At 35.6% G+C, this 263,047-nt stretch overlaps 10 protein-coding genes across 43 annotated transcripts in view; 4 read left to right on the top strand and 6 right to left on the bottom strand.

The window, feature by feature from the left end:
- The window catches only part of LOC126854886 (inner centromere protein A), a 6,953-nt gene extending 3,856 nt beyond the window's left edge, over positions 1 to 3,097 (bottom strand). The window contains exons 1-6 of the mRNA XM_050602036.1: positions 2,975 to 3,097; positions 2,589 to 2,898; positions 1,957 to 2,281; positions 1,452 to 1,870; positions 1,227 to 1,367; positions 1 to 943 (exon numbers count right to left, since the gene is read on the bottom strand). The exon at positions 1 to 943 is cut by the window's left edge and continues 3,856 nt beyond it. Coding sequence (XP_050457993.1) covers positions 783 to 943; positions 1,227 to 1,367; positions 1,452 to 1,870; positions 1,957 to 2,281; positions 2,589 to 2,883 — 1,341 coding nt within the window. The 5' untranslated portion in view covers positions 2,884 to 2,898; positions 2,975 to 3,097 and the 3' untranslated portion in view covers positions 1 to 782. The remainder of the gene's footprint in view (positions 944 to 1,226; positions 1,368 to 1,451; positions 1,871 to 1,956; positions 2,282 to 2,588; positions 2,899 to 2,974) is intronic.
- Positions 3,098 to 3,541: 444 nt separating this feature from the next.
- LOC126854875 (GATOR complex protein Iml1) lies at positions 3,542 to 18,844 on the bottom strand. Of its 6 annotated transcripts, none has more exons than XM_050601990.1 (24): positions 18,334 to 18,844; positions 18,110 to 18,235; positions 17,564 to 18,035; positions 17,275 to 17,471; positions 16,930 to 17,213; positions 16,569 to 16,795; positions 16,265 to 16,483; positions 15,904 to 16,077; positions 15,665 to 15,811; positions 14,018 to 14,026; positions 12,068 to 12,285; positions 11,749 to 11,954; positions 11,206 to 11,380; positions 10,920 to 11,120; positions 9,639 to 9,734; positions 8,696 to 8,769; positions 6,274 to 6,384; positions 5,808 to 6,015; positions 5,425 to 5,533; positions 5,121 to 5,348; positions 4,752 to 4,912; positions 4,481 to 4,649; positions 4,080 to 4,396; positions 3,542 to 3,940 (listed from the first exon to the last, which is right to left on the bottom strand). In XM_050601990.1, the coding sequence occupies exons 1-24, from the start codon at positions 18,682 to 18,684 to the stop codon at positions 3,743 to 3,745; spliced, it is 4,677 nt and encodes a 1,558-aa protein (XP_050457947.1). In that variant the 5' UTR covers positions 18,685 to 18,844; the 3' UTR covers positions 3,542 to 3,742. The 6 variants fall into 6 exon arrangements, with proteins under 6 accessions (XP_050457947.1, XP_050457948.1, XP_050457952.1 ...); XM_050601991.1 differs by lacking the exon at positions 8,696 to 8,769 and adding an exon at positions 7,402 to 7,472; XM_050601995.1 differs by having other exon boundaries at positions 18,110 to 18,255; positions 18,334 to 18,473.
- Positions 18,845 to 19,637: 793 nt separating this feature from the next.
- Positions 19,638 to 21,572, bottom strand: LOC126854894 (partner of Y14 and mago). The gene is made up of 3 exons (XM_050602055.1): positions 21,376 to 21,572; positions 20,885 to 20,978; positions 19,638 to 20,815 (listed from the first exon to the last, which is right to left on the bottom strand). Exons 1-3 carry the CDS (start codon positions 21,404 to 21,406, stop codon positions 20,293 to 20,295), a joined length of 648 nt encoding a protein of 215 aa, XP_050458012.1. The 5' UTR covers positions 21,407 to 21,572; the 3' UTR covers positions 19,638 to 20,292.
- Positions 21,573 to 22,686: 1,114 nt separating this feature from the next.
- LOC126854881 (uncharacterized) lies at positions 22,687 to 46,471 on the top strand. Its single transcript, XM_050602008.1, has 8 exons — positions 22,687 to 22,994; positions 26,510 to 27,501; positions 28,112 to 28,211; positions 28,335 to 28,515; positions 43,726 to 43,917; positions 44,953 to 45,142; positions 45,213 to 45,505; positions 45,894 to 46,471. The coding sequence occupies exons 2-8, from the start codon at positions 27,249 to 27,251 to the stop codon at positions 46,452 to 46,454; spliced, it is 1,770 nt and encodes a 589-aa protein (XP_050457965.1). The 5' UTR covers positions 22,687 to 22,994; positions 26,510 to 27,248; the 3' UTR covers positions 46,455 to 46,471.
- Positions 46,472 to 91,913: 45,442 nt separating this feature from the next.
- LOC126854882 (broad-complex core protein) lies at positions 91,914 to 161,971 on the top strand. Of its 21 annotated transcripts, none has more exons than XM_050602029.1 (8): positions 91,914 to 93,742; positions 107,633 to 107,886; positions 112,738 to 112,939; positions 113,063 to 113,254; positions 114,051 to 114,642; positions 115,234 to 115,281; positions 146,595 to 146,870; positions 150,451 to 150,598. In XM_050602029.1, the coding sequence occupies exons 3-7, from the start codon at positions 112,754 to 112,756 to the stop codon at positions 146,855 to 146,857; spliced, it is 1,281 nt and encodes a 426-aa protein (XP_050457986.1). In that variant the 5' UTR covers positions 91,914 to 93,742; positions 107,633 to 107,886; positions 112,738 to 112,753; the 3' UTR covers positions 146,858 to 146,870; positions 150,451 to 150,598. The 21 variants fall into 21 exon arrangements, with proteins under 21 accessions (XP_050457986.1, XP_050457984.1, XP_050457979.1 ...); XM_050602027.1 differs by having other exon boundaries at positions 115,222 to 115,281; XM_050602022.1 differs by lacking the exons at positions 146,595 to 146,870; positions 150,451 to 150,598 and adding exons at positions 125,504 to 126,123; positions 129,816 to 130,014 and having other exon boundaries at positions 115,222 to 115,281.
- A 1,543-nt stretch (positions 161,972 to 163,514) lies between these two features.
- Positions 163,515 to 213,057, top strand: LOC126854893 (neo-calmodulin-like). Of its 5 annotated transcripts, none has more exons than XR_007688165.1 (9): positions 183,677 to 184,794; positions 188,387 to 188,428; positions 197,167 to 197,409; positions 200,643 to 200,676; positions 201,744 to 201,845; positions 201,921 to 202,056; positions 202,203 to 202,351; positions 202,702 to 203,050; positions 208,915 to 213,057. XR_007688165.1 is itself a non-coding variant. In XM_050602051.1 (9 exons), exons 2-9 carry the CDS (start codon positions 184,708 to 184,710, stop codon positions 202,731 to 202,733), a joined length of 825 nt encoding a protein of 274 aa, XP_050458008.1. In that variant the 5' UTR covers positions 183,677 to 184,160; positions 184,191 to 184,707; the 3' UTR covers positions 202,734 to 213,057. The 5 variants fall into 5 exon arrangements, 4 of the variants coding, with proteins under 4 accessions (XP_050458010.1, XP_050458008.1, XP_050458009.1 ...); XM_050602051.1 differs by having other exon boundaries at positions 183,677 to 184,160; positions 184,191 to 184,794; positions 202,702 to 213,057; XM_050602053.1 differs by lacking the exons at positions 183,677 to 184,794; positions 188,387 to 188,428 and adding an exon at positions 163,515 to 163,935 and having other exon boundaries at positions 202,702 to 213,057.
- Positions 213,058 to 217,076: 4,019 nt separating this feature from the next.
- On the bottom strand, positions 217,077 to 220,563 carry LOC126854888 (endoplasmic reticulum resident protein 44). 2 transcript variants are annotated; one of them, XM_050602038.1, is made up of 7 exons: positions 220,281 to 220,563; positions 219,574 to 219,655; positions 219,305 to 219,460; positions 218,823 to 219,123; positions 218,587 to 218,634; positions 217,917 to 218,212; positions 217,077 to 217,829 (listed from the first exon to the last, which is right to left on the bottom strand). In XM_050602038.1, exons 1-7 carry the CDS (start codon positions 220,338 to 220,340, stop codon positions 217,483 to 217,485), a joined length of 1,290 nt encoding a protein of 429 aa, XP_050457995.1. In that variant the 5' UTR covers positions 220,341 to 220,563; the 3' UTR covers positions 217,077 to 217,482. The 2 variants fall into 2 exon arrangements, with proteins under 2 accessions (XP_050457995.1, XP_050457996.1); XM_050602039.1 differs by lacking the exon at positions 218,587 to 218,634 and having other exon boundaries at positions 220,281 to 220,559.
- A 417-nt stretch (positions 220,564 to 220,980) lies between these two features.
- On the bottom strand, positions 220,981 to 223,451 carry LOC126854889 (mitochondrial tRNA-specific 2-thiouridylase 1). 2 transcript variants are annotated; one of them, XM_050602042.1, is made up of 7 exons: positions 223,038 to 223,451; positions 222,797 to 222,962; positions 222,540 to 222,622; positions 222,236 to 222,462; positions 221,933 to 222,100; positions 221,620 to 221,844; positions 220,981 to 221,184 (listed from the first exon to the last, which is right to left on the bottom strand). In XM_050602042.1, the coding sequence occupies exons 1-7, from the start codon at positions 223,111 to 223,113 to the stop codon at positions 221,035 to 221,037; spliced, it is 1,095 nt and encodes a 364-aa protein (XP_050457999.1). In that variant the 5' UTR covers positions 223,114 to 223,451; the 3' UTR covers positions 220,981 to 221,034. The 2 variants fall into 2 exon arrangements, with proteins under 2 accessions (XP_050457999.1, XP_050457998.1); XM_050602041.1 differs by having other exon boundaries at positions 222,540 to 222,724; positions 223,038 to 223,450.
- A 1,732-nt stretch (positions 223,452 to 225,183) lies between these two features.
- LOC126854876 (paired amphipathic helix protein Sin3a) lies at positions 225,184 to 241,746 on the top strand. 3 transcript variants are annotated; one of them, XM_050601998.1, is made up of 18 exons: positions 225,184 to 226,540; positions 228,430 to 228,710; positions 228,787 to 228,963; positions 229,081 to 229,236; positions 229,493 to 229,824; positions 229,954 to 230,188; positions 230,261 to 230,512; positions 230,901 to 231,299; positions 231,417 to 231,871; positions 231,973 to 232,447; positions 232,535 to 232,781; positions 232,987 to 233,349; positions 233,437 to 233,606; positions 233,687 to 233,881; positions 234,018 to 234,293; positions 240,564 to 240,721; positions 240,798 to 240,933; positions 241,176 to 241,746. In XM_050601998.1, the coding sequence occupies exons 2-18, from the start codon at positions 228,450 to 228,452 to the stop codon at positions 241,428 to 241,430; spliced, it is 4,542 nt and encodes a 1,513-aa protein (XP_050457955.1). In that variant the 5' UTR covers positions 225,184 to 226,540; positions 228,430 to 228,449; the 3' UTR covers positions 241,431 to 241,746. The 3 variants fall into 3 exon arrangements, with proteins under 3 accessions (XP_050457955.1, XP_050457956.1, XP_050457954.1); XM_050601999.1 differs by having other exon boundaries at positions 230,886 to 231,299; positions 234,018 to 234,224; XM_050601997.1 differs by having other exon boundaries at positions 230,886 to 231,299.
- A 2,372-nt stretch (positions 241,747 to 244,118) lies between these two features.
- On the bottom strand, positions 244,119 to 249,931 carry LOC126854895 (uncharacterized). Its single transcript, XM_050602056.1, has 3 exons — positions 249,346 to 249,931; positions 247,001 to 247,176; positions 244,119 to 246,360 (listed from the first exon to the last, which is right to left on the bottom strand). The coding sequence occupies exons 1-3, from the start codon at positions 249,454 to 249,456 to the stop codon at positions 246,231 to 246,233; spliced, it is 417 nt and encodes a 138-aa protein (XP_050458013.1). The 5' UTR covers positions 249,457 to 249,931; the 3' UTR covers positions 244,119 to 246,230.
- Positions 249,932 to 263,047: the final 13,116 nt, after the last annotated feature.

Below are 263,047 nucleotides of genomic sequence, written 5' to 3'. Positions count from 1 at the left end.
TATATTGTCCATATTGTATATATAACGAGTGATGTGACGAATGGTACGAACGAAAACAGCTAAGACATTGTTTAGAAGAAGAGTTGTTGTCTAAGGAAAATAATGTGTCTTATATATGTATGGCAAATAGACGATGAGAAGCTCTCACGATATTTCTCGTACTATAAAATTAACAATTTACGATGTAATAGGTGTGTTCTTCTCGCAGTAGAGGGACTGAAGGTATAATAGTTTGATAATTATTTGAGAGAGAATGAGAGAGAGAGAGAGAGAGAGAGAGAGAGAAATACAGTTACAAAGTCACGAGATCTGCTTTGTCTTGTTATAATCAAATACTTTGTATTATGTAGCACAGGTTGTCATTAAACGTGTGAACAAACTTATATCATTAAAATCACTTCAATCAAATTGACATATATTAATCAAAATGTGTTACATCATATATTGTACCCTTGCATATCCTTGTTTACTCGCTGTAAATAGGAAAAGAGATGACGTTATACATACATAATCTTTTTAGCGATATAAAAATTTCCTCAGGTTATCTTTCGTAAAAATATTTTATACGGGAAGACGTGTTGTATATAATATTTCTCGCAACTTTGTAATTAAATATCTCAGCAATTAAGTCTCGAACGAAACTTGCGACTACGTGAAAAAAAATCAAGATTTTTGCAAATACTTTTAATTTTAATTTGTTACGTTAAAGATACTTGGAATTGGACGAAACAAGATCGTACAAGAATTGTGTCTCGTGAATGATTTTTCCAAATTTCTCGCCATCACTGATGCGCCGCAATCGTTTTTCTGCCGTTCATCTTTAATTGATTTATGTTCCCTTTTTTATCGTTAAAGGTATCCTCCTGCGTTTCATCAGAATCAATCTCCACGACCGATTGCCACGGAATCGGATTTATATACGCTGGCTTAGCTTTCTGATGGGCTATAAAATAACAGATCGGTTTGCTTCAGAATGTATTTCATTTGAGAAAATCGCGAAGCAATGTAAATATATATATATACCCATTCCTTTTTTACATAATGGAAAATATCAAAATTAATTTGTTTAGATTGCGCTGTGTTATAATTGTACATAATGAGGAAGCTATTTTAGTAGCGCAACTGATGTGAAAAACATCCTATATGTATTATCCTTAAATATTATATTTATACTTATTATCTCTCTCATTATTATTTTATTATTATTATTATTATTTTAAACGTACGAAGCAGTCCTTGTGTAGCGGGTTTGGGTTTATTCTTGGAATTCTCTCTCCATTTCTCGTAAGCTTTCGAGCTCAGCTCCAATCGCCTCTCGCGTTCTTCGATCATCTTCCTCTGTTTCATCTCCTGCTCCTTATGCCGAGCTACAAAACAAGGCAATCAACCCTTATCGCGCGTCGAAGATTCGAACGAGTTCAAGTAAGTTACGCGAAAAGTTATTGCCATACTCTTTTGCTCCTCCTTCTTCTTTTGTATCCACTGACGAAGGTATAGAGTCTTCGCGACGGATGCCTTATCCTCGATCTCTTTCAGACGTCTTTGTAATTCCAATTCGTTCTCGAGGATAGCTTTCCTCTCGAGCTCCTGTAGCCTCTTCCTCTCCACCCACTTGAGAAAGTTTTCCTTTTCCAGCTGCACTTTTGCCTCCTTTTCTCGCGCCATCCTCTCTTCCTCCTCTTGTCGCTTCTTCGCCGCACGTTCGTCTTCCTCTTTCTTGCGTTGCGTGGCCTCGTCTTTCCTACGGATCCATTCCGAATGACCGATCCTCTTTCCGAGATCGGCGCCGTTCGATGCCTGATAATCGCTGATGCTCGGACCGGTCAAGAACGACATGGAAACTCGTACTTGACGATTGTCCGGGCGATATCTGCAATACATTATAATTTTCTTTTACATATCTGTTTCAGCAAGATTTTTAATATAATATAAAGTGCAATGTAACAAAGTACGAACTTGTCTTGTTTCGTTGTTTCATTCTGACCGATGTTTGTCGGAACGCTACTGATTTTGCATCGTCGTTCTGTTTGCACGATTTTTCCGGATGATTGATCCACGGACCGAACGGTGAACGGTTCAGAAAACAAAGTAGTATCTGATAAAGATGTCGAGTAACACCTGTAGGTGTTCCGTCCTGTGCCGTCCTGTCCCTCCTGTACTTCCTGTCCTGGATATTCGATTGCATGATTGACGCTTGTTGCATCCTTCATAGACGGTAGATCGATCGTTGAAGACTCGGAATTGTTATCATTCGCGTCGATTACGTATCCGTTACAATATCCTGTGAGAAAATAAATTACAAGTATTAATAGAAATTCATACAGTAAAATTGCACATAAATTTCTACAATAAGAAATATATATGTTTAGAATATAAATTTTATTAATTATAAAGTATGTTCAAAAATGTGTGTGTGCGTTTTAAGATTTTGATTTTACGACCATATTAATTTTTTTATTATCTATTTGATTCAATTAAAGATTAGTTTCATCTAATTTTTTCTTAATTTCCAAGTTTATATAATAATTGATATATATATATATATATATATATATATATATATATATATATAATTTTTTTCTACTCACGATCATTTTCTGGTTTGTGAATCTGCGCCACATCATCGTGCTCCTCTTCGCCAATCGATTGTGTGTAAATGGCAGGATTGATGTACCGAATCTCGGGAATAGAACTTGAGTTTTTAGCTGCATCTTCGTGAGTTCTATCATAATTCATGCGACGATCGATAAAAGCAATCCTCCTTTGATCGGATTCACTAGAATCGGATTCCGTTTTCCAGCTGTCAATGTCACTGTCATTGACCATTGTTGTACGCTTTTTCACCGTAACTGATTGATGTCGAGAATCAGTTGCGTTCGACATGGCGCATAATCATTGCTGTAACGTTTTATCGCACGATTTGTTAATGTAGATATTCTTACAAAAATGTTATTAGATACAAATAATCGTTTACGTGCGAAAATTCATCCATGATGAATCCGATGTTGTACTTTTTGAAGAACAATAGCGAATCCTTTAAGGCGTGTTGAGTATGTGTGTTTGGGAATGTGAAGTTTGATATAAATTCTTCTTTTCACATCACAATGAATATTAATATAAATAGGTAACATTCTAAAAATTTTATTGAATAATTATGTACTTATTTAAACATGTATAGTCCGAGATTATATTGACTGGTTTCAGTTTAATCAGATATTTCAAATAATTATTTGAATTATAATTATTATTATTTCAATGCGTGAAAATTGGTGCAATAAAAATAAATTTTCTCTTAAAGGAAAAGTAATCGTTTAAAACTACATTTTGTAACATTGTCTTCATGATAGGATTTCAAAATGAAAAAATTCCAGATTATTATGATAGAATATAAAGTAGGTTTTTAGATAAAGGAGTTAAAATCAGATAAGAAAGATAGCAAATAACAATATCAAAAGTTTAATTTTCAATTTTTTCTGCAATTTATTTTTCAAAATATCCTAGTATTTCCTGCTCTTTTTGTGATATTCAATCGAAATCTATATAGTTTTCTCTCTTTATTTCGCAAATAATATCATACAATTTATACATACTTCTACTCATCCTGCTTAAAGTTATATCTATATAATCATTATCATCAATCGATATCATTGTACTTTCAATCAATTAAAATTAACAGTCATATAATGATTTGAGATTTGCATGTATGATCCATGATAAATCCTTTGGACGAAATGATATCTTGCTACTTCGTTTTTGTACAAGTTTTCTCCTTTAATTCCCAACAAGATTCCCAAAACTGTTTCAGTCTATTGTCTCCGTTGGAACAGAAATGTCGAAAATCTTGTATGATTTTCTTCTGAAATAATTCATCGCCCGCCGAAGTGGACAATGACTTCCATTTTCGACTGATCATGTGATTCCACGACCACAAAAAGCCCATCTGTAATCAAGTAAGTAATATTTGACACCAAATTTTTCAAAGAACATATAATTGAAACATTTGCATCGTAATGTGCGAATGAACACACATTCATAGAATATTTTTCTTTTGTAGATCAGAAAGGATTCTTATCACTAACTTTTCGATCCATGCTATGATCATCTTTATTCTTCCCACTAACGTGTCTGGTAATGTACGCTTCATGCGGACTCGGCTGGTCCGAGTGAACTGGATATCTTTTCTGTCCCGTATTCCGTCGCACGATATTGGTACCAGTTCGTGGACGGGGCCGAGTATTCGCAGTGGATGGCACTAATATAAACGCATTGCCGGTGATGTGAACATACTGGCGATCACTTTCAATGTTTTCAACTAAGCACGGCACAAAGCCGAATCGCTGCAGTATCGCTTCTTGGAATAAAAATAGTCTTTGCGCGTACGTATCTTCTCGAAATTCTATATAAATGTGCATTTTTGTTATTGTTATCAAATTAGACAGATTAAAAATCAAAATTTATATTAGTATTAGTTGGAACAAACCTTCAAAGAGATATCGCTTATTCGCCATCAAGCATTCTGTATCGAGGGGTATAAAAATAGGCCCTCTAAGAGGATCGCTTTTCAAGGTATATGGTAGTGCTAACAAATCACTGGGAATGGGCACCATCTGTATCCCACACATTTGAGCCTTACGTTGCCAAAGAAATATCTTGCGAAGAGAAATCGATATTATTAGTATACAATTCAATATTTGCCTTATCTTGTAATCATGAAGATGAAGAGGAAAGAAAAGAGCAAAACTTTTACTTACCAGATCAGCTACTATACTACCGGACGATGCTACCCATTGTACTACAAGTTCATAGGAATGATCTACCTTGTAAATGGATTGATATCTTAGATGGCCCCACTCGATTCTGTCACTTTTATTATTTATATCAATATCAAGATGAGTGTGTTTATATAGTGGCACTAAAAAAAACAAATATATTATACAGACTGATTAGCTTTATATTATTCATGTGAATATCTTGATAGGATTGATTATATAGTTTGACAGATTTAATCTAAGATTATCCATTCTTGAAAGGATTAATTATGTTCTCATATTTTAAGAGACAACATGTGCGACATTCGTATGAGGAATACGCGTATGATCAATGCCATGTGGTATTCTTACCTGTTCTATCGTCTAATGATTCCGTCAAACTGATGTCATCTCTCAAAAAAGGTGGAACATCGGATTCGTCAACAGCGTCGCAATTAGGTATAGTTATGGGAGATGATATCGTTGACGAAATTACCGAAGATGTTGGTTCACACCATCCTTTCGGTGGTCTCATTTCCACTTCCACCCACTCATTCTCGAAACCTTGTAGATCACCGAGCGGAGCGGAATAATCCGCGGCTGCAAATAAAAAATTCGAAATTGAATTGCGAATCAAAAGTAAAAAGGCTGTCAATGTGCTGATTGTGTTACTTACCTTTTTGATTTTCTTTATCTTGCACTATATGATACAAATAAAATCCTAAGACAAATGGTTGCGAGAAATCGCCGGATGCATGGCATATCAATTTGTCTTGTATCATCCCCTGTATAAAAATAAATTATTAATTTAATCTTATCAGCACAATGACACTTTCATTAAATTTTTCTTTTTTTTCAAAAACAAAGATTCAAAAATATTTTAAAATATTCTTTCTAAAAAAAGTCTCTTTGTTTTATGAAACTGACTATTGACTAATCCTCGGTGTAAAAAAGTAAATCTCTTCCGTATTCCGATATCTTATATTACAAGTTGAAATTAAAAGTATTAACAATATTAAATTTTGCAGATTACACTAAAAAAAGTTTCTGAGTCTCTACCTTCATGATATTGATACCCTGCTCAACGCCCATGCCACCTTCCATATGATTATGTAACCATTGAATCGCGTCGGCGCTAACAAACGTTTGGCTTGGAAGTGAGGGATGCTGTGTCAAGAAACCGACGCCAGTTTGAGGATGCTTCATGACCTCCAAAATTTCCAGGTTTGTTGCATTGCTTTTTATCTTAGTCAGCTCCATGTTCGTACTGTGAAGCAGACAGATTTAATCAAATATCTGTGGTCTAGCATTAGAACAGGCGAAGCTGTGTCCAGAAAATTTCTTATCTTCAAACAAAATGAGAGATCATTAATACAACAGGTAATGCGATTTTAATATTGAATTTATGATTTTATCCCGTATATTATAAACAACAATTTTATTTAAAAAAACGAGAAACAGATTATATTTAGAAAAATGATGCATGTAATCGTACAAGTGTTAATTACTACAATGCTTTTCGTACCTGTCGTCATTAGTATCGAAATGATCCTGCTGTTGTTGCTCGAGCGACAACGGCAAAACGGCTTCACTGGCAGGCGATACACGTCCTCTATCCATTACTTTAGAGCCGGATCTAAATCACCCATGACAAAGAAAAGCATTTATTTAGATGATCGTATCAGTGCAAAAAAAAAGCGGCATTTACGAAGCGACTTGTGTTATTGGTATCTAAGACATATATGTTCTTTTTGTCCACGCACCTTATGTTATTGTAGCACATTAGATAAAAATTTGACGAAAACATAATATCGCGCTTTTCTCTCGCAAAGTGGTATTACTCTATTTTCGTTCATTTACATAAAAAAATTTTACAAATTTTGTTTTTACAAAATTATCAAACATAAGAGATATACACCCGTCTTATCGAGTATTCTTTCAGTCACAGAAAAACGCAACTATACATTTTTTGAGAAATCTAAGAAAAAGAAAATAAAAAAGAACATTTTATTAAGGTCGCTTTTTATAGTAATTTTTTAAAAATCTTTTTTTGCTGAGATTCTTAATAATAAAATTTTAATAACTGAAAAAATATATGAGTTTTTTACTTGACATGAGATATTATTCGTAGTTATTTATGTATATAGTACATGTGATTAAAAGACTACTCAATAAAGTAAGGCCAAGGGAGGCTATCGATATATACATATTCCAAGACCTGCGTCCTTTTAATAGCAAATTTTTTGATTAATTTTTGAAGTCAACTTTTTCTTAATGAATATATCAAAGATCATTTTTTACAAATTTTCTCATCATATATTTTGATAAGCTTCAAATTAAAATTCTATCAAAGTAAATTCCATCTAAAACTAATTTAAAAAATTAATTTATTAATCATTTAACTTTTACAAAATATACTTTGTGAGAAGCTCTTTTTCAATATAACTTAATATTATTGATGTTTCGATATTTTCGCTAAGGAAAAATCGTCTTCAAATCAACCACAGAATCTAGTATTAAAAGGAAATTCCATGGTCTATAGATTTATATACATATATATTACATATTTTCGCGAAAATAAATCGCGTGCATTCTTGAGTAACTTGTCACTTTTAATCTGAATCGAAAGAAATAAGAGAGAGTAAGAACCAACCTGTTTGGCACGTGGCGAGGAGTGTCGAGGCACGTGCGGGCAGCCGCAGCAGTATTCACTACATGCCTCTCCTGTACAGAGGAGAGTATAAAACCCCGTCACTCCCTCACTCACTACCAAAATTTTCTACAGGGCGCAGAGCATAAGTACACACATACAAATATGCCGTTAAATTTTAACTTTGCATTCTTCAAGAAAACATAGCTTTTTAATTCAGCGTACGTTGTACGTATGCTCCACCCAGGCATATCGAGTGGGAAATGAATGAAAAAGATGAAAGAAGCTGAAAGATACAGAAACTATACATATGCTACAAGAGTCCTCGATTCTTTTTTCATTCTCCTCTTAATCTTGTTGCTCCACAACGAGAAAATATATTTGATCGAAAGATATCGCAGCGCTAGATGTTATTCAATCAGATAACGTTGTTAAAAGATGCAATGAGTAAAAAGTGCGAAGAAAGAAAAATTTATTTACGCACTCGAAACGTTATGTTTCCTATATACCGTGCAGCGAGATATATGTTGCAATATACAAAGATGCTCGAGTATTTCTTATATCAAGACTCTTCGCAAAATAAAACACATGCACGATAACAGTGGAGTGAACAATGAATCAATTAATCGCACGCAAGACGCTTATGTCAAAGATACAATTGCACTCTTTTTAGTTACGCCTGAGAATCTTAGCCAGATTATTCATCTATCACCAAAAGTGTTAAACTGAAAAAAAAAAAATTTAATACATACACATACACACATATTAAAAAACAATAAAGCATCAAAGAATAGTTAATTGATTATTAATGCTTTATATTTTCATCGTAAGTTGAACGTCGATCTATTTTCTTTAAAAATGTTTAAATACATTTCTCATGTTAGACATAAATAAGTTGTATTTCATCATTAAATATGAAATATTAAAAATATGAAAATATAAAGCATTGTAAGATAACACATTTCATAAAATTAAATCAATTAAATACATTATAATGCAAGTGCCGCGTTTCATAATGCGATGTTCAACATTAAAAATATACTCGTAAGGCATTAAAATAATTATAAATTGCATTATTCACACAAGAATAGTTATGCTATTGTATTGTGTAAGCGATATCTCCAACACATCTGCAATATATAATATGTGTGTGAAGCGGAAATAAAATACAAAACCATCAAACACCGATTTAGAATAGTCCACTGAAAAAAACGAGGGAGTCGGCAAAACTACAAACGTTAAAGATTGCAGATATAAAGCAACAATGTTGAAATCATCAAGGTAGATATGTTCAAACCTTGGTCTCGGTTTTTCCGGCAGACGGTTGCTTCCGAGTCGCTCCCTGAAAGGAGAGCTGCCGACTAGACTGGTCTGGAAAGTATGATGACATGTATGGGTAATATAATTTGTGAACAGTAATGATTAAGCTGAGATGATTGTGAGAATGTATATCTGTATCTAATTGTATAATGCGACGTTCAACATTAAGAAATGTTCTCGTAGTCGTGAAGGCATTAGATATCGTATATGTATCATACATACATACATACATATATATATATATATATATATATATATATATATATATATATATATATATATATAACAAGAGAAAAGTGTAAATCAAACATTGTAACATTTCACGCATAACGGGATAAGCTCGCTAAAATCATAGATGCACATTCAATGCAAAAATATCAAGCACGATCACAGTATCGTGATATATATAGTGTAAGCTGCCTGATCATTCCAAGTAACACGTATCAAAGAAGCGATTTTATCGAAATTCGAATACATCTAGCGATGTCTTGAAGATGAGATAAAATTTCACCAGGATTCCACGAAGAAAAACACATAGAGAGAAAGAGAAATAGAGAAAGAATAATAAAAAGTTTTAAAATTATTATTTAAAAAAGATCCGAAACATTTCAATTAATTTTATTCAGACAGAAACAGGAAATATTTGTTCCATAGAATCTTCAAAAATTTTTTATTATCTTTTTCTATTATTTTGCAAAATATCTTGTTGCAACTCTATTTACTCTTTACTCTACAATATTCAAAATTGGAAATCGATGTTACTGTATACGATAGTTTACGTCGAATTGAAAGAAAAATTTTCAAAAAAATTTTTTATTGTCCTGCTCGCTAATTAACTTCATCGAAAGCTCGCTTAGACAGAATTTTAAACGAGAGCAGCTGGACTCTATGTATCGAGGCTACAGGAGGGGAGGATGTACCTGGTTAGTGAGGAATATCAGGCTCGTGCTGTGCCTGCGTCTGGTCAAATGAGAGGCAGGATCTCTTGGGGGGACACCACCTAGAGCTGTGGGGCTCTGAAACATATCATGCTAAATACCCCTCCCCATACAAACATTCCAGCTACAAGTCTCTACTTATCGCATACGTATATATCAAATTTGTAGACTTATTTTTTTTTTAACAATGCGCGGATCTATTTACTGTCACTGTTGTTTGTGAGCTTTATAATCTCAATTTGCCGATATATGTCTTTTAGATACTTTGATATGTATATTTCGGAACGATCGTACGTATAATACAAAGGTATATAAGTATTATACTGTTAAATAATAAATTAATACTGCTGAATGTTGCTATTGTATATATGTTATACGGTCGATGTTAACGCAAAGTGTCAAACGAAGCTTCATAAAAAGCCGTGCATTCTCTTTTAGTTTTCTAATTTTCTGTGTTTTAATGTTTCATATATAAATTTTTCAGCATGTTATATAGCATGTCATGTTGCCTTTATCTACAGACAATTCTTAAAATTAGTTTGATAGATCATTGTTTTACTAATAAGATTATATGTTTTATACTATAATAGATATGCTGACAAAGATTGCATAATTCAAAAGTTAATAAATTGTAAATATATAAAATTAACAAAAGCATTAAAATAAATCTGCATAAATCAATCAAATGTGAGCATGCAACATTCAAATATAATATGAAGAGGAGATATTCCAGAAATAAAAATTGCCCCTTAAGAATCATATTTTATGTTCTGTATATAAAATGCGATCTTAATATCCGTTCCTTAAAAAATATTATATTAAAAAAACTTAAATAGAATAACTCCTCCAACAAAATAATATTGTCTAACAAAAACTATCAAGCAATTTTAAATAAAATTACGTTACAGATAAAGAATAAAATAACGGCAATTAAAATATCTAAAATATAATAGGACGTCCCAAAAAGATTTATATAAGCTGCAAATTTTCCCGCATCTTATGCAACTACAAAAATTTAATGTGAAAATTAATCGAACAAGTCAAAAATTGAGAAATTTTGTTAATAAAAAAGTGGATGCAAATTTTTTCCAGAATAAGATTATGCTAATGTAACTACTTTTTAGAACGTCTCTTTTATGATTTTGTAACAGTTAAATTATTATACAATTATAATTATTATTGGAATAATTAATAATTCAGAATTCTCTCACTCAACTTCATCTTTGTATACACCTACCGAAAATTAGAGATGGAGAAATTTACCAAATTTTTGTTGGGGTTCAGCCGTCGTATCTTGTTCAGCCATCCTTCGATGAAGCGCAAGAATCCGTCCATTAATGATGCTTGCTCGATATTACTGAGTGGAGCGTATATGTCGCATCTTAAAGAACCTTCCAAAATTTTGCGAGTCGAAGAATTGTGTAATGGTAATAGAAATACCCGAAATCTCCAATATTTAAGGGCCTTAAAAATAAAATGTACCAATAATAATACAATTTTTCATTTTAGATACGCGAAATTCTTGAATCTCTTCTGCAAGCCTACTCACTTCCACTAAGGCAAAATCAGTGTGACCTCGTGTACAAATGTAATGATCTAGATAATTCCAATTGTATGTTTCAAGTTTCTCTGTGGTGAAAGACACCCACGACACCTCGTACGTATCGTGATGCGGGGCATGGAATCGATATCGGTAGTGAATATTGAAGGGTGGATAAGGATGTCTATAAAATGTAAGTATTGCTACAGCTAACTATTCTTTGTTTTAATGTAGTTTAACCGATCGCACTGGAAAACAATTGGTCATAATAATATTTAATTACCAATTCCTCATTATATATTAAGATAATACAAATTTTATATTTTATTTCATATAGCAACAGTATTCGTTAAATATTAAAAATTTTTTTTTTTAATTTCCGAAAATTTTATACCAGAAAATACAATGACAAAATTCTTTTCAATAAAATTTCTTATTTTTGTACAATTGAAGGAAATTAAAATATAAGAGTTAAGTGCAAATACATCCATTGATCTCCAGTGTAATGAGTTTACTGAAAAATTTTAACATTTAATTGATAAAAATGATTACCGTGGTCTATATCTCGTAATTGTTATAGAATTATCAAATAAAGATATTTTATGAAAAATTCTTCCAATGCTAAGCAAATATTCTTCTTTAGGCTCAGACTCGGTTTGTCTGCCGCGTATCACAGTACTAATTGCGGGAGCAGCATTGCTGCCAGTCGCGTTGCTTTGATTCTTATTAATCGATGGTAAAATAATTAGCTGAAAACCCTTAAAATAACATAATACTTGTATGATTAATCCTAGACACATAAATAAATCAAAGTGTGTATATATATATATATATATATATTTGTTATATAAATTTAATGCTAAATTTATACTTGAGCCAAGCGTTGTGAAACCAATTCTTTAAACACTTCCACAGTTGTGAGTGGTTTTTTGTATATTGCTCGTTGTTGAGCAAAATCAACGTTTACATCCTCCGGTAGAAGATTATAATCCGATACGACATAATCATTTTGCAAACTTCGCTTGTCCGGAAAGTAATCTGTAGTGATGGGTAGGCATGCTGGGATTGTTAAAGATTTCCAATCGACTCCTGTTCGAATAAAATTTGAAAATAATCGAAATGATTATTAAAGAACCGTCTACTATATCTGTGCAAGAAGAAACAGATAAATTTTCGAATATAAATATCAATGTTTGTTCACAGTTATATAAAAAATGTCTGTATAATTTTAAGATTAATATCTTTCTAATTTTATATTCAACAATATTCCTTTTGTTCCTTTTTATATTTATCTTCATTTAATATCTATTTCTTCTTTTTAGGTGCAAAGAATAGACACTCGATAAGATATCACTTGACATAAATAAAAATTACAGAAATTGAAGCAGTAGATAAAACTGTTTCATATTTTGATACCATCTATTAAATAATTGTTTTAGGAATAACAAATACAATATAATTTTCTTTAGATAAGGATACGTTTTCAGTTCTAAACAATATGTGATCACCAGAGATTCTCTGAGAAAAGCGTTAAATTATCGAGAATCTATTATATCACCGATTTGCTGTCCCTTTACCAATAGAAAAGAAATGTTTTTTACCTCTCGGTAAAAACTACCAATCTATCAATTACAAAATGATTTACAATATGGTGTATATTAACACAACAATGCTATAAAAAAGTAAAGTCTTAATAAAATTATACTTTAATAGAAAGTTTAATTTAGAAACATTGATTGTTTTATGAAATTTATATATACGCATATAAAGAAATTGTATATTTACTATTATATATGTATAATCGTAAATATATTTAGAAATTATCTAAACTTTCTGTATATGCATATTAATTTAATCTTGCTCATATTTAAAAATTATTTTTCTCTGTATTAAGAAAATGAGTTATTACAAAAGACACATTATTATATGCCCATTGTAACAATATTTTAAGTGTTAAATGCATCATATGTGTATGTATATAACATTGATTTGCATATAAAGATTAAAAGTCTCTCCCTAAATGCATGCTATTTGACAATTATTAGTTTATATAATGTGTTTCTCATTGACACATTGTCAACACATTTTCTATCAAGAATATGTCAATTTGTGTTATTGAATCATGTGAAATGTAAAGCAGAAATCTAACAAATCTAAAGTAGATGTGCATTATTTTCTTCTTATGCTTTGGTGCAATAAAGTTACTCGATTAGATCTACAGAAAAGAGAGAATATACTGTAATAAGCTTTATATATAAACAATTACATATATAGACATACTATAAAAATTCAATATATGTAACATGAATATAAATAAACGAGATTACTATTGTAACACAATCTATTAGAGAGAAAGTGAGAAGAGATACAAAAATTGATACAAGTAATTATATTAGTAATGCAAAAAATATAAGCTTTACGCGCAAAATAACATAGATTTAATTAACGAAAGTGATAAAGCAATTTGTGAAATTTAGCAAGGAATATATAAGCAGCAAAATTATGCAATAGATGGAAACTAGAAATTGTCTACGATAAAGCCTACATTATGCTTTAATATAAAGCAAACTTAAAAGAACAGATTGAAAATATCATAAATATGTATTTTATATTTTACTATAAAGAAATTATTTGAAATTTTGGAAATATTTGCTGTATATATTATACATGCAATTCTCAAATACGTAAACAAACACATATAGCAAAGAAATGATGAAGAATTAATAAATAGCGATTCTCTTACTTCAAACTAATGTCTTTACTATAGATAAACAAATGTATACCATAACCGGATCAATCCCTAATAGAGTATGGCGCTAACCTATGATTGCTGTAAAACAGCATAAGTGACATCACAGTTGTACATCACACATGTATCAATGTGTCCAGCGTTGCATCCCAATTAGACGTACCATAGCATGGAAATAAATGTAATAACATTATTCGTATTGATGCTTAATGGTATTGTAAAAATAAATATTGATATTTTTAAGAATGAAAATATTTTTTTGTAAAACTTCTTTCTTTTATAACTATTATATATTAAATATAAATATTTGAATCTGTTTGGAGTGTGATCTTTTTGAATAAAGATATAATTTTCTAAGAATATACTTGCAAAATTGTGTTTATAAAAGAAGTTCTATAAAAAAAGTTATTTATTTTAATAAAAAATAAATGCAAAATTAAATAGAAATAAGTCAAATAAATAAGTAAAAATTAAAAACACAGACTGCACCATCAGAGTAGTATTGTCCATACCAAGTTTTATGAATGCAATAATCGATAATATTCTATAATATCTTAAAAATGCAGGTTTCAAGTATTTTCATTCTTTTTTAAATGTCATAATTTATAATGGCCCATTAAGTTCTTTGGCACTGTCATACTCTCCATATTAAATATATAAATATAATACATTCAATATTTTTTACAATTAGTATTATTTGTAAAGGGAAAAATATTTGTAAACAGGAGTAAATTTGTACTGATTATACAAAACTATGCCCTTCTCTTCACGCTAATTTCTTTTTTAAAAGTAATGTGATATATATTATATATGAGAGACATAATATTTATATATGTAATTAATATGTATAATATGTGTTATATATGTAAATATTATATTTGTAAATAAAACACGTGAAAAGAGAAAAATAATTAATTTTGATTATTCAGAGAAAATTACATTATAATCTGAAGCTAAAACCACAAGACCACTCCTGTTTATTAATATTAACGTTTATGTTACTTAAATTATATAAAAAATTGACAATGAGTAAATTGTGATTAACAAGCACAATATGCACAAGAAGCATTATATAACTTATGGATATTAAAATTATATGTTATGTGTAATGTAAATAATCTGCTATTCAATCAAGTATTAATTTTTAAATTTTGGATTATTTAAAAATTCTCTCTTTTAAGCTGTAAACTTGAAATAACCACAGTAACCCGATAACTTTGTTGCATTTTTAGTCTAATATAGTCATAATATATCATAGAATATAATTAAATTTTATTATATATATACAGAGTGAAATACCTAAAAATACACACTTGAATACCTTGTAAATTATATATTATATATAATAATTTTTCATATAATGCATATAATGCATAATTTAAAAGTTATTCGGAGTATGCAAATTAGGTACCTCTCATCTTGTATATAAATTGTTTTTTCTAAAATTATTTACCTGTAATAGAAAAAGTTATTACATATTACAAGAACAGTTTAAGTAATTTAAAACATGTTTGTGCGCATATATGTACATATGTATTATAACTTTATCTATTGTGATTTAATAATTTTAAAACAAATATTACAAAATATGTTTAAATGTATATCTTTCAAATATGTGTGTGTCTAACATTTTCTGTAAAATATATTATACATAGATAGATAAATATATTAAACATAAATTTTCAGATAATTATTAAAAATACACTAGAAGCTTCAAACCTGTTGTTAGCGCGGGTGTCCACTCTTGCTCACCAGTTGCACCCCATAAGAGAGTCAGACTTTTGTTCGTCATAGCAGAAGGAGGATTTGTAGTTTTGTCTCCATTAGCTATAGAAGAATTAGATCGCAGTGGTTTTCCTTTTATACCTGTAAGAATATAAATTTTATCATTTACTATATTTTATATTTTTATACAAACTTTAAAAACGCGTTAATTTAATATGATATTAGATACTAACAATCTTGAAATCCTATTTGGGACGCTGATCTTGAAATCTGATTTGAATTGTTTATCCCAATCTCCATTGGGGATCCGCTCATAGTTGACGGAATGGCCTCACTTTGTGATTCTGAACACGTCTGTGTTGGAACAGCTTGATAATGATGTTGTTGTATTAATACTCCTGTTGGTCCTAGAATTATATCAATAATTTTAATTGACTTTAAAAATCTATAAAATTGCAATCCCAATTGAATTTATTTATAAACAACATTAGTAATTTACAATTAAAACTATGTGAGAAAAGTTAATTATAAATTTACCAAGATATTATATCATTTATCAAGATTTTATTATTGATATAAAATAAAATTATTTACCTTTTGGAAATATATGAGTCCATCTTCGTCTATTACTAGTAAGCTTAATGGTAACGTGTGATGGATCAAATGGATTGATCAGTGCTCTAGTAGGCCTGAGTATATTTGCAGGTTGAGAAATTGAGTTTGTTGGGCTACCAGCGCTACCAACAACAGGTCTAAAAGGCGGAGATATCTCTGAATCAGTTAAATCGCTTTTGACTGGTGTTCTGGATGCGCCTAATGCAATTATTGCAATTATTTAATAAAAATTATAGTTTTAATATATTGCAAAATATATTATTATATATGCATATGTGCTTACCAGTTTTATCCTCATTAGATTCGCTATTATCGTCATCCGTTTTATGTGGTATCGTTATTGCCGCACTTCGTAGTGCAACAACTGGTGGTGAATGCGTCTCAGGTGGAGGATGATGTATGTCTGGATCTGACATTTTACGTTTCAAGAGTTTTAATAAATGGCCGTTGTTGTGTGTTTCGAGGCATGCCACACTCGTCTTTTTCGTTCTTGTAGTTATCCTTTGTACACTATAAAAAAAATAAAAATATGTAAATATATATATATATATATATATATATATATATATATATATATATATATATATATATATATATATATTATTGCTAATTATATATATACAATATATTCATTGCTAGTTTACCTTGAACTTGTAACAATTGGTAATTGGAACACTTGTGCATCATAAGCATCATAATCGAATAAGGTATTATGCAGACATTCTCTCGAATCTTCTTGCAGAAGTCTGGTTTTGCAGTGCAATTTTTCATTATCTGCTGGATGCTTTGATACTCTCTGTGGCAGTTTTATTCGTGGTATAAATGTAGAATGAGGAATCTTTTTGTTTGTGGAATAGAAACTAAGATTTATCCAATGAGGCATACTATAGTCATCTGGTGCATTTGTAGAAGAATCTTTATTATGAAACTAAAATCAAATATTTGCTCATTATTTTAGTACATAATAAATTACATGTCTGTATACTTACCTTTAATAGAGGAACTGCATGTAGTGGTTGCTCTCCGACACACACCAAGTCACTACCTACACCATTGTCAATGATTCTTTGCTTTGTTACATTAGTTAGTTCTCTGTCAACCTCAAAAACTCCAACTCCAGGTGTAATTACTACAGATAATTGACCAGTTCTATCAAAACTGCGATCCAAATAGTGTTTTTCAAAAACTGTAAAAATGGCAAAAAATCAAATGAAATAAATTAATATTAATATATACAAAATTAATTAATTTCTTCATCATTTCTCACTTAATACTTACCATTCAAAGACATATTTAACACTTCCAGAAAATTGCCTTGTGCAGCAGTAGAATTTATTGCCTTAGGCATATTAATACCTGGCTTTTGGTGATATTCCAAAACAATCTTTTGATAATCAGTGAATAGTTTACGCAATTGTACCAGGATATTACTCCAATCCTCAAACCTTTCATTTTGTACTGCTACTCTGTAAAAATCTTCATAGAATCTTCCTCTGTAATCATGTTGCAAACACTCTCTCATGTCATTTGGAAATTCCTCCAAGCTAGTTGCATTATAGAAAGTTCTTGAAAAGAGTACAATCGTAACTTCATGATTGCTGCTATTCTTTTTCCACTTTTGGAACAGATCTGCCAAGAATCCATTTACCGCTTTCTCAAAGTAAAGATCCCCATGTATATCAAAATCCCACATTTCAGAACTCATTTGAATAAACAGATATACCATGCTTGTAGAAGATCGAAATACTACCTGAAAATCACATTTGCTTTTATAATAGAGTCTGATATAGCTTGATATAATAAATATTACAGCTTTGGATATACCTTAGTATCATCAGTTATAACGCCACAAGCAACACGATCACCCTGTGACCACATCTCGTATACTTGGCATCGTATACTGCCGCCACAGAACTCTATCTTCTTATTGACATAAACACAAGTATTTACCTAGAATAAATGTAAAACATCTATGTACATTTTTATAAACATACATATACTATATAAAGATATGAATTATAAATATACAACAAAGATATAATATGTACCAAGCTGTTTTTCAGACGCCACATCTCGCTACGTCCCATGTACTGATCTTTAAAGGTCAATTCTATGGAATCTAGAGCTACATCATCTGGATTTACTATGTTCATATATACATCGGCAAACGTTCTTAACTGAAACATTGATGCTACGTTATTTTCCACACTAATAGTCTCACGTCCTTGCAGATCCTCCTTAAAGGAGGTAACTTGCAACAGCAAGCGACTGAATTCATCATCAGGATGATAGATTTCGACGACATCGCCGGTTTTTATGCCAGGATAGTCCTTCGGGTTGATTATCAGATCTTCTCCACTAAAATTCTTCTGATGTACTATTAATTTAAAAAGTTTCATACTTTATCCGGCATTCTGATTTCTAATCCGTAGAGTTAAATTAAAGACTTCTGTATTCTCGTTACAACTTTGTTGAGCTATGACGTCAACAACAAGAAATCATGTGTAGTGTAGATTTTTTGTGAACTAAATTATTTTCTTGTAACGTAATGGATGCGCTCCGTTTCACGCATAGATCGCTTGAAAATCTATAGTTCACGTAACATATATTATAGATTTCCAAGCGATTTATGCGCTCTATGCGTCAAACGGAACGCAACCAATATCACTCGTTTGATATATGGTGTATGTGTTAAATGCTTCGAATCCTTTGTACCGATTGGTTAATCAAACATACATCATCGAAACATTTGTAACGTCAAGTGAACTGCGCTTTGTTGTTAGAATGAGAAAGCAAGTAAGGACAAAGAACGCGATGACAATTTTCATTCCGCGCATGTGCTAAAATTAAAATTAAATTGCATCTTGATGCTATTTATCCATATCGGCATTTTAACAAAAAAATAATATAGTATTAATTATTTACTTTTTAATTATCAAGTAAATTTTTTTTCAGTTATGCTCCACATGAATAAATGCAACTTCTTCCACATAATTTCTTGTATATTAAAAATTATTTCTAATTACGCTCATTGTTATACATATATAAAATTATTTATATAAATATCTTATTATTAACAAAAAAGTTTTAATGATTTTCAGATTTTTTTTTTCACAAAAATGTGATGTACTCGTATGATTTTATACAATTGAGTTTATTTGTTAATGTTATAAATTGATAGTTTATCCTATCATTAAATGCATAATAATTCTTAATTGAAACAATCTTTTACAGATCTTTAATATAAATTTTTTGGATAATATGTATTTCTTCTATCTTGTGGATCGATATAATATAAATCCATCTAAAATCGTTTATTTTATTGAATCATGCTGTGCAAAAAAACAATTCGTTTAACGAAAACTCCGTTTGTATTTATTAAAACTTTCACACCTTATGTTTTTTTTTATATGTACATACATAGTATTTCCTCACTAATGAAAATATTTTTCATTTTATTAAAGAATTCTCCTTTTATTTTAAAACTGCAACTCGGGAGCATTATTTAATAGCACTAAAACTTTAATGCCAAAAATTTTTATTTGCTCTTATTCTCATCACATTCGCTATTGTCCTTTTTATTTTCAAACTGCTGCAAAGCTTTATGACACAATTTCTGTCTTATATAAGTTAAATAAGTTTGTTGAACAGAAAGCGGCCAATTATAAGCAATTTTTTGTTAGTGATGAAATATTATATATATGAATATGTGTGTATAAGTATGTTTACATGATTGAGTATTAAAATTTTTGGTATAATTATACCATTCCATTATAAATATATTTATCAATATTATCGATCTATGCACTGATCAAACAAGAATAATGAATACAAGATACAGTTGCCATATGTAAAATTGCCGATCGTCAGAAAGAATAAACGAGTCTTTACTTGTTTCATCAAGTAATTACACATTTGTTGTAGAATTACACACTTGTTGTTGACAAAGTTTTAGGATTGGATGGCACTAATAAATCTGTGTCAAACTTCTAATTAGATATGCTGCTTTATGAAGCAGTTTCTAATCTTTTTATTTCTTTGGAAATCTCTGTTTTTCGTGCCACTTTTTCAAGTATCTCCTTATCAGGATTTTTCAAAGCACCAGTTTTGATTTTTTCTTCTAACACTTCAATTTCTCTAATCTTTTTGCGCAAATTCTTTAATCTCTTTTGTGGATCCATTGTCGTTTTCTGTGTAATGTTTGAATTGTCTTTAACTATGTTGTTTGTTGTAGTTTGTTTTGCAGCGGATAATGGCTTATCATTATTATGAGTTGAGACTTCTTTATGAAATTCGGGCTCTGAGATCGATATTTTAGATAATCCTTCAATCACAGGTTCGATTGCTTTAGACTTGTTTTTCTTTTTCTTCTTTTTGGATCCTTCTTGCGTTTTTGCTTGCGTACCAGGTATTATTTTATTCTTTCCTGCTAGGGCCTCTAACTTGGCTTTATGTTCAGCTATAAATTCTGGGCTAGCACCCACTGGATATAAAGGCTTCTTCACCAATTGCTTCCCTTTGCTTTCATATCTATGAAAGAAATAACATCAAAAATAAATATAACAATTGACAAATATTGAAAAGTATTATGAGACGTACAATGGAACTTCCTCCTGAGGAATATATCCATCCTTCACGCGCCGTTGCTTACGCCATGTACCATCAGGTCGTTGACTTGCTGGGATAAATGTGCCTAAAAGTAACAATCGTATATCTTAATTATAATAATATCGTGAGGCCATATAGACAAATTAACTTTAGTTAAATATATAAATTAACATTTATAATTGCATACAAAAATATTTGAAGTGTACTAAATAAAAAAAAAAGAAGCCTCTTAGAATTAATAAATTCGCAAGTGTGTGCGAGAATCCTAGTATAAGAATCATTTCAAAGACATGTTGCGGAATTTGAAAAATATGTGAAAGTTTGTCAAGATTGATTATACAACTGTTGCGCATAGAAAAGAACAATCTATTATTACACGAAACTCTTCTTTTTTACGCTTGTTTACTCATGTTTGAGGTTAGAACCGGTATATAATTGAAGAGGTAATTACGAACGCGATGAAGTGAAAAATTGATCGTTACCAGTCTCGTCCTTGATATAAGTTGACGCCATCGCTGTGTCCCCCGAGAGCGAGCGCGTCCGTGAAAAAAATAAACAAATGTAAAAAATACTCGACTATCCGCGTGCCATTCTGCGCGATTATGTATTGCACGGAATTGTATATTGTATACCGAATCTCCAATGAGATTGGTGTGAGTGTGTGCATGTACATATGTTGCGATCGCGGTCAATGTACTTCGTATACTGACAGATGTCGCGTGCGTTGAATGTAAGCGGCGTTGCATTTCGTATGCATTATTTTTAATGTCAACAGATGTCGTTGAAAGTTCAATTAAGACGTTCCCGCGCTTTCCCCGCACGCAGTATCTACTTGTGCTAGTTAAAAAACGGACCTTTCGTTAATTACGCAAAGTATAGCAAAGATTGAATATTGAATATTGATACGCTTGTTTTCCGTTCGTTGATTACTAAAGGTATAGTTGATCTTTTCTTTGACGCAAATTTTAATCAACTCTAACTTGTTATACTCTATGTAACATATAGCAGTTCTGGCAAATTTTCTTCGAGATATTCAAGGAGAAGTATGGACTTTCTTTTGCAAAGAAATTGTAAGAAAATGTAATTAAATGTTATATAAATTATTTAAATTATTTGTCTATTCTAAAAAATAATGTTAAAATGTTATCGTATTACACATATAAGGATAATATTAATAAACATGTATATAACAGAACACACACATACATATGGTATTATAAAATCCATATGTATAATAAAAGAAAAGTATTGGTAAAATATCAATCAGGATAATATTATTCAACTTTGCAACATATAAAATTGTTACTTTTTCTTAAAAAATTAAAAACACATCATATATATATATATATATATATATATATATATATATATATATAATATAATATATACAAATATGGATTTTTCATATATATATATATATATATATATATATATATATATATATATTTATATTTATATTTATATTTATATATATAAAAAAATTTATACATTACTTAATATTACCAGGCAATATTTTATTATACTAGAAAGTTACTCTGAGTGACAATTTTAGAAAAAATCTGTGATATATATAGATCGAGGACTTGCGTAAAAAAAAATTTATAAATAAAAAATTAAATTTAAATCATTTAACATAGAATATATAAAAGTTTTAGAATTTTTTCCATAAATAATATAATCTGTACTTTTACAGGACGGTCCAGTACACAACGAGTGGGATCAAGAAGCGTGGACGATGCGCGAATATCTCGACATCGACTCGAAGAGTATAAGCAATCTCGAGGGTTACCCTTTTGATCTAGCCGGGCTGCTTCCGCGTATTCCGGGGATGCTGCGCGCGCGCACGGAGGGTTGCGCTCCGCGGTCTCATCTCGCAGTTTCGCAGCCTCCCTTTCGCGACCCGTATCAGGTCTACCACGGTTCAACCGGAGGTGCGTGCCAGTAAATTCCCGTAATTTCGTCGTCCTGGACAGCCGGGACGAGGCACTCCGATTGTTATTGCTGAGAATCCCGGACCCGATTTTCGGGTCCGGTCTCCTTCGTCTGGGTCACCCTCGATTCGGATGCATCGCTCTGCGTCGGAAAATGGAATCCTTAATCGGTACGTATGCCTCGTCATGAATCCTCGTCGTAGATTACAAATCCCTCATCCCTTGTACGATAATGGAATATGCGAAATCCGTTCTAATTGTCTCTGGATGTGTTTCTCGTTTGCACGTCGCTTTTAAAGGTCACCGGATGATACGTGAAAAGATGGAATCGTGCGGTGCGTATCGTTCGATAAAAATTCAAAGGCTCTAAGGTCAGGAATAATATAGCGTATCAAGTTGTAAAGCGTTTACGATGCCTCCCGTACAGGAAATCTTACTTTGACCTACGCAACTATCGTTAAGCGACAATCGGATTCGTCTAAGTAAAAGTTCATAGCGGTTAATCGATGTAAATATATTTTTTTATTGCATTGACATAAATTTACATTTAACCTTATTTTAATGTTCAGAAGGTATATGAAAAAGCGAAGATTTATTGATCGGGGAAAACATTAAAGCAAATTTTTATATGCAAATCAAAATTCTAATCCAAACCAATTTTATTTTTATCCAATTACACATTAAATTTTAAACACTCACATGATTAAAATATTTTTAAATAAAATATGATTTTATTTAAAAAATGGATAAATTATGAGGATTAATACTAGAATAAAAATAAGTTTCTTAAGTAAATATTTCTCTTCTCAAACATCTATAGATAATCAGGGTAATATTTATCGAAGTAAATGCACTTTCTTTTCTAAGAACTCCATAGATAATTGAGATAATATTTATCGAAGCGAATGCACTTGAACTTTATGTGACAGATTGCAAGTAAAACCAAGTTCTATTTATAGTTGCATTTAATTTTTTGACAATCAAAATTGTGCGTATATATAGTTTAAAATTTCCACTACGTTTAGACTGCTTCCAATAGAAAAAGTAATAATTTTTATACAATAATATGAGTGTAATGACTTTATTATATGTGTTATAATATAATCTCTGTCCACTAGATTATAATCTATATTTTAAAAATGCCGTGCTTCTTTTATATTAATAAATTTAATGATTTTTTAAAAGATCAGAACAGTTTGAAAAATCGATTAAAAATGCGATATCGATTTTTCAAAACATGATTTACTTAAAACATAGAATTATCGGAAAATAAATAGTATTATGTACTATAATAGTATTATATTATGAAATTCCAAATCTCGAAATAACGATGGGAGATTTAATATTTTAAAATAACAAGAAAAGAAAGTAACAATAAAACAACAAAGTTTTTCACAACATTTTATTGAGATTATATAATAAATAAATATATTACATATATTTGCCCACGGAGAAAAAGAAAACAAGAATGGGAAGAGAATAATAAATAAATAAGTAATAAATAAAAGAGACTCTCTCAACATCTATTTATAATACTTTACTATTATCATACTTGTGGGACAAAAATGGTATCTATCTGAGATATGCGAATTTACAAAATAGTACATAGAAAGATAACAAGTACGTGCGTAAAGTTTAATTTTCAATTTTCAATTGTACTTTCCTTCCCAATTAATCGAGGCGCGACACCAGAAAAGCAATTGATATCTCAAAAGTCGTCGTAAAAATTTTAATAACGTAATCGTTGTCGCGCTTACTGGATGCATTATGATCATTCGAGAGTTAAGACAGGGGGATCGAAAGGAGAACTGCCATGACGTGATGTTGAACGACTTCGCCCAAACTGCGGTCCTGGACCTTGCAACCTCCTCCTTCTCTTTCTCCTCCTCCCCCTCCTCCACCCCTCTTCCATTCCCCTTTTCATCGGACATTGCACCGATGCAGACGAGGCGTATGAGAAACGGTCGCCTCGCCAGAAGACGGGATCGTCACTCGCGGGAAGGGAAGGCGGTTTATGACGACGCGCCTGCACCGCCCCATTCTCCCATCTCTAGGACACAATCTTTCTCGCGAAACGAGAACCAGCCCCGGGAAACTTACGTAACGATTGCGGGACGGCATCTCGTACGATTACAGGGACGCGATTTATCCTTTACCAAAATTCCAAGCACAGGGACGCGTTCAACGAGAATCCGTCGACAAGATACGAGCAGAGATCTATCAGAGGGCTTTAATCGTTAACAAAAATTCTTCAATTTAAGATCTTAGTACACGTAACACTTAGTAATAGACTTATAATTTACATACTTACACATCTTATGTACGTACGTATTATTCGACATATAGCGATGACTTCGATTTTCGCTTCATCAGAGTCCTGAATAGAGGTAATACCCGAAGTGTTACGAACCGTGCGGCGAGTAAGCGCGCTTAACGCTAGATTGAACTTTATCCCTGTGCATACCTTGCCCCCGTTGCATAGAATGCCGCGATACGCTACACAGCATGCACTTTATAGCGAGACGCGGCTCCGTCAAATAGGCCACGACGATGTATATACATATATCGTGCATGCACGACGATATTATACGCGTCACACGACGTATCGAGTACACATTGAATATCGCTATCGCGATGATCGACTTTGCATGCGTAAGATCGTCGGCCGGGATTTTGCGACTTTGTCGCTTCTGCGTACGCAGTTGGAAAATTTGGCTTAAATTTAATATATAAATTTTTGTGTTAATTTAACATATAATATGGATAGATTATAAATGGTGACTCTGATATTACATTAATATTTCAACATAAAATAAGTGTAAGCTTTATAGTAATTCAAATTTTAATTTTATGTTAAATTAACATATTTTTAATGATAAAATTAACTTAGAAAAACATAAATTTTCAATTTTATGTATACATTGACCGACACAATAGTCAGCTTTCTATGAAGAAACTTGTACAGTGGATACACACACATATATATATATATATATATATATATATATATATATGTGTGTGTGTGTGTATTTTTTATTTAATATATATAATTAATATTAATAGTATATTATATGTACTTGAGATATAACTTTACTAAATTACCAAACATTAATAGTTTTAATATAATAATTGTCCTTCCTTTTGTTATCTGACAAAGTTGAATACAAATAATCTAAAGAAGCCAGATTGCGAGAAGTTTCGAGATACTTTATGGATATATAATCGTGCTTTGAAATTTTGAAGTATCCACAATCAGCATTTTTGACAATATATATATATATATATATTGTCAAAAATGCTGATTATTTGAAATTTATTCCGTTATTTAAATTCTTGAAACTTGCATGATTTCTAATTACAGTCTTTAATTAATTTATTCATTGATTATGTAATACCTCAGACAGGATTCATACTCCAGAGATAGGATAAGAAAATATTACATCACCCTGTATTTAAGAAAACAGTTCATATCTTTATTACATATCTTTTCATGTAAATAAACATGATTAATCAATTTCTTTGCATAAATTTAAAAAAGAATTAAAATATTACACATCTCTCAAACACGACTCTCTGCCGTACATTAATTAATGTGATTCAAAAAGTATAATCTTTCTCTCTTTCTTCTTGTTTTCAATATCAATTCTTTTAATTACATCTAAAAACAAAATATTGTATATTACAGTAATGCATCAAGATCTGCCAGAAAAAGGAGAATGAACTTTTCACACGCAAATAACATTTACGATGACCGTGCAAACATCGAGAAGACAAATAATAAGAACGAAGAAAAGGGAGACAAGTAAATAACAGATAAAGATTTCAACCTAAAATTTTTTTTTCAACGATGATTTATTATTTGTCTTAAATGTATTATCAGTATAGCTGAAGGAAAATAAGGGCCAAAAATCGCGAAAGCAGCATTTTCGACAATGTAAAGAAAGGATTGGGATACATTTATCTCTTTATATCGCCTTGTTCTTATAACACAGCGTTTGATGATATCATTGCTATTCGAGGCGAAATAAAATGAGGATGCGATACGCTAGCCTGTCGTAAAGGCTACAGTCACAAATGAAATGACGTCTCGTTTGTGTTGTGTAACAACACTTATACATATACATATTTACGATACATATTAATCGAACAATTTGCATCTCTCACGATAGTTTCATCTCCGAAACGAGAGAGAGAGAGAGACAGAAATGAAATCATACGCGATAAATTGATATGAAATTGAAAACATTAAAATTAAACGCAATAATAATATAAAAGAGGAAGAGAAAGAGAGAAAAAGAGAAGGCATAATGATCGTTGAATCAAGTATACAACATAGACCGGCCGATTAGTTTCATCCTTCTGATCGATACGGAATTTGTTTAGCCGGTAAATATCCCGGTGATGTATCGTCAAGCACGAATGAAATGGCAGAAACGATGGCACACAATCGTACGAGGTACGCCAAAAGGACAGCTAGGAAGCTGAATCTCACGTCGATGACGTTCCTTCCTTCCACTGTGGTCGCGGCCGCGATTAACGCCGAGACGACGATACATCCGAATAATCCGTCCACGGTAGCGACAGACGATCCTGCAGCCACTGTCACTACCGTCAAATCGCCCCATCATGTGCACAACGCGACGGAATACCTAGCCGAGCATGATGAGCTTGAGCATAGTAAGTAGTGCGTTATTATGAGAGAAGGTATATGAATGATCAATGAGGAGCAGCGGCGGTTTTACGCAGACTTTTAATTAGTTATGCATTTTAGAGATTGAAATAGTTAATAAAATAAATAGACCTAGCCAGTGGAGAAAAAAACCAACATATATATATATTGAATTTAGTCAATTTTCTCGTGACGACAATGAAAATATTTGATTTTCCGAAAAGTATACGACAGAAACAGATATGTTCTCTCTCTTGCTATATTTTGTATTTTTCAAGTTTATTAATTATTCAATTTAAAATTTTTTTGGATATACACATTTCAAATTTATTGTTAATGAAATATTTATTTCTCGGGTAAAAGAATTATTTTGTCATTCTGTTAGAGAGAGGTTCGAGTTGAATAAAAACACCTGTTATTAGTGTTAAAATTTTCTATTATCATAGATTTACGCATTTATATCCGCATTCATGTTTCTGTTAAAATATTATGCATACGTAGCTTCAACAGGGCAATCGTAAAAATTTTATCACGGCCGCCACGTTTCGCCAGCTAGTAAAATAATTCGAGTTATTATCATGTCTTCGCTTCAAGAGTTTTATGGTCATTATATTTCAGGTGTCCTCGCCAACTTTTCGGACATACAGACCGTTTTACTCGCATGCATATCGACATTATTACCGCTGATTATCGCCTTGGGAATTGCCTTTGGCGTCAGGTATGCTAAATTTGCTTATTGCAAAGGAGATCCCGAAGTATTGGCCGAATTACTTTTTAATTGCGCGTAGTCAGCGATAAGAATTTTCTTTTTTTTTTTTCTAACATATATATCATTTCGCAGGCACGTGTGGCAAAAGTATCGAAACGGCCGGGACAGCGGGCATGTCTCAGTTTTCCCCAAAAATCTACCTTGGAACAAGAGCGCATGCAACCGTGATAGCGCAGTCGAGTTCCAGCATCAGCATCCACATTCCGGGAATGTTCCCGTTCAGACTGCCACGAGGGTTCTCTCCGCGCAGGACGTAAGTTAACGACTTTTTCACAACCCTATATATCTCTGTAAGAAAGATATATAGACAAACTATTCTCGCTAATACTCAAATCATTGAGCGATCTTTCCAAATAATATTAGAGATAGTATGAAATGAATAAAAAGCCACTCGTTAAAATATAGGCTTGCTTTCGTTTATAAAAAATGGAATATAAAGTTCAAAAATTGCAACTTTAAAAATTGACTCAAAAGAAATTTACCACAAATTTAGACAAGATATTTTCGCGTAGATCTCGCCTAGATAAGGCGAGACGAAACTCGTCAGGTGGAAGGGAATTACGGCTAGGCTCGATGAGAGATGCGCGTTGTGAACTTTAATGCAATCGATACATATATATATATATACGAGCCTGCTTGATCCCCGTATGCATGCTCGATTAGCTTACATAATACGGTAACCACGCAAATACCATCGGCCTTGGTTTAAATCTTGAAGCTGTGCCGTAATAGGATACACGACGGACATTTACGGAACTCGGCCCAGATTACGTCGCGAGGAATGCTTCAATGTAACTTCTCTTCTCGCGTCGTTCGTGAATTTTTATGCTGTGTACGCGGACCAAAGAAATGCACAGATCTTTCCCCGCGAAGGATCCGAGATGGAGCGTGCAAAGCGAACGTGGTGTGGCGATCGAGGAGCCGAAATCTATGGCTACAGATGTACCGTTATAACGCTTTGCATTTAATAGCGATACGTGTGTGCCGCGCTCATTCGTCTCGCTTAACCCTTTTCGCCGATGGACTCCTTCCGGCTAAGATCCCCGGCTAAAATACCGTAACGCGCGCGCGAGCTCATTTAAAATTCATACCTCTTGCATAATTAACTCACATTCGAAACGATAAATTAAAAAAATTTTGTTCGTGGGCTAAATTACTGACGAATAAAGAAAATAAGAAAAAGTTAACTACAGTCGGGGACAACATATTTGGATTTCATAATATACTTTCAAAATTTCATCATAAATTCCTTCGAATCTAATTCCATCATATTTGCAATCTTTGCATTTACGCGAGGGAGTTGCAACAATGGATCGCCTTCACGCCTCGTGCACGTGCTCCAATAAATAATTCGCGTTTACGTTTAGATCCGGTACATTAACTTTGCCCATCAATTGATGTCGCGGTGTATATTATATTGTTCGAATTGCATATTGTGCGCCGCAAGTAAGCATGCACTTGTGCGTGTAGGCGAAAATCGCATACAAATGCATTATACATATATACGCACACATTATTATTATTTACGTATGTGCATATGATTCAGCTAAAAATACCGTACGTCTGGTTGGTGCGAGGACGAGTGGGATTGACCTGATTTTAATTTTGCGCATACATACGATCGCGATAACGGCCGCCTTAGCCGAATTTGTCGCTCGACGCATAATTATCGCGAATTATTTTCGTTCTATTCTGGTAGTGTCTCGCCGTGCAAATGCAAATGTCAGCGCGCTAAGGTCAAGAAAAGAATACATTCCATTATAGCCGTTATAGCGCGCTGTCAACTCCAACAAGATTGGCGCGACATGCAGATTATGATTCCGAGTATAAATAATCTATTATATCAAACACTATGTTATTGATAAACGCGAAATTTAAAAAATGATATTAAAGTTTTCCTTTCCTAAAAAGAAAAAAAGCAGTAGCGGTCAGTAATATATAATTGAAAAAACGTGATTTTTCTCTAACAATATTTAAGATTAACTACCATAAATTATACGTAGTAGAATAAATGAAATGATGTCTTTCTTCAAAATTGAAATATTGCACAAGTTGAGCAGAGAAATATTTTTTCATCAAGCAAGCTTATAATACGGTGACATTGTGTTGTATTAGTTCAAGCAAGTTGATCAAGAAAGCTTCTCTTGTCGACTAATGAAATAATATTACTCGCCTTCCTTTCGTCCGCCTCAACCGGAGTCTGCGGAGCAAAAGGGCATAAGCGCAGACGTTGGTGAAAGTTGCATACGATGTTTGACTTTTGCAATTAAACCGGACCAGCTTTCCATGCGTGGCAATCCGTTTTTTTTTCCGAAGCGACGGTTTCATTAGTATCGCAGGTTGCCCGCCTCTCTAATTTCGCTGCTTCTTTCGCTTACTTTCTAATAAAATTGCGGTCAATCATTTTCAGCTTTCGGATGCATCAGCGCGCGATTGTTCCTTTTCACGACGCATAAAATATACCTCGTGGTTGCAATGTTTTTTTTTTTTTTCATACAATTGCACTACTGTATATGTTGCAATATCGAGTATTTTGTATAATTATTTATGATGTTACATATTAATATATATATGAGACGTATATTTGAAATTATAATTAAATTAAATAAATTAAATGTAAATTAATATAAATTAATATACTGTTTCATGAAATTAAAGTGTAAAAAAATTATAATGTAAAATTTTCCTCTTGTGCGCGAAGTAAATTTCACAACTAACGGTAAATCGCGTCGTCTTAAAATGAATGATGTTCAATAAACATATAGAAACGGAACAACTCCGATGCTCGCTGCAGCTCTGATAGAGTCTTCATCATCAAATAAAAAATTTATCCCGTGAATCAAGATTGAAACGTACTCGGGAACCGAGTAAAACGGATTAGCGGAACTTTCATTGATCACACGTGTCCCTACGGAATCAAATGCACTCCGAGAAACGACCAGAAGCGAAGCTGCTGAGCAGCGAATGGACGATTCAAATTAATTCAGGATGAGCAGTTCTTGGACGAAAGCGGAAAGAAGTAGATTCCGTCGATGTTTTTATAAGCGTCGTAGCAATGCATTCCTTCAATTATTCACGGTTATTTTAAACTCTGCGTTTTATTCTAAATTATCTCTCTTCGTGTTATTTTGATTAAAATGAGGGAGGAAAAGAGAACATCGTTTTCGCAATTTTAGAAGCAAGCTTATATTCACGTACAAATATATCTCGATTTCTTGAAGCCACTCAGATGTTGCAATTCTACCGATGAACCAAAATTAATCGCAAACTTTGCAAAAAGATGCACAAACACAGAGCATTTATTTATATTTAGATACATTTATATCTTTGTCACTTATTGACGACATTATCTTCATTTTCACGTGTTTCACGTACATCACTATTTTACTATTTTGTTCAGCACTATTAGGGCTCACTTATGGCATTATTGACACTCATCACAAAATTTTATAATACCATTTTGTTATTTTTTTTTATTATTATAGATTTTTATTATTATACAAGTGTGCAATGAGAAAAGATGCAATTCTAATAACTATAAAGAAATAGTGTTCTTTCAAATATAAAATAGATATAAAAATCAAATATTTTTATCTCTATACAAAAGAGACAGTAATATTGTTGTTTAATATATACATGAATTATATTCAGATGATTTTTCTATAAAAATAATTTCTACAATCAAAAGCAACAAGTGCACGATGGAAGGACTTTTCGCGTATACTTTCGTAATCTCGTGTCCCAAATAAGGAAAAAGCAAAGATTAAAAATTTTTTTTTTTTTTAATTACATTCTAAATATTAAATTTTGACTCAAGTAAAGTGTTTCCGATGAGAACTCTAAAGCAGAGTGCACTTCTCACTTGTCTGATTTGGCGAGAGAACTCGGAAGATTTCGCGTCCCTATTTTCCGCAACTTGCACTACATTTTCCGATAATAGTAAGCCGCAAGCGGCTCTCCCTTGTCTATGCCGGTCGCTAGTTGCTCGCGTAGTACTCGGTAGTGGGGGGTACCGCGCGCCTTCTTAAAGCCTTGCGGTTTTTTCAAAAGCACCGCGCTACCCCCACTGTTGTACATTCTAGCCCCCCCTCTACTCGTTCGCTCTAACTCTTATCCGCGAGGACTTGCATTGCGTCCTCGCACCACCTATAAATCGCGCTTTCCCCTGCACGCCGCCTCACCCCCGCGTTCCCTCGTTCCCTCCCTCTCTATCTCTCTGAGCAGCCTGCATCGCTGCTCTCTCGCCTCTCATCGTTGCACCTCCGCGCGATCTTCTCTCTTTCTCTCTTCAAATACACACACATACATATATACGCTGCACTCGCTTCCGCACCTCTCTCGTCGCTCGTTGCCTATGCATTCTGCGCGTCGCACACGTATTTACATACGCGTCTCTTTTCTTCAGCTTCTCACTTTCGCCAGGGAATTTTTTGCAATGAGGATTCGTTCGACTGGATATTAAATAATTTTCGAAAAACTCGGAGCAATTTTCTTTTCCAGAGAATCTTTATATTCGGAAATATTTATATATAAAAGCGTGGTTAGTCAATCACACTGAAATATACTTTAAATAATTAACGCAGTGATTATTTTTAGCTGTGATTTTTATTCGCATCCTTTATTCCGAGATGCAAACGTGTTGGTCTCATTTGGCAGGCGAGAAAAAAAGAATAGCTGAAAAAGGAGAAACCTTTTTTAAATGCTTTCTGAATACGGGCTTTGGATTTCAATAATCGTTGGAATGATCGCTGTACTACATGTGCAACATGTGCAAATGGCTATACAGCGATAGCGACAGAGCGCCGTGAAAGTGTGTCATTGTTTACGCATAGTCGGTTTGCACTGCAACTCGTGTGTCGATATTTTTTTTTTTTTAGCTTCAACTCGTCGGTTTAGTACTGTCGCGATATTTTCAGATACGCGTTAAAGAGACGATAAAGAACGTTAGATACTGAGGAATGATTCAATCTCTAACTCAACACGCAGATATTTTATTTTTCTCTTCTATCTCGCTAAATATTTATCTCTCTCGCAAGATATCTATATATAAATTTGCAAAGTGTTGCATTTTTCGCACGTCCAAGTTTTTCATTTCTTGTCGAGAAGTGCTTTCATACACAAGTGTAATTCACTATTAATTATTTCGCAGAAAACATACATTTAATAATAGAAAACGCGACCCTTACATCTTCGCATATATGCCAACTAAATTATCACGCAAATTCGAGTGCAATGCTAGAAAGTTTGATATCTTTTTAATATTTTTAACATTTACATTATTATTGTTTTAATAACAAATTAAATCAGAGCGAGCATTATGTGTAAGATGGCGAATTTTTTTGTTTGGATAATCACGTCTTTCTTTTTATCAAGAATAATTTCAAACGCATGTCGAAATACTCGAAAGAATCGAACTTATTCTTATACGATACGATTATCAGTGCGATAAGCTGCACGCGGCTAAATTTGTCTTTATCCTAACATAAGCGAGCTCATGGAAGAATTCTCTCGCAATTAACTGCAGTATGTATTAGCTTGCATTGCGATAAGCCGAACGACTTGAAAAGAGAAGAAAAGTAATGTATGCGCCACATACTTTCACCATGAGTCATACTATTTATTCATACTGGCTCGAACGAACCAATCGCCTCTTGCAATCGCGAAGACGAAACTTCGTTCCATGCGCGGGCTATATGCATATTAAACGTGTCGTTTTTGTCGAACACACATAAACATACGTACACATACAAATGCACGTGAGAGAAAGCGATCTGTGCTTTAAAAACCGTCGAATGATCCGAGGGATCGACCACTGTGCAGCTCTCCATATATTCGGCATCCCGTGTAAAACTAGTCCCGATCATCCACCTCTCTCTGCCTCTCGCATTCCCCGGCGAGGAAAATCACGCGCGGCGCTAAAATAAAAGCGGCGAGGGCGTAGAAATGCTCGCGAAGCTAATCTCGTAGAGGAGATAAGTTTAGGTCACCCCCGGCGTTATAATACGCCTGCTAACCTTACTTTCGCATTGCTAGATTCAATTCATGCCAAGGCTGACTGCTGGGTGCGTTGCCCTCGATTGCCCCTATGCCGTTGCGTTGGTCGACGCCGTTCCATCTTCCCCTCGCTCTTCTGCGACCGGCGCTCCACGCCGCTAGACATCGTTTGCCGCTTCTCGTAGGGAGAAAGAGAGAGAGAGAGAGAGACTCAACTCGAGTCGAAGTCTGGCCGATATACGGCACGCATCACTCCCCGCAAAAAATAGAATGAACCGTGTTAGCTATCGGCTATTTTAGGGATGTTTAAAAAGCTCGACGCGATTAAAGAACATAAGCGATTTCGAAGAATTCATCTTCGGATTGAAAACAGCTTTATATTAGGATCGAGGCTCTAGCAATTATTCTATTTATTCATCTATTTATTTATAAAACGAGAGAATCTTTCTTTTCTTTGCTGCAATTTCTTTGTGATCGCACATGCACCAGGAGAAAGGAGATGGAAATGTATTATATGAAGATTAAATACTAGAGCTCGCTCTCCCCGAAAAGAACAATGAAAAAATAAAACGAAAAAGAAAGAAGGAAAAACCTTAATTATCAAAAACAAAAAAAAATCGCAATTTTGAATTCAGATACAAGTAGGAATAAAAATATAATGCCCCGATATTTCATTTCTTTCAAAGGATTTTTTTTTCAATTGTAGAATTAACGAAAGCTTCATGGAATTAAAAGAAGACGCACGAAGGATTAATTAAAATGAAGCAATATTCGCGTAAAACGCGCAATGTTTACGTATAAAATAAATAATGTAATTTGAAGTATTAAATGCATTATTTATCGTTCATGTGTCGTCGATGACGTTTCATATTATCGAGCATTATGCGGAATTTGATCGATTTCTAGATCATGTTGCACCGAGGATTCTTCGATATTGTCGCATATCGTGTATCATTTTCTCAATAGAACAGCCGTGTCCATTCATCGTGATACGTTTATTGATAGCGAGTTATTTCAATGCATCCAATGCACGTGTCAGGTTTGAACTAAATCTTCCATCGGTAATAACAAGTAGATTTTTCAAAGTAATGTCAAAAGCATTAAACTTCTTTCGTATTTATTTTTATTTAACACAATGCTTTACGATATAAAAACTTTTCATCAATGTGGGGCGATTTTTTTAATAACATGCTTTTGATACTTAAATAAGCGTGTCTACTTTTTGAGGAATTTTTCTTTTATTCATTTATTCATCTTCTTTAAAACCCACATTTTAAGTCTCTAATTTATGACAGAATTTAGGATGGAATTCTATTTATAATCCATATAATATAAATTTATAATTTATTATCCTGTATAACCGTCATTATCTCGTTGACCAACTCTTCAATTATGATACGCGATGTTACGCAGATTCTTTCGCGCAATTCCTCGCGGGTCTATCCAAGCGATTGCTTATTATTCGGCCGTACATTCGTCCATGGGTGCATTTCGCTTAACCACCCGTTTATTCGGCTGTACTTCCACATACTCGTCTCTCTCTCTCTCTCTTTCACTCCTTCTCTCTCTTTCTTTGACCATACTCGCGGGTCCGTCCGACCGACTGGACCCGCTCGTCGCGGCCGTATCGTGTCCGTGGGGTAGCTGACCTAACAGAAGGGGTCGTTGCACTCGTGCGCCTGGGTCCGCTTTCACCCTACCACGTCTTTCTCTTTCTCTCTATACTTCTCTTTTGGTCAGCCTCGCGCGCGCCGGCGGACCTATCCTCCCATCGCATCCCACTTCCACGCATCGCGGATACGATACGGCTGTTCTTTCCTCCCTTCCTCCTCTCCCTCTTCGTCCTGACTTCTTTTTCTTTTTTTTTTTATTATTATTCTTCTCTTTCTTTAATTCCTTCACTCTGTGCGGTTCTCTACTCTTATCCTACATATTGTCCATTCCGCTCAAACCTCGACTGTGTAGCCGGGACCAAAAGAAATTATAGTTATTTGCCACCGACCCTTTCGGATAGTCGATTATTTCGCGGCAATCGTCCTCCCTCCTCCATCTCTCTTCCCCTCTCTTGCTATCCATCTCCTGCCTTGTTCCCTCTATTCTTTCTCTTTCTCTTTTCCCTTCTTTTTCCTCCTTTATCTTCGATTACGGTTAATTCTTTCGAACGATATATAAATAAATATTAATCACAATTAATCAAAAATTACAAATGAATATTCATTTTTAAATTATCTCTGGATAAGAACAATATCAAGAAGTTTGTTGTTAATGAGAATGTATGATTAGATATATGTGATTAGTGAAAAATATATTTGCTATTCCTCTTCCTCTTAATTTCCTTTTCTATTCCTCTTTCGTTTTTTTCTCAATCCGTGCTGCTTCTTATTTCACCTCTCTCCTTCTCTTTCTCTCTCTCTCTCTCTTTCTTGCTCGATCTCTTTTTCTTTCTTTCTCTCCTTGTCTCACATCCTCTTCTTCCATCTCTTCCCCCTCTCTTATCTCTGATTACAGAATCTCTTCATCACGAGCAAATCAACTTCATTCTTTGAGATAGAGCTCAATTTTGTGATGATGTTAAAAAATATTATTAAAAATCCTCTAATCTGTTATAGTAAAAGCTCTATGTTTATATTTTACTATAACATCGCATTTTCTAACAATTTCTTATTAGACGATATTATAGAAATAAAATAAAAACTATGATGGCAGAAATAAAGGAATAGAGAAAAATTGAGAAAAATTAAATTCAATTAGAAAATATTTCATTTAAAAAAATTGTTTTATTTCTGTGTTTCGAATTGAATTAATTTTTATATGGCTTTCTTACTTAATATTATAGAGTTAAGATAAAGTGCGATATTTTTTGATAAAATTCTGATAAGATATTCTATAATAAAATTTTATAGTGGATAGCATGATGAAAAATATGTGACGTTAGATTTTGAATATGAGAGTTATCTCTATATTCGCGATATTATAGTTGTAACAAAGAGATTTTTCTGAGTTATATTAATTGAGTTAATTATATTCAAGACAATGGAAACGTTACACTACGGCATAGTCGCAAATTTAGGTTTTTAGCACGGAACAACGAAGCGCAGTTATCGAATGACGTAGTTATAAAGTGATAAGGCCCGTTGTTTGCTATATATTTGCGAGGCGTACCAGACTATGATAGAGATTAGCTTATCTCTCGACTACGAACCATAAGGAGGTCTCTGTTCATTTGCCAGCACTATGTCAATATTATTTCGCTGACCGTCGTCGTCATGCGAACGCGGTTCCGAAACCGCAGCTTTATTCGCAGCTTTCGCATATCGCATTTCTGATAGAAAAAAAAAAAAATACAACTACATTATAAGAAATTTCTCTAGAGATAACAATTAAAAGGAAGAAAAATTATAGATAGCTCTGGAAAAAATGATATTGTTACTTTCTAGCTTGAAATAAATGACATATTTAAATTTTTCTTTAATAAAAAAATATTATTGAAGCCAACAAATGACGATTTTTTATGATTTTATTTTCGTTGATTAGAATTTTTCGAGTTTAATGTGCGCATTTTTATTTCTTGCAGTGAGATTAGATTTCGCTCGATTATTCGCAAATGTTTTTGGCGCAAGAATATCAAGTGACGTATTGTCCTATGAAAACAGAAAGACGAAACTCAAAGCTGTTGTATGTACCGTTCATCAAAGTTACCATTACTTTTTATCCGGCACGGTTTTTATCATAAAGGTCAAACAAATTCGAGTAGCCAATTCATATCTGCCGTGGCTGTCTTTTCTGAAACTGCCGTCGGCAGTTAGCTATAAATGTTGCATGAGCGTCCAAAGCGACTGGCATTAATATGTAAGCGTTATGCGAAGGAAAGAGACGCGGATATTTTTGTTTTTCAATGTAATAAACGTTATTAATAAAATTCATTTTTATTATAATAAAACATAATAGAGCTAATAATAATATTTGATCAATAATAATTATTAAATATTATATAAAATATTATAATAAATTATTATAATTATTATGTGTGGGATAATAATAATAAAATTGAATAAAAGAAACTTTATGTTGCAACAACAGCAATGTCAATGTTTTATTTATAATTTTTTTTTCACAATATTTCTTATTTATTTTCTAATAAATGACAGGACATAAAAAAAGAAATATCAATTGAAACTTGAGAATAAAAATTGTTTAAAATAATCTCTATCTATTTAAAAAATAAGGAAGAAATACTTCTTATCTCTACATTAATTTTGCATTTCATAAATAATCTTACAATATCTTTTTACAATCTTTTTGGGGTAAAATCTAAAATTTTAAGAGTGAAAAATAAACTATCATATATCATATATCTTTTTTCTAATTAAAAAGCTTAAAGAATTAGTAGTATCTTATATTTCTCTAAACATTATAGATATTTGGCATTATGTAACGTGATATAATATAACCAAACCAAGGAAGCAATTCAATATAAGTACAAATCACATCGGGGAACCTTGAAACCTCGAGAGACGTTGTCGTCATTCCTCTTCTCCTTGGTGCATCAAACATTCATAATTAATTACGAATGACGCATTAGAGCCCGACCTCGACAATGAAATATTTCCGCTGGTTGGTCTTTGGACTTCTACTAATCGCAAAAGCACAAATATAATAAACAAGTGTTTATACGACCAAACTGGCAATTTATTGTTTGATTATTATATCACGACGATATGGTTTTGGTCCTTATCAAGTGAAACTAAAATTACAATACAATAAATAATGATAGTCATGTTACAAAGAAAAAAATAGGATTAAGCAACTTACGTTATAATTAAAAAGTAGAAAGAGAAAAATCGAAATGTCAAACTGACATTGTGTCAACCACTATGTTTGGAATACTGAGATCAACTAAACGACCTTTATTAATTTATCGTATATGTTGTTTAAATTCTCTGTATCTTTTTGGGAATTAATAGTGTTGTCAAATTTTTTAATAAAAAACATTTCAGCTATTTCTCTCTTTCTTACATGTTTTTCGTTATGTAGAATATCAGGCGCTGACCAATCGAAGTCATGATCAAATTTTAATTTGTGTTTGCTAATTACGGATAAATTACTTTCGTGCATTTTTATATTATTACAATGTTCCTTGACTCGGGTGCTTAAGTGTCTTTTTGTCTGGCCAATATACGAAGCGCTACAATTCTTACAATTTATTTTGTAAACAACCTCCGTTCTATTGCTAATAGGCAAACTATCCTTGCCGCGTTTAATCAGTGAATTTAATTTTTTAGGTATATTGTAAACCACTGTCAGTCCCATATTTTTAAGCAACCGACCAACATCGTCACTCAAGCCTTCGACAAACGGTAGTGCGATGTAGGAGGGTTTGTCTGTATCAATTTCCCCATCACCTAGAATGCTACTGCTCCGGTGTTTCAAAAAATTCAGTCTCTTACAAATATAACGATTTACAATGTGTGTCGGAAAACAATTATTAAGTAAGATCTGCTTCACGACATCAATGTTTTTTCCATGAAACTGGTCGTCAGATAGTAAAATAGCATGGTCAACAAGATTAAAAATGGTGTTCAACTTATATTTAAAAGGATGGCTCGAATAAAAATTTATGTATCTATCGGAACACGTAGCTTTTCTATACCAGTTTGTTAAAATTTTTCCGTTGGAACGGATAACACTGGTGTTTAAAAAATTGATACATGAATCCGACTCTATTTCATGTGTGAATTTTAAACGTGGATGATAACTATTGAAGATCAAATTAATCTCGTCAACATTTGCATGTGGAACAATAGCAAAAATATCATCTACGTATCTATAATATACAGGAACCGCAAACCCAAGTAGACTCAAACAATGTGTCTCCAAATCACAAATATAATGTTACGGAGTTAAAATAATTTTTTCAGACAGCCTAATTCTAAAAAGGAAGAGACTTATATAATGCCTGCTTATATAATGTCAAATATAATATTAGCAACATAAAACATAGCGTGATATAACATCCTCATGAAAAAAATAAAATAAAATTGAATTTAAAAAAGCAAGTAAGAAAATAAACTATAACGTTCGATACATTTGGCTACGTATTTTTTTAGATACTTTGTATATCTACTGTTGTCGCGGTAATTACATGCTATCTATAATTAAATTTAATTTTGCATTGATTATTGTAATATTTTTTCCATTAAACTTACATATTGTGTATTTTTTTTTTTGACACTTGGCTGACGCCTATTTGTTTAATCGACTCACAGACGCGCCGTGATGTAATTAGAGTCTAGACTATCTTATAGATGACGAAATAACGCTCAAGACCGCGTCTATCTCGTTCGTGGCTTTCTATTTGTATGGCCATGGTTTCTGTTATGGTATAGAAAGAGACTAGAATCATTTTGACCGTCTGGGACCTCTAACGGTATCGTTAAAAGATGCGTCACATGTCGAATATTCACGCTACTTTTGGTATCTCAACTAATGCGCGATCTATCCATCGTTACATTCCGCTTAATCCTCTATTTCTCTTTCTTCTCTTTAAGATTTTTTTCGAACATTTTTGTAGAACATAAATAAAATAGGAAAGGTTTGAAAAATAAATTTTTATAGAACATAAATAAAATAGGAAAGGTCCGAAAAATAAATGATCGCAATTAAAAAAAGAAAAAAGAAACATGTTGAATCTTACATTGTTTGTTTATCTTTTCGCAGTGTGAGTTCTATACTTAATGTATTTGCTGAAGGATAAGATTGGACTCGTGTATTTATGACAAGAATTCTTATCATAAGAATGGTAATATTAATATGTTAATATTAATTCGAAATAATTCTATAATTTATCTAGAATGCTGATACTTCGAGGTTTGTCAAAATTATTGTGATAATTGTTTAATCTTTGTACTTTAAAGTATCATATATAGTGTGTGTAAATATCATGTTTCTCGATGGTTATTTATCGATACATTCAAGTACACGAAGTATAATTAAACAAGTGTGACATTTACTGTAAAAAGGAGATTTATTAACAACAATCTATTCGAATGTCATAATCGCTGCTAGAACGTTCGTGTATAAATATCCGTCATTCGTCGTGACCGTCTGCAACCTCTAACGGTGTTAGCAAAAAAGCCAGACGCAAAGCGACGAATGTCCTTGGCTAGTGCGTACTTGAATGTCTGCTAGAAGCAACGATACGACTGCGCGTATAATAGTATAATAGCCTAACACACAAGTATATTCGAGAGAGATTTGTATCTACAACGTATGATGGACAGCACAATTCGTAAGACGTATAGGCTCTCTATTTGGAAACTACTAATTTCTATTGTATATGCGCGAATCGAAAATTTGATTAATTTTATATTTATTTAATAAATTAGCATTCATTACTCGTTAAGTAATCTAATAACATTATTTATTATATGTATGCGACATTCTAAGCTTGTCTATCATCTAATGTTTTCATCTTTCGAGTCTACTTGCGCTATTAATTAAATAATTATATTATATAAGATTGCGTTAATTATACTTTCTCTTTAATAAGATGTGGATTTCTTTTCTACTTCATAATTCGTAACATTAAGCTCCTCGACTTGTGTGATTTAATCTTTTTCTTTAAAAATTAGAACATACATAAAATAAAATTCGTGAGCGCGTCTATCTTCACGATTTTCTAAAAATTCCGATGTAATATTTGGCTTATTTACCGATTCACGTGAAAGGTGAAAGGCTCACGTATATGGAACAGAAGGCGATCGGAACTTGTTTATAGAACAGAATCTCTTAGATCGCGTAGATCTACCGATGAATGCCTAATAGACATTCGTAAACACGTAAAAATAAAAACGACATATAAGCGTGTTAAAAATATCTCGCGAGCTCAAAATTCTTTATATTAAAAAACAATCATTTCGCATTGTCAAATTTTTAATAACATCTATACATTGAATATAATTTTTGTTACGTCACATGAGTCTACATTTAGTAGATGATGATAATTTAAAAATATACGGAAAAATATATGCAACTGGTATCATTCAACTTATCTAGGATACGAAGCACACATATGGCCGCGTATTTTTGACTGCCATCCGCGAAGTACCGAGCCAAGTTCTCCGCAATGATACCTGCTCGCTTTGGCTAACGTGACGACCGGTGTGTGTAGCGATCTAACAGAAAAGGAACGGAGAAACGCAGCGCAAGAGCAATGCCCCTTGGGTCAGGTTCAGTACCCTTTGGCACAAGGCAGCCCGCAGAACGACGTAACCGGCGTGCTGCATCTGCGTGCGTATTGGTGAACGCGCGTACACGCCAAGTTACTACACACATCTATCTTGCACACGTTGCGAGAATGGCTTTTCGCGAGTGACGCGTGATAGATAAAAACTGAACGAGGCCTTCTTCTCTTCCTCCATGTTTCGTAAATTGGGATAGCTTAGCTGCATTAAATCCTACCTCGCGTATCTCGCGAAGCGTTCGCATCATCGAAAAGTTCGCATTGTTATTTGCGTTCTTTCGAGCGTTGCAAAACAGCTTTTCCGGATTTACGGTGCTGCCGACTATTCTATACTAAATATAAATGTCGACATTTGTATTAAAGACAAAAATGAACTATCCGAAAGACAAAGTATCATTTTACATAAATTATTATGCTGTCGAAAATTTAAAATCTCTTCAGATGTTTGCGAATTAAAGATCGATACAAAAATATAAAAAATAATTCTTTATTTATTTGAAAAAAGTAATAAAATAAATCTGATAGATAATTAAATAACAAACTAAATTACATTATTTTCATTTATTGTAATTTCGATAAGGCGTTTAAAAGAAAATAAGCTCAAAACAACGAAAAAACAGAAACTATGAAAACAAACTTTTGAACGTCTTTATGTAAACACTACATACATTTGTAGTGTCCGTAGATCATGTAGGCATGTTTTGTTTACATTTTTAACATGAACATTCAGAATCAGTTTAGTTTACGACAAATAAGCTAACCATGCTGTACCATGGCAGAGTTTACTGGTGAATAGTATACAGATATGTATTTAATTTATTTAATTATCTATCAGATTAATTTCATTATTTTTTTTCAAATAAATAAAGGATTATTTTTAAAAATCATCATGAAAATAAACATGATTTTTTGACCTTTATTATAGTTATAACTTTTTAACGAAGCGTTTGCGAACCTATGTTTACAAGAACCTTTTTATTTCAAATTTAATTTCCTATAAGATCCTAAAGATTCTCTTACCTGAAACATCCTATATATATATAAAGCATATATAAACTATAAGAGCAGAAATATTTGGTACGTCGGTCACATTAATTCGTAAAAATGTACGAAAAATTAAATTTTCGATAACATAATCATATATAATACTATAGATACTATTATGTACATTTTATTTTCACAACTTTTGCACACACGTTTTAACAATTATACTTTTATACGTTTCAGTTGGTGGATAGCTTAGATGCGCCCCGATATATATGCGAAACGGAGGTGATGGAAGACGTAAATGTCGCCCCGGCAGCGGCGATGATGGAATACACTACTTCTGGTAACCATACTAGTAAAAATGCAAACGGAAACATCATCACCCTTACGCTCAAGAATAATCATCTTATTGTAGAAACGGAGGAACGTGCGGTATGTAGTCTTGCAAAAAAAAAATGAATGACGCGTTGTTACTGCAACCGTATGCGATATATTCCTGGAGTCTTTTCTTTTACTCAAACGACTGATATTCATTCTAATTAGCGTGATATATACCGTAGAAAGCGTCGTAGGAAAATTCCGTTGATACTCGCATAACCGGGTCGGGGACTTACTCGTTTCGGGATGGAAAGCAGATTCGTAATTATCGAATTTGGCCGACCCTGTGAGGTCGGAGGTTACCGGGCAATTTTGCCCCCACCTATCGTCCTACTTAAAGCCTCGTCTTGTTCGCGAAGGCTCGTTCCTCGGTCGAGAATCCTTGAAATCTTTCTCCAGATCGCTCGTCTACACCTCGTTTTCTCTTTCTCTCTATGTACATGTTCCTTCTCTTCTCGTACCATCCCTTTCCCTCAATTTTATGCGCCTTTTCATTTTCCGTTCGCTCTACTCGCGCTCTCATTCAATTCATTCCTCTCGCGCACATACGTACCTGTACAAAACGCCCCCAACTTTCGAACAAGGAAAAGGCGTGGAGCTGACTCGTGTCCGCTAATTCGAGAGCCCACGTTAAAATAAAAAAAGAGATGGAAAGATTAGATACATTATGCGATTTTCCGTGGGAGAATTTGAAACCTTTGACCAGAGTTGATAAGCTTGGAATTTAATATTGATTCGAGTTTAATTTCAAAACAATTTTCAAGATATTTTATTTTTTTTAATAGTAAAATATTTTACTTTAATGCTATTATTATTAATTTTGCATCAATTAAATAATTTATTTTATTATTGTATTATATTACTTTTATTATAAATCTCTTATTCTTTTGTGTCCAATTTCAAAAATTTATCGTTTAACAGAATCTTATTTTAATAATAAGAAAATTTCACATTTTTAACGTCAGAAAAATAGAAATTAATTTTTAATTTCTTGTTTCGAAAAAAATGCGGATTATATGGAATACTATTCCTAACAAAGATGTTATTAGAAAAAGCGCTACACTTTATTATGGCAATATTTGCTTTCAGGTAACAATGGAAGATAAACCCACATCGAGATATAAAGATAGCGGATGCTCATTTGTAGTAGAGGTACAGCCGGATTATGATAGAGAAGAGACGGAAGGTACCAAAGGATCTTCCGACGACATGACGGCTGGTATCACCGATCAACAGGCTCTGGTACATAGAGAGGAGATACCAGACGATAGATCTTCAGGTAATTGTCCTCGCGATGCGCGTGATACCTCGCCTTCTACCATCCGTCTTTTATCTCGTGGGTTTCGCAGGTTTCGAAAATACGCGATTGTTCGGAAGCACAAATACCGGTTTGTCACAATCGGATCTCTCGATATCCAGTCAAGGCTCGGCCAATCCGAGTTATCGCTATGGCAATCAGGTCGAATACGAGTCTGGTAATCTCGGTTATCCTATGTATGGCGGTAGTTACGAGTCCGATATACTATCGAGAAAGCTGGAGGGACGATCCAAATGGGTCGAATTCGATAAATCGCCGGACATAGAGAAGATACTGTTGGATGATTCCAGAAATTTGACCAGCGAGGAGGATGAAGACAAGAGTGTAAGTGTTATAGATCAAGATTTGGTCGATTCTTTGAATCGTCTTTTATATTTTTATTTATTTTATCAATTTTTACATAAAATTGAAAGCGCACAAAATAAATTCGCATATCGATATATATCAGTAACAAGAAAAAAAAAAAAAAAAAATAAAACTTGTTCTTCCAATCATAATTTTTTTTACAAATTAATAATTAATATAGTGAACAATTGTATTGACATAAAATGAATTGGAAGAATTTCGATATTAATTCATATTTTTATGACGCATTCACCAGAACACTTCAAGATCAAAACATCTTAAAATCAATTTTTTGTGCTCTAAAAAAAAAATATAAATATATATATGTATCGATCGCGAAAGACGAAAATTATTCGTCCGCTTGCAGCCGCAGTTTTTTGGAAAATCCAAAAACATGTCGTCCCTGCAAGACGTCGTGAGCGCAGCGATACGCGAGGGCACGTTGGAGATTGACAGTTTGCCAGACGCCGTGCGATCGAATCCGAATCTTCAGGTGAACGGCACGACTCCCAACAAACTGGAAATTATGGAGCAGAAGGCTTTGAGCAACGATTTCTCCGGCAAGACGGAGGGCAACAAGCCCGTGATAACCGGCGCGCTACTGAAGGATGATGTTCAGGAGGACGCGTTCCAGGAACAGCAGCGTAAACTGGGTAACGGCACGCTAACGCCCGAACACAAGAACGACAACAGGATGACGGATCGCAAACCGGAAGGTAGCGTCTTCGTGCCGAGTCACAAGCGAGCGGGCAGCATCCCGCCACGATTGATCGAGGAGACGCTCGAGCTGGATCGTAAGAAATCGCTCGACATCTACAACAAGTACAGTCAAATCAAAACGAGTACCAGGGGAATGCTACCGAGCTTGAGTCCAAAGTTCGAGCTGCTACAGAACGAGGTGAGCCCGATCGAGGAAAAGGAGAGTTAATGGGCGCACGAATAAGGAGGGGAAGATGAGGGGGAGGGGGGGGGGAGATGTGCGGGAAGAGGGAATGCAACGCTCTTGGAGATAAATTGCAACGAAAGATACTAGTCAGGGATTATTAAAGAAATGCAGCGAATACGATCGCACTTGTACGGCGAATATAGTGCTCTTGTAGGAATTATATTACTTGGTATAGCGAATTTACATGTAAAAGGGAACTCTCTCGTACTCTCTCGTGATGATTGATCACGGATATCGCGCAGAAATCATAATGATCTCGCGAATCTAAGCCGACTAAATGAGTACCTAGCTACATAAATACCGTGCGGTGAGGAAGATTTAATGTGAGAGATTAGCCTTTATTAACATATAACCGATTTAACCGAGGAGAAGAAAGGACGCAGTCGCCGCTCTAAACGTTCTCCACAACATTCTCTCTATTCAGTATTTTCAAAGATCCACATGATCAATTATAATGACTCGTTTCTCTTTTGTGAACATAACGGCAAATGTAATATATAGACAGACATGCAATGATATTTTTCTTATTATAGTTCAGAAAATCGCTTTTTTTTTTGTTTAAGATACGACAATTTAAAATAATACTTTTTACATGGACCGTACTATTAAGTCTGTATCGATAGAGAATTTCTCGTGCTTGAAACAAAAAGTGATAATGATCAATGTTAACGTGGCAGTAAGTAAACACGCCGATCACGAGCGTAATCAAAAAAACATTATGAATAAGAGAATCTTCTTTTCATCAATTTCATGTAGACGTACATATTATCTCTAGTGGTAGTGACGTAGTAGTCATATTTTGCGAGATTAATATTAACAATATTAGAAAATATCCATAAGTAACGCTCATATAATCTCCTCTTTTATTTCCTATTTTTCACTCAATATACATATATTTTCGCATCTCTTTTTTTGCGAAAATGTATTGTCCTCGAAATATTCGGTGCTAAAATATGTGATATAATTATTTAAATCAATCCCTTTCAAATTAAAATTAATATGAAACAATAAACAATAAAGAACTCTTTTAAATTATTTGCCAATACGTTCCACGAAAGAATAATTAAAGAATTACTTTGATCTTAAATAGAAAAAATTTTTAGCGTTTATCTAATTTTCAAAAGATGACAAATTAAATGAAATTCCCTTTCCGTATAAAATTTGCGCTAAAGTCTAGGTTCGCAGTTGCTACGATTCGAGTTTACTAACATCCCTGATTCAAGGTTAATCATTCGAGTATCATCTTCATAACGATATTATAGGTACGTCGTAGTAAATTCCTTAAAATGTAAGACATTTCTAAACAGTCGTATATTTAGTAAACAAGTCAGTATACATATACGTGCGTCGAATGTATATACATTATATAGGAAGATTCACACGCAATATAAAGAGAAGCACGTCGTACATATAGGCACGTATACGCGCGCGCACAATGTTAAGCATTTTTTATTAGCTTTATAGGCGTTTCAGACGATGTCGAATCGACGCTTGAAACTTAACGATTACGTGGATTCTAGTGCCAAAGTAGTTTTCTAAGGCGTCTCTCGCTGTGGCGATTCGCGCGAGAGAGATTAAAAAAAAAAGAAGAGAATCGTTTATCTGTGTATAACTACGTTTCGAGGGGAAAAAAATTATGTTATTAATATTTCAGATTTTATATGCCTACGTTGAATATTATAAATGTTATCGGAGATGTTGGCTTTACGAGACTCCGTGCCGTGAAAAGTTTCACGACACGAAATCCTAAATATTCTTAATCTGTATATAAAAAGTCCTTTGTGTCCAATATTTCAATACCTTCGCAAATATTAACATTTCCGCTATTCCTACTATTGTGATTATATTGAAACTTCATCTCCATAAGTAAAGAAATCAAAACGATTTGTTTCGATATGCGGATCTCATCCGCGCGTCGCAAATCAATTGGCATGAAATTTCGCAATATTTGGTGAAAATGTGAGTTTAAAAAGTTTTTAATTTTGTCCATTGTAATTAAATGTTTAATTTATGAAAACAGAATTTAGTCGATCGTGATCATGTTCGAAGTATTTAGACAATGTAGCGACGTTGAAGAGATATAGTATTGGTGTTATTTGGCAACACAAATAATAAAGAACATATCTGGATATTTGAATAAAACATGTTTTCCAGCGTGTAATTAACTTTGTTTTTTCTTGCTGCTATTCAAAAACATCGTTCTTCGACGCTAATTACCATTTATGACCCGCGTACTGATTTGCGAAATGCGACATAGAGGCAAAGGTCTTCGAACGTGATCATTATAGCGTGTCGGAGAAAGAGGGGAATCTCTTATCTTCTCTAAATATTTAAATGTCTCCATTTGCGATCTAAGATAATTGCCGATAGAGTATGATCTAGAAAACATTTGTCATAGATTTAAAGCATTTGAAATATTACAACCGCGAAAATAGAAGTCGTTTACGAATGCGAGATTAAGAGAAGGAAGAGAAACAAAAATATTAATGATCGATTTAATTACGCGTTATATTTTACCTCTGCACAATAGAATATTATTATCTTATCGCACCCGTTAAACGTATGTTAAGAATTCGCAGTATTCTTTAAAAGTAATTTGTAGAACATGCGCATTCATGCGAAATAACGCTCAGCATACATGATTGTTTGTTTGTACAAATTTTAAACAAAAATTGCATACTTATCTAAGCATAGTATAATAAGTTATGGCTTCCACATATATATTTAAATTTATATATTTTATATTTTATATATTGTTCTATATATAAAAAATATATATTTATATATTATATTTATTATACAGATATATCTCTATATATCTTGTATATTTATTATATCTGAATGCGCGCGCAAGGATTATTATAATTCCATTTATTAATTGACAAGCACATGCCTTTGCGCGCGCCGATTTATGCTTTTTAATTTTGTCTTAAAATATATAATCCATTTATTAGATTTTGTTTATATATTAAAAAAAAATATATGATTAATATTAAAAGAGATTTGATATATAACTATTTTGTTGGCAATTGATGATTAATAAAAATTATGCGATTAATATCAATTCACACGGAATGTATGCATAATTCTTTCTGCAGAGCAGAACAATACGAAGGCTAGTCTATTTACGGAACGACGCTCGATTGTATTAGGAATCTACGAGCTCTATAGTTGAGATTAATTAAATGTATTAAAAGTGCTAAGAGAGAGAGAGAGAGAGATATATTTGAGAATTGACGTGAATGTAACTGCGACTTTCTTACGTAATTAATGAATTTGGACTCGCTAAAGCACGCGTCCGTCCTTCTCTACGTCGTATTCTCGAATAATTAGAGATTAAAGATTAATTCTTTCATGCGCTAATTATTTGAATGTATGTTCCTTTGTAAGTTTTATATTTCTTTACACGATAAAATATAAAAATTTTCATAATTTTCTGTATTATATATATATATATATATATATATATATATATATATATAAATTTGAACGAAATTTTACGCACATTTGCGAAAATTGATTTTGAGGCGCATGAGAGGATTAATGCGAAGACCTTGCCATAAAAACGCGTAAAAGTAAAATTAATAAAGATATAGAGTTATTGATGAGAGAGAGAGAGCATGTGTGCAAACTTCGGAGACTGTTTTAATATTTTATAATGCGCAAGCTACTGTTTAGAAATATCAATCATAATCTTTCATATTCAGCACTTCTTTTCTTTTCAATATAATTGATAAATCGAAAGTAATGCTAGTTGCGGTCATAACATGTAATGCGAATACAATGTACATGCAAAAATTTCTTACATGCATTTATTTCTACCAGCCGCTAAACTGTCTTGTATATGTCAACTTATTTTGCAAAATAAACTATTAGGCACGAATAAAAAAGCTTTTATTGTTACGATTATCGTGCAGTGCTTTTGTTTGCGTCGTGTATGTAACTATTAATAATGTTAGCATTATTAATAATGATTAGCATTTAAATTTTATTTGTTTTTCTCCCCATTTTTGCATATATTAAAGAAACATATATTAAACATATGTTTAAATATAAATATAATATGAGAAGCTCTGGTAACCTTTAATAACATTGTACATCGTAAAATTTTATACGACAGCAAAACAGTTTTTCTTTTAATAATACAAGTAATATATTAGTAATACGTTTTTAATGTTTCTTTATTCAACAGAATGTAAAATTTTAATTGGAATACATATTTGGATACATAAAGTTATATAGTTAAAAAATAAGCGTAAATAAAGAGCCTCACATGCTTTTTCTCGCGCTTGGAATTACATCAAGTAAATTAAAAATACTGAAAAACTGTATACGCAGTTTTATTATATTTTTATGCTTCATATTAAATAGTATATTTTATTTATATGAAATTATTATAAAACAAAAGTGCAGATTTGTTTCACATCCAAAATTATCTTTGTTTCTAATTTAGTATCCATTATTAGTTTACCATTATTGACCATAAAAAAATCTGAAATACTTTTAATAACAAAATTTCTTACAGAATCTTTCTCAGGTATCATAAAATCGATTGATTGCGTAAACTCCTAGCGGAATAACTACTTTATCATCCTAGCTTGATCAAGAAGTCAATTGCAAATCTTTTTTACTATAAAATGATGTATGTCCGTGGAATAACAATGAATAAGAATAATTCATTCGCTAGACATAAATCAGAGATATGTGTTAGTCGGATGCTCGTAATGTAATCATTTAATTAAACATCCATTAAATTAACGAGTAAATAATTAATAGATTCCTAAGTGCCTCATGCGTCGTTGAAGCAAGCAATCATGATATTTTGTCAGAACTGCGCATTACATTTTCATGTTGTAGGATTTACCCAAGTGTACACACATGTGTGAATTCTACAACACGATAATGTGCATATCTATACATGTAAATCGTCCATTATAATTATGTCACATAGAAATTATTAAGTTGGAGACAAATCCAACTGCAAATTTATTCATTTTTTGTTACTTTTGTCATCCAGGTCATCCACGTGCAGATTAATAATTATTTGATAAAGTATATTGTTTATTACAGTAGATATGGAGAGTCTATTGAGAGAAACGCACGCGAGTGGGAGGCATTTCATTTAATATAACTGCCACCAAGGCTGCAATGTGTATTTTTCATTTAGTAATCGATAACAAGCATGCTTATATAATCCGCCTTTTTTTATAGCCCGGTAAAATCAATGATCTTTTGTTATTTAATGTGTCTGACAATTATAAAAACTGAATATATGATCGACGAACCAGAAAGCACTACATGTTTTTCAATCAAACGGCTGATAAATAATTAAATTTTTGCTAAAAACATTTTTATCATAACACGCTTCTCTCTCTCTCTCTCTCTCGATGGAACCATTAATTATCATTTATCATTCGTAAATTTCACGTTGCATCAGAGTTTTCTCTCTATAATCATTTTCAATAATAAAATAAATATTTTTTATTTTTTTCGTATTATTTTATGAGATCGTTAAATCTCTCTCTCTCTCTCTCTCTCTCTCTCTCTCTCTTCAAAGGGCAACTATGTATTATATACATATTTGTGCCTTTACAATGCAAATTTATTATACTGTTAATTTTTTATCATTGGAAAATCATTACGTTGTTCCATTTATTCGTCATTAGTCTTATTATCTCTACTATCGTGTGCTTTCATTTAAATTATTATAAAATAAATTTTTCAAAAAGAATCTTTTTTCTTTCTAAAACAGAGTAATTCACGCATTTTAACATGCTGGACTAATTACTTTTTGGAATCCTATTTAACCGTCTGCTAAATCGCTTGACAACGGTTTTAATTGCACTCGATACAGAGAGAAGGGAGAAGAGAAAAACGAAGAGAGAGAGAGAGAGAGAGAGAGAAAGAGAAAAAGAGAAGGAATAGGACAAGAATAGGAGGTATAGCGAAAGGAGGATGCGAGTGGATGAATAAACGACTAGATGGACGGATAGATGAACGAATAGACATCAGGACGAACAAGAGAGAATAGTAGAGCGGAATGACTGGAAATCGAGGGGCAGAGTCTGATTGGTCTCTCCGTGTTGACGGGAGCGTCGTTGCGATCCATGCTCGGGGCTGTACGCGCGGCATATCAGGGGTTGCAGAGAGTTGGATGCGAGGGGTCAGAGGGTGAAGAGAGAGAGAGAGAGAGAAAGAGAGACGGGGGGAAGGTTGAACGTCGGTACAGATACGGCATTATGAAAACACGAATGTACTTTTAAATCAATACCACCATCGCATTGTGGGCACCGGTGAGGGCGGTACGTTCGCTTCTCGCGAATATGCGAGAGAGAAAGAAAGAGAGAGAGAGAGAGAGAGAGAGAGAGAGGAGTCGCGACCGACGCCGAGAGGTCATAAGGGAATAGAAGGACAGGATAGGATATGGGGAGGTTGGGGATACTAGGGGTAGGAGATCGCGGAGAAATGGTTCCGTTACGCGAGAAGTATCTCGTCGTGACCGCGCGCGCTGGTTACATTAAATTATGACAGCACTTGTAACGGTACGCGCGCGCGAACGCTGCCTCCTTCCTTTCCCTTCCCACCCTTCCCGCGCTTCCTGCGAGATGTCTTTCAGCGTAGGAGTGGTTTTGGTGTATAGCGAGCCTGAAAATTGAGTAGGAAGGTAGATAAATGAAGGCCTCGTACTGCCAACGCATTCGTACAATTATATAACATACGGACGATTTGGGACGATTGTAACATCTCTCTCGTATGTCATATCGAATTTTAATAAATTTTAATGAATAATGTCACATTATTATGCATAATTGAAAAGAATATATCTCGCAAAAGTTCAATTGCGCAATAATTTACCAATTTCAAGAATTATATATGAGGTTAAATGAAGAATTTTACATTATGCTGTCTCTCAATTTCATTGAGATAACATTTATCGCGTTTCTCTAATTTCATAGAATAGAGGCATAAAAAATACTTTGTGCCGGCAAACGTTCTACCTCACATAATATATCTCGTGTTATTACCGTGAGAAATAATCTGCTCGCGTTAAGATAGCGAGCGAATTGTGTGTATCGTTATAAAAAATATGGTTTGAAAATTATAAAATTGATAAAAAAAATATTTCGATATTACGAGAAAAGCAAAGAGTTAATACCACTTAACGCCAACCGCGAGCGTTATTGAATACAACTTTTTATTCAGCGGGCGTCAGATTTTTATTCTGTTATTCACGCACGTGTAAAAAATTCCATATGCAAACATTGTATGTGTGTGCGCGTGCGGTGGCTGGCACGTGCATGGTAGAAATTTTTACTCGCATCGAAGGAATGATGGAAGCATAGTCGACCACCTGTATGCTTTAACAGTGGATCGAACTGTACCTGTTACTCAGCCAACACGTCTGACATGGCGCATCCTCGCAAATACGTACATATATATATGCATGCATGTATTTATTTCCGCCTTATACGAAATTAACTTACCCATCTCTTTGTGTGTTTATTCAATTTAGTTATTAATACATGTATAGAAAATTATTATTTTATATTTAGATTTATCTATATATATCTATAGAATTATAGATATTATATTTCTTGCTTTTATATTTCTATAAAAATTTCCAAAAGCCGAAAGTTTTATTGTACTTATGACACTTTTCAGATAAATATTGTGCCAGAATTCGGATAAATTACTTTATTTAGAATCCGTTTGTACGGTGTTAGCGTATTTTGTATTTAATAAAATTTATATTATATTCGTATCTATCCTTGTCAATCCTTGCGCTTATTGCTTTCTCTAAATTACAGAGGTGTTTGAGAATAGCGCCTTGTCAGTCCAAAAAAAAAATAAAATTTTTAAAATGATGAGATATCAATATAAAGAGCTCGCGGAATATACGCTTTTTGGAGTCTGTGGTAGGCAGCAGCTGATGAGGGTAGCAATGTTTCCGGCATAGTCTCTGGGTACGTGGTGCTACTATTGATTTTAATTTTAGTGAAAGGGGTGGAAAAATTAGAAGGGTGGAAGGAGGATGGCAGCCGCGGGGCGGTAGGAAGGAAAGGAGGCATGAGCGTGTAAGCCAGAGAGCGAAATGGGGCTGGCGAATGTAGCGAAAGGATGAGAGAGAGAGAGAGAGAGAGAGGAAAAGAGACGAAGAGGTGAACGATCTAGAGACAGAGAGAGATGACGAGAGGGAGCGTAACGAAAAGAGTGAGAGATAAATGAAACAAAGGAAGAGAGACGCGCGAGCAGAAGTCAGTCGCAGACATCGAACAGTTCACTCATTCTTGCCGAAGGCAAAGGTAGTCGTCGCTCGAGGGTAGGAGAGTAGAGTACCTGCCGTCATAGAAAAGGGGCAGAACGGCAAGGGGTTGTTGGAACGCGTTCGCGAGAGCGAGAGAAAGCGAGAGAGAGGGTGGTTGCAGCGCGAAAGGACGCAGGATCGAGAGCGGAGAGGGGGACTGTGAAAAAAAAAGGCGAACATGGGGAACCTTGAAAAAGAAGCTCGCCACTGTTGAACGCGAAAAGCAACAGGGGGCGAGATATTTAAATAAAAAAGATGAGAGAGCGCGCGAGCACGGGCGGAGTTGAAATCCCGGCGGTATTTCGGCGAGCTTGCGACGTTATAAATTTGCAAAAATAATCTCTAATTTTAATCCGTGACGACGGTCGAGTGTGACAATTGACGTCACACATGATAAAAATAACTCAATTTTTGCAATAATTATATATCGACTTTAAAAATAAATGAAAATAATCTTTTCTTTTTAATCAATTCTGAATTTTATGCTTTTAATAGTAATTTATGCGTATCGATGACAAACAATCAACAATTAATGAAATTTTTTCGCTTTTAGCATAAAATTCAAAAGAGGAAGGAAATGAGCTTATTAAAATATATATATATATATATATATATATATATATATATATATATAGTTTACATATCCACGACAAAGAATCAGAAATTCGAGTTTGGGAAAATTGTCGATTTGCTCGCGATAATAGTCTCTACGAAATGCCTTCTCCAACATTAGCATTTTATCAGTATCGCACACACGCGACTCTTTGATTTTGTTGCACTTCCTCTTGCACGCGCTACTCAAATCCTCGTCTCTCTCTCTCTCTCTCTCTCCCTCCCTCCCCTTCCCCTCCCTCTCCTTTCCCGTTCTTTTCTCTCCCATTCGATGTGTCTTTCCGCTTTTTTTAATGGTATCGCGTATTTATTCACGGATATATACACGTGACAAACACGTGTCTTCTACGTGTGCGCCGATAGAAACATACGAGAGGAAGAACAAAAGAGAGAGAGAGAGAGAGAGAGAGAGAGAGAGAGAGAGAGAGAGAGAGGTGGTGGGAGCAGAAATTGAACTGGTTTATAAACATCTAGATTAAGAGCTGGTATCGACGAAGCTATCTAAAGAAACATCAGATTTTGGTAAGAGAGAGAGATAGAAAGAGAGAGAGAGAGAGAGAGAGAGAAAAAGAGCATGTTTATTTTTCCTATGCGAGAGAGTTACATTTTTTTCTATGGACTGTGATGATGTTTTTCGTTAGGTGATTATATTGTGTATCGTGACATACGCTCTACACGCTAAATGTAGTATTAATACGATTGTCAAGCGAATCGCAACGCGTTGCGCGTCATTTCGTCTGCTATAAGGCAAACATGCGAATGCCTTTGTAAAGTCGCGCGTCACGGTATGTGCGTGAAACGGCGATGCACGCACACACACACACACACGCACACGTACAGGTGAGCATTGCATATTATTGATAGAATGAAAATGTAAAATTTTGCTCGCGATTAAAAAGGACAAAGTCATTATAATGCCTAATTAATATGTCGGGTAAATACATTGGTGAATATAAAAAGATGGATCGAATTCTGTTTTGCGGAGCGATTCAATAACGCGAGAATATTACAATGGGTGTCGCGTTTCAGGCTATTATTTTGTATCGTTATTAACGAGCGTAAAATTGAAGCCCCGCGGAAAATGTGCGGAGAGAGAGAAAGAGAGAGAGAGAGAGGGAAAACGAATAAAAAAAGAAAAGAGAACATAATATAAATCGCGGGGAAAAGGACAACGCGGGTAGAGCTACGCCTCTTTTCGGCCGGTGCCGCGCACGCATAATTAGACGAGGACAACCGAAATCGCCCCATCGCGGGGAAGAGATGGCGGTGCGGCGAAGAAACACGGCGAAAAATTGACACCGGTCGAGAGCCGATGGTATCGTTGATGATCGTCCTCATTGGCCGGTGGCGAAAAAATCCCATCGAATCAGCGAACGAGGTGAGATTTGCAATTAAAACGCGGGCTGGACCGCCACGCGGGCGAGAGGGACGACGAGAGGGATCGGGATCGGTGGGACGGGGAAGGGAGTGCGACGGGGGAGGGCGAGGACGAGGACGGGAACCCGGGGGGTGGACGGATGCCGCCGTCCGAAAGGGCGCAATAAATGTACGCATTGCGCAGAATTAGTTGATTAAAATATAAAAGAAGAACGGTGGGGATGGAAGAGCGCGTGCGGCGAGGCGAAAGGGGGTCGAGACGGGCGAACGGCGACGAGGGGGAGGAAGAGAGGATAGGGTGACGGAGGGAGGGAAAGAGGGTGGCCCGGAGAAATATGGCAGGGGAGTAGTAGAGAGATAGACGCCAGAAGGAGAAATCTCTCTCGTTTCCCCCCTCTCGCCGCTCCGCGACCCCCTCGCTCGCTGCCACCCCCTCGCCTCGTCGTCCGCCACGCTCGAACTAGGGTGGATGACGATGGGGCGGAAAGCGGGCGGGGAGGAAGAAGGGGACCGGGGGTCTGAAAGGGGGGCAGAGAGCGCGCGGGAAAAAGAGAGAACAGTCGCGGTGTGAGAGAGCGCAGCAGCCCGGGAAAAGAAATAATCTGCGAGCTGTATTGACGTTTCTAGTCTAACTCTGATTGAATTATGCATGAGCACACCAGCGATATACCGACGGCTCTCCTTCACTGCTGCCGCCTCCTCTGCCCCCCTCGCCGATGCCGCTACCGCCGCCACCTCTCTGCAATCCCCGGTCGTTCGCTTGCGTGTGGTACTCGCGGTTCTTCTCTTCATTCTTTTTTTTTTTTATATATATATATATGTATATATGTATACGTGTGCACACATCTCTGGATATCGCTATTCGATGTAGTTTGTTCGCGGTATCGGAGAAACGGTTGAGGGAGAGAGACAAAGAGAGAGAGAGAGAGGCTCGTAGGTAGTCTCGTTTGGACGCGACGAGAGGCTAACGTCGGCCAACTGTACGATTATGAGGAATAGGACGGTTGCAGAGCGAATTGTGTGGCGCGGGGAACTGGGAAGCGTCGCTATTGGTGATATCCGCGTGGAATGTAAAATATTATTGATCACTGTAAGCGTATTGTTTTATCGTATTTGAGTGGCGGATTCATTTATAAGAGAGACGGCGATAACCGTTAGAACTTGTAACATACATCTAGCGTATATTTCACATCTTTTTTTTTTTTTTTTTTTAGACAAATAAAATTTTGAAGCGTATTTTATTAATTGGAAGATCATTAAAAATATTTAAAAGCGTCAGATATTTATAAAATATATATATATATATATTAAGTTATAAATATAATATATACATTAAGTTATATATTTTTGCAATAAATATTTAAAAAAATCATAAGATATACAAATATTTTTAATATTGTACATATAAATTTTTACATATCATTTTTTATAAAATCAATCTGTCACGTTTCAAGAAATAGTTAGTCGAATATTAAAATATCAACCATCGTCATTGTCTTATACGGCGATTCGTAAACTATACGAATGCCTGACGCATAATTAATAACAATCAGCTAATGAACAGATAAATATTAATCCGCTTATGCTAAATTACACACATCCTCTTTCTCTCTCTCTCTCTTCTGTTTTACGGGCAAAAGGTTGTGCCGCGGCACGCATTATGGCGCCCCCGATTGTTGCACCGTTTAACTGATTCGCTAATGGGGAAGCTGATGGAAAAAGAGTACATAACAGAGCTATAGCAGATGCTTTTCTCCTTCCATTCGCACATTCTCCTTGTCCTCTGCACGGTCCGGGTCCGGTAGGAACATCCTTTCGGTATCTTGGGCACGTAAATCGATCGCAATAGTGACGACAATGATTTACGTGCATTCACTTGATCTCGCTGCATTTCGCTCTGGAAGCAAGTGACAGCTCCTTTGGAGATTCAAAATCAACGTACGGAAATTTTAATGAAAAAAAAATTTTTTCAAACAATTTACCGCGTAATTGTCATTAAACTAAAAAAAATATCAAAATTTGGCAACAAGAAAAAATGTAATATAAAGGTAATTTTTCAATATGTGTTATTAGGAATATTAAATAATTTCATTTTTACTTTTGTTAGATATCAAGATGTGATATTAATCTGCGAAGAGCGCAGGCAGCCTCACAAACGACGATACCTGGGTTCGTATGTTTGAACATGTAAACTTTCTCTCCTATATTTACTTTTAGATAAATTTTTTTTATTAGATTTAAATTTTGATTGTTTGCTTATATTTTTTTATTTTTAGTAGATTAATAAAACAATAACCAAAAATGAATACATTAGATAATAAAAATAAACAGATACATGACTATTGAACAGAAAATATGAAAAACAAAATAAAAAAATATTTGCACAATATAAATAAATTGTGTATTGTATGTTTTTTTCTTCGCTATTCAAAAAGGATCGATCTCATGAAAAATTTAAATCTAAAAAAAAAAAAAAAATTTAATTCGAGAATCTCGGATTCTGCGAGAATCAAAAATTACGCTTTATGTTCTTGCCATTATCAGTTACATACATCGTAACAGGTAGAATAGATAGAATCTCAACGGGTTACGAATGCGATCGGACGTATTTCCTTGTGTTCTCTTAAGTCGAGTGGTTACATTCAGAGGCTCCGGAATTTTTCGCAGAATTTTTCGAGAGAACAACAAAGAGTTTTACATATTATGCATTTATAGACACATACATGTACATACATCGTGAAAGTTCGGTAAGCCGACCTCGCGACAGGGGCCGTTGCCAGAGGGATGCTGGAGTCTCTCCCGCCATTGCGGGCTAGGTATATCCCCGCCACTTCTCGTCGACGAGAGCGACGTAGGAACATCGCGACTACTACTAAAAACGGGATCGATACTAAAATGCTTTTAAAATCGAGGCTTTTGTAATTAACTCGCGCAGTTACGCGGCCTGGGTTCGCGATGTGGCCGCGGCAGCTACTGCGCTTACATGTCTCTCCTTTCCCTTCCTCGCGTTTACCTGGTCGCGTGTGGATTGCGGAAATGCTCTAAGAACGCTTCTTTCGAGATATCGATAGCTTGTATTCAATATTAAATTTTTATTCTCGACGCGAGTACTCTGCTATAAAATACTCATTGATAAGATACTCGTAGTATAATAGCAATACACAAATTCTATTTTATTGAATGAATAAAAATACCGATATAATATAATGTTAAATTTAAAACGTAAAATTATTGTCATCTTTTCAGAGAGAGATGTACAATAATTATCAATAACTGTCATTCCTAAAGACATTATCAATGATCTGAAAATTTTCTGTTAATGCATATTTAAATTTGCGCAGAGAGTACTATGTCAGAACCGATATTCTTTACGTAGTATAATCAGTATATCCGGGGATTTAAGTTTAATAATACCGCCTGATAACATTTACAAATTAGCATAATATCCCTCTCCGAAGATGTAATTCCTAATAATTAGATTACTTTTACATCTTAGTTGGTTGATAATAATAGCAGACTTTATGCAGTTGCTTGCCCTAATTATCATATTTCTTATCCGTCATTCTGAACTTTTTATTAGTTGCATTTGTCAACTATAATATTCTCGCACAAATATATATAAAGAGCATGATTTTTCAACAAAAATAAAAAAAGAAAATATCGATCGACCTTTTCGCTATTAACAATGCGAGAGAGAAAGAGAAATATACATGCGTATTAGCCAAATATTTGCAAAAAATTGACGATTTTGCGCGAGAAAAAAAAAACAATTTTTATGAACAACCAATTCTTCAAATAATGAATAATTTTTTTAATCGCAGGCATGATTGATTTATATTAAAAAATATTATTTTTAACATTTCAAGTATTTGGCAATTTTCCTGTGACTTTATTTTTACTTAAATATAACAACGCATGGAAAAAAGCAGTTGCATCCATTTTTTATATAAAATCACTCGGTTGAATTTACATAGATCGATTCCTCAGAAATAATTCATGTATACATATAAGAGTAAAGTGTTCAAAAAATAAGGCAACATATTTCAATCTTTTCATTTTTTATTTAAGATGCTGATATAAAAAAAATTAATTAATAATATAATATATATGAATACATGATCAATAATTATATATTTATATTTGATTAATAATTATATATTTATTAATAATATAATGATAATAATTATATATTAGTAATATATAATAATAGAGAAGAAAGCAACGATAATTTGGAAGAAAGATTAAGCGCAAGAGGACTGATGGGATCCACGCGAATAGAATTCGCCGATTCTCGTATCCGCGCAAAAATCCCATCAGAGACCGACTCGAGCTAAGCGACTCGACTTGTTAGACATAATTCCTTATGAGACACCAGGGTACTATACATAGGCGAGTATCATACGGTGGAACATACGCGATAAGAGAGGAGACATTCATTTCGGATGCTAATAATTTAGTAAATGGAAACAGAGAAAGCTAAGCTCTTGTCTAAGCGCAAAGACGAACTAAGATGACCTAGTCAGTTCGTTAATAGCGATTTATACAAGGATGATAAATCATATATGAATGTAGAGAAAGCATGAGAAGAATCTATTAACAATGATTCTAAGACAATCGATCGAACTCTTACTAAGCGGCTCTTATCGGAGCAGAGTGTGCACTCAATCGATACAAGATATGTACTCATTCGTATATATTCGCTCAGATTAAGTGCACACTTTGCTTTTGCCGAATCCGTGAGTCAATCAATTGTCTTACAATTATTATTAATGAATTCCTTCTTTCATCCCGTCTATTAGCTATACGATTCGCCACCCTTGATGTGAATCTCATATGAATCGCGTCTAACGAGTTAACTAGACTTAGTTCAATTTCGTGAGTAGAAGAGAGATCCTCTCCCACATTTCTTAGATTGTTTAGATTGTTAGTATCTAGAAGAAGATACCTTCTATCTTGTCACGTTTACCCTATCATATATGATATCGCTTATGGTATAGTACCCTAGTGGCTCATAACGAATCGTGGTTAACAAGTTCGCGTGAGTCCTAGATACGATTCTTGTGCGGAGATGAGAGTCGACGAATCTCATTTAATCCCGTCGATCGATTCACTTCTCTTCCATTTCAAGGTGATTCGAAGAATTACCGTTGTTTCCCGAATTTATCAACTCAAAACGCAATCATCCGCGATACGAGATATCTTATCATTTATTCTCGATCACGAAATTCGCACAGAATCGCTCATTAGAAAATAAATCGGACATTAGATTCCGATATCTGCGCTTGATTCGTCACGCATTATAATTATGCACAGATATGATATTTACGAAAAAATTTCGGCTTGTCAGATATTTTTTTAAAAAGTCTAGCAAAATATTTAAATATTTTTACAATTGAGAAGTAAATTGTAATCGATTGATATTTACTTGGTATCTTATATAAAAAAATTGAAATCTCTTGCAAAATCTTTCTTTTTTCTAACATTTTTTCCTACTTTTATATTTTGATCCGCAAATTATTCAGATGAATCGATTTGTATTAATTCAACTAAGCAATTATATTTAAAAAGAAAAGTTTAATTGCATTCTTTCGGCATCGTTGTGCCTAAGAGTAAATGAGATCATGGAAAGATAATTATTATTATAGCCGTACAACTTGTCCCCCTTCATCATTTTTTTCGATTGTCCATTCTCGAAAAAAGTCACAGTACATGTAGTGGATGGTTCTATTTCATAAAATTGAAAAAGAAAATATACCATTTCCTTATCGTTTTGTCTTTCGATGATTATTTTTAGAGATTATAACATTTGCTTTTGCACATTTTTCGTAAAATCACACTTTTTACATAAAGATGTTGACATTTTGTAAAAGACCAAATCTTTGTATATCAAAATTTTACAAAAAATTACATATACACAAAATTACATATACACAATTATATAAGTATACATATACACAAACAAATATATAACACGCGTTTTCTGAAATCTTGAAGCTTATTATTATATGAATCAAAAACACAATAGTTTACATTTTTTTCCAAAACTTTTTAGAAAGAATGGGCCTTACGTTATAAAATCCGTAACATATAATACATACGGTAGTACGTAGTAATGTGACATTTGTGGATTTACATGCGGCCTGTTCGTTACGTTCTCAAGCGGATTCATCAAGGTACGCGCGAGAACGGATAAACGAGAAAGATGGGAAAGGAGAGATAAGGTACGCCCTGGACGACGGAGTACCGCCCTCCAGCGAGCGCGTTTTATTTCGCTTTTTAATAAGGACCTCGTTTGGAACTCTAGGCTTTAAATAGATCAATACCTACGTACTTCATCCCTGGCAACGAACCCATCGCGTTTCCGCTCGCTTCAACCCCCTGATCACCCTTTTTACCTCGCACTCTTCCACTACTCTTCTCACCCCCTTGTTCCCTCCCCTGCCCTCCCGGACGCCCCCCTCCTCCTCCTCTTCCTCCTCCTCCTCCTCCTCCTCCTCCTCCTCTTCCTCATTCCACCTTCGCTCGCCGTCTCCGTCTGACGCACCTGTTTTCACCCTAATCCAGTATCTTCTTTCCCCTCGTTACGCATAATACTGTCTTTCTCTGCGTTTCTGTTTCGCCCCCCCCCCCTCCCCCCTTCTCCACCTTCTCATCCGTCCATCCCTACCATCGTTTTTCTTTCTCTTTCTCGCTCTTCCGTTCTCTCCTTCCCTTTTTATCTCTCTATCTTTCTCTGTCTCTCTTAACAAATCATCCGCGAGGGACCTACACCCTTTTTCGCGACTCCCCTCTATCTACTCTCTTCCCTCAGTCGCAGCACACGCTTATTTACAAACGGTTCCGCGCGCGTACAAGTACATTCTTATACGTGCATTTGTTAGTATGTAACGTCATGACGAATGTGTGCGTGTCTGTATGCGCGCGTGTCTGTTTCGTAAGGGAGCGAACGGTGTCACGTCCGTGTTGCGCGAGCGTGTGTGCACACCGCTATGTGTTTTTCATATTTCCCTCTATCTCCCCCCACCTAGAGCGTTATTCCAAAGCCGATAGCGTGTGCTGCGCCGAGAGGTAGGTGGCGGCCCGTTTTTTCCCATTTTCTATGCCGTTTCCTTTTTTCTCGATTTTTTCTTTTTTTTTTAAAGCTTTTTTTTATTTTTTTTTATTTTTTTTTATTTTTTTTTTAGCTACCGCACATCCCTCTCGCTCTCTCTTCGTCCGCTCTGCCCTCTCCGTCATGCTCCCTCTCTGCGTCGCGCCGCTCTCACCCTCACCCTCTCGCCGGCGTCGTTTGTCGGCCTCTCCGCGTGAATGGGCGAAATGTAGGTAGGTAAAAGCCCGTTTTCGCTTTCTATACGGCTCTCGGCGAAAACGAGAGTCACGTACGTTCCGGGGAGCACCACCAACGTTTCTAGCACCCGATATACATATAACGTGTATAGCTCGTGATTCTCCCCCTCCCTTTCCACACATCCACATCCCGTCTCTCTTGTTCGTTTTCCGCGATACTGTTCGTTATACTGACTAAATGCGCGTTATCTGCGCGCATAACGCACTTGTGCGCTTGCCATACGTGAAAATTAGAATCCGTATTTAACTCAATTGCAATTCGTTCCTATTATAAATAATTCTCAGATATAAATTCTTTAGATTTATACATATATATTTATTATTATGTTATTATTATTATTATTATTATCATCATCATTATTATTATTATTATTATATTAAAACTATTATATTGATTAATTAAAAATTTATTACGCGAAAAACTCTGCAATTGCTCGAGATACGACAGAAACGTCATTGACAATTCTCTTAAGGAAATATTAAATCCGATATTAAATCCACGAATAAATAATTCAAGACACTCTATATATATTGCCACAAACTATTAAGATATACATTATACAAAATATTAAAAAAATATTGAAATAACATTTGAAGTATATTTAAAACGGAGAACACGTATAGTACTCGATAAAATAATTTAAAAAAATACTTGAAACAAAAGCCCTGACGATTAAAGATTACGAAGATGATTAGAAAAAGGAGATCCCGGGAGATCGTTCCCTTGGTAAGGTCAGACCCATTTGTGACCTCGAATCGGGGTGAGAAGAATCCGGATTTCCTTCTCCGTCGCCGCGCCTCGTCTCCATCTATCTCGCCTCCCTCGCGCGCGCGGAGTCGTTCACTTTTTTTTTTTTTTCCTCTCCACCACGGACCTACGCGCCGGAAAGGGTGATTTGTCGACCTGACCTCGGGAACCGTGGGAGCGTCCTTGACCTATCGACGGCGGACACAGGACGTCGGAAAGTGGATGTCCCTATGCAGCGGACAGATTCCCTTATTGCGAACGTCGATTAACTCGTAACTTGTCGCACACGATCGATCGGCATGCATACACCATGAATCTCGTTCACGGAGGGAAAAAAAAATTGCGCCAGGTGATTTAGTTTTCTAATCTCCACCGATCCGAATGGATTATGCTTATGTTTGGAAGAATAAGATAAATGAAATGCAAAAAAGAGAGACGGAGCAATTTTAATTAATTCCATTTAATACAAGCCTTGGAAATTACTTGGAAATTAATGGAATTAGCGGAATTACTCGAAATTGTTAACGTCAGATTGACCTATATTTTACATTCGTTAGTCGAATATATCAGCCTTCCAATCGGTCTCTTTTCCTATCTTGGAATACAATAGAATAGATCGATTGACAAGTTTTGCGAAGATAAAAAGTAGATAAAAATTATAATGTCAAAATTAATTTATTCTATTATACGCTTCAGAATCATTATAGATAAAATCAAGTTTTCAAAATTGACAGGATTTTTGACAATCGAAACATAGTAGATAGTAAATGGATTGCACAAGTAGCATGCGGAAAATATCGCTCTTATATATTAATGACTAAATCTGAGATCACGTTATCATGTTGAAGCTTTTTAATCGATCGAATCTATCTTTACGCTCCCGAGTCGCGCGTAGAAAATCAGCGTAAAGGCTACGCGCAAAAAGGGAATAATGGACGCGTTCGGCCGCTAGACAAGGAAATGATGGCGGGCTCTACACACATATCCGCGAGCCGTATAATTTCCGCGAACCGCCGCAAAATCAATAAAAGAAACATTACATCGGCGGCTGGCAGTACTGAGCTTGGCACGGGCCATGGGATTGGATGGGGAAAACGAGATGGGAACGAGGCGCGCAAGCGTTGCTAGAAACCTTGACGGCGGCAGAAGGGCTCGGTAGCGCGGCTATTCGGCCACTAAAGGAGGTAAGAGGGAAAGAAGAAGAGAGTGACGGGAGTGCGAGAGAGGAGAGACGAAGGCGGGAATAGTAGGCGGCATGGAAAGCTGCCGGATGAGAGAAGCGAGTCTTATGAAATATGGCCTCCTTGCGGAGGAGCTCGCTTGTGTTCCGCGTTGCTGATGTGGCTGGCGTTTTGCGCGCAGAAGAAACGAGTTCTGAAGGGAGTAAGGGGGAGGGGAGAGAGAGAGAGAGAGAGAGAGAGAGAGAGAGAGAAGGATTTATATATTCTATTCCAGGATTAAAATTCCATAAAAATTCCGTAACAGCAAGCTCTGTTACGAGGATAACAAAAAAGTTTACTTTAATATATTCTATAACATAATTACATACAACATAATTATCTTACAATCAAAGCTGCAAGTAAAGTTAAGTACTAGTATATTCAAAGGGAATCAAATTGCATCAAAATAAATTCTCGTATTAAAATAGAGATATTGGTCTTCCATCTTAATAATTGGAGCACGTGAGGCTAACATGTAAAATAATATTGGAAGATTGATATCGCGAACAAAAATAAAAAAGATGAAAATGTACTTTTACCTTATTGCATTACGCAACATATCAATGATCGAATTCTCTTCTTGAAATTGTAACGTCGACATTATTCGATTAGAAAAGCGTATTTTTTTAATAAGACACTTTTATTCGGAGATATTAAATTAGACAAATTTTTAATTAATATTATATTATAATTCTCAATATGTCGTCTCTTTTGATCGATCGTAAAAAATATGTGGATTTATATATGCAAAACGCGTCTAAATTACAAGATGGTCCTCTATCATCACGGGTGGGCAGCGAAATATAGTATTTGCGGTTCGAGCGAGGCAAAGATCCTTTCACGTGATGGGGATCGAGATAACTCGCTTGACTATATAACAGTTTGGATTACGATGTAGTCGTACTTACGATCGAGAGAATTGATCGCGATAGAACGGAATTGGGACGTGGATGCAAGGCGGGAGGAAAAAAAGGGGATAAGGAATTCAGTTTTGTGCGCGCCGAGAGATACTAAGAGGCAGATACATCTTTTACCGTTAATGCGTTATTCAAACGATCAAGATTACAGAACGCAAATTCGTATTAATTTTCGATTGAAGATTAGTCACATATTGCACTCGCAATCGTCTCTTCGGTGTATATATTTTAGTTGCATTTTTAATTACGCGCGTTTTCCTTTTCCCGAAAATTTCATATTTTTCCTTAATTTTCACATATTTATTTTAATTCTTATTTTACAAAAATAATTATGATTACCTTATTTGTGAATCATGAATGTGTGCATAAATTCTTAAATTATTCTTTAGGCTTTAATGTATATTTTTGTTAATTTATAAAGCCAATACACACAAGTTTAATATCACGTATATATAAAAATGACATTTCAAGCGCTATATATGAAAAATAATAAATAGAGTTATGTATATATATATATATATATATATATATATATATATATATATATATATCAAATAATAATAAATAATAATAAATGTAATATTAAATCTTTACTAGGAGATATTTATAAAAGCTTCTATTCAAAATAGCATCAGCTGTCGACTAGCTTGATTATAAATATTGGCATTCGCCAATATTTTATAATTTTTAACATTAATAATTTTCAAAATTTTATTATTTAAATTGTGCTTCTATCAAGATCTTTTATCACCCAACAATTTGAGACTATATGAATAGATTTACAGGAATCTTATGTAGAGAGATTTTGGTTTAAGATCTTGTCCCCTTCGTGCAGCATCGAGAGGTTATTGCATCGTGGAGCCAGGCAGCACGCGAAGACCGCGCGCGAACTAGCCAGCTTGTTCCTTGCGGTCGGGGAGAGAAGTCGAAAACCTCTGGTGAACCTTACATACCCCCCACCATCGCGAGCGGGTCTCACCGACTCCTTTCTTTCGTTTCAGGCCGGGCCTGCTTTTTCTCTCTCTCTCTCTCTCTCTTGTCCGGGTTTGAGAACCGTGTGCCTAAAATGCAGGCTAGGTTTTCGGCCGGCTTCTCGCGCATACCCGCCCACCCGATATTCCCCCAAACCTCACCGGTCCTCACTCCAACGGCCGCGTTGTTAGGCATCTTCCTCTCGTTGCTAGGGCCCCGCACTCGATAAGCCTTCCCCCTACCTTCCCCCCCGGTCTTACCCTCCAGCTGCTTTTCTCTCTCTTTCTCTCTCTCTCTCTCTCTCTCTCTCTCTCTTTCTCCGTATGCTACCGCCGCCGAATAGTCCCAAAATGCATCGGTGCCTCCGCGTCTCGCTCCTCACCCCTCCTCATTGCGTGGAGGCGAGCAATGCCGGACCTCCACTTATCTCTTTCCCTCTTTTTCATTCTCTCTCTTTTTCGCGAATTTCTTTCTCCTCCTCATGTCTACTACCCTCTTTACGTTTCGGCGTCGGCGATGGCCCTGCCAGCCGCCTCTGCATCGGGTTGCTAGGTCCGTTTCTTTGCGAATAGAGTTGATGCATGTCTCGGATCCTCGTTTCACAGGAGGTTTCAAATCTATGCACGACAATCCGGTTTCTGTGCTTTAATTTGAATACATTACGATTGATCGGACTATTTCGGAGTAGCGAAAAATACGAATATTTATCGATAAAGTGTGTAAGTTGGCATTTTAGTGTTATCATCATTTGATTAAATCGTTCTTTTTTTTTTTATTAGAGTTAAACGATATTATTCTCTTGCATAAAGCAAACACTTTCCGCTTATCAAATAGCAAACATTATAACGCGACAAAATAAAGAATTAAGTAGATTGAAAGAATTTCTTCGAAAGAGTTTGTCGTCTCTTCTTCTTATACGATACCAATCAAATAATATTAAAATGAATCGTAAAGCAGATATAGTTATTTATTGTAATTATATAACAAATTATATAACGTCCTACATTTGTTAACAAAATAGATTTGTCCCATCTTATCCAATATGCACAGCTGATATAATATTTTACGCTTCTATTTCTTACTACAAATAAATTAGATTTGGAGATGTAAAGTTTTAAAATTCTAAATATATATTTCATACAAGCCATAGAGTTTTCAATATAATTCAATAAAATTGTAATATATGTGTGTGTATATTATTTATACAACAATAGTGTACTTGAGATATATATAAATCAGCCGGAAAATAATTTTACAATTATATGCTATGAGTTTAAAATAGTATAATATTGGTCGTTTTATATAAAATAATACTTAAAATATGCTGTATACGCTGGTTTTATTTCAGACAAATCGCTGAACTATGAAAGTAAAAAACATCATCAGCAATATTTTCGCATATATGTCACGTCACTGAGCAAGTTAGCTGCTAGTATAACAAGTTCGCAATAATCAAGTGTAATAATCTAAAATTATTAATTATCAGATAAAAAAAAAATATGCGTGCATATAATAAATTGCGCGTTGAGATATGTAAATCTTAACAATTTCCAAGATCAGCGGAAAAGAAATTATTATTTTCCAATCATTCATTTCGTCGTATTGATTTTTATGATTTCATATCGGAATAAAACTTTTTTGCTTTTCATTTATCGATGAAAATTAATATTTTGCAAGATATTTAGAAAACTTAGCCATTATTGATAAATATATGATATTCGAGAGAGAGAGATAGATAGATAGATAGATAGATAGATAGATAGATAGATAGATAGAGAGAGAGAGAGAGAGAGAGAGAGAGAGAGATAATGTAATAATATTATTGATAATATTCGAATATTATTCGGCGAATATATTCGATTCGATTGCAAGACCAGAATTCGTCAGAATTCGCGAGCTAGGCGCGGCCCTGTCTCATTGCTAGAGTCCCCCTCTTTCCACTTGGAAGGCTGCACCTAAATGCGCTATCCTGTCCCCACCAAGTGCATTCCACCTATTTGGGCCCCCCACCATGGCGTACCAGGCCGAAAAGTGCAACGGCCTAAATTCACGTAGAGGAAGGTAACAAGGGCCTTGGGTCTCTCCCACCCGGCCTGCACGGTGCAACAACCTAATTTCTAGAACCCTCTACCCCTCTCTCTCTCTCTCTTCCATTCTTCTCTCTCGTTCCATTCTTCGCACCTCTCTGATTCACTATTGCCACTGCTACCGCTGCTGCCGTTGCTGCCACCATTTTCATCTCACTTCGCGGCAGCATCTCTCGGTCCTCGACTTCCTGTTCTCCTGCCACTAATCCATCCAGTGAACTGCTGCTTCTGTCGGATCGCAGCTTGCTAGTCTGCTTACAATCGATCTATTGCCGATGAATGGCTAGAGCTGACGCCTTCCTCGTCTCGCCTCGCCCTAGTCCGCTCGTTCCCCACCGTGCCCTTCTTCGGCTACATCGGCCCCTCCGCCGAGCAGCCCGCTCCAAGCTCCAACAAGACCCGCTTCCATCCTTCGCCGTATTCTCTTCCTCTGCGCCGTCTCTTTTTCCCTCTTTCTTTGCTTTGCTTCTTCGTTCTTTTTTCCTCTCTCTCTCTCTTTTTTTTTTTTACCTCGGTGCAATCGTCTCCGCTTACTAGCGATTCGTGCATGCAATACGATCTCTCTCGTCTTGCTACGGCTAGCACGAAAGCGACTTTGCGCTTGTTCCTGCTCGAGGCATATCTCTCTCTCTCTCTCTCTCTTTTCTTTGACATGGGTTAGCGAGGTTTGTCATGGAAAATATCCAGCCAATCGCACGTGTGATCATTTGAGTGAAGATCGGGTTAAATCGCGAGAAATAGAGTTTAGTCTTCGTAGACAGATTATATATATAAAAAAAAAAAAATGCATGACATATCCGCACTATAGCATGTGCGACACGAGCTAAACTTTCTTTCAGACCCTCGTCAATTCAACTCTCTCAAAGAATGTCTTTCTCATTACTTAAGATCTTACTTTTCCCTTTCTTAAAACTTGCAATTTCTTATTATATTATTTTTTTACACACACATATTCTCTCTCTCTCTCTCTTTCACTTTGTTTTTCATTCCTAAAATGACTCTATATAATGAGATTACTCACAACGGTGTTATGTGACCGTTCTAGCTACGAATCATTCCTATGATACATTTCTAGAGCGCAAAACTCGCCGAGTTATCCGAGACGCTGCGTCCGCGATATGTAAATCGCGTCAGTGTAATAAGACACGAATAACACGTGCAATCGTGTTTAGATCGCGCTATGAGAGTCTAGTCTCGCGGAACTACAGGTAGCACAAATGCCCCGCGTATTGCAAAAATATTTCTCGCTAATATATTTCAACAATTTATGTGCTCGTAGTTTGAGATATTGGTACTCGAGATACGTAGCAATTTGAAAAACCTTGCAACTTTTATTATGTACATCCTTTATTAATCTCTGAATCTGAAAAATTGAAATTATAAAATTTACGATTCAAGAAATTAATGCATCTCACGTCAGTTGTACAAAAAGTCAACATTAGATCGAAGAGAATAAACGTTTTAGATTAAAGAATCTCCGATTCTTGATATCGTATTGTTGTATTCGTCCGACTGACATAAGTAGTGAAAACTTTTCTTACAGCAATATATATGTATATATTAGTATAAAGAATATTTATTATTTATATAAAAAAATACATATACTTCAAAAAAAAAAATAGATAAATGGAGAATTTTTATAGAAATTCTTTATTTTAGTGTTGCAACGAATGTTGTAAAAATTAACAAAAAAAAAAAAAAAATACTTGGAATAAGGAAAATTAATGCAACCGAAATTAATTGAGCAATGGATGAAAATCGACGCTCGACACCCAGCATACGAGATCGAGATAGAAGCCAATTCGCGCGTCGCCGAACACATACGCGAGCGCAAGTGCGGAATGCACTTACGTACTCGGGTACTAAGCCCCGAAACGCCCGAGGGTACCCATTCCGTGGGTAGCGGCATCGAGGACGGAAGAGAGAAGCTTGTTCTACCACGTTTCGCGAGAGGAGTAGAGAAGCGGCGAGAGAGAGAGAGAGAGAGAGAGAGAGAGAGAGAGAGAGAGAGAGAGAGAGGAAAAGGGAAGGAGGATAGCGGAGGAGGCGAAAGGTGCGGCAAAAGTGTTGCGAGCGAGAGGGGAACGGTGGAGGTTCGAATCATCCTTACACAAGACGACACGAGACAACTCTACGTTATCCCCTCGTCCTCTCCTCCGATATAGCGACTTTCGTTTGGATAAAGTCACCCCGCGGAGGTGCGCGGGGGAACCATCTCGCGAGAGAAAGAGAGAGAAAGAGAGAGAAAGAGAAAGAGAGAGAGAGAGAAGTCTCGAGAGTCGCACCGCACGCTTTCGAATTTCACGCGAAATTCGGTCAATTTCAGGCGCGGCTTGTGCACTTTGTGCACAAGACTGACGCGGGGCCAGCCCCGTTTTGCCATCGCGCGAGCGGACGGCTTCGGGTTTTTTTCCCCTCTCTCCTCCCCCACCCTCCCCTCCCGTCGCTGTTGTCTTACACACGGGAGGAATCACGGCGTCCTCGATCGGGGACCGGAGGCCCCGGATGGACCCGGGCCCCGCGCCGCGACGAGTGCACGTCGACGCGTTTTAGAGCACCGGGTGCGGTGGCGCGGACGCATAGAAAGAAGCCCCGGCCGTTGCACACACGCAGGTTTCCTCGCTCCTTCGCTTCGCGGTTCCCGCGTTTCGCGCGGATCAATGCCCCGGCAAAAGTTCTTTGAGCCGAGGACCACCTGCCCGCGAAGGGACCCGCCCAGAGCGCGCAAACGGCACCGGTGCATTGCCCCTGTTACTTGCTTCCAACGTGACTTTACTTGACTCTGACCGCGACTTTAGTCATTATACGGGATTTGGTGCCCTTTGTAGACCCGAATGTATGTGTGTGCATGTGGCGTGCGAAGGCGTCCGAAAGGCGTAATTCGCGCCTCATATTTTCTCCTTTCGCTCCTACTTCGCACGAGCGCTTTTCTTTTATATTAAAATATATTTTTTTATAAATTCTTTTTTTTTCAAGTATATGTAATAATCTTTTTCTATTTTTGAAGAACATTTAAAAAATTAGGAAAATATATCTTAGACTTTTCAACTTTATTTATACAAATAGAGAGAGAGAGAGAGAGAGAGAGAGAGAGAGAGAGAGAGAGATAAAAGCGTAAAATAGATTTTATTCTGAGATGAGCAGAAAAAGGATGATTAGTTTATCTATTTAGGTTTTTCTTTTACAAACATTTTGTATTTATATGCATTATCTGCTCAATGCATTATACTCATAATGAAAAGATAAAAGAAAGATATTGATAATATTTATGATATTAAAACATGTTCTCTTTCTAATATATAAGAATCTGAATTATAAAGAATTTATATACTCTCTTTTGTTTTAAAAATTTTTGCAGATATTTCACACCGGATTCACTCGATACTTGTGTAAAAAGAGCTAATGTCAGCTGCACACACAAACGCTTATCTCTCTTAGATCTAGGCGATAAACAGCTTCGGCTCAAGTGGCATATTTGAATTTTCGTTACGATGTGCAACGGCCCTGCTGCTAAAACCCTCTAGGGCCGAACTTGGTGCACATCGTGCGTGACTGCGGTGCGCGTGCAAGCGCGCCTCCGTGCTCGTTGCGTGTGTAGACGTAACGCGTATATACGCGTGTACATAGGCGTGTGCACCATGCACCGTCCGACCGGTTGCAGTGCGCCGAAACTTTATTTCCAGAATGTTTGATTTGAGAAAGAAATAGCGCTGACTCGTTTCTGCCTGTAAGGTTCTCGTCTTCGGCAAACTACATCGTATATTTAACAATTTCCCCGTATTTTTCGCGATGCAAGAATGTACTGCTGTGAGATTATTATTTTTTTCTTTTACCATTTTACGCAGATGCATATGCGATTCGAGAGAATATATGTAAATATAATGCGTCCTACTTTACTTACATTTTTATAGCATTTGACAGTATTTTAGCAATAAACCTTATCAAAGAAATATTATAAAATATCACGCAAAATAATTTTATCACGCAAATTAATCTTTCATATATTAATTTTAATGATATTATTCGAAAATGTCAATTTACCGTTTTCTAGAAGCAAAAGCATAATTGTAAAATTATATATATATATATATATATATATATATGTATATTAAGCTCATCGAATTTTTTAGAATTTTCAACGATTAATATTTTTATGATAGCGAGAATCATAATAAAAGTAAAAATAAAAATAATAGTTACAAAAAATGAAACTACATCTAATGTAACAGATTAGATGCTTCTGTTGCTCAGAAGACATATCAATCACATTATCTTTACCGCGAGATAAGAAATCTGCGCTGAGGAATCTCTGCGATTCGAAGCGAAACGTAGTTAGCGTGACAATCATTCTGCATGATGAAATAGAAACGGGAAGGAAAGGGCTGAGGAGGAAGGGGAGAAAGAGAGAAATAAAGAAAGAAATGAGGCCAGAATGAAAACGCACAGAACAGTCTCGGGCGTGTACGCTGGATGCAACGTGAATTTTGGCTCGGCCCGGTCACGGTTTCGTAGGCACGCTAAAAATTCCTTTTCGTTCTTCCTCTCGACAATTGTTTCGTTGCATCCTGCCGGGGCCGAGCTCTGCCGCAAACCTTGAGAGCGGAACGAACCAGGGTGCCGGCGTGTGTATCTGCCGAACGCGGATGCTCTCGTGAAACACGCGCGAATTAAAAGAAATTAAGGGAAAGCGCATCACGATGACAATGGAAAAAATGCATAATTTTTTTGTCAAGTTTTCGACGTTTATCAAATATAAAAGTCCCTTTATGACATATCATCGATCATATAAATGTATAAAATTTTGTTTAAGAAAAAAGTGCATATCGAAGGGCATATATATATATATATGCCTTAAAGTGTCATATCATGTTTCAATGATTATTTCGGATAGAATGGTTTAAGATAAGTTTGTATTTTTTTCAATTCCCATTCTAAAATTTTCCCACAACTTAGAATTTATATTCTGAAAAGTTATAAGTTTCTGCAATTTTCTCAAATCAAATATTTTTGATCTTCTGCTAATCAATCTTCTCTATGTTTTAACGATTAGACGCAATTAGATAATTAAAATTCTTGCTAAGAGTAATGTAAAATATATCGTAAAGGAAGAATGAAGTAAGAAATGTATATGAGATTGTGTAATTGTCTGTAAATTCTTTATTTGCGATACATATAATTACTAATTGATTTATGTGTATTTTGTGCGGATTAATAAATACAAATCTACTCGGCGAGCGAAAAGCAGAACGACGAAAACAGAGATAACTAACGACTTGAGTAAAAGCGATACATATCTTGAACAACGTAATATAACTTTCAATTCATTTATTTATATATACATATACATAATACTTCAAACGTTCTAGAAATTATCGAAATTTCATGTCAGCAATGAGCATTTGACGCTTCATTCATATTTTAAATTTTAATATTCAGCTTTGAATTATTAGACGCGTAATATTTTGAATAAAATTTTCAGGAAAAGAACAAATTTTTAGCTATATAAACTTTCAAATCGCAGTTTGTATGAATAAATCTACCCAAATCACCCATGTTTTTATGTCTTAAAAATCATTCTCGTATATTTCCGCTTCACATCGCGCATTTACACAAATTGTCGAATGTTTTTAAAATTCCTAAGTTTATTTTACAAAATGTATTTTCTGGACTGGTTATCGCATATATATATAAAATTTTAATTGCATATTGCACATTTCAAATTTTAATTGGTAATTACAGATGATAATAATTTCCTCCCATATTCCGCGATATACATCACCCGTAATGTATTCTCTATAACTTACGCTAGCATATTCTGAAAAATCCCTAAATTTGTTACACTTAATGCGCAATGATGATAATAATAATAATAATAGTAATGTAATTAAATGCTTTTACAAATATTTTACAATTTTTACCATTGTAAGCGTATCAGATAACAGTACAATTGTTAAATACCAACGTAGTTAATATAGCTTCCTTCATCATACTTACTTCCAAAAAAAAAAAAGGAATTTCGCAATCAGAAATACCTAAAATCAAATCGGATAAAGATCAGTCCCAAAGCAAACGCGCGTTATCATTCGCGTATATCGAAGCCCCTCCTTCCGCTCTCCTCCCTTCCTAACGCATTAATATCCGTCAAACGCGACAGTTTATCGAGCAATGGCGTACGGTTTTACGAGAAGGAAAAAAAAAAATGGAAGAGAAGTAAAGCAAAGAGCTGCTCGGGACTGTTGAGCGTGATCAGCATTATCGAATTAGCGCGATTGGCGTACGGTCGGAATTTCGCGATGGTTGCGCGAACCCGATGTGTTTGCATTAGCGAAGGCCGCCTGAGGGAATATTGCGTTTCGATTGGACATACACGCGCAAATCGCGGACGATAAATATTAATTATTTTTGTTTGTCTCCTATCGCGCGGCCCGGAATTAATAACATTTCGATCCCGCGCGCGCTCGCGCTCTCACGCTCTCAGCTTCCGTCCCCCGTGTTCTCCTCTTCTCCCTCCTTCTCCCTCCCTCCTCCCCAACCCTCCTCGCTCTCTCTCTCTCTCTCTCTCTCTCTCTCTCTCTCTCTCTCTCTCTCTTTCGCTCGCGAGTAAAACCATAACGCGAGCCGGCAAACGAATTGGTTAGCGCTCTCTCGGTACGGTTCTCCTCTACCTGCACATTAATGACGGACCACCCCCTCTTTGCTCGTCGACAAAAACGTTCCAAGTAACAGCGATGATGATGTCTCACCCGTGCTCCCCCCCTCCCCCGCCCTCCCCGCGCGCACACACTCTTTTCCACACACACACACCCCTTTCGGTGCCCCTCCACCGATCACCCCTCCCCCCTCTGTCCCCCGCTCTCGCGGGTGTCGCCGCCATCGTCACCGCCATCAACCCCGGGGAATACGTAACCGAGGTTACAATGATCGTCGCGCGAATACGTAATTTTCGCAAACAAAGTAGCCTGGCAAATAATAAAACGCGCCTGTTTACCTTGACCGATGTATATCTCCGGATTGCTGTTATGCTCCGGTGGGATGAAAATTCGCGATGGCAAGCCGATGCGTCGATAGTGATAATGGAGCTGATAGTTCGAGCTACCTCCCGAGTAAATGTGCATTTGTAATAATAAAATATAATGTTATCATTATCTTACAGATTTCCGACACTTTCAGTTATTTGAAGTTATCTTGTCTCTGTATTTCGTTAGCAGCTCATTGAGAAAGATGGTTATAAGGCTCATCAATTTTGCTTCAACGGGGCTATTAATTAATTTTTATTAATGTCTATTAATATATCGATGTATATTATTAAAAAAATATATTTATATTTTCTTTCTACCAATTTATAATTGTCCACGTGTATTTTTTTTTTTAGACAATTGTCATATTTTATATCTTTCACAAGACTTATTTTCACGTACTATACTCTTAAAAAGCATAGTAACTATATATGTAATATATACGTAATACATTTTAGGTAGTAAAAATTCTCACTACGTTTTTAAAATACTCAGCTTCTTTCGCAAATCACTCACTTATGCTTATCTTTTAGAATTATTTAATGAGATATATTTATACCATTATTAAAGCATGATTATTGGAACAGAAACATTATTACGACAACGTCGCTAAACATTTGATTTGATCTGGAAAAATCACTTTTCATCTAATTGCGTTCGATTCTCGATATATATATATATATATATATATATATATATATATATATATATATATAAAATATCATGTATTATTGTATAATAATAAAAATGACTGCGTGCGTGCGTGTATGTGTGTGTGTGTGTGCGTGTGTACAAAATGTAATGTACAGCGATTGCGTCTATGCGATACCAAAAATATGTACATACATAATAAAATACCTGCGTGTATTGTATAAAAATAATTGCGCGCGTGTGTGTGTGTGCGTGTGTGTGTATGTACAAAATGTAGAGTAACAGCGAAAGCGATTGCGTCCGATATACGATATATGTATATATGTAATAAAATGCCAATGTGTATTATTGAATAATAATAAAAATGGTGTGTGACGGATGTGTGTGTGTGTGTGTGTGTGTGTGTACAAAATGTAATGTACAGCGAAAGCGATTGCGTCTGATACAAAATATGTATATACGTAACAAAATACTTGCATGTATGATTGTATAAAAATGATTGCGCGCGCGCGTGTGTGTGTGTGTGTGTACAAAATATAGTGTAATACACAATGGAAACAGTTGCGTCCAATATCCGAAATATGTATGTATGTAATAAAATGACTGTGTGTATTATTATATAATAATAAAAAATGACTGCGTGGATATGCAAAATGTAGTGTAAGCGGAAGCGGTTGCGTTCGATTCCCGAAATATGTATATATATATATGTAATAAAATGCCAGTGTATATTATTGTATGTAATTTTTAAAAGTCTAATAAACTTATATTAATAATACAAAACGCATAAGTCTACTTAATGAACCTTCTTATCCATTCCTACACATCTCGTGCTATACACGCCTCTTTGTTAATTATACATTTTCTTGATAAGTTTTAAATTATTTAAATTTTAAAAAACGTAAAAATTTAAAATATTAAAATCCGAAAAAGTATCAGGAGAACATGATCATAAAAGAGGTGGCATATCAGGAGAACATAATCAGCAAAGATGTGACACAAATTAAAATTTAAAAAGCGCGAAAATTTGAAGCTTCGAAATCCGCAAAAGTATCAGGAGAACATGATCATAAAAGAGGTGGCGTATCAGGAGAATATAATCAGCAAGGAGGTGGCACAAACTAAATTTTAAAAAGCGCGAAAATTTGAAGCTTCGAAATCCGCAAAAGTATCAGGAGAACATGATCATAAAAGAGGTGGCGTATCAGGAGAATATAACTAGCAAGGAGGTGGCACAAACTAAAATTTTAAAAAGCGCGAAAATTTAAAGCTTCAAAATCCGCAAATGTATCAGGAGAACATGATGAGCAAAGAGGTGGCGTATCAGGAGAATATAACTAGCAAGGAGGTGGCACAAACTAAAATTTTAAAAAGCGCGAAAATTTAAAGCTTCAAAATCCACAAATGTATCAGGAGAACATGATGCGCAAAGAGGTGGCGTATCAGGAGAATATAACTAGCAAGGAGGTGGCACAAACTAAAATTTTAAAAAGCGCGAAAATTTAAAGCTTCAAAATCCACAAATGTATCAGGAGAACATGATGCGCAAAGAGGTAGAAAGTAAAATTTTAAGAAGCATAAAAATTCGAAGCTTTAAAATCCGCAAAGGTATAAATTTTTTTTTTTTTGTTTTACGAAGGAAGAGAAAAATGCATTATGCATTCCCACCGGTCGGTCTGGTGGGATATGCGGGACTCGCACCCGCTAAAAAACTCTCCCTGTAGGGCCAGTCTTTGGCCTCGCCGATTACACAAATTTAATTTCTGAGATATCAGGAACATGATAGGGAAAGAAGATGATACAAATAAAAACTTCAAAAATTTTGAAAACTCCAACTTTATTTTTTATTTTCATTTACAGTATAATGTAAATTGCTATTTAAAAATTAATTCTTTTTACAATTCATCTTTCAACTTTTACAAATGATCGCTGCACGATTTATAAACACCTATAAAAAACCATATAAAATCATATATATATATATATATAATATTTAAATCTTGGTAAAAACTAATAATAAATAGTTTCTAAATGAAACACACAAATATCTATTTCTATGATTATTTTTTATTGATTAATCTAATTTATAAAAGTTTTTTATTATTCTTAAACCAAATCAACTTTTTTACATATTATCATATATATTTTATACATTGCCGTGTACAAACACATATTTTTTTTCTATAGGTTTACATATGTTGCACTCGGCGTTTTCACAAAATTGCAAATGGCCACTTTTCGTATAAACAGAAATAAGCGTATGCGTGCACGCAGCTGAACGCTTTGAGCGAAGACGGAAGACACGCGTTAGGACATTTATTTTATCAACATAAAATAAATGATTACAGGAGTGTGGCTTGGGTGGGCGAATGTGTAGGAAGTGGAGCGAGGGTCGTTATAAAATGGTACGCAGAATGACGTTGAAAATTTACTTTTTATCGTTCAAGATGTTTTGTGTCGCTGAAATGTTGAAAGACAAGTATGTGAAACTATCTCATATCTCAAGCTTATGTTAGTTTCGATAAGAGGCCTTCTTATCAGCGACGCCAAAAATGATCTTTCCTGCGACCGAAACATTGAAATGTTTGAATACTTTAGAGATTTAATATACAAAACGAGCAGAGCGAGACATAAGAGATCGGATATCTTTCTTCAAGTAGCCAAATTCCGGGTTGTTGAATTAAATAAGATTAATAACTCTCACAATTATGTGGAGAAATAGAATAGGACGCTTTGCACAACAAACGCAAACGCACTGACAGTTCAATATCCCGGGTATCTTGATCGCTCGTCGCATCGTGCGCGGCTGTGCTGTGAAGAAAAAAATTCCTCAGAGACTCGTAAATTTCCTAATGCAAACCGCGAAAGCAAACAGATCCGCCGCGATTTAGTTGTCCTCGGCTTTATTTGCCGGAGTGCCGCGAGTCAGACTCGAATTGCGACTCGAAACACGCATCTGGTTAGACGGCTTTGTGAAAACAAAATCGTCAAATATAGAATTCTCTCTCTTTCTTGTCTATCTCGACGCGTTCAGTAACGAATTCAGTGGGGATCTATGAGAGTGAAGACTCGAGGTCTTCTTGATAAAAAAAAAAGAAAAATTGCTACAAATTTAATCAACTATACATGCGACATCCTATATAATTATTATATAATTATTATATAATTATTATATTATATTATATAATTATTATAATATATTTATTATATATTTATTATATAATCATCATTAATGTATTATATTAATAAATAAATAAATATATAAAAAAAATCGTAGAACATATTTGTAAAAAATCAAGTCACAAATATTATAAGTATCGTACAAAAAAGGAATAAAATATTTCTTTGTAAAAATACCTCACCTATTCTATACGGAACTTTTAGACTAGTGAATATTTCTCGAAGCAGTTTCTTTCTTTCTCTCTTTCAAATGCGAGATCCTCTAAAGGACCTGAAGCATGCGTTTCGCCTATTGAGAAATCCACCCACCACTGCTCCTCGCCGATAAAGTCTATCTACTAGTTTAGCCTTCTACTCTCCTCCAGCACAGTACGATCCATTTCTCTTTCGTATTAGACTCGCGTTACGGTCAGTGACGTGAATTTAGACGAAGGTCAAGACGTCTGGCCGCGGCGTCTCGTCGTAATGATTGTCTCACATAATGCCCGAGCCAGCGTGTGAATAATCACGTATGGACCATATAACGACCAACACGTACCGTTGCTCTCGCGCCTTTGGAAGGATAGGAGAGACAATAAGTGACATTACACGATCATACATATACATAATAGTGGATTGACAAATTGAGTAAAAAATGATAATGCTATCGCGACCTTCTTCTAAAAGTCATTTATTATTCTAATGGAATACGGCCCGCTTTATCTCGTATTTCGTAATGTTTTAATTTAAGATTATTTGTTTTTTTCTATATGATGGACGCGGCGCCGTTGAAAATGGCTATGGTTATCTTGTGCAAAAATCTGTTTTATTAAATCTCCGCGAGCAATATTAAAGATGTTGTAATGCCTTTATTTGTAAACAAATAATTCTTCAAAATCACATGCGAAAAGCTCGGGACGTAAAAATCTTTGAAGTCATTGAATTGCGAATTTAAAATCAAACTCTGAAATACAAATTAAGAATTTTAAACTCTGCGATATTTTGGCTACGCCGTAAAATAATCCGATCTCTCATTCTCAATTTTGTAATTTTTATTCGCGTAATCTCAGCGACTAGATCGTCTATAAATAATAATAATAATAATATATACTGTGATACATTAAAAAAATTCTTTCTGTACGGAGACTTATAACATCTCGTCAAAATATGAATATCATATTTTTTGCAGAATATTATATGTTAAGCATCTAATTATTTATTAGAGCGGAATCTCTGTAATTTCCAAAGATTCTTGCGACCTTTTATAAGAACTTTCCCTTCCGGTTCCTTTAACAAGGTGAAATTAAATATTTACGAAAAGAAGGAAGGATGCATCGATATTAAAGTACATCCTGTCGCATTAAGGTTACCATCCGCTGTTTCGAAAAACAGGTGCGCGGATACAAATGCATCGGATGACAAACGACCATACGTGACATTACATCGGATCGTATCGCTAAATGTAAGTATCAAGTCTTGCAGAACATTAATATAATATCTTAAAAGCAAAGTTAAGTAAATGCAATGTTCGAATGCACAAATATTGTTACAACGAACCCTTTTCCCTCCGTTCGGTGCCTTTTCGGGACACGTTCCGCATCGCGAGACAGATAAGCGCAGATGTTAGTCTTACCGCGCGACTTAATTAGCTGAATAACCGTACGTGATGTAAGTCATATGTGTAGAAAATTCAAGGCGAGCAGAAATTAGGGAAACGCGAAATATGTAAAAATAAAAATTTCGATGTGACATGGAAAAGATATTTCTTGACGAAATTGGATTCTATTTATATTTATATATATATATATATATATATATATATATATATATATATATATAATCTAATTTTTAAAGTGACATAACTACAAAGTTATTTAATATAAAAGTAATATTTGATTAAACGAGTCAACGGAAATTTATTTCCAACTTCAAATTATATGAAATTTATACCATCTTACTAGCTTTTTCCGATCTATTTGGAAATTTAGAAATAAAAATTATTCATAGATATTAATCTAATACTAATGTTTATTAAAAAAAAATACTGCTCTGATAAAATACTTAAGGGAATAAGATTCTCGCGGTTTAAATCTTGATGCGAAGCACTCTCCGCGCGATCTTCACCGTGGAAGGTTCCGTTATTCCGTGAGGGATAATTGAAAGCATTTCTCGAGACGGAAACCATTTTATATATATATATATGTGTACGATGCAACGATTTATGTTTATAGATCGCGGAGAGATTAAGGATATACGTACGTCACGTAAATGAAGGGAGAATTTCCTTTTTTCCTTTTCGTACAAGTGTCGCGCTCGCAATTAACGCGCGCGCTAATTAAGAGAGAGAATCGTCGATACACACGTACGAGAGCGCGTGCGCTTACAGGCGGGTAATTTCGGTTGTACACTCGACGTAGCCTCCCTAACAATGTTTCGAGGTATTCCCGAATTACCAAAAAAGGAAGTTCACATGGGTAACCAGCACGTTGCTAGGCTTGTATAAATGCCTAATTATAACTATCTTACATCTACCGCGCGTATTCGTGTATTATTATTAACCCCACGAAACGTACAAACCGACGTGTACGTACGGCTTGTTTTCGCATATGATGCGCTTAACAAACGTTCCTGGCCAAATTTGCAAGGATACGCATAATAATCGTCCATTAGCCAGTCATTTGCGTCCGGAAAGGCGGGTTCTCACGCACTGTCATCCCACAGAGCAACGCATAATCTCGTAGACCAACCTGCGGAATCGATCGGACCTCAAAAAAAAAAAAAAGAAAAGAAAAAAAAAACAAAACCACAATTAACATTCGACGATTTTATTAATGCATGAAAATATGCGCAATATTTTTATTTCCGCGATTCAAATCGGTATGCATATATTCTACGGATGAAAATTACATTTTAATTAAATAAGGCTCTTTAATAAGGCTATCAACTCGGTCTTAGTAATATTTATTTTCTTATTAAATCGCCTTAAATCGCGTATGCGTAGAGTGGAAAACAGCGAGAGAACATTTCTCGATGAATAATCGTATTATTAGTAAATTATGGAGCAATTATTATTCCAACCTTCACATTTATTATTTCAAATTCTGTTTCAGAGTAAAATACTTACCGACACTGGCACTGCATCTGTTATTATATTACTTCATCGTGCTTTGCAAAATGTATATTTCTCAGAAGTAATAACGATAACAAAAATAATATCACACGTAACAACTGGCATACTTTGACAAAAAGTTTCGCGTCTACATAACGTCAACAATTTTTTGCAATTAAGAACGGTTAATTTTAATGTGACGCAAAAAAATACAATCATACGAATAATTATTTGAAAAATTATCTTTACATTTTACAGCATTGTCAGGATTATTCCGTAAGAAATAATTCAAATAATATATGCTCGGATTTAGTACGTTTGTTCCATTAAATGCGAAGAATGGAGTAATTGCTCTTTTTCAAAATGTCGAAAAAATTTTCTACAAAATTATATGCATTATATAATCATTATATATACACACAAATTGAATAATCTCAAACTTTCATGTGAATTCTCTCTCGTAATGCTGGATCATAAACATCACTAGACATCTCGTGATAAGCTCTTCTATCACAGAGCAGACTTCCTTTTCTCATGTGTCTACTAGAATGTTGTGAAACAATATTGCGATCATAAATAACCACAATTTGTAGAGACGTCGTCTGTTCTCCAATCTCATTCAACATAAGAAAGTGGGAGAAAAGATTTTTCATCTTTTAAGTTTTGAAATAAGAATCAAAAAGACATTTAAGTTCATTAAGGTAAAAAAATAAAATATCACAAATACATATATCGATTGTGCAGCGATTAACTACAGTATAATGCATTCGCGTGGTTAAATCCGGTAACGCACGTTATTTGCGGAACGATGCCGTGAAAAATGCATACGCAAGTCTGAAAACCTTGTCCCCTGTGAGCCTCTTTCAGAAATTTCATAATGCATCTTGCATCATTCAATCGAAGAGTTTCAAGAAAAAGGATTCCAATCCATTCCCGATGTGTTTCAAACAAATTCCACCACAAGATTCAATAATATTGCCAAATATTCAAGAATCGAAATCTAATCTTAATTCTATGTGTATGTGCGTGTATGTGCATAATATCTCGAATTTTTATTATTTCGCGAAAGCGACTAAAATTTTCCATTCGTTTCACAAAAAAGAAATTAGAAATTAGAAATTATACAACTATGTATAATGAATCATGATATAAATCATATAATTATAAGAAGAAAACAACTAAGACATTTATTATAAAACAAGAAAGTAAAAGAAAATATCGTACTATAATTAAAATAATTATTATAAAATTAATTTCTTTTTTTACTTTGCACAATTATTAATATTCTAGTAGTTTCGAGATTTCTCAAATTTACATTTAGAAAATTGCGTTCTATTTTACTTACTTTAGTCGAATATTGAGTGTGTGTATACAATTATTAATTAGCTAAATAAAATTTGCGACATACCATTTCTGATAATTGACTAGTGTTGACTTTGTTGGGCAGTGCAATCTAATCTTCTGATTAGATAAACAGAAAAGAAAACGTGCAGTGCGAGAATGAAATTTTCTTGCGAAATTGTGTATCGAGCGATGAATAGGGTTAGCAATGTGGTATGTCGTAATTTCGCAACCGACGACTGAATACATTGCGCAAGGAAAAAAAAAAAAGATATGCCATGCAAGCAAAAAATTTTGAGAACAGGTACGCGCTTGCGTGATTAATGCGCTGAACGTGGAATTCCAAAAAGACACCGTCGAAATATCCCGAAATTGCACGAGAGAAGGACGCGCGCGCCTTTCCTGTTCCTGTATAAATAGGCCATCGCTAATATAATAATTTTCATAACGAGAGAATGTATGTACATTGAAATATATAATTTATAGCGCGATACATAAATCATGCGGAATGGTTTATGATAAAGGAATTTGGAAAGAGGAGAGAAGTTAATAGTCTGTGAACAATACATAATAAATTTTAAATAAACACTATCGCCTCTTATCGGATATAATGTTGAACAGTGGGCGAAATGCACGCGCGGTAACATTCCTGGTAGCTAAAAATTTTCTTCATCTCGGCAAACTATTTCGAAAATAGCCGCCGGAGGGAGAGAGAAAGAGACGGGGTAAACGCGCAAATGCACGGATCGAATATATGCGGACGCGCGATGCGACGGATAGACGCGTACATTATATTGAGACGAATGGACGTGAAGAGACGGGTGGATAGAGGATGAAACGAGAAATAGAGTAGCGTGGCTCGCGCGAAAGATGGAGGGGACGAGGGTAGAGAGTGGCAGCAAGAAGGGCAACGGGGGAGGGAGGGGACGAGGACGGGGTAAAGGCGAACGTACCCTTAGGAAGCAGAAGAGATGCAGCAACTGCGTGAACAGAGGGTGGAGGGAGAGGGAGGGAGGGAGGGAGGGAGGGAAGGAGAGGGTAAGGAGGGGGGGGGATGCAAGCGCCGAAGCGGCACAGAAGGTGAACGTCCAAGGGGCCAACCTGTTCGAGGTTCATGGCCCCCGATCGACTAGCGAATTCTCTTGCAGGAAGCCATTCTGTCCAATCCGCTAGCGTGCCTCGTGCAAAGGACCCGCCGCACCTTGCTCCCGGGACGCCGAAATTTTCGAATAATATCGGAGCGCGTGGACTCGCGGGACGCAAGTCTTATCCTTGTAGATTTAACTCTAGATTACTACGCTCGATCGGTTTCAAACGCCTTTGCAAGGACTAGATAAACGTTGGATAAATAAATCGCAATTTTTGAATCCGTATATGCTACCCTCGAAATATTTCATTAAGATACTATAACGTCATGCGTGTGATGTCATGCAATAAATAATTTACGATTAATTAGAGAAATATTTTACAAAATATTAAAATACACGGAAGATATTAAAAAATAACTTAATACGTACGGAAAAGATTTAATGAAAACTAATGATCGATATATATTTAATTTATTCCGGATATATCATTTTATTTTATAATTTCAGCATGTTTATTACGTCAGAATAAAATGAGGAAAGTATGTAACATGTTCAATATATTAAAACAAGAAGAATATGTTTGCAACTTTAGCACGTCTTTATCGTATTTAGCATTGCTATCATAACACGATTCGCGCGACAAAAGAGTTGACTTTCGAGAAAATTTTATTTTCTACAAATATTCCGGGTATATAGAAGGATCAAGGTTTAATCGACAAAAATATTACTATAAAGGATAGTCAATATATATATATATGTACGCGTGAGAAAGAGGCAACAAATGGAAACACGAAAGCAAAAACTTGGCAAGATTTCAAAACCGGAAAAATAAGCAAAATCATTGACATGCGTAATTAAGTTGAATGTAATCTTTTAAATATACAGACATTTCGACCGCAAATGTACTTTTTCTCACTATCAATCAATAGTTTTTATTACTAACAATATATTTTTTTAAATTTTTTAATATATTTCTATGACGTTGAAAGATCTTCAAATCACTTGCTTTTTTCACAATAAATTACCTTCTTATACGTCATTGCGTACGTGTCATGTTTCTGGCAATAATTATGAAAAATTAATATAAGAAATGTTTTCTTCGCCGAGAGAGAGAGAGATGACTCCTCGCGTTTTTTGATTATTCTCGTCAACGATCATATCGCGCGATCGAGCTGACGCAAAACGCGCATAGACCAACAACATATATACATTTCGTTCTCCATATAAACTATAATCTTATCTCTTGCGTTACTCGGAACACAAATATCCCGCAATATGCGTGAGACGGCGGGATTAATAGTATCGCGACGTTATTGAACGTCTTTTAGAGATTAACGATTTCGATACACACACGCACGAAGCTCGTGTGACGCTCTATCAACATATTCGGCACATTTGTCAGTGGGACAATGACGACTTTTATGCGTAAAAGAATTTTTATATTGAAAATCATCTCACGAAATTTCAAAATGCCGGCAAAACGCAGCATCAGATGCTTCAGTGTCGCTCGCAGATCCTGTTCTCTCGATTCACCTTTCGAGACGTTGAGAAAATCAGCGTTCGCGACAACTCTCCTTAGAGGAGAGAGAGAGAGAGAGAGAGGAGACAATAAGACGACGGTCGCGAATTCCTGCAGATTCGAGATATTGCGTAACAAAGTATACGGCAACCGGGCGGTATTCGATATAGTGGCGCTTGCATCAGGCGCGATGATGTCGTATCTCTCTCTTCGTCTTTCTCTTCGTGCCTTTGTATGCGGCCAAGGTGAATCAACATATTCCGATAATTTTCTTACTAATACCTTCGTTTCAAAATATAAGTACAAATAATAAAAATTATCCATTATGTTTAGAAATTTATCAATATGCATCGTTAACATCCTCTCTTTTAATCTAAATGATATAAAAATATTTCACGACTATTATATGTATATAATAAATATCATTTTCTTATTTAACATTTTTCTTTAAGCACTCACTATTTACATAGGAAAGTTGTTATGTTTGTAATGGAGAGATTTTTTTTTTCAAATTTCTCTTTCTCACTAGATTTATATTTTAAAATAAAAATAGCTATTTATACGAAAACATTACATCTGAATTTTTGACACTTGCTCGCTCTTCGATCAAATCAATTGATACTTATCGCGCACATTCTATATTAATACATCATTAGCGGACTATCATTTGTTATCTTACCTACCGATCTGTAATAATTTGCGTAATTGAATACAAGCCGAGGGATTACAATTATCATGTATTTTTTCGCGAATGATTTTTACCGTTCTTTAATCTTCTTTAGAATAATCTGGCTTTGTTTATGGACTTTAGCAAGAAAAAGTAACGGTAGGTCATTCACGCTGTCTGGCAATTGTCTGACATAAAAGTTTAGACCAAGTATGACGATCGTTTCATATCGCGCATTTAGAATAGCTTTATATCAAGCTGAAATCCGAGGGTCAAGTAGATTACTATCTCGCGAGTCATTTGCACATTTCTGTTTATTTGCTCTTAATTGACCACCTCATTAGGTACGACAATACACTACGATAAGCTTGAAGCCGCAATCTAATTGCTAGTTAACACATTCGACTCTCTATTTCTCTCTCTTCCTCTCGTTCTTTACTACGATATGATAAATTCTACGCCAAAGTTTTAGCTTGTTGTCTTATTATATGATATATATATATATATATGATATTATTGCGGATTATTTTTAAAATGCTTCCTAAACTGTAGTTTAATTAATAAAATGAGAAATTTTTAATTAAAATAAATTTAATTGCAAATTTTTGATTTTATCAAACTATAAAATGTAATAAAAAATATTTTAAGTACTCATTAACTCAATTAAGTATTTTTATACATTATTAACAAAATAAATTTCCTGTTTAGAAGTGCTGAGTGAGAAGTGAAAATATTATTCGAAAAAATGTCCGAGTGAAACGAAGAAGCAGCAATATTATATGTAGAAAACAATGAAGGAGACAATTATAGAAGACACAATTTTCGTCTTTAATTGTCATCTGCATGAAAATCTGAAAACTAAAATTACGTATTTGATTACTTCTTTATATTTCATAAGCGCTTCTTGAACTTTACAATTGTTATTATCGCATATTAGAAAGATGTACAGTTTTTCATTCGAATTTAAAGATGCAGTTTACTCGATATTTTCGAATGTTTTGGTAATTTTTGTTCCCTTGGAATCGCCAATGTTTTACGCCCGTGCATATACACACCTAAAATGATTTAAAATTTTTATTATTTCGCCGATTAAATCATCGGAAGAAACAACCTATGATCGTATCGTAAATAAATCAATTAAAAATTCTCTTTTCTCTCTCTAAGCATTTCGTGCAAATGGCACCTTAAATGATTGCTTAATGACGTTCGCGACAAGCGTCTTGACATTGCCAAATCCTCGGGCTCGAAATCCCAATGAACAGCTAGCGAACATCGATCGAGCGGTCTGCTTGATTAAACGAGTGAAGGACGGCAATCTGCATTCGCCGTTTATCGCTCTAATCTAAAGAAACATTCGGACACAGTCGACAAGGAAAACACCTTGCAGTATATTGACACAGATGCATCGGAATTATAAGTGATGTCAAAAAATATTCGTTTATAGATTAATACTGATAAAATCCGTTGATCCGCGAGAAGAAACCGAATTAACGAATGAAAAAAAATATATCATTACCGATTACGCCACGCAACGCTGGTCATTTCAAAGAGTTTCTGTCTGATCTATGAGGAGACCGAAATGTTTTTCTCTCGCATCGCCGTGCCAATGACGATATATATCTTTCAGCTTACGCGGCCAAGTCGCTTTTAGTGTCGATAATAATAAATAGTTTTTTTTTTTTTCATCTATCTCTCGCTCCTTTCTCTCTAAGAAGATACAAAAGATACTCTAAGAAAATACAGAAGTCTCTCTTAAAAGATACAGAAGATACTTTAAGAAGATCTTTTACAGATTTAGGTAGACAATCTTTATCGAGGGAATGAAGATATTAATTTAGATTCTTGACAGATGAGATAATTCCAAAAATCATCATCGAGACAGTATAAGCTAATTTAATTTTTCAATTGAAAGAAATATTCACAATGCAAATTATGATTTTTACAAAATGAGATAATTTTTTTTTTTTCGAGTTTTATATGAACATAGTTATGATTTATTTTTATTAGTTCTTCCTACATTGCTAATAAATTGGTTTTATTCACTTTAAAACAGAGACTCTGGAAGATAGATTGACAAATTTGCGTTTAGCCGTTTTATTTAAATCATTCTTTAAAAATGATTCCGTTATTTAATAATGGATACTAATGCATAATGTTACGCGCATAGAAATACGTGTAAAACAAACTTGATCGCATTTATACGCGACTAAGCGTACGTAAGTTTGCTTATGGAGAGGCTAAATACCAGACACGACAGGGTGGTAGTATAGCTGGTAAGAGGAGGAGGGCGGGAAGCAAGGCATAGTGTCGGCAATGTCAAACGTTAGAGAAGAGGAAAAGAGGAGGAGGAGCAACAAGACTTCTTTACTTGATTTCGAGAGCTGACAGCGGAGATGAGACGAAACGGGACGAGAAGAACGAAAGGAGAAACGGTGGAGCGAGAAGATAGAGGAAGGGCGAGGGAAAGAAGCTCGTAAGGGCGCAGCGAAGGGTGGATAGGAAAAGACAAGAGACGAGAAAGAAGTCAGGAACGAGGCAGCATCGAGCGGATCAATCAAAAGCAAAGAGACAGATCGAGACAAGATGCAGATAGAACGTCATGGAATCAAGGCATCCGATCGAGGATCAAGGAATGCAGGATGCGGAAGGAGGAAGGAAATCGGTCGGATCGAGGAAGATCGAGCGAGATAGGAAGCAAGTGAAGACATGGACGAAGGGTGGAACAAAGATGAGGACGCAGATGGATGGATCAGGAATGAGGACTGGAGGAGAAGGAACGAGAGGAGGAGGACGGAGGAGGAGGAGGAGGAGGAGGAGGAGGAGGAGGAGGAGGAGGAGGAGGAGGAGGAGGTGGAGGGAGCGTCTGGTGATACGCGAGGGGTGCCGCGGGGGCTCCCGTAATATGGCAGGGGGAGGGGAGGTAGGGGTTGCCGTCCCTCTCGCGGCGTCAGCCCCGCCAACGTGGTACGCGCGAGGAGCGGGGGCCGAGTTAACCCCTCTCCTCGCGTCGCGAGGTTCCTATGAATTTTGCGACACTCAATAAAAAGTGGTTCCACGAGGTTAACATTTCGGTAACTATACCCTCGCCTACCCGAGACACGCACGCACGCACGCACGCACGCACGCACGCACGCACGCACGCATCGTACGACGACAACGACACGACGACGACGGGCAGGATCGGACGGACGTGTTATATATGTATATACTTACGTGCATACGCGTATATATATATATATATATATATACGATCGCATATATACTCGCTCGCTCGCTCGCGCTCTTCCTAGCTCACTCCCTCTCTTTTTCGTGCACACAGGGTCGCTCTTCGGCGTACATTACGGGGCCACGCACGCACACGCGAGGGTCCGGCACATACACGCGTGTGTGCAAGCGGGCGGCACACGCTCGTGTTAAAAACGAGGGAAGCGAGAGGGATATAGGAAGAACGGCGAAGAGGGAAGGAGAACGAAAAAGAGCGCTTCGTGCAGATATAGAGAGAAAGAAGGAGGGAAAAAGAGAGAAAGAGTGAGGCAGTGAGAAGGAAGGAGCGAGAGAAAGAGGAAGAGAGAGAAAGAGAGAGAAAGAGATAAAGAAAGAGTGAATCGTATACACGCCCGCGGTCGCGCGCGCTCACGGGCACTCGGCACGCATACATGCACGGCGGGCGCGCACGCATACCACAGGACTGCCGAAAAAACTGCACGGGAGAGGCGCAGCAACGGGCAAACCGAACCGCGCGCGAATCAAGTGCTTTGGCCAGTCGCGTTCCCAATCACTCTACGACTAGGTAGTCCCCCGGTGTGTGTCCCAAAAGAAGCGGCGAGGAGCAGCTGGGTCCTTCGGTCCTCGGACGCGGTCGGCGCGCAAGATAATACACGCAGGACATTCTAAACGCGCGGACACATCGTCGTCGTCGTCGTCATCGCTCGCTCGCTCGCTCGCTCGCACGATCCTGCGGCGCGTGTTAACACACATAAGGTGGAATATTTTGTCCCATCCTCCTCGAGGTCTTAGGATCCTTCCACAATTTTTTTTTCTCTCGTTCTTTCTTTTATTTTTTTTTATTTTTTTTTTTTGTTTTTTTCCATTATTTTTTTTTTCGCCACGCGTTTATCTGTCTCGCGTACTGCGCGTTCGCGCGGAATAGTAACCCGGTGGCGCATCGAATCGTCGGCAGGAAGGAGTGTGTAATTCCTCTGTTATAACGGAGAGGACGACCTCGCGTGAAGGACAAGGCGGAAAAGCAGTGCGCGTCCATGCATGTATCTACGGGATCGCGAGTACGCGTTACGGTGATCCAGTTACGCGGGTTGTACACGAGAAGAAGAGGGAAAGGGAGACTCCTCGAAGAAGAAGAAGAGAAACGATCCTCGGTCACGGTGTGAAGTGAGAGAGATGCTACGGGTATAATATACGCTCCATTAAATTACGTCCGTTAAATCACGACGTGTTCTTATAATTGACAATCAGCGGCGTCGTCTTGAAAAAAAGTATCGAAGAATCCAAAGAGAACCACGATCGACGGGGAAACAGTCCTGACGAGCGGAAAAAGAGAGAAGGAAAGTGTCGCCGCGTCGTTTCCGATGACGAGTTAAAGAGGAAGAATGAGAAGGAGTTGTAGCACGCGAAAAGTCTAATTCTTTTTTCCTCTCGATACGGTAACGTACGAGATCCCGAGTGAGACAACGTAAAAATTCGAAGAAAACGAGTCCGCCTGTCATCGAGACTCGCCTAGTGAATAATACCAACTGTCATTGTAGAACTGTTTCGTTCCTTCTGCGAGGGACTCGGCCGATTTCCGTCGCCGGAAGAGAATCGTTACGGTACGGTTGAAATCAGGCGGCATCAAGAGAGTGACGTCTGACTTGAAAAAAAAAAAAAAAAAAGAAAAAGGAGAAAGAAAGAAGAAACGTAAAGGAGCGAACGCGACGTACAGACGCGTCTCTCTCTCTCTCTCTCTCCTTCAACGATAGTTTCGGCGCGACTAGAAGAGCGGAAGTCGGAGCAAAGGCTCGACGTGTAATCGTCGCAGTCGTCGCATCGGAATAGTAGTACGACGGGGGCCTATAGCATCAACGACAAGGACGCCGGGCAAAGGAGGTCCACACTTCACTTTTCGCTTGACGATCAAGGTACGTCCACAGCTGAGACCGGTGGCCTTCGGCCGCCTGTGCGCGGCTTCCACGGTGTACGCGATCGCTAGAGACAGAGGAAGAAGTTTGGGGAAGACAGAGAGGGAGCGAATGGAATAGAAAGAGATGATGGCAGGGAGAAGGAGAGGGAGCGAATGAAAGAGAGAAAGAGAGAGAGAGAGAAAGAGTAAAAAGTTTAGGAGGGGGTACTTAAAGAGGGCGATCGAAGGGTAGGGGAGGAGGGTAGAGAGGATGGACGGAGAGAATGTGCGAGGGTTAGAGCGAAAGAAGGAACGATAGAGGGGAGAGGGAGGAGGGCGCGAAAGCGAAAAAGAGTGCGAGAGAGTTGAGAAAGAGAGAGAGAGAGAGAGAGAAAGCGAGCGCTTGCATGTATCTGTCGCGCGAGTCATATAGCGGTACGCGTGCATGCAAAATACGTGTATGCGAATTCGCGACGGTGTGTGATGCGTGTGCATACGCGTCAACACGCGAGAGAGTGTATATCTCGCGCGTTTGTAAACGCGCACCAACACACGCATATACGCGCCGTCCGTCGAACACCTAGTTAGCGGCAGCTAGTAGATAGAATACGTGCGTGTGTCCTTTCATGAATCCCCGACGCGTACGGTGACGTGTCTCGTATGCCCTTGTCTATGTATGCCAGACGGCAAAGGTGACGGCGTCGGCGGCGATGGCGGTGGCGGTGGCGGTGGCGGTGACAGCGGCGGCGGCGGCGGCTGCCGCGACGACGCCGGTAGAGCGGCGGTGTTAGCACCGTTTGGACTGGGTGCCGGCTAGACTCGCGCTAGACGAAGATAATGCCAGACGTTAGAGAGTGCTTGGTACATGACGTAATCTCTATCGCTCCTCGCTTCGCTCTCCGTGCGCCGCGAGAGGCGCTCGAACCTCGTTTTGTCTGTCTCGTGCGTCTCGCTCCGGGGCCGCGCGGCGACCGTGCCACGGTCGCCGCGCGTACGCGCTCAATTCTACGCGGTTCACTCTCGTTTTCCATCGTACCACGCCTCGTCTGGCGCGCGGAGCTCTCTCTTTCTCTCTTTCTCTCTCGCCGCGCGTGCGAGTAATCGGTTTTTTCCTTTTTTTTTATTTTGTTTTTTTTCCTCTTTCTCTCTTTTTTCCCCTCGATTTCACCACGTTGCCGCGCAAATCGTTTTATTTGTTCTTTTTTTTTTTTTCGTTCACTAACTGCGGGCGATTACGTATTTTTTTTAGGTCGTAGGATTTTAATAGCTGCGAGTTTTGGCACGGTATCCGTGCCATGTTTCGCGCAAGGACATTGATTTTTTTTTTTTTACGCGGATGCAAAGGAGACGTTGGGAAGAGACCACGTGTTAAGTCACGCAATATAAATCTATAGATTAAGAATCCTAAATCTTTTGACGCATTTCACCGCTCAAGATGATATTTCTCGCTCGCACCTGCGTAGCGATTACTTCTTCAAATCATACTCTTTCCATCGCCCTATTTTTACGAGTCGCGACGCGACTTAGGTTTGTTGCACGACCGTGCAGCAAGTTGAAAACAGCGCGGAACCTAGGTATAAATAGATCTCGCGAACACATCGAACGTCAAAAAGAAAGAGAGAGAGAGAGAGAGAGAGAGAGAGAAAGAAAAAAAACCGTAGGAAAAAACACGACGCGATACGATGGAGAGAGACAAAGAGATGTCCTCCCCCGGGAGGGGAAGCGCGCGGCGGAACCTCTGGTAAAAAATAAGAAGCGACTCGATGATGATGCGAACGTTCCTGAAAAATTTAGCCGCCGCGTGCATTCGCTACGTATGCGCTTCGTATACGAGAGAGATGCGCGCGTGCGGCGTATATATACATAGCGATAAAACTTCCCCGGTGCAGGGGCGATTCTCAAGGATAGCCTCGGACAAAGCTGTGGTGCCTCCGCCTAATCTCTTTTGTCAGCGATGTCTCTCAATCGCGCGAGAATCGATATTTAATTCTCACGATTACTACGAGTTCTAACGTTTAATCAAATGAACTTGTACGACAATATCGATTGACAAATGTTTATCCGATTACAATGATAATCCGAATAATACTCGATTAACTCGATGACAATAATCTTGCAGTCACTTTCTCTTTTTCGACATTATTACACTTTTTTTTTTTTTTATTTGTAGCGATCTTTTGTATCTAAGTATCATATTAATTTTATTTTAAATTTTATCTCGATACTTTTCTCGCAAGCTTAATCCGTTGTTTTTTAATTTGAATATGATTCGTTGACATATATTAATATTTTTATCGCCTATTATTCTTCAATTATCAAGTGACTTTATTGCGATAGATAATTGATATATGATGAAGATAATTTAACATAATTTTCTAAAAACATGACTAAATCCGTGGAGATCCGCGAAGATTTTTTTTCGTCGTTCGTGGAATGGCGCTTAACGTGATTAAAGCAAAAAAAAAAATTTCTCGCGCACATTCCAATTATCACAGAAATGACCGTCGATCCTTATTGACTATTAATTTGTAATGTAATTAGCTCGAGCGCATATTTGCCCGGCAGCGTTAATACATTGAGGCAAATTAGAGCGATGCGATGGCCAGTTTAATTTTCTCGGAAGCACCTGCATACGAGAAAAGGGATGTATCCGATAACGGTGTGTTCTCCTTGAACCATAACGGACGCTGAATCTCACCCGTTATTCCACCCGTTCTTCTCTGCCCCCTCCCCGCCCTTCGCGTCCTTCTTCGAGATTCTTCGCTCTGAGAATTATTGGACGACGTAAAATGGCAGTGCCCGATCTATCTGTTCTTATTTTCTAACACGCATATAAAATTTGCTTCCTTCTAGAAACTGAACGTATAATTTTGCATAATTTCGTAATAATAGAGAGAAATATCAGTAGCGTTTTTTTTTTTTTCAAGATAGAAGAATAAAAAGCAACTCGGATGAAAATATATATCGAAACATATTCTAGTTGTCTATATAAAACAAATAATTTCTTTTTTTTTTTTAATCTACACATTAGCGGAATTATAAAAAGAGAAGAAAATACGCTTATAAAATTTAAAAGTTACACAGAGAGAGATAAAACGAACCGATAAAATGGACCTCCACTAAAAAAGAATCATAATGATTATAATTTAGATAAAAATTATTCACGTTCACCTTCTTATGCATCAAATTCAATACATATATTCTCTGTAAAGTTTACATGTCGATTCCATGTACGGTTTATTCGATCGCGTTTGATTTATTGCCAATGATATTTCGTAGAATTATCGACAATAACGTCAGCGACAGGAAGTCTTATCTCGCGCGTAGACGCGTTAACTTGAGAAAAAAACAAAACAGATAGTCGAATTAATACGAGGATAGAGAGAGATGAGGCGATTGCGTAACGTCAAGTCTCGCGTAACATTAAAGACAAACTAACTTTATCGCGCGGGCTAGAGTGCGAGATTCTACGAAATAGAAGTATAGTTTGTACGTGCAGGTATGCATACACATAATACGAATCGGTCGATTAGATTGTACGCCTAGTAACTAGATTACGTCTCGCGATGACCGCCGCCTTATCTGCGAAATTAGACTCCGAAGCAGGCGAACGCGTTATTTAGGCGCGACGAACGCTCGCATGGAACGCGTCTCGGTTGGAAAACCGCCGTTCACGTTACAAGACTGATACGTCAGTCTACAATAACGATGCTATGACACTATCGCGTATTTTTGGTACTGGATCATTTATCTTGGACATTACCTGATAAGTAGAGGCGGTAACGATGCTTCGCTTGCTCCTTATGCACGTTTGTTATTTCAGGATTCCCTGGAAAAATATGAAAAATTTAATAATTCTTTGTATCTGAAAAAATTGGAGAAATTTTCATAGAATTTTAATGAAACGTAAGGAATTTTTTTAAAAATTTATAATTTTGCTCTTATATTTATTGTAAGCAATCGATAATCAACCGATTTGAGTAGAGGCACCCTTGCATTAATTTCTATTATACGCCATAGAATTATTCTCGCTGAAACAACGTTGATTATTTTTATCATTTTAGTTTCGCAAGAGAGAGAGGAAGAATCCGCGTTTTATTATCATGAGTAATACAAAAAAAAAAAAAAAAGACATTCTAAAGCGAGTATATACGAGTTTAAAGGGCGATCTCTATCATGCGTGATATCATTCTATTAAATTTAAATGTTTTCCTAAACGCGCGCTTGCGGGAATATCTCCGCGATCGATAAGCGATCGATGCTGTCCGGGAGAATGCGCGATAAAGTTAACAAAGCGAATTCATTCACCGACCCGGTCGAACGCGCGAGTCAATCGAATGAATTCCGTGCGCTATTCACCGATACAAGACGCCCGATTGAATTGTATATATATATATATGTGTACTGCGCATGAATTTTCAGGTGCTGAGGTTCGAGAGTATATAACGTTTTACATGCCGCGCGTTAAAATTCGCACCGGTTGATTCCGCGCGACGCGCATACCTTGAGAAGAAGGTCGCGACGAGACTTAACTGATCGGATCTTACATTACAGACTTTTGCTATTGCTTTACGAGAAAGACTGTTTATAAACATACGCGGCAAAAAGTGTGAGGTAATAAAAATAAAAATATTGTATTTGGGAATATAAATATTGTATAGGGGGGAATATAAATATTGTATATATTGTATAGGAAGGAAATATAAATATTGTATATATTGTATATATTAAGAGGAAAAAAGATGGCCGTGAATTATCATGAAAAAAAATCATTTATCTCCTTAATCTTAATCATAAAATATTATCTGTATTACTCCTTGTGGAAATAATTTGCGAATAAATTAAATATTAATCCTTTGCGGTAAGCGATATTGCGATATCAATTCTCGTCGTTTCAGTCTTGCAAAGATTTGAATTCGTAATAATTAAATATTCCAATTATATTTTACACAATAATGTGGAATGGTTATTGTCTTTATGTTTCCTTCACATTGTACAATTTACAAAAATCGCATTTTGTTTTCAATTAATAATCGTTATCGCATGGAGACATCGATATTAAAACTACAACGTTCACAGCCTAACAGTTATCGAATTATCAAAATTATCTCGCTGGCGATAACTTCTAGCCATTGATAGCATTTCTTTTTCCTGCAAGAGTTTCATGATCGTAAAAAGAAAAAAATGCAAAAATATTAATAAATAAATAAGTAATCGAGGACGCTCGCAATTGTAATTCGCGTTTGTATAGGCGTGCAGGAAGGTCAAAATGTGGACACACAGTGCGGCGCCTATTGTGATAGCGGCGAGAAAGAGAGAGCGTCACTTTATTTAAGCCACTTGAAATGCGCACGTCAGCTGATCGTGACGAATCATATCCGAGAATCGGCGAAGTAGTCAACGAGACGGCAGTATAACCGGCGCGACGGGGGCCCGTGTATTTATGCGAGCGCGAGCGGCGGGGGCGGGGAGGGAGGGAGGGGAGGGGAGGGGAGAGGGTACGCGGTTCCTTCCTTAGGACGGTTCTTTGTTTCGTGCATTATACGCGCATGTGCACGCCGCGCGAGCGAAAAAATGTGCATACGCCCATGCGTATGTGTGCGTTTATATTGCGTCGCTAGTATCTCGGGCGTATGAATTAGGTGGCCACCAGAAATAGGCTGTTGTAAAAAAAAAAAAAAAAGAAAGAAAAGTCGCGGCCCCGATTTCTTTCTGCAAGTCGCGGTCAAGTCACCGTTTTCGTTGAACGAGCGAGATTTCGATGTAGAAATTATATTTCATATCGTATATTATACGCGAGATTGGGAAAATTATAACGGAAATTAACGCGTTCGGTTCCTCCAACGATTGGAGGGATTGAATGTTCGGTGCCGAAATATCAATCTTTATTTCCAATATTGTTAAAGCGTCTCTTAAAAAGATTCTTTCAAGATCATATTGTCCATGAAGTATTCTGCATTAAAATGAAAAAGTCTCCATTCGATAGAGAAGCACGTAGACTTGAATAATATTTTCAGAAACTAAATGAAAGCGGATGTATAAAATAATCATGAGCCGATTCTTTCTGCAAATCTACGATGTATTGCGGTATTGCGGACGGTTTTTCGCGTGTGCATCCATATTGGAAATTAATACGGTCGTACTAAAATAAGTATAGCAAAGCCATCATGATTCGATATGTGAATATTTTTATAGATAGTTTCACTTTTACACATCCCTCGGACAAATGTTCAGAATAGAATATTGTCCCACAGATTTTTTTTTAAATCCGATTATCTTGCACGATTGACTTCAAACCTATTTTGAAAATTGTCCAAATGCGATTTATAAAAATAAAAAAAAAGGATATAGATACCAGATATTTTTTATAACACGTCCACATAATAACAATTGCATTTTTTTTCCTTTGCGAATTTTTAAATAATCCTTTAATCGACTTTTTGTGCGTATCACAGGCGCGAGATATATGCTCGCAAGTGCGTGAATGAATCGCTGCAAGTGTTTCTAGTTTCGCAGAAGCAGATATTATCATCTGTCTCGAAACGAAAAGAAATGCGCGACAAAAAAAGCGCGATTAAAATCAAAAGCGCCCGTTTTAAAAATACCAGCGCGACTGGCATCCTCAATTTTTTACTACGATCCGCGTTTTTAAACCACGCGTTGTAAACATACGTATGTATGTTTGTGTATCCACATGTATCTCGTGCACATGTATCATGTGATGCAAGCTCGATGCAGCCGACTGTCTGCGCTACAATTAAAAATATAGCTGCTGACCTGTTTTCAGTATTTTTAAACACCGACGGAAATATTCGTGGATCATCGTGTCTCAATTAATCGCGCGAAAAGCAGGTCGGGCCGAGGCGGACACGAACGGAAATGACAATTTCAAGATCGATGATTGATATGATTTCGTACATCGATTTTTACTATTCCTAATCAATTGCGTGCGTTACATGTATTTAATGTAAATTATAATGATAAAGAGGGCAATTTTATTTGCATCTTCCCTTCCGTATTTAAATCTCTCTCGCATGTTCATCATCGCAGGTTAAGTAAAATGCATTTGCAATATCGAAACTGCTACCTTGCGTTAAAATCACCTCATCGCGCGATAACACAACACGAATCGTGTTGATACAGCACAAATTTGCCATCTAAATAATTTTGACAGTAACGATTTGTCGTTTGTCCTGCTTAATTGCAAATTCAGTACAAAAATGTGACATTTGATCTGCTATGAAAAAATATATACACCAAGTATACTTTTGCTTATCAATTATTTTTACATCTCTAAATTTGTAATGTCATATCGTAAGGTATCTGAAAAAATATTCTATGACTAGCTGTGTGACGGTGTTTAACTATATACGGACGTCTTACAGTTACTGAAATCGATATAATTTCGCGACGACTAAGTTTCGATCTTACAAATATATATATAAAAAAAATATATATTTTATACGTCGATTGTGTCGCAGATGAACATAGAAACATTTTCCTGCATCCATAATTTCGAAAACTAAATTTATTACACTGATTTCACAATCCCTGGTTAGAACGACTTGCTTTAGAGTCGCAGTAGTATAGAATAGCGTAAGAATAGACACGCGGAGAGCACACACACCGCACTAGTCCCGTATCAAGTAGTGCGTATCTAGTATTGGCCAGGCGTTGAAAGGTTTTCGTCGCGAGCCCTTCTTGCACTATACAAAGTAGCGCGCGTGAAACGGAAATTAAACTTGCCATTCTATTGCGATATCATAGATGATTTTTTTTTCGGGCTAATCAAACATTCGTCGCAAAACGTCTATATCAATTTTATAATTGTATGTTATTTGCGCGATGCTGTCGTTTTATTTTTAAATCGTATATCACTTATAGAGCGCAATTAAAAGAACCAAAAATCTTGATACATAAATTTTGCGCATTTCTTGGACATTTATATTAAAAAGCTTTTCTTTTTATACACATCTTTGCTATTTAATTGTATCAATATATAAGATTTAGAAATATCTTAGACGAAAACAAGTATGTTCTTTTCTTTCTCTTGTAAAAAATTATGAGATAAACGCGATGAGAGGAACTCGACTTGGCCAAAGTTAAAACGCTACGCTGTCCACGATGCGTCGATGCAATCGGTCAAAGTTTTTTTCACCTGATTCGTCGGTCATTCCCACGTTAAGCGCTATATGTCGACCGGCCGTGGTGAAGCGTACCGTTGAAGAGAAATAATTGGTTGTTTGGCTGTCGACGGATTAGCCCGCTCGAGGTCAACGGCCACCAAATGTTTGCGAGTGCAGGGGAAAAGGAAAGGGTACCGGTTCGCACGGAGGGGACGGAGAAAGAGAAGAGAAAGAAAGAAAGAAAGAGAAGGAGAGAGATAGAGGGAGAAAGAGAGGAGACGGGGTCTCTGTGAAGGCAGACCGAGGCGACCGGAGAAAGATGGAGGAAAGAATGGGGAAGGGTACGTAGCGATCAAACGTATATGTGTGTTGCCCCGACGCCTCACCCCTCCGCCTTTTGTTACTTCGCGTGTGCAAAGTGCATTTGGGACGCGGACAGCCTGCGTCGCTTCCCTAAACAGGGCGATTTATAGTCGCGTATGCATATATGTGTTGCCGTCGATATTCGTCTCCACGGATCCCGGAAAACGTACCGTCGACGAGTCTCGACGGCACTTTAACCGACAGGTGCGTAGCGCTAACGACGTTTCCAGGCCGCCAAACGCGAGGGGAAGGGGAGAGGGACAGGGGGCAATTTCGGCTGCTTCGTGCTACTCCGTGCTACGTCCCGCTTATTAGTGCGAGCTGCTGCCTATCGTAATTAAACGATGTTGTACGATTTTCGACGAATAGATTTATTTATTTTTTTTTCTTGTATTTTATACCGAATATAAGTAATTTAGAAAATGATGACGTCTTGGCAATCGGCAATTGGTAATTAAAAATCGATAATACCAGAATAAAATCTCTTGTATTTTTCTTGATATTTTTTTCGTTGCTTTTCGTCGAAAATTAAATGTAGAACGTATTTTAAGATAACATTATCAGATTTTGGAAAAGAGATAAATTCAAATATTATTTAGATAATTTTAAAGAAGAAAGGAGGCCACGTGTATACAAGAATAGTTTGCATATTCTAAATGAAAACGTGTAAAACGGGATTATAATAGTTGTTATTGGCACTATTCTAGTAATACATCGTTTTTTCCTCTTGCGTGACATGTTATAATTTTAGAAACCTAATTTTTAACGATAACGATATTTTTATAAAGGTATATATGCGACGCCTTTTTTGCCTAAAATTATTTGAATATCGCCGAAAGAATCTTATCTTCCCGCTGAAATAACGCAAATATACACGGTGCGATGTTTTATACATCGACGTATTGGCAAGCGCAGCAAGTGGACGAACGATACGGAACGATGGGGATCCGTCCGTGCGTTGTATGAAGAATATAGGGTGTGCAAAAAAAAGGTCGGTTCGGATGATTACATGGTGCGGACGCTTCTGGCTGCAATTCAAGCATCCATTCGGACGCGTACAACGCTTATGTTACAAAAGCTTCTCTTCCCGATGCTACACAGTAGTAGTTGACGTATGCGGATGAGGATGGACTTGAATTTTTATACAGAAATAGAGTGGTAAAAAAATTATATATCGACCAAGTTTTTCGCGAACCGATATTTGTTTAACGTTAAAATTTTTACTGCTCGTATAATCTACGCGTTTACGAATGCATAATATGAAGAATATTTAAAAAAGAATACGTAAAGAGGAATTTAAAAAAAAAAAAAAATATATATTATGCAATTCTAATATTCTACATTAATTTAACATGATGCGCTCGTTGAAATTCGATTACGCACACGCTGTGTTGTATTTGCAAATTTGCACGCAATGGATCGTTCGCTCAAGTGCCGCAAAAGAGTTTTTCGTTTTTCAAGAACATCTTTGTGATTTCGCCAAATCCATGCGCGAGGGAAAGAAAGCCGTTCATTAAAATCAATTACGCGCGGTTATAAATCTTCGCCGATCGCTCTTCGCGAACTTGCGAGATACTCTACATTTAACGCAACTCGCCGTATTCGGCGAGAATTTATTACGTCACGTAAGATCAAGGATTACCAGTTCCACGCCATTCGCAGCACGCGCACGCTCTCCTCGTTTCGCCTCAGTCTCTCTCTCTTTCTTTCTCATGCACATACACACACACTCTTTCTCGTAGTGTGGTCACCTCTGTTTTTGGACACCTGCTGCTTCTCGCTGACGCAGATACGAACCTGCAAGCGAAAACGCAGCGTCACGTGATTGAACTAATCGTGCTATATATATGCAAAACGATTGATGTACAAAAGGCCAGTGAAAGTAAGTTCCATCGTTTCAGCCGACATTTATACACGACGACGTTTCTGCACGTCTCTCGCGCTTTATATCCTCGAGAAACGATAATATATTACGACCCTGACGAATTTTTATATCTGCATTTTTGTGGTGCATGTGATTTGATAATTGCTGCTAAAATTGAATGTCGCTAAATTATGGAACGACAATTTTTCATTAGTCTATACGCATAAATAATTTCCTAAGACAAAAGTATGTAGATCCTTTTTTGTAAAATAGTTTTTCCGTAAATTAATTTTTACGTACGCAAATCAGTTTTTTTTTTTAGCAAAAACAAATCGACATTCGAAATTAATGCTAAATTTTTAAACATCGAGTATTTTTTGTAATACGAGATTGTTCATTTTTACCATCATCTTTAATTATTGTAAACAATTCTAAAATATAGAAATATAATCCATCAAGTACACCTACTATTTGTATCAAATTTTCTGCGAGAAAAATTTTTGCAAAATAAACTCGCGCAATTTGAATGCCTCTTTATTGCTTCACTTTGGCCTCTTTATGGCTTTACTTTTAGACCTCAAATTTTTTTCAATGCGTATCACATTCGTAATGAATTCGCTTTTCGCAATTTTTCCGTCGCAACTTTTAGATGCGAGGATATCCATCGTTCGAAATGCATTATAAGCATTTACGCAAATCTTGCCACGTGGATCGTAAAGAGAGCGAAGGGAAAAACGTCGATAGGTAACGCGTGGGAAAAAAAAGAGGCGAGGAAAAAAGCGAGTAGTGGAAAAAGAGTGGCGAGATGGTCGTGAGAGCGTTTGTACGCAATCTAGTCCAAGCATAGGTGCCACAGCCCTCACAGCCTGGGCTCCTAGGAATCCAATCAATAAATATTACAATGGAACCCTTAGAGAAGTAGGGGCGCAGCATATCCTCCTCTCTCGTCGCCGGTCCCCTCCACCACGTTCTCTACACCGCGCGCCCCATCCTCGCGCCGTCATATTCTTCCTCCTGCTGCTGCTGCTGCTGCTGCTGCTGCTGCTGCTTACTCTGCCTAGTCTCGCTAGTCGGAGGAAAAAGGATCTGTCCTACGTCGCGCGCGCTCCCGTAGTCGCTTCATTCCTCGTACGCCTCGCTCGCCTCGTCCTCGACCACGTCCGCGAAACTTCGTCTCCCACCCCCGTCGTCGTCGTCGTCGTCGTCCGGCACCCCCCCGTCGACCCGTATATACCGCTCGCGCGCGGATGTTCCCCCCCCCTCCCTCTCCGCGGAATCCCCCTCGCTCTCTATCCGCCTTTTTCTCATCCTCCCGAAGCGCGCCACCAGCCGCCACCACTACCCGCGCCCCTTTACGGGCCCTCGAGCCCACCACCGTTTACATTTTACTTTTCTAGTAGCGAATTAAAACCGCGTTCATGCGCAGCCCGTGGAAGGGCGTAATGATTTTTTGAGGGGCGAATCGAGTGGGGTCGCCTACGGTGGTGCACGGCTCGCGGCGGTAAGAGAGAGCGAGAGAGAGGGAGAGAGAGGGGGTAATAGCTCTGGGTGCTACTGTCGAGTTTAAGCAGGAGCAGGACGGCGCGTGCCGCGGCAAGGATAAATACCCGAACGAGCGAGCGAGCGCAGTTTTTGCTTCGTTAATGTTAACGAATGAGGGGTACATAATTATCGGGGAAACGGCGGAGCGGATCTCGTTTATCGATCTCAGTCGAAACATGCAGTGACCATTTTAAAATCTCGCCCTCCTCATTCGAAAACTGGCTAAATTTAACTTGGCGTTTCATCATCCTTCGAAATGACATCCGAAGCGTCGGTCGAATTTCTCTCTCCCTCTCTCTCTCTCTCTCTTCTCCTATATTCACAAATCCAAATCAGAGATCAATTTTTGCAATTTTCGCGCTCCCACAAGTTATTTCGCAATACATTCGAATGCGAATGATTCCCGAGATGATTATCTTAAAATTAAAGGCAACCTGGAGGAGATGTGGAGATTTCTCGAGCATCCGAAAATGCAAAGCGAGCTTTGATGTAACGCTTTCGGATGCTCGCGGCTCAGGCGCATCAACATTTTTATAGCTCGAGACCGGACTCGTTTCGCGGCGGCTACGCGCATTTTCGTCTCATGAACTGATTACGGCGGGGTGGAGCGCGCCGGAGCGGCGGAGAAAGAGAGAGCGAGAGAGAGAGAGAGAGAGAGAGAGAGAGAGAAAGCATGTGCGGCAGAGGGAAGAGACCAAGATTGCGGGGTACACGGGGAGAGAAACAGCCGCCGCGGCCGCAAGCATCAACCTCTCCCACCATGGCGCCCGGTGGCGGCCGGCTCTCTCGCTCTCGCACGACTCCGACTCTCTCACGCTCTCTCTCTCTGCGTACGCACTATTTTTTAGTCCGCACTTATTACGACAGATGTCTCATGCTCCGATAAAGAATAACGGCGGGCGAGCGGGAGCCTTCCCCCCGCATGCTAGTCCTAACCAGGCTCGGGAACAGCAGCCCGTACTTGGTGCTTCGTCGGCTCGTGGTGTCACTGTAACGCGCCGGTTTACGTTACGCACGTCTCTCCTTTTTTTTTTTTTCCTTCCGGCTCGTCCTCGTTCCCGCTGTCTCCCTCTGTCACACGTACTTACACATACACACGCACGCACACAAATATACGCACATTCTCTCTCTCTCTCTCTCTTCATCTCACTTTTAAACTCCTTAATCGTCGTCGCAAATTGGCAAGTCCCCGCTCCCGGCGACAGTGATTATGCCTATCGGTGTCCTCGTTCATCCGCGACCTCGAACTTGCAACGAGGACCGTTGTTTCGATCGCGGAGACGCGTAGCTAGACCACGGGGGACCGTACACGCTCTCCTTCCTCACCGGATCGGCACACGTGGTAGGTACATTCATCCCGGTCCAGATACATTCACTCGTGCCCGTCGGTCGTTATCGCCTTGTCTCGCGGTTGATTTCGTATTTTGCGGTCGAAATGATATCGACGAACGGAAGAGAGTGAAAGAAAGAAAGAAAGAAAGAGAGAGAGAGAGAGAGAGAGAAAAAGGCGAGGCCGAGATCCTTATGATGATTCCTCGCTCACCACTCGCTCGGTTCCTTTGTATGTGAAAACAACGGATGAGACTCTGCTCTTCGACGATCGCGACTGTGTAACAACATATATGTGTATACGAGTGCGCGAATGTATGCGTTCGGGAATATATGTGTGTATGTGTGTGTGTATAAATATGTATATAGAAATATATATATATATATATATATGCATGCGTGTGCTTTTGAGAGAAAGCGAGGGGGAGAGAGAGACGGTCGTCGCGTAAGAGTGACTTGTGCACGTTGAGTTGCACAAGTTGCGCGCGCGAGTAAACGAGAGGGAGGGTGAATGCGTACGCACATGTGCACGGTATGCGAGAGTACTGCTGTCAGAGACGAAAGGGTAGATCGGAAGCGCGCGGCATGGGAAATCTCTCTCTCTTTCTCCTTCTCTCTCATATGTCATTCTCGAAGAGTACGAAGAGAGAGAAAAAAAAAACACACACACACGGATGCTTTTCAGACGTAACGACGACGATAACGGGGGCATCGTCGGGATTCAGTCAATTGGTACCGCGCCGCGTATCGTCGTCGGTGAACGATGATATTTAACTGCGGGACACGTGCCGCACAGTGACAGCCGGTGCGGAGGAAAAGGATCGGAAGCAAGAGAGGAGACCGCCAAGACCGCAGACGGAACCAGAGGTCGGAGGATGGTGGTGGTGGTTATAGTGGTTTGAAAATCGGCGAAACGACACCGGGGAAGGGGCAACGCACGTGAGAGCGACTTTCTCTCTCTCTCTCTCTCTCTCTCTCTCTCCTCTCTCTTCCTCTCTCTGACCCCACAAGGTAATTAAACAAAGGGCGCATTCGAGAGCGCATCTCTCTAGAGTAAATCTCGCTTCGCCTGTATAGAGTCGTATAAAGTTACAAACAATTATTCCCGGTACGCGTCATCGCGGAGAGTGGAGGTAATCGGCGTTAGTCGAAGTGTTCGCTCGTAACTACGTCCAATTACGTTTTCCTCGTGAGAATTTATACGCGCGCTTTGCGATTTTCGCATCTTGTTGGATTTGGATGATCGTGACGTTTGAATCTATTTTTTTAATTAAATATTCACGCGCGAATTAATCGTCCTTTGGTAAAATCTCAATTAAAAAGATATCTTATATTTATCGAATGTTATCCAAAAATGTACGATAATTAACGCGAAAATGATTATCATATTTGTTCGCGATAATAAATTAGCGGCAATTGACTACATTTTTTTAAATAGATATAGCATGTAAAACTTTGAATCCAAAGTCAACAGATTGCATCGCTTTTGACTTTGAAAAATTAATCTTGATAGAGCGAGAAAGGCGTCATGTGTTCTGTCATCGGCGCAGGTTGCAATTGTGTGAGCCACGTGTGATTTTTAATTAATAAAGGCTACACTTTTCTCTCTCGATATATTCGTGATAAAAAAATTTTACCAAATAACATTATTTTTTTCTCGGCGGTGCTTTATCTTGTTGCATGTGTTTTTTTTTGTTTTTTTTTTGTTGCATGTAATTTTTTGTGATATAGAATTCGATTTTTCGTATCCATTTTATATAATTTATAAAAACTCTGAACTAGCCGAAATTATGCCTGTTTCATTCTTTGTGATTCACGCAATCGTGCATTTATTGCGAGTCGTCGGATCTTGACCGATTCATTACGCGAAACATAAGGAACGGATTACGTCGTCTCGTTTCTGTCTCTCCCTCTCTCTCTCTCTTTCTTTTCCCCTCCGTTTCTGTCTCGTTTAATGCACACATCGTCTTATCGCACACGCACCGTCGTCGTCGCTCGCAGAATTCGTTATTGGACACTCGACGCGCTATTCTTCTCTCCTTCTCCGCTCATGTACCACAAACACACGCGTACACTCGTCTTCTAAACGTATATTATCGATTAGAGGTGTATCTCTATTGAAGAGAATAATAAAAAAAATCCCTTCCCCTCTTTCGTCGAATCTTCCATCCATCTTTCTCTCGGTGTCTGTGCGTGTCATTCAATATACCCGCCACCATCCTCTCTCTCTCTCTCTCTTTCTCGCGCTCATCCTTTTCCGTATCCTCCGTACTCTCTCTTCTCACCCCCGTTACCCCGTCACATTTTCTCTTTCCCTCGTCCTCCGTCTCCACCGCCCTCTCCCTCTCACTCTCATCGTCCCGTTCTCGTAACGGCGACGACGATCGCCGGCTTTTCGTACATTTTCGTGCGGCCTCGCGAGACGGGAGGGAAGCGCGGCGCCTTCTCCGCGAACAGAGTCGCACAGTCGTGACGTGACGTTTTAGGGGTTGGTCGGTCGCTCGGCTCGCTCGCTCGCTCACGGTATGCGACGAGGAAGGAGCCTGCTCGTTCGCGGCGCCCCCAGTTAAAGTGCAAAAGATATCGCGTCGTTGCCACCGCCACCGCCACCGCCACCACCACAGCCGTTGTCATCGTCGGTGTCGTGCTGCCGCGCGTTCTCTTTGCGCGATCTTCCCTTCTACACCGTGGCATGTGACCCGATGAACAATCCTCGTCTCACGATCGTCGATCGCGATCAGGATCTCGCAGACATCGGTATTCGCGTAGCACGCGGATGAGCCGCGGATCCCGCGCGCGCGGCAAGCGCAAAAGTCGCGACGCGCTCGATCCTGCCTCGATCCTTGTCACTCTCACGTCTCGTCCCTATCCGTCTTCTGTCTCCGTCTGCCGCTCCCGTTCCCGCTCGCGCTCCACCGTCCCCGTTTGATCGCGATCACTTTCGGTGTGGCCGACAGTTCGGGCGGCGGCGTGGGGGCGGTGGTGGTGGTTGGTGCGCGCGATGGCGGGAGAGGAGGGGTAGGAGGATGATCCACACGCGCAGGAAGGAAGGAAGGAAGGAAGGAACGACAAAATCGTTTAGTATTTATTTCAAGTGTATTTAGCGATATCCTCTCTCGCTCGTACATCTCCTCGCGCGAATCCCGTTTTCGCGCGCTACGCCAAATATACGCGACGATACACCAATCTATATCCCACTCTCGCGATCTCAAGCGCGTTGCCATACGCGATTGTCGATCACGCAGGTGTCACGCAGGATTCGCCGGGATCGATCGCGTAGGATTAGATCCTCTCACGACGCCAAGAGGTACTCGTCGCGCGAATTCGCCGCCGACTTTTTCATCGTGAGTGTCAAAGTGTGCTCGGCTCTTATTTTTTTTTTTCTCTCGCCGAGATAATCGAGCGTCGTCTCGCTACCGTCGTCGTCGTCGTCGTCGTGTATTTGGCTCGTTGTTTCGGTCATTAGCTTACGCGGCATGACGGCCGATACGTGTTCCTTCGCGATAACGCGTCCGGATTCGACAGACTGTGATTCGCGTTTGGGTTGTCGGTCGAGTGTGCCTTGAGGAAACTACCCGCGCATTGTGAGAAGCTCTCCTCTGTCAGTCGTATATGTGCGTGTGTGTGTGCGTGTGTGTGTGTGTATGTGAGAAGGTATATCCGTCGTATTGTGAAAGGATCTTTCCCCGGCGGAGATTTTTTGATCGGACGATCGATCGATCGATCGCGTGTGCGAACGTGTACCGCTTCTCATCTATTTTGACAAGAGTGCGATACATACAGTACAGTAATAATATGTGACATATGCAATTTCAAAGATTCGTCCCGTGGTATTCCCCGCGCTCTCGCATAATCACGCTGGCCATTATTCACGGTCCGTACGATTTTCCTGCCCTTCCTCCCCTCCCCCTCTCGACCCCTCGCGACCCTTGCCCCCATTCTCGACGCTGGTATGTGTAAATTGTGTAAATAGTATATAACGCCATTCGTTCGTCCCGCCGGCAATGAAGCGAACGACTAGTCGTAAACTGAAAGTTGTATTTTTTTTTTCCTTCGCTTTATCAACGCAAACCAACGAGCGCGAACGTACGAGAGTTCCATCGCGCGTTTTTGTCTGTTATCAAACAATGTTTGGTGGCAAAGTTATCTGTCGGATTCGTCACATGTAATTTTAGCAGGATGCGATAGCGATACTTTAAAAATTCGTGGAACACAACATCTATGCACAATATCTATGCGCGTAGAGAGATCAGTACGATTAAGAAAGTAGGAGATACACAAACGTTTCTCTCTCTTTCTCTCCCGTTGCTGATTCCGTCTTGTATGTGGTTTTATTTACTTTTTTTCTATTGCGCGCGACTCGGGGAAAAAAAAAAAAACATGCGTGACCGGAACAAGTTTAAATCGACGAGATTCACGTTATCGATACACGATATACGATAATTCGGTGTATAAAAATAGATTCTCCCGTTTTCGTTATGCAGATTCTGTTACTTTTAAAAGCAATAAAACGGCGTCGGCCATGAATAATTATCGTTTTCGATTTCCCGTCGCAGAAAATACGAGACCGCTTTGCCGCTCGTTAAATGCTCCAGCTCATCATTTCTCCTAGTTTTGCGCCGGCACACACACACACACACGCACACACACACACACACACACACATACACACACACACACACACTCACGCGCGAGCGTTCTGTAAATTTGTTTTTAGATCTTTTTTTTTATCATTATGCTAAGATAACACTATCAGCGTACATTTAGTGCTCCCGCTTTTATAAGTAGCGGAGAATTATTTAATCAACGTATTCTCTCTCTTTCTTTCTCCCTCTCTTTGAATTGGCTCCAGCTTGACGACCTATTTTCCCGTATAGCGAAGCGGTAATTTGCACAGTGTGCGCCTCCTAGATTTTATTCCTTTTAATCGCCCTTTACCCGCTTTGTCTTTTTGGGCAAATAAACGTGTCTATCTTTGCCGTTTCGCGGCAAGTTCAGCCACGCGATATTTCCACTTCTTCCGCGGCATTTCGACAATTCGTTATGCCACTCTATTGCCGCTTAAATATAAAGATACGATATATACCTTTATGTATCTTACATAATATTATTTTTAATTATTTATACGATTACGCGGATGTAAAGGAACATAAAAACATCTCCATTCGCATCATCACGTTATGCGCGCTTTTGTTGTTTTTATATAATTAATCTTTTTTTTTTTTGCACAATTTCAATCTGCCAACTCTCTTTCCTAAGATCGATAAATCTCTCAATTTTATATAATTTAAATCTCGAATTATATAATCGTAATAAATTTACATTTAGAAAAATGATGGATTATTGAAAACTAACTTTTTTCTCGTTAATAGATGAATTAAAAAGATGCGTTACATAATGCAGGAATAAATTTTCGTATATCTAATCGCTTGCGTTTCCCTCCGTTCTCGCAAATTTTTTGTTTTCTTTTCTTTCTCTTTTAATTTTATAGTCAACCTTTTAATTTATCGCGGGACATGCAATTGCGATTCAGATATCAGTCGAATTATATGCGTACATGTTGCAATTGTGTTTTCGAATGTCGAAATTGAACTTATCTAAAATTATCAGTTTACAAGCTTATCGATGTGCACTAGCCGGGTCGTAGCCGAAAATTCAATTACACATTCGCGCGTCGCGCGTTTAATAACGCTTAGCGGGACAAAAGCTCCGCCGTCGTCGCGTTTAGATCCTAAGTGATCTCCTTCCGTTTTCGATCGGTAGCGGCAGCCGTTTACTTTCTCGTTGCAGGTGAATAGACACAACGATGGTAGATACACAACATTTCTGTCTGCGATGGAACAATTACCAGAGCAGCATAACCTCGGCGTTTGAAAATCTGCGGGACGATGAGGACTTTGTGGACGTGACGCTGGCCTGCGACGGCAAGAGCCTCAAAGCCCATCGCGTCGTTCTCTCCGCCTGTAGCCCGTATTTTAGAGAATTGCTCAAGGTAAGACTTCTCTCCCTCTTGTGTCGCGCTGAAAAAAAAAATATATATATATAAGAAAAAAAGAAAAAGAAAAACGCTCGCGTGAATTTTCTCTATACAAATTTTTTTTCTTCGCCGTTTCAGAGCACACCGTGCAAGCACCCAGTGATAGTGCTCCAGGATGTAGCATTCAGCGACTTACATGCCTTAGTGGAGTTTATTTATCACGGCGAGGTGAACGTGCATCAGCGTTCTCTCAGTAGTTTTCTAAAGACCGCGGAGGTCCTCAGGGTATCGGGCCTCACGCAACAGGCCGACCAAACTGACAGAGACGAGGTAACGTCTTCGGGGGATACAATTACGGGGATTGAAAGCGCCATGTAATTCCAGTGTATGTGCGTGTTTCGGGCTTTGATGCTACCGGCATCGATGGTTTCTGTGCTTATGAGTGACACTGAAAGTTTAACAGCTGGCGTAAGATTTTTTTTTTTTTTCTTTTTTTTCTTTACAGAGCTACGTGTCTGTAGCGTCAGAAATCGAGCACGTCGCAATTACATGGCTTTGAACCTCGGCAGGAGTGTACTCGTGTGTTGTGTGTAGTAAATTCCTCGTATACGCACGTATTGTATGTATACATGTATTTACACACTCACGTGCGCGTATCGCACGTGTACATATAAACACATGGCCGTGTAACGTCCTTCGTATGTATATTTCGAAAGCTCGAATAATACATATCTTACACACATACGTTATCGGCAGTAGACATTACTTTGGGCGAAAAGCTTTCGCGCGGTATCTCGTGATGCGAAACGCGTCTATCTTAATTTCAAATTCGTAATTGTCATAGGTCAATAACAAAGATAAAGCGGCTCGTCCGATTTGCCCGTGAAAATCGTACATTCGACCGAAAAGTATCTTGAATACATTCAAGATCTCCTCAAATCTCTTCAATTTGTAGAGTAAAACTGTCATTTCCAATCCAAACGATTTGTCGATCGATTAAACGTCAAATCCGGATGCGAGCGATATATTTGGCTACAATCTCGATAATTACATTCCGTCCATACACGTTTCCCGTATAGCCGATATAATTATCATCTATCGTTCCCGTTTGGTTTTTCGTTAACAGCTGTCGCATGTCCGCGCACTGGCAGCCGGCGGCAATCACCTGCCGTTCCACGACAAGACGGAGGAGATCGCCTTTCCTCGTGGCGGCTCGCCGCCCACACCCGTGACCCCGACGCCGACCACGGTGCAACAGTTACTGCGCCGTGCCCAGATACGCCGAGAGAGACGCACTCCGGATCCGCACGATGAGACGGCCAAGAGACCGCGGGTGCCGTCGCCGCCGCTCAACAACAACGACGCCACGCCCACAGACTTCTCGATGGTCAAGAGCAATCACCTGTCGACCAAGGTGGAGGGCAACGGGTTGCACGACGAGAACAGCCTGGTCGAGGACAATATAAAGTGCGAGCCGTTGGAACTTACCGGCGGCAACGGCGGCGCCAACGCCGGCAACAACGAGGACTCGTCCGATTCCGGGGCCGCGGCCTCGGATCGACCGCCCGCGTCCGCGAGCAGCAACGAGCACGAGCCGGAACCGGAACACACGTCCGGGGCGCAGAACTTTTTACCGGAGAGCAAGCTCTTCACGTCCACCCCCGGCAGCTTCAACTTCAGCATGGCGGCGCTCACCACCGATCACACCCCATTGTCAGGTACGTTGGAGGCGCGACGATTCCAAGACGGGCCTGTACGCACAAATCAATTTATGCCATCACTTTATGATACTATAATTTATTCGTTTTAATCATTTCGAGATTGCCTCATCAACATTGTGATAAAAAATTAATACTGTACACATGTCGCGTTTTTTCTTTTTTTCTTAAATAAAATTACGTTCAATGTTTCGCACTAAGGATCAAGCGATTTGTCTTGCGTAGAATTTTTTTCAGTATTACTTCCAGTATCATTTGCAAAAGTTCACGTAGTCGCAGCTTGAGTCAAGTATCGCTATTCTTTCTTCTCTCTCTTATAGAATTGTTTTATTTTGTATATTAAAAAAATATATATTTGAACTTTTTTTAATGATTCATATTTTTTGTTGAATATTATTTGTGCAGCTAGAGTTTTGGTTGAGAGATATTTGCATCGGCACTCACGATAGTCAATTTCCTCTTCGTCGCTTATCCTTGTCTCAGCATCGCGTTTTTCTTTTTCGATTGCGAAATTGCGTACAGGCCGTTGTTGGGTTTCTGCGCGCGTTTCGGCATCGCCGTTACTACGTGTGACGATAGTGAAATTTCCAGGATTGGGCCATGGGTTGCAAACACCGGACCTGGCGGGTACTTCGCAAGGTAAGAAATTTGTCTCTCTTCTTTTTTTTAGCTCTCTGCCCTTTCGAAATCATTAGAATTGCTTGAAAAAAATCGAGATAATCGATATATATATATATATATATATATATATATATACACATTATATATATATATATATATATATTATTATATACCACGCTCCCGCTGTATATTTGTGGCACTTGTTATTATCACGCGACCGTAGAAACGTCAATGTGCGTTCTTTTGATTTTTTTAAGGGCACTCTGCGCTACCTTATTATTCTTCTACTGACAGTCGATATATCGCGGCATCGCGCCTCGATCGTACGCGCGATGTAGCGGTCTCGCTCTAATAAAAAGTAACTAAGGACTTGTGCAATTATATCAAACTAACCAAATCACACACAAATTTTACGAGAATGAAAATGTTTACTGGTTGCGGTGAAAGAGCACTACTATCTGCTTGGAAAATTATTAAGTCTCTTCTAATTGGCATGCGTTCCAAAAATCATCGATATCATCATTACTATATGGCACCATATACGATTCGCCTACATTTTGCATATCATAAAAAAGATAATCATGTATTACGCGGAGCTGCATTTGGCTCCGCGATCTCAGAACGGGATACGATCGAGCTCGTGAGCTTTTAATTCTCAAAGCTCGTATCTTACAAAATTCGAAGCAAGTACGCTCGCCCCATTGTAACTCACGCTCGTTAACGCTCGAATATGCGCAATCGAATTAATTATTACACGCGGTTTATCTACGGTCCATAATATAAGTGATAAATCCACAACACCGGCATGTTTCGCAAGTGTGCTTTATTACGTTATACATTTATTACGTGGGAACGTCATACACACGTTTGGTTGCGTTCGATATGCTCGATTTGCTTGTATTTTAAAGATACTTTGATAAACGGAAAGATTTACACAATTTTTTATGTGCGGTGTAAAAAATGTAGAGATACATATGAGTTTCCTTCATTATTCAGTTATGCTTGCAAAAAAATACGGATATAAAGTGTTTTGGAAGAAAATTGCAAAAAATTTGCAAAAAAGGATTTATTATTCACAAGCGATTAAAAAAAAAAAAAAGTGCATAAATGTACGATAATTTCAAAATAGGACAAAGAGGTCTTTATATTAAAAATATATCAATTGGAATTGTTTCATGAAAATACTATTACTATATCGTGTTACGATTAATATTATAATACAAGATATTTTTGAATAGTTAATTTTGATCTACGACTTTGTAACTCTTTACGCGGCGGCGTAATTTTTTAAGTATATGCAAGTTTTATTTTCCAGAAAACTTACATCATATTTCGAGATATATTATACACAAATATATATATTGTATAATAAAATGTACTTTTATAAAAAAAAAATAAATAAAAAAAAAATTACATTAAAAAAACAATTTTAAATTGGATGGGATATTCAAAAAAGGCATGCATCTTGCATTTGTAAAAATCGAAAAATTTACTTGAAGCGATCTCTTTCCAAGACTACTTATACATCCACAAAATGTAATCGGGACCGTTTAACGAAGCGCAGTTACATGGGCGATGCTTTTGGTTATAATGACGATTTTATCGCGCGAAAATAAAAAAGGGAGAGTTGTACGCCGGCCGCAGCAGATACATTCGCTCAAACATCGAGAACCACCCGTTATTAATTGATATATTGGCACGACGATCGTAATTGGCACGGAAGAATTAATTAATTGAGTTGTACGAGTTTGGCATCATTATACATTATTCGGTACGTGGCGAAGATCGTTACCCCCGCGTGTTTGTGCGACACGTACTACGTAAGGGCTACATCCGGTCTTAGAAAGGGGTTAACGACGTTGCGGCTACGACGAGCTATGCCGTAAACGCGTGTTTTCGCATCTTTTCCTCGATCGAGAGCAACGATCAATGCGCCGATGCTTTGAGTATCTCGTCGATATACCTTATAAATATGCCGATTTCTCCGATAATCGATCGTTGCCACGCTTGTATCGCTCGACTGTATGTTGGGTATTGTTGTTTCCCCCCCGTATGTTAACGTTTTGCAATAGAATCAATATTGCGGCGATGATATCGCCGATATAACGTCGTCGCGATGTCTCGCTACGCGCAGGTGCGATGTAGAGAGAAAAAAAGATGCACAATCGCGATTTGATAAGATGCTCAAAATTTCATCGTGCAACTCGCGAATTTTTTATACGCGCATATACACATAATTGTAAAAGAGGATGTGATAGGACAACTATTTTTCTCTATATTACCGATAAAGGAAACTGTGCACATATATATGCATATATTAATAATGGGATTATTTCATTAATAGTTGTTTAAAAAACAAAACTGGAAAAAAAATATGAAAAAAAAATATTATCTTAAATTATGATATTTGTCGTACGATTTTTAATCGCCACGATTAAGAAACATAAACGAGGAATCACAAATGAGAGTACACATCGATAATGAAGCTGTAATAGAGAATCGTCGCAATATAATATATCGCAATAAAATATGCCATCGACTGTTTCGGAGACGAAGCTAGCTGCTTAATCGTCGGCGCGATTATGTGGCTCAAGGTGTGATACGGAGTCGTCCTCTCCGCGCTAAAGATAATGACGAATAATTACTTACGGGAACGAAGAATGTACTTGAGCGTGCGTGACCTTCCACAAGCGGATTTTGGCGGTGTTTGCGCGCGAGCGCGTTTAGGTGTACATTTACGCGTGTGTCGCGAGAGAGAAAGAGAGGAGGGGAGGATGGAAAAAAAATATCCGGACCGATCATGTGTGCGTTTTCGCGCCTCAGCTGGCACGGCGACGACGGCGGTGACAAGAACGAGTTGACGTCGTCATCATCGACCGCGACCGTGCAGGCTGACGCATTTTTCGCGCACGTGTATATATATATATATTTTTGCTAGGTTTATCCTTGGGAAAGAAAAGTTTGACAAATGCGCCGCATAATCAGCCGATCGGTCGGTTGTGCAAATTCAGGTGCGGCCTCGCATTGTCGATTAATATTTGAACGGCTGGTTTATACTAGGTTAGTACTGAAAAAGTTTATCTCGCGACGCACGCACAATCGGGAAGGGGGGAGGTGATGGGCAAAACGGAGGAAGGAGGGAGGGAGGGAGAGCGAGAATTCGGGAACCGCGTCGATAAGGCTGCAGATGTTATCCGCGAAATTCAAGGTCCCTCTATCTCCGACGAACAAACGTGGCCAACTAAACATTGGCCTAACTAAAAATACGACGACCTTGGTATGCCACTCACGTTCCTGCCACTCACTCTCTCCGCGAATCATTAGATACATTAAATTATATCTCGCCGGGTATATACGACGGCGACGACGAGTCGTGTCGTCCCATGTCGTCAATCGTTCTTCGACGTTCGAGAGAATGATATAATTCTTTTTCCTTCTCTCTCTCTCTCTCTCTCTCTCTCTCTCTCTCTCTCTTTCTCTTTCTCTCTCTTTTAGCTAGTTTCGAGGAGAAGAATATCTTGCGACATACCACGTGGTACTCGCATTCGCTATTGGCCAGTTCGATTTATGCAATGCGTTTACTCATCGACAGCCTTGCGCGAATCTTCGATCTTGTCGAGTAGACATCTCTCTTTTTTTACGAAAATTTAGAAATGTTTATTACATTTATACGCAAAGAGGTATTGGGAAAATTAACAAATCTTTCAATATGTACAGAGACATACGCGAAATATAGACTGCATTTGTAAAAAGTGCACGTGTATGTTGTGTAATTTCATTTGAAGTATCTAAGAATTTTTTACATAAATTTTTTTGAAATATTCTACTTGTATATGGTTTTATTCGAATAGATGATAAACGGAATGTAGTCTTCACGTCGAAGCAAATGATCATCGTCATGTTGGCAATATTTCAAAAGTTAAACGCGCCATTTACAGTGAATTGTCCTCTTATCGTACACTCGATCAATATTCACTACTAAAATAAAAATATTGCTTCTAGTTTTATATTCAAATATCCGCGAAACGTTTGCTCGAGAGAATCAGACATGGTAATATTTTTTTTAGGAGGGGAGGGGCTTAATCCAGCCTTTCATTAATTAATCGCGTGGTTTGTCGCGTAAATATTTTCGATATAATCTCTTATGTAACCTTGTAATCAATTTTGAATCATACTGAAGATCTCTTTGTTTCGTTTTACTGCAAGTATAAAGCAAGTAATAATTAATCTGTTAATTGATGTTAAATCGATATTTTTTAAAATTAATTCTTTTAAATTGATATTTCTTTAAAATTATATCTTATTAATAGCATTAATTCTCGGATTTATCATTTACTTCTTCTAAGCGAACCGGATAATAGCAAGATATTCTCTTATCTTTTTTTTTTAATTTACTTTCATATATATATCTAACTTCTCGAGAAAAATTCTATTTTGTGAGAGAGGCGATATTTTGAGATGCTAAGCGGCGGTGTGGTTTATGCGCGGGAGAATCTTAAGTTCAGCATGAATTCGCATGTGTTTAGAGAGTGTAAAAAGTAAAATATATTAACTTCTAAAATAGCACCGTTCAAGGAACGCGACTAAAAAGCCAGCTATAAAAGTCTGTGGAAAAGAGAGGAGGGAGGGAACGGGGAGGAGAGGACGGGGCGGGGACATCAAATCTGCGTACATTCTTTCGCCTGATTTTCTCTCGTGAATGCGTATTCTCGTCCGCTCAATTTATTTCTCGTAAGATGCGCTTAAAGCGAGGCGGCGTCGTGGCCGCCGCGCGTATCGGAGAGAACGACCCAAGTGCTCCGATTATTTTCCTTCTTTTTTTTTTTTTTTCGGCTGCAACACTTTTGTAGAGAGGCAGATAGGTGGTAATCTGTCGCGGAGCTTAGCGCGGCATAAAAATATCGATTGCGAGGTTGAATTCGAGCGCGGTTTATCTTCCTTCTCTGCTCTTGTGTATCAGGAGGCGTGGCAAAGTCTCGATGTACCGGTACTAATCAAATATGTGTTCTATCGCTTTTTAACACTACATAGAGAAAGAGAGAGAAAGAGAGAGAGAGAGAGAGAGAGTATTTTTTGCGCATCTTTTTTTCCGCAGATAGTCGATGATTTCTTGTCAACGAGAAACTGAAGAGACGCTCCGAACTTTACGCACAGTTTGTCTGTTGTCTTATATCAGCTTTCTAAGCGATGTATAATAAATAAGCGTGTATCGATCCACAAGGTGAACCACCGTGGCTTTCTTCGGAACACTACGCTTTATTTCTTAAGTTATGTCTTGAATTCGTGGAATTAAAAAAGCGAAGGTATCTTGTATCAGTTATATGAGAATGAAAAATTTCGCGATAGAAGCTGAATTTAAAATGCGTTTACTAAAATCTGTTTGCCGGACAACCTGTCGTTAGCTTCGTTTAATTTTGTCTCCAACAGATTCTAAAATCTAGAAATTCGCGACTCGGACGCAAGTGTTTCGCTAAGTTCTAAATATATATCGCATATAAGCGCCCCGATCGAATTCCCCCCCCCCCTTTTTCTCCCTTTTTGATTGCGATCGCTCGCATATGTGGGTCGCGCGTTTGCCTTTTAAATCCTTTTAAACGTGTTATCGATGCTGAGAAATTTTGCTTGCGTAATGTTTCACTATCCGCCAATCCGGACGTCGCCATCTACCGAAACGGCGAAATAAATGGTATGCTAAATTTTGTAGTTAGCTAGTATGCCGAAATGATATGAATTTCACTCGTATAGGTTTGTTTACTCGATACCAGGGAACATCTCTTCTCTCTTTCTATATTTCGCCCCTCTTTATATTATCTTCCCCCCTTTACCATTCCGCCATTCTCCATTTCGTCGCTGCCTCGGTAGCTACGATTGTGTTGGTGCAGTGACTCTCATTTTTTTGCAACCGCCCATAAATTCCTGCCGTTCATTCATCCTGTTACGCGTAACACGTGTGTCACGTTTGGAAAAAAACGACCGATGATCTTTTTTTAACGCGCTGTATCGAAACATGTGATAGGAACATTTCTTATGTACGACATATATCAAGATTGGTTCCATACAACTTGGCCTAAATGATTTCTAAGCCAACGTGATTATGTAGAATTAATATTGTTTCAATATCGTCGATATGATAATTAAAAATAGCGTTGCTATTTGAAAGAATTTTACATTATATTTTAAACTCAATTTTCAATTTGCCCGATCATGCCCGATATGATCTCGCTCGGGGTTATTGGATAATCGATTTATCGCCTGCGTATTAAGCCTCTTAAAACATTTATATCCCAATATTCGCAATTTGAAATATCCTTCTAAATCTTGACAATTTTACTCGCAAAGATTGTTTAAATCTATAAAATCGTATATGAATCTCTCTATTTAAATTATCCGCAATGAATCGTGCCCTTTATACGATACTGCGCGTTTAGCAAGGAGAGAAATCCCTCGTCCCTCGTAAAATCGTCGTGGTGTGCCCGCGAGTTTTGGAACCCATGTGATTATGCGCAAGCCTAGATTAGGGAACCCCTGTCGGTATTAACGTACCGTATTCTCGAATGGACGCGCGGCGCCCGCCAAGGCCAAACGAAAGTTCGCTCTCCGAACCAAATCCGGCAGAATTTTTTTTATCTATAATACGTACTTATCGGGGACGCCCAGGTCTAGCTGCTTGTTTTCGCCTGCGCTATTATCGATGATGAACTTGAGGTGACCTCGAAAGCTGCGCAACGATACGGGTATATCGGTGTCTGTATTAAGTGCGGGGGCGGAGGACAAGGCAAGCGAGGAGGAAGAGAGAGAGAGAGAGAGAGATTCGGGGGACGAACAGTTAGAGAAATGTCGGGGCGAGTGGAGAGGGGGTAGGGGGACAAAGGCAGGAAACGGAGAGGTGCAGAGGCCACGACGATTGCACTTTCGCTCTTGTATATCATTCGTCGCCTGTGATCTTTCCAACAAATCTGCCAAACAAGCATTTCTCTCTTTTCCTTGTAAATATGTCGATTAGGAAGACATATCGATCATCAATAATCGAGATACGAAAGAGCTATGTCACGCTATTAGTCGGTGGTATAATGCAGATGTTTTGTGATCGTAAAGAAATGACGATTCCAGCGCGCGATTATTATCACTAATATATAGATTATTTATTCAGACTTTCCTTAATGTTATCGGCGATTATCTATTCGGATCAATTCTTTTATCTGAGATTTTTGGGAGGGGTATATACACGTATTGGCAATATATACAAACGCGGTGCAATCTTTAAATTTGTACACATCGCGGATTATGATAGCCTTGGTCAAGAATCGTCGCTAATATCGCTCATCTATAGGATGAAATAATCAAATTAAAAATAATCGAGAATATAAAGAACCTGCAATGTAATATTTTTGACGATGCGACACATTGTCGTACTAATAAAAAAAATAGTTGTATAATTCTTATTTCATAAAAAAATATCTATTAAAATGAATATACGTGGGCAAGTCAAATATGAACCAGACTTTTTTCAAAACATTTTATTTAAGCAAAATATTTTTAGCGCACACCTCAAGTCATTTTTCTACATAGTTTTCAAAATCTAAGCATTTGTCATCGGATTGACAGTTGTTTTTTTATTTTCGCGTCATAAAAAGTAGTGGGACATATCTGAAGCTAATTCTGCACGAATCTTTTTTATGACATAAAAATTTAAAAAAAAATTATCGATCCGGTGGCAAAAATGCTTAAATTTTAATGAAAATTATGTAGAAAAATGACTTGAGTGTGCACTAAAAATATTTTGATCGAATCAAATTTTGGAAAAGAGACCGGTTTATATATTTGACTTTTGATTTCGCGTACGCTTTGCATCGTGCGTACATTATTATTACCGAAATGATGGATCTTGACGAGACATTTACATAACCGAGCGCACCTTAAATCGCTTCAATATATTTCTCCAAGTTTCGCCTGTCGAATAATCTATATGTAGATTAGCGCGAGGCAAAGAGCGCCGGCAAGAAAGTGCAACTGGCTTATAATCGCGGGTTGTGCGTTTGCGCCTTAGAGAAGTGTCGACGAATGCCTCCTCGCTAAGAATAGCGATGCACAATCTACATGAGAAAACTCCGAGTCGCTTTGTGAGACATGTCTCTCGCGCAACGTAAAACATGTTCTCTCCGTTTGTCCGAACGGGTTTTTTTTTTTGGAGGAGGGAGGGGAAGAGAGAATAAAACGCGCCCGCCGCGCACACACAGCCTCAATGTCCTCGTTTCTTGAACGAGTGTAGAAAAAAAGAAGGAAAAGATTCGCTTGTCTATCCGGCATAATGCTTGCCTATTGCGGCGACACCCCGTCGCTAGGGGCACGAATATTGTGACGTCGAGTCCAAGAACGGGTTACTTCTCGTTTCGTGATGATTTTTGTACGCGCGTGTTTCACACACAAGCTGCCTATCTTGAAACACTAAATTTTAAAACTGCACTCTCTGTGTGCAACAAGACGGAGAAAAAAATATTCCATGCACATGTCAAAAACAGCGGTGCGATTTCTTTAAATTTATACAGATGTGGATTACGATGGCTTTGATTAAGAATCGTCGTTAATATCGCTCTTCTAGTTGAAAATGAAATAACGAATTGAATTGAAAATTATTAAGAATATAAAGAGCCTACAATGTAATATCGTTTGACGATGTGACACATTATTGTACTAAATAAATAAAAAAAATAATTATGTTACTTTTTATTAATAGTTATATAATTATTTCCGGGACTATGATTATGTTTGGAAAAAAAATTATTTAATTGCAACTATAATTGTTCGAAAATTATGTCTGGATTAAACTTCACCGATTACCACTAATCTGATCGTACTCGAGACTTCCGTTGATGGTAATTTATCGTTAGATTAGATTAGATAAAATAAACTAACCAAGATATTCGCGTGACGTAGTGATTTAAAATTCTCAAACGCGTCCAATTTTCCGTCCCGATTCGCTTTTTACCTGAAGCGAAACGACCTATCGATCGTAGTCGGCTCTCTCCCCGTGCTTAGAGTCAACATCAGTCATAATACAACATAACGGTATACAGAGGTTATTAAGAATAATACACATCCTATATATCTTCTTCTTCTCGTTTGTATCGCGAGGGGGAACGCTTTGGGGAGAATGCGGGGGTCCGGGAGGCGCGCGCGCGCGCCCGGCAGGATTATGAGGGGTACGAAACACGAAGGGGGAGGAAGGGTGAAGCGGAGGACCGACGTGGGGTAGCGTTGCCACGGGTAACCGGCTGGGTAAAATCCCGCAAAGAAGCGTCGTGAATACCGCCGCGCTCTCTCCCGTTGACGACGATCGTTTGCGTCCCGTCCTTCAACGGATGTGTTACTTACCTTGTGTCAAGTTTGCCGATGCATCGGTTATCCTCGATAGATTTAAAAAGCCGGGCCGATCATCCAACCTCGAACTTAAACGGCTCTATCCTTCTAGATTTTTACTGGAATACAGCGAAAAAAATGCGGGGAAATAATTTAATCAAAGTTATACCGTAATACCTGAGAGCTATTTATGACAAAAAATCACGGATGTTCAAATAAACGCCGAGTAAAAGCTGGCTCCCAAATCAATTCAATGCATATTGCATCTGCATTGCTATTGTCAATCAATATCGCATTGGATTGACTTGTCATAATTACTATTCAGTCAGCGGCTTTTATTTAGCATTTTGACTCTATGACTTTGCTGTCAAAAACGAAATTATAAATTTTAATATAACAATCTTAGTAAATTTTTTTTTCCTATTGAACATTGTAGGTATAAAATTATGTTTGATATTACATAATTGTACTCTTTCATGTCGTATATTACATAAATAGAGTCTATTTCTTAATAATTTTTCGGGAATAAGATTTGTCAAGATCAGATTATCTCATTGTCTCGCAATTATCATTTATGACAAAACGTCGCTCTCGTCTATTTTCCGACTTTACATTAAAAATACATTGCCCATTTTTATGAAAACGTCCGAGTCCATTTTAGTCGAAAATTAACGCCAAAAATTGCAATTATATACACATATAATAGACAGAGAGATAAAGAGTGTGTATGTGTGTGAGAAAGAGAGAGAGAGAGAGAGAGAGAGAGAGAGAGAGAGAGAGAGAGAATAACTGTCCGTTTTCGTACCGAGCGTTGCTCGTTATGGTGCTCTAAATGATGTCTCGTGAATCCGGTTGGACTCAGCCCCCTCCTCTTTGGTTGCAGACCGGGAGGTCGCCGAGGAGGACGGGGGTTGGCAGTCCGCTATCAACATCGAGTACCAACGGCAAATACAGCAATCGAACCAAAGTGATACGGGCGCAGATCGGTGCGACGAGACGGCGTCGCAGGAGCAGCAGCAGCAGGAGCTGCCGATAATCGATCTCTTAGACAACATTAAAGATCAGATGGAGATCGTGCTGAAATCGGAGCCCGTCTCGCCGAGGATGGACGAGCTCGAGTCCTGCCTCTTGTCGAGTCACACGATCGAGGATCATAACGATCTCGATTCGCCGGCGCGCGACAATCGAGATCGCGACTGTCATCGAGAGAAGCAACGGCAACAACAGCAGACATCCGGAAGATCCTCGAATAATGACGCGGAGTCACGATGGCTGCGACCGCGAAACAGTTGCTTGCAAAACAAGCACGAGGATCAAGCTTCGCGCGTCCTCGTGCCCAAGGAGCAGGCTCAATACGCCAACCGCACCTACTGCAACTTGTGCCAAAAGACCTTCTCTCGCGCCTGGTCTCTACAAAGGCATTTGGCCGACACGCACTTCTACGTGCCGCAGTCTCTATCCTGCGATCAGTGCGGCAGGAGCTACAAATCGAGAAACAGTCTGGTTAGTCACAAGAGCCAGTATCACGCTAGAAAGGATCGTAAAGAGCACGAGGCTAAATGCGAAGTCACGTATTGAACTTGGCTGTTACTGATCTAGGACGAGTCTCTGTATCGTATCAGAACACGAACATGACGACTAAAATTATGACGTAACGCAAAATGTGCGTATGCTACCCTCGAAGGGATGGGGGAGGGAAGGGAATTTTACGGTCCACCGCTTGCCGATCGGATACAATCGCGTCGTATAAATGTGTTCTACTAATTAGTGTGTTATAGTTTACACTCTATCTCTCTATACCACTCATGTATTGTAATTATATCTCAACAGTATTGTGTGCAGCGAGATTTATTACTAGTCGTTCATTTCCCCTCCGACGAGGGATTACCTCGGTCGAGACCAAAGAAATCATCGGTGTTAATTCCTCGGCGCAATTTATATTAAGCCGTCAGTCATTTCGCCAATACGATATAATATACCATAGTTGTAGTATAGTTGTCGAGATTTCATAGAATGTATTTTTTTTTTTTTTTTTTTAGACGGGCATTATAGCACGAGCGTAAAATTCAGTAAAATTCAAATTTCAATATTTTAGACTCACAAATACAATCTCTATGTTTATTCACGATAATAAAAATACCGTAATCAGATATTACATTTTGCATCTATAATATCGAAATCTGAACTGATGAAAATTATGCCAGGCTCAATCTTTAATTTGATTTCTGTCTGTTTTGTTTCTTCCGTCACGTTACTCGAACTCGTATTCGAAAGACGAATATTTTATTATTAATATTTTATATAAAATTTTATTTTTATTTGATGTATGTCTAATGAAATATGGGTTTTTTTTTCTGTTATTCGTAAACCTCGCATTATTGAAAAAAAAAAAGAATATAATTTTATTTTTACTTAGAAATGTTTCTCGATATGAGATTAAAGTCTCTGTTAAAAATGATAAGCATTTAATAAACCGTATTAGGTACTAATCACACAGATGTTATTTGACATTACACTCCGTGACATTTTATCCGATACAGATTTTATAGTACGATGTTATTTCGATAGATTACGAAGAGAAGATTACATAACGTTACATTTCGCGAAGACTCGCGCAAACGTGTATTGCATTCGTTTCGATGTAGACAAATGCCATTGTTTCTGTGTATTCGTGAGATTTTAATTGCGTATTTAAAAAAAAAAAACCAAAAAGACGAGAGATCGCGCATTACCTGCTATAACGTAACGTAAAACCGCAGTATATCATCGGCTTAACGAGAAATAAGAGAGATGATTAAAAAAAATGAAATTGTGTTTCTAATGAGCGAGCGCTATCTCACGGCCTAAATATCGCGCGAGAAGAAAGAACTTCTGTGTTGGCTCTTTCGCCTTCAAGGCTACGCGAAAATACCATCAATCATGAAATATAGAGAACATTACGCTTCATCGCATCACCTCATTAGAAACCGATATCGCATTTGTGTACACAGCTCGCACATATCTCCACATTCTCGCGCATATTCACGTGCGCGTACACATGTACATATATATATATATATATATATATATATATATATATATATATATATGTATATGATACGCTCTATTTTGCTGTAAATAATATGCATATCGACATGGATATATCTGGTAGTCATGAAACACTAACTTCATCGCTCACGATTGTTCGCTGTGAAATCTTGAAACTGCTTGCGCTGTGTTATCCTAATTGCGTCCGAAAGGAGTAGGCGTCATGCGATGTGTTTTGGGAGAGAGAGAGAAAGAGAGAGGGGGGGAGAGGGAGAGACAGAGACAGAAGGAAGAGAGAGAGAGAGAGAAAGAGGATTGCTGCACGAATTTCGGAATTAAAAGAATTTTCCGAAATAGAGCGTCGTAATTATTACCATTGTCATCGTATTCGATCAGTATGACACTTCGACGGTACGTGTTTCAAAAATTTGAAAACTTTGATCGTTTCGTTTATACATAATATTAAATGTAATTAATATTCATTCTTTTAGAATGTGCAATCGAATAGAATTATTGCTATATTAGATAACACAGAAGAAGCGCGTATAAAGAATGATCTTACATAATATTGCCGACATTCTACATCTCGTTCTACATCTCTCTGACAATGTCGCTTCTACGTAAATGAAATTACGCAATATTGACTGTATATGAAATTATTATCAGCACTTCTTATGTCGTGAATCAGCGCTTTTTATGTAATTGATGTTTCAACATTTTTGATGCTGCTTCTACGTAGACGAACGGGAATTATTATTTTATATTATAAAATATTACTAAGATATATATATATATATATATATATATATATATATATATATATAGTATTAAATAATATAATCTTATAGAGAAACGTATCTCTCTTGCACAAAGTTTTGAGAAATTTATTACGTAAAGTTTTCCATACAAGTTTTATTAAATCGATCGCGAGAAAGAACATTGCCCGTAATCAGAATGCAATGATAAAAAAAAAAAAAAACGACGACGATAATCAGGACGCGAATGACGAACGCGATAATGGCAATGCTGGAGAATATTGACATTAAGATGAGGACGGTTACGATATTCACTACAATAGTGCTCATAAACTGTTTCTATACAGTGTTATAAATGAATTGGATTAATGTCATTATTACAACAATGGCGATAATGAGATTGAAGATTGAGGAGATATCGATCCTAACAAAAATCGGACATCGAAGTATGCACGGAATAGCAAGATTTCAGATGACTTGTTCGAAGATGAGCCGGAATAAAACGAAACAACGATCAAGAAAAATAAAAGTGAAAAAAAGTAATTGCGACGCTATGATTAACAATATGGATGAAATAACGAAAATGAGAGAAGGAGAAAAAAAAAAATGAGGTAATGACATTGACACTGACACCGACGACGAAGTTGACTATGACAAGGACTTTGGCGATAATGCGACGAAAGGATTAACCATCGCAATGATGATTATGACAACGATGTTATCTGGAGAAAACGGAAAGATAAGTATCACGGTCGAAAAAGCGAAAAAAAAAAGAAAAAGAAAACGAGAGATACGGTGACAATGGTTATGTGCGTTAGGAGGCATCTCCCTCGTAATAATCGTCATTACATCATGCAATCAGACGCAAGCAGCAGCACCCATATATAACTCTTAGGTGGTTTTAAGAAATAACACACACGCATATATATAAATTTGGGCACGGCTTGTCGGGTGACGGTGGTACGATGTATGCTCGATTAATAAGGCGCAAAATAAAAGGTACTAAGCGGCAAATGGAAACAAAAAAAAGAGAGAAAGAGCACACACACACACACACGGGCGCACGATATTTTCTCAGCTGCGACAACTGTGGCGGTGTCGATTTATCGACAGTGGTGTAGGAGTATGAAATTAATGGTGTGCGATTGCGAGCTAGAAACGGGGAATAAAAAAATAGACGAATGACGAAGTGTGTAGAGAAGCACGGGGATGACGTCCTCTCACTCTCTTTCTCTCTGTCTATCTCAGCCCGCTCCCCCCCTTTCCCTCTCTCTCTTTTCCACCGTCTAATATCTAACTTGTCCACTTTTCCTGTGCCCCCCCCTCCCTCCCCCCCTCTCTCTTCCCCCCGACGTTTCGAGCGCCAAAAGCCCACAAAAGTAGTAATCCCTGTGTGTCTGGTTCTGCCGCCAGGTCTGTTGGCCGGCAGCGGCGCGAGCGATGAGTTTCGATGCGAGCCGTGCAACAAAAACCTGACCTCCCTAACGCGGTTGAAGCGGCACATACAGAACGTGCACACCAGGCCCAGCAAGGAACCGATCTGTAACATCTGCAAGCGGGTTTACTCCAGTCTAAACAGTCTGCGCAACCACAAGAGCATCTACCACCGGCAGCACAACAAAAGCGAGCAGCAGAGAAAGGATGTAGCGCAGGCCTGCGAATGGCAGAGAGATCAGAGAGGAGAGCACATCGAGAGAAATTACTCTGTGCAGCAGCAACAACAGCAGCAGCGGCAGCAGCAACAGCAGCAACAACAACAACAGCAACACCAGGCTCAGCAACATCCGCGAATGGGATGAGATTACTTCGCCTCTACCTCCGTCACCCGCGCTTTCTCTCTCTCTCCTTCCGACGTGATTTTCTCGATGTCGAGAATGTACCGAGTGTTCAAACCGCACAGACCTACGTTACCGTTATCGTTACGGATCATGGTCCGGTGTGATCTCGATTTCTGCGATCGCTGGCGATTGAAATACGTATTTCTCACTGTACAGTTGGCTGTAGGTTGACGGATTCGAGATGTAGCTCGGATAATAGTTTCGTTCGCTATCGCATTCTCGAGATACCTTAAGTATTTAACGAGAAGTCAAGAGAACGACCGGTCGTACGTTTCTACGGCGATGTAACGTGATTTTTAATGTAACTTCACGATTTGTTGTAAGCTGAAGATATCGCAAATGAAATCGAATCTCTTGAATCGGTTACGTGCCGATGAAGCGGATTTAATTACGGTCTCGATACCGGATCATTTCCTATCCTTTCGAGCGTTACTCTCGCGACAAAGAAATCATTTCTCGATGTCATTGCGTCTCGTTTGTGACGATTGGTGAAATATACGAGCCAAATGAGTGACGTCTTGAAATGAAACTACGTAACTACGAAATTCGGATGTGTCGGGCGATATCGTAAAGTTGCATTGATATTTTTTATGAAAAAATAAAATAAAGTGTCCCATAAGGTATATTATATTTGCATCTTTTGTAAATAGTGTTGCGAGAGATTGAACAGAGAAAAAAGATTCGCGTATCTAGAATCTGAGCGATTACTTATGTGATAGGCATATAACTCCTTCGACTTTCGATTAGCTCAAGGCCCGCGATATTTGTTGTTATTTTTATATATTATTTATGTGATGAGAGCACACATATACACACACACACGCACGCGCGCACACACCACACATACACACATATGACATATGCACGAGATAATTGCAGACAATTTCTGTTTCTATTTATCGCCCTACATGGCGATACAAGAAAAAGGTGCGGTACAAAACGGGATAATAAAATTATTATTTAATATATCTAATTTATTCGTAACTCCATATTCCTTTAGACAAGTTAGAATAGAATGCGCTCTTCTTTTCCCATTCCCTGCCGTTTCGGCATTAATTTTCCTTCTTTCCTAAAACGCAGCGTTTCGTGTCAACGATACAAGATTTCTTTATCATAACTTGACGATAAGATCGTCAAAATTTATAGAGATTTAAATATTTATATGAGAATGTTGCACACATGCGTTATTAATTGAATTTTCAGCATTGACAAGTTCCGTAATATTTAAACAAAAGATTAATATTTTTGTATTTCTATGTAAATTTAATTTTGTTTTAAAAAGAAAAAAAAAATAAATAGATATATTGCAAAAATTTTATTAATCTTTACAAGAAGAATTACCTTTGCATCCATTACTGCAAAAAGTTTTATTTATTGAATATTAATTTCACCTTACAAAGAAATTATGAGAAACATCCTTCTCTGCCTTTGATAAACTATAAAGCAGTTTAAAACAGGGGAAACAGAGGAAAGAAAAACAAGAGAAATACAAGAGAATAAAAATCTCTTATTCTGAGCTGCTTTATGAAATATGTCAAGGCTCATTAAAATGAGAGGAAAACTTTTTTATTAAAATAATTTTTAAACTTCTACGTAATTAAAAAAAAAGCAAATTAATATCGAGGTCTTAAAACGCAACCAGAAGAAGCAGATATAAAGTAGCATAAATTTACGATACAATTTTATAGGTATTTCAATTTAATAATTTTTCAAATTCTAATTATTGTTTTTTATTTAATGCATACCGACTTACACATTACAGTGTTTGTTTCTATATCTCCCTATTAATTGAAATTTTTTAATAATGTATTTTTATTATTTTAGTGCGTTTAATAAACATCATCGAAAAAAATTATGTGAGTGAATTAATCAAAGTTATTCACGAGTAAAGACACGTGTTCTAACAGATTATAATCGTCGAAAAATTAACGCTACACGCATATTTATCGACACGGAAAACACGTGTGTGCGTATTAATGTATTTTTGCTTATTTATCGCATTTTTGGAAAAGGCACGTTTATTCTTTTATATATATATATATATATATATATATATATATATATATATATATATATATAAATGCAATTAAGATATATATTTTTTTACCTTCGAATTAATGTTATCTTTCTTACTTGATGTGTTGTAGTAATTGTTATCATCATTAACATTTTTCTTTATCGGCAAGTCTTTATTATTGTTGCTGCTGCTATTGTCGCTCTTGCTACTGTTGCCTTTACACTATTATATTCTCTACTATGACCATTACTTTTATTTTATTTTTATTATATATATATATATATATATATATATATATATATATATAAGTTACCGTTATATATCACTACTATTGACACCAAAGATATTACTCCTTTTCCATTGAAAGTCAGTTAATATCCCGGAAGAAAGCGGTACATTTACTTTTACAGCTCGGAAAAAGGTATGTGCGGAATATTTCGTTGTTTGTTATAAGCTCGCTTGGAATCTTTCTTTTCTCTCATCGAGCGTTCGTTTCTGTTTCACTCGGCATCCTGTCATATTAATATTTATTTGTTTTATAAGTATTCATAAATTTCAATAAGTACACATCAAAATATAATTTACTGCCTCATCAATCATTTCTAGATTTTTTCTTGGTTAGCTTCAAGCCCAACACTCGATCATGATTTATCAGATATAAAGCAAGACGAATGCTGAATTACATTGATAATGAAAATCAAGTTATTTATATCCTCACGTTTGCATTCAATATTCCGATGATAGCAAACAGGCGACAATATAGTTGCTATTTTGGATTCTAGCTGTCAGATTTTTCGTTATCGCAAAGAACGAAATTTCTCTATTTCGTAAATTAAAATATATAAATCTAATACGTAAGAAAGACAGGGGGGGGGGAAGAGAGAAAGAAAGTAAAAATGAGACAAGAGTGAAAAACGCATAAAGGAATAAAGGAATGTACGTAACTTAAAAAAAAATGCAATTCAACCTCACAGCGCGAGAAAATTCGCAAAAAAATTGCACTGTCGCTCTCGGCGCGTGATGTATGATTCGTCGCGTTTATTATGCATGACCAATGACAAACCAGAGCTCCGAGCCGCATTTTTAATATCTGCGGCTAATATGCAGCAGAAACAAGATATTCTCGAGCAATCACGTGGCTCGTAGGGACACCTCAACAGGCTGGTCTGTAAAAGTATCGATGGATATTCAGTAATTCTTTTTGATACCACTGCCGATCTTGTTTTTCGATCGATTTCAATCCCTTCTTCTCCGATCTACTCTCACTTATTACCTTCTCCGAACCGATCAAATAATCGACTTACAATTGACTGTCAGCGAAGACCTCCTGTTTTTTTCGGCCCTACTTACTTGCACATCAATTCTTGCCCTCTCCTCACTACTCCCCCTCCCTCGTCTCTCTAGCCCTAATCATACAAGAATACTTAGCAGCGTATCGTAACTAATCTTGTCCAAGTGATATTAATAGCAGTCGTATCTTTGTTCTTGTTTGTTCCCGGTCCCGCTCGCTCGGCTATACGTTTGGCTCTGGTTCGTCATTGTTCTGTGTGTACCTACCCGCTACCTTCACGAACACGGACTTGCGCTGGGGGTCCATCCACACACGTGGCTCTCCGTGTGCCTCCTACACCACAAATATTGGTTCGTAATGGAAATATTTCTTTTTAATTGGGTGTCGATGCATATGTAACGGACTATGGTTACTTGATTTACTTTCTCTCTCTTTTTCTCTTTTCTCTCTCTTTTTTCTTTTTTTTTTTTGCAAACTTTTCTCCTTTTTGCGCTGTTTCATATATATATATATATATATATATATATATACATATATTTATGTATCTGCTTTTATATTTTATATCTATTCATATACGTGTGCATCTATATTTTTATATTTTATTCACGTATATATTTAATCTACTCTTCGTCGTATAATTTATCGACTTACGCGCCGCGCTTCCATTTTTTTCCTCCGTTTTTCATCCGCTTTATTGATCAACTTACACGTATAACTTCTTCGCTTTATGCTTGTCTATCGCTCTATAAAAATGTTCGACCATACTATTTCCGTTCTCTCACATTCACATTTCTCATCTCTCGCGTCTTCAACGACATTGCGCGCCTGCTTTCGAATGGAAAAAAATCTCTTACGATCCGAATCTGAAAAATCCAACGCGCGCGCGTCTATTTATCAATCCCAGGCTCGCCCTCGGCGATCCTCGCGATGCGACTGTCGCATCCGTTACACGGTAGCCTGCTACCACCAGGAATTTGTTACACGTGCGACGTGTGCGGCAAGACTCTCTCTACGAAGCTCACCCTGAAACGGCACAAAGAGCAACAACACTTTCAGCCCCTGAACAGCGCGGTCTGCGCGCTTTGCCACAAGGTGTTCAGGACGCTCAACAGCCTGAACAATCACAAGAGCATCTATCACCGTAGGCAGAAATAGAAGTGATCGCGCGTATCTTACGTGCCAAGGGACACCACGAAACGAGCTTAATAGAGACACTTATAAAAGGGTCCCGCGCCCTGTGCGACCGGGAGTGCGATTGAACCGGTCGTTGTCAGGCGGCGTGTGATCGTCCTCGCGAGAACCACGTTGTTCTCTTCTTCGAATTCTTGCTGTCTGGGCCAAAAGCGACGTCAAACGCGATTGGAGAGAGGAATGATTTCAGCCCGTACTTTCGATTCATCGACGAGAGTCTATAATCTTACCGCGCATTTAACGTTGGACGTGGCCGTTCGATAGTCTGATTGTGTTTACTCTGATTCCTTAAGACTCCCCCCGCGCGCAATCTTTTTCAGAATATTTATTATTGAACGTGTGAAGTTTCGAACTGAAACACAAATATATTTCGCCGGGATATTGTTTCGATTGTAATTGCCATGATTATTAAAATATTAAAACCGAAAGTAATTTGTGGCACTGCGGGGGGAGGGGTGTTAATGTACAACGCGAGCTGAGAATTAGACGGGCACGTTTAACGGTGAATGTTTGAGAAAATTTGTGCGGGCTTTTCATCAGCAACGGACTGCCGATGTTTTGTACGAGATTCGAAAAGCAATTGTTATGTTATTACATCGTCTATCGATTTACATCCGTCATAATGGGTTTGACATTTGGGACCAGTCTTGAAAAAGCACAAGATGCGATTGTCGAAGGCAAACTCATCTTTTCGAAAGGACAATAGGAATCGAATGTTGCGCCGTTGTGTTCATCGTGTTTGCGCGTGTCCTTAACATCTTCCTCGCATCTTTTCAGCTTGCTTGACGACAAATCTTCGTAAAAAAAAAAATAAAGAAAACAAGGAAAAGCGAACGTCTCGAGAAAATCAGTGCTTCCAGATATGAGTGTACGTGGTGGATATTGTTATTACGCGCGCGCGGACCAGAAATCGATAGAAAAGCTCTGTCTGATCTCGCGCCATTATTTTAGATATATATCCCTATTTTTCTTTTTTTATTTTAATGACTCTTCGGACATTATGACGAGACGATGATATTAACGTTGATATCGCGCTCCCAAACTTTCAAAGAAAAGTTTTAGGATTTAATTAATTAACAAAGTTGTGATGGAAAAGAATGAGACTGACGGGAGTGCAATCGAATGATTCGAATTAGTATCGGTTCTCCCCCACCCCCACCCCCACCCCCGAGTTGATTTTTCTACTCGACGCATTTAATCCTCGAGGCGTGTAATTGGCAAATGATTTGTTCGCACGCTATTTACGAAAGTAATTACTTAGATTTTGCACGTAAGGCTCATACACTGGCGTTATGATTTACGGGACCCAGTGCCAATGGATTAAAAAAAAAAATATAGAAGAGTGTGTATAATCATAATTTTATAATTACTTGTACTTATTTTTTTTTTTCTCTACAGTACGTCTCTCGTACATGTTCTTTTCCCTCTCGTTAACACGTATCGCGCGGAAAACATATGTATAAATATGATCGATGATCGCATACGATATCATACGCGCGAATGTGCTGGTTCAATATCACATTTCGGAGATTGACGATCGCGTTATGTATAATCTCGTTGAGTTGAATTTCCGATGCTACAGATACAGGTCGGTAATCCCTGTACCTTGCATCAATTATCGTGATTCCTTTCGGGAATAAACATGAAGCTCATTACGATGTGTCTGTAACACAGAGATTTGACATTTCGCCGTAATTATAGCTGTTTCAATCTCAAGATCGTTAGTTTGGGATTTAATCGTATAGACGCACTTTGCGCTGAAGCTTCGATATTGTTTCGCAGCATAATAGGACAATCGGTGTCGAAACCATGTCAAGAGCGCTCATTGGCTATGAAACGCGAATTAATTTAGGCTTTATTAGTTAGATCGATATAACGCGAGGATGGATATACGACTGTTGGAGGAAGACTCTTAATAATGTCGGAGGCGCACAATCGTCCAACTAAGTATAGATAGAAGCGTCCAAAAATAAGTTTCGATAAGACTGCAAGCGAGCCCCGGCAATATGAGGCACCGCATTCGAGAGTTTAATCGTTTCATTATTAAATATCGCCCGATTTGCATGGTTCCGATAGTTCGAAGAGAAATATTCACGGGCAGATGAGGATAGATGAAAATAATTTGCTAGGGTTTGCGAAGGGATTTCTTATTCTTATACGATTCTTCGTCGTCACTTGAATCGAGAAAAAAAATGAGAGATGCAATGGTTTAATATATACACGCATATATATTTTACTTTAATATATTCATTCCATATTAGATACTTTAACGGGCTATCCTATATAGACTTACACATTCGTTTTTTTTTTTTTTTTTTGCGATACCTAACGAATTTTACATAAAGTACCTTACTTTGTTATTATTCTATTAATTATATTATTATTATTATTATCTCTCATATATATATATATATATTGCAATTATTATATATATTATTATTATCAATTATATATTAGCAATAATAGTATTGCTGTTAATATTGTTATTAATATTATTATTGGTATTATTACTATTACTATATTCTTATTCTTATCGCGCTGTTGAGTTATGGTTGTTTCTGTTTCGCGTCATATTTGAATGTTTTTTTTTTTTTTCTGGAAAGAGCTTTCCCCGCTTTATTATAATATATTCCAAAGACACAGAATACTCAACTTCCGTAATATCTGACTGGAATATTTCATCCTATATACATTCATTCCCGTCCATTTTGCGTTTCATGACGCTTTAGAGTGACTTTCATCGAACGAATCTCTCGAAAAGTTGCATCGCATTTTTTTAAGACTCTTTTTGCAAGGAAAAAAAATCTTGTTATATCGAATCGCGCGGTTTGAAAATGCGACTTTCGTCAGTTTGAGAATAAATGGACGGGAAGATGATGAAAAATGCGCGCTATTAACGCTTGAGTAACACAAAAATGCAGAAAACATTTGATCCGAACAAGATTTGAAATGTTGTAATAGAATTTTATAAATGTTCTCATGGTCTTTTCTTGGAGTTTTGCATAGTCCGGATTATCTGGATGATTGATTACTCGTATTCTGAATAACTCACAGATAGACAGCCGTATACATATGCTTGTCATCGTATAACCGCAAACGCTATATTTTATTAGTGGCTCACACTTGATAAGATGCTTATATGACGACCGGGACATCACCATTTCGTATCGCGCGAACAAGAAACAGGCAGAATTAAGATTCACGAATGCATGTGCATCATCGGCCTATGTACGATTTTTTTGTGTACGTGGTTCGGTTTAGAGAAAGATATACATCTTCTTTGTTTTTTTGAGGATAAAAAAAATGCGCTTTGAATTCACGTTTTTTTCTTTTTTTTTTTGTTTTTTTGTTTTTTTGTGGAACGTAAACGCACCAGTTGAGACACGATAAGGAATGTCGAAAATACAATCACGAGCGAATGTGATTCCACAACAATGTTGATGCGAGACGTTGGAGTGATACGATAGGAGGAGCGATCGCAATTATTACATCGATATCGCAATTCACGAAGGTATTGCAATCTTGGACGAAATTGTAATATAGTCTGTATAGATATTGTGGATGAATATCGCGTTGGAATACGAAATGTCTCGCGATGGTCATTGAAATGGATCGAATGGCATGAAAAAGACAAGAACTTTCTTGAACCGGTGTACAGTTTAAAGTGAGACGAGAGATTAGCGCCTATGTTATATTCTCGTTAATGAAATAGGTTCCTTCATATACATTTGAAATAGAAATGGAAATCGGGTAGGATTAAAAATCGATGTCGAATCGTTGGCGGAAGGCTATTACCGGAGTGTATCGGACGCGTGAGAGACTCTCGCGAGATTCTAGCGAGAGCCATGATTAATAAATAAATTTAAATCGCGACTAGAGAGAGTAAGCTCGGAGTTAGACTGTATTTAAGGCTGAATCATAGTAAATCGTGATATGACTAAAAGCGTAACAGCGTGAATTGGAATGTGATGATTGCGAATGAGTTACACTGAATCTGTAGGATTATAAATAACGTGTATATGAATTGCGCAACCGTGAGGTCTAATTTGCGATTGTCATTTTAAATCGAAAATCAACTTCATCGCGTTTCCTGTCTGTACAAGCATGTACTTTTTAGCCATCCTATAAAGTCTACATCCTGTTTAACGTTTTTTCCACTGGCTGATTCGATTGAGAAGAGATGCCATATTTTTCTCTATATCGCTATACGCGCGTGCGTGCGTGTGTGTGTGTGTGTGTGTGTGTGCGTGTGTGTGTGTCATCCTTCGTCCGATTCGCCCGATCGATTTGTATCTCGCCGGATCTTGGAATCTTCTCAGCGATCGTGCAAGTGTAAGGGAATTATTACTCGACAGTTGCATCATGATCGGAGAAAAAACGCATGCGGCGCGTTGATAGACGAGTACGTGACTACATATACATATATATTTTTTTGCAAAGAGTGCACAAGAATCCCCCCAATAGACACACAACAGCCACGCGAATTCGATCCGAGTGACGAACTGATGCTCGCGTGTTGCACCAACATCGCATATCGATGCGTTCACATACACTTTGGCTCGTATAGGCAATTTCTAACGCGAGTGTACATGCACGTTAAATGCATTTATAGATAGGCTATGATAATTTATATTTAAAATATGTTTTGTGTGGTGGAATGCATCGTCGCGCGTATTTTCCGCCTCTTTCGCATTATAATACAAATTCATATCTTTCAGAACGCAAATGTACATACTTTACAAAATCGCGATTGGTCAATTATTATCGTTAACGTGTACATATGTACATACGTAATTGTCAGCAAATTTTTTTAATCAAAGGAAAATTGATAAGGATTTTATTTCATGCATGAAAATGCTTCTCTGATTTTTTATCTCTTTTAATTATACATTTTTTGAATTAACAACAGTATAATTTGAAAAATACTTGAGCTTTTATATTTAAAACAATATATTTGAGGTTTTTGAAAAACATCTTTGCGCTTTTGACGAGTAAAAGGATGAAATTACGCGCGACATAAAATGCATTAGTGACAGGTAATTTAAATAAGGAGAGTGAATTGCGTTGGGGAGTTTAAAATAAAAGCAAAAATGATTGTTAAATCGAGGGAATGGAGAGGATGAGGAAGAAGAACGAAGCTTTAAATTACGAGAATAACGAACACAATTTTATAGTGGTCAGGACAAGAACTGATATTGATAATATTTAAATTAGTAGATTTATTCGAAGAAACGAATTTGTGACTACTGTAAAAATGGCCAAATATAATTGCGAATATATATTATATATATATATATATATATATACATACATACATATATATTTATATATGTGTGCTTGTTACGTGCCTCTGTGTACGTTCGTATATTATTTACACGTACAAATGTACACACGTATACGTGCATGCGCACATATATACATATATTTGTCCTCCGATCAGCGGTCGGTGCGATATTATACGAATAATAAATTATTAATGAAATTAATGTAAATTTGACTGAATATTTAACTACAATTTATATATATTAATAGAGATTTATTTGAGCGTCTTCTTTGTTTATTGTTCGTTTAATTCTTCGCTTTTATGTTATTTTCCTGTAACACGCGATATCGTGCAGCCAACAGATTACCACCGGTTTACGTTATATCGAAGACTCGTTAGTTTGGTATAAACAGGCTATTTAATGTCATTCTTCATTATCGTGTTCGGTTGCGTATCGCTTTCAAGTAAAGATAGATGAACATATTTGTGTTACATATGTATTGTATTATAAAGATTATTAACAGCAACGCGCATTATCAAAATGTGTCTTATGCTTTACAAAAGGATATTGTGCAATTGAAGAAAATATCGCGATTATATTGAAGAAAATATTATTCGCTATTATAAAAATCTTTCAATCGTTAGTAATATAATGTAGGTATTTTTATCGGTCTTCCATAAAAAGGAATCTTGTGAAAAAAAATAGAGAGTATCGCAGGATTCGTAAATTTTTTAATGCGATTAATGTCTATATTGTCGCATTAGAGAAATATTATTTAAGTACTATAATATTTTTTTCAAGCTTTCTTGTATAGTTTCTACAGTCACGCAAGACATTTTTCTTTATATTAGAATTGTGATAAGAGGTTTCATTCGCGATTAGCTTGAAAATGACGCGCGACAGAACATGAGAAGCTGTTTCTGTTCTTGAAAAGCTGTGAGAGCGCTTTTAATTTTTTGATAAGACGTTGCTAAGACGATGCCTAATATACCAGGCTTCCGAGCACGAAAGACTGAAAATATTTCTTGATTCGCACGTGTCGCGGCAGGCCGTGCAGCTTCGCGAGAGAGAGAGACAGACAGACAGACAGAGAAAGAGAGAGAGAGAGAGAGAGAGAGAGAGAGAGAGAGAGAGATCCTTTTATCGAATCGGAAATTATATATACATATACAGGGAGACGGATACGTTATATAAATTCGCGCAATAACCGACTGACCTAATTTGCGCCTGAGAGAGGAAATCGTACACTACAAAGACGTTCCATTATATATATATATATATATATATATATATATATATATATATATATACTATACATATATATACATACGCGTGTAGTTTATTTCGCTGCTATCTGCGACACGATTGGATCGACGATTAATCTGGACTGATCCGTTGGACTGATGCGTGAAAATTGTTTGACTGACTGTTACCAAATCGTTGCTTAAAACAAGTACCTAAATGATAAGTTAAAGAATTTATAAATTTTTATAATGAATGCGCGATATACGGATTTACACGAGGATTGATAAGAAATCACCGCGTTGCAGAAGTCGCGGGAAATCGGATAAGCTATGCGAAAGAAAAATATTTCCCTTTCCTTTCTTATTTTTTTTTTTTTTTTTATTTTTCTTTGCGCCGAGGTAGAAGAACGCGCACATATCCACCAATAGGTGTAATAATCGATATAATGTTAAGGTCGACTGTGTAGTACAACAATTGAGACGCTCGTAAAAACAAGCTTATACTCATATACTCATTTTCGACTCAATCCCAGTTCTTTTTTTATATCTTCGCTTTTTCTCTCTCTCACCCTAGTTTTCTTTTTTCTGATGACGAGCATGCGAGAGTTACGTGATTGTTCGTCAAAGCACATACATATGAGATTTATTTCCTCATAATGGAAAATTATTCCGTTATACTTCAATAGAACTAAATAATAAGCGCGATAGGACACCTTATCAAATACAGCTATTAAAAAGAAAGAAAAAAACAAAAAAAAAAAGAAAATAGAATGTGCGAGAATGTTTTTCGCGTGACAGTTTTTTTTTAACAATACATTAAGTTTTTAATTCCGTTAGTTGCGTTATATGATAGGCTTACATTAAGATATCTTACATAGATATCGAACAAATAGCTTTCCCTCTTAATAACCCGCACGCAATCGCTGACTATAAACGCGCAGAAACAATGCAGAATATAAGGAGTTTTAACTGTCCGAAAGCTTTGCACGATAAAACGTCAACTCGCAAATCTAAACGAAACATATCGGCTTATGAAAAGAAAACTTCAAAAATAATTTAGAAAAATCTTTGAAAGATGATGATTTTGGTACAAAACGTTTCGCGTGATCACGTAGCATTTGCGCGTAAAAGAAACACAAAGTTTTTGCGAAAAATCGATTAATAATGTAGTATAAAAAGTTTTGCACGTGCGTATCAGACAGAATATAATATAACGAGACAGCACGGCCAACATCTATATCACTCACAAATGCGAACTGCTCGTTGAACGAAAAATAGTGCGCTATCACGTGATAATCCATTATATTATTTTACATACATATAATGTCTTGATTTTTAATATATATATATATATATATATATATATATATATATATATATATTAATTATGTATAATCATACGCCGTTAATGTCATCATTATTATCGTTATTGTCATTATTAGGACTATTATTTTTATTATTATGTTGTCCAGCATACTGATCGTCATCGACACAGTTATATTATTATCATTATTATTATTACTACTACTACTACTATTACTACTACTACTACTATTATTATTATTATTATTATTATTATTATTATTATTATTACTATTTTCGTCGCCATCAACATTATCGTTTGATATCGTAATTGTTCTTATTATCGCTATCATTATCCCTATTGCTACGATCACTCTATTATTGTCATTATTATCGAATCCCTTCTTTTCGTTGTCACTAACGAATTATCATAATTAGTTTCGTTACTGAGTTTCGAGTGCTGTCATTACCGCTGCCGCGTTATCACTATGATCACTATCACACATTATCGCTACTGCCGCTACTATTGCTATTGCTATTATTATCTGGATCAATACGGTTACTACAACTCTCTTATTATTACAATTTATACGATCGATCACTATGATTATTATATTATCACATTATTATTATTTTTAAGCAATATCAAATGCATTTTAATATATTTTCATTTTTATATACAATATAAGAAATGTACTCTATTTGGTTTAATAACTCGTTTGTGTGTTTTCACTTGTTTTTCTAGTCACCTATCATATCCTCGATAAAAAAAAAAAAAAAAAACCAGATAAAAAAGTCATATTTACGTTACACTGCACCAGTTATTCAACGTACGTAAAAGTTTGTCGCCAGTATTTAATGGCGAAATTGATTCTTTTTTTTTCAGCCGGAAGGTAAGTGATATCGATGCGTTATGATTTGACACATGTCCTATGCGGATATATTCCGTTATTTTGCCATTGATTAGCGCGTCTTTGTAACAGATATATATATATATATATATATATATATATATATATATATATACACATCATTAAGCTATGACACGCTAAGATGAACCAAGCCGCAACCAAGCAACATTTTCCACAAGTAATTTTAATCTAGCATCATTGGTATTAATACATATGTTAATCATGTTAAAAGTTGATTACATATATATATATATATAAGATTGCGCCCCCGATTGTATCTGTGATGTTGCGGTGCAAAAAAAAAAAATGACAATCCGGTGTCACTTTTGCTTAATAAATAGTAGAAAATTATCGATACGAATTGATTAAGTTTGAGATGTAATTTTTTTTAAACGAATAGGGCCGAGATACAAACAACTATTAAATAAGAGTAAGATGTAGCAAATAAAATAAAATAGAAGAAAATATTATCAATATTCAAATGTTTATAAAAGAAACAATAAATAATTTTAATTAATATCTCTCAGAAAACATGGTGAATATATTCAGGAGAATGCATTGATTGATCAGAGATGAAATATGTAAAAAATAATCGTGTGTTTTTTAGTATGAGAATTGCATATTGATACACTGTTTATATTTGTTTCATATTTCCTGTATTTTGTTTTTGTGTTTCGGCCTTGTAAATCACATTCGCGCGCAAACTGATAAAAATTGCAATTCTATCTACCGATTGCATCGACCATCATTAACGCAAATAATGAATTTAAAAGTCGTCTACAACATTAGCATCGACCGTGTTGATCACGACGCGCTGCCGTGAGGAGTACGAAGTAAGAACGATCCGAACGACGATCAGTAAGCACCTGACATTACGATTTTCCATTTAGCTCTGTCTCTCGAGCGAAATTCGTCTTTTGTACTCGTAGTATCCTCACAGAAAGAAAGAAAGAGAGAGAGAGAGAGAGAGAGAAAGGAAAAGAATCTTGCAAGAAATTTCTATCGCGTGCCTTCGTAAGGAACGGTGAGTAAGAGCAAGGACGAAGAAAGAGATGTATATAAAAATCGCGAAAGATAAAATTCGCTAAATCGGGGGAAACGCGACCGAGAAGATCCCCGATGATCTCGATCATCAAGATAGCGGGAGGGAGCGAGGGGAGAGGGGATCGATTTAAATATCGTCGCGCGCAGCTCGCCAGAATCACGCATATTTATTATACGTTTATGTTTACATTTATTTGTTTAGTTTCTTCGAGTTGCATGCTTTAAATGTCATCCAGAATGCTCAGTGTACCTACTCTCTCGTCGTCTCATTTCTCTCATGTCTTGTTATAGACTTCGTATACACATTTGAGACCCGTCGAACAATGTACATGCATATTCATAATATAAGTTGGCACAACCACCAGCTTGTATACATTTTACCTCCTGATACAAGATATATATATATATACGCGAATGTGCGGTTCCATAGGCATGCTCCTACGTTCCATCCAGCGTTGGTTATCCGTACCATCTATTTCCCACCCCCTTCACTCCCTTTCATCCTCTTATTATTTATTTCTCTAAGTAATATTATTTAAGATATCCTTTCAAGTAAGATTATATTTTCAGCAAATAGAGATATGTTGCTAGAAGACTTTGAACAATTTATGGAAAATTATTCTCTGAAGCAGTCATGGACGTGATTAATGAGAAAGATCGGATCAACAAAAATTGCCACGTAATATACGTTAGATAATGTATAGATTGGCACGAGATTATAATTCCGTATGACAATTCAATAAAATTTGAATGGCGCATTTATATTCGTTGAATGTTTGATAAATGATCGTTCCGTACGTAAGCGCTTTATTATAACGTACATAAGAAAGTACGTGTATCACACATTCGCGATAATCGCAAAGTGTAACGCAATCCTCTCGAAGTATAGAAGCGCAATGACTTGCAAAATGCACGTTAACAACAATTAGGGTCGAGAGTACCCCTTCTCGCGCAAGAGAAATTAAACGCGCAAATTCGCATTCTGTGAAGCAATGTGCATCCGTCTCTCCTCCCCGCAATTCCCTCTCCTACACAGACGCGTACATTCACACGTGCGCGAATGTCGTTTCGGCTCGCTTCGTGTCCGCTCGTGCGAATGTATGCGAATTATTTCACGCGTGCGCGCATCTCTTGTCCTATCCCTCTCACCGAATTAGCAGTAGTCGGAATTCCGAACAAGGCCAGAGAGGAGAATCGCCATCAGAGAAAGTTCTTACTTCGTTCCCCACGAAGAGAAACAGCGCGCCGTCCATTCTTCCACATCTCCAAGTCCCTCCCTCTTTTTCTTTTCCAAGGACGTGCCATAACGCGCATAATTGCCTCTCTAACCACGCGAGTCCCCCCGTTTTTAATGAATTGATTAATGCGCGGAGCGTGATCTATATAGAGGAAGGATAGAAGAGGAAGAAGAGGAAGTAGATTGCGATGATGAAGAAAGGAATTGACTTCAGTCAGTCGCGCTGACCATTCAAGACAGATATTTTCATAAAACTTATCTTTTTCCCAAACAATTTTTGAAGTTAAATTTCGAAATATGAGTTTTGAATCCGTAAAATTTCCAGATACATAGTTTGTCGAAATTTTTAATAACTATAAATGTGTATGTATAAAAGGATTAAAATTGCCACGAGAATACTGCTCTTATAATTCATCGCGAAAAAAAAAAAAGAATGAGATAAAACGAGACTGCAGAGAGTATTGATAACGTGTGTAAAATTGATTAAGCGTGGGGTACTCGAGTTTATGGTATTCATTATAATTATACACTTGCTATAAAATATCAATTGTCACAAGAGAGACAAATGATTATAAACTCTTCCGATCGGTTCTCTGAAAATATGTACGAGTCTTAAGTAGAAAGTACGCATCTTTAGTTTTTTGAACTTTAAAAGAATCCACGATCGACGCGTCCAAAGCACAAGCACAAACGAAAATCCGCGCGAGCAAGAGGCATTCCTTTTTTTTTTTGTGGGGAGAGGGCAAGTGTCTCTCGCGGTCGCTCTTTTTTTTTTTTTAAATCTCGAGATATAGGGTTTAATAAGTATGTTAGGGGTGTGCAGCTGCATGAGAGGTGCGTTGTTGTGTTTCAGTGCTCACCTCTATGACGGGGCTGACCTTGAACTCTCTGAGCACCCAGTCAGCGAAGAAGTTGTTCACCTGCCAACTGTGCGGCAAGGTACTATGCAGCAAAGCATCCCTGAAACGCCACGTTGCCGACAAACACGCCGAACGACAGGAGGAGTACAGATGCGTCATCTGCGAGCGGGTGTACTGCTCGCGTAATTCCCTGATGACCCATATATATACCTATCATAAGAGCAGACCCGGCGACATTGACATTAAGTTCTTTTGAAGGTTTAGATAAGGTAGGGACCATCACACATACACATTCGCTATGAACATCTATGGCGCATTTCTCCAAGATTTTAACATAATCTCTCAAAACTCTCACCCTTATGCGATTTAACACATATGCGTACATACACATTCCTTTCCTCTCTCTCTCTCTCTCTCTCTCTCTCTCTCTCTCTCTCTCTCTCTATCGATATTTTCTATTTTCTCTTCTTCTTACATACATATCCGCAAAGTTACGGAAGCGCGCACGCTTATTTTCCTATCATCAAGACTCCAATTTCATATTCCTCATTTCTTTCTCTCGTATTCGCTTTCGCGCGTCTACCAAAGATGCATATCGTCTTCTCTCTCGTCGCCCCCGACCGAGAGAGCTTGCTTCCTCCTCCTTCGCGAGAATAGTGCATGCCACGGCGAGAAACCGGTCCCGAAGAGACTTGTGCACGCGGGTACATTTTCTTTCTCTTCCTGGTTCGTCTTACGGTCGCCGCCGCTTCTCTCGGCTCGCGTAACCACTTTCTTTTCCTCTCATCCCGTCGTCCTTCGCGCCCCTTCGGTACCGTACGCGCCCGCCCGATCGTGTTCTTCCGGTATTCGCCGGTCCGTTATACCTACTGTCAGTGACTCGAGAAACTCCGACGCATCAGTGAAGCAGCACATGCTGCCTACATCGGCGAATTGATAGCGGGGAAAAAAGAATGCGCAGGCAAGCGAACGAGGGTTGGAGGAGGGAAGATGAGATTTTCTAAAAGTTTAACGAGGGAGAAATGAGTCTAGATATATTTTAAATTTCTTTTCGATTGCGTGTCTTCTGCATTTGGGAAATGATTTTTTTTTATTTTACTAACATTATCTATTTGACAAACGTCTCTTAAGGCTTCAAATGTGACGTTACGTTAAAAGTTAAAATATCCGACTGTCGCTCAATATTATGTATTTTCTCTTCGTAAATATATAACATATATAGTGCTATTATTATATTATTAATGTCATCGCGATGCGATCGGTACTTTCATTTATTTCAGTCTGTAATACGTGATGTATGATTAGAGATAAAGAAGAGAGAGCATCGAAGGTTTTATTTTTCTTTCATTTCTATTACGCGGAATTAATTTTATTATAAATCTACAGCGGACCGAGCAAAAAGGCCATTTCGTTGACATTTTTAGAATCGCTAAATAACATGGAAAATCTTTATCTACTTAATACTTTTGAAGATTATCGAAAGTTTTGTCAAAGAAATCAAAATCTTGGAGTGACATATTGGCTAACTTTATTTTCTGGTGCGGAGAGTCATGAGAAAATAGGTATATGAGACGGTGAAATTAAATGTCAAACTTTTTTTTGGCAATTAACAATAAAAGCGACAGCAAAATCTCGCTTGCGATAGGAAACTACAATTAAGAGAATTTCCCCAATTGTTCTACGTCTTATTCTTTTTTGTTTATATGACATTTGCTGTACCTCGTATGTCTTTCTTCGTACAGTTTCTTTTCTTTCAGTTAAACTACCGATCTAGCTATTTGTTGCTTGTTTGTTTGCATGTCCACCTAATTGTCCGCCTGCTGCTTGCCTGCTTGTTTGTAGCTTTGACTACGTGTCTAATTTCATTCGCATTTTTCTCGATTATTTTTTTATCAATGCCATTTTCACGCGTCAAATCGATTGGAGAAAATCGATTGGATGATTTGAGATGTAATCATCGATAATGCGATTCAATGTAATCGCGACGATTGGCAGAAATTCTTTCGCGAGAATGTAAAAAGCAGCGATAATCCTTACTTGTCAAAGAATTTTTATAAAGTGAACGTTATATATAAAAGTTAAAATATAATATTTCAGTTAATATTGAATTCCACTTTTTTCTTTTGATTATTAGCATTTTGATTACTTTTTTCTTTTGTGTTATAATTTTTTATTGATTTGATAAAACCGATACTCTCTACATGAATGTCGAGCAATCAGGATAATCATAAGGTTTTTATGCGAAAGATTCGTGAATTATTATTCGCGAAATATAGAATGCTCGCATTTTTTAATCTTGATCCAGTTAAATTTCTAATTTCTTCGATTAATCTCATAACAATGACAAAAATAGCATACGTTTGATTTTTCAAGCTAAACACAATTTAATTTAGTACGCGAACTATGATAATTTTTATCGACGGATTGATTCCGATACGCTAACGCCATACTAATCACTGCTCTAGCTCGATATACACGGGTCTGATACATAAAGATCCCCTCCCTCTTTTCTTCGTCCCGTCTCTCATTTTCTCTTCCTAGGTCAAGATCTTTTAGTATCGTGTATCATTTCGGATACTCGATACAAGAGCAAAATAGTAATGACAACTACACGTCTCTCAATGCTATCTAATAATCTTATCTATCTAATTTGGCTGTACGAAACTTTACAGCGATTTGTACATAACTCCGCACTACATTCTGAATTTATTTTTAAATGCAATTAAATCTTGATAAGTCTGAGAGCTGGTAATTCCGAGTATAATTTTTCTCTTATAGATTATTGATTTATGTGAAAAATTAATATACATATGATTTATGTAAAACAATGTATATTGTGATCTATTTATTATATTATGCATATTTACATAGAATCAAATAAGTTGTGACAGTTTAAAAATCAGACTTAATTTTTAAAGAATAAAATTCCAAATTTTCTCAGTGCTGTTTCTAATTTAATTTTAAAGATATCAACTACTTCATATTTAGCAGATAAATGATAATGATATTTTCAAGATGAGAACAACTCAATGCAAGTACCAACTCTGAGCTTTTAACGATCGATACATCTTATCGTGTCACTTGATCAATCCTGTTTTTACAGCTTCGCCTAAATTGAAGCGGACTATGAAGAATTAAAGATTGAAATTAGATTTTAATATTTCATGTTTTACATGCGCGGCAAACTATATCTTACATATAACATCAGAGTCGATTCGTAATAACGAATATATAATCGAATCTTCTTATTATTAACTCCTTGAAACCAAATAATCTGGCTTATTCTTAACTATTTCGCTTTCCTATATTCTCACTTTAACGACACAAAATATAATCACGAGCGCTATCAATTTATTGTGAGGAAAAACGTGTCCATAACTTCTCATGTATGTATAAACAATGCCATACTATATATATATATATATATATATATATATATATATATATATATTTTATACATACTCGTGAAAAGAAACCATGAAATTAAAAAAATCAAAAAACTACAAGAAATGAAAGATAATAAATCTGTTTATGGGGCTGCACTGTATGTTATATTTTTTTGCAGTCACATTGAAACAGTTATACGAATAAATGTTAGGGAGAAGAAAAAAAAATTCTTATGCATTCGTCCAGTATTGTTAAGCGATGAGTTATGGATGCGCATGATATCTTCTGTCCTTTGGACGCTTTCCTACTCTAAGTACGATCACGTAACAGAGATGGAAAGCGAGTTAAGAGTACGAAGATTCGATCGTGTATACGTATGCAGTCTCAATGAATATTAACGTTTGTGGCGAATCGGATAATCGTTCCGAGAGCGATCTTATACGGATTTGGATGCGTTTTCAGGTACGGGCAACGGGATGCATCCGGCACCGACGACGCCTCCCACTGTCATATACCGAATGCCGCCACCCGCGCCGGGTGGCATAAACGAGTCTCAGGAATGCCCGTACTGCCGTCGTAACTTTTCATGCTACTACTCCCTCAAACGTCACTTCCAGGACAAACACGAGCAATCGGACACGCTCTACGTCTGCGAGTTCTGCAACCGTACGTATCGTACCAAGAACTCACTGACGACGCACAAGAGTCTGCAGCATCGCGGCACCAACGGCGTGCTCAAGCGGCTCCTAAAGGCCTCGGCGATCAAGAACGTTCTCGGTAACATGCATCATCAGATGCAGATGCAGCAGCAACCGCAATGAAAACGCCAGAAAAGTCAAAGCCTCCCCGTGCCGTACCATCTGCAAAATCGTCGTCGTCCCGTCATCGTCGTCGTCGTCATCGTCATCATCGCGCTGCTATCGTCGTCGTTTCGCAATTTGTTTTGCTCAACATCAATTTGTTGGCGCGTTATGAGAAGCAAGATAAAATAATCGAAAACGCGGAAATGCTACCTTGCATTCCGAGATGCTCGAGTCCAACGCAAAGCGCCTAGATTGAATAATGGTTGATCGAATTCTCTTCCCTTATCTGAATTACCGATCTGCGATCTGTGGAAGAGAATAGAATTGCTAACCAGAGATAATTTATCTTAAGATACAGTTCATACGCTTCGCTATTCATTCGCGAAAGTTGGTTAAGGAAAAGTTGGATTGTAGATAAATTCTAATTTCTCTATCTACATTACTGATTCGTGATTGAGATAAAGGCAGTTAATTAATCACATTTAATTAATTATTGAAGTGAATCAATAATAACTTGAATTAACAAAATCTTTTTTCTCCATCGATTATATATAGGTCCGTAACTTAAAAAGATAGCAAATCGTTAAATATAAATTGAATTAACTGATTGGTTAATTTATTAATTTGCAGTGAAATTCTAATAATCTTATTGCATTTGCAGAACATGTAATGCATATCGTGATCAATTATCGTGAGATATTAAATGGAAAACGGATGAGAAAGAATGAAAAGGAGAAAGCAGAAAATTCCAAAGTTAAAGTCTGAATCGCGAACGAGTTAGTCTGATTCGAATTTTGAATTGTATCTCCCTTAGTTTTCCATCGAGATATACACACACACAGTTCTGCTAGTTTAGATTTGTCGATTAGCATCGTAATTTTTCTTTGTCAAGACTGCAATTAATCCAAAGAAGGACAATTTGACTGAGAAATTTGTAATTTGACTGAAATGAGGAAAGAACGAGACGAGGCTTAAACGTTAAAGTTAGTGCGCAAAGAAAGTTCGCAAATAAAGAAAAAAAAAAAAAAAAACATTCCATTATCAGCGATTGTATCGCTGCACGCTGGTGATTCGAGTTGACTAAGATGTTGGCTTGTCGACTTTTCGGCAAGAATTTTGCGCGGGAGATTTATGCATTTTCGAGGACGTTATCCCGCCGTGTTTTTAACTAGCGTTGTCCAAAAGTGCACATCGCAAAAATAAAGAAAAAAAAAAAACGTGTAAAAAAGATTAAGGAAGCCTATTTAGGATAGGATGTTTGTGGAGAAGGAAAAGTCTTCCGGGAATCGTTTCCGTGATTGAATTTACGTTAGGAATGGAATTTTTTTTTTTTACATCGGGACACACGCCTAAAACGTAGACAGCGCGCTTAATGAATCGCTTAATGCGCCGGTAATGAATATCAATGTGTTTTCGCGATCTGCCTCTCGTGTGCGTTACAAGTTCGAAAAGTATACATTACGCGAAGGCGGGATGATAAATCGCGAAAGAGATCGTCTCTTCTGTTTAAAACGGATAATTTTAACGCGCCGAATCTAGAATCGCGTTTAAACGTGTTCGTGATTAATTCGCGGACAAATGCAAGCCGGGAAGAGACAATAGATCATAAACGCGAGATCGCGAAAAGAGAGAGGATAAAAGCGGATCGATGAGCTTGGGCCTAAAGGCGAAACGACGGACGAAGCGAGGATGCACCGATGCGTCCGAACGCGCCAAAGTGATCGCGCGACGCAATGACAGTAATCGAGATCGCGACACGTTGCGATCGATCGACGGTTAACATTTGAAAGGAAAGGGAGGACGATAACGGTTTTATGAAACGAGAGACAAGAGAAAGATAAAGAAGCGTGTATACAGACGCGGAGGTGTGGTAGAGCTATATCATGGGTTCTTAACTTGTATATGTAGGTTTGTCGTATGCGCTAAATACAAACTATATTTTTAACTCTTTAAAAGTAATATTTTGAATTGTAAATATATTATATTCATACGCGATACATCGATAACGATGATATTCTCCTGTTCAAATTTTATAAAAATCGGCATAGCCCTACCATATAGGTATCTCGTGGACGAGCGGAGCAGTGGAGCTTACGGAGCTTACGGTTCATTTTTCAATCATCTTTTGCCATTTTTAGAGAACATTCTTAAACCTGTTTCCCTCAACGTGCACTTTTTATGGTCGTTGATCGAGCCAAGAAAAATTATTCTCCATTCCGCGTCTATTTGTCATTTCGAAAGAGATGCATTTCGCAAATCAAACTTTAAACGATTGGCATAGCCTCAGTTAGTGCGCGAACGATTATAGAGAACACTGCTCTGCTCTTCAAATTTTTAATATATCCATATTAACAAATGTACAAGCAAGAAGAAACCCTAAAAGTTGTTCATCGTAACATATTCAGGTTTAAAACTCAGCGTAGAGAAGGAGAAAAAAAAAATGTTGATGTTTTATCTGTAAGGCTAAAAAGGAAATGCCATAATAATTAACGAGCAAGTACAAATTATCGTGGAAAATATAAATTATGTCTACGTCTAACTCTTAGGATGCGTAGTATCGGAAAGGGAAATATTTAACGGAGAAAGGCGCGGGGAAAAAAGAAACGAGTACGGGAAAGGGCATCGCTTGCCTCGAATTTTATTCGCGGCCGGGTAGAAAGATTAAAAGAGAGAAGGAAAAAAGAGAAAGATGCGCGAGAGAAAAAGGACGAAGGGTAAGCACGATTTTCCAAACATATCTTCAAAGTGTGAAGTATACTGTGAAAAAAAAAATATACGATTTTAGATATTTAGCTCTATCTCTATATCGAGAGATTTTATAATAATTATTACGTATACATTCATAAATCGGTAGACCGATTCTCGATGACGTTTGGTCAGGGCATAATGTGGAGAGCACGATATGGATTGACAAAGTGAGGCCGCGAGATATTTTGCGTTTTTGTCTTTCTTATATTTTTTTTTTGTTGTTTAAAAAGTCATTTTCGAATTATTAAGAAATGCGCGATTGGTGAGGAAGAAAAAATTTATCCTAGTCATTCCGGAAATTTTTGTGATTCTGTGATATCGAGGATCGTGGCATTAAACGATTCGATGTGAAAAAAAGGCGAAAAAAGAGAGAGATAGACCAAAAAGAATATATGTCTGTTCCACATTATGATCGCCGGACGTATTCTTAAAAAAAAAAAAAATTCTTTTAGCGACGAAAAAAAGAAAGAAAATTGATTATTAATTATTATTAAATATAAAATATCGGAAAATTTCTGTGATGTTCTTCGGTTGGTATCCTAGCGCGACTGCTAAAGCTATGTGAACGGAAAAAAAAAAGTATACGGAATTTTATGTCGATGTTCGGTGTTGTATGATATATTGTAAGAGGCGAGACTGTGTGTCGGGAAAAAAAATTTCATCATACTATTTCGAAATTCTCGAGATGGGGTGGGGGTAAGGATGGGATGGTGGGCAATCGCTGATCGATCTGTCGGTTTAAAAAAAGAAACGTGTAATTTGTTTCAAAGCAAAAAATAATTTTTTTAAAAATCTTGCCACGATGCTCTCACAATTAATGAAAGTAATATAGAGAACGATTATAAAGTTCGATAGTTCAAACTATTCCTACTCCAAGGTACGATTAAAAATTTCAGAGACATGTACACGCGAATCGAGAAATATATATTTTTCTCTCTCCGTTAATACGCGCACGATAAATGTATCCAGAACGATCAACCGTTGCCATTCATCGCTGATTAGACTTAGTCTAGTGTAAACGTCTAGTAAAGTCCGCACACGCGTGTTGTGGGTGGATAGGTATACGCGCAAGAGTGCGTACGAGGGCGTGTTTGCGTGCTCACTTGCATTATATACACGTCCCCGAATGCACACGCAAGCACGTAACTATTGCAGGGTAACGACCCATCGCATGCCGAAGCGGAAAAAAAGCGCGCGAAAAAAAAAAAGGAGAAAAACAAAATAACTATAGATTATTTATCGGAATGTGCCAAGGTCCCGAACCGTTTACACGGACGAAATTTTAGATAAGGTAGGACGCGCCCCCCGTCTCACCCGCGTGTCGAGTGAAGAAATATTATCAATATTAATAAGGCTAATCGTTTTAGGATATAAAGGAGGTACGATTTAAAGAAAAAGAAAAAAAATATTATACGGAAAAAATTTTTTCCGATCTTTAATGTATTAATGAATTATTCTTCGTCCCGTATGGTTTTTAAAAAAGAACCCGAGGATAAGATGATATACGCGGCGAAAATATAAATATTTTCGATTCTATCTAAACGTTATCTTTCGCTCGCATCCTGTGTATAACGTGCATATGTATATATTACGAGATGTATAAGGAACCGCGCGTATTCTCCCAATATGATACGAGAAAAAACTGTAAATTACACCGACGTGTAACTCACAGCAGGATTTATTATTGCGGCGGTAGGGTGCGATGCGTGTGTTGCTTCGAGGATCGTAGCGTCTCTCTCTGCGGTTTTCGCGCAGTTACTGTTTACTTAAAAAAAAATCACTCGGTTTTTCGCCTGTCGACCGGCGACAAAATACGTGCAATCTCATCGTCAACAAAATTAAATATATCGTAACCGTTAAAAGGAGGAATGCCCTTCATCAGGAGCGTTCCTCGCACTTCGTGCTGCTCCAGCAGCTTCCTTTTAAAAGAGCCACCTCTAAGTTAGTCACCCATTCTTCGACGCGAACGGGTTCTTCGGTATAAAATGTAATCGATATATATTATAACTCGAAGAGGTCAAGTTTAATTCCTGGCGCTGTGACGAATACGCGAATTTATACTTTTGAGAAGGCTGATTTTTTTTTTGTAACGTTTAATATTGTCGATTTATTTAAAGACTCAAATTTATTTCTATTAGTGTTTCCTCCTCGTTTTTCTTAATACGTATATATATACATATATATATATATATATATATATATATATATATATATATTCCTATTTTTTTTAGAGGAACCGACTGATTAGATTTTTTTTTTTTTAATTGGTTTAAAGTTTTCTTTCATCGTGTGTGATATTATATTACCAAAGAGCATCGAGAAAACTTTGTAATACTTGCTCCGACGCGAATGATATTCACCGTGGAAAGTGTCGCGAATGCCGCATCTATAACACGTCAATCGACAATTTTTCCATCGAAAATCGAACGACGTATTATTTTTACTTCATTCTTTTTGTCTATTCTATTTTTAATAAAATCCAATATTTTGATTAAAAATATTAACTGACAAAATCGATACTAAGTAATACTATTTAACGATGGCGGTGCGTAGCTCTAACATGGGGAATATCACGAGAATCCGGGAAAGTTATAAATCGATTGTTTTCAATAGGGGAACACTTTTCAATTTTAACGAAAAGAGAAAAGAAATTTTATTTCCAAAAGGGGGATCAAAAAATGGAACTGTAAATGGAAAACAGAGAGAAGTAAAAAAAAGATACCAATCAATAAAACAAAATAACAGTGTAATTAATTGAAATTGAAGACAAAAAGAGAAAAGAACATCGTGCATAGGAGAAAGACTACTTAGATTTATTTTTATTATGTCTTAAAAAAAAAAAGACTTTAAATAAAATATTTAAATTGTGCCATAATTAATATTAAAAAAAATCTTAAGTATAAATTTATTGTTACAAAGATTTTTAAATTTATCGGAAGAAAGGAAAATTACAAAAAAAAAAAAGAGACGAAAAGAAATGATGAAATGATAAGAAAAAGAAAATATCATTACTGTCTATGGGTAACTAATGCATAGTACGATAATACTTAGAGAACAAAACGTCGTGTCAGTTTAATGACGACTATTGTATCGACAAGAGAAACTGTAGGATTAAACGGTTGGTTATTTACGCTCAATATAACTAAGAACTTATGTATAGTACGGATCTTTTCTACTTGTACCAAAAATTTTATTGCTAACGACTTTGTTTTTTTTTCTTCCTTTTTTTTAATGTACATAGGGCATTACCTCATATCGTTCTTCATCAAGTATGCAATGCGAAATTATGATTAAGGTGTTAATTAAATTCATTTGAATTTAAATGTCCGGCTAGGAAGACGATTAGTTCACTAGACAGAGATATTCGGAGAAAAATCCAAGTAGATTATGTTTACGACGATAAAGTTGATTACACGTACGATTATGACACATTGCACATTTTGCCGCGTGTGACAAGATTATTACATTATATCGCGCGCGCCGACGTGCATTATCGTCGGCGTAATGCGTAATTCGCGCGATGCGGCATCAAGCGTCGAATATCTGGCTAATGCAACTTATCGTCTACAGTCAATTTAACATCCAATTCAATTATTCGGGCCAATGAGAACTTAGCGAGACTTCAAACATCGCACGTTCATCTATTGTTCACATGAGAGTGAAACGACACTGGATAATTTAATGTACCCTTGAATGTACATACGTGTACTCCCCAGAGAGAATGTGTGTGTATATGTATGTGTGAGAGAAAGATATATATATATATATATATATATATATATATATATATATATATATGAGCCCATGTGAATATATAACATCTCGATTGTGTAACTGAAGTGTATATGTGTATGTACATGTAGGTACGTATACGTATATGTATACGATATATCTGTGTATATATTAGATTAAGGAGGCACGCCGAGCGTGCGTGTCGCGAATAATCGAATCGCACGAGCGTAAACGAATGAGGTATGCGCTATTTTCTTAATGTATCATACAACGTAATAGGCACGCAGAAAGGATTTGTAACAGCTGCGGATTCATTTTGCTATCGAAAGCGTTTCGAAGGAAAATGCCCGAGGAGAACCTCACGGTTCTTCTTTCCTCCGAGAGAGAGAAGGCAGACAAAGATCGAGCTGGGAATCTAAATTCTCGCGAGCGATAAGCCAGAAGCTAGAGATTTCGCGCATCCGCAGTAGTTACGCTCCTTTTCTCGCTTCACGCATATTGTACGTCCGTTATTTCTGATACTATTATGGATATTCATTGTACGTATATTAAACATATCTTCCGCGAGAGAGTCTATCCACATAGGAGGAGATACTTGTGTATTCTAACATCGTCGGAGAGTTTTATATATTATGCTTTTTATGTATCATATTATGATTATCTCATTATCACCGTCATCGTCATCGTCGCCGCCGCCGCCATAATATTCACCAGCGTCACTCTCATCATTGATAATAGCATCATCACACATCATCCTTCTCATTATTATAATTATTTTACTATTATTATTATTATTATTATTATTATTATTATTATTAATTATTGATTATATAAATACTATTATTAGTAGTAGTAGAGCAGCACATTAGTATAATTTTTATTACTATAACTACTACTACTAGTATGATTATATTACTGCTGTTATATTGTTATTAGTACTGCTATATTACTATTATTTTCAATATCGTCAATAATTTTTTTTTTTTTTTTTTTTTTTTGTTATATCACACAATACGTTTATTATAAGATTATAGTTTGTTCATAAAATATGTACAATATTGACAACTGGTCGATGGTACTGGTTATGTTGCACTATGCACGCATAAATATTGTATAGACATCCTTTGTTAGAGCATCTATCTTTTTAGATCCTTATTTTTATTTCGTATTCTATTACGACGTTTTATAAAACCGATTGTTTAAATGTGTTAGGGGATCTTATATATTGAATGCTTATTATTTTTATTATTATTATTATTATTACACACGCAGTTATTAATTATTATTATTATATTATATTATTATTATTATTATTATTATTATTATTATTATTGCCGCTATTATAATAATTATAATTATTATGACTATATTGCTGTTATTATGAGTACTCTATATTGCTATTATTATCGTCATTCACCACTGCAATCATCTTTTACAACTAATTCCGCTATCGCTACATAATCGATATTGCTATTATAAAGAGTAATATTTATTCGGAAATTCGTTGTGACATATGTATTTTTGTCCGCAAGTCTGAAATGAGAGAGGGGAGAGATACATAGTCACGACATGTATAGACTGCGAATCGCGAAAAGCCGTTTCGCTCGCGTCGCGAAATATTTTGCCGATGCGTGCGCGACACTAAGTATCCATCCCTTTTTATCACATTGCTACATTGTAAGCTTAATTTTAGTTGCATCATCGTCACAGAGATCATAAGCTGTCGAAGTGTAGAACGGGTCGTAGAACGCAAAAGGATCCACGTGTTGCAAGAGCAGATCATAGCATGCTTTTTCGGTCTACCTTTTTTTTTTTTTTTTCTCGAGAAATCCTTATACATCCCTACATCCGGAGGAAGAGCATCAACGGAAATATTGAGATTAGCGCGAATAAGGAAGTAGTTCTCGCGTGGACTCTGCTTCTTACATTCCTTTTCGAATTCATATTTCTTTTCTATACTCGATCCTTGATGTAGTGCACGAACCCGAGATTAATTTACTCAACGATTCATTTTACGGTTCCACAAAATTAAAAAATTGAGAAAATACGCGAAAGTGTCGCGAGATTTAATGAAAAGTTTAAACGTTCTTCTTTACTAAGAGTGTAAAAGTGATTAAAAATATCTTTGGTAAAAATTATTTATTTTTTTAAATTTCTGATGTCATCTCTAATTGATTGAAAAACAAATTACAATTTTTTATAACTTGCCAAACTTGTATAACGTAAAATTAATATTTCATTAATAAATATTATTCGATATATTTATATTCACTGCGCGTCGAACGAGTGTAAAAAAAAAAATATATATATATATATATATATATATATATATATGCCTATAATTTTATTATTTCTACAAATAATATTTTTTTTTAAATCTCGGAATGTATTATATCGAGGTTCGAGTGCACCTATGCTTTCTACATCCCGTCGTCGAATCAATGTCGATTGACTCGCTCAAGTCGATCAATTTAATCGTAATAGAAAACGATGTTTGGATCAATACGAATCCGTATTAAGTTTTTATGCAACGGATTACGCTTCTCGACAAGAATTCTCGCACAATTTCGCGACGTTGTGGAATCTTCGGTGGACAATCACGGCCCGACTATAATTATAATGTAAACAAAGTGCAACACGCTGCCTTGCTGAACAGTACAAGTACAAAACGAATACAAATACATAAAGAGAGAAAAAAAAAAAGTACGCGTCTTCGATTTAATGAACGGGAACGATTACCGGTAGTTAAGGGATATCAAAACGAAGATAAAAACGACGACAAATTGTTAAGCCGTTAAGATGGAAAAAAAAAACAAAAAAAATAAATAAATAAATAAAAGAGGCTCCGTTGCGCTATATGACAACGGCCCGGATCCGTCGATCATATTATTATGCATGCACGAAGGCTAAATTAACGACGGTGAAAATGCATTTGTTCACAAATACCTCAGTTGCCGTGGCCTCAGACCTTTTCAAATTTTACACAGTAACTTTTCGCTAAAATACGTATCTTGTCCGTATGTTTGTCTGTCGCACTTATAATTTAGAAAGAGAGAGAGAGAAAGAAAGGCGTAGTAGTACCTTGCACTTGTGTAAACTTATACATCCTGTATATAGATAATACTGTGTATGCAAAATCACCGAGCGATAAATGTACGCGTATATCTGATTTTCGACATTTTGTTTGTCTAAAGTGAAAAGGTTCAAGCTAAAAAAATTACTATCGATCTCTAAATCTTTGCTTCGAACTTGCATTTGGATCGTAGAATTAACGGTCGCCTGTAATCAAGTATTTTAGAAGTATCAGATCGAACTTGAGGCAGGCGATCAATTTGGATCGGATCGGTAAAATGTAAGAGATACCTGAATATCTTTATTATGATCCAGAACATTGTGTCTCTCGATATAGTATGAGATAAAAATATAAAAAGATCTCAATTTAGATACTTCTTTTTTTGTATCTCCTACATTTTCCCCCTTCAATTTAATCGATGGACGACGGATATACTTGTATATATTTATCCCGCAACAATTACCTACACGCATCTCTTCTCCTTCCCTCGCCGATCGTTCTTCCATCACGCGTCGCCGAATTGAAGAGATCTGTCGCAATCGACACGTAATCACCTTCCGTAATTAATGAACGTATAAAGTTTGTAGGCCCCCGCCCTGTATTTACGATATAATCGAGTACTATCGAGGATGATATCGAGTTCCGACGAAGCCTATCCGAGGAAGAGCCTAATTACATTGTACGCCTCCGCGAAATCCTTGTTCCGGAAAGGTTCCACGCACAAATGCGAAGCTTCCGGTCCCGTTCTCGGCCCGGAGGCGAAACGACACTGCCAAAAACTACGTACAGCTCGTTAAGACCGTCACATATTCCACCGCCCGTTCTCCCACGAGGATCATCTTGAGTTTTAATCTAAATAATCATATAAAATATCTTCCGCGCGCGTCTGAGGCTCGGCAATAAGATATATTTCTCATCTAAGCTACAATAGTTGTTGTTGTACTTATTTCTCTTCTCTATTTCGTCACCAGTCTCTGGATGTTAAATGCGGCTACGAGCAACACGTGCATCGTTCGTATGTGACGGATTCCCAGATTGCGAGAGTGCACGCTTTTTAAGGGAACGAGTGATAGAACGACGCATGTGAGCGACGAGCGCGCGAAACTTCGCGTATTATTATTATTATTATTATTATTATTATTATTATTAATTATTATTATTATTATTATTACTATATTTTACAGAATGCGGATATTAGATATAAAAATATGTATAGATAGACATACACACAGACAGAGATGTACACGCAATTGCGAGCGCGCGATAAATACTTACGCGCACACACGTACACATATTGTTCCGTTATCGCCGTTATACCATCCGTGTAACATAACATTGCGAATAAACTTGCAGTTTATTAACCGATCAAATCTGTGACTGTTCCCCGTAAACGATCATGCTCTATAAGATTCACGTCTCTTATTGGAAATAAACATTTTCGTAATCAAAATAAATTTGCATATATACCTAATTCTGCGTGATAGATACATCTCGAAGAAGATTAAAGAAGACGAGTGAAAGAGAACCGGTTTGCAAAGGTATAAAGTTATTATATATAATGTTACTCTATTTTATAATGTAAAGAGAAAACATCAAAAACTTCTCGACGTACTATTTTATTTTTGGATTCTAGCTCTTCGTTGAATGTTTAAAATAAAAATGTATATCTATAAATACATATGTTGAGTGCTCTCTAACAGCTTTAATAATTTTATTTCAAACTTTTAAACAAATATTATTTATATAATATATAAACAAATATTTATATATTATTGGTTTATGAGATTTATATCAGTTTTAGTATCTTTTATATATACAACGAACAACAAATTATTAATAATAAATAACAAAATAAATATAATAACTATTAATTAATTAATAATAATATAGTTAATTAATAATAGTACTAATAATATATTAAATTATTTAAATGTATCATGTGGATGAGTTACGTACATGTAAAAATTTCAATTATAAAATATAAAAACTATCAGTAACGCGATTATATATGCTTATCTGATTTCTCAAACTTTTCTTGTATATGTGGATATACTGTAACAATTTTTAATAATCTTTTTTTTTAATGCAAATTTCATCATAAACAATAATGAATTAAAATATTCATAAACGCTGATTATTATTGTTTCAATATTAATCACACAGTTTATTGTTTCGATAATATTATGAATATTTATAGATTTACAAATGTCTATTCAGAATATTAAGATTATGAAAAATACTTTTGAGAAATATTGATTGTTCTTCATTATCTTTTGCTCGTCAAATGATAAATGATAATAAATAACACTAAAGATATAACTGTACAAATGTACATTACAAAAGAATAATTTAGTATACGTCAATCTAAAATATAGTAGGTCGCATAAAAATACGTCTAAAATAGATGACATGAATTGTGACACTCAACTGACTATCCCGACTATCATCGAACCACAAGTGTTGTCGAACAAAGGTAGGTTATATAGAGTGATATAATGTACTTGCAAATATATCCGCGCGTCTCCACCCATCGAGCAACGGATGTGATATCGACGCGCGGCTTCACTATCAAGTCCCGCGACCTTGAACGAGGGGCGCAATTCTCATCATGGCAAAATGGCATCGCGGTGAGTATGCGCGAGCGCAGCTCACATCGGGTGGATCCCTTATATCGTAACCCTAGTCGTACATTTCTCCTCCGCCCTTTCCTTACCAATCCTTTCTTAAATATACGCGATACGATAAGCTTCAGTCATCGATAAGTCAGCCTATCGGTCATCGATTCATTTATGACATATATATCGCTTCGTAGCATTCATCTAATTTTATAAATAATAAAATAATTTTTAATTATAAATAATAAATTGTGGCTATTTTTTCTCAGCTTAAAATTTTTGTTTGGATGAATGGAAGAAGAAAGGAAGAAAGGAATGAAGGAAATAGCACAAGGAAAGAAAGTCGTGGAAAGGAGAGACAGCGTGGAAGTGCGCGTGCGCTCGCACCGCACGTGTGAGAGGGTGCGTGGGTGTGCGCGTTGCTGGGGGAATCGACTGGGGCGGATGCGGCGAGTGGTGGAGTGAAAAGATGACAGGAGGAAGGGTGGAAGAAGTGCGCGCGCGGAAGGGAGAGAGAGAGAGACAGAGACAGACAGAAGCGGACAGATACGATCGAGCGCGAAGATTTAGTCAACAACGCGCGACCACCTGTAGTTGTAGCCTTCCAGCCACCCCTGAGAGAACGACCCTTTTCCGCGTCGCGCATTCCGTCCCGCCGCGATACGATTAGCGAGCCGACATCGTCAGCTGTTCGAACTCCAGTTGGCATCCGGGGTCGCGCGAAGCGGACAAGACCGAGAGGGTCATCGACGACGATAAAAATACGGAAACGTAACGCGGGAGAACGGCTACAGCATCAGAGCTCTCTCTCCGTCCGGGGGTGCTGCGGCGTTGGCGGCGACGACGGCGACGCTGGCGGAGGAAGGAGGCCATCCCAGGATACCGTCCCGATCCCGGAACTTTTCGTAGCAAGAGAATTGTCTGAGTTACCACTAAAATGAAGACATCCTCGTTCTCCCTTCGCGTGATGCGCCGGGTGAGTAGAGATTCTATTGTCATATCTGTATTTTCAGCCGTCAATGGCTGACCGCCGTTACCGCCGTCATCACCGCCGCCGCCTTGCCGAAAGACCAATTTCGAGAAGCGTCGGTAGAACTCGCTCGATTGAAAATCGTTTTATTTTAAAAATGCGGGGAATTAGGGATTCAGCTTTTTAAAAAGCAGCCAATTATTACATAAATGAGGAAGTAAGTTATATATATTATATATATATATATATATATATATATATATATATATATATATATATTATGGAACTATTATATGAGTCTAAATTTCGATAGAATAGCAATGTTAAATTTTTCTCTATATTTTAGTCATGATAATTTGATGATAGAAACACGGTACAAAATAAATTTAACAACTTAAAGTATAAAATATTAAACAGTTATAATATATTTGTATTTATTCGCTATTCATCCCTTCTCGATTTTTGTTCAACATAGTCAAGAAATTTTTGAATAACGTCATAAATGCGAATACTGTATTTTCTAGATCTAATACGTAATCTTTGCAGGGAATAGTTATTCTACGGAATTTCATTTTAATCAACGGCTTAATTGAACGAGCGCGGGTCGAGATCGATGCGACGTATCGTACATTAATATTTATAAATTTCCTTTCGCCTACTAGTGGCGTCTATCGCAAAATTCAAGCTCTATTGTGGATGTCCTCAAATAAAGATCAAAGTTAACGGCGCAATTTTACGAAAAATTGAATCCACAGAAGAAAGTGTATTTTTTTTTTAAATAAATTTCTGTATTGAACAATCGATAGTGAACAACCGAATGAAATTGAGATGTTGCCTTTTCTCGTGAAAGATACATTCGGATACACTCGATCGCTATCAGAATCGACGATCGTGTCATTCGATCATCGTTGAAAAGTTCTCGAATTTCGATTGCCGAGCGGACACGTTTTTAAAAGGATTTCCGTTTATACAACGCTTGAAACAGTGTCTTTTACCTCGCAAGAAGTAGGATGTGTCCGTTGTTAAGGGGCGAGAAAAATGTGACGGGCGAGACCAAGCGAAACTGTATTAAACCGACAACACGAGCGAGCTCGATTTTCTATCGCGCGGGGTCGATTCGCAGATCTTTCGCATTAATCCTCTTTGGATTTCGTCAAGAGCGATAAAATCATGAGCGATTGGATTAGCAATCCAGTTAAAATAAACTCAGTATTAAGAAGGGCCAATAAGTATCATTTAAAATAAAAAAAAAAAGGAAAGACGTATTTAAAAGTTTGAGATTTTGAATTTCCTAAAGAGATATTATTGTGAAACATATGCAAGTATTCAATTTATTTTTTATTCTAATTTTAATATGATAGATACCCTGATTAATTTATGATCGATTTTTTTTTCTCTTATAATCTGGCACAATTAGTTATTATTCGAAAATTATTAAGTACAATTTTTTTCACATCAAAAAAGTCGATTTTGAACTCGTCAAAGAACTTATCCATCAATAAAATTACTTTTACGCAAACATCACATCTTGGAAAAATGTCAAAAAAGATTGCTATTCAAGAATAAAATTTATAGATGCGTGGAACTTGTAAAATAAAGAATATTGTGTACAATATATATAATATATAATATATACAATATATATATATATAATTTATATATTTTCGGATAAATTTTGTTATCGTGCTGTGCATTCTAATAATAAGAAGAACGAATATATAATCAATAAATTAGCGAACAAACATGCAAAAATGCACGTGCATTTTTGCATGTTTGCAAGCTAATTTATTGATTATACTTACTTTATTGTCATAGAGTTTTTAGTAGTTTAATATTCGCTCTTTGTAACGGTTCATGCAATATTGCATAAGTAAAAATAGATTGCGCGTTTTTAATAAAAATGCAACTAAACAGCTGCTCTCGTGAATCTTGCTTTGAACGAAATTTAAAAATGCTAAACCTCTCTTCACTCGTGTGACTTTCATATCAAAGAATAGTCGATAGTCGACTTTTTCTTTCGTCCACCGGTGGGCGTTTACCAGTCGTCGTGTCACATCGTGGAAAAGCAAGTAGATGTGCGCGAAGGACGCCGAGAAAGGGAGAGAGAATTCTATCTCGATATATATATATATATATATATATATATATATATATATATTTCCTCCCGTTTCCCAGGTACCCGTAGAGCCGATGGAATTCTTGGGTACGTGGCAATCCGGGACATGACCTTCGCGTCGTCTCTAACGATCTCGACAGCTTCGCGCGAAAAGACAGATGTAAATTCTAATACATCTCTCGCCTCAAATTAACATTTAATTACGTGCGAAAGTGTGAATATAAAATCTATTTATCTATCGTACAAATTTATACCGATAACGTTATTTGGCTGTAATTTTAATATTATACTTCGCGAATTATTTCGCTATTTGAAAAACATATTCAATAATGTATTTTTTTTTGAGATATTTTATTTTATATATAACATAGAGAAAAAATATTATCTCTTCCAAAGTATTATCGTATCATCAAGACATTTTAATCTGACAAAAAAATCTTTTTTCAAATGTAAAATATAAAATATGTGTCAGGAGATGTTTCAAATTATATTTTTTTTTTTATTTCCCTTCTCTTTATTTTTAATTAATAAAATATTTCAAAATAATTAATAATAATAAATGATTGCATTATTATTAAACGTATATATTATAGCAAATGTATTATTTATAGCATGCTACAATAAAAATCTTGGCAACCTTTAAATGGAAAAGGTTACAAAAGGGCGACACTGACACATTTGTTAAGCTGCAAGGTTGGCTCTCGTGTTCAGCCAAGTTTCGATGTTAATTTATGGCATATGCTAGGGGCTTCCGGTCTGCAGAGTGTGCCGCTATAACGCGATATTGTCGCCGCATAGTGTTAATATCAATAATGGACAGTAATTGTTCGACCCAAGAGAGATATCTACCTCGATGACGCTACATTGTGCCAAGTTAAAGCCGCGAACTCTGTTTCGATCGCGATGACAAATAAGGACATATTGCGTATATCTCTTGCTAAATCGTTAACATAAAAATGATAGGACACTATTACGGATCCAAGGCTAATGTTTAACATAACGCTCTCTTTATCCGTACGCTTTATTATGTACAAACTATAATTATGCATTTCAAAATATATATTTCGATTTTATCTCAGTTTTTAAAAAAACATAATTTCGAATAATATTTTAAATAAATATAAATGAATAAATGTAAATGATCTGTTTCCTTCGTGCATAAATATATTAATAATTATTATTTCTTTATTTATTTTTTTGTATAATCAAAATTTGTATAATCAAAATTTTCTTACATGGCAATTATTAATCAATTATTTCTAAATTCATTTAATTGTACAAATCTAATTTTCTCTACATAACTAAAATAATTGATATTGAATTATGTTTTTTTTTTTTTTTGTGAAAGTTGAATTATTGGCTACGATTTGTCTTGTGATTATGTTACAAACGAGAAATCTTCCCATCCGGAGACTTATTCTCTCATCCTTCATTATTGACAATTGCGATAGTTTCGAATGCCTTCCTTATTCACGGATTACATGCAGAGAGAAAGTATTGGACTGGCCTAAAGGATAACAGCCCACCTGTTGCTAGGCCTACAACAGGCGCGATATAGCAAATGGCTCGCATTTAACGGCTTGCTATCAGATGCTAATAGCCAACATTTTGCGATCGCGTGCATCTTGTCTTAAAAGTATGATTATCATGTTTTAATCGTACAATTTTCAGTTTGTTAGAACAATGAATGCCGTCGACACGATATATTACATAAAATTCACCGTTCGAAAGTAATGAAGTACGCCCCTCTATTTAAAAAAATTAAATTGGAAATTATATTAATAACAAATATGTATTATAATGAGTATTAATATAATGATAAGTGTATAATCAAATAATATAATAATAATCTAAAACATACGCGTTATATTGATCGATCGCTCGATACTCGGAACTGTCTTGAGACGAAACTTCGTTTCTCTTACATTATTCGACCGTATGTAACGTATTTCTTTTTTATTATACAGGCGCATCGCGGACCGACGGGCGTGCAGGTATCTTTAAAGTTAAGAAAAAGCTTGTGGGTCGTTTGTTACAGTATACTTAGGCGACGCCTTAGATTAGATCTTAAGCCTTAGAAAGCCGTCATTCGCCGCTCTTATTAGCACATACTAGATTATAATCTCCGTAAAACGTTAAATCCTCTCGTTATCGAGCAACTAAACTCTGTTCGATTATTCAGAGAATTATCTCGTTAGCGTAATCGTTCGCCGAATCAAATGCGATTCGATTAATCCGCTTATATACGTTCGTTATATCGCATTTGTAAAAAGCGTTCTGTGACTCTGTGACATTTCGCATTTTTTATTGTCTTATTTGTTATGACGAGAACCCGACATAGATCCGCCGTAATGCATCTTATTAGCCTAATGTACCCGCCTATTAAATGCAGCGATACAATTAAAAGACCTCGGATGCACGCGAAACAGTCTATATGTAGTGTAATCGCCTCAATCGCGCTAAGTAAATTATATAGAAAAAAAGTAGGTAGTGCCAGGGTCAACCTTTGAAGTTATGGATCAGTGTTACTCAACTTCCGCAGTATAAAGACGTATTTTTTTCACGCTTTCTTTTTACATTGTAAGATGTTATAAAAAAAATTGCCAATACACACATTGACTCTCTTTTTAGTAATAATAAAATTTGAGAAACACTGAACTGTATATTATAACTGATTACTTAATACTGTAAAGTTAGAATTTTTCTATTCTGTGATTTTTTTATTAAATTCGTAGTTTGTAGTAATCGCGCATAGCATGCACGATATTTTAGGATGCATGAAATTAAAAGAAAAAATATTCGTAAAGATAGTATTTGTTATTAAAAATATTTCAGCATGTTTCATCATTATACCGTGCTCTGTATGATACGTAATATACTTTTTATATTTTAACGTGTATAGTATCTAACTTTTATTTACATCTAAAATTTGTTTTCTCTCTTTCGCATTTTTTGTTTTTTTTTATTGCAAAGATGCAATCCTATTCTATAATTAAATGAGTTCTATCTAATTAATAAATAATATCAAATCTTTGGGCAATTATTATAATTTAGTTAAAAATATTTTTTTCACTTGGATTATCTTTATTAATTGTTTAATTGTAAAGTAATTATTCTTAGAATGCACATATAAATTTTTGAAGTTCAAATAATATGCACGATTTTGTTTATGGCATCGCTTACCAATTATCTGTTTCTATTTGGATTATTTTTTTGAAATTTTTTCTCTTTTCAGCAGTGGTTTTCAAACTGTGCACTTTTTAAAACTTGTTTAAATATTAAAACGTAATTAAAATAATTAAAATACTTAAAACAATTACAACAAATATTATTTTCCAAAAACTTATATATTTTTGTTCTGTATTTAAATTTGTTTATTTGCTCTTTTCATTTTTATTTTATTTATTCATATTATTATTATTTATTATATTATTTATTTTATTTATAAAAGCATGAAAAAAGTATCATACATGCAAAAAAAAATGCAAAAGCGATGCTGGAAATTTAGCAAACACTATTCTGAATTGAACGTTTGACAAATTTACGTTTGAAAAGCACTGACAATTTTAATCGCCTATAAATTATATATCATAATCGACGGTATACTAAAAAAAGCTGTCTCTAATGTCTTTTTCTTTCTTTTGTAGGTAAGTGCATTGCACAGCGCAAAGCTTTCGCAAGCGGTCGGTAAGTCAAAACTTTTTCCTCCTTGAAAGCTTCCTGGATGCTGTGATGTCGTTCTATGAAAAAAGTTCCTTCATGTTACCGCGTCAGTCGGTATAAACGTGAACACGAACGAGAAATCCATCCGAGTCGTGAACGAGTTACCGACGCGCGTATCACCCGGTATATATGTCGGTACTACATTATTGTCGTACTACTCGCGGATGCATATTCAAGACCGCGATTACTTACTGCCTCTCTGTTTATCTATGTCTGTCTGTCTGTCTGTCTGTATATTCGACCGTCTCGATGTTTTTACAATTAAAAATATTTGGTATCTCTCTCGCGCAATCTCTTTATTTCTTATTAAGCATCAACAGGTGGGTATGACAACTTCGCTGTTATGTATATCGGTCCCGACGCGATGCACACGTTATATATTACGTATTTTATTAGGTTAATTACGTATTAGCTTATGAATCAGTAATATGCAAATTTTTTTTTTAAAGCGCGTAAAGAGCGTGCGAATTTCGATTTTCAAACAAAATTGGAGAAAATGTTAATGTATAAGTTTGTTGATCGTCAGGGATTTTTTAATCATAAGATTCAATAGCAATATTTAATTATTAGTTCATTATTAATTACGAAGTAATTCACAATTCTCGCTGTTTTGATTTTAATTAAAGTATTTATCAGACAATTAAGTGAGAATTGGCAACCATTATAACAAATAATAAAATTTTCAAATTTATACTTTTTAACTATATATTTTTATATTAAAAGAGCCTTTGTCTTTAATTAATTATAAAATGAAAATAATCAAAATCTATTATACATACAATTGCGTATATATGAAAAACTTTATACTTTAAAAATACCAAAAAAAAAAAAAATAAATAAATAAAAAAGATGCGAAATAATAACAATTTTAATAATAACGTATAAAATAATAAACATCTTGTAATATTAAAAATACCACATGAAAGACAAAGAGATCTTGAGTCACAATGACATTTATTGAATAATTCAAAATCGTAGCCAATAAATCAACAATTATGCAATCATTGACTCACCAGTCGATGCGTCGTCACTTCCTGCTTTCTCTGGTCACTGTTTCGCTCCGTTTTGCTTCTTGACTTCAGACACTTACACGGCAACACTCGGTTATATATCCATATGGTTCCATACGATTATTATACGATTATTCAATAAAAATTATTCTTAGACACAGCAAGAGTACGAGTCATACAATGTAATTTAAACACATCGTGCGGATTAATAGACGTACTGAGATTCGCCCGTTGTTTAAATTCGGCACTCCCGACACTTATTCACACACGAAATTCACTTTGCGGATAAAAAGACGCGAGAGACAAGACTCAACCATGACCCGCGCACTACTGTGACTGAAAGGTTACGGAATATTTACAAAAGAATTGAGTAGAGAGATAGGTGGGGAAAAGTGGGGGAAGGAATGCGCGTCGCGACGAGAGCGCGTCTCTTACACAAAAAAGTCGGGAACAATAAACATTTACAATATGAACAAAGACAGGAACGGAGCTCGTGCGACGTTTCCGAGATCGCGATCAGTTTTCACGATAATGTATGTAAACGATCATTTAATAAAAATCAATTTTAGACGCAGTGAGAGTACGATGAATTTAAACGCGAAACGTGAAACGCGACGTATTTCACTGACTGCGTTTCCCGCGCGTTACTCGCGCGTTACCATGGTAACGTGGCGCGAAATTATTTTTAATATGGCGCCAAATAATCTCGGCGTTGCTTCTAAATATATCGAAAGTTAATCGCATTTACGGATCAATCGATGCGTCAAAACTATAAGTCGTCTGACGTATCGATATTTCGGACACTCGTTCACGCGAAATTATTTTCGATCGAACAATGAGGGAAACACAGAGCGAGCGCACGGACTTACACTATTGTAATAATTACAAATAATTTAAAAAGAATTTCATAAAAACACGAATATCCCGGTAAAAGTGCGTTTCGAAAGCCGATCGTAGAAAATTACGCGTTATAAATAGCGATAATTCATTAATTTATTCTCGAATCGCAAAATTGAAATTTTTGAGTCCCGCCATTCGCAATGCCACGGCAGATATTCATGGATATCGCTTACGAATATCGAAAGACGCATATCGCGGTTACGCGGATTAATAAATGCATCGAAATAATCGTCCGTTATTCGATTCGGCACTCCCGACACTTATTCACACGCGAAATTCACTTTCGACGAGTAAAAAGACGCGAGAAACACGAAGCGGACGCGACTCCGGCGCGGACTTGTACTCTAATGCCACTGTAACGGATATTTCGAAATATTTAGGAAGAACTTAGGGTAGGTGGCGCGAGGGGAGAAACGCGTCGCGATCACTTTCACACATTACTAGACCGCTAATTCCCTATACACTGAACCGAAAAATTGAAACTGTACCCAAAAAGTATGTATCACATATGAATGAGCATTTACACATGCGTGTCTTAAGGAAATCCCTAGGAAAGAAGAAGATAAAAGATGAATATAATAACTGATTAATATAATAAGTGATGAATATAATAACTAAAGTATTATAACCGATATCTATAAAAAAATGTTTCGGGACTACCGAATCGAATAATGGACGATTATTTCGATGCATTTATTAATCCGTGCAAGCGCGATATGTGTCTTTCGATATTCGTAAGCGATATCCATGATTTATCTGTCGAAGCGATATATTGCGAATGGCGAGATTCAAAAGTTTTAATTTTGCGACTCGAGAGTAAATTAATGACTTATCGCTATTTATAACGCGTAATTGCCGATACGATTGACGACTTTTAATTTTGACGCATCGATTGATCCGTAAACGCGATTAACATCTTTCGATATATTTAGAAGCAGCGCCGAGATTATTTGCCGCCCCGTATATAATTATCTCGCGCCACGTTACCATGGTAACGCGCGAGTAACGGGAAAGGCAGCGAAGTACGTCGCGTTTCACGTTTCGCGTGATATGCGTTTCGCTATAATACTTTAGTTTAAATTCACCGTACTCTCACTGCGTCTAGAAGTGATTTTTGTCGAATGATCGTTTACGTACGTTATCGTGAAAACTGACTGATATCTCGAAAGCGTCGCACGAGCTCTGTTATTGTCTTCGTTTATATCGCAAATGTTTATTGTCCCTGCCTTTTTTGTGTAAGAGACGCGCTCTCGTCGCGTCGCGCATTCCTTCCCCCACTCCGCCTACTTGTCTCTCTACTCGAACCTTTTGTAAATATTCCGTAATCTTCTCAGTTACAGTAGTGTGTGGGTCATGGTTGAGTTTTGTCTCTCGCGTTTTTTTATCCGCAAAGTGAATTTCACGCGTGAATAAGTGTCGGGAATTAAATAACGGGCGAATCTCAGCACATCTATTAATCCGCACGATTTTGCGATTATAACGCGTATTTCAATATTCGTAAACGGCGTGGAATTAATCTACCGGGTTGTCGTATGTGATGGACTTTGAAAACTTTAGTTTTGCGTAAAGTGAGTGTAACATAACGGGCGAATCTCAGCACATCTATTAATCCGCACGATTTTGCGATTATAACGCGTATTTCAATATTCGTAAACGACGTGGAATTAATCTACCGGGTTGTCGTATGTGATGGACTTTGAAAACTTTAGTTTTGCGTAAAGTGAGTGTAACTTGATAAACTATTGATTTGAATGAAGTACATTGCACAATGTTCAAGAATATATACATCCAAAAATGCCGTGTATAATTGTTTGGTGCAAAGAAAAAATTTAGAGCAGAAAGAAACGAACTGATAACCAGATGCAGATAAAAAGCATGCAACTGCGACACATCAATTTTGGTGAGTAAAATTGATTATCATACATTAACAAATGTTGATTCGCAATTTATGAAAATGATTATAATAAGTCATGTTGGACGATTATTTTAGTCTTAATTATTTCTGTTATTTATTAATCAATTACAATTACTGATCATTTGATAATTATAATCGTTGACTATATTATCTCTATTGCTTAGCAATCGTAAACCTTAATCAATCAATAATTAATACGATCTAATTAGTGTGATTTTAATATTGATCATTCTACGATGCGGCAACGTATATATTTAACGCTTTTAACACCCGATAGCAATAATCGAACATTTTATGTTGGCAAAATTAATGATTCACGTGTGACGCGAATTGTTTTAAAGAAGACGGGAAAAAAAATTATTGCGTTAACTATAAATTATAAAATGACGTATGCGGACAAAAAGCGCACATAACGCGACATTTTTGTTATCAAAAGCAGATTATATTAATTAATTTAATTTCCGAGCCAAATATTGTTTGGAAAATATTAAAAATTTTAATTCATCGAACTATGCGCTATAATTGACGGTACATCGATAGGGTCGTGAAAAAAATCTCCGGTCTCTAACGCGTGGTCCTTTCTTTCTTTTGAAGGTAAGTGCGTTGCATATCGTAAAGCTTTCGCATAGCGTCGGTAAATCCTGGCTTTTTCCTCCTTGAAAACTTCCCCGTCTCGCAATCAAACGTGATATTGTACCGTCGTTCTCTATCGGAAAAGCTTTGCGAGCTTTTACGCCAGTCGGTACATTCGCGAACGCAATCCGCTCGGGTCGTGAACGGGTTACCGACGCTCTCGTGTCACCCGGTATATATGTCGGTACTACGTTACTGTCGTACTACTCGCGTATACAAGACAGGCGTGCACTCAGAACCATATATTATACATACTTAGATCTGTCTGTCTATGCTTGTCTATCTAACTGAGACCGCTCTTTGGAAATGTTCATTGTCTCGCGCAATCCTTTCCTTAATAAGCACCACATCAGGTGTGGGTATATGACAATTTCATTTTCTCTAAAAGTTCACACACCGATTCCGCGATACGATTATGTATTATGCATATTGCCGGACTGTTGACGTATCGATGAGTTAGACTATGGATCGGTAATGACATTTCATTAAAGTTACATATTGCGACCTCGACCTTTAAACAACTTCAATATTCCAATGATATTTGACGGGATTGCATAATATTTTTACCTGTCAATTACATATTGATAAATACGCAAATGATAATTATTTGTTAATAATGTTAAGATACTTCTTGATTAATATAATATTGCATTTTATTAAGTATTACATCACTATTAATCTTATTATTATTAAAATTCTTATCATTATTAGTATCACTATCATCATTATCGTCGTTGTTATCGTCTTTATTATCGTGCTCTAGTCATTATTATTAACACAATTTATTTTTTATTATCAACACAATATTTAGAACGAATGCGATCTATTGGTAAATATTGATCATATATATGTATAAAATTGAGTAAGTAAATAGTGAACTGCATATAAAATCAGGCTTGTCCGCTTAAAACAATGCTATACTACTTTACTATATACATAGTAGAATGATCAAACAATCTTTCGTCATACACACACAGATTTTTGGATAAACTAGAATTTTAATTTGCGATAAAAATGGGCGTTATTATGTACAATCTTACAACAAACATGTACATATAATATAATATTCACTTATATTATCATTAAAAATAAAATTCTTTTAAAGTTTTTTTTCCCCAGATTGATGTGATTAATTAATTAAAAATATTATAAATATATCATATAAATATAAATATAAATATAAATTTAATTTTAGTTATATTTTTTTTAAATAAATTTTTAAATTATATTAATTTAATTATATTAATTAAAATATTATTTAGGAAAAAAATAATTGTTGATAAGATTAATAATAAGATTGATAATAAATTCCATAATTAGTACGATAAATGTATTTAAATCGCGAATATGTTACGTAAAAATTAAAGGGCGAAAAAAACTTGTTAAAAGCGAAATAAAAACACACGAGTGAAAGTTTTCAACCTTTTAGCAAAATCACGCGATAATTCAAATAATATTAAATTTATTAACTCTGTATTATATTATCATTTTTATGCTAAACCGATAATGGGTACCGTGGTAACTGCGACTAAAAGAGACACTTAATACAGGCACTAGTATTTCAGTAACCAGCGTCTCTTTACAGTCTGTCAACGATGATTTTACAAAGCGAGAAATGAGCAGGGAGAAAGCTCGATAACGAGTGGCTTGCAAAACGAGACAAAGCAAGTATGCAAAGCGAAATGTCAAGAGTGCGATACTTCTCTTCTGTCGTGCAGCATGAATTTTCTCAATTGTCGAGTTTCGAGATTACTACGAGCGCGGTGACGCCATTCATTGCGAAATGATTTTGCAAGAATCAGCAGCTCTCTCTCTCGATAGGGATGGGACGAAACTATCGTTCAAAACAATGTAGAGAAGCGAAGGGACTCGCGCAAGTAATTTACGTAGTGCGTGCCGCGTGATAGCTCGTTTGACACCTGTCAATATTTAACAATGGAAGATTTACAAAAGCCTGTAGAGAGCAACTCCTCGGAACTTTACTTTGCTTTGCCTCGATATAAAGCGCATCGTGCTTTGTTCGGTGTTTTGAATTTTTGTTGAACAATCGTCTCCTTCTCCGCGTTCATCATAGCTATTGTTCATGTCTATTTATTATTTACGCGACCCATTATTATACTAGAAGAAAAGATTTTTGTTGAACAGAGTTTTATACCTAGGCATATCTATATCTGTTTGTTTGAATTTTTATATAACTTAAAAATAAAATATTATTTGGATAAAGGAATATAGAAAAGCAGATATGGAAAAATGATTGTGAAAGATTGATTATATTTATGATAAAGGGAGTTGTATTACGATTTCACATACAATAGAAACTAGAAAAAAACCTTCTAATATATGAGAAATCGTAAAAAGAAAAAAAAAAGTAAAAAAGAGCTAATAATAAATAAATATTCAAATATCAGGAGGCATCTTTTTCTTATTATCAAAATACATCGAGCAAATAAGTCTCGAGATAAAATCAAAGTTTGGAAAATATATTTAATTATATTGCATATAAGAAATATAATTATATTGCATATAAGAAAGAATAGTGATATAAATAATTTCTCTTACTCTCATAAAGAAATTTAAAAAAAGCTTCATATAAATATGTCTAATTATATGTATAATAATTTTATTTTAGAATACTTTTATTGTTTCACGTGAAAGAAAAAATTTTTAAGAAAGATCTTGCTTCTAATATACATATACATGATTTAAAAGATATTTTCGTTAGGTGACTAAAATCTTAGATTAACTGTAAAATTAAATAATTTAAATTTAAAAAGTCTATGACTAAAATCTTATTAATATTTATATCACTATTTAGCACACACACACATTTAGTAGACGCCAAGCGTAGCGCGGAGAGATTAGAAAACGGTACTTTAACGCAAACCTCGGGGGTCGCGAGGAAAAATTGAAGCAGGAGATAAAAATGCGGGATTTCTCCCGCCGTCGAAATAAAAGAATATGCTGAAGGAAGTAGCGGAAGACGAAGGAAGGAAAGGACCATCGTGTGCTCGCGGACGCGGGGTGAGCGGGGCGAGGATGCGGGTGCGGGTGCGTGGACTTGCGCGGGAGCGACCGCCTGGAATTCGCAGCATTGGCTGCGCGAGGGCGCGTGGCTGATCGAGGGTGTCAGTCACAGGCCATCTGCCCAGCAATGAGCACGTAAGTGTTCGCGGAATCGCACGCTAATTCGGCCTGATCTCTCTCTCATCATCGGCCCCGTGAAAATGACTCGCCGCGATCTCGATCCGCCTCGAGACGGGTCCGATTAATTATCTTACGCCCGAAAGTACCCTCGCTTTTCGCGACGCGAAAATTTTTTCCCGGCGGTTTCTGTAATTTCCTCAAAAATGGCGGGTACCACTATGCACAAGTTACATCGTGTGTCGATCCCATTAGTTCCGAAATCAAGCATCGCGAGAGTGCTTTTATTGTATGGCCGGTACAGCTCGTTTCCGCCGGACGAGCCGATCATTGCGATATTTTCGTCGAGTGAGTCAGTGAGGTTTTGTCTCGTGAGGAGATCCCTTTCCTCTGTCTCTCCTTTTGACACATACACTGTTCTTTCTCTTCTAATATGCTTGCGCTACTGTGCATCTTTTCGCTCCGATTATCCCTGGGAATGGATATTTGAGATAACATGTAGATAATTTTCGAGTGAGAACTTTTTCATACATACTTTGCTGTCTCAGACGGGACCGTTTTTTCTATCCATGATTTCTGAATACTATACTCGCAATTTTTCGTTTCAGTTAGCATAAAGAATTAATCTTGATTGTTGTAAATTCAGCAGCTAGAATGTATCTTTCTTGGAGAGAATACATTTTGTTATCAATTAAATGTATTCTGAAATTATACACAGACTTTGTGTAATATTTTAACACATTTAACAGAATCAAGTAAAATGCTATTCACATAATACATAATCCTGTATTTATCTATTTTAACAGATTATAGTATTTTTTTGTAACATGTGAGTTTCGCGATAGAAATATTTTGCAAGTGAAAAAGTCTTTAGGGTACTCATTAGTTGATGTTATTACTCATATTAAGTACGGCGCTTAAAATACAATGTCGTCGCGATTTGCCATGCATGAACAAGACACGCCCGCAAAATTTGCATTTGTACGATGCAACGTGGAATAGTGGCCGGCCCATAGAATATAGAATTTACTTTGATGTTTTCATATGGGACTCTTACGAGAGAAATCCGATGTCCTACAACATGCACATACAGCTAAATTTTTTAATTTTTAAGAGAGTAACATAATTTTACACGAAAATATTAAATTAAAAATGAAAAAAAAATATATATATATATATATATATATATATATATATATATATATATTGAATACACAAATGTATAAGAAATGCAATTTTTTAATCAGAATTTTTTTTCGTGATATATTATTTCTATCGCATTTGACGTGATTAAATGGCTTATATATTTTTCAAATTTTTAATAAATCATAATTTTATTATACATATTATATATATCAAATTACACTTTTTAATTCTTTAATAAACGATTATAATGATATCTCAATTATTTTATTCTAAATAAAGTAAGATAATCGATAGAAGATATGGCATAGGATATACACATCATATTGTTTCTTACGCAAGGTCATATAATTTCTATTGAAAAAGAAACGTATATTCTAAAATATCATTAAAATTGGTGTGTTTTACACTTTGAATTTGTCTTAAAAATATTGCCAGTTTTTTTCACAAAGTGAGCTTTGAAGGATTTAACAAGCAAATGCTCTGATTTGTGCTCTTTCATTCATTCAGAGCAAGGACGATATTAATAGATTGGAACGTTTCTCAGCATAAATTTTACAAATATTAATATCACGAAAATGAAAATTGATTACATTATCGTAATTAGAGCTTGCTATATTATATTGCAGGTACTCGCAAGCATTATCGCGTAAAATATAAATAAACGTTATAATAATCATAAAAATCTCCAAAGCGAAATATGAGACTTTGAAACCGGCTTTCAAATTTTCATGTCGATAAAGAGCGTTCAACAAAATTACATTGCATATATTGTCGCATGCGGCAACAGTAATTTGCTTAAATTATACGCAACTGTATTTCGCGGGAAAATTTTAGAGATGAATGGCAAATAACGAGAGATTCCACAATTATCATGTGTTATTATAGTTATGTAATTATTCAATTATAGATATGAACTTAATTAAATTTTTCAAGATAGTGTGGTAATTTTCGATAAAATAATGAGAATTTTATTATTAATAAAAAGAGTAAAGAGATTCTATATAAATAATTATATAATAATTATTAATATATATAATAATTTTTAATTGTATTTTGTAATCAAATATTTAATAATAATTTAATTAATTAATACATATGTTGTATTATGTTTTGGTCTTTACAATTTAAAATATTTTTTTTCTTTAATTATTTATTACATGATAATTAAGAGTTATTAAACATTCTGTTTGATATCGACGAACAATTTCTATAAGTGATTGAACACGCTTTTGTATTTTATATAATGTATTGATCTCATCGAGATTTTATTATTCTCTTTTGTTTTCTAACAAAATATATCATTTTTTATTTACCTGTCTCGATAACTGGTATATCATTTTTTTGTTTGACACATTTTTTATATTTTTTGCAATTTATTGATGCCGTTGAAAATTTCATTGTTCTCCTTTGTTTTTTAATTGATGTATCATTTTTTGCTTGTGCGTCGATAATAATATCAATATGAGCACTACTATCGCGAGAGTAATTTGACGTGAACGCGATAATACGAATACTATTTCAATTCAATTAATCAACATGTGTAACTCTCGACGTTGGCGTGAAGTGAATGATAAATTTTACATATCCACCGTTTTCCATCCGTCGCGCGAATAAATGGCGAAATAATGACCGGGGAAAAAAGCCGCGCGTTGACAGATATCGTTTCACAAAAGGGCAAATAAAAGCATAGAATTTCTACGCTTTCTGCAAACTGAAACGATAAATGGCAAAATTCTGCTTTCTGCAGCGCAGGTTTCAAGTCCGTAATTTCATTCAATATTCTATCGATCTCTCGCAAATAATCGCATATATTTGTGGAAAGCTTATCAGTATTTTACACATGCTGCGTGAGAAAGTAATATCCTGATTTACCCGAAAGTACTTGGAATTCTTGTTAAACGCGATATGAAAATAATATTTCGAATTTAACGAAAGTTAATATCTATTTATTAATAAATATTTGCATTTAAAATGACGATTAATATTAAAGTTATCAGCGTATTTTACTTTTTTGTCAGCTGATAATTAATGATAATATAATATGTAATACATATGCAGAAACGTACATTACATATTCACACACATCTAAAAAAATTTAACTTGATTTTTTAAATACATTAATTTTATGCAATTTTTCAAAATATCCTCTATCTATCAAATTATTATATCATATACGCGTATCACGCACACAATATACCCGTTATTTCTACTTATATGCATCATGACAATGAAAAATATGACATAATAAAATTGAATTAGTTTACGTGTTCTCAAAATTTAAATTTGGAATAAAAGACTATCTTGATGACAATATTAAAGTATAATTACATTATAATGGTAAGCGCAAGTGAACGGTCAATGGCAGAAACGTTTTGCAGCCAACTCTTGTGCAGTTCGATATTGTAAGTAGGACGTGAACCTGGATAATTGTGCGCGCGCATTCGTGTGCGTTATACACATATATATACACATATTTTCGTATATTTGAACGCGAATCTTCATTTTCGTACATTCGGTCATCGCATGAAAGGCGGGACGTCGCATTTCTAATCATTGTTGAATTATAATCAGCAATCGCCAGATGCACGTCTAACGACAAATGTCAAGATAGCTTATTAGCGGCAACAGGTGCAAATCTATCATGTAGTAAATTTCCGGTGCGTGTGTATATGTGTATGGGTATGCGTACATGTATATGTGTATGTATGCTATCTGTCTGTCCATTGGGAAAAAAGTTTTTGTTCGAGGCTATATTAAATTCTCGTCAAAATTTTTCACTTTTTTGGCGAATATTTTGACGATGCATACTATTTCTTCTATTTATAAAATATGATGTTTATAATAGTTGTTATCAACTTTTATTAAATGAGTAAATTCGCAATTGATTTATTAAGAAATGACAAAAGGCTTACATTATTTATTAAACATATTATATAAATTAGTTTTAATTTCTAAATTTAATATTTAAAGAAATTTTATATATGTATATATATATTTACATACATATATATGTGTGTATAAAATATTTTCTTGATGACACAGAAGGATACAGATAGTCATCGAAAAATATGCATCAAATATACCTAATGCGCGGCCGCAAGGACAGATGCAGCTTATAGTAGGTTAGGTTTAGATACAGAGGTCGGAGGTCAGAGATCGGAGGTCGGAGGACGCGGAATGATGATCGGAGGACGCTGAGGGAAGTAGAGGGAGGGTGAAGGGGGAAGAAGGGGGCTGCGGCCTGGGAATGATCAATACTACTCGTATACGCCAAGTTCTCCCGCGAGAGTACCGAAGATGAGTAGAAGAGCACGAGAAATTGAACGTTTTCGATTTGGAAGAGTGACAAAAAAAAAATATCTCTCTCTCTCTCTCTCTCTCTCTCTCTCTTTTTCTCTCTCTCTCTCGCAACAAGGGAAGACATATAAAACGATTCCCCGTCTACGTTTAGTATCGGTATTCTCGTATCGTGGTATGTTCTCAGTGGGAACTTTTTAGAATTGCCTACTAACATTTTCATCTTTTTTTTTTTCTTACCATGTAATAGCTAGAATACCATTTAGAGAAATTTATATGCATATTCACGCGTATCATGGAAATTGGTGGAATTCAATTATGTGTTTGAAGTTTCCACGAATCCGCGTGCATCAGAATGCGAATACGCAATTTCAGCTTGTTACTCTGCTCTCTATTTCTCCAAATTTTATCTCGACATATCCATCCATCATCTCTTGCCTCGCTAGCTTTAAACGATGGAACCTTGTTATAACAAGCTTTATCTTTTAAATTTAATTTTTAATTTAACTTTATTTTGTTACAAAAATTTTGTTTGATTGATATTTTGCGTGAAGTTTTGCTTTTGTCTTTTATTAATAAAAATTTGAAATATAAATGCAAAATATTATTAAAAAATATATTCCACTCCCTATTATCGCTAATTATATTATACAATTTAAAGAAAATCTCAAGAAAAAAGAATTTTTAAATTTTAAGAGAAAAAGAGAGAGAGATAAAAACCAATGCATGTAAATGAGGAATGCATAGGTAAACTGAATTTTTAATGCATAAATTAACCAAGCGAAATCAAAGTTCGGAAGAAAGTTTTAATGTTTTTGCAGCCACGATAATGTTTTAATAGCCAAGAAACAGGAGTATTTAAAAGATTTATGTTTTATTATATTTTTCTACTATTTTAAAAATTGTTCTCAAGAGTAAATCGCGCATTCTCCTTTCATTAAAAAAACTTTGGAAGTTTATTTCCAAAGGTTATTTCTCCTCCCTTTTTATTATAAAAGTCATCTAAGTCGTGATTGAATCAGTTTATCGATTTAATCAACAATGAGCGATGGAGACTATCATAATATCGTGTAAGGCGTGCGATAAAATAATTAAAGGATACATTAAAATAATTAAAGAATTGTACGAAGCGAAAGTGGGGCCCTCAAGATTTTTTTTCTTTTATACGAACAGAGAGACGTATCGCTCTTTCTCTATTTGCCGACCTATATGGCGTGCGAAAAAAAGCAATGACAGCAAAGCTCCTGGAGTAATCATTTTGTAATTGTATCATGCATGCAAAGTTTTGCGATATATGCGTTAAAATACTGGCAATGTGTGTGTGTGTGTGTGTGGCATTAACAAAATATTTTATATTCTTCGGAAAGAGACAACCTTGTTTATTGACATGATGTATCAAGGTTGAATCAAATTTCATTCTTCTTTTATTTCCTTCAATCTCCGCTCTTTGCAATTTTTATGCTACACCCATTTCGAAACTTTGATCTTCAAACGTCTACGTTTCAGCTTTTGATTTCTGATATATGTAGAAAGGAGTGTAAAAAAATCAAGTAGAAAGATCAACCATCGAAGGTTACCTCTTGATCCGCTCTATCCTAGTCTCGTGCTAAAAATATAATACGCTTTAAATACTTCTTCCTCTCATTGATTTATCGACTTTTGGTCGACTCCTCTACGGGAAACGAGCTGCCGCTAACGCGATCGATCGTGCGAGTCTCGCGATAGATGTATAGAACGTAGATCTTCGCGAAAACGAGGCCACCATTCTCCTTTCTCTCTTTCTTTCTAGATCGATGGTCGTAATTAGAATAGCCTAGATTCGACGCAGAAGAGCATCGTCGCTCGCGAGCGCTAATCGCCGGTGAAGATTGATAAAGGCACCTTGCAACCATCTCTGTGCAAACTCGCGAGAGCGGTGTGTACGGCAACGGCACTGTCTGTGTGTGTGTGTGTGTGTGTGTGTATAACAAAGGGGCGCGTAATCACACTACGTCACGGCGGGGCAAATGTTCCCGACGAGCTTTCGCGAGATCCCGCCACCGAGCAGCAAACCCGAAAAGAACCGCTGCTGGCAGGAACGTGACGACGCCCCGGCATCCTCGCCGGTCCGCTTCCGGTACGGATACCGGCCGGACGATCGCCGTCGCGATGAAGTGAGCGATCCGTCGTCGGATTTGTCAACTTCCGTAACGATGTATCGCGATTATTGGCTGTGCTCACATACAAACGTATAAAAAAAAAAATAAATAAATAAACGACAGTGTTCAACGACGTTCTGCTTCGTCTTCGATCGATCTCTAAACAATCTCTTCGTTCGACGAGAGATACCGGAAGCAGAAGTTGACAGAGAGTAGAGAGAGAGAGAGAGAGAGAGAGAGAGAGAGAGAGAGAGAGAGAGAGAGAGAGAGAGTAAATAACGTTAAAGGGAATAGATTGAGGTCGACAGACAAGGCTGCGACAACGAGACGACTACGAGAACGAGAACGAGGATAACGACGACGATGACGATACGATAGACGGTTAGTTAAACGATATTGATAAGAGTCGCGATAGAAGGAATAGTGCAATCGCGACATATAGCACGTTGGTAGTCTCCGCATATATAAATTATCCCCCATATACATAGAGGTATATATAGCGCACAAATATATACATACAAAACAAACATTTGTAAATATCGCGATACGCATACATAACAATAAATAAATTCGCTCACACGGGCGTGTCGATCGACAAGCAATAACAGCAATAAAGAGAACATTGTTATCTCGTGTTATACACTGTCGGTTCAGTGATTCTTGTTACACTGTGTTCGAAAGAGCTTGTTAATTGTTAAACCGCTCGACGAGTTATTCAATTATTTCACACGAGGACCGAAAGAGTACATCGACGACAAGATGGCGTTCGCCGCGGCGAGGATGATCCTCAAGGACAAGCGCAGGAAAGCCAGCAAGGAAGACTTCGCACCGCGAAATCGGAGCAAGGTAAAAATCGCACAAGATTATGCACGTCACAAAATGCGCTCTGTCATCATTCACGTGTCGCGCGTTCCTTCAATCGGGCGGCCTGAAATTTTGCGACAAAATTTCACAGTTTACGCGCCGGGAAAAGTTTTAATTTTAAATAATTTTTTAAGAATTTTTTAATAATTTTTAACCGCTTAGATATCAAAAGTCGACTCAAAATTAATGTCGCAATGTCTGATTTTCAATCTAGAGGCTATCGCCCTTTAAAAAAAGTTATTTTTCCACTTTAAAGAAAATATAAATAGCTTGGATTATTTATGGAAAGAGAGAAAAAGGGAGAGCGCAAACGATATCATTGGCAAGCATCGATACGCTCAAATTGAAATAATATTAACACGAGTACACTTATCGTGAGTTGTTAGGCTGGAATTATATGCCCGAGTTACGATGACAGCTCCCCTTGAAACGGTACATGAGGAGAAACAACATCGGTGAATGCATAAACGCCAACTGGGTGGTGGTTGATATCGTACGCGGATCAAACGAGTCGGCTCGTTTTTATAGGGCAATTAATTTTGCGAAACGATAGGCATGAGATGTAGACAGTGAAACTTATCGCAGCTGAACTTTATTAAGTTTTTAAATGGGACTTCTTATGTGACGGAATTATGCGCGCTGAATTAATTGAGATTTGTCGCGCACATATTTTCTGATTAAAAGCCACAGTATTATACAATATAATGAATATGAATATAAATGCAATCTTTAATCGCTTGAAAATATTACACGCAGTTTTAATAAAAACGGTTAAGCCACCGTGCATAAAAAAAGAGTTATTCCGCGATTTCTCCTAAAGTACTTTTAATTATTACAAATTATGATCGGAAAAGATAAGGTGCATATAATGCTTAATATCACTTTTTTAAATACATTATTATTAAAAAATTGGTATTATTTGGAATAAATTAGAATTACTTTACACACATATATATATATATTTACAATTTAATTAGTAGATTAAATTCTTGCGTTAAAAAAGCAAAAAGTTACGTGAAATATTTTAAGGCGGTATGTAGGTTACAAGCACTCATTTTTTACAAGAATTTTGAGATAATTTTTTTTATCTATAACAAAAAGAAATTATTATATAGAAATGCAACAAGAAAAAAATAGTTAAAATATTTAAACGTCACGATGAATTCTAGAAAGAAAGAAAAACACTATAAACGTAGTTGCAAATAACATAGATACTTGTACATTATAATTTTAATAAGCTTTTTTTATAACGATCAATATCATCGAAGAATTTCGACAGGGGAAACCGAAAATAAATAGAAAATAAAATGTGCTCCAATTTTTTGTCTTTGCATAAGATAAGTACATCGATAGCGTTCCGCATGAACTTATTACAAGCTAGATGGTTGAGGAAAATTAAACATATATAAATACGCGTAACTCATATTTTGCACGCAATTAATAACACGTGCGCGGCATTAAAGGAGAAGTTTTCAAACGACCGGTAATAAACAATATCAACTGAAGTTTCGTACACATATATATGCACGCACTTACACTATTTCAAAAGTTCATCAAAATTGCATAACTTGTTGTGTGCCAACATTTGAGACGTTTTTCCGATACGTTCTCGCTCACGTTTCCATTATATTTCATGCATCCGCACATTATTGCCGAAAATATTTGCCGCGATTTAATATTTTATTTCTCAACATATCCAATCTATATTATTGCAATTTTTATAAATATGTTTATATATCTCTTGCTCTCTTTTTATTTTCAATTTTCTAGAATATATAAATAAATATTGGAAAAATATTTCCTGATTACATTTTCACAAACTTATCTTGTTCAATTGCAAAAATAAATACATATTAATCTCAATTATAATGAACTCTCATATGATTTCGATTTTATGAAAAAATCATAATTAATTCGTGAATAGGAGAAAACAATCTGATTACCGCGATCTAACGTAAACATTAAATTTATTGTTAGTTGTGTATTTTAATTTAAATAAAATTCTCTTGATTCTGCAATTCGTCAATTCAATCAAATAAAATTAATTGACATATTTTCATGGTTTAATATTGAAAAAAAAACGAGAGGAGTCATTAAATGAATGCGGTAAGTATTCGAGTTAAATTTTCCCTTCTTTAAGACCGTATCGAAATGACTGTTGTGGAGCAAACGTAAAGTAGGTCTCGCGTTAACAAGTGATAGTCGATTAACACGCAATATAAACGGGTAGGCCGAGTGTATCAGAAAGGAAACAGTTTGCGTCGAAACAACAAAAACGAGATTCGATCGATGCATCGCACTTCGCTCGGTAAACCCGTCACGACTCGCCGACGTGACAGCTTGCCGATTTCACGGTCGCTCTTTTCCCCTTGCGATAGATAGAGACTGCGCGGGAGAGAGAACGTCTAATCTCGTCAATTAAGTCAAGCGTTATTTTAAAAGGAGCTCGGCCCGTTAACACGAGAAATCTTTACGTGATGTTTTTCGCGGATGTACTTACATACTCGTGCGGATAGCGTATATGCAGTTTAAATTGCACAAGTAATATTTAAATGCTGTTTCATTTCTCACGAAATGGATTATCGCGGATAATTATTCCGACACATTGCATCAAAAGGAATATTGATGAATAAAATGTAATTAGATAGATTATAAAATTTTTATCCATATAACGACATTTTTTTTTATTATACATTAAATCCATTATCCGAATTTCTTTTGTGATTTAAAAACAGATATAATATGTTTGGATTAAATGTATTTGCAAAGTCATGCGAGCTAAACAGCAAGCCGTGTGGGAAAGGAGATAGTCTGATCAAATTATTATTACAAGTGATCTGTTGACAATTTGACAATTCGATGCCTCGACTTAACATGACATTAAATCGAGGTCTCTTGATAAACATTGTTGTTTATGCAAAACAAATAATCACACGCTAGTAACTCACACTATGCTTTCAATGCGCGACACTTATAATGCATTACATACATATTTGATGATATATGAATTAATTAATGGATAAAAATCGATATATGCTTTTTTCTGTTAAATCTGTGAAGTCTTTAAACGAGTTTACAATATCTCTATTAATTTGTTTTAATATAACGAGTTTTAGAAACAGTTTATAAAGCGCTATTTTTAATGACATAATTTCTTAATATTCTTTTTTTTATTTTTTTTTTTTTTTTAATATTTTATTCCATTGTGTTTGACAATTTTAATACCATTGTGTCAAAAAAGTTCGCCGGTGTCAGTTGCAGATCTCAGTTTGAACTTTACCATTCTTTTTTAGTTTGAAATAGATTTTTTTGCCACACTAACGTATAATAAGAAGCTTCTTTGCAGCCCACGCGTTGTATATCAAGCGTAACTTTTACATTCTGACATTTACGAAATGCATTATCACTTGTGTATCTTCTAATGAATTGCACTTGCACACCGTCAAACCAACACACACCTGTGTGTCTATAGTGTCGTCAGTGTGTTCTTTTATATTCGATATCCTTATCTATACTTTTTCCTCAACTACAGTGGCGTGGTAATTGGTGACCTATACTGTACTTGTGTTTGCAGGCTCGCAGCGCCAGTACAAGTAGCTTTAGAAGCCTGAGCCAGGTATATACCAAGATAATAATTCAGATCTATATACATATATAGTTGAGAGATTAGTTTACTAGCTATTTAGCTAGATATCTAGTGAATTATTTACGATTCATTCGCTCATTTTTTTTTAGAAACATAGATACCATCGCTCCACACATACACACACTGTGCGTAGAGGCATAGAGCACGCGCATTTTGCTAAAACGTTGGGCGTAAATTTTCAAATTATTTCATCTAGAGTATCTATGGTCCATTACTCTTGGTAGCCATAATTGATATTACGACGTCAGTGGCGAGAAATCGTACAAATCCCTTTCCTTATCTTTTATTTACTCGCAGACGTGTTGCGCGAACAAAAAGCTTTGTATGATTTCTCTCACTTTCCGACATTTCGTAATCCGACGTGGCTGCGATGTGAGGAGAGTACCTTAAACAATATCTTTCGCAAAGTCGACGTTTGTTGCATCAAAATAACAATATACGTGACAGTGCCGCGACTATCTTCTACTATCGCTCGCGTACATTCCACGCGAATCTCGAATTTAGATTCCGCGATCACGTACTTCTCCACGAACGAAACGCTTTTTACTTGTCATCCTTGGTGGCGTGTTTCCGATAATGTTTACTTACTAGAATGACATAATCGACTGAAGCATAATCTTGATAGCATGCATGCTAATCGCTATATCGCTTGACGGCGACACAACACTCGTCATTAATTGAACGATTGAGACTATAAGTAGAAAGTAACCGCATGGTACGCACATTTTCTTCTGGAACTTTTGCTGATAACAAAACTGCAAACGCGTAGAAATGCATGCCTCGTATTCTTATCATTCTTTCTTGTCATCTTGTTCCCGCAGAAAGAAAGAGAACGGAATTGTCTAGTAAGTATATCAAAAGTACCAGGTTGAAGTAGACCACTGCAATTATACCAGAAATGTCTCGCGGGGAGGGGGAAAAAAAACAGGGAGAAAGAAAACTCGTCGGAAAATTTACGCCTTCGTCGAGGCGTGCGATGACACGAATGTGTCGAGAAGCCACTCGCTAATGAGCGCATTTATGTGACTCGGCCTTGTTAAAACCGCGACATCTTTTCAAGCACATACCTTCGTGCTCAACGTTTTAATTATTCACCCTTTTTATCTTGATCAACCACTTTTACCTCGCGCTAATGTTTTATTGCGCGCGCTTGACACGCTATGATTGTAATATTGCAGTATTCTTTTATATACGCATGTACATAACACGGTTAGTAAAACAATACTCAATAATTGACACGGTGCTTTTTGAGTAAATAAAGGACGGTACATTTTAAAAAGGAAAATTATAAATCAGCTGATTTCTATTCATCGTAAAATATTTCAAGAATAAACATGATTTACAATAGTTTTTGCATCAAGTTTTCAGTTAATAAATTAGCGTTTCAAATATCACTTAAAATATTGTTGAAAAGATTTTTATTTTATGTTTATTTTAAATATTTTGTCGCTTGAATCTAATGTATCTCATGTCATTATAAAGAAATTTAATGTTTCTTTTTAGGATTGAAAAGAATAAATCTTTTACATTGAGAAACACACAATATGTGCGGAAACAAATAGATACATAACGAGCTATGCTACGTAAAATCGCTAGTACTGACTATGAAATAATAGTGATCATTTGCTTAATTACATCTATTGTTGTCGCGAATGGTTCACATTAGTTTAAAATTCAACAGCGCGAAGTTTTGCGCGGATATTTCCAACTTGCAATCCGTAAATAGCGTAGGTCAAGGACTGTTTTTCGAAGGGATAAATATACATAGTGAAAATCGTTACTCGCTTTTTACAACTTCGAACATAAATTACTCTTGTACTTGTAAAGTGCATTTATGAAAGCAAAATGAGAGGAGCGCGGAATAAAGGAGAAATCTTCGGGATTAATATTGTAAAATTTAATATTTAAGATATCGTGAAATATCGTTGAATAATTTTTTATTAATAAATTAATTTTTAAATTACTTTTCTTTTTAATTTAAATATTGCAACGAGAATAAATCGAGAAATTCTCCCGGAAAGTAATTATGTTCAGTCTTACGGATCAGATCTATGCTTTGAAATTGGATCCTCTCATTATAGAGATAGGCATCTCGCGAGAAATCTTGATTGCAATTAGCAATTTAAAAATTATACGCTGTCTCGCGACTGACGCATAAATCTGACGCACCCTTCGCCAACGAGAATTAATACGTCCATTAATGGCGACAAACGAGAGATCGTCACGAAACGATTCTTGAGATATCAAAGACGAATTTGTTGGGTATGGTCTAGAATCGAGAATGAGATGAATGTCTTTGACCGCGATGCCCTCATCGGCCACACGGAAACGCGGCTACATTATTTAATTATTAATCAGCCGATTCTAGACCTTGCAAGGGAGGGACAGAGGAGTCAATGACACGCTTCAAGGACGCATTGGTCTTCCTAGACGTATACAATTGTTTCTATATGCGATAAATTGGGCAAAGAATGAGTATCATACACATTCTGTGATACTTATAATTCGATTAGTCATCTTGGTTTGAAATCACGATTCGCGCTCGTAAATCTTGTCACGCAGGAGACTTCTTTCGATCGAGAAAATCTGGGTCATCAATGAAATTTCAAAGACTTACAGTTTAGTGTAATTTCATTCTGATTGACTTAAAACGGGCAAAGAGATCGTGTAAGATTCATCTTTATTTCATCGTAATAATTATTTGTTGCAATTTATTTTATCTGATTTTTATTAAAAATGAATATTTATTTGTTAGTGTTATGGTGAAAAATTATTGTTGAAAATTTATTAAAAAAATAATAGTTGCACACACATTGCAAAAACATTATACACTGAATATTCAAGAGCTTAATAACCGAGCATACAAATCAATGGAAATTATACGCGATTGCACTTTTGCAACAACAACGCCGTTGTTGTTTCTATTCAAGTTTATGATGTTCCAATGTCTCGCAAAGCATAGTCTTTCAAGGGCGGCCGCAATCATTTCCAATTATTGATCTTTTGAAAGAGGTTTCCGGGTCTCGCTCGCAAACACTCCGGACAAAACTTGAGTGGGTGAAATGGCCGAGACGCCGGAAATAACGCAGTACAATGCTTATGAGATCATGAAGCCCAAAAATCACAAAATTAGACCGAAAAAAGCTTGATTGGACAGAGTGCATAAAATCATTCATATGAATATTCCTGTATTTTCTCAACTGTTTTATCAAACTTATACTGAAAAAAATTTTATGTAATATATATTTAAAATTTTTAAACATCTTTATGCTTAATTAAATTCATCCTAAAATTCCTCAAATATTGTGTTTATATGGAATTGTATAAAAACATTTATCTGAGTATTGAGTGCCAATTATTAGCGATATGTGTACGAATTTCTTTTCTTTGAGGTAAAACAGAAAAAAGAGACAAATATTTTTTTAAAATTAAAAATAAATTTTTTTTTTATCGATACTACTAAACTTTACCAGTACATATGAATGTATAAAAAAGGTCACGTCAAGATTGTCACGAATGAAACTAATAACTAGGTCGTGAACAAATCGAGTCAACTTTTATGATCTACTTATAACTAAATAAAAATGATTTAGTGCATTCTTTTATCCACTTATGCCAATTACATTCGATCATCTTTTCATAGCTTGATAGCTTAGTATTCTGCAATAGCAAATTACACATATTTCATTTTGAATGGAAATCCTACACTTTTTATGCATGGAAAGATTATACCCAGATTCTCTTTCAAAGATATCTTAAAGGTAAATATCACACACATATACACAGGCACTAATAACTTAAAAATATTGACCTATGGACAAGATAAACTATGTATTTTTCATAATATCACGAATTATTTTGCGTACTCGTTTCTCGGTCATTGTTGTCCCTCTTTTCGAGAAAATGATAATACGATACAGTGAGAGAGACAAAGACAGCCGCATTGTCGCGCGAAAGAATAAAAATGGTATAGGTATCACGTTACCTAAAAAGGCAACGATCTAGATAAAATTCCACAACGTGCAGCATGCAAATCCGCTTTATGCAATTCTTCAGTTTTTTTTTTTTTTTAAGAGAAATATTAATTATTCTCGTGGCCTAAAAAAAATTTGAGAAAGTCATTTTTCAAGTTTATAACGATGTTACAAAACTCACTTACTGATGTATATACAAGTGTACTCGAGATCTCATCTAATTGGGCGGAGTATCAAAATGATGGGAACAAGTTCAGTGATAAATAGCTTTATAAGTACTTGTTAAAAACTTTTTGCCGTGGCAATCTATTTTCAGATTGCCTGAATTTTGTAATATTTGAAAGACAATTACTAATTGACATTTATTAAAAGTATTACTTTAATAATACTTTAATTAGAAACTTATTAACATGAACAAATTGATGATGTGCAATCTAATAAATCTAAATTAATTATTATTTATTATTTAATCAACAGCGTTATGGCACATCTTGTTTCAAAACATACTTATTTTAAATGCTAAACACAAATTAATTATGAAACTGACGATATTTATGACGCTAAAAATAATTTTTACATTTTCACATTTCTCCCATGCAAATAAACTATTATTTATTTGCCTTTTATTTCCATAACGCTTTATGACATTTAATATATTATTTTATTAAATTTAGAATTGTTTTCTCAATTTATACCAAATGTATTTTTGGCGCATACTTCATTTTGTATTTTCAATTTATACACGTTACAGAACTTTGCGTATACCTAGATTAACGATAAACAATCACTGTACCGGAAGTCTGTTTACGGACATCGGTCGGTTTTAATCAGTGGCCCTTGGTCGCGATATTCCGTAATGTAAATCGCCCGCAGTTAGCGACCTAAATCCGCATTTCCGCGGTCGCAATTTAACACACATACGTAACCAGCACACTATGCACCGCCCATAGTATGAACGATAAATGGGCACGATGCACGCGCGCTATCCGATCTAATCGACCGGACGAAAGTAAGTCATCCTCTTCTACACCCCGTCCGCGCAACTTTCGTAAGCGCCCATTAGCGATCGTTATTAATTTTCCCCCGGGATGTACCAACTGCGAGCACACCTCTGCAAAAAAGGGAAAAAAGAGAAACGAGCTTTACAAGCATCGCTTTTATGCAGCAACATGTACGAGAGACGGTTGAGAGTGCCACTTGTCGCAAATTGTCGCGATATATTGGTCCCTTTTTAGAGAGTCTTTGATTAAGAAAATATGGTTCAAAAACATCCGACACGTACGGACACACATACACGCACATGAGACTATACACAAGGATTGTGTAACGTAATTTTCCACGCGAAAGAAGCTCTAAGCTAGAAAGTTTGCGAATACTCGTCTTAAACAGCAATTTGCTTTTAAAACTAATCATCTTTGCGATACAAATTTATACACTATATCCCTAATATATTCCGCATATTTACTACATATAAATAATACAGATATGATAGCGTAAAATTAGTTTGACTAGAAAAAAGTCTAGCAGGTTTGTATAAATTTCATTGACTATAAAAAAATTATGTTTATGTATAAATGTCATATATGTCAACTATTCGGCTTTGAAAACAAACGCGTTATTTCATTAAAATGGTAACTTATGTTAACGTTTATATATTAAAAACATTTTTTCATAATTTTAAAAATGTTTATTTAATTAAAATAACATGGAGAGAAATATGCATTTTAATATCAGAGACGGCTACATTTTATACAAAGATTTTATTGATATCATTAAAATAGTTTTATTTAAAAATTTTTCAAAAATTTTATTTTCCAATAAAAGTATGTAAGAAATATATCTATTTGAAAAGCAATAATTTTAATATTAATTAAAATAATAATTTTATCTGATCAACAAATTGCATTGTTCATTATAAATATTATTTTAAATATTGCTCTAAATTCTGTAATAAGCAAAAAAATTAAAAAAGTTACAGAACACATTTTATTGTGAAAGTAAAATGATCATTTATTTAATATTAATTTACAAAAGCAATTAACGTGATTTAACAAAACATAAGAACAGATCTAATTGCAAGAGAGACATAAGGTGTATAGAATGTATAGAATGAAAATAAAAATTCATGGAAATGATAATTCCAATATTTCACTGCCCACATAGTGAGAAAAATAATGGCTTTGTTTGAATACCTAAAATCTCTAACGAGAAATATGAAACATTTGAAATATCCATTTCCTCTCTCATCGTCAAATAAACTAAATCTTTCAAATGGGATTTTAATTAACATACAGATAAATTATTATGATTGGCATTTGTATATAGTAAAAAAAATTAGTTCTTGGGTAAAGATTTTTATTTTCTATTTTACAAGAATATTATTTTGTTCATTTCTAATGGAATTTTTCTATCTGACCGAGCTGTAGTTGAATCTTTTGAAAACCGCGCTTGCGCTTGAAATGTAAAAATAATGGAAAAGGTGATAAAAAAATGCGACACACATAGGAATTACAACGCGCGACATACGTACAGATCTCGCGATTTTTTGCGTTTATCTGTGTGTATCTATCTATGTGCGTAAGCTATAATTTGCATTATTACAGATTTTCTCTTGATAAAACATCGCCTGATTGCGTGCAATAAACGCGCGAGTGTCCCATGAAATGATAGAGGGGCTTCCACATTTGTTTTGATATACTTTTGATACACGGTCGCGCGATCGATCCGTTCATAGCGTCGCATGCGCAACGAACGATCGCGCTTAACTTACGCCCGGTCCGATCGATGTACCGACCATTTTCCACGTTTCCATATGATTCTCTTGCGCGACCATCGCGACCCTGGAATTATATGGACTGTCACCAAAATATAGAGGAATTAAATAAGGGAAAAGAAGGAACGTTCTTCGTGATATTCCCTGAGTTTTACATTAATACTTGTTAGTACGCTTAATTATTAATAAAAATAACCGCAATATCAAAATGACGTAATACTCATAACATAATTATTCGTGGCAATGATTTCGCGTGAAAAAAAAAAATATATATATATATAGTTGAACATGTGGTATATATATTTAAAATATTATATATATTATATATAAAAATATTTTATTTAATATTATATAAACTAGAATTTTTTATATATCTAACTTTATTAAAGGTACAAAATATACATATCACTAGAATTGATTAAAAGGATCTTAATAAATTTTAAAGAGACTGACACAGAAATTCACATTGAAAAATAACACTTTTTTTTATTTGTGTACAATTTGTCATTTTATTAAGAAGGATTTAGATCTAGCTTTCTATCTCATTGTCAAGGGTATATTTGGCTTCATGATCGCTAAATTGGTGCATTAGCAGTAGATTATTGCTTTATTTATAAGGAATGCGCTATTATTAGTATATATATAGTCCTATATAATTCGATTTATTTTGATCATATGATTATTTTTATATATTTATATTATCATAGAACATAAATCTAGTCCATATGAATGACAAAGTATTTATTTATAGATATATTATAGAAGCGTTTTTCAATTTTTGCTTACTTTGTTTCGATAGCTTACTATCCTTCATATACTAGAGAACGTATTTTGACAATTATGCATTATATAGTATAGTATAAACACATTGCTATGAATTGATGATAAAAAATAAATTAAATAACAAATCGATATAAATTTAACTTATTTTGTAATATTTATTTTCAAAAATTTTTACTGTAGCAAACAAAAATTTTGTAGCATGAATTTATATGGTAAAATATTAAAGTATGTTAAAAATATATATATGAGAATGGAAGCCGTCTATACAGGTGATCTACAAACGATGTATTGAAAACGTAAGTATCGAGGATTATTTCAATAGAACGTGAAGATAGAACTTGGTAGAATTGTTGTAAGCTTGAAATACACATCTCGAATCAGATTATACTCTAGCGTGATACGTAATTCATGTACATAGGTCATAGACTCCGTTAAGATCATGCCGGATAGATCTATTATTATCTCGTCAGCATTCGCCCACGCGAATGCACATGCAGTCTCTTCATTCAGTTATTAATTGAAAAGGTTATTTTTAGATTGTCTAATATCAAACACATTGCTAAAATCGCCTGATTCGAGTCTTGATTTAAATGAATTCTCTTATTGACGGGATGATCAACGAACTTTTCGCGTCTCGTTAAAACACTCGACTCTCTATTCACAGAATCTATTTTTTTCATATTTTTCGAGCATAGTCTATGAATCTCCACCCACGGCATGTAAACAAACTAAAAGTAACGCTAGCGAAAATGCTAAATTAATTTTAACGTGTGCCAAGTGAGCGCGATGATTATAAATAAATAAGAATATTAAATTATAATAATATGCGCGTGTGAATTACAGCATTAAACATGATGCGTAAAAGATTTAGGTGTATTGAATTTTATTATATATTTTTGGAAACATTTAAAATATATAAAAACTCGCTCGATAATAATTTTGATGATAAATTTTAAGTAAAACTTGTCACTTAAAAATTATTACAGTTACCAATAAATTGTCGATTTGTATTAGCAACATTTATAAATGTAACAAATAAATAGAGATAAAAAAAACTTTCCGACATCATGCCTTATAGACGCGATAATATTTTACACTCATCACGAAATTTATTACCTTCGATAAAATCCATCCATATATTAATCCGGCTAATAGAGATCTTGTCTCTTGGACTGTAGGCACGCAACAAACCGGCGGATGGTGTGGGTCATGTAAACCAAAAAGGTGCTTCTGGTCAGAAGACGCCAGTAGCTGGACAAAAGGTCGCACCAGGCACTAAGGTCGCGGCGAAGCCGGCCCAGAAACCGACAGCTCAGAAAGGGCAAGTGAAAGTGACACCCAAGGCGGCCTCCGTAAAGACCGGCAAGAACAAGAAGAAGGGACAGCGGCAACAGTACGATCTCATCGTTACCATCAATCTGGTGAGAGAAAGAAGAAAATTTTATTTTACAATATTTTTAAACGCCTCTTCTAATGCATTACGTTTTATCCACATACGCATGCGAATTTCTTTCAGCCGTTCTCTCTAATCGTTACAATTCTTAGCTCTTATCGATACTATATAAAGATAAAGTAATTGATTTTTTTGCATAAAGTTTTCCGGTTTTTTTTTTTTTATTTTTTAATCGATTTGATTTCTTGCTTGAGTAAAAGATTGATTTTTTTTTTTTTAATTATAATCGATTGAAAAAAAAGTTTTTTTTTTAAGTTAAATTTCTGTGAGTATATAAATAAATAACGAAATTTTGTTTTTTTTTTTTTGTTTAAACTTAGTACACTTGTCAGGATATTTTAATTTGTGATTTGATTATCACATTATCGATTATTTTATATTTGACAAATAAGATTTCCTCTCTTGGGATGTTCCCTAAAAATTGTCTCCAATTGTCTTCGTCAGAGGTTTCATTATTAAAAATAAAATTAAGGATTTTTTTGGATATCTCGTCAATGTTTAAATCAGTTTGAATAAAAACATTATTAAATGCAAAAGAAAGAAAAAGAAACCATATACATATAAATAATTTTAGTCGATTGTTCGCATTCTAAGGTCATTGACATGATTTTTCTAGACGATTTGCGTTTCTGTTCTTGAAAGCGAACGCAATTATCGATCGCGATACGAATCGTCTTTATCAAGTTAGCGTGCTCTTCACGTAATGCGTGTATGTCAGTAATAAATATGATCTGACCCAGTTGAATAAGCGATGCGCATTTGATAAGTTCTTCTTATTCGGCTAATGTGCGCGGTGTATTAGTCAAGATATGCCGTAGAAAAATAAACATTCCATCGTCTAATTGGATCCGATGTGATTAGTGGTTTCCGATCATATTGCTCTATTTTAGGATTATACCTCTGGATGAGATTCTTGGCAGCCTCGTGTGTCTGGCATTTAATGTCCATTCACAAAGCATATTATACTCTTTTCTAGTAGTATACATCGTATATCTAACTTTTTATCGATTTCTGATTAATTTTTATATTTTATATTTTTTGTATTTTTTTGTTATTATTTTTACATATTACTTTTGTCAAATCGATTCGTATAATGTTTGAATATATTTATATATTATATTATACATGTAACATGTATGAAATAAACGCGAAGAATATAAATATTCTAATATAGAGTTTTCGAGATATGAAAGAAGTTGCTCGAGTTATAAAAATATAAAAAAAAATATAAAAATATAAAAGAGTATATTGATATAATTAAAAGTATATATTTTAATCAAAGGATAATATAGGACGTGCGATTTTCAAAATTTTATCGTCGTCAACACGCGAACGTAACATAACGCGAGCAAAGTATTTGTTTATGCGTGATATCGAGAGCGGTGGAAGGGAATGGTCACCTGGCGTTCAATAGTTCGTAGAGGGGACCTGGTAGTTAAAAACAGACTAAGGTTGCCAAAGCCTCGAACATATACGAGACTTTGTCATCGAGCGAACGTCTTTTGCGTCCGTCGCGCGATACCGAGTGTACGGAAGCTGCGCCAGCAGCCTCTCGTCTTTTTCCTCAACTTCGCGCGTAAAGTAACGTGTACGACGAGGAAGAATTCGAGGAGTTCTCCGACGCTTCGCCGCGGAATCGAAGATTATATACTTCGCGAGAAGCGTGAAGATCATGTATATTTTGAAGTGTACTCTATAAAGTCGGCTATTTTTAGTCATTCGCGCAATATTACGTTCTTGAATAGTGTCGTTCGTGTATTCGTCGTGAAATTTTGCTTGATCCGGCATCTTTGACGTCTCATTTTACCGGGGAAACGACGATTTTAAGACGATCTTGATCTTTCCCAAATATCCGCCTTCGATTTTATTCATCTGAGTAAAAGTAATCGTGACGACGGAGAAGTTGAACGAATCCTCCTCCTCTTTCTTATTCGGTACCAGCAATGACCTTGGGAGCTCGTAGTGGATAAATATTAGTTCGACTCTCCGAGTAGTTTCCAACGGATTCATCGTGCCGCGAAAATATATGTCGATTTCCTTCCCGAAAGAAAGAGCGAGAGAGAGAGAGAGAGAGAGAGAGAGAGTGTAAAAATGCGGCTTTTCTTCCTTTTTTTACGGATCGACGGAAACGTGGCGCGTTCGTAATGAGAGCGAGATGTTGGCCGTCTCGGCGGCGACACGACGATAACCGCGACAAGACGCAGATGCAGAGACTCGAAATCTCAAGTTAATATATCACGCCACAAATCTCGTCGTCGAACACCGTCCTCCTTCCGGCATACGTCGCCAGACGTGACAATAATAGATCATGGCGGAAACAGAAAAGAGATACACGCACGCCTACGGACAACTGCGTAGATTAACCAGCACGATAGATTGCCAAATTAGGCAATTGAGTGTAAGTGAAAAAAAAATATAAATTTTTTTAAATAGTAAGAAATTAAATGTGTGCGATGTGTAGAAAAGAAAGATTTCGATTTGCAACAATCGCGAGGCTATTTCGACCAGCACAATAATTTGTCAAATTAATTAAATGGAAAAAATTAATTAAGTGGAAAAAAATACATATTTCTCTGAAAAATTTCTCTGGTAAAAAATCAGATTTTAATGTATGCGACGTAGAAAGGAAGAATTTTGATTTGCAAAAATCGCGAGACTATCTCGATTAGCATGATAAATTGTCAAATTAATTAAGTAAAAAAAATTGTCAATTTAATTAAGTGAAAAAGATATAAATTTCTTTGGATAATAAAGAATTAGATTTAAATGTATGCGATGTGTAGAAAGAGGAAAGATGCCGATTTGAAGAAATTGCAAGGCCATCTCGATGAGATAGAATGTATTGATACAATGATATACGCGCCGTTTTGTCGCGAGACTTGCTATCACGTTGCGATATGTTATTATTAATAATTTATTACACACGACCTTCCGCCGCGCGCGCGCGTCAGTGTTTCAAACATCTTCTTTCGGGCATCTCGCCAAAATTTCTTCATGTATGTCTTCCCTGTGTATCTTGTACAAGAGAGCAGATCGTATAGTTATAGAGCAAGGTCGTTCGCCCACAGGAGACACAGGTCTTTCTAGACGCCGCTTGGCATCTTTACATGCGTACTATGTAAACGTAACTTACAAAGCAAACAGAATTTCATTATGTACATACGAAATGAGTAGAGCCGTTTGTCTTTTTCTCTGTTTCAGTCCGAGTATGGGCTGACAGAAGATCAGGTAGCAGGTGAGTTGACACAATTATATAATTAATTTATTAATTCATTAGTCATTAATTAGATAGATTATAAGAATTAATTGCAATAATAATTCATAATATACGATTAATAGTTTTCTGGAATTTTTATTTTTAATAAGATACTTTATATATAGTAACAATATAATGATTTGAAAATTAATATATTTTTTATAAATTATAAGAAAATATTTATAAATTTATTTTATCAATGAAAATAGAGAATAATATTTTTAATGTGATTATTATACGCCATAAAGATAATCATTATGGTAGCATAAATGTCTGCCAGTCGCCTCTCCTATTTGCCTACTTGCCTATAATTTTGAAGATAGAATAATAATAAACTCGAAGATCTCGAGAGAGATAAAGATATTTCTTTTACTGAAAAATGATTGAAATAAACGAATAAATTTATGGAATATGAAACTTTATTACTCATACATATCATAATGGTATTATCGTGACACGTTATAATATCGATTATATTTAGCTCACAATTTAACTTTCTACAAAGATTCACATTTTTTTTCTGGTTATAATTTTATCTATATCCCATATGGATTGAATAAAAACGAGAGAATGAAAGAAATATCAAACTCTCTTCTCGGATTGAACCATTTTCATAATCATACACGACTCGCGTATTCGCTGTACTTGTTTATTTAATTATAAAATAATTATGATAATAATTATAAAAGAAAAATTTTTTGGTTGTAAAAAAACTCTTTTATTTATTATATATAATTGTTACAATATTTATTATATATAATTATTGTCTACAAGACTGCATGCAAAATGAATTATAGCGATTGAAATTTTCGAAATTAATTCGAAATTAATTATTCAATGAAAATACGTAATTAATAGAAACAGAATAGATATGTAGTAATAGAAATAAAGCATGCTTTCAAGACATCAAGATTTGCAATTAACAATTACTCGGTACGTAATAAGACTGCAAATTTTCTTCAAATGCAACCAACAATGACTATCTATTTGCCTCGAGTATAGTAACGAGATATCGGTGCGACAATGACAAAGTTCTGTTATTTCAGAATTCAAAGAGGCATTCATGCTCTTCGACAAAGATGAGGACGGTACGATTACGATGGCGGAATTAGGGGTTGTCATGCGATCTCTCGGTCAAAGACCGTCGGGTAAGTCATTCAATGCTCGAATGCATTTTGCAAATTTTCGGAATGACGTTAAAACGTGCGCTTTTTTTTTTTCAGAAACGGAACTGCGCGACATGGTGAACGAGGTGGATCAAGATGGAAACGGTACCATCGAATTTAATGAGTTTCTTCAAATGATGTCGAAGAAGATGAAGGGTGCCGATGGGGAGGACGAACTTCGCGAAGCGTTCCGGTAATGAGTTCTTCCTTAATTGTCATTGCATTGAAAGAACATTTCGAGATGATTCTTTTGTCTGGAAAATTGTGCTCTTAAAATATAGATAAGTGCAAACTGTAACTTTGTAAATGCACAACATTGTAAATTTCTTTTTGTTTTAGAGTGTTCGATAAGAACAACGATGGATTAATCTCCTCCAAAGAACTCCGACACGTAATGACAAATCTCGGTGAGAAGCTGTCCGAGGAGGAGGTCGACGACATGATTAAGGAAGCGGATCTGGACGGCGATGGAATGGTCAATTACGAGGGTAATACTTTCGTGTAATATAATATTTAGAATTTGTTCCCTGACATCGAAGGTACACTAATCTTCTCTTGGCAAAGATCTTCTCATTAATTTTCTTTTGGCAAAGACTTGAAGATTTGAATTTTCCGCAATACATGAAAGAAATATGTAACTTTCTGAAAGAGTATACGTTTTACTCTTGATACACTTCACATCAAAATTCACTCTCTTTAATTATTCTTTTCTTTTGTCATGGAGTGATATAAATTCTATACAGAATTGATGCAATGTTAATGCGAAGCGATTGTTTTATTTATGATTGGGATCGATCTCAACATCGTTTTATCAACCGCAATCGTGCATGTGTTTTAGAATTCGTGACGATCCTAACGTCGAAAAATTAGTTCGGAGATCGAAGGAAGGTAAACTCGCATTCGGAGATACCAAAAATACCAAAAGATCTCCGACAGAGGAGGGATAAACAGATCCCCCGCCCAAGTTCCTTGACTTCCCGGAATCGTGACGAGAGGTCGTTTCACGCCTCGTAAAGCTGCAAAATCCAAGGTGCTGGGGAGAGAAGTCAAAAGCTCGATCCACCCGATCGAGCGTCAACCGCGATGTGCGACGCCGTGAAATTGCTGAAAATGCGAGAATTGCGAGAGAAGGCGCACCGATTTTATCACGATACAGCTTTGAGGGATAAGTGCCGATGATTTCGAGCGTAAGTAGCGCCAGTAGAAAACTTGAAAGTCTTTGGATCACTCTCGGGAGATTACACGAATTAATTATCGCGAATACGCCTTTGACTTTGGTCGAAAAACCAAAGAGGAGAGACTTACTTCCCCGAATTGCATACGCATTATATAAACATATATATGGACACACACCACGCGCTCCTTCGGACTCATTTTAAACATGAATCGTAGGGACATAACGATAATTACGCGTATTATTACACGGTAAATAAAGCAGTTATATCAAAAGGAGAAGACGATAGGGAAGGGGGAAGGAGGGGAGGAGTGACCTGTCGCCACCCGGAACAATCAATCGAGCTTTGTTTAGACTTTTACGTACTAATCTTTATCTCCCCTTTTACGAAGCGATTTAGGAATTAACTAGCTTTCCATGCCCCTTTGAATGCTCTCGCGAGAAAGGAGTATATTAGTATATGTACACGATATGTTTACATAATACATATATATACATATTATTATTATACGATATTCCCCTTTATTTTGCGTTGCGCACGTTTCCTTGAAACGCAACGCTCACGAAAGGTACTTCGAGCGTTTTTACCGCTTGTATTATACGCAAATGTGCGTAATTCAAAAAGTAGTGATACACACATAAACACACTCTCTCATTTGATCATCGTTTGTTCGATTCTTAGTAATTTTAGAGCAGGCACGCCGACAACATACTGACGAATAATTAACTCTTCTGCTTTGACACGTAACGTGAATATGTTTCCGTCGATCATCGTGATGCCATGTTCTGTAATCGGTGATGAGTGCCCTGGTTGAAAAAGTGCTTCGGAAAAAAAAGCTGAGCGCGCTAATTGTATTTAAATAAATTATTACGATAATCTCGCGAAGGAATAGCTCACTATCTATCCACGAGGTTCAAGAAAGTGTCCGAAAGTGTCCTTGATTATCGATGGGTTACTGGAAGGAGAATAATTTAACAAATCATCCGGATTTATCCGTAGATCCATCGGTGATAAATTAGATGGAATTAATGTTGCGATAATTCTGACAATCGCTAGTTACATCCTCAGTGACTATAGTTGCCCTAGTGGGATGATTATTGGCTGGTATCTATAGTTAGAGAGTATGTGGCGGTGGAGTTTTTGATATAAAGAAAGAAAGAAAAAACTCTACGGGAACAATTCAACCAGGGTGATTAACGCGACGTTCGTTCCTTCATTCTGCATTCGTCGATCCTCTATGAGACGGAAAAGGAGGATTGCCAACGATACGAAAGAACAAAATAGATGTGGCAACGAAACGTGTTTCCGCTGTCACACAATCAGTATCGCCCGTTGCAACGTCGATGACCCCGATCCAGAAGCGTGTATACACGCATTACGTTATACGGTATGTACCTTTACATAGAGACGAGTTGAGAAAAAAAAAAAAAAACACACCCACGAATCCTTCACACACACACACGCGACATAGATGGTAGTACTTAGCGATTATAATGACAGATACAAAAAGGAAGTAGCCGTACAAGAGTAAAACGGCGGAACTGTACACGTGTGGATTGTTGTATACATATACTATACGTAATGATGTGTTACTACCACAAGAAAAAAAAACCACATGGAAAGAATACGTTGTAGATAATTATATACACATGTTCTGTATACATATATATTTAATACATTGTACATATGTCCTCTCTCCGTCACCCGCGCTCCATACACATACACGCACGTAAGTCCCCGGCTCGGCACGAAGCGGAGAAACTAAGGACACGTAGATTGGGATAGCGCGAGAGTCGTGTGGCTGGACGGAGAGATCGAAGTAACGAAAATGTATAATAACAACAGCGCATCGCTTACGTACTATCAATCGGAGTAATTCTGTTTCGTTTTTCGCACGCGTAATAATATTTTATAATATTACATATAAATTTTTTATTGCTTATTCGTACATGTCGTTTTGTATATGATTTTTTTTGCGATGTGTTATATATTGACCATGATTTGTGAATATTTGTATAAAATTGGATTGTAGACAAAAATGTTTATGTATTTGTCATATGTGTTTTAAGTTAATATTTAATAATATAAAAATCATTGTTTATTTCTCTATTTGAAGAGATAACATAATTGAACATGTATATATATGGAAATAATTTATTATTTTCTCTTCGAAATATTTTGTCGATTTTCTGTAAATGTTCACAAAATGATATTATTATACTATTATAGTTGTGAAGAAGGATATTTAAACTGATAATAGAACAGTGATAGGATTTTTAGATAAGTTATTTTTACAATTTAAATGCACCCTGTTACACAATTACAATTCATTTAGATTGCTTTTTTATACGAGTAAAAGTATATGAAAAATATTAGCAAAATATGAAAATTTATGCTAAAAAATTTTAAAGAAGAAAAATAATTAGATTAATTATATCTTAAATTTCTACTTATGTATTTAAATATTATCGTGGAATAACTCGGATTAACATAGTGAAACGTAACGCAAAGGTAACATTTTCAACGAGAATATAAATTCGTGTATCTTTTTCTTTCCAATCATATTAAATGTTCCTCTTCTCGTTTGAATTTTCTCGCACATCGATTCATAATTTTTTTTTTTTTTTATTTACATTTGTCATTTTTCGAATCATTCACTTGAATTTGAATGTCGTGACGTAAAGTTGTTGGAAAACCACTTATTCCGATTGACTGTACGTGTATGCGCTATGAAAGATATATAAAATGAAAAAAAAAAAGAAAAGTCCTTTACGTAGGATATTGGATGAAATCGCGCGTGTTTCGAGATCCGAGCAACTCGATCACTTTTCTTTCCAAGTATGAGTGAAATGTGGGAGATGGTTGTGGCTTGAAACGCTCGTCGGACGAAACAGTAATTTGCAGGTGCACAGAGATAGACAATAATTCTGTTGCTCTCTAATTTGATTAAACGACAATTGACGACGAACTTATCAGATTACTCAATCCGGACTTCATCTCGAATGGGATGGCACAATAGCGATGAGAGTTCAGAATCGTCGCGAGAATGTCCTTGACGTTAAATAATTACTTGTATATAAGACGCGTAACGCACGATCAACGCATCGCACATTACTTTCGCAGGCGAAAGCTGTGATCTTTGATAGATCGATTGATTTTTCGAATAATGCCAGAGTGTGGACAGTCCTACTGCGAAAATAGTCAAAGTCAAATTTTGAAGTACGATCCGTTTAGATAAGAGATATGCATAAATTCGATGAATAATATCGACATAATGTACCTGTCTTAAAATCTCATTAGAATTTGACTTATATTATTTTCAGCTCGTATCGCACCTCCGATAGAATACTGCCATGATACGTAATCGATGCAGACATTCATTTTTTTTTTTATGCTCGAAATACATTAATATCATTTGCAAGAAAAGTTTTAATAAACTATATAGAGCGTAAATTAATATCATTAATAAAGAAGATTCGATTATGTTTGATAATTCCTAACATATCTATACACTTTTTATCAGTTTGATGAATTATGGCACCGCTTCCGAAAGCTTTGAAATTATTTTGCTCTCATGGCAGTCTTCTCCCAATGGTGCATTATTTAAGTACGCTAAAGGGGATACGGAAAAAACAGTACCTGTGTAATCAACGTTGAATTCGTTCACGGCGCGCGCTGGCGCGATACGCATACACACCATAAAGCGCACTAAACTTGCATCACGGAGACGCTTGAACGTATACACGCGAAGAGATAGTCGTGGTTTTTGACAATAATATATTTTTTTAACGCTTATATTCTCAGAGCGAGATGTCCCATCGCCGCGGTGTCATTCTTTCCCCTTTACGAGTAAGCACCACGTTCCACGATAGCGCTATGTTAATTATGCTTCTTCAACTTATCGATGCTCGAGATGATCGATTACGCTACTCGTCGGCGTTCGTAACGCTCCTCTCGTGTTCGATCAACACGATAACGATATGCGAGCGACTCGAAACACCGCGACCTGGATATAGTTAAGCGCGTGAACGAATCAGAGCACGGCGAACGGCGATAGATAAGGGAGAAAGCTAAGCGGTTTGATAAATACGTCACAAAAATAGCAATGTATAACGTCCTAACGACAATATTTCTAATGGTTTAATTGAGAGAATTACACCGAAGAAGAGCAGATATATACGCTGGTCCGCCCCTTCCAAAACAAAAAAAAGATAAAAAAAACACGCATTAAGTATATCATGAAAGAATGGTATATCTATATAATCTGCGACAATGATAAGCTGCTGCACGTCGATGACACGGTTCACCAATCTGTTGTCGCAGCATCATCCACTTAGATTTAGTATTGTTTGTCCGCATCTTTCCCTTAAAAAAAAAAAAAAAAATGTTTACTGCGCTAATAGTTCTTATTTGTGAATAATGATATCCGTGAACAGAAGAAGCGATTAAGTTAATGCGAAATAAAATAAAGAACGGAGTTGTCATGGTTCTTGAGGATAAGTTTAGAATTTAATAATCTGAAAATTGCTCTTTTATGAAATGGAAAGAAGCTCTCCCATTTCTCTTTGTAATATTAATATTATACTAATCACGAACGAATATAATACGTATGGATTACAAACAGAAAATAATCAAACAAACTACGAGATTAAAGTCATTCTTGATTAAATGATATTTTACATCTGAAAATTAAATTTAGGTTGAATTTTACGAGACATTCTTGTCTGTCTAATTTCTCTTTTCTTTTTTTTTCCCTTATAATATCGAAATTGTGTGACGCATGCAGATATAAGTACAAAAAAAAAAAAAAAAAATGGTTGATGTAAACATGCAGTGAGTTTCTATATCATATGCATAATGATAAGAGGAATGAATTGTTCGATGATACGATAGCGCGTTATCGCGAGAATTGTGTCTATACGCGTGAAATGTAGCGTATGGCTTTTTAGACCTTAATTAATATTAAACAGTTTATGTTGATTGAGACGAATTAATATCAACAAAATCGATATTATGTAGCATATTGGCAAGAGGAGTCGCGGTCAATCATTTTATTGATAATAAAAACTGATGATGATCCTATATTGTACCATCGATCACACAATGCCAATTGTTATTATTACGTGGTACATAAACTGTTTCTATCACACATTCCTCTAAGTTGGCGGTTTAAAGCTCTTCACTCGGAAATAAAGAGGGAAGAATTCTTTCTCTCTCCCGTCCCATTCCCCTTCGCGATTACATTAATTCTGTTCAACGCGAGAATCGATTTCTCGACGAACTTTGAGAGATATTTATTATTATATTGTCACTTGTGTGCTCCACAAAGCAGAGATATTTTTATAGATTACTCCTTGCGCCAAATCCTGCTGTGCAGCGTAATACGAATCATATGGCATTGCGTTGCAATGCGTTGCATTGCACTGCATTGTATTACATTTTGTATAGGGTGTATCGAAAGTCGCGCACTTTTTCTCTCATTAGAGATTGAATTAAGAAGATTGCCACGAGTTTTCGAAAAAATCAATGGATGAACATATAGGATAAATTAAAAATAATAAAGTTTATTTTTCTTTCATCAGTTCTAGTTTTTGTACTTGAATGGAATTTTAATTGAATGTTAAGTACATTTTTGCCAGAAAATATTTGATATAAATTATAAGATTGAGATATCTAAAGAATCTGAGAAAGTGTAAGATGCTTGGGACACACCCTATATATGTTACATTGTATTATACTATATATATATATATATATATATATATATATATATATATATATATATATATGCATAATACAAGTAGCATATATTCTATCAAATTATTTTGCGAGCTGGAAGCTCGGATGCGACAAATATTGATATTGATTGTTCGCAGGCCTGCCGTTAGTAGTATCGCCTACGTACAGGATGTCTTGGAAATGGAATTTTAAATGCATTTTTGCAAATGGCAATGCTGAATCGATCGAGGAGCATATGTGCATTTTCGTTATATCCTTTAGGACACCCTGTACGTTTTAGTGTTGCCCTCCAGAAGTAAAGGTACGTGAGTCTTCCTTCTCCGACGTATAATTAATCGAGACTCTTCTCCGTTATTATTCTACTCGCTTTTATCGTCGATCGCTGTCTGCGAGCCAGACATTGAGCAAAGAACCGACAAGCTACCCGATGCAGATTATAGATAAAAAATTGTAGAAATTGTAGAAATCTCGAGACTTCTTTATAACGTTACTTGATCAAAAAATTATTGACGTTTCGCTTCGTCCGACGTTTGGACGAAATTGCGCGTTATCTTGGTGATATCGTAGCGGCATCGACTTAGCAGAGCGAATTGGCTCTACTTGTTATTTTTGTTATTGGCACACAATATAGGGCTAGGCTTAAGGGACAAATTTTCGCAAAAGAAATTCTTGACTTTTTACGTTGAGAATAGAAATATCTTATAACTCGTGTTAAAATATACATATAAAACTGAGATAAAATTATTTAAATAATTCTATTTCAAAATGTAAATGATTAAAAATTATAGATATTAAAGATTATATATATTTATATTTATTCGTTGTTATTGATCTAGAAAATATTTATAATATATAAAAAAAGCGCGAATAAAAATGCTAAAGAATTTAAAGACATTATTCCCTTAAGCTTGATCCTACTTTGAAACTGATAAATGTTTCCTGATAAATTTATGATACAATAGCTTACTTTACAAATTTATTTTCATCTCTTTACGAACATGTATGCTCATGAAGCAGCACTGTTATTTTCCGATTTGCTAAGACAAGATCGTATATATTTAATTTCAAGCCTTCGGAATTTTATCCGATTTCGAATCAATATTTCAAGCGCAATCTAGGAAAAAACAAAAAAAAAACAAAAAAAAAACGAGAGCGACTTCGGAGCGTTTAGAATCGCTTTGAGGATGTTCGAAATTCGCCTAAGCGTAGCAAGCAGGCACAAGGGTATATTATCAGCTAGCTTAATATCAAATATACACGTTAAAATATCGCAAACACATAATAATCAAATTATATATACATACATTGATAGATACATGAAAGGGAGAACCTGATTATATATCTTATAGAGAGAGATGTACGAATATAATTAAAACGATAATTGTTATATAAGTAAGTGTAAGTAAGTGTAACTAAATTGTAACAATTGCGAGGGCGGTCGCTTCTAAGCGACACGATCTTCCGTTCATTAAGGATTATGCGATTTTCGTCGTACTATACCGGTCCGACACCGCTTTCTTACGATTTATAGAGGGTATGATTGCAAATAGGCAAATTGTGGAAAATCGTGTGCTTGGTATGCAACATTTTTAAACGCTACATCCTTGTAGGTGTCGTTTGAGAAATTGCGTCATATTTTTCTCCGCTTATCAGCCGATTATTTTCCAGCAAATCTCTTTCCACATCGCGAATCGCGAAAATCGCAGTTTTTGTTGCGTTCAATTTTACATCACTTAATAATCAAGAGAAAAAGAGAGAAAGAAAGAGAAAAGAGAGAGAGAGAGAGAGAGAGAGAGACGAGCTTCGCGCAATTATATTTGTATAGCATTGTTGTTTTTTTTTTTTTCTTTAATATTGTAGCTAAATCTGTTTATGATTTGCGCCTAAAAACACACGCCACGCGAAATTAAATTAGGATCGCGAGCAGGCAATAATCATGTTATATCACAAAACCTGCGGTCAGGAAATACGATGATGTTCAAACTTTCTAGTTGTAATAAGAAAATGTCTTTCATTAACTCTGTTAAACGTTATGGCGAGTATAAGCCGTGTTGTTGGACGAGAGTATGTACGTGTATTTCCATATTCAGTCTAACTAACGATAAGAAAAACGTCTTGAAATCGAAACCGATATGGTTGCGGATTCGATCGTAGCTTCCATGGAAGGAAATCTCAATTGCTTTTTGTCTTTCCAGATATCACACAGTTATATCTGAAAGTTACATATAATTACTTGCAATTATTCAAATAATTTACGATTTAATATAATATATAATTGATTGAATTATCTCAAATGATATTCCTAATAGAAAAGAAAATGGAAAATCAAGATCATAACGGTATATTACTTCAGCTTTCTTTTTCTTTTAAAATTGATTGTTGGTGCTCTCTAGCTAAAGAATGATAATGCTACAAGTAATTTAGCAGTTGGATTTTTTCCATTGGAAATAATTATGTCTAGAATGAAGCCAGCAAATCAAGAATACATGTCAAGGTATGTTATATGTTTAGAGATTATAATCGGAGTATGTACGTGTATTAACAATAAGAGAAGAATAAAGGGTGAAATGGGAAAGGGAAACAATAAAGGCGAATATGTTTACACAAGGGAGCTATATCGTGCTGTGAATGAAATAGGTATATTTTCAGAAAAATCGAAGAAAGGCTAACGAGATAAAACGTGTTTGTAATGACTAATTATTGCAACGAGGAATGTGTCCATAACGTTATTTTTCTAGAGCAAATATCATAGTTTTTTGCGTTGTATATGGCGAATACGTATTCTCAAGCGACAAGCAGGCCTAAACGCAATTTTTTAAGACGATAGATAATTAATGCGTGTACGAGCATATTTGGCAATGAAAGCATTGTTGTTAATTTCGTACAAATAGGTACTGTGTCGCGTATTATTAAAGTTATATCGCGCGAATTATACGTTTTCCACAGATCGCGAGTGATTTTTCTGAACAATTTGGAATTTTGTGTTGTTGCGAATATTCGAAGCAAAGTTTGCACTTAACATTTAAGCAGTTGCGCGTTTTCAGTACAATTAATTCAGTATAGTTAAATTAGTTTTTTGATACAATTAGTGATTTTTACTGACGATGAATTAATTTTTATTCGGAATATTTTTTCGATTTGATTGTGCTACGTGTATGTTACTACTATTGCAACATGATTAATAAATAGAATAAGATAAATTAAATTTGTTGCGACTGTTTAAGTGTTAATATGCGCATTTCTGCACAATATTACAAGCATTGCGCATAAGATAATTCGCTGACCTTTAATCGCCATTTCGCATTTATATTATTAGGGAGTTAATTTATTAATGAAAAATAAAGGGCTATCCGTAGAGATTCAGTGTGTATTAAAAAGGATAAGAAAATAATATCTATTACTGTATACAATAATAGATATTATAATTTTGAAAGCTGTGCAAAGTTATATGTGAATGTATCCAATACATATGATAATGAATTTTAAATAACTAAATTATACATAACTAGTCTAATTTATATTTTTTTGCAATAATTTAATGATTAGTGAAAAAATTTATTCAATAAAAATATTTTATAATAATAAATTAATAAAGCAAACTAATAGCAAATTAATAATACAAACACAAAATTTTACGCGAATACACTCGATAATTTCTAAAATTATATATTTGTTTCAATAATCAAAATTTAATAAAAAAAAATTCGCTGTAGTAAACTAAAGTAGTTAAGCGATGAAGACTGGTTGTCAGAGTTTATTCAAAAAAATATGAATTATACGAGTGTAAATCAAAGAAATAATGTTACAGGAGATGAAATGTACACACAAGAAAGAAGGTGCGATAGTGATATTTTAATAAGATTAATATCGAGATTCTGAGAAACAAAATTATGTTAAATAGATAGAATAATGGTGCAAACAAATTGATTTTATCATTTTCATTCAACGAACATGAACAAATGTTTAATTATTTTTTTAATCTGTTTTTAACTGCGAGATTTCATGATTTTTCACGTGAATACTTTATACTCGCGTTTCATCCTAAAATCAGGAGAAAAGTTAGAAAGAACAGGGATTCAGAAAAGAGTACCGTATATCTGTGCGTGTATGTGTGTGTGTGTTATGTGATGTTATACGTACGCGACCATGTTACGTGTTAACGTTATATATTATAATATTAAAACACGACATATATAAAAAAAAGTGGTGAACACTGTGTACTGGTGAAATGCAATATATGTATCGAGTTATCCCTATAAATACAGCCATTTTATAATAGATTCTCGAATCTTTTGGATCTTTCGCTATCCTTTTGATGTTATTAATTCTTGGCTTTTTTCTAGTATTTATATTTTGTGACAAAGATATTTTTATTATTTTCAACATCTTTCTTAGAAGGATTATCCTAGAAGGAAAGTTGGATAAAAAAGTTTATCTAAATTGAAAAAGGAAATATTTGATTGTATATATTGCAGATATTTATTATTTGATTTTCAATGGTACACATATATCAATAAAGATACAGAATTGATTAATAAAAAAATAAGAAAAACACAAATCTTAATTTAGAATAAATAATGAAGAAGCACAGTTTAATTTTCGATATGATACCGTTTTTAATAATAACAATTTGCGTAAACAAATATCTTATTTCCACAATCATATTATATTTTTATTTAAAAATATATATCTTTTCTCAACAGTATTTTTAATTTTTATGATATTATCTTTAATCACAAAACTTGCATTTGCAAAGTATTTTAACAGTATTAATTAAAGAATAAAATCTTAATATCAAAACTAATATCTTTATAATATAATAAAATATCAATCTTATATGTATTTTACATATATAGATATGAATCAATATACATTAATAAAGCATAAATAATTTTCTATTGCAATCTTTAGAATAAATAAATTTAATAGCATCTTAACTATAAAATTTATCATAGTTTTATAATAAAAAAACTTGCATGTTTCTTTTATTGGTTTGCACTCTATTTTCTAATATAATCTTAAAATTTATTGGAAGTATCATTAATACATACAAGTTCCTCCTGCTTAGCTACAACAGCTTTCTTATATGTATAAGAGAACATCTCCTCATATAGACACATATACAAATTAAAAAAGTTATAATAATATAACTTAACGCGATTCTGCTCTGCAAATAAATATGGATAATTTGCAGAATTGACTATGTGTAAATGGCAAAAACAAAAAAAAAAATAATATTTCATAATCTATTACTTACAGAGTTACTGATCTGTCACTCAAGATTTTAAGATTCACACAAATTTCTTACTTATAGTGAAAAATTACTTGTGAATTGGCTAAAATGTAGCTTTAATTTGTATAATACATTCCGAAATTAATTTCAAGAAGATTCTATTTTTATATCCTCTAAAACTGTCTTTTTGTGCACTAAATTATCCCAATTTTTTATATGAGTCAGCTCAGACATATATTTAATATTCATAGCTGTACATAGTTTCTTCATCTGGGTATAACCAATCCCCACGTCAACACATCCAGTTGTAGCAGCTGCATTAATGTTTTGTTTTTTTGGATGCATAAGTTCTGTCCAAATACTTGTTTGATATTTGCACATTTGACAATTAAAAAATAATTGTGTTAATAACCCGCGACGACGAAAATTTACTAATTGCCAATACTTGAACTGGCATTCTATCCCTCATGCATGATCATTGAAGGTCCGGTGGATCTCATTCCACATGTAAGAAAGGTCCACTATGCTACGGTCTTCAGGTACATTCTTTGGTACATTATTAATTTTATCTGATAAATTGTTGTCTATAATTAAATCCTTCATATCATCGTAGTATTCAATGTTTTCAGTATGTGTATTTTTCTCTTCTTCTTTTTCATATACTTCTATTCTACTTTCTTTTCTTTATCTAAAAAGCATTGGTTTTCTATAACCAAATTATTTTCATCCTTGCAATATTCGACATTTGTAAATGCCTTCCTCTTTGTATATCTCTATTTGTTCCTCGTTATCAATTCCTTTTTCCATAAATTGATTAAGATAATGCAGAATTCCATTCTCAGCTTCCATATTTATATTGGGTACAGATTTAACAGAAAGTTGAATATTAGTTATTTTCTCAGCATTATCGGCATTTTCTTGTGTTTTATTTAGCAAAAGCTTTTGCATTTCTCTTTCCTTCCATCTGCAAGAAAAAATAAAAAAACATTAAAAATGAACAGATTTTTAGATATTGCTAATAAAAACAAATGTATGCTGCATTTTATATTTTTTCTTAATTTTACATAGCTTCAAAAGAATTAAAATCAACAATCCTATTTCAATTTTTTATTTCTAAAAATTAAAAATTATGTATATTAATTTTTCATGATTACTTTAAATTTAATGTATTTTTATTTTTTAACTTAAATTATTGTGAAAATAAAAGAGAAAGTAAATATTCCCTTGTTTTTTTTAAAAATTAAATAAAAATGTTCAGACTGATACAAGTTATTAGTTTTTTATATATATAACTCATCATTGTAATTTATTATTGCATTGCAAAATAATTCTGTTTAAATTAAACAGACCTTTTTACAAAGTATTTTTTTCTTGATTTTCGGCGTGCAAAAAGGGGCAAACATTTAGCGCTATATTTTCGTCCCATTATTATTTCTTACTATTTGTTAAATATTCATTGAAGAGATTAACTTATTTTTTTCACAAGCAACTACGATGTAATAAATTCATTCGTAAAAAACAAAAAAAATGTTTACACACACTCATAGACATATTAATAAGGTTAGATCGACGATCGACTGTAAAGCTCGAAACTCGTGCTCGAGGCTAGACGCTAGTAGATACAATAAGAAACGAGTTCGGGCAGTTGAGATAATAAATATAAAAGATAAATATTTTATTGCGAATTGATTCTTTTTTTTCCTTTGTCTTGATAAGAGATTTAATACCAAGAATTATCCATGACATATTTGAAAGAATTAAAATCAAAGGAAGACTAGAGTTATTATATAATACTACACTCTTGGTACACCCTTTTCTCTATCGTTCCTATATTAGGTGATGCCCAAGAATAATGAGTCTTATCATTCCAATCATACCCAATTTGTCCATATGCTAATATTGTTATTTAATATTGTATTATAGCCTGATAAAAAAATTATTTATTTTTATATTATAAAATATATTTTATTATAAATATGTTTTTAAATTATAGGAAGATATAGAAATTATTTATCCTGAAAAGTATTATCTATCAATCGTTTAAGCCATATTATAAAAATTCTTTTGTCCAACAACAGAAGGAGAAACATAATTAAATGTAAATGGTTTATCGGTATTATTTATATGAATTCTTAGTTCTCCAGGAACGATATCCAAGCATATCTGATATCGATTCCTTCTCAATTTCATTTTCCACTAATAGACGGATACGATGAGCAACACAAACAATATCGTCACACATTTAAAAAAATTTCGAGTCAAGAGTTTGAGATCTGATAGAAGAAAAGATCAAGAACAGAATCTCTCTCTCTCTCTTTCCCCTCCTCTACCTCTCTCTCTCTATGTTTTTATCAGTATGTGAATGAATACAAAATTTTTTTATGGCTTAGAAATCCTTTATTAACAGGCAAAACAATATCATCGTTCATACAAATAATGCATTCTAGAAGTATCTTACGAGGGCATGTTCAGATTTTGCTTTTTCAAATATCTATTTCGATCATATGATAGATAAAATACTTTCTCTTTCTCTCTTGTATACTTCATCCAAAAACAATTAAAATAATAATGCGCACACATACATATATATACTATCATGTATACTTTCTCGAACACATTTATGCCTCAAGTTACTATCAAATATATATATTATATATATAATTGCATATTATCTTAATAATATTGTGCTAAGTTCTAAGATAAAGTAGTTCTTACACTATCTATATTATTACATATATATATATATATATATATATATATATATATATATATATATATATATATATTGCATCAATAATATTGATTGTGTAAGAGCTGCTTAATAGAAGGGATACAGAGTAAATTAAACCTTTCTACATACAAAAACATCTCGGATTTATGTCGAAATTGTATAAATCAACAATAATGACATTAAATTACATGGTTACTTCATAATAATAAAATACATACAAAAATCTGATACATTTATTGATAATTATTGACACTGGTAGATGTAAAAATTGACATTTTACTGTCATCAAAAAAAAAAACTACTTTCGGCAATTCACGCATTCAAAAGAATTAAAATATCTTATCATAAAAGAAAAAGAATATTTTATTCTTTGTCATTTGTTTTTTGCTAATAATAAATTCCACCAATGTATGAGGATTTTTTTTATATGTGCTGTTTCATACTTCTTAGAATGAAAATTACATATACAGTTAACAAACAATTCAAATAATGTTGTCTTATTAAATAACAATTGAGTAAATCATAACGTGAAATCCATCCCATAAAAAAATATGGAAAGGATAAGTCACAAAGAAGAAAAAACGGATTCATCGATGTTTTAGAAGACATGTTACAAATATATTACGAAACATATCTATGTTGAATGTTAGAAAATTGCTGCGCGACTCACTTTTTCCAATTTATTAGTAACTGTATATAAATTACGAAAATCTCACTGCACCACACTACACTTTGATCTCATTATAGTTCATCCTTAACTATTGTATATCTATTTTTGCTTGGTGCCAGTTTCTTGAATGCAGACTCTGGTGGTGTTGTGGGCGTTTTCACTTGTTTTCCAGTAATTTGTGGTATATCATTACTGGTGTCAGGACCATAATGAAATTCACGATGAAGTTTGCCAGAATACAAGTCATCGAGAAAAGCTTTAAGTTTTCCTTCTACAAAAATGTCATTGAAATCTTTGAACAGGTACATGTGTCTAAAGCTATCTATTGCAATCAGTGGCAGATCTGCTGTGCTTTTTCCTAAATGATGTAGCGGATGTGCAAATTTCAGGCCATCAGCGGTTAAGAAATTGACATTCTCTGAAAAAAACAAAGAATTTAATTAAAAAAATTTTGTAAGTATAATAATAACATAAATAAGAGGAGGGAAAGTATGATATAACGTACGTTTTTCGCTTATTAATGTTCTAGTTACAATATCTTTGTACAGCTTGACATTTTCTACGTCATCGGGAGCATGGAACAGTATAAGGAATGGTAGCCCTTCTTCCGTTAGTTCTTCTGCATTTTCGAATGTTATTTCTCTTACAAGCGGCACACATTTTTCCTGTGCCCATACATTTAATTCATCATAAATGCGCAAACTTCCTTTATAAGTTTCATCTTCATCATTGGATAGGGCTTTATCGGATCGGAAGACAATAATTGGCTCTCCTGGAGGATGCAGAGCCTTACTTGCATTCCTAAATACATTACATTAAAATCAATAGATTTTTATTTTACGACAATATCTATTATGTCACTCGCACAACATGAAATATTTGAAAAAAATATAATTTAATTATTCAATTTGCATAGCATTAAATTAAGCAAATTGAATAAAGTAATTCTTGAAATTAAAGATTATTAAAAAATCATCAAATTAATTTTTTTTATAAAATTTAATGTATCAAACATTTTAATATAATATAAAAAGAATTGTACATAATAATAATATAAAAAGAATTGTACAAAATATAATAAATATTTTAGAAAAAACAAAATATATATTAAAAAATTTCATAAATACTTTTAACACAGCAAAAATCCATAAGCTCATATGTACCACTTTACTTACAGCAAATGAAAGTGCTGTCCAATTTCACAACTTTGATTGGAGCATGTGCTTGTTAAATGGGAGTATATTATAATTATTATCATATATTTTCACACTACTTTATAAGAGGAATTTTTACAATTATATTAATTTCAAGTACAAATATTTGCATCATTAATAACAATTTATATGATTAAATAAATAACATATTACATAAACTTATATGAAAGCTCTATATTAATAAATATATATCTTACCCAAAGCCAACATGGAACTGGCAATCATCCTTCAAATTAGTGGCAACTTTCCTGAATAATTCATATTCTGGTGTATCTTTTCTGTCAAAATATCCAATAATCATACGTTTTTTATCATCAAGTTCATTAAGTTCTTTTAAATCAAAAAATTCTCTAATAGGATCTTCTAGCTGCTTCCTGATAAATTCTTGGAATGCTTCAGTTGATCGCTGACCCCTGTACTCTCTCTTGGTTGGTTGTCCATTTCTTATTACTTTTAATGTTGGATATTTACTTATGTGAAACCTAGATGCCACAGATGCTGAAATGTGATATAATCTTACAATATTTCAACTAATTAAAAAAAAATATCCGAGAAGACATGAGATAATAAAACTTAATTATTATTATAAGCTTTATTTAATGTACAGATAATATTTAGATCTTGTTTATCCATAATTATACAAATTGTCATATTTTTTCTCAAAATACTTTGAACATACTTTCTTGGTCACAATCCACTTTAGCCATTACTACTCTCCCTGGTTCTGGAAATTCTTCCCTAATTTTATCTGCAGCTTTATCAAAAATTGGAGCTAGTAAGTTGCTGAAGCGACACCATTGTGCATAGAAATTTATAAATACAAGTTCATTCTCAGCTGAAAAAAATTCATATAGTTAAAAAAAAATAGATGCAATGTTTTGACTAGGTTTAGTAGCATTATTTGACATTTGTTACACATTATATATATGTGTATGTATAATTCTTTACCTAATGTTATATCAATATTCTTATGAGTGAGTGGAACTGCTCCTTCTATTACTTCTTCTGCTATATTATTTGGCAAATGTATCTAGAAGTATAGAAATATATATTATTTGTTTGCTTTGTTATAAAATCAAATTAATATATCAAGTGTATATTGATTTTAGAAGGAAATCTCTCATATATTGTATATTATATATTGGATAGTAATACATATGATAAATTCCTTTTATATGACATATGACCTTTATCCTAAATCGTTAAGCTAATCTATGTACTGTTAGACATAAGTGATTAACTAATGAATAGTAAACATTCTAGCAATAGACAATCGCATAAATGAGAATAAACATTGAAATATTGTGAGACAATATTTTATCAACCGTTCATATAAATACAGGAATTGGTTTAGTATTTCACAATTAATTAAACAAGAGGAATGATATTTTTATCAGCGCTATCTTATATCTTGATAGTCAAATGAAAAGTTATAATTATAATATAGGTTATGCAACGTGAAAATGTTGAGAGAGAAATGTCGATAATGGAACGAGTCATTTAGACAAATAATAATGGGAATCGAAAGACAAGTAGGATCGTGAGTTACGATTGATACGTGTCAAGAGAAAACACTGTAAAATTTTCACACATATACCACACACGATTCATAAAATGCTCGAAATGACGTGGCAATTGTATAACATGTTACTTACCAGGAGACAAGCATAAAGTATAAGTACTTTGAAATGAAAAATATCACAGCGGGTCAGCATTCTGTGATCTCGCGAAAACGACGGCTAAGCGACGAGCGTTTGAAACACCATCAGTAAGCGGCTGCCTATGTGTCAACTATGTGCTACAAGCTTAGCTTAGCGCTTAGCGGCATATCGGAGAATCGAGTGTCGGAGTATTCTCGAAACAATCGATTATAATCGCCCCGCGCCGCTGACGTTTTCGAAATGTCAAACCTGATTTTACGCACACTCGTGGAATCCATCACGGATGCGTGCGTGTGTGTGCACATGTGCCCGCTACCGTTTTTCGACTTGAATAGTTTTCTCTTATCACTTAACATTATTTCAAAATATATCTTTATCTATATTGCTCTCCTTTCACACCTGTATCCAATTAATTATGACTTGTTGAGCTCGCTTGCATGTTTACTCGTACATGAGATATTTATGTTTTAATTGGTTTTTTATACATGCACGACATGTATTATTCGATAATGTAATATATTAAATTATTCGATAATGTAATATATTATATACAAAACGGATTATATTTGATGCAGATAAATATATATGTTTAAAATCTTTTAATTTAGAAAATGCTTTGCTGAAATAAGTAATAGTTAATATATTCAAATGAGCGATAACAATATTGCATTTGTGTTATCAATATAAGGAAATCTTTTTAAATGATTTTTGAAAAACAGGTTTTATTTCTTTTGAAATTTATAAATATTTACATTTGTACATTTGAAGTTAATGCTATCAAATTATGGAAACGAGTTTCGCTTATAGAATTTTGCCGATTAAGCGCGAAATAAGATGGTCCTGAATATGATATCATTGAGCCACCCAAACATTCTTCTCCAGAATATAAAACAGCATACTGAAATTCATATAAATTGATTTATATATTGATCTATCATAATAAACTTACATGTATAATTCATTCAGTAATAGCCAAAGCATATAACGGTATATTATATTCTAATTTCTTCAAATCAAACATGTTAATAAATATAATTATCTTTTCATGATAATTTGAGAAAAAAAAAGTAGAAAGAGAGGATAAAGAAATACAATCAATTTCTCTATTCTAAATAAGGTGTTTCTTTTTAAACTAAAATTTTTTTCTTGTGTTACTTTTTTACTATTCACTTTTACATATATAATCACATCATTACGTAAGCGCATGTATTTTGTATATGTACCATTAGAATAGAAAACTAAAGACAAAGAATTTCTTAAAATAGAAAAATTGTTTTTGATTTATCTTATAGAATAGAAGAAATTAACTGCACATCATTGTGCTATAAATTACCTGCCCTTTGGTAATCGCTCGTAAAGGTACGCTAAGACGGATAAATAAACGATTATCGGATATTTTGTACACATTGCAAGTAATTAATGGATTCCTATGCTGAAAGCGAAAGTTACAATCCAATACACCGCTGCATCTTAATTCGCGTGGCTCTTCGCTGATCCAGTGAATGTCTTGTGTTATCAGAAAGTCAGAATACAATGCTGGATGAATTGTACTGTCCACCTGTATTGTAGAGATTATCCATATCATTAAGAAATTTTAATTTATCTGCAATGAAATCTTGATTTTTTTCATTTAGTATATTGCATACCGCTAAAATGGTATTTGTCTTCTGATCTTTATTAAACACATAATAAGCTTTACTGCCACCACCAATTCTACATCTTTGTCCTATTGTCAATTTATGAATACCATTGTGTTTGCCTATCAATAGTCCACTATCTAGGTCTATATATTCACCAGGTTTGTCATCTATATACTGTAGTCATTACAAAATTATTATTAGTAAATCTTACTAAAGTTGATATACAATATATATATATATATATATATATATATATATATATATATATATATATATATATTGCATGATGACAAACATATCCTCTTTTACCTCTGAAATAAAATCTTGAAACTCACGTTTGCCCACAAAGCAGATACCCATGCTTTCCTTTTTCTGTGCTATCTTGTGCAAGCCTGCTTCTTTAGCTATCGTCTTTACATGATTTTTTAGGTAATTTCCAAGGGGAAACATGCAACGTCTTAAGGTTTGTTGCGATATTTGATTTAAAAAAAATGTTTGATCTTTACTACTGTCGTGTGCTTGTAATAAGTGTACATCTATAGAATTATTACAATTGTATTAGGAAATATTGGATTACTAGAAAAAAATGTTTTTTAATGTAGTGGATACTTGCTAGTGTCTTCTTTATAGTTTTCCAAATAAGGTCCAAAGCTTGTATTTGCATAATGACCTGTCGCAATTGCATCTGCTTGAAATCTATTAAGTGCAACATCAAAAAATTTATTAAACTTTATATTCTTGTTACACAAAATATCTGGATTTGGAGTATATCCGGTCTGATATTTTTCTATAAGATCGCTGGAAAAATAAGAGACAAATAAAGATTGTTATCTATATTAGTCATTGTAAAAAAAAAAAAAAGATAAATACCTAAAGACTTCGTTCCAATATTCTTTTACAAAATCAACCTGTATTAAAGGAATCTTTAGTTTATTGCAAATCCATCGAGCATCCTCGTAATCTTTTTCAACTGCACACTTTCCTGTTTCATCTCTAATGTCCCAATTCTTCATAAATATTCCAGTGACATTAAATCCTTAAAAAGATATATATTTTTAGCAAGTTTTAACTAAATAAAAGAAAAAAAATTTTATATATTTTAATTTTTTACCTTTATTTTTAAGTAGAAGAGCCGTTACGGCGCTATCAACGCCACCTGATATGCCCACCGCAACATTTTTGATCATTTTTATGGAATAATTTGTCGCGATTCGTATTGCATATTATTATGCAACTTTTATTGTATTGATTTTCAATTTTTTAAAGATATTTGCGCCTTTTTGATAAATTGATTATTTTATTCTCTATTCCATATAAAGCTTTTCCAAACTTTATTTCCGTATATGCAAGGAATGATACAATTCGAAAATTTGGATAGAAATACGTTGATATTTATTAGCATTCTCGACCAAATAAATAACTTGTGATTTGTTAAATTTTATCCAAAAATGAGAATGCTTTGGTTACTTGCAAACGGACCACGCCATGCGGATCGTTCGCAGAGGTCGACTTGTGCATACGTTATACGTCACATGGTAAAGTATGACCATATATATATATATATATATATATATATATATATATATGTATATAATACATATATATATATATATATATATATATATATATATATGTATATGTATAAAAAAAAAATAGGAACGTTAAATATCTTATTTCATATCAATTTTCATTTGGAAAACATTATAATACGTCGTGATAAGATCGGAAGATAATGTCGCCGTATGTCTCTCTTTCTCTCTCTCTCTCTCTTCTTTCTCTTCATCTTTCGCGCGCGCGTGACACGAGAAGCCGCCCGTATCATCATAAAATCGAGACTCGCGCGCGCGCGACGTCCGCCGGCCAATCCACGCGTGGCTCTCTCCGGTCGGTGACCAGTCAAGCTCATTGACAGATAGGCGTGGAACAGTTGCGGCGCGTAGTGCACTCGCTATGGCGAATTTCGGCGTGTGCGACGAGACTCGGCGACGTCTCGCGTGCCGCGGCGCGCGTCCAAAATCGCTAAGTCGGCGACACTTCGCCCGACAAACGGCGCGATCCTGTCGCATCGGTGGGCCATTTTGCGCAGTACCCGTGACCCAGATTGCGATGGGGGGTTCGCTCGTCTCTTGGAACAGCTGTTGGCTCCGAGACGTCGGCCAGACGCGCGGGGGAGAATGCACGTAGTATATACATGTATATACTCGACGAGCTGCGCGCGCCTCTTGGCGGCTTGACGCAACAATGGCGGTTTCAGGGCTGTACGTATCCGCCGTATATTTCAGGCGCCCGTTGTCGCGGAAACGAATTAATTCGATAATAATCAACAATAGGTTCGGAGTAAGAGACGCACGACGAGAGACAGAAGTCGAATGCTAAAACTCGTGACTAGCTCAAGAGTAACGACAGAGTATTTTGACATATCACTTTGCAACGCAAATTTTTATTCATCCGATTAAAGATATTGCCCATGACGATGACGTGCATTTAAAAAGAACCAATAGTCGTACGATACTCACGGATGCGAATGGTACATATATATCTCGCCGCGATCTAGTCAAGCAACATTATTCCGTCTCTCTACTATCTTCAAAGGATTCCGCGCGACGAACGAGTTAATGAAAAATCGCGCGTGCTTTGGATAATCGAAAGATCTAGGAAGTCGTGACTCAAACTTGACTCATTTCACGATTTCAAGATCGTAGTCCTGGGATTGGGCAGACTCGCGTGGCCCTTATATATAACGCGCGCGCGCGCGCGCGCGTCTCCGCGTTTTTAATCCATGTCCTTTAGACACGGACGGTTTACTCGAATCGACGCTCGATGCCGCTTCTGGCGACGGGAGCGGGAGCCTTCTCCCGGGCCTCCTCGCGTGTAGTCACACATACACGCACACGTACAAACGTACACAACGTACATACGCGCGTCGCTCGTCGCGCCACAATCTCCACAACTACAACGGATGACGACGCCGTCGTGTGATGGGAGGCGCTAAGAGCCGGCAGCAGCGCCCAAGTGGTTGGTAACAGAGACGCCGTGCCGCTCGCGCCAATACGCTCCTGCGCAGCATCTACCCCCACCCCGCGTCGTGTTCGCTCGCCGCCGTCCACTGTCCGTCGTCGTAGTCGTCGTCGTCGTCGTCGTCGTCCTGTGTATCGTCTCGCTACGCGAGACTAGTCGCGGTTCCTTGTTTGCCATCACGCGAAATCCAATAGTTTGCCTTATACCGTTGTGAGGGAGTGTGCGGATGCGCGGTTCGGCGATTTCGCGATATTTACGCGTCGACTCGCGAGCGGAGAAAAAAAGTGCGGTGAGGAAATTGGACGAGAGAGAGAGAGTGAGAGAGGTGAGACACCCGGTGCGATGCGTGCTCCGTGCTCGCGCCAAAGATGCCCATTATCCCGCGTTTGTTTACCCACACGACGAGATTCCGCCGATTCTGCTGAGAAGTGATCTCCCGCGCGCGCATAACCGCGGTAGCGGGAGCACACAGTGAATTCCGTACCTACGTACCTATCTACGGACGACCGGACCGACCGGCCCCCGTTAAGGCTTCGTTGATTTTTTTTTTGGTTGGTGAAAAGACGAGGAAGAGAGAAAAAGACGAAGAGGCGCGGAACACGTATAAAAATTGCGCCAAGGGGTGAAGGAGGTGGAGGAGGAGGAGAAGGAGGAGGATCCGAGTGTTGTATGTGGAGAAAGAGAACGAGAAAGTAAGAGAGAGAAAAAGAGACAGTGAGAGCGAGACAGTGCGTGAAACAGAGGGAGCGCGAACGCGCGAACGGAAGAGGAACAGAGAGAGAGAGAGGCGGAGACGGTGTATGTGCGTCGTGTATACGTGTGTGTGCGCGTGAGAGACGGAGAGAGGCGACGAGATAGATAGAGAAGGAGAGCTTTTGTGGTGTAAGGGTCGATTATATCGCCGTCGACAGAGGCTCGACTGCGAGGGAAGGAAACTACTGGTGATACGGCTAACCGCGAGGAGGGTGCGCGAGGAGGAGAGCCCGCGAGTGAGGAGGCTCCTTTTAGCGGTGGCGGACCGAGTGACCGCACGCGGCACGGCGCGGCGCGAACGTTACATTACTTGTCGCGGAGCCCGCTCGCGCGCGGGGAATGCGTTATGTATTTACGTAGAATATTGCGTAACGTACAGGGGGCCGGCTAGTGTGTTTGGGAAAAACGCGCGCGCCCGCGCGCCACCGACGACTAAAAATCCTCGCTTTCGTTTATATACTCGCGCGTTTACCGAATTTTCCGCGATTCCGGGGGACGGTGACGGTGGAGGAGGAGGAGGAGGAGGAGAAAAAAAAGAAAAAGAAGAAGAAGAAGTGCGGGTTGTGATTGACTGTACCGGCGCAAGTTTCGCGCGTGCATACGCAGCAGGAATCTCCAAGCAACCCGGCCGCCGCCGCCGACGCGATCGAAAGTTTCGGGGGAGCTGAATAGAGAGGAGAGCTCGGCTCTCTTGGCTCGGCGACGCCAGTGTACTACACTCGCGGCAAGGGACGTATCTCGACGCCACACCATCTCCGCTACCTCGTCGTGTCCGTCGTCGCGCTTGTGCGACAAAACTACGTAGGAGATAGGGACGCAGGACGTTTTCTCAGATGGAAATTGGTACGAACGGAGAAAGAGAAAGAGAGAGAGAGAGAGACGAGAGATATTCCGCACGCGGCCACAATGTCCGGAATGGATTTGTTCGACGCCAATTTTTTTTCCACGTATGCGCGCAAGGTCGAGAACTCTTGCAGCTGGGGGTCGATCGTGTCTCTCTCTCGTAGAGCTCTAACGCGAGTTTATAATTTATTTTTACAACGCGCCTCTCTCGAGTGGCTCGCGCGTCTCGTTTGTTCTCCGCTTTTAACGCGATCAATTTTCGCTTTCGTTTTCGAACACGCGAGATGTATCGCTGTTTAACGATCTCTCTCTTTGCCACGATGACAATACCTTTCGACATTTTCTATGAATCATATTTATTTTGAATTGTCAATGAGCCTAAGAGGCGTAAAATAGTTAACCGAGATACCTAGATGTCTTTGAATTACTAGCATTAATTTGGGCCAGATTATCGTGCACTGATAAAAAAATTTATTATATATATGAATATATTAAAATTTTATAATTTTAAAAATATGCTAATAAAAATAAGCCACATGTGTGTGTATGTACATATATATATATATATATATATATATATATATATATATATATATATATATAATATCTTTTATATTCAATGTTTCATAATCATGACACTTGAAAAAATGATTCAATCATATGGTGCCATCCAAATTCTCTTTGTTTATACTTATATATGTTTTTAAGTGAATAAGTTTGTGGATAATTGAGAAATATTCTATATAAATGTTATAGGATAAAAATGAAGAAGATAAAGTAGAGGAATAAAGTTCTTAACTATGTCAAGTTGAGTTAGGTTATGTGGAAAGTCTACAATCTCGGTATTTCTTACAGATTAACAATTAGATGATTAAACAATGAAATCGCTGGTCAAAAAAAAAAGAGCAAGAGTTTTTCGCTCATGAAAAACGTTAAAATCTTTGAGACTTTCTACATAATTTAACTTTATATAATTTTCACATATTACTTTCTTTTATTTATATCTCATAAGATTTACACAGAATATTATTTAAAAAAAAAATCGCGCACAAATTTCACTTGAAAATTTACAAATTTACTTGGAAATATATAAATAGAATAAAAGGATTGCTTCTCAAGTGCCAAATGTCTTAATGTCATAATTATGAAATATATTGGATATATAAAATATATTTAAAACACATGTGACATATATATTTTTCAAGTATGTGTTTTGGAAATTATAAGCAACATGTGTGATTTCTATCTGTAAACAATAATCTGCTCAAAATTATTAGTACAAAGATATCTAAATATTGTGATTATTATTTTTCATTCAGATTTATTCAGGTTTATAAATAAATATAACTTATAAGATATAGAAAATGTAGATTTAAATTTTTATTAATAAATGTTTAAGACATGTTATACATAAAATAAAAGAATAACATGTGTGTCACAAAATTATTAGCTCAAGCGTTCGAAGATCTCATTAAAATTGATAAATATAACTCAAACATGAAAACATAAGCATGTATCATGTGTCAAATAAAATATAGAATAGAATAATAGAAATATAGAAATATAGAAAAGAATAATATTGATATATGATACTATTTTTGCAATAAAAGTTATGTTTAATTCTTTTTATGAGATAAAACAATATATTTGCAGTGTTACATACATATTGTTTCCATTAATTCATATATCATTTTGCAATTTTCCATTTTTATATTTATAAATAACTTAAACAGAAAATTTACTATCACATACATCAACCAAACTCTAAAATAATGTCTAAACATATTTTTCATTAAAAATATATGTCTTAATATTTAATAATAATGTAATTTAACATATTAGATGCAGGAAATAGAGGATAGATTTGTTAGAATTGTCTTTATTTTCAGCACTTCCAATGTGATTTGCAATGAAACGTATTCGTGGACTAGACGACGTAGCATCACCACCAGCAAGGCACTCAACGGTGAGTGCGGGAAGCGGCTTAGGTGGTGGAGGTAGCTTAGAATATCATACAAGCAGTGGGATAGGTGTTGTTGTACCTGGTCAAGCAGTTCGATCTGTTGCTTCAAAAGAAATGCCAGGAAGTATACAATTTGGTACTGCCCAAGCTCAGCAGCAATATACCGGTGCAATTGTTGTGCCAACGGCAGCACCATCTCCTATCAAAGTAAGTCACTATGTGTGTGTATAACAATAATAGATAAAGCATTGCAATAAATATTAAACAAATGTCATATTTATAGCAGGCTAGTGGTTCTGCGGGAGGACTTAGTTCTACATGTAGCAGTAGCAACATAAATAGTGGTGGTTTGAATAGCGGATTAGGTAGTGGCAATAGTCATACCATGGCTTCCCAACAACCTGCATCAGGATCGCAAAATCAAGTACATACGCAACAGCAATCGACAATAAGGCATAAGGTTTGTGTTTTCCAAGTTTTTCTTAAAATAAATAGGAAAAGGTAATTATTTTTATTAAGCATTAGGTTATTATAAAAAAATTGTAAGGAAAATAAATAACTGTAATTATATATACAGGTGCATACTGGTAATGTAACACCACTGGCTTCCACTCCACCTGGCTCCAACCAAGGAGGAGGAGGAGGAGGAGGATCCCAGTTCCAAAGATTAAAAGTGGAAGATGCGCTATCTTACCTAGATCAAGTCAAATATAAATTCAGTGATCAACCACAGGTAAATAATAAAAATTTAATTTTTATATGTATAATACCTTAGTAGATACCTTAGTAAAAAAGAAAATGCTAGTAAACTAGTATGCTTTTTTCATTACCATACTTTTATTTAATTCTCATTGGATTTAATTTTTCTACAGCCGCTAGCTTTTTAGAATACCTTTAAATAAACATGCTAGTTGCTAAAAGAAGTGTTACATGAATCATGCTTAAATAAAAAAAAATACTTAATGTAACATGATTATTTTTATTTATAGGTGTACAATGATTTCTTGGATATCATGAAGGAATTTAAATCTCAAAGTATAGATACTCCGGGCGTTATAACCCGAGTGAGTCATCTGTTCAAAGGACATCCCGAGCTTATTGTTGGTTTCAACACATTTCTCCCACCAGGCTATAAAATAGAGGTACAAGCAAATGAACAAGGATATGCCTTTCAAGTGTCTGTCAGTATGCCCAGTCCAACAGCTACGCACACAGCTACATTATCCCAACATCATTGTACAGTCAATGTTGGTTCACCTCCTGTGGCTAGTCCACCTACACAGCCTGCAAAAGCACCCCCAGTTTTACAAATAATGCAAGGGTAGGTATTTTGTCAAATCTATGTAATTATTTATATGCAATAATATGAATGTAAGAATGTACCAGAGTATTTTTTGAAAATTGATATTATAAAAAATATATATATATATATGTTTGCAATTGTTCTTAGGTCGGGCAACATACACCATACTTTAGCAAACAGTATTACGACTAACAGTTTAACTGTTCACGCGCCTTCACCACCGCCAGTACCAGTGTATAATAATTCTCATGTTAGTACTGCACAAGCGCAAGCTGTCAGTCAAGCTTTAAGTCAAGCGGATGGTGTATCAACTGGTGGGCAAACACAGCAAAGTCAGCCAGTAGAATTCAACCATGCGATAAATTATGTTAATAAAATCAAGGTAAGGGATTATAACATTGTTTACATAAAAGAATAATAAAGAATAATATACATAATATTAAATTATTTCTAGAATCGTTTCCAAGGTCAACCAGATAAATACAAACGTTTCTTGGAGATATTACATACGTATCAAAAAGAACAGAGAAACTTAAAAGAATCTGGACATATGGGGGGTACGAGTTCTGGCGCTACAAGTGGAGCAAAACATTTAACAGAAGCGGAAGTTTACAGTCAAGTGGCTAAATTATTCGAGAATCAAGAAGATTTACTTGCTGAGTTTGGACAATTTTTGCCAGATGCTACTAATCAACAAAGTTCGTTGGTGAGTCATCTATTTACAATAGGATAAACTAATAATTTTAATTTTTGGATAGAAAATTGCAATCTGTTTAAAGAATAACATCTATTACAAGTAAACTTTCAAATAAGTAATAATTGTAAGATAGAAATATTATTTAATATCTTTAGCATAAAAGAGCAAATGGAAAATAGTATTCATAAAATATATGTAATCTTTATTATTTTATGTTCATTCGTTTCAAGCTCATATTTTTTCCTGATTTGAATCTTTGCAAACAATTATTATGTACAAAAGAGAAAAGAAAAAACAGCATAGCTTTTGTAAATTTTGCTTTCTATTTCATTGTTAAGAAGTTTTTTTATCAAGTAAAACAGTAGATTCTGATTGGTATTAGTCTGCTATGTTTCAGACTAACAAAACAACATCGATTAACGATCATACGGCGATTGTTAAAAAACCAATTGGACTCAAAACACCTTATAACAATTCTGGAACTATTTCGAGAGATCTTCGAGAATCCGGCAGTACGGCCGGATTGGAACGCGACAATCGAGATCATAGAGAACGAGAACGAGAACGGGATAGATCGAACGTACGAGACATCAATAGCGGTCAGAAACTTGGACATAGTACTGGGCAGTTGAAAAGGAGTCCATCATTTTCAACTTCGGCAACAGCCGGAAATTCTCATCATGTACAACATGGACCGCCGCCTTTGAAGAAACCAAAAGTTGCTTCAATGCGTGACGTTACTATAGCGGAAGCTGGCAAATATGGTACTTTGAATGATTATGCGTTCTTTGACAAGGTAAACAACATTTTAAATATTTATATTTTTTAAATTTTGACTGCTATGCTTTCTTTTAAAAGCGAGTAAGATTTGTTAAGTAAATTTATAATAAATTATTGATAATATTTCTTTCAGGTTCGAAAATCACTCAGATCACAAGACGTTTATGAGAACTTTCTTCGATGTCTTGTACTTTTTAATCAAGAAATAGTATCGAAATCGGAACTTGTTTTGTTGGTGACACCATTCCTTGGCCGTTACCCAGAACTCTTACGTTGGTTCAAAGATTTCCTTGGTTATTTACCAGCTGATTCGTCTGCCACTATAACGACAAACTCGGGTAATGCAATGGGAGTGGAGACTTTCCCAAACAGTGTTGTACGGAGCCATCAGGAACGGCCGCAAAATGACTTGGCGATAGAAATCGATTATGCAGCATGCAAGCGATTAGGAGCGTCATATTGTGCATTGCCAAAGTCGTATATTCAACCAAAATGCGGTGGCAGAACACAATTATGTAAAGAAGTTCTCAACGATACATGGGTCTCGTTTCCAACTTGGTCAGAGGACAGCACATTTGTAACATCAAGGTAAGTGATGAGTTTTATTTATTTGAGAAATTAAATATTTTTGCAACAATAGTTATATAGATATTATAATTTACGAAATTCATATATATTTATTTGTCCAGGAAAACTCAATACGAGGAATCTATATATCGTTGCGAGGATGAACGTTTTGAATTGGACGTTGTTATAGAAACCAACGCATCGACAATTAGGGTACTCGAAGGCGTTCATAAAAAGATGAATAGAATGAGTCAAGAAGAAGCGCAGAAATATAAGCTCGATGACTGTCTTGGTGGTTCTTCCCCAACAATTCATCAACGAGCGATAAAGAGGATATACGGCGATAAATCTCACGATATCATAGAAGGACTCAAAAAGAATCCTCAAATAGCCGTGCCTATTGTACTCCGTCGGTTGAAGGCTAAGGAGGAAGAATGGCGGGAGGCGCAAAAGGGTTTCAATAAAATCTGGAGAGAACAGAACGAAAAATATTACTTAAAATCCTTGGATCACCAGGGAATTAACTTTAAACAAAACGATGTAAAAGCATTGAGGTCTAAAAGCTTGTTCAACGAAATCGAAACCATATATGATGAGGTTGATATATTTTCATCTTAATTTTATCTATTTCTATAATTCTTTCTTTAATTCTGTCATTACTTAATGTGTTAATATCTTATACAGAGACACGAACAAGGTGATGACGGTAATGGTGATGGTCAGGGAAATAGTGGTCCACATCTCATTCTACCATACAAAGACAAATCTGTATTAGACGATGCAGCTAATCTTTTAATTCATCATGTTAAACGGCAAACCGGTATTCATAAAGAAGACAAGCAGCGGATAAAACTTTTATTGAAACATTTCATACCTGATCTCTTTTTCCATACACGACAAGAACTTAGTGACGATGAAAGGGATGAAGATGGTAAATTTCATTATAATATCTCTTTCCCATAAACAAGAATTTTTTTTTATTTTAGACCATCGGAATCGATGTCAAATATATATACATATACATATATATATATATATATATATATATATATATATATATATATATGTATGTATGTATGTATGTATGTATGTATGTATGTATGTATGTATGTATATATACTTTATTTTTGTTACAGATGAAAAAGATATAAACGTGGCAACGTGTAACAATTCCCAGTCCTCGACGACTACTTCGTCGTTAAGTGGCCTGCAAGCTAATAGAAGTAAGGCTCCCGTATCGCCAAATACGTCTTCCACCTCCGCCAAAAATGAAGCCGATATCAAAGTACCTATACATGCTCTCTCGAATGATCCCGAGGAGGCATATACACTTTACATGGCCAGTAATAATTGGTACCTCTTTTTGAGGTTACATCACATACTCTGCGAGAGATTGACGAAAATGTACGACAGAGCAGTCGTTCTCGCTGAGGAGGAGTCAAAATATAAGCAGCAACGCAAGGAGAGTACAGCGATCGCTTTAAGATTAAAACCAAAAAGTAAGTTTATACTATATACATCGGTATTGCCTTTTTGTTTTTACTATCAATCATTGTATTAATCGCTTCCATCATCATTATGCTTAGGTGAAATTGAAATTGAGGATTATTATCCCGCCTTTCTGGACATGGTAAAAAATGTTCTTGACGGAAATATGGAAAGCACAGCGTATGAGGACACGTTACGAGAAATGTTTGGTATACATGCCTACATTGCCTTTACTCTTGATAAGATCGTAACTTACGCTGTGAGGCAAGTAAGTAAATTCCGTTATATTTTCTTTTCCTTGATATTGCGAGGAAAAAGAATGTTCAAAATTACATATTTTTCTGATAGTTGCAGCACTTAGTCACAGACACCATATGCCAGCAATGCATGGAATTATTCCAAAGAGAGCAACGTCAACCTAAAGAAAGCAGCGGAGCTGGCGGGTTGTGCGCCACGGCATATATGAGGCTAAGTGCTGAATTAGCATATCAACGCAAAGCGGAAAAAACAATGGTCGATGAAAATTGTTTCAAAATATATATAGTAAGTATCTTTAAAATATTTGATTTAGTGTATACTTTAGTGATTTTGATGTAGCAATTACTATTATTTATATATATATATATATATGTATATAATTAGACTCTAATCTCATCTTACACTTTGCTTTTTATTACAGTACAAGAAAGACTGTAAAATGACAGTGGAGTTGTTAGATACAGAGGGCGACGAAACGGTGGATAGTGGCTGTAGAGAGAGAGAAAGGGAAGGCGTGACAGTTTCTGAAAAATGGTCGACATACGTTGAGAGATTTTCTGCACCAGCTGGTCAGGCTAGCCCAAAAGACACTCCTGCCTTAACAGAGAATGAGCCGCCGATCCATCCTGTGAGTAGCGACCAGGCAGCAAGGGGGGGGAGGGGCAGAAAACGCAAGAACACTGACATTAGCAAGAAGGTATAGGATCCAAATACCTTTTCATAATCATTATCAACGTTCATTCGCGTAATAATTGACCTGTGATTAGAGTTGTACGTTTCGTCGTTTTTATTTGGCGTACAACAAGAGTATCCCCAAAGAATAAAGGTACGATGGAGAATTTTTTTTCTATTAAAAATAAAATTTATTTGTGAAAAAGTTTATTCGACACTTTTTTTTCGCGGAAAGCGATCTTCGTGGAAATTTTCGTCGGAATAGGAACACGCGAATTGTAAAAAAATATACGGATACATATACGTTGCTAAATTATTATATTTACGCGAATGGTTAGGACAATCGTATTAATTTCGTCTAATTGATTATAAAATTGCTGTATATTTATCTAATGTTTTATTCAATTAAATACTCTTTTTATACGCGTAGTAGAATGAAGTTCATACGCTTATTATATTTTATAATGATTGGGAATTTATAAGCGACTTATAAAATTCTTCGGCCGTAATCATCTATGGTGATACAAATTACATGAAATTTTCTGGCTCATTACAAAGTATCTCTTAATCTTTTTTAAATACAAATCTTTTCAAATTCAAATTCTATATTATTTGTCATAAATTCTAAATATGAAAAACTCGTAAATATTGATATATCATTTTTTTGTTTCATATATAATTTATTTATTTTATACTATATGTTAATATAGTATAAAAAATTAAATTAAATGTATTAAGTCATAGACGCGATTTTTTTGTATTTATCCTTTTCCATATTACATCTTTATTGATAAATCTTAATATTGAAAAACATAAATTAATTTTAATTTGTAATTGAAATTGCAATGTATTTATGACTTCAATTGTATACTATTTATGAAATATATTGCAAATTTTTTCAAAAAAGAAGAGGGAGGGAATATTTTTTTCATGTAAATCGCAACAACTCCATATATCTTTATTAATACATTAAAAACAAAGTTCAAGTCTACATAGTAGTGACTAATGATTAATCGATTCAGAATAAATGAAGAAAATTTCATGTATGTAAAACCATATATATACCGCATTTGTTTCGCTCATTATCCATTCATTTAATAATGGATGTTATCAGAAACCAGCCGTTGTGAGATAATAGAGTGATGACCAATTGTAAAAAATATTGATAAAGAATTGTATAAAAAACAGAAAGGGAGAACTGGCATACGTTTCACAGTCATCTTTAACAGTGCCATAATGAATGTAAAATAACAATTAAATGAACAATTTAGATGCCCTTCTTTAGATTGAACGTACATCGTCAACTAGTTACATATTTCATGAAAAACAAATTTTATTGTACATATTTAGTATATTTGTAATGTGTAATGATATAATATTTCATCTTTCTCTCTCTCTTTCTCTCTCTCTCTCTCTCTCTCTCTCCATATATATATATATATATATATATATATATATATATATACATATATACATATATGTATAAAGAATATTTTTACAGTTTGCGAATGAAAAATTAAAACTAATTACATACACAATAGATAGACATATAGTAGAACAGAAACATCTTGTAATAAAATGTGTTATATATGTTTTTACTTAAAGTAAAAATTTGAGTGAAGATATTAATCTCCATTTATTTGTTAAAAGCCAATTCTTTTTTTTTATTTATATTTCATCCTTTATGACTTAACAAAATTACAAAGTTTACTTGAAATGCATATATTTCCTATTCACCACATAATTTTTATAAAAGTAGTTTTGGATAAATTGATAAGGACACATGCATTTCAGTTACATGTATCTTTGATGAAGAGATTTTCGAATTATACAAATAAGAAAACTATATAGATTTTATATCGACATATTCAATTATATTTCGTAAAGTGAGACAAAGTGGCAATATAAAACGATTCAAAAGCTAAATCGTGATCTAGTTTATTCAAATAGAAATACAATATAATTTTGTTAATTTTCTAACTAATCTAACAGAAAAATATTTCGTCTGTGTATAATTTTTTTTATTACAATTTACTCGGAATGTAATTTTGGATATGCGTATTAAATTGATAAACATTAGTAGTATTTTTAATAGTAAAGAAATTTTATGTGTACCTAAAATATCTAATACAAGGAAAGGTATCTCTGAAAAGGTATCTCTGAAAAATATTTCTTATTTATTTATCTTAATTTTTTTTAATCAGAATTATCTATTCTTATGCATATCTACATTTACAATGTCTATATATACAAGAAACTTATTTTTCCTGAAACATGTAACTATTTAGATTAATATGTGCGTGTCATCTGAAAGAGAAGGCATCTGTATTTAGTAAGTGGTTGAAAAGAGGAAAATAATCCTTTGTACGAATTCTAATTTCTATTGTAACACTTGGATTAGTCAATTCTTGAAAAGAAATTCTTTTCATTTTCTCTCTTCATCTGATATTATATTAGATAAGGAAATATAGATACATATATATATATATATATTAAAGTCTCTATATAAATTAATAGATTTAAAAAAATGTAAATATACCTAACAAATTTGTACATACATTTTGATACATACCAATTTAAGATTGGTCGATAGTGAATCGCGAAATTTCATAATTAACTCTTACTATCGTATTCAGAAATGCAGTACATAGTGAAGCCTTTGGAAAGGAAACATGAATATATATATAAATATATCATTCATTGACTTACCTGAACACATTACTTCCACGCCATTATTAGACGTTATAATAATACTAATAATTACACTTTGTATCGTTTTTTTACTTGAACTATCTAAGAAAACAAATGTGAAGATTTTAATTGATCTCTTCTTTTTTTTTTCATCAAATTCTGGAAGATGGGTGATGAGGTTTGACATTTACGGCGTAGAAACGCAAGAGCGATGTGCATAAAATTTTCTTGTGTAATCTCTTGTACAAAAATTAGGGTAATTGTCAGAGAAACATCGAACATCACACTGTATACCTTTTTTAGGCTCTTTAAACTAGTCCTCAGATAGTTTAAAAGTGTTTTCTATATAGAAGGAAATCTCACATGACATATTGAAAGGATCTATGCGCGTTTGCTCCATACGAGGGCACAGCGCGTCATGCTACACATCTTAAGGTTCCAAAGTATGTTACAGGATCAGCTGTAGTACGATGCACTATGCCCTTGTATAAAACAAACGCTCGCATTGGTTTTACCTAACGAGTCTACGAGAGGTACGACAAGACTGTACTGTGGCGTGGAGCTGAGTGTGTTTTTTAGCTTAACTGTTGCGTCCTTCATCAGACACACGTGTATATATACATAATATACTTTACTATGTACATAAATGATATATAGATAGCAAAGCAGAGATACTATACGCATTGTACCATTATATGATGTATATAGAAAGTCAGTTGTAATTTTGCATCAATTCTGTAAGAATGTTTGATAAACGCGACAGTATAAAATATTAATATCCCGCAGTATTTTTGTCATTTTACCAAAGGTTTCACATTCTTAGGTTCTTTTTTTTTATTTTAACTCTTGCGCTAGATTCGCAGAATAATTTATCGCTCGCGTTTCTTAATATCGGTTTCTAGATTAACAAAGGCTATTTTTCAGATTGATCTTTCTTCTTTTCTAATATCATACAACCGCTTTTATTTCGTATTATATCTTTCATCAGAAGGATTTGTACAATACGATTATATTAGAGGCAGCATATAACATATATTTGACTTGTTCTTTGTTAATAATAATCTCGTATTCTTTGCACAAATTATAAGCATATATTTTTTAACTAAATTATATACATTATGTTTTAATAGCATACAGTTTATTTATATAATATATTCTTTTTATAAATTCAACAACATAGTACAAAGACTTGAATATTTACTGTAAATAATTATACAAGTCAAAAATATAAAACAATTTACTTTAGCACTTTGGCACTTGTAATATATTTTCTAATTAAGATCATTATATGTTCATCATGGATAGGATTATGTTACATCTTTTTGTTTTAGTATGTATTAAAAGTTATCTCCCTTTCTCTCTTATTTGCAATCTCTTTGAATATTTTGTGAACCTCTGTCTGTTCACAAATATTGTTGACTACATAAGATTTATCATTCTGGATTTTAAGTTATGAACTAATTATTTACTTAGCATAAATTTTCATATAAAAACAAGATATAAAAAAAATTCGATCTAAACTTCTGTTATGACCCAGACTCAACATTTTCATTTCTACAAATATACAAAAGTATCTGACAAGAAGATGATAGAAAATTGTATGCATTATGTATTTATTTTTTTAATTAACTATAGATATTTAAATTTATATAAACGCTATGCATATTTCTATCAATAATTATCGAGAAGCTTATGTATTACACGATATTCGTGTAATAGATTAATTTTTAACAGTTAATGCTCCATTTCAATCATACAAGCTTTTACGAATATTTTCGCAAATGTTTCATTTCTTCGCATTCTATTCAGCACTTGTCAAAAACGCGCGCGCACATCGTCGCTTACATTAATCGTCCAATGTGCTTTTGAATTTTAAAATATCGCCGATATCGCTAGATACGATTAGAGAAACTCAAAATTCTCGTTCTTCAAACAAAATACATAGTGCAATTGCTCGAGACGAAAATTTACTTACGCGCTAAGAAAAAACAGACGCGTGAGAATGTTAGAAAGATCTTGACACATGCAGCCTTACGTCAAGCTTGCACCTTTCTTTGTTCGTAAACACACAATCTCTCGCAAGCTCGCTTTCCGTTCTCCCTCATCTTTCCTTTATTCTTTTTTTCGGAGCGTTCATGTCGATCGTTAACCCGTTCGTTCTGTCGTTATCCAATACTAAATGCGAGATACATCGATCACAATATAGTGCGGGAACTTATCTCGTCGATTGCGAGAAACAGAATCACTTTTCTATTTCTGTCTTTCTCTCTCTTACACGTCACCCGCGCGATAAATAAATCCGTCGTACAAAATGGCGTTCGTCCAAGCCTTAACGTGATCGGGAACACATAGCGGGCGAAGAGAGGCGGAGGAGAAAGGCGGCGGCGGCGGCGCTGCTTCGTTGCTTGAGCAACGGAGCAACCTGCCCGCGCCGACGTATGCACTCTCCCACTTATTCCAGTGGCGTATGCGCAGCAATTTCGACTCGTCCATCCCGCTCCCGCATCCTCGCGTAATCGAGTTTGATACGCGCTTCTTCCCCAGGTCCCCGGACGGACACTCGATCGATATCCGTTATCAATACTCTGATCGCAAACGCCGGTATATGACAAGAATATACGAATGAGAGATAAGAAAATTGTCACTTTCTCTGTTATATAGTTTTTTAATATTATATTACTTTACGTTTCTTCATTATAGTTTGCAACAATATAATGTAAAAAGGGGTTTAAATACGAATCGAGAGAAAATTTTTTTAAGTAAAAGCGTCTCGCGCGATGAAATTATAGGTCGTAATAATAATACGTTATAAAAATTTTATAATCGCGCAAACTATCGTTTCATGTACGAGATTCGCTTTTATATTTATATAATTTTTGTCTTTATATTTATATCGACTTTTCTCTTTTCTATCAAAGTATAATTAAACTGCAAATTAAAATTTTGTTTAAGTAATTATAGAGCGATTAATTAAAAAAAAAAATTAATTTTTTACCACTTATAAATGAATATATCAATCAATTATACACTTTTGTAAGTAAAAATTACCTTGCAACAAAATTTTATTTCCATAAACTTGTTTTTGGAATAAATGCGTCAAAAACAATTTCTTTCAGTTCTCTGTAAAAATTTGTTATTGTCAGTTTTAATGGATTCAAGAAATATACTTTCTTTATTCCTTAAATATTTCAAGCTAGAATAATAATAATTTCTTTTGCTTCTTCTCACTCTCTTATTCACTCACAGCTGTTTTATGGAAAGATGATTCTTTTATTGATGATTAAATATTATGTCATTTGTTAATGATTAAACAATATGTCTTTTGTTTATTGACATACACTTTGCAAAATATGAATAAAATAATAATAAGCGATTATTTAAACATTTAATATTTTAAAAATATAAATTTATATAAATTTTTATTTATTATATGAAAATTTTGTATTTTACTTATATGTATATTGTTCTAATAATTAAAATAAAGCGTTTTTTAATCGTGATGTATAATATCTTAAAAAGACTTATTTTATATCTTATTTTATTTATTTAATTTTAGCTTAAAGTATTATTTAAAAATAACATCATGTCTCACGATTTGTTATAGATGGACGGAAATAGTTGGAGTTCCTTAGGCAGAGCTTCGGCGGGACGTAAGCCCATCTTTCTCTATCGTAATATTAAGTCTTATCGAAAACACGCTGCGAGATTAGCGAAAGAGAAACAATCTTTGCTTAACGCCAATCATCCGGAGAGAGTCACAGAGTAAGTATACCTGACACATGGATTAGCCTAAATATTAACTAGATTTCTTTTTCTCTATTGTATAAATTTGTTACAGATCGGTCGACGCTCCCGACATTATTAATTCCGATGAGACGCAATGTAGATTTAATCCCAACAGCTATACTATGCTTTTCATTGTTCATAAGGACAGGTTTCTTTACAAACAGAAGTCCATTAATCGCGCGAGGATGGTACGTTCGCAATTATTGAAATACTTTTGCATCTCTCTTTTAAAAGTATATATATATATATATATATATATATATATATATATATATATATTTGTTATATATAATATAATATATAATATTCATATATAACGCAATGTGATGGTTTATTTTTAATACGTTCACATAGTCATATGTCATATATTGTCATATATAGATTAAATTTATTAAAAAAATTTATTTATAACATTTTTTTCTCTCGACAGTCTCATCCAGCTGTAACGAAGCGTATGGACACGAAATTCCACCATTGGCACGCATCGTGGATATCGAAAAATGGCACGGACACTCAACATAGATTGTGTCAGGATTGGCTAATGGGACGATACGAGAACTTGATTCCCCATAGGACACGAGTTGTAACGGACAATGATCAGACACGTTCTCCTTATCGGCAATACAATCGTTTCAAAGTAGAACGTCTGCAATCTGATTTATTGACTTCGGAGTCTTGCGTCTAATCTTATTCAGAATTTCTTTTGTTATTAAAAATTTTCCAATATCGCTATACTTGGCACAATTAATCTCGTATTAGCTCTTTTTTTTTGTTTTGCAGCTACTAATGTGCGACGGATTCGGATACGATTTTTACTCGGGACAGAAATTTTTGAAACCTGATTTTGTTTTTATGCAAGAAAGCAAATATGATTTTATTTTATACAGACAGCACTCGATATTCAAAAAAGTTTAAACTGGTCTTCGATTAAAATAATATTGATTTGAAGAGTGTACTTGGTCAATATGTGACTCTCCATGTTATATATTATATATAATATTATATATTATATATATATATATATATATATATATATATATATATACATATATATTTTTACACAAAGAGAGCGAGAGAGGGTTTTATACGCTGGATGATTTGATACTATCGCACTAAATTCGTACTGCATTAAATAATTTTTGTTGCAATTATTTTTAGAATTGCGTTCTACATGCTCGCAAGATTGACGTTTATTATTTTGCCGCATTTGTTTTATGACATCAATACGGAGATGTGTTGTGCAACTTCGAAGATTAATGCATTTTGCATATTTATATACATATACATGTACAATATGGACTTGATTTGCGTCTCGATATTTTAGTGAGTATGTACATATATGTAGATACAAACGTGCACGTATTTCATTCGAGACGGAAAATCGCAAATATTAACAATAACACACGTTTATAAGAAAGTAAAAAAAATTTTCTAACTTTTTCCTGGCTCCCTGTTTTTCGATGAAATGTGTGTACATTTGTATCTATAAATACATAAAATATGTTTATAATTATACGTATATATTTGAACGATGTACATATATACATTTATACGCCTGTACGTGTATATATATATATATATATATATACATATATATATATATATATATATATATATATATACACGCACACATATGTATATACATGCATATAAGCACACGTGTATATATAAAACATGTATTGATATGTATAAAAGAAATTTTAGAGTTTATTTCAATTCGCCCTCCAGGCCGCAACGTAGAATTATTAAAAATGTAGAAACGGTAATGTTCCTGGATAGTGCGATAGAGTCGAGTATGCTGAAAATCACCAGTACCATAGAAGGCTACGGCTGGAAAGTGTCATTGACCTATCACGCACGATCATATGACACATCTAATTGTGTTATGTCAGTTTTCTACACAGTGTCATAAATGCAATAAAGTGCGATTTCTCGACAACACATAATTTACAGCACGTTATAAGAGCATTATAAGAACTAGCGTGTGTGATCCGCAAATATCTGTGTGAGACATTACATTTACCGATGAAATGCCGATGCATTGCTATATAAAAAAGTAATCGCTATTACTTACTCGCGTAATCTTCACCATGTGTGCTTCTTTTCTTACTTTAATAAAACAAGCTTTGAACGGATGCGTGATATGTATTGTGAATGAAATAATCACGCGTCTGTCACGTGACAAACGACAGTCAATAGTGGATACGTTTGTCTTCGTCACGTTTCTGTTTAATTGACTTTTTTCGGAGCTAAGTCGAAACGGTTAAAATGATATTTGTGCACGACATGAGCACAAATCATTTTCTGGGTACACACGCGTCTATATGATAATTGCATATTCAAATGGAGTCTCGCTTTCCTTGCTTCTTTTACAAATGTATGTGTATGTGACTTTCTATTTGATAAAAAAAATACTTAGATTAAGAATAAGATTAAATTAGATATTTAATTATAACATAATATATGATGTAGTCGTACTATACATTATACATACCGTAATATTTCCGTAATTCTAATGCACGATACTGTGGTTGTATATTTATTGAAGCATTTCCTCGTCAGTGAAATAAATGTGGAGGAAGAGAAAGAGAGGAAGCCACAGTTTCAAGAGGAAAAGAGAATCGAGGGGAAGTGAATAGGAAAGCGAAAAATAAAAAAGGGATAAATGTTAAAATATATAATTCAAAATAACATGTTGGCAATTTATATCTAGAGATTCAACTCATAGTATGTGTATAGTGACCTTCATTAAAAAAAAAAATATATATATATATATTTTTTCACTCTAATCGCACTTAAAACGCATAAATGCTGTAAATGTCCGTACAGTCGTCTATGGCTTATTCCGATTTATTCAACTTGTTAATTTGAATCGAACATTTCGCCATTTATCCTTTTTGCATCACTTTTCTGTCCGGTCAATTAATTTTTTAACACCAAACAAAGAAAAGAAAAAAAAAGAGAGGGATGAGGAACGCGGTCTTCCCGATGTCTGATTATATGAATATTGACTTTTGACTATATTACTGTATTTTACGAGAAAAATTGCTAATTTTAAAGGTTTATGTGTATATCAAAAATAAATGTACAGGCAATTTTACTACTCGAGATAATAATTTAATGTTGATATATATTTTGCACACAAAAATAATATTATTATAATATTAATAAAACTATATATTATAATATTAAGAAGCGCTGTTTTTGTTATCGGCAATTTTTTCCCATATATATATATATTAGCTTGTACATTCTCTTTCTTATCTCCTTTTTGTGATGTGCAATAACACTTTTCAAAATAATCAGTTCGGATATGGGTCTTTTATAGGAATAGGCAATAAATATAGAGTAGAAAAGAAATGAGAAATAATAGTGAAGAATAGTCGCAAGTCTTACAACTTGGTTTTATTATATTAAAAGTGATAAAATTAGAGACAATATTTATACAATGCATCGATCAATATTTAATCGCGTAATCATAATTTATGTTTCTTGTATATTACATAACAAATGAAATGTTGCGTATGCGAAATACAACGAAATGAAAATATTTATTTCTTATTCTTAATCTAAGCTCGTCTCCTTGAGACGTTTTCATACATCTGTGTTACGAGTTCCGGTCAGATTGAGAGAAACATGTGGTGCCTCATTTTTTCAGAATGTGCGTTCAAGCCTAATCAAGACTAATCAGTACTAAACTACTAAAGGTACCGCTACCAGTTTCGTTCACCGCAATTGAATTTGCGTGATTTTGAGGCTATTATCCAAAATATTATAATAGTTTGGTATAGCTGTAGCTTTAAAAAAAAAAACTTCCGTGATTTGAAATAGATATACCTCGCGTGAATTTTTTGACACATTGCGTTTCAATTCGCTTGGTCCACATTTTCTTTCTCTTTTTATCGAGCTTATGAAAGATTACGCGATGTGCTTACGCACATAGTATATATATATATATATATATATATATATATATATATATATATATATATATATGCGTTTCATGCATGATCTGCTTTGTTCGCAATTTTGTGGTCACTCAGTTCGACAACTCTACCCGTGCGATTAAAGCAAAAGGTCACGGATAAAAACGACTTACGCTCGTATTCATATCGATACTCGCGTGATCGTTAAGTAACGGATATGGACGATCGCAATTAAAATTTTTCGTTATAAATAATACATTATTATACAAAAAGGAAGAATCATTTTCTTTTTCTGATTAATTCGTAACGACTTCTTCCGTTAAGTACAAATGTAAGGTGAAGAGATATGTAAGCGCGTTGTAAAAGGCCCGTATTTTTCTACATTTATACACACGCATACGTTTTAATTTTGCACTTCATTACAAGTCGAGAGTCATCGAATATAGTCTTATAATCGGAATAAGATCCGAATAGTTGCAAATGATGCGAATTGAATATCCTTTAGTTGATTCGCTATCAAATTGTAGCGAGATCGGCGTTAATTTCGCGATTGTCACAATTTTTTTTTTTGGTATAAACAATAATAACGTAATATAGCAATATAAATTAGACTGTTAGCCTGCATCGATAAATCTTTAGAATTATTCTATATCTAAATCCTATACACACAGATGACGGAGGAGGAGACGTTGAATTTCTTTACGTTTAGATCGTAACGATTTTTGCTCAGATGATGAACGTGTCTACGAAAACGTATACTAAACTTTTTTCCTTTTGTACAATTAACGTCATATTTTCTTATCCGATATATATTTTATTTTCGATTACTGTAAGGCCGCTATTTATCGCTAATTATATAAGATATTCAGTGAAATAGAGAGAGAGAGAGAAAGAGAGACGAATCGATGAATGGGCATGAAATTTGAAGTACATCGCGACAGTACAAATAAAAATAAAAAAATTATGAAGATTAAAGATGAATAGAGACGATTCGTAGGACTCTTTAGTTATCGCTTGGATTCGTCGGGAAAATGATATCGATGGCGATAAATCGAGTGAGCTTAAAATATGGACATTTTGTACCGGAGCCTAATGTAATATACTCTGCATTTCGCGCGTTAAAAAAGTTCCCCTTTTTTTCATTCATAAGATTATTAGTCCAAATGGGAATTAACTATATATATATATATATATATATATATATATATATATATATATATATACATATACGTACACACATATATATATATGCGCTTGTCGCGGCTGGCGTTCCCCGTTTGTACTCGTAAGTACCTAAAATTCGAACTTTGACAATAGCGGAGAAACCCGATGGTGGTCACTCGATCCGTTGATCCTCCGCTCTAGCCAAGAGCTAGAAGCTCATCGGAGATGGTGGGTGGAGATGATCACTTTCGGAAGCGTACATTAGCGTATAGGGCTAATTGCGTCGAGGAGCCCGACGATGATGGATCGCGAAGACGTCACGCGTCGCGCCGCTAATCTCAGGTTGGCGTGACCAGGCGAGGGGGAGGCTCCGCGACGATGCCGCCGGCCTCGTCTCAGTTGGCGTCCTCCGGAAACTCGATTTCGTTCGCCGTCGTGTTCTGGCGGCAGCGGTACACATACGCGCTCGCGGACAGATCGTCGCCGGAGCGCACGCACTTGTAGCTCTTGTCCGGGCACTCGCAGCTGTGCAAATCAAAGCGGGAGAATCCGTCAGAAATTTATTATGTATTACTGATGCGTGTCGAATAATCTGAGTAAGCTATTATTTTCCTACGTGATTATTCTCTTCCGTGCAACTCATAAACGGAGGGTTCATCGGATATTATAATCTGGACATTTTTCGTGCACTTTAAAAATTTATAATTATTAATATTATAATATATTAATAATTATTTATATTAATTATTAATATAGTATATTAATATAATTATTAATTTATTATATTAATTATTAATATAGTATATTAATAATTAATATAATAAATTAATAATTATTTAAATTAATTATTAATATAGTATATTAATAATTAAAATAAATAATTATTTATTAATTACTATATTAATAATTATATTTAATTAATATTATACTATTAAATAGATATTAATTATCATTTAAAAATAGATCGAAAAATCAATAAATTAACTTTGATTAGCAAAATAAAAAGAAGTTCGGCACGTAATTCCTACTTGGACTGTTCAAAATAATAGAATTTTTGATTTCACCTTGTAAAGACAGTTTCATGTAAACACAATCATAAAATCCCTCATTTCTCATAGCTTTCGAATTAATATTATCGTATCTTAGTAACGCATAGTTTACTTACGTGTTTCTCATAAAGTATTCAATGGTGCGCATGTACGGATGGTAGACCGCCCATCCGCAAGCCGAATTACAATATCGTACCGGCGTATCCTTCTCGTCACTGTTTTCCGTGGACCGTGAGATTCTTGTATACCTAGGACCACTCAGAGCTCTAAGCAGTAACTGCTCATCCAATATCTGTAATTAAAACATACACAAATTCTCGAGACTCTTTCTCTTGATTTAACGTACAAATACTTTATTCGCAGAAGCGAATAAAGTATTTGTAATAAAGAATTATTTTTGCTTTTATTTTTGTTTTTAATAATTGACGCCTTAATTTTTAACCTTCTTTTAATACTCGAAAACAAAATACTTTTTCCATGTGAGTTATTATATAATAACAATACATTATTAATATTTTAATGATGAAATTAGGATTTATTTAACGATTTAACCACCAAGTATCACGATTAAAAGGTATCATTTCTTTTTATTAAAAATTCTAATATGTTATATTTATTTTTAGATATTGGAAACTTCGCAATACTACCCACAGAAGATGAGAAGGATCTTGAGAAGAAGAAGTAGTGAAATAGCGTTTGAACTACTACTCTTTTTCCAATAAAAAATTTAAAGACATTTTTACATATGTGATAAAAGAGTCTGTATGCAAAATTTTGAAAAAGAGATAAAAAGGTGAGCAAAATACTTTTCTCTTTCTTATCTAATAACTCTAACTCAATACATGTATATATTAGTTTTATACATAGAATATATATTTTGTAGAATTAACAATTCTTTTGTGAAATAACGATTTATATAAATTCCCGCGCGCAAATCACAATTAATGTTATATAGGCAATTATTATTATAAAAAAACTTTAATTTGTCATTATCGATGAATTTTGGATTATAAAAGCGTTGAGTATTTTCGGCGCGCAAAATTTTCTGTATTTCTCGAAACATGAATCAATCTAAATCGAAGAGAGAAAAGGGGAAAAGGTACACTGGAGAGAGATAATACATTGCTAATGACGTTTTAATCGGAGATAAATGATGCAAACGCCATTCATGAATGAAGAATCGTCGCGATCTGCGAAATGAATCTCGTAGCGATTCAGCCTTTCCAAATCATAATATATTATATATATATATATATATATATATATATATATATATATATTATATTATATAGATACTTCTTAAAATCTTTCCTTCACGCCATTTCGAATCAGAATCTACAAATGAATACGGTAGAAAACAATAATGTTTATAAAAATGTGTCCGCACGCGCGTATCGACACGAGAATATTTCTTTATAAAAAAAATATCCCTCTGAGAGAAGGAAAGTATGATTCGCGTCGACTCAATCGCAGCTGCAAAGAACAATGTAACTTTGACAAATGAATTACACGATAAAATTCGCAGAAAGTTAAATTATGTTCCTTAAAATTAAATAACTCACTATTTTTTAATTATTTTTATTCTCTCAATCGCGATCTATAAAGATATTAATAATCGATATATATATATATATATATATATATATATATATATATATATATATATATATTGTAGAACGATTTAATCGGATTTAATTTGTATCGAATTGCGAAATGAATAGTTTTCGCATGACGAATGGAAAAAAAACCATCACGATTATCTGGTATCCTTGAAAGACCCGAAACTCTCGAGTGAGGGTCGATTCATGAATGAAGCTACTCGAGCCGCCAGCGCGACGTTTCGAGAAAGATAAATGACCGGGAGACCTCGTGAATATATGTCATACACGTCTAATAAGTATCCTACAATCGTAGCGATTTAAATCGATTCAGCTTACTCGATGCGCGATAAGCGAGAAATGAGTAAAAAAAAAGAGTACCGTAATCTATTCATATTTGATACCTCGCGATTTATGTACGTATGTCATCAACGTCAGATACGAGTTATTTTTAAACTAATTAAATTTATTTTTCTTATTCTGCTGTAAATGAAAAGCTAAAATTTCATTCAGTAGTTGTAAATGAGTTATATACATAGTGTCTTAGAGAGAAATTGATGGTCAAACTTTAAGTGAATTTCTAGAATTACTAATTTACATTCTTCCAAGCAAGGACGATCTATGTTTTTTTTTTTTTCTATATCTGTTCTGCGAAACACGTCATTCATAGAGACACGCAAATCGTGACCACAAAACGACTTCCGCTCTAACGGCTTCGGATTATCTTTTTGCTAAGATCTTTTTTCTCTCTCTCTCTCTCTCTCTCTCCCCAGCTCTGTCTCTCCTTTTTACTGCACACTTCTAGTTCGATTCCCTTGATTTTTTTTTTCCTTCTCTTATTTTTACATTCGATCGAATCTTACCTCGGAACGGACCACCGCCGTGTCAATCAAAGCCGGGTAATACATGGTGACCACGAGCATGACAACGACGATTAGCCTCGCGTTGTGGCAGCTCGTACACGGATTCAACATTTCCACTCGCGTATGTTGAGATAGCAAATGATGAACGATAATTGACTCTCTCGAAGCTTCCTCCCTTATTTGCTTCGGGATCGCTTTCCTTCTCTTTTCGCGGACTCGCGCTTATCCTTCCCTCGCGGATGCGGCAGGAGATCCTCGCGCAGGATTTTATCTCTGTGACACTATGCGAGTTGAGCGCGGCGAGGCGCGAAAAAGGCGGAGAGCGCTTCTTTCAAGGAGCGCCGACAGGTAGAGTTTCGCGGGGTTGTTTCGCGCCCAGGTGTTTTTCGAGAACGTATCGTAAAAAAAACGTCGGTGGAGTGTCGCTTTCCCTCTTTTACTCGAGATGTACCATGATATACGAGCGTCCGTTTTCTCTCTTTCAACTGACCGACTTATATCGCGCGTATTAATTCTTCGTGTATGAGCCACGAGACTTTATACATAGACTATCTTCTCGTATGGAGTGAGGACGCTTTCGAGTCGCCGGAGGTTTATATAGGCTGGGCTAGCCAGAGTATCGCTCGCCGACGGAAAGGAGGGGAGGGGGAGGGGAGGAGGGAAGAAAGATTTAGGCAGGGAAACGAGCAGAGAAAAAGAGAGAGAGAGAGAGACCAATATCGAGAGAGAAAGAGAGAGAGAGAGAGAGAGAAAGGGAGAGGAAGAGAGGGAACTTAGACGTTATAATAATAATAACAACAAGGAATGTATGTGTAATAAGACTCTAACTGCGCGATCTTTCAGTCCGTTTGATTCTTCGCATTTAACGAGATCGATAGATTCTCGTGGGTGCACGCGCGTAGAGCACGTGTCTCAATGGCGGGGAAGGTGTTTCCTCTCAAGGCGCCACCAGCGCAAGTCTCGTCAATCTTCTCGCTTGATTTTTTGATCCAAGAGATCAAAAAATCAAGAGGCGGGACGAAGGGAAAATAATTCTTATCCTCTTTTATCCGCTCTCCTCTCACGCAAAATTAATTAAAATCTTTTTACATCGCGAATTTCGAAGATTTCGGAATTGCTTCATATGCGTTTTATATGGAATTTAATGCGTGCCACACGCGAATAAATAATAATCAATTGATTTTGATGCCATTAAACTTGCAGTCGCGATTATGCTATTCAGCAGAAGCGTTTTAGCAAGGACTTATAGTATCTCTTTCGTTCTTTAATTGTTATTTAGTAAACTTATGTATAACGTCACGCAAATTTGATAAGAAATTTCGCAAATAGATCAATCCCCCCTTTTCCCCAATAGGGAGAAAAGAAGAAAGTTAAAACATCTGCGTCTATAGAAACACAGAATTGTTTCTAAAATATTTTCTCTTTAAATTTGTCTGATGTAATATTACTAGGAAAGCTATCAGCTAGCACCTGGCTAATTCCCTGAACACAGATCGATATCAGGAATAGAAAAATGTACGACAAATGTTTCTGAAAAGATGTTGAAACACGATAAAATTTAGATAGAAAAATCTATCTGTTTCTTTCTTTTGTGTTATAGAAATTTTTGACGTGCTTATGATAAATTATTTTCGTATAATGATAACAATATAAAATAGAAATAAAACGGTTCACCCCTTACATCTTTACTAAAAATAAATAATTCAATAATAATATTTGTAACGAATCTAGCAGCAAATTTTCTGTTAAAATTGAAAATTGAGCGAAAGGTCTGTCATATATCATATAACATGTAATTTTTCGATGTAAATCACAATACAACAAATCGGATCAAAATTTCTTTCGATTAAATTTTATTGTTATTCGCACGCTCAAGAGCTTTTGATTCGTCTGAATAGAAACCTTCCGATTCCCAGATTCATTTGGAGAAAAAGACCATTCCCTTCTCGACATTGAAACAATCGACGTTATTCCGCGGTCATTAAGATATTTTTCCGTAGTAATGAACTTAACCCCCAGTGCTTCTGTAAAGCACAAACAAATTTCTTCATCGTTGACAATTTTCCCCATTCTTTTAATTCATCCAATCGACGGACGTAGTGCGTATTCGTCATAGGTCACGCTCTCGGACGTGCCGTACGAGTCGCGGGATCTAGAACGAGCCATCGGCGCGATCCTCGATCGCGTTCTATCCAGTTTCATCGAGATGTGCGCGATTGACGTTTGTAAAAAAAGAAAAAAAGGGAAGAAAGATAAAGAAAGGAAAAAAAAAGGCGCGCATTTGCCGTACGAATATTGGCCACTGCGTTCCTGCAATGTTCTTCTATGCTGTATATGGGCTACTACGGGATGTTTCGTGTCAATCGCGACTCGTGACATATAGATATACGTGAGTCTCTTCCTCGAGAGAATGCGGAGAGGCTCGACGGGGGCCCGTCGACCTCTCGGCCAATCGCGGGGGGCCGTGCCGCTTACGTCGGCTTTGTTTCAGTCATTACTACGATCTCCGTCTCGGCTCGTCGAGACGTTATACGTAGTTAGACGATGATCTGCGTATTTGTTTCTTCTTTTCTTTTTTCTTTCTTTTTCCAATTTTGCACGCGCGAAACAATACGCTCGATAAATACGGGATACGGGACAATCTCTGCGACGATAAAAATAATCCAAGACGGCGTTGCCTCGATCGCGGGCATTCACGTCGAAAAATTCGGTCACTGTCTGACGAACGAAATCCTCTCGCGTAGCCGTAAATCCTCTCGTGTGGCGTCTAATAATAATACCGTATGTATAAACTTCGTTCCGCAACGAGACGCTCGCTCTACATTTCTCGTTTTTACCGCGCACGATGCGTGTTTTCGATGGATTACAATCTCGAATCATTTCATGAATAAAGGATATATTTGTATACAATGATGCCTGTCGTGCGTGCGATATCATAATCATCCTCGAGGCTTCTCCCGATACGGTCACGTTTTCGTGAGGCGCGTTTAAGGTAGACACGGAATGACGCAATATTTTTTTTCGAAACGCTCAATGAGAATGAGAACGATGAATGGAGGAGGAGGAAGTGATGGGGGGGGGGGGGGGGATAGATAACGCAGAGGAAACATTCCGTCTGTCGCGCGCCATTCTTGCGGCTCGCAACGAACGGGAAGGAAATGGCCGGTGGGGAGGAAAGCGAAGGGTGTGTTGGAAGAAGCCGCCGCGTAGCAGCTTATGATCGCCCTCGAGATCCAAATTGCGTCATTTTCGCTTCCGGAGAGGAATACTAAATAATATAGAGAAACGACGCAGTTTGTCGGGCGAGAGAAGATCGGTCCCTCTTTCCATCACCCTTCCTTCTCCCTTCTTTTTTTTTTTTTTGTACATGAATTTGCTTTCACGGTCGACGTACGTTCGCGATAAGGAGAAGCATATGGTATTGCGTCCTAGAGACGGAAATCTACAAGAAGAGGAGAAATATTGCTCTACGTTGTTGCGTTCGTCTCGTAATACGGCGCGGTGATAATGCAGATTGTGTTTTTTCTTTCGTCTTTTTTTTCAAAATGAATTTTTCGAGAAGACTAAATTAAATTAAACGCGCGTATTTACTGGGCTGAAAAAAACTGTACGAGATTGTTATTTACAATAATAGACTATTTTTTAATGAATTTTAGAAACTGCCATTTTTTCTTACTTGAAATGTTTCTTTTTTTTTTTTTTTGCAGTGGAAGAAACAGATGTTTGGCTTTTCTTGAAAAAGCTAAAGGAATAACAGCGGGCATCATTTGTCAACATTTGGTAATTATGAATATTTTTTTTTTAATCGAAACGCGCATCTAGAATCTAACATAACACGCAGGCATTAATAACGATGTGTCATTAACGGACACACGAGTATATTTTAACACTTTTCGTCAAAAACGCACAACTATCCTTCCCCTCATCGGCAATTCGGCTTACAACACGTAAAATTGAGCGCGATATAATTTGATCACGCGGTATCAAATTTACATACGCGACGTAAACGTTTCGATATATAAACTCAGTTAACGACGATGTGCCGAGAAATAAATCAGAAATAATTCTTAAGGAACGCAACATATGCGTAATCGGGGCGTGCGAACCCTTGCGTGGAATTTTGATGGTTCGAATTAGACGTAATTATATCTCAGCGCGATTATACGAGACACCGCGTGTCTTCGTTTCGCGTTTTTCTTCGTCGTTCCAAGAAGATGTTCACTTCTAATTATTCATATATTTGCCCCGATGAACGATAGCTATATATCAGATCGCGACCGGACGCGCGCCTTATCAATTATCTGTCAATGTGTAAGTAATATATGGACCGTTTATTTTGAAAGTGATGTAAGTCCATTTTCTCTTGTTTCGAGAAAATTAGAGGCTAGCATATCTATTAATTAAAAGATATAGGCAAATTATATGAAGTCTGGCAATGTTTCTATTGTTTTATCAATATTTAATTTGATTATATAAATTTGTTTTAGGCGAATTAGACTACAATAATATATATTTATATGCTGTAAATGGACTTGCACCACTTTCAAAATTAAATAATTGTAAAAATCGTTTAATTTCAATTTTGAAAAATTAAATATCACTTAAAATATACTTCAGTTTAATCAAATTTTGTTAACAAACACGCATGACACGACATAAAAAGAAGTAGTATTTTTAATTTTAGACGCTTATTACATTGTCAAAATTACAAGATATTGATAGTATTTACTTATGCTCTGCATGTGGCAGTGTTTCGAAATATGCATGATGCACCGGAGGTATATAAGGTAATAACTGCTTGATGTCTTTATATTTTTCGTAAGTAATAGGCCTGGCATTTTGGTACAATGGCGCCAGGGCGATTTTTTCAAATTTTAGCGGTCTTCCAGGACGTGTAGGTAATAAATTTATAGTTTTAAATTCTTTGTCCTTCATCGATGTTTTATATAAAATAGTGTATGGTGTACTTTTGAGAAACCTCAACCAACATATTTGCAACCAATTTACCTGTTCTCCATTAGTGTTTTTTCTTATCTCTTTTTTAATCGCATTTTGAAGATTTTTTGTTGAAACGAAATTCTCTCGTTTCATGTAAAATGAATTTGTCATGTTTTCTACATTGTGTTATTACATCATAATAATCCTGTGGTGTGTACAGAAAATTCTTTTTTCGCAATGCCATTTCTATGATACCAAAATCTGCATCGTTCGGAAGGTATGAATGCCCCGAGAGTAAAAATTTGTGATCAATTATGTCAATGTTATTTTAATTGGACTTACACCACTTTCATAATCGATGATTATGCAATTTCATTTACCGACCGATTTTCAGTTGTACAAAACATGGGAGTTTTTTTAGAAATTAAACACGGACTAGTTATCCATAAAAAATTTACATTAAATTAAGCATGAATTACGTGATATCTCATTTTTTTCAAAAATGGACTTACACCACTTTCAAAATAAACGGTCCATATATGACGCGATGTGTATTTTGCAGCTGTTTCGAAAAATGTCACTCCACGTGCAATATCTTTAAATTCTCTGTCCGTCATTCGCGATATTGATTATCGATCCGGAGTGATTCCGGGATAGCAAAGTATAAGTGTGTGAATTTAATGAAGAACGAGCGCAGAGTAAGATTTGGACAATCCGATATTAATATTCGAAACGTCAATGTATTTTTGACAAACGCGACAGCGGCGAACGTTCTCGTTTCTCGAACGTGTCCGTGTATTTTTCAATATCTATATTGTGTTTTTCCAAGTCGCGCGGAGTATAAACAAGTCGATCGTTTACGTAAGAACGCCCACGCACGTGCGTTAGGTGCGTGACGGATGCGATAGGAGGCGACGACGCGTACGTACGCGGCGGCGCGAGAATAAAAGAATCCGCGATGACGCGACATCACGAGCGAACGGAACGGGGCTTAGGTTCTTACGACGGCGACGCTATCACGTGCTCCTAAGAAAATTTCAACTCGTACATACGACGATTACCGCGGAACATCGATGATCGGTCAACGTCATCTCTACGAATACGAAGAAGGAATTTCGTCTCGGCATGACTCGCGCGCGATTAAGAGAGGCTTCCTCGTGCTCGGCGAGCCAGTCGGAGCTAGTTGCGAGTCGGGTCAAGGAATCGGGTTAAGAGAGATGTTACAACGTCACTCTCACAATTATCGATCCGTCTCTACGTCAATCGCTGTTACATACGCGAGATCGAATCTAAACGAGAACGATTGAGTCGAAATAATCGACCTTTCGTCAAGTATCGTCAAAGGAATGCAGCATCATAAAAATCATTATCTCTCTCTTTTCGCGGAAAATGCTGCTTCACTTTATCTTCTACACGTCAAAGCAATTGTCACGTATTTCCCTTTACCTTCGACAATCATATATATATTTGAATTGTAGCTGCGTCAAATGGAGATTTCAAGATTGCGATCTCAAAAGACGATTGTCTCGCGCGCGTGTATTTATTTTCGAAAGCACTATTGACATTGTCGATTTTTCTAAAATTTGACGAAGAGATTCTTCGTCCTGTTCGGAAGGGATATATGAGAAAATTTTTGTGAGCACACGATATATTTTACTGTAGGACACATACTGGCTAGTATAAGCATCTCGTCCGCAAATATCTACCTAGTAGCCAGACGATTTTCCTAGAAGACAGGAAGAACTACTTGGCGTTTTCGGTTTTCTTGGCAGTCGTCAGTATCTAGAGTCTTGCTAGAGTCTTGTGTTGCGCAAGAGAAATAACTGTGCGAGAGAACAATTTCGGAAACTTTGTAGCGCTATGCTATTAATTTTGCATTCACATTCCAGATTATTAAAAAAAAGCAAAAAAAAAAAATAGTCGAATCAGATCTCATTTCATTCCTTTGAAAATCAGAAAAGTTGTATATTTATTATACTATAAATTAATATATATTAATTAATAAATGAATTAAAAAATATAATCAAAAAAAATATATATATATATATATATATATTTAATTTATGTAAAAAGATTTATATTATATCTCTCTTAGCTCCATAAAAAAATAAATAAAGAAAAAAAATATATATATCAAATCTTTCGTCTCGAAAATAGAAAGAAAAATTGATTGTTATATATAATAAATATATATCTCGTTCATTATAAAATATCTCAATATTTTTTTTGTAGCTTCATTTTGATGAAAGGAACACATGTCGGCCATTCGTGAAATTGGACGCTCGCTAGTTTACGGATTAGATATTGTACGGTCGTAAATTTCCTAGAAGGGACCATCGTGCTACAATAGAGATAAGTAGAGCACATAATGCTTTTGCGTATCGATGAAAACGCTCACCCTCTTCTCTTTTTTTCTAGCCGCTGTGGTTTTCCAGGAAGTCACATCCTTCGAGATAACATTTCAAATTTCGAGAATTACTAATCACACATATTACTACACGGACTGCCTCGCTGTTTTACATGACACGTGCTGTCAGTGGCATCGACATAAGAAGCATGAAGATTGCTCGTGTGAACGAGTGAGACGTAGCAACGCAACAAAAAGGATGGACTACGTTCTTTTATCAACGATAGAAGGAGCGAACGTTTTCTACGCATCTTACGTCCATCAGAAAATGATAACAAGCTTCGTTTCTTAAATACTGTATCACTCCGACGGATACCTTCCGCATATGGTCCAGATTAGAGCCATTCATACTTTCTATGCGTGCGTCCAATCTTTTATCTCGAATTCCGTCGCATGCTGCAATCACGTGGCGTTAGCCTAAGATCACGAATTTGCATATTTCTTTCTCCTTTTCACATGAATATTTTTCATTGTAATTTCTAAATATCTAAATCCTAGGAAACTCTGCTGATATCTATCGACCATTGTCAACTGTTGATTTCTTCTCATTAAAACTTCTTGTTCAAATGTGTTTGGAAATCTTCGAGATATTCCTTCTTTGAGAAATTTTCTCTCGGGTTTTTAAAAAGATCCTTCTCAAGGATCTAGACAATGGTCGGCAGATGTGACAATAATATTTTAATTTTTTCTAAAATATTACGAGACGAACATAACACGAGAGAGAAAGAGAGAGAGAGAGAGAGAAAACTTGAATGGACGACGCGTTAAATTGGAAGAAATTCGCGTCGGGGCGATCGACCGATCCGATCCGATTTATATTTCACAATGAAATTGAACGGAGAGATAAAAGAGAGAGAAGAGGTGGAGGAGGGGGGGGGAAGGGAGAAATGAGATCTGATCTCGCCGCTAGCGAGAGGAATGGACGCGAGGTCGCGAGTCGCGTAGGCCGCGCGCGTAGACGGCGCGACGCCGTTTATTTTCGTTGTTTGTCTTGCGTCGCGTCCAGCACGCAAGACAAACAACCCGACCGTTCCCCCTCCCCCTCCCCCTCTCTCCACGCCCTCCTTGCCTCTTTTTCCCTGCGCCGCGCATAGAGTAACCGCAGGTGCGTTTCTCCGCCGGTCAATTTGTCTATCTCACGACACGCATTGTAAACGATGAGATCAGTCCCCTTCCGTCCGTCTATTCACGGTGCGTCGCCGACGATTTTGTATCTTTTTCTCGCACACACCTGTCGCCGCGGATGTCACGGAGATGTTGTGTAATCCGGGCCGGCCGGATTCGTCTCGAGACGGACTGCCTTGGCGGAGTTGTCGAGGATATATGGGATAGATGGGAATAATTTTTTCTTTTTTTTTCGCGAAGCGAGTCGGATCGCGAAGAATATCGCGATCTTGCTCGTGATAGTAATACGACTTCCGCAATGAAGTCCAAAAATTTTGGTCACTCTACTGTGTCGATCTTAATCAAGCATCTGTTTCTTATTATAAACTTATTAATAAGTTAATTTATGTGTGGGTACGCTAGAGTAAATATATATTTCTGTTTATTATGTCCAGTGTACAAATCTCTCTTTCTCTCTCTCTCTCTCTCTCTCTCTGATAACTTTTTTATAAATATTTGATTGAAGTAAATGTATACTTTTTGCGCATTTAATATCTCTTTATCTAAAAAAGAAAAAATATCATATAACATCCTAAAGTGACACAAGATGTCAAAACATCAGTCTAGTATTAATTGATAAGTTTTTTTGCTTCGTAATTAAACATCTTAAACTTTACAATGTGTGCCGTGTCTTTCTATATACAAATCGCGCTATTTTGAGCGTCGAAAGTCACTTATCCGTACTTTGCGACAGATAATGAATGATATTGTTATTGCTGAAGTCGAAGTGTATCAATTAGGCTGCGTCTTGCGTCGCCGAAGAAGCGGGCAAAAGAGAAACGCCAGATTTATTCGATGATGAAAAAAAAAAACCAAATTAAACGTAAAGCGACACACACACACACCACACACACACACACACACACACACACACACACACACACACACACACACACACACACCATATATATATATGTATATATATATATATATATATATATATATGTATATATATATCTCTCTCTCTCTCTCTCTCTCTCTCTTTCCCTCTCTCACTGGTGTGTATGTATAAAATGAACGACGGAAGATCGTTTAATAAGACGCGGACTGGATCCACTAACCATCGTGATGGAATTTACGCGTATTTATTCAGCCAGTCGAAAACGCCGCGGCGCCTAAAGATACCAGATCCGGAGACGAAGAAGACGACGTCGGCGTCGGCGTCGCCAATGCCGACCCCGACGTCGGTACAACGACGATTACGAGCGGCGAAGTACAAGCGTTTCTTAAGGAACCGGCGAGACGCGAGAGCAGTAACACCTCTTCTTTGCTCACGCAGACGACAATCTTAAAGTTGTCGACGCGCGTTATCTCGTTCCCGCACGCATCGCATTTCTCATCAAGTTCCTTTAGGACTGACTCGCCTGTCCTTTTTCGCGGTCTGGAAATAATATAATCGGTTCCGCATTTGGCGTTTGTATATCTCTCGAAGGAGTATTCAGTTTCGTGATATTTTTTCAAGCGCCCGGGATTTCCCGAGACGATCTCGTAATTTTTTCACATACGCGAGATAATTTTGTAAGCACATCTATCACCTGATAGATTAACATTTCGGAAAATATCGTTTTATATATAGGAATTTAATTTTGGTACGTTTTAGATAAGAAAGCATTAGAAATATTCATATCTAATTAAAAAAAAATGATATCTTGATATCATTTCTCGAAAAATTACGGATACGCTCTTTTGTCATGAAACTCCCAGTAATCAAATTATATGCGCAGCGTGTTGAAGATTTTTATCAAATGTCAAGCGATATATTCTCTTCGTTTTTTCACGCGATCCATAGAAACTTCTCGCGAAGCGAGCGACTTCGTTGAATTTCGCTCCGAGCACCTACAATATGTACGCAAACGGCGGGCTCTCATCTCTAGTGTCAAAGCGTCTGCAAAATTTATCGCTCATCGGAGCGATGCACGCGCCTATCGCGTAAGGTTGGTCTAAATCCGTTACGATGAATCAACGCCGCAACCCGAGTCGGAGCCGCAATCGTAACATGCGTACAAGGACGCGTCTAGACGCACAAATCGCACGGCACCGGCAGACAGTCGTCGTCGTCGTCGTCACGACGATGATCTCTGTCACGGAGCGTCGTGTTTTCCAGCATCTCGTCGTTTGTTCCTGTCGAATTACGACGTCCTGTACGACGGCGGTGATGACTCTCGCGCCTTGCATCTCGCCGATCTTTCCTTCTCCTCCTCCTCCTCCTCCTCCTCTTCCTTCATCTTCCCCTCCTTATCACCTGCCGACTTCGATTTCGAATAGAAAAGAATAGAAAAGATGATTAAATAATATATTTAGATCTAATCGATTTAATAATTAAAAAAAAAAGAGAGAGAGAAAGAAAGAAAATTTTGCAAAAATAGATTTATGTAGAGACGAAGATCTTTTGCTCTCAATTTTCTCCTGATGGGGGCTTTGTTTTTATTATGCGATCTCTTTATATGAATTAACGAATAAGATTGGAAGTATTTTAGCATATTAGCGATATCGTGAGTTCTCAGAAGTTATACGGAAAAGTTTTCTCCGATTGGCACGATGTATATATATATATATATATATATATATATATATATATATATATATATATATGTAGTACTGTTTTTTTCTCGCATCACATATCACAATAACGAAGATAAATAATGTCCCTTTTAACGAGCCATCTTCAGCGAAGATGTCAATCGCCTAAATGAACGTGGAATTTGTTTATCGCGCTCGTTTAATCATGATCGAGCATGCGAAGGCAAACATTAACCCAATGGATTGTAGTCCCCGTTGTTAATAGGGTATCAATAACATCGAATTATCGTTTTATTTTTCCCATTGGCGATCCACGAACTAGGGCTTCGTAACTTGTTGCTCTGACACATGTTGACGCTCCATATACGATACATCACGTGATGATAAACACATCACCACGTGTTGCGTAGTTATTTACGCATTTGAAAGAGATCGGGAAATAAGGGAGACAAAATTTCAATTTTCAAGATTTTTTTTCCTTCTTTCTCTAATATTTTTCTATGTTGAGAGAGATCATCAACGAGAGTACACATTTACATAATTATCCCTATTCTTTTAAAGCGATTTTGCCAAAACGCATGTGTCATATATATTTTGAATAGAATAGACAAGCCTAAAAATTGATACATATATTTTACGAATGCATGTATATTTTTATTTTATTTTTATTTTAGAATAATTAAATAAAAACAAAATCTTATACATCTACTGACACTTTATTCTATGATCCATGAACTGCGCATCAATTGCGACACACGTGTTTACAAATATTCGTTGTCGTTCTATCATCGCTCCGAAGATGAATAAATGAGCGATTATTCGATAACGTAAGCGTGCAAATTTTCGACGCACATTAAAGAGAAATCGTTTCTACGATGTCAAGGAGATAAACATGAATTATGAGATTCGCGTAAAGTGTGATCTGTCGATTCTGATTCATGTTGCAAAAATCAAAGTAAAAAAATAACAAAGCGATCGCACAATTAGTGCGATTAATATACCAAGTACCTTATTAAGGATTCATTGTCCCTTCTGGTCTCCGGGATATTAAAATTTGATATGCATTTAAAGCGGCATCCGCTAGTCAATTTTATTGTGTAAAGTGTAAGCGGCAAATAAACTGTAATTTTCCCATTTAATGTTATTTATTCACAAAAAATTATTTTTAAATCTGGGAAATATCTCAGAAAATTTGTATGTGGTGATTAGATGTATAATTTTTTTTTCTTTTTTTTTCAGAGAGGAATTACCGAATCAATTGTGAAAGAGAAAATCGCCTCTAATCCTAAAGAATTAAAAGTCTAAAGAAAGACTAAAGAAATTTTAAAATGTTTCTTTAATCGGAATCTGCCAATAAGATAATATATATATATATATTGTAAATAAAAATGAAATTAAATGGAAAAATTATCGTTTATTCGCAATTTCGTTTCTCAGACAAAATTGTTGAAAACATCATATGTGTAGAAGCTACGCGTAGATCTAAATTATGTTTTATGGAGACCTGGCATACACGCATATGTGTGCGCGTGTATGCCGGCATGAAATGAGTGTACGCTCTCGCGAGCCTACTTCTGTTCTATTAATGATTCTAATAAAGAGAATAAACATCGCGAGAGTGTGCGCGCGCGTAGACTGCTTGCCGCCGTGAAACATAAGCGCAAGACGATCGCTATTATTAGCGAGCGACAAATTCATTTTAAGATATCTTAGTATAAAATGTGTATTATTGTATAATAATAAAAATGATTGCGTGTGAATGCGTGCGCAAAATGTAGTTAACAGCGAAAGTGTCCGATATCCGATATATATGCGCCATAAAATTCCTGCGTATATTATTGTATATAATAATAAAAATGTATTAATAAATATGTATTAATAAAATTGTATATAATGATAAAAATGCGTGCGCGTGTGTACAAAATGTAACAGCGAAAGCGATTGCGTTCGTTTTAATTACTAACGAATTTACGATTGTAATAAATGAAATTCTGCAATCAATTCTTAACTTTCAATTATAAAAATTAAAATTATAAATATATATATATATATATATATATATATATATATATATATGCCAGTATACATTTATTGAATAATAATAAAAATGATTGTATGGTATGCGTGTGCGTGTGCGTGTGTGTGTGTGTATAAAATCTGTACAGCGAAAGCGATTGCATCCGATACGCGATATATATTATGTATAATAAAATGCCTCTGTATGTATTATTGTATAATAATAATGACTGTGTGTGTGCGTGTGTATGTACGTGTGCGTGCGTATGTGCTGTGTATATAAATGTAATGTACAGCGAAAGCAATTGTGCATCCGATCATATTCGATATATGTGCATATATATATATATATATATATATATATATATATATATATATATATGTACTAGCGAAAGCGATTGCATCCGATATCTGATATATATATATATATATATATATATATATATATATATATATACATACACGTTATAAAATACCACAATGTGTATTATTGTATAATAATAAAAATGACTTGTATGCGAGTGTGTGTGTGTGTGTGTATATGTGTGTATGTGTATGTACAAAAAATAATGTAACGAAAGCGATTATTGCGTCCGATATCCGAAATATGCATATGTATTATGTAATAAAATTGTAATAAAATAGTGTATTATTGTA

Source organism: Cataglyphis hispanica, chromosome 15 (genome assembly GCF_021464435.1).
Source record: "Cataglyphis hispanica isolate Lineage 1 chromosome 15, ULB_Chis1_1.0, whole genome shotgun sequence".
NCBI lineage: Eukaryota > Metazoa > Arthropoda > Insecta > Hymenoptera > Formicidae > Cataglyphis > Cataglyphis hispanica.
The sequence above is the reverse complement of the archived record's forward strand: the minus strand, read 5'-3'. Positions and strand labels throughout refer to the sequence as shown.

Coding starts and splice junctions, on each gene's coding strand:
- LOC126854881 (XM_050602008.1), top strand. CDS start 27,249: ATGGCAGAAACGATGGCACACAATCGTACGAGGTACGCCAAAAGGACA. Junction 27,502..28,111: donor GCATGATGAGCTTGAGCATA/GTAAGTAGTGCG, acceptor ATTATATTTCAG/GTGTCCTCGCCAACTTTTCG. Junction 45,143..45,212: donor ACCAGACGATAGATCTTCAG/GTAATTGTCCTC, acceptor TGGGTTTCGCAG/GTTTCGAAAATACGCGATTG.
- LOC126854875 (XM_050601990.1), bottom strand. CDS start 18,684: ATGAAACTTTTTAAATTAATAGTACATCAGAAGAATTTTAGTGGAGAA. Junction 11,121..11,205: donor CTGATTTTGCCTTAGTGGAA/GTGAGTAGGCTT, acceptor TTTATTTTTAAG/GCCCTTAAATATTGGAGATT. Junction 4,650..4,751: donor GTAGTATAGTAGCTGATCTG/GTAAGTAAAAGT, acceptor TCTCTTCGCAAG/ATATTTCTTTGGCAACGTAA.
- LOC126854889 (XM_050602041.1), bottom strand. CDS start 223,113: ATGATCAAAAATGTTGCGGTGGGCATATCAGGTGGCGTTGATAGCGCC. Junction 222,963..223,037: donor TCTTCTACTTAAAAATAAAG/GTAAAAAATTAA, acceptor TATCTTTTTAAG/GATTTAATGTCACTGGAATA. Junction 222,463..222,539: donor AAACTATAAAGAAGACACTA/GCAAGTATCCAC, acceptor ATAATTCTATAG/ATGTACACTTATTACAAGCA.
- LOC126854894 (XM_050602055.1), bottom strand. CDS start 21,406: ATGGCGTCAACTTATATCAAGGACGAGACTG. Junction 20,979..21,375: donor TTATATCAAGGACGAGACTG/GTAACGATCAAT, acceptor TGTTACTTTTAG/GCACATTTATCCCAGCAAGT. Junction 20,816..20,884: donor CCTCAGGAGGAAGTTCCATT/GTACGTCTCATA, acceptor TTTCTTTCATAG/ATATGAAAGCAAAGGGAAGC.
- LOC126854882 (XM_050602010.1), top strand. CDS start 112,754: ATGGTAGATACACAACATTTCTGTCTGCGATGGAACAATTACCAGAGC. Junction 113,255..114,050: donor ACCAAACTGACAGAGACGAG/GTAACGTCTTCG, acceptor TTTCGTTAACAG/CTGTCGCATGTCCGCGCACT. Junction 114,643..115,221: donor CGATCACACCCCATTGTCAG/GTACGTTGGAGG, acceptor GTGTGACGATAG/TGAAATTTCCAGGATTGGGC.
- LOC126854876 (XM_050601997.1), top strand. CDS start 228,450: ATGAAACGTATTCGTGGACTAGACGACGTAGCATCACCACCAGCAAGG. Junction 228,964..229,080: donor AATCGACAATAAGGCATAAG/GTTTGTGTTTTC, acceptor TTATATATACAG/GTGCATACTGGTAATGTAAC. Junction 234,294..240,563: donor ACACTGACATTAGCAAGAAG/GTATAGGATCCA, acceptor GATTTGTTATAG/ATGGACGGAAATAGTTGGAG.
- LOC126854893 (XM_050602051.1), top strand. CDS start 184,708: ATGGCGTTCGCCGCGGCGAGGATGATCCTCAAGGACAAGCGCAGGAAA. Junction 184,795..188,386: donor CACCGCGAAATCGGAGCAAG/GTAAAAATCGCA, acceptor TTGTGTTTGCAG/GCTCGCAGCGCCAGTACAAG. Junction 201,846..201,920: donor TCTCGGTCAAAGACCGTCGG/GTAAGTCATTCA, acceptor TTTTTTTTTCAG/AAACGGAACTGCGCGACATG.
- LOC126854895 (XM_050602056.1), bottom strand. CDS start 249,456: ATGTTGAATCCGTGTACGAGCTGCCACAACGCGAGGCTAATCGTCGTT. Junction 247,177..249,345: donor CGGCGGTGGTCCGTTCCGAG/GTAAGATTCGAT, acceptor TTTTAATTACAG/ATATTGGATGAGCAGTTACT. Junction 246,361..247,000: donor GAATACTTTATGAGAAACAC/GTAAGTAAACTA, acceptor TGATTTGCACAG/CTGCGAGTGCCCGGACAAGA.
- LOC126854888 (XM_050602038.1), bottom strand. CDS start 220,340: ATGCTGACCCGCTGTGATATTTTTCATTTCAAAGTACTTATACTTTAT. Junction 219,124..219,304: donor AGTGGATTGTGACCAAGAAA/GTATGTTCAAAG, acceptor ATCACATTTCAG/CATCTGTGGCATCTAGGTTT. Junction 218,213..218,586: donor GGACAGCACTTTCATTTGCT/GTAAGTAAAGTG, acceptor TAATGTATTTAG/GAATGCAAGTAAGGCTCTGC.